Raw genomic sequence first — 283,537 nt, 5'->3', positions numbered from 1 at the left:
CCCTCAACTCCAGCTGTTGCAGCCATATGGGGGATGAACTAGTAGATGGAAGATTTGTCTGTCTCTCCCCCTCTGTAACTCTACCTTTCAAATAAAAAGACTCCTAGAGCAGTCACTGGAAGAATAATTAAATTAACTTAAAAAAAATCAACTGAGGAATTAAAATGACATACAAAAATATTTAATGCAAGACAAAATAGAGTGGGGAGTAGATGAATAAAAATGAGACAAATAAAAAATAAATAGTTGGTTGGCTCCGCGGCTCACTAGGCTAATCCTCTCCACCTTGCAGTGCCGGCACACCGGGTTCTAGTCCTGGTCGGGGCGCCGGATTCTGTCCCGGTTGCCCCTCTTCCAAGCCAGCTCTCTGCTGTGGCCAGGGAGTGCAGTGGAGGATGGCCCAAGTGCTTGGGCCCTGCACCCACATGGGAGACCAGGAGAAGCACCTGGCTCCTGCCATCAGATCAGTGCAGTGCGCCGGTTGCAGCGCACCGGCCGCGGTGGCCATTGGAGGGTGAACCAACAGCAAAGGAAGACCTTTCTCTCTGTCTCTCTCACTGTCCACTCTGCCTGTCAAAAAAAAAAAAAAAATTAAAAAAAAAAATAGCAAATTGGGGACCTAACTCTAACCATATTTAATAATTACATTAAATGTGAATGAACTGACATCAAAATCTCTGCTGTCTACAAGAGTAACACTTTAAATTCAAAGACATGATAGATTGAAAGTAAAAGAACAGGGGCTGGCACTGTGGCGTAGCCAGTAAAGTCACCACCTGCAGTGCCGGCATCCCATATGGGCAGCGGTTTGAGACCCAGCTGCTCCACTTCCTATCCAGCTCTCTGCTATGTCCTGAGAAAGCAGTAGAAGATGGCCCAAGTCCTTGGGCCCCTATACCCACATGGGAGACCCAGAGGAAGCTCCTGGCTCCTGGCTTTGGATTGGCACAGCTCTAGCTGTTGTTGCCAATTGGGGAGTGAATCAGCGGATGGAAGACCTCTCTCTCCCTCTCTGCCTCTCTGCCTCTCTGCCTCTCTGCCTCTCCTTCTCTCTCTATGTAACTCTGACTTTTCAAATAAAAATAATAAACAGATCTTTAAAAAAATCAAAAGGATAGAAAATATGTATTGTCTTAGGCAAATAATAATAGAAAGGCTTAGGGTTATTAAGTTAACGTTGGGCAAATAGACTGAGACAGGGAGTACTGTTAGATAAAGGGGGGCAATTCCTAGTGATAAAAGAATCAATATAGCAGAAAGATATAAGTATAAATATGTGTGTTCCTCAAAGCAGAGCTCCAAAATATGTGAAACAAACCAATAAAATTGAAAGGAGAAATTGACAATTTCCACAATTGTAGTTGGAGACTTCACTACCCTTCTCTCAATAATTGATGGGTCATTAAATAGAAAATCATCAAGGATATAAACTGGAAAGTACATTAACAAATAAGATCTAGTTAACATTTATAGAAGACTCTACCCAAAATAATAGAATGGTTCATTTCAAGTGCACATAGAACATTCACCAGGAAAGACCATATGCTGGACCATTAAGTGAGTCTCAGTGAGGACCTGAAGTTTTGCAGAGTATGTTCTCTATCCACAGTGACATTTATTTATTTATTTTTGACAGGCAGAGTAGACAGTGAGAGAGAGACAGAGAGAAAGGTCTTCCTTTTCTGTTGGTTCACCCCACAATGGCCACTGCAGCCGGTGCTTTGCGGCCGGCGCACCATGCTGATCTGAAGCCAGGAGCCAGGTGCTTCTCCTGGTCTCCCACGTGGGTGCAGGGCCCAAGCACTTGGGCCATCCTCCACACAGTGACATTTAATAAGAAATCAGTAACATAAGGACATCCGGGGGGCCGGTACTGTGGCGCAGGAGGTTAAAGCCTCAACCTGCAGTGCTGGCATCCCATGTGGGCACTGGTTCGAGTCCCGGCTGCTCCACTTCTGATCCAGCTCTCTTATATAGCCTGGGAAAACAGTAGAAGATGGCCCAAGTCCTTGGGCCTCTGTACCCACGTGGGAGACCTGGAAGAGCTCCTGGCTCCTGGCTTCGGATCAGCTCAGCTCTAGCCATTGCAATAATTTGGGGAGTGAACCAGTGGAATGGAAGACCTCTCTCTCTCTATCTGGCTCTACTTCTCTCTGTAACTCTTCTTTCAAATAAGTAAAATAATTCTTCAAAAAAACAAATTTCAGGGAATCCTCAAATTTAGAGGGATGGAATAAAATACTTACAAATTACCATTATTCAAAGAAGAATTATCAAAGAAAATTAGAAAATATCCTTTTATAATAATAATTATTATTATTATTATTAAGATTTATTTATTTGGGGCCGGTGCTGTGGCTCACTTGGCTAATCCTCCGCCTGCGGCGCCAGCATCCCATATGGACGCTGGGTTCTAGTCCCACTTACTCCTTTTCCAGTCCAGTTCTCTGCTGTGGCCTGGGAAAGCAGTGGAGGATGGCCCAAGTGCTTGGGCCCCTGCACCCGCATGGGAGACAAGGAAGAAACACCTGGCTCCTGGCTTCATTTCGGCACAGTGCCGGCCATTTGGGGAGTGAACCAACGGAAGGAAGACCTTTCTCTCTGTCTTTCTCTCTCACTGTCTATAACTCTACCTGTCAAATAAATAAATAATTTAAAAAATTAATTTATTTGAAAGAGAGATCTTCGATTCCCTTGTTCACTCCCTAAATGGCCACAACTGCCAAGGTTAGACCAAGCCGAAGCCAGGAGGCAGGAGCTTTGGGTCTCCCACATGAGTGCAGGGACCCAAGTACTTGGGCCATCCTCCATTGCTTTCCCAGGTACATTAGCAAGGAGCTGGATTAGAAATGGATCAGCTGAGACCCAAACCAGTGCCTGTATGGGATGCCCATGTCGCAGGCGGTGGCTTAACCCACTTCACCATAGTGCCGGTCCTTAGAAAATATCTTGAACTAAATGAAAATACAACATATCATGGATACGACACAGCTAAAGCATTGTTGAATGGGAAATTTGTGTTTTTAAATGACTGTATTAGAAAAGAAGAAAGGTTTAAGGCCTAAGAAACTATAAAAAGGAGAGAAAGTTAAATTTGAAGTTTAGTAAAAGGAAGGAAATAATAAAGAGCAAAATGGCAACAAACTATATATAAAAGACAGACAAACCAGGAAAAAAGCCAACAGCTAATTTCTTTTGAGAATATAAACTAGATAAACCTTCACACAAATTCATCAGAAAAAGATATAAATTTACCAATGTCCAGAATGAGAGAAAAGACTTCATAGCAGCATTATTTACTCTAGTTTAAAAAAAACTGGGGGTGGGGTGTGGGTAGTCAATATATGCGACTAGTAAATGGATAGTACATACAATGGGGTCTATAAAAATAAATTACCTAATGAGTAAAACCAACAAAAAGAAGCCAAAAATAGGTGTAGATAGTAACATGATGGATCTCAAAAACATCATGCAAGGTGACAGAAGCCAGCTGTAGAAAGTGCTGTTCTGTATGTTCTCTTTATATGAAATTGTAGAGAAAGCAGAACTATTTTGTTACGTGGCGTATTGGGTAGCCACCGCCTGCAGTGCCAGCATCTCATTTGGGTGCTGGTTTGAGTCCCAGTTATTCCACTTCTGATCCAGCTCTCTGCTATGGCCCAGCTCAGCTGTTGAGGCCATCTGGGGAGTGACCCAGCAGATGGAAGACCTCTCTCTGTCTCTCTCTATCTGCTTCTCTGTAACTTTGCCTTTCAAATAAATAAAATCTTTAAAAAAAGAAAATTATTGTTGCCAATCAGTGGAAGTTAAAACAAAAGTACAATAGAATTTTGACTCATAAAATGAGCAGAAAGGTTTCTTGATTATATGTTAGTGGGATAGATTTCATAACTGTGTTTTAGAATTGATATATAACTTCAGACAGTAATGTACACAAGTTTTTAAAAAATATTATTTATTTGAAAGGCAGAGTCACAGAGACAAAAGAAGAGGACAGAAAGAGAGAGAGAGAGATCTTCCATCCACTGCTTTACTCCCCAAGTGTACTAAATGGCTGATGTTGGGCCAAGGCTGAAGCAAAGATCCAAAAGCTTCTTCCGGGTCTCCCAAGTGGGTGGCAGGTGCCAAGCACTTGGGCCATGCTCACTGCTTTCTCAGGCACATTATCAGGGAGGTGGATTGGAATTTAAGTAATTAGGACTCAAATCTGCTCTCCAATATGGGATGTTGACATCATAGGCAATGGCTTAACCTGCTACTACAACACCAGCCCCACAAATTTTTTTTTAAAAGAATTAAGGAAGAGTTGTGGTTTTTTTGTTTTTTAATTTGAAAGATAGACTGACAGAGAGAAAGAAACATGGAGAAATCTTCCATTCCCTGGTTTACTCCCCACGTGGCCACAACAGCCAGGTCTGGGCCCTGCTGGGCCAGGAGCCAGTAACTCCATCCCAGTTTCCCACATGGGTGGCAGGGACTCAGGCACCCTCTCAGGTGCATTACCAAGAAGGTGGATTTGAAGCAGGGCTGCCAGGGCTCAAACCAGCACCCCAGTATGGGATGCCAGCGTTTCAGGTTGCAGCTTAATCCATTGTACAACACTGGCCCCAAAATGTGCGAATTTTCGGTGTACAGCTGGATGAATTTTCTCATGGGTTTATGTGTGTGTAACTGTCCTCAAGACCAAAATATAGACCATGTCTATCCACCAAAACTTCTGTCTTAAACATACATCTCAAAAGATAATCATTGTTTTGACTGCTGTCATAATAAATTACTTTTGTCTGTGCCTAACCTTTATGTGATTACTGTAGTGCATGTGTTCTTTCATATCAAGCTTTAGTGCACCATAATATCTGAAATTTTTCTATATTGGTTATACCAATGATTTGTTCTTTTTTATTACTATATAGTATCCAGTTTCCTTCATAAAGTTACAAAAGATTTCACATGGGTTAACCAGAGGTGACATGAGTCTTTATGTTTTTTACATAATTAATCTTTTTTCCTGTACTTTATATATTTTTGAAGATTTACTTATTTGAGAGTCAGAGATACAGAGAGAAAGAGGGTACTTGTATATGCTGGTTCACTCCCAAGATGTCAGCAGTGACCAGCCCTGAGCCAGGCAGGAGCCAGAAGCTTCTTCCAGGTCTCCCATATGTGTGGCAGAGGCCCAAATGCTTGGGCCATACTCCTCTACTTTTCTCAGGCCATTAGCAGGGAGCTGGATCAGAAGTGGGACAGCTGGGACTTTACCTACTATGACACAGTGCCTTGCCTCCAGTATTTATAATTTCATATACAGCATTTATATTTGTAATTTTAAGGTAAGGAATTGGATAATTTCATAGACAACTCTTGGATACAAAAGAGGGATCAGAGCAGGGAGCAAAGGTTTGATAGTCCAGAGGCTCTCATTCTGTGCACAGTTTGTCCCATCCTATCCATATACAACCATATTTTAAAAATTTTAACAGCTATGAGCAACTGTCTCTAAAAAGCTGCACTTCAGCCTTTAATCACTATATTTATTGAGTGGCCCTATTCTCAGTTATAATTAGGTTAGAACTAATTAACTAGTCTAATCCAGTTCTAGGACATTCATGAAAATAATTTTTTTTTAAATATAACTTTTTGAAGTTCAAATCACACAGTGCTCCTTAAATCTGCACACCCATTACTAGGTAAGTTTTTAAATATACAGACACCGGAGCGTACTAACATGGGGTTGGAGCTTGAAGTTAAAAGCTTTCTGTATAATTATGGATCAGCTAACTCAGCACCCATTTTGAAGGAGGCATTTGGAAGCTGTTGAAATGAAGAATACATTTAAGGAAAGCACTTCTGATTAGTGCATTTACTAAATACACAACTATAATCCCAATTTTCCTTTTCAGGTAACAAATGCAGCTTTATCTTTGGGCACTTAATTTAATATGCTCAGGCCCAGTTCATAGGGCCCTTTGAAAAACTTGTATCTTCTAGATTAGAGACATGGGTAATGTTATTAGAATTTATATTTTTTTCATTATTAAACTTTGCTTTCAGGAGGAATTGTTTTCACATCTCATTTGCCACTATCCTCTGCTGATTAGATGTTGTATGCTTTTGTCAGACCCGAGAATGTGTGGAGCAGTTAGAGCTGGAAGACCGGGTTCTCTGCCTCCATAGTAGATGGCGAATCCTCTATGCAGGACTGGCAAACGGCACTGTGGTCACCTTTAGCATAAAGGTTAGTGATTGGTGGAGAGAAGACTGACTTTTTATGCTATTTCAAAAATAATATGTATGTGGGAATGAGTAGCAGGCAGGAAGTTTTCAATTTTCTTGTTTAAGGAAACAACAGAGTTAACTGCTTCTCCAAAATTGTTATCTTCTGGTATAAGTGAAACAAGATCCTCCATTCTCTCTGCTTAGATGCAGATATGCCAGGACCAAAATGTGACTACTAAATAAAACCAAGTGTGAGGATTGCAGGCCAAATAATGACTCACAGGTTAAACCAGTCTCTCATTTGAAGAATTACCATGAAGACAATATAAATGCCTTTGAGTATGAGATTGGTGTAGTTTGGAAGTGATTTAGTGTGAGCTGTGTCAGAGTTTTGCCTTAACAAACCCATGTAGCCCCCTTGTTTTCTAGCCCAGAGATCAATTCATTGATTGAGCAGGCCTTTACTGAGATCTGTCATATGCTAGGCCCAAGAAAAGGCTTAGGAGATTCTTGATGGCCCTGCATGCTTTGTTAACATAGTTGGATTCCATCTGGGCGGCTTTAAAGTAGAGGACACCTGGTTCAATCTGTATTTTGGAAAAAGTTACCAGAGAAATGATGAGACTGGGAAAGACTGGCATTAGTAGAGGCAAGACAGCCATTGGGAGGCTGGGGGATGAGAATTAGACTAAGGATGGAAAGAAGGAAGTGGGTAAAAGACATAATCTGAGAGGTGGAATTCATAGATTCAATTACTAATTAGTTGTAGCATCGCATTCTCTGGTCATCTTCTTTTGGTACATGTGTGTTGATTGTTTACTGTTTTTTAATTTATTTTTACTTATTTTGAGAGCAGACTGGGAGAGTTAAACAGACACAGACATATCTCCCATTCATGGTTCACTTCCTAAGTGTTCACAAGCAGCCAGGACTGGACCAAGCTGAAGCCACGAGCTAGGAACTCAGTCTGATTCTTCCATGTTGCTGGCAGGGATCCAAGTTTCTTGAGCTATCACCTGTTGCCTCCCAGAGTGTACATTAGTGAGAAGCAGAGCTGGGACTTGAACCCAGGCACTCCAGTGTGGGATGTGGGCATCTCAAACAGTGTTGAAACACTATATCAAATGCCTGTCCCAAAGTGTTTACTGTATACTATTACAGTGTCAATTCATTTGTTACCTGTTAACTGCGACAGCTATACAAGAGATGCAATAAAGTGTCATGCTTTCTGCCTTTAAAAAATTGTTATAAGAGTCTAGAACCTCTGTAATCAGTTGTCAAGTTACATGGTCCACTTGATATGAATAGATCAGTAGAGTAATTTCTGTGTTCTAGATGCAAAGTGCTAGTAGTCTGATTAGATTGGATTAGGGCAATGGAAGTGGTAAAGAAAGGGCAGAATGAGAATATTTTGGGGACTGGCACTGTGGCGTAGTGGGCTAAGCCTCCGCCTGCAGTGCCGGCATCTCATATGGGTGCTGGTTCAAGTCCCAGCTGTTTTGCTTGCTATCTAGCTCTCTGCTATGGCCTGGGAAGGCAGTAGAAGATGGCCCAAGTCTTGGGCCCCTGCACCTGAGTAGGAGACCCAGAAGAAGCTCCTGGCTTCAGGCTTCAGATCAGCTCAGCTCTGTCTGTTGCAGCCATTTGGGTAGTGAACCAGCAGATGGAAGACTTTCTCTCTCTCTCTCTCTGCCTCTGCCTTTCAAATAAATAAATAAATAAATCTTTTAAAAAATATTCTGAAGGGTAGAACTTGATGCTTACCTAATTTTCTTCTGTGAGATTAATTAATATAACTAAAGATAGAAATTAAAAGACTTTTGAATCAAGCTAATGAGAAATTAAAATAGACAACTTCTTTAGATGGTTTAAAAGTACTAAAGAAGAGGGACCTAGAATTTGAGCGTATCTGCTTAGATGTGAATTTTGAAAGTTAGGTCTGGGCTTTCTCTAGTTTGCCCATGACTGGTTACTAGGGCTTGTCCACCGCTGGGTCCTGAATTCTGATCATTCAGTAGTGTCCCTAACACTTCATCAAGGCTGAAGTCATTGCTCAGCTCTGTAGGTGCCCAGCTGTTGCTGCTCTCTGCCTAGTTTCTGGGAGTTGTACTCCATACATGTACCTTAAATACCTTTTTAAAAGCTTTGGAGATGGGGCCGGAGCCATGGCTCACTTTGCTAATCCTCCACTTGTGGCGCCGGCATCCCATATGGGTGCTGGGTTCTAGTCCCGGCTGCTCCTCTTCCAGTCCAGCTCTCTGCTGTGGCCTGGGAAGGCGGTGGAGGGTGGCCCAAGTGCTTGGGCCCCTGCACCCACATGGGAGACCAGGAGGAAGCTCCTGGCTCCTGGCTTCTGATCGGCGCAGCGCCGGCCATAGCGGCCATTTGGGGGGTGAACCAACGGAAGGAAGATCTTTCTCTCTGTCTCTCTCTCTCCCTAACTCTATCTGTCAAAAAAAAAAAAAAAAAAAAAAAGCTTTGGAGAACAAGATTGGTTGGTAGATGAGGGAAACTAGTCTAAAATCTGAGAAGAATGTTTTGGGATTTAGGATATGATCATGTCACTTGGATGTAAAGGCATCTGTAGCCCACTGAATGAAGTCATGTGAGAAGTCATAGAACCAGAAGTGAAAAGAACGTCAGAGTAACAAAAAGGTGAAGAGTTTAGACTCACTGAAATGGTCTAGGAGGTAATTCTCAGTAGAGGATTTTGGAAACATTGTGACAATCAGATTGCATACATTTTGGTTGACAAAAATACAGTGGTATGGGCTTACTTTGGCAGCACATACACTACAAAAATAAAGTGGAAGAGGCCTTGTGGCACAGCAGGTTAAGTTGTCACTTAGGACGTCTAGATCTTATAATGGAGTAGCAGCAGATAACGGCCCAGTGATTGGGTTTCTGTCATCCAAGTTAGGGACCCAGATAGAGTTCTCAGTTCCTTGCTTTGGCCTTGCCCAGCCTTGCTATTGTGGCCATTTTCTCTCAACTCTCACTCTTGCTCTGTCACTCTGCCTTTAAAGTAGATGAAAATAAATAAACATTTATTTATAATTTTTTTAAAAAATACAGTGGAAGAGTTGTTGGGTCTGTGGCAGGGGAAATGTACTACAGTGTGGAAAACCATTGATCCTTTATTATCATTAAGGGAAGTGAAAGAGGCCATAAAAATGAAATGGTTTTCTAATTAGGTTCAGGATAGTGTGGGTTGAAATTACAAATTGGGGAAAAAAAAAAAAAAAAAAAAAAAACAAAGGCCGGCGCCGCAGCTCAATAGGCTAATCCTCCACCTGCGGCACCAGCACACCGGGTTCTAGTCACGGTCGGGGCGCTGGATTCTGTCCCGGTTGCCCCTCTTCCAGTCCAGCTCTCTGCTGTGGCCCGGGAGTGCAGTGGAGGATGGCCCAAGTGCTTGGGCCCTGCACCCGCATGGGAAACCAGGAGAAACACCTGGTTTCAGATCAGTGCGGTGCGCCATTGGAGGGTGAACCAACGGCAAAGGAAGACCTTTCTCTCTGTCTCTCTCTCTCTCCCTGTCCACTCTGCCTGTCAAAAAAAAAAAAAAAAAAAAATTACAAATTGGTCTGTAATTTAAGAGTTTGCCCCACTAGATCAAGTGATAGAGAGATCATGAACACAGCAAAAAGAAATGAGCATGGCAGAGGTTGGAAAGTTAGGGGTGTGGAGCAGATGTGAGAATTTGAGTACAGGTCATAGAATTGAGAATTAGTACCAAAATACTGATTTTGGTTGATTTTCAGTTTTTCCAGCAAAGTTACTTTTTCTTTATATAACAGTGACCTGTTTTGCAGAACAACAAACGACTGGAGATCTTTGAATGTCATGGCCCTCGGGCAGTCAGCTGTCTTGCTACAGCACAGGAAGGTGCCCGAAAACTGCTGGTTGTGGGATCTTACGACTGCACCATTAGTGTACGTGACGCACGGAATGGACTGCTCCTCAGAACTCTGGAGGGCCATAGCAAAACCATCCTGTGCATGAAGGCAAGTATAGTGTGAGACAGAAGAGTGGTCTGGCACAAGCAGAAGGGTTTGAATGGTGTTTCCCAGGTTGTCTGATGCATTATTTAGAACATAGCCATCTTTTAAAGAGCAATGTGATTACAGTCCTTTTCTTTATGCCTGGGTCACCAAACAATATATTCTCTTTTCAAATACATTTCACTGAGAAACCAGATGTATTTTGTTGTAGAATGTAGTTCTACTGTAATGCTCTTCTAGGCTACTTCATAATCACCCTGGAGAATTAACAAACCTAAGAATACATTGTTGGTTCACCAGAGTTTCTGGTGGTAGCACTTAAGTTTCAGTTGAGAAAATTTGTCTGGGAAGGTGAATGCTAATCTCAGAATAGAGTGGAAGGTAAAATTCCCTGATGTGTTTACAAGTTACAGAGGAAACTGAGAACCTTACACATAATCTAACTTGTTGATTTTTCTCTTGAAGGTGGTGAATGACCTTGTGTTCAGCGGTTCCAGTGATCAGTCAGTTCACGCTCACAACATTCACGTAAGTCACGTTGGTGCTGCATAAGGGAGTCGAATGAAAATGGTAATTAAAGCTTGAATGTTTCCTCAGATCTCTTGCAATTTAAATTAAGCCCTTTATCCTGTGAAGGGATTCATAACAATCACTAAATGTACACTCTTGGACATTACTGAGTAATTGGAAATTCTCGTGTAATTAATTTTTTTTAAGATTTATTCATTTATTTGAAAGAGTTAGAGAGGTAGAGACACAGAAAGAGAGGTCTTCCGTCCCCTAGTTCACTCCCCAGATGGCTTCAACGGCTGGAGCTGAGCCAAATTGAAGCCAGGAGCCCAGAGCTTCTTCGAGGTCTCCCACGTGGGTACAGAGGCCCAAGCACCCGGGCCATCTGCTGCTTTTTCAGGCATGTTAGCAGGGAGCTGGATTGGAAATAGAGCAGCGGGACTCAAACCATTGCCCATATGGGATGCTGGTGCTACAGGTTGGGGCTTTAACCTGCTGTGCCACAGCACCAGCCCCCATCATTAACATTTTTAACGGGGGACAGATTAAGGGTAAGATTTAGTTTGAATGCCTCATTTAAACTTTTGATAAATTGAGCAGCCAAGGCTATTAGAAAATAGATATGATGAGTAGTTTAAAATAGGATGAGTTAAAACAGTTTAGAGACTGCTCAGGTCATAGAGAAGCAGCTCTTTGAAACTCAGTTCCTGATTTGTGAACCTGAGTCCACTCGCACCTGATGGACTTGCCGTCCAGATGCAGTGAGATGACAAAAGTGAAAGTACAGGTTGAAAAACCCCTGTTCAATATGCTTGGGTTCAGGAGTGTTTTGGATTCTGCAGTTTTGCAGATTTTGGAAAATTTACAAAAATGTAATGTGACCTTGAGTATGGGAATCAAATCTCAACAGAGAATTCATTTGTTTTGTATATACCTTATACACATAGGGTGAAGGTTATTTTGTATAATATTTTTAGTGCACCTGTATTTTGACTATGATCCATCATCTGAGGTCAGCTGTGACATCGTGTTGGCCATCGAAAATTTTCAGATTTTGGAGTATTTCACATTGTCAGATTAGGAATGCTTGGCCTATACTTTGAAAGCTGTAAAATAGGCAGATTGAATTATAGCCCTTCCCTTTCTGTGACAGTAAGTTCTCTTCGTCAGGATCCATTTCACATGTTTTGTATAGGTAATTACTGCATGTGGGAAAACTTCGGCTATTAAAGTTAATACAGCTACGTGTGTGTAAAGGTAGCCTCAGATGTGCTTCTTATAGTTAGATTTATAAATCTCAGAAGTAGGAAGGAATATTAAAAATCAGTCTAATAACCATTACCTTTCTTCTGACATAGACCGGGGAGCTTGTGCGAATCTATAAAGGCCACAACCATGCAGTGACTGTGGTCAACATTCTGGGAAAAGTGATGGTGACTGCCTGTCTGGATAAATTTGTTCGTGTCTATGAATTACAGGTATAATTTAGATCCATTATTTTGCTTGAATGAACTGGGGAGACTGTCTGGTTTGGTACTGATTTTTGCTACAGTAAGGCTGGGGTGGAACAGTAAGGCTGGGAATCTGCATTTTCACAAGCACTCTGATAATTATGAAATAGCTGGCCCATGGATTATACCCTTGTTGCACTGCAGTGAAGAGACTTGGTCAGCTCACAGGTGGCAAAGTTTAAATGATTCCTGGAAAGCAACTCTGGGCTCATGAAACCTGTCTAGTTTCCCTTATGTGGAATTTGAAGTTTGGTTTTATTATTTCTAATTACCGGCTTCCCCTTTGAGGAATGGACTAACTAGGAAGATTGCCATCAGATTATAGTTTTGTCGCAGTGCTGCTGTGTTTCAATTTTGTGCCTCAGATATAGTTTTAACCTTCACAAAAGGCCCTGAGTGACTACTTCTTAATAAACACAAGCACAAATAACCTTAATTCTTTTCTTCCTTCTGCCTAAGTCTCATGATCGATTGCAAGTTTATGGAGGACACAAAGACATGATTATGTGTATGACCATCCATAAAAGTATGGTGAGTATAAGGTCAGGTCAGATATTTGTCTTTGAGTATATATACTTAAAATTCTACATACTGATAATAGTGTTGGTACCTGTCCCTTCCAGAAGTGACATCTGCTTCTGTTATGCCTCATTATTGCATATCTGTCTCTTTGCTTAATAATAATGAGAAGTAACTAACATTGCTGAATATTCCATTTTCTATTAATAGCTAACATAATTTTAATAAAAATTTAATCCCAGTATTAAGTAGGAGATAAACTTAAGTTCCTTAAAAAATTGATCCTTTTCGCAGAGATACCATGATCTAAATAGAACATTGCAATGGTGTCAGATTTAGCTAGTATGGCATAATTATAGCAGACCTAAAAGTAGAAGCTAACTCACTTGACTCTGCTAAGCCTTGGTTTATTTTATTGTCAAATAATAGGGTTGAACCAGAATGTATGTTTTCTCATACTTTGTGTAGTAGACCAGTTTCTTGCCATGAAATATAGATACCCATTATATAACACTGTTAAAAGCCAGAGCTATACCAGTTAAAATAGAAGAGGATTTCTCTGAGCCCTTTCACTGTTCTCAGCCACATACCCAAGGAAGGCAGCTTCAAAATGTATAGATGAGAAGATCTAGAAATTACTTTCCCATACTAGTACTTGAAAGTTGATTGTGGCCAGCGCCGCAGCTCACTAGGCTAATCCTCCGCCTTGCGGTGCTGGCACCCCGGGTTCTAGTCCCGGTCGGGGCGCCGGATTCTGTCCTGGTTGCCCCTCTTCCAGGCCAGCTCTCTGCTGTGGCCCGGGAGTGCAGTGGAGGATGGCCCAAGTACTTGGGTCCTGCACCCATGGGAGACCAGGATAAGTACCTGGGTCCTGCCATCGGATCAGCGCGGTGCGCCGGCTGCAGCAGCCATTGGAGGGTGAACCAACGGCAAAGGAAGACCTTTCTCTCTCTCTCTCTCTCTCTCTCTCTCTCTCTCACTGTCCACTCTGCCTGTCAAAAAGAAAAAAGAAAAGTTGATTGTTTTAAGTTCATGTTCTCCTATAGCTGTTAGAAGTAGTTTTCAGCTCTTATTTTGAGGGTGTCTTGTAGTTGTGTGCACTAATAGTCTAATATTGTAAATCTCTTTCTACAGATTTATACTGGCTGTTATGATGGCAGTATTCAGGCTGTGAAGCTAAATCTGATGCAGAATTACCGCTGTTGGGTAAGGAGTCAAACTGTTCTGTTCACTGGACTCTAGGCTAACTTACAGATCTTCATTATTCTTAGCTTATTATTTTTACATTTGAGCAGCTACTTAATGCCTTCCACTGTAGGACAATGAAGCTTACTCTTAAAAAGTATACATAAAATGCTTTTGTTCTTTAACAAAACATCTGTTATAAGACATGGAAATGTCTACTCAGATAATATTTCCTAGGTGATTTGTTATCATTTATTATAAAATTAGTACATGCAGGGCTGGCACTGTGGTGTAGTGGGTAAAGCCGCTGCCTGCAGTGCTGGCATCCCATGTGGGCGCTAATTCGAGTCTGGGCTGCTCCACTTCCGATCCAGCTCTCTGCTATGGCCTGGGAAAGCAGTAGAAAATGGCCCAAGTCCTTGGGTTCCTGCACCTACATGGGAGACCCAGAAGAAGCTCCTGGCTCCTGGCTTCAGATCAGCACAGCTCTGGTCATTGTGGGAGTAAACCAGCAGATGAAAGACCTCTCTCTCTGCCTCTCCTTCTCTCTCCATGTAACTCTGCTTTTCAAATAAATAAATAAATCTTTAAAAAATAAAGCACATGCTTAGGAAAATTTCAGCAATACAGAACTACATGAAATAAAGAATGCTTATTTTTGTACTCTGCGCTGTGTCCTCAGGGAGAAAAAGTATTAATGGTTTGGTTTGTGTCCTCATTGGATTTTTGAGGAAAAGGCAAATAAACAATTGTATTTGTGAAATTCTTTTTTTTTTTTTAAGATTTGTTTTATTTATTTGAAAGGCAGAGTTACTGAGAGAGGGAGAGATCTTCCATCTGCTGGTGCACTCCCCAAATGGCTGCAGTGGCCAGGGTTGGGCCAGCCCAAAGCCAGGACCTTAGAACTACATTTGGATTTCCCATGTGGGTGCAGGGGCCCAAGCACTTGACCCATCCTCCACTGCCTTCCCAGGCACATTAGCAGATGTTGAATCAGAAGTGGCAGCAGCTTAACCCACTGTGCTTTAGCACCAGCCCCCCAAGTCTTGATGTTCTAACTCCTTTACTTGGGAGTGAGGACTGATGGTTAACCCTTGAAACTTTCATAGTACTTCTTACTTTTTTAAGCCTAAATGTTTTTAATTGTCAGTTCTTTTTTTTTTTTTTTGACAGGCAGAGTGGACAGTGAGAGAGAGAGAGAGAGACAGAGAGAAAGGTCTTCCTTTTGCCGTTGGTTCACCCTCCAATGGCTGCCACGGCCGGCGCACTGTGGCCGGCACACCGCGCTGATCCAAAGCCAGGAGCCAGGTCCTTCTCCTCCATGGGGTGCAGGGCCCAAGCAATTGGGCCATCCTCCACTGCACTCCCGAGCCACAGCAGAGAGCTGGCCTGGAAGAGGGGCAACCGGGACAGAATCTGGTGCCCCGACCGGGACTAGAACCCGGTGTGCCAGCGCCGCAGGCGGAGGATTAGCCTATTGAGCCACGGTGCCGGTCTAATTGTCAGTTCTAATATTTGTAATGACTAAAGAAAAGTTTGGCACTGAATTTCATTTCCCCAAAATCCTAACCTCCTTTTTAACATAAATAGAATGAATTTGACACTCTCCCTTTTTGTTTTTTTTAAGATTTATTTTATTTATTTGAAAGGCACAGTTACAGAGAGAGGAAGAGACAGAGAGAGACACATTCTTTCTGTCTGCTTGTTCATTCCCCAAATGGCCCTAGGGCTGGGCCAGACTGAAGCCAGGAGATTCTTCCAGGTCTCCTATGTGGATGTAGGGGCCAAAGGACTTCAGCCATCTTCTGCTACTTTCCCAGGCATATTAATAGGGAGCTGGATTGGAAGTGGAGCAGCTGGGGCTAGAACTGGCATCCATATGGGATGCTGCACTGCAAGTGGCAGCTTTACCCGCTCCACCATAGCACTGGCCCCTCATCACATTGTTAACAGTATGTTTGGTAATCTTCATCATTTTTGTGCATGCATGACTAAAATCAGTCATCATCATTATTTCTGCTTTTTATAGAATCTTTTAATTTCAAGGATGACTGTGACATAGTAATGGTGTAAGTTTAATATAGCCTTTTCTATATTCCTTTGTTCTGTATTTTTAAATAATCATTAAGTCTCTGAAAACATCATCAAATGTTTTATCTAGAGAGGAATATGTGTGTTGCTATAGTGGTATTTTGGAATTTACAAAAATATCCGGCCTATCTTTGTAAATACCAATAGTCTCATGTTTACTAAAAGCTTATGTGCACTGTAGGCTTTACCTGCTGCGCCACAGTGCCAGCGGACCCCTCTCTTTTCTTTTAAAGAATTATTTATTTGAGGGGCCAGCGCCATGGCTCACTTTGCTAATCCTCCACCTGCGGCGCCAGCATCCCATATGGGTGCCAGGTTCTAGTCCCAGTTGCTCCTCTTCCAGTCCAGCTCTCTGCTGTGGCCCGGAAGAGCAGTGGAGGATGGCCTAGGTGCTTGGGCCCCTGCACCTGCATGGGAGCACCTGGCTCCTGGCTTCGGATTGGAGTAGTTCCGGCCGTAGCGGCCATTTGGAGGGTGAACCAACGGAAGGAAGGTCTTTCTCTCTGTCTCTCTCTCTCACTTTCTAACTCTGTCAAATTAAAAAAAAAAAAAAAAGAATTATTTACTTGAAAGGCAGAGTTAGAGAGAGGCAGAGAGGGAGAGAGACTTTATATCCGCTGGTTCACTTCCCAAATGACCACAACAGCCAGAGCTGGCCAATCTGAAGCCAGGAGCTAGGAGCTGTTTCTAGGTTTCCCATGTGGGTACAGGGGCCCAAGCACTTGAGCCATCTTCCGCCACTTTCCCAGGCCATAGCAGAGAGCTGGATCAGAAGTGGAGCAGCTGAGACTCGAACCGGTGCCCATATGGGATGGTGGCATTGTAGGTGGCAGATTTACTTGCTGTGCCATGGCACCGCGCCTCTCCCTTTGTTTTTAAAGATTTATTTATTTGAAAGGCAGTGTTTAGAGGCAGAGAGAGAGGGAAAGGTCTTCCATCTGCTGGTTCACTCTCCAGATGGCCACAACAACTGGAGCTGAACTGATCTGAAGCAAGGATTCAGGAGCTTCTTCCGGGTCTCCCAAGCGGGTGCAAGGGCCCAAGGACTTGGGCTATCTTCTGCTGCTTTCTGAGGCCATAGCAGAGAGCTGGATCGGAAGTAGAGCAGCTGGGTCTCAAACCAGTGCCCATATGGTATGCCAGCACTGCAGGCAGAGGCTTTACCTGCTATGCCACAGCACCAGCCCCAAACATTCTCCATTTTTTAGTTTGATTTTAGGATTGTCAACACTTCAACTTTTGCACATTACTTACTTTGCTCTTTAGTCTTCTCAGCAAAGGAAAGCAAAGTCTAGTATGGCAAGATATAGAATATACAAGTAGAGACTTACAGGCCGGCGCCGCGGCTCACTAGGCTAATCCTCCGCCTTGCGGCGCCAGCACACGGGTTCTAGTCCCGGTCGGGGCGCCTGATTCTGTCCCGGTTGCCCCTCTTCCAGGCCAGCTCTCTGCTGTGGCCAGGGAGTGCAGTGGAGGATGGCCCAAGTACTTGGGCTCTGCACCCCATGGGAGGGAGACCAGGATAAGTACCTGGCTCCTGCCTTCGGATCAGCGTGGTGCACCGGCCGCAGCGCGCCAGCCATGGCGGCCATTGGAGGGTGAACCAACGGCAAAGGAAGACCTTTCTCTCTGTCTCTCTCTCTCACTGTCCACTCTGCCTGTCAAAAAAAAAAAAAAAAAAAGAGTTACTCTGTGTGGAGAAATGCAGAAAATACCTTCTGATACCTTCTGGTTTTAAAGGTAGAGGAATGTGATATTGCTGAAAGAGAAAGAACTCAAATTTGCATTTCTTTTTAGAAATGAACATGATAGAATTAAAAGATTTTTTTAACAAGCCTGTAGAGAAAAAGTGATGACAAAAAGTCTTTATGCTTTCTAATATGTGAAACTGAGCCACACTTAAAAATTGAAAAAATATATAGGAAATCATAGGGCTGTGATTCAAGTGATAAAGGTTGTGAGTAAAGTCAGGCTTCCATGCCAAACAGTTTTCTGTAATAAATATGTCTACAAATGTAGTTTTCTTTCTTTCCTTCCTTCCTTCCTTCCTTCCTTCCTTCCTTCCTTCCTTCCTTCCTTCCTTCCTTCCTTCTTTCTTTCTTTCTTTCTTTCTTTCTTGACAGGCAGAGTGGACAGTGAGGGAGAGAGAGATAGAGAGAAAGGTCTTCCTTTTGCCGTTGGTTCACCCTCCAATGGCCACTGCGGCCGGCGCATTGCGCTGATCCAAAGCCAGGAGCCAGGTGCTTCTCCTGGTCTCCCATGTGTGTGCAGGGCCCAAGGACATTGGGCCATCCTCCACTGCACTCCTGGGCTATAGCAGAGAGCTGGCCTGGAAGAGGGGCAACTGGGACAGAATCAGGCGCCCCGACCGGGACTAGAACCTGGTGTGCCAGCGCCGCAGGCGGAGGATTAGCCTATTGTGCCGCGGCGCCGGCCACAAATGTAGTTTTCTTTATGCGACATTTCTGTTTTCAGTTTTATAAGTTGACAGTTTTTCGAGTTATTAAATGTAACCTTTTTCAGTATAATAGGAAAGCTCTTTGCCTTTTGTAATAAATGGCCTAAGGTAGAAACTTGGTTTTATGATGTCAAGATAAAGAATATGATTAAATCTGTATATTATGATAACTCATTTGTGAATATTGTCTAACCTTTTCCTTACCCGCCTAACAAAATGTATTGGCTTCCCTAGCAGTTTGCTGTCTCAGAATACTAAAGTGTCAAAAGACTGCAGTCTTTTCATGATATTGATCATTAATTTTATTTTAAGATTTATTTATTTGAAAGGCAGTTACAGAGAGAGATAGAGATAGATCTTCCATCTACTGGTTCCTCCCCAGATGACTGCAATGGCTGGGGTTGGGCCATGTTGAAGCCAGGAGCCTGGAGCTTCTTCCAGGTCTCCAACATGGATGCCGGGGCCCAAACACTTGGGCCATCCTCTGCTGCTCTTCCAGATGCCTTAGCAGAGAGCTAGATTGGAAGCAAAGCGGCTAGGACTTGAGCCAGCGACCCTGTGGGATGCCAGCTTCACAAGTGGCAGCTTAGCCCTCTGTGCCACAGTTCCTGCCCTGTTCTGTTTTCCAGCAAGAGTAAACCAGTGAACAGGGCTTCCTTTCTGTTCTGCAGAATTTACTAAGAGCAAGTGAAGGCGGCTCTGACTGTACGCTGACAGCACTCTAACTTGATCCCCTTTCCTTCTTTCCAGTGGCACGGCTGCTCTCTGATATTTGGAGTTGTCGATCATTTAAAACAACACTTGCTGACTGACCACACTAATCCAAACTTTCAGACTCTAAAATGCCGGTGGAAGAACTGCGATGCTTTTTTCACTGCTAGGAAAGGATCCAAGCAGGTACATCAGTGGGAACCTAGGGCTCAGGAGACTGCTCAAAGCAGAGACAGGCCAATCTTTACTGCTTTGTTGGAGTGTTCAGAGTTGTTAATAAAGAGGGAGGGCCTAGAAATTTTGGGGGGTAGCTTCATTGTAGTTTTGGATAACAAGCATCCTCCAGACTTAGGGGTTTATTACAGAGCCCTTGTGCAGAGGCAAGAACTCATCTCTCAGTGCAGAGTTTCATGTAAATTTGCCAAGTACTGGCTCCTAACATCTTTCACTGTGTGGATCCTGGTTAGGATATACCTATATGGGTTCCCTTGGCTTTGACTTTGTCTTGTCCTTTTCCTAGGATGCTGCTGGACACATTGAACGACATGCTGAAGATGACAGCAAAATCGATTCATGAAGTTTTTCACCTCCCATGTTGGGAAGTTATTTGTTGGACTCTTTTAAGATAGACCCCTTACACATGCCACTCTCGCCCCCTCCCAAGTGAAGTAAGGAAGGAGAAAGTGGTTACCAGCCAGCTTACCACTAACATAAGTCTGGGCAGCTCTATGGAATGACAGGTTACTCTTCAAATTCTTGCTGCAGATTTTAAACAGATTTAAATGTTGTTTAAGGAATCATACTCCTCCACAGTAGTGTGAATGTTGTGATTTATGCTGCTAGTATTTTCCAGTTGTTATTAAAATTTCAGATTATAATTGGTTACCCAGTTTGACCCTAATCATACTTAAATTTTATTGATTTCAGTTTCTGATTGTTAGTTTATGTTTTTATGATGGTTTAAACCTGTAGTTAGGCTTTTAAGTACAAGTTTGTCCAAATGTTAGATTTTCAGGATCAGTTTTAATTTTACCACTTGTAATAACTGAGTATTTAAATCAGAAGCAAGTAGTTCCTTTCCTAATGATTATGTACAGTGGATTTCATTCTTTTCTTGCTTTGCAAATGGACAGAGCTGGTGTTCAGTACTAAAGGGCACACAAGATTTTTGATAAACACCAAGAGTGGCTGCTCCGCTGACTACGTTTTAGGAATTCAGAAAGCAAGTCATCCTTGCGCACTCCTGTGCTCACCGCGAGGCAGCACACCAACCTGGGCCTCCCTGCTGCGGGTCCTGTCAGGGTCGTAAACTGGAGGTGAACCTTTATCTCCCTTTGCAGTTCCTCATTCTCCGAGCCTGATAGAGGTTTGGAAATTCTTGGGTTGCTCATCGGCACCGCTCTCCCCCACACTCTGCTGGTGCCGAGACTGATGGAGGCCTTCCAGTGTTCCTCTAGGCCTGTAAGGGGTTTCCAGAAGTGTGGAGGACTTCCTGGGGACTTAGTTCTGAACCAAGTGTCTGCCCACACTTGCCCAGCAGCTGGGTGGTAAGAGTGGAGTAAGGTGAAGGGAATGACTCTACCATCCATTGAGAACACCCAGTTAACCATGTCTTAGTGGGACTGCTGTGTTCTGGGATTTTTTTGTCTGTACTCTGACCAGTAAAGCTGTTACAGGTGTTACTTTCCAGCTTTTTGTTTCTCAGATTCTGAAGAGACATAGAAAAAAGAAGAGGGAGGGGCCCAGGGGCTCACCTCAAGCTTCAGGATGTGAGAGCTGCAGTTTTCTAGGACTGCAGAGCATCCAGTTAGCCCACGCAATGAGTGCTCCCCATGTCTACTCGACACCTGCTCACAGGTGCTTGGACAGGGAGCCTTCATCAGGGGTTCATGCGTAGGCTTTAAGAGGGTCTGAACCCCCTGAAATTGTATGCAAGACTGAATGTGTGTTCTTTCCAGCAAAGGTTCCAGTGTTTCTGACTGAATCCAAAAAAAGTTAAGAGCTAATCTAGGAGCTACTGCTGGATAATGGACAGCCCCTTGTAAGGGCCACCTGTTTTCTCCTTGTGAGAAAACTCTTGTCAACCACTCTGTTGAAATTTGCATGATGTAAAAGAGACCAGAGAAGATCTTGCTGCACAAAATGTATTTGTGGTGTTTCTAAATTAGATTTAGGAGCTTTCCCCACCTCTAACCCCCCAGTTCCTATAAGTGACTGGAGAAGCCAAGTCGGTAGGGTAGGGAGGGAATGGCAGTTTCTTAGGGAGTATATTTGGATTTATTGCCAGACCTGGGACGTTTCTCTGGGTTGGGTGAAGCTGTATGTGCACAGGGGCAGGGCAAGGTGCCGGGAAAGCCTTGAGAGCTTGGTTGTGGAGTCCTCCTGTTCTGCCCCCAGATGCATCTGGCGAGATAAGAGTGGTAGGGCCTTTATAGAGCAGGAAAGGGGGAGGAGAGGTGTTGGGCAACTGAAGGAATTACTGGCTGACAGGGCAAGAACTGTGGTTCAGGTATAGCTTTGGGAAACGTGTATGTGTCATTTCATCAGTTGTCTTTGAAGCAGTAGCAGTAAGGTCTATATTTCACGAACCTGTGAAAATGTTTTCAACACCAGGTTAGTGTGTTACACCAAATGAACTGTTTTTACCCTTTGTTGAGAAATAGAGGGACAGTAAGCATCTTGGCTGCTTCTGGTTATTGCCTGAGTTCTGCAGAACTTTGGTTTTTAAGTCTTCTACAATGCCATTGCTGATTGCAACCCTCTTTTCTCCTCAGAGAAGAGCTGTGGCTCAGAGATCTGCACACTCTGCTGTTGAGTGGCTTGAAGAAGGAAGGAAACTGTTAAATGACTTGGCAAAACCCACTCATTTCTTAATTATTTGTGCTTGTTTACGGGGTCAAAGCCAAGAAATTCATAGCATCAGTCATTTCATACACATAGGCTAGTGTTCTAATGGCAGTTTGTTCTGATAAATTGCCACTTCAAGTTTTATGTGAAAGTTTTTAATTAGTTTCAAAATATATTTTGCCATACTCCTCAGTTACAAAACAATAAAATACAATGCAAACAGAAAACAGTTATCTTGACTTGATGTTACCTGAACTTGAGAGAAAGTCATTACTTACTATTACACTCGTGCTTTTGTGGAGAAAAATTTTTCTCCCTCTGAAAAGTTAGCAGTTGAGTATTTAGCTCCTGACCTAACTATAGTGTGTAGGCAATGTTATTACTGTTCAAGTGATTATTTGCCTAACAAAGGTTTTGTTCTGACTTTTTTCCTGCTAGATGTTCCAGTGGAAAATGTTAGTGACTAGGTATGTGGATGATTTGGTGGGAGTAGGTGTACACTTAGTGCAATGGCCTGGTATTTTTTGTGGAAGAGAATTCTTTGGAGGAGAGCTCGAACTACACAGTAAGACTCGAACAGCACGTACTCTGGTTTGCTCAACTAACTATAATCTATATATGCATATAGAAGTTTTGTCCTGTTATTATGAAGGCCATGCCTGCCACTTTTATGAAATGGTAGTTTCATCCCTGCCCCAAATCATTAGGATCCTCAGGGTTTAAGAGAAGTGTTCTGAGAGGTAGGTAGAGAAGCTATGGTGGAGGTGATTTGGACTACACTGAGTTCCATATTCAAGTGGATGTGAAATCCTCATAAACCAAACCTACTACAGCCTCTCACCTCCAGCACCCAGTATGTGGCCCTGCTGGGTCACGTGGTGACTAAAGTTCCCCAGATTTTCTTGAATTCAGGGTCGTAGCCCATATGAATAGGGGAAGGAGGAGGTCAGAGGAAAGGCTGTAGAAGATTTTATGCCCTAGAGCTGCTCCAGCACCCTTAGTTTCTCATTTTTATATATTGAATATGGATGAGAACAATGAAATGAGATGACTTTAAAAATGTTTATAAGCAAATAGCCTAGCCTTCTTACATTTTGGTATAAAGCTGTGAACTTCATAACTTTGTAAAGCAAGATATAAAGCAAAAATGAGAGGGAAATAAAGTACTTTTACTAATTGACTGTTTACTTTTGTTTCCTTGTCTGCGTGTTGATGATCAGCCCTCTTCTTTTCCAGTTTGGCATGCAGAGTAAGAAGGAAACACTCACAGACATGCCAGAGACCAGGGTTTAAACAAGTTTGGCAAACAGCTGCACTCAGGGGTTTGTCCAACATATAACAGGTCAGTTGGTTTGCAGAGAAGCCAGGACTCAAAACAGCATCTCTGCTCCATTTCACTCTGGTAACTGGCTCCACAAATTATGGGTGACCCATTTAATATGGGTGTTGTGTACACTGCACACTATTTTCTCTCTTCCTTATGTTTAATGGGGAAAAAGCGATTCCTATGCTCATAAACAGGCATGATCAAAGTGGAGCTTGGGGTTTTGCTTTTGTGCCTTTCCATTTTGTTCTGCACCTAGGGCTTTTTATGGGTGATAGGTTGATCCAAGGCTGGTTTGAGAAAACAGAAACCAGTAGAACCAGCCATACACATGCCTTTATTTAGATCAACTGTTTTCAGAATGCAGCCAAACTTAGGAGTCAGAGAACCTGAGTATCTGGCCCTCTTCCACCGCGGTAGTTTACCCCGGGCAGGCCTATCCTAAAGTAATCAGAACCAAGTGCTGCTCACTTGGTTACTGACCCACGGCTAGGGGAGCTTAGAGGGCTGCAGCAGGACACAGTGCTGAGTGGCAGTGGCAGATGCTTCTGCAAGCAGCCCTGGGCAAGCTCCAGGGTGCATTTGCTTCAGAGCTAAGGCAGCTCACAATCAGAGCCGGCCCTCAGCCATGCTGCAACCGGCGGAGGCAGACACTGCGTCCATGTGGCAAAGGGACAGAGTTGTTCTCCCAAAGTCACTGCTTTCCTATAGGCTCAGGCTGGGTGTGACAGGCCAAGGCTGAGTATGGAGTAAAGTGGAGGAAGAACGAGACCGACGAGGCACCTGGAGGCATGATGGAGCTGCAGCTGCTGGGTCCTTTGAGGTAAGTGGCTCTAACTAGGTGCAGTTTAAATCCTGAGTGATCTTGCATGGCCGTGCTGGAGGCCAGCCTGGCTCAGGCATACATGGTGAGCTGTAGCCACTGAAAGACGAAGTTCCAGAATCAGAACACAGGAAGAAAGATCCCAACTCCTGCAGCCCAGCCCTCGGGGTCTTGTGGGGCAAGGGGAAAGGGAACAGTCCCTGCATGCCAGACACCAGACAGATTTTTGAAGAAGCAGCGATTTACTGCATCCTGTCCCCCCAGATTTTTCCTAGGAACAAGGTCCTTGCCCGTTTGGAGACTCCCCTGCCCCCAGGACAGAGCACCCTGTTTAGCACGGTCCTGCTTCATGTTCTTTCCCTGTCCCATTCCTCCAGCACCACTTGGGGGTGAGGAGACACGGTGGGTCCCTGGTCCAGGCCTGCTGTTGAGCCCTCTGCCTGCAGGGTGAGGTGCAGGGGTGGGCTTTACCTCCAGCACGTTGAGTTTGATGACACCGTCTCCGTCCTTGTCGAATGCGTGGAAAGCTCCTGTGTGGAAGAGCACATAGGCCAGAGGCCAGTTACAGGCTTGCCCTGCACCCACTGTAGCTTGTCTTCATCAGACCCTGTGCTGCCGAGTCTCCCCAGTCACCCTCCCTCTGCCAAAGAGAGCCTCGGCCTGTGTTCAGCCTGGGCGGAGTAGATGGGAAGGGTTATCGGGCAGAGACCTCTGCTGTCGCGGGAGGTGGCTAGAAGGCTTGGAGCAGGAGGGCAGCCCTGCACTTACTGAACATGCCCTCCAGCCGGATGAAGCAGCAGATGAAGCTGTCGAAGTCGATGTTCATGTGCTTGTCCGCGTAGCGCATGGTGATGATGTCGTAGAGCTGGCTGTTGAGGTGGAACCCTGGGGAAGGGAGCGTGTTAGATGAGGCCGAGCTGGGAGTCCTCAGGCCTGCGTTGTCTTCAGTCTCTAAGCCACTTCGGGGTCCAGGAAAGGAGAATGAGAAACCCTTTCTCTAGTAGGGCTTTAGTGGTGTAGCCTCATCCCCCTCCCGTTCCTAAAAGTCCACCAGTTCAGTCCACATCCCTGTTACCCCTTGCTCCCCCAGCACCTGCGTCTTTGACAGCATTTCGCATCTCATAGCTGTTGATGGTGCCAGAATGGTCCGTGTCATAGCGCTTGAAGATTTTCTGGGAAGAAAAAAGTGAGGGCAGAGGTCACAGGTCAAGTCCCTGAATCAGGCCCTCCCCTCTCTGCCAGATGGATTCTCGTCCCACCTGCCAGGCCTTTATCTTCTTCCACAGGTGGTGGAACTCTTGCAGGTTCAGCCTTCCAGAGCCATCGGTCTGGAGGAGGGAGGTCAGGGCTACAGGGCACATAGTGAAGTCTCCCTGGATTTGGGGGGAGGGGTGTCCAGAGCACTGCAGGGAAGGCGACCCCACAAGAACTCACTGCTCTATAACCCAGGGAGCCTGTCCCCTGGGGCCCACTCTCACTCTGTCAGGATCCCACACCTGAGGTACAAGCAGGGCCCAGTTAAAACCCTTTCAGAGCAGCGTGCAGGCTATTCTGAATCGGATCTCCTGAAGCCTTTCTTTGGGGCGCACGTTGGGCCCTCTACTGACTGGGTACCCCTTATCATTGCCCGGAGCCTGGCTGGTGGTGACAGGGGGTGGGGGTGTGTGGCAGGAAGGATACATCCATGAGAGCGATCATGCTGCGGCAGGACTCGAGCGTGAAGCCTTGTGTCTTCAGGTCCTGATCTGCAGGCACAGAGAAGGGTGAGGAGCCGCTCTCGGATGTCTGGTTCTCCCCCCGCACACCCCACCCCATCCGCACAGCCGGCTGGAGCCGCTCACGTTTGTGCACCACTGTGTTAAGGACGTTCTTGAGCTCGTCTGCACAGATCTCCATGTCCTGAGGAGGGAGGGAGGAGAGCTGGTAGAGCCGAGGCTTTGCAGGACGACCCAGCCGACCGCGGCGGTCCTGGGAAGCTGGGCTCTCCAGCCCCACCCCCTCCGCTCTCCGGACAGCACTGGGCAGCAGAACAAAGGGCTTCTGAGCCGCGCCGTGGCTGTCAGTTGAGAACTCGAGGACGTACACACATCCATCCCACTTCACCGGCATCGACGAGGACCACGCGCTCATCTAAGCCAGCCAGTCAAGGAGGGAGTCCTCGGGTTGGCGTACTCACGTCGCCTGCTATCTGCTTGAAGATGTTCCGGAACTGCTGTTGCTCCTCATTTTCCTGGTCAGTGTTGCCGGGGAGTGGCTGTGGAGGGTCAGAGGGAAACCAGATCACAGGAATTAGAGAGCTAGACAGAGCCCGAGCGCCTAAAGCAGCCATGGGTGACGGCAGGAGCTGGTGCAGGGCAGATGCTCCCCTCAGTGAAACCAGCTGGGCTGCACTGACACTCACCTAGACTGTGGTGGCTCCAGCCCTGGCCCCAAGCCCAAGGCAGCGCAGAGCCATGCAGCCCCCTGGGGCCTCCCCTCATTCCCCCCAACTAGAGCCCTCCCCCCTGTTTTGAACCTGACTGTTGTAATCGAATGTACCCCACAAGGGATCTGACCATTCTAATTCCTCCAGCGACCTTGGGCCTTCAAAGCCAAATCTTTGGAGGACCAGAGAAGCCAGGCCACACTGCATGGGTGCTTCAGCCTAGAGGAGGTGGCCCTGGGTCTGTCTGGATACTTGAGCCCCCTTAGGCTCAGACCCATAAGCTTTCTGTGACCACCTGTCCCCACTCCTATGCAACACTCTCCCCTGAGCTCTGCTACTGTTCCTTCTCCTGTTATCAAGAGCGCAGGGACGGAAGCCGGAAGCTGGTTGTCTCAGCTCCCTGAGCTGGCTCTAGCTCAGGCTTTGCCTCTTTCTCCAGTCCTGGTGTGGGAACCTTCAGTGGGGAGGCCTGGCCTTGTTTTTCAGTCCTAGGACCTGGTTTGTGTGACAGCCATGCCCCAAGTAGCATCCCTAATTTCAGGGGAGTCTGTTGAGATTTTGAAAGGGTCAATGGGACAAATCCAAACCTGTTGATGTTAGAGACATCCCCCCTTGGGAGCCCTCCAGCCCCAGGCACCCCCAAGAGCGTGGGAGGCCCCTGTCATACACTAGCCCCCCATGCATGCCACATGCTCAGAAACCTGTGGGGATTTCTCTTGCTTATCAGGGCTTGTTTTGTCTTTGCCCTCTGACTCCTGGTCCACACCCAGCTCCTTGTTGCTGTTTGCTCTGTCTGAAACGAAGATGATGGGCTGGAGAGAGGAGGGGAGTGGGGAGGGGCGGGAGGGGGAAAGAAGAATTACAGCTTTGTCGGGTAAGAAGAGGACAAGCTCCACCTCTGTTGCTACCAAGCTGTGTGACTTGAGCGAAGATGCTAAACCTCTCTGGACCTCCGTTTAACGATGACCCAGCCCCCATCGTGGTGTACCTATGAGAATGCTGAAAGCAGCATGATCTGGTGCACCGATTTCCAAATATTGTGTAGACCTTTTGACACGAAAACATCGTTCCAACTTAATTTCCCCAGAAAATGCCTAAGCCTCGGCAGAGCTCCGTCCCTTCGGCTCCCCAATCAGCATGGCCACCAGACGCTCTGCCAGGGAGCCTCCAGGACTCTGCCCAGTACAGACTGAAAAAAGACTGAGGGGCCGGTGCTGCGGCGCAGAGGGTGAAGCCGCCACCTGCGACGCCAGCACCCGTATCAGAGCACCAGTGTCTGAGTCCCGGCTGCTGCACTTCCGATCCAGCTCCCTGCCAGTGTGCCTGGGAAGCAGCAGAAGGTGGCCCAAATGCTTGGCCCTGCGCCCACGCGGGAGACCCGGATGGATTTCTGAGCCCCTGGCATTTGGGGAGTGAAGCCACGGATGGAAGATCTCCGTCCCCCTCTTCCCTCTGCCTGTCCAGTACATAAGAAGAAAGAAGACTGATGAGTGGGCAGTGGGGAGGAGGTCAGAACATGGCCAGAGCCCCTGCCTTTAGGAAATATCTTCACGGCTCGCAGTTTACGCCTCCGATAATGGCTATGTGAAATCAGGTTTTCCCTCCTCAGTAGGAGACGCTGATGCAAGTACTGCAGAAGCACGTCAGATGCTACACAGATATCAAGGCTGTCTTCATGACGTGCTCATGCATGCAAGCGGGAGACCCAAGGAGCTGGACGCCGGACAGTGCTTGCAGCCTGCGGGGACAGCCAGGGGCAGGAAGGCCAGCCAGGCTGCAGGCCAGGGGCTGGGGAGCAGACTCCGAGCAGAAAAGCAGCCTGACCCTCCGCCTTGGCACCCAGCTTACCTAGGAGCGGCGGACCCGGGACCACAACACTCCAGCTATGGCGCCCAGCAGGCCCCGACTTGCTCTGCCTTCTAAGCAAAGGGTCCTGCTCGAGTAGCGAAAGCTCACGGACACCCCAGAGTGCGTGGAGGCCACAGGCAGAGGCAGGGTGTGTGCCGTTGGACGTGGTGGGGCTGGGCAGCGTGGGCATGAGAGGGGAGGCCAAGGAAGCTGGGTGTCAGAGGAGGCAGTGAGGCTTCCAGTTCCGGTTTCCCCACGCACTGGGTGTTTCAGGTTCCTGAACTTGTACCCAGCACAAACCTCACCGACAGCGCTGGAACCGGACAGCAGCGTTTCACTCCCAGCACAGTGCCTGCGCATGGTGGGTGCCTGCTGACTGTCCACTCTGGGCCAGCACCAAAGCTTACAGGACCCCTGGGGTGAGGTGTCCAGGCACTGCCATCAACACCAGCACCAAGCCTTGTCTGATGCCTGTGGTGGTTCAGAGCATGGACTCGGGAGCGGGGCTACCTGGCTCCCAGTGCTGGCTCTGCCACTTCCTGGCTGTGCAGCCTGGACAAGCTTGTACCTTTTGCCCCTCCAAAAAAAAAGGGAAGGGGACAGTAATACCACAAATCTCAGAGGACTATTGTGAGGACTGAGGTCATCCATGGAAAACACCTTGAAGGGTACCCAGCACGTAGGCTTCCCTCGGCAAAGTGGGCCATCACTGCCGCACTCAGCCCAGGGAAGGAGGCAGAGAAGCACCTGGTGCGGGAGCCCACGCATGCGCACACACACACACCACCCCGTGCATGCACGCACACACACACTGTGCTCTACCCACTCACCCTGTTACACCCACCTTGTTTTTTTTCTTTTTCTGCACAAGGAAAGGAGATAGTAAATGTGGAATAAGTACAAAGCAAGTTCCCAGCACATCCGGCAGCTTTCAGCTTCCTATAACCCGAGCCTGAGCTCGGGCTGAGAAATCAGGGTTCTGTGGGGCCAGAAAGGGGAACGCAGGGCAAAGGGAGGGGAGACTTCTTCCTGCTCCACGTCCAGGGCCTGGCGGCTGCTGTGGCTTTAGTTCTGTAAGCCACTGTCACTGGCCACAGCCGAGGAAATGGACTTTTTTTTTTTAATGAAATAAACACCAAAACTTGTGACTCAAACTGTCCTAAAAATGAATTTTGACATATTTAAAAAATATTTCTGAGCAAACATGTAACAGGGAGAAATGGGGTTTGGGCTGTCTTGGTAAAATTAGCAGACCTGCCAGGCGGCAGTGAGCCTGGAGCTCCCTGCGGTCAGGATCAGATGAGCTGAGAACGGCCAGACGGCCGAAGTCACCCCCCTGCAGCCCCGCCAGCACTGAACCAGGTGTCACTTGAGAGCTGCAGACAGACACCAACCCTCCCCCCCTCCACACACACACACACGCCTGCTCTCCTCAGGCCACGGGCCAGCTCCCACAAGGTTTTGAGCCTGCACCTCCTGATAAATTCTGCACACTGATTACCAGAGCTAACACCAGCTGTGGGGGATGACTCAGGAGGCCCTTGGAGATCGGCCCCAGGGTCAGGATGCGCGTGGAGTCACTGCAGAAGGCAGTCCAGCGGAGCATTGTCCCCCTCCCGACTGGTCACAGGGATTGTTTACTCATAGATCCCAGAGCCTCATAGGCCGGGCTGTCCACTGGGCTTCTCTCCCTGCAGGGCTGGCCTCGGCGTGGGTGGGAGTCATTTAAACCGCACTGGGCCCCAGCTCCCTCCATGCGCGTGCCCACGCGGTGCCAGGGGCTTCACACACAGGATCTCCTGGATTTAGACCTCACTAAGGCCTCGCAAGGCATTCTGTCATTACCCTCATTTTACAGAGCAGGGGACTGAGGGGTCACATCACTTGTCCAGATCAGCCAGCTGGTTGGGAAAAGACCCAGGTTTCGATGCTGGGTCCAGAGCTGGTACACGCTTTCTCCCCCCTCTATATTCAGCCTCAATCCAGTGTTAGCCACTGTTTTTGTCTTAAATTCCGACAGCCTTATGCCCTCCCTCTGATTGTTGGACTGCTCCTCCCCTCTTGAATCCATCCCAGGCCCTGAACTGACAGAATGACGCATTACTTCTGCCATGCCAAGCAGAAGGGACAGTCCCAGGGAAGTGACTGCACACTCCGGCCCCCTCTCCACCACCATTCGCCTCCTGCCTGGATCGGGGAACAAACTTGTTAAGAGCTTAAAGAAAAAGTAATCATAAAAATAAAATGGGCTGACATGGTAGTGCAGTGGGTTACAGCTCCAGTTGGGATGCTGGCATCCCATATCCGAGTGCCAGGTTGGAGTCCTGGCTAATCCACTTCCTATCCAGCTTCCTGCTAATGCACCTGGGATGCAACAGATGAGGGCCCAAGTACTTGGACCCCTGCAATACATGTGGGAGACCCGGATGGAGTTTCTGGTTCCTGGCGTCAGCCTGGCTCAGACCTGGCTCCTGTGATCATTTGGGGAGTGAACCAGCAGATGGAAGAACAAGCTTGCTTGCTCACACTCTCTTGCTCTGCCCTTAAATACACACACACACACAGATGCATTTTTTCTTAAAGAGCCAAACCACTCACCACTGGGCGATCCACGGAGATTGTGTTTTCAACTTCCCTGTGAGGAACCAAATATGTGTCTTAGTGTTTCAGTGGCACAGCAACAAGTGGAAGCACACGGAGGATTTGTTTAGGTCATGTGGCTTTCTCAGTGGCCAAGTCAGGGTTAACCTCAGTAGAACCCCTGTAATTAGCATCCCCCACTCCAGGAACCAGAGCCAAGTAGGCACGGCCCCAGCTGCCAGCTCAGGGACTTGGGGTCTTATTGGTGCTGCCCAGACACCTACCATGGACAGACATCACACTGCTTCTGGGGACAAGGATCAGAGTGGCAGGGCCTACGATCTTGTCTGTAGAGGCCAAGGACCAAGGGCAGATGTGGCTGGTTTCCCTGGCCACAAGAATGTCATGTTTCAGTCACCCCCAACCTCTCCTATCCTCTGCTTTTTGTGTCCTGTTACTTCTCCAAATGTAACGTGGGAAATGGCTCCTGTCCCCTGCTAGGATGCTAACGCCCTGAGCGCAGGGGTCTCTCGATTCGCTGCTCCATCCCCAGTGCCTGGAACGTATTTGGGATGAGTGAGGAAATGGATGAGTAGATGGTGGCCGGGCCAGGACCCGGGGCTGGACCTCGGGAGTGGGGAAGAGGTGCGGCCTGGCCCAGCTGCCTCCACTTCCCATCTCTCCGAGGGGAGGGGCTGGCATGGGAAGCTAGGCTGGCACTCACTCAGAAAGGTTCCTCTTCTCCGAGAAGACCCGCAGGATGAACTCCCCCTCCTGGTGGGGCTCGTAGGTGGAGGGCACGATGACGTACTCGCTGGGGGGCAGGCGGAAGCGCTGGGACACCTCCCGCATGTTGATGTAGGTCTTGCTCCTGGCCTTGGAGGCGTTGTACAGGAAGAACTCCTTCTGCAGGTGCTGCTTGTTCCCGTGCATCTGGGAGATGGGAGAGCCCGTGGGGCCGGAGCCTGGGGGAGGGCACCCTGTCCTCCCAGTCCCCTCCAGGGCCCCTACCCAACTTCCTGATCACCCACTTCCGGGTCTCGAACCGCTTACTTCCGAGTCCCACGGCCTCAAATAGCTCAACATCCCTGAGTTCCCGACCTCACCTCCTTTTCTGTTGTGACTCAGAAGTGCGAGTCAAGTCCATCATCCCCACCCTCGGCGCCACTTACCCAGCAGCTGCTTGTTAGCTCCGAGTCCCCTCCGGCTGGGAAGGCCCCCAAGGAGACGGAGGGGTCTTGGCTGGGTTCTGAGGGAGCTGATCCCTCTATCCCCAAGAGGGCAGCTACCCTGAGGACGGATCTGTGCGACGGTGCGAGGCGTGTGTGTGTGTGTGTGTGTGTGTGTGTGTGTGAAGGGCAGCGTGTCTGGTGGGGGGAGGCAGATGGCACTCATTGTGGAGGTGGCAGTCACTGCTCCTGTCTGCTCTGCAGGGGATGTGAGGCCAGCAAGGGCCTTGTCCTATCACAGTCCTGCCCGCGAACCCCACCAGGAAGCTTCAGACAGACCCGAGCCCCCGGGGCAACATGCTCCCCACAACGGCTGGCCGCTGCCACTGCTGTACCTCTTTGGGAACCTGGAGGAGAAACAGAAAAAGAGGGTGCTTCCGGTGAGGATGAGCGGGGAGAGCTTGCAGGGCGGAATGCCCACAAGGGCAGAAGGATGCAGACGCGTGGTCCGTGTGGTCCGCGTGGTCACCATGGCCCCACCAGCCGGGCCGTGCTGCCCTGCTTCCCACACCAGCGGGCTCACCGAGCCTGGGGGAAGCCAGAGGACCCCTCTGGGAGCCCAGAAAGCCCCCTTGCTGGGAAAGTCAAGTTTCCTGAGTGGGAGCCGGCCATGGGCTGCACACCTCATAGATGGCGAAGCCGATGGTGAAGAGGTTGGCCCCCAGCTTCCGGTCCTTCCGCCGGTTCTTCTGCATCAGGGCCACCAGGAAGCTGCAGATGACCTCGGAGTCCTCGGGGTCATCATCCTCCTCCAGGAGCTTCAGACGGTACTGGGGGTTGGTCCAGAAAGTGTCTGCACCCCGAGAAAGCAAACGCACACTCAGGGCTGCCTCTTGGAGAAAGGGGAAGAGGGGAAGTGGGTAGGGGGACCTGTTCCTGTCCCTGTTCCCCAGGTGGCAGGTCACTCTGGGGATACGGCACACTGAGAGCGCCAGCAGGGCCCTTCCCCCATGTGTCTGCAGGGGAGGGGGCTGCGAGTCGGGCACGGAGTGGGACATCGGGCCTCCGTGGGATGGGCGCCGTTCAGGGGGCTGGGACACACAGAAAGGCCGAGGGCGGGTCCCCTCTGCGTGCTGGAGCTGCAACACTCTGCCCTTGGCGGTCAGGAGCCCAGACCCTGTGGCCTTTGCTCTCCAGGATCTACCTCCCCCAGCCTCTCGGCCCTCAGATGGGAATTACACCAGCGGCTCCCTGATGCTGAGCCCTTAGGCTTGGGCCGAGCCACGCTGCTGGCGTCCCCCGGTCTGCAGCTGCCGAAGGCCTGGGGTAGGACTTCTCAGCCTCCATAATCACTCCACGATCAATAAATCCTCTGGTAAATCCCCTCGCGTCCATCTGTCTCCTTGTCCATCTGTCCATCTGTCCTCGTGGATCTCTCGCTCTGAAGAACCACCACCAATACACCCTGCATCTGGGCGCTCACTACAGAGTCATGGGGAACCCGAGGCAGGGGAGGGCGCGGAGCTGAGGCTGCGCCGCCTGGACGTGCAGTTCTTCCCTCCTCTCCGACTCTGCTGCTGGCTTCGCGTGCCTCAGCGGTCCAGTCAGGTCAGCGCCACGGTTCCCCGGATCTGGCTGTCTCACCGCATCCCCCAGCCTGCCCCCCTCAGGCAGTCTCACTGGCTTCTCCTCTTGAACCGCCCCAACACGTGGGTGACGGCTCAGCTACGCACCCCAGTCTCCATCTCCCTTCACTCCCCTCCCTCCCAGATAGACTGGGTTCTTATCTAACCACGGGCCATTCTAACATGCCTCTGCCTCCATGAGGAATCTTCACCTGGGTATCCCGTAGGCACCTCCCAGGTCTCAAGTCCCAACTAAACTCCCCTCCCCCAATTCTTCCCTCCCCTGCAGAGCAGACGCTGCCCAGTCAGGCCCAGACTGGGGATTGGGATGCCATTCATCAGGCTTCCTCCCCCGCACTGCCCCCTCTGTGTTCCCATAAACCTGCCCTCACCCCGCCTCTGCTGACGACCTGGTATAGATTTGCATTGTCTCCACTGCGGTCCGCCACTACCGTGCTGGGATCATTCTGAATCAGTTTGCTGCTGAAAAATTGTTAGCAGGTCTCTGTCTTCCCCTACCCCTCTCTAACTGCCTTTCGAACAAATAAATCTTAAAAAATAAAATAAAATAAAATAAAATAAAATAAAATAAAATAAGCTTTGCCTCCAGCTCCCTGTTGTCAACTCCTGAGTGTAGCAGGGTCCTCCTCGGGCTTTGCTAAGTCCCTGGCGGCGCTCAGCCCAGGACAGCCCGCGTCCCCTCCCTGAGCGGGTCAGCGCACCTGGGAAGTTGCGGCAGCCCCCGGCGGAGCAGCCCCTCACCCAGCGGCCCTCGTTCACGGACACCGTCCAGGTCTGCAGCTTGTCTGACTCCAGGGCGTCGGCCGTGAGGTTGCAGATCTCCAGCTTTGTGAAATGGAAGACGAAGTCGTCGTAGGACATCCTGAGAGGTCGGAAGGAGAGAGCGAGCAGATGGTGATGGTGCGGAGAGGCTGGGCAAGGGAAGGCCGCCGGGCTCACGCCGCGCCATGCAGCAGTCCTCAGGCGCTTGGCCGAGGCCCCTGTGGACGCTGCCCCTTCCTTTTAGGGTAAACACTGTCAGTTCTGACGTTATCTAACCCTAGACTCTCCTCTCTCCCACTCATGATGCTAACTCCTGCATCCCGGATGGAAACTGCACACAAATCCAGGTCTCCAGAAAGGTGCCGTGTGCCCCGCCACTGGGCACTGGACGCAGTGCTGGCCCCGGGCAAAGGGATTGTTTGGGAAGGGACGGCAAACAATGTCAAGGGTGACGAGCATCACAGGTAAATGAATCCCAGTCCCGCCAGATTCAGCTGTCCTGAGGGAAGTTCCCCTTGGAGCTGGGGCTTGAGGGCGAGTGACGGTGGCGCTGGCAGGTCAGGCAAGTAGAGCTTCCTGCACTCCCGATAGCACTTGCCCAGGGGGCAAGTGCGGCTGGACTGGGTGCAGCGGCGGCGGGCACAGGGAGGCAGAGGCCACGCTGCGTGGCCTTGGTCGTCATGGAGACCAGGGGGCTCCTCCCAGATCCTCCTCTGGGCAGCCCTTGGACTGGGAGCAGACGACCAGGCCCAGAGCCCGACTGAGCCTCCACCTTTCTGCCCACGCCTTGCCCAGCCCCGTGTTCTCACCAGAACTCGCCGTCCTCGGTGACCTGGTGCTGCAGGCGCGCCTTCTCGTCTTTGTCCACAAAGCTCCAGTCCTTCCAGCTGGTGGGAAAGCAGGTGAGAGTGAAAGGAAGAAAGCAGGAGGGCCTGACGGGGGTTGGACCAGGCGCTGTCGGGGATACGGGATACAGGACAGCTGAAGGAGCACCCTGACCCCACACTGCGGCCCGTGGGAACCGCGGGGACGCTTGTCCGTCTGCCACCCTCTGCAAAACCCGGTCCCTGCCTCCCGCTCCCTCCACTTTAAGACTGAGCCCTTTAAGTGGATGTGTAAGGGCTAGGCCCTTCCCCGGCTCGATCTTTGCTCCTCCTAACACTTTAAACATGAAGAGCTGGGCTCTGGTGCTGTGGCGTAGTAGGTTAAGCTTTCATCTGACACTGGCATCCCATGTGGGCACCGGTTCGAGTCCTGGCTGCTCCTCTTCCAATCTAGCTCTCTGCTTATGGCTTGGAAGGGCAGCGAAAGACAGCCCAAGTGCTTGGGCACTGGCACCTGAGTGGGAGACCCAGAGGAAGCTCCTGGCTTCAGATCAGTTCAGCTCTAGCTATTGCAGCCACCTGGGGAGTGAACCAGCAGATGGAAGACCTCTCTTCCCGTCTCTCCCTCTCTGCAACTCTGTCTCTCAAATAAGTAAATGAATCTTAAAAGAGTTGGGCTCTGGAAGCAAACGGGTTTCCATCCCATGACAGCACGAGCTGTGTCACCTTGGGCCAGTCACATCACCTGTCAGGCCCGGCTTCAGGAGGGGGAAGAGTTCATTACTCACAGGGCTGGGACGAGCAGATGAAATCCTGCTACCAAGCTGTTAGCTTAGCGCCTGTCCTGAGCCCTACTGAGAAAAAGACCAGGCATCTGCTCCTGCTGGCTAGAGGCTGGGAGGTCTTTATACCGTTTCTCCTCCCTGGGGCAGAAATGGAGCCCCTGTGTGTTGGGCTCACTGAGGAGAATTCAACGAGATGGGGGCTGTCCCTGGAAAGGTAAGGGCTCAAGGAAGCGTGTGGAGTCTGAGAGGACCACGAGGCAATGCAGCTGCTGGGACCCACCGGAGGGACACAGCAGGGGAGGCTCCGTGAGTGACCAAGAGCTGCCCCCCCGCCCCCGTCAGCAGCCGCCACAATGGAGCTGACAGCAGCAAGTAGATCAAGGCTGGACGGCCCAGCTGTGAGGGCGAGCTGGGGCCAGCGGAGGGGACAACTGACGGGCAGCCGAGGGCCTTCCCAGGGCAGGGCCCAGCTCAAGCCTCGCTCCCTCGGGGCAACCTACCCATCACTCCAAGAGCCGTTCCACTCCACCTGGCCCCAGGGGTTCCGCAGCCGCACCAGCTTCACCTTCTCGCCTTTGAACAGGGTCTTGGGCAGAGAGAAGCAGCTCTCACTCGCTGGAGCCTTCTAGAAAGGGGGTCTTCTGTCCTGCCCTGAGGGCTGGGACGGGGATGAGGAGTGAAGCCCCATGGGGGTGGGGTGGGGGCTGTCCTGCCTGGCCCGGGCCAAGGAGACTAATCAGGAGCTCGCTGTAGGGGTGGCAGGGTAAGGGTCAGAGCCTTGGGCTCAGTCTGCAGGAGCCAGGGCATGGCCGCCCCTCAGTTTCTTTCCAGGAGAGATTTTCCTCAGAGGAGGCCGGCACATAAGGTAGGGCCTTCCTGACAACTTAGAGAGCTGGGTGCACGGTCCGAGAAGACCCCTGCTGGCTGAGGACGGCAGCTGCTTCCAGACGACCCAGTGAGAAACAGCGCCCCTTCCTCCACTCTGCTGCAGCGGGCAGTGCCGACCGCGGCCGCCTGCTGCCCAAGCTTTTGTTCAGGCCTGATGAGGCCCCCACCTCTCATGACCCAGGAAAGCCCGCAAGTCCCAGGGAGGAACAAACCCTGAAACTGTTGCAACACAGTTTGAGAGCAAGAAATGAGAGAACACTTGAGACCAACTGGGCAATACATAAGTGGTATTTCTGTTGGTTTCTTGGAAACTTGGCATCCTTGGCACTAAAAGCAAAGCTAGAGTGGGTGTTCCCACGGGCCCCTCCACCCCCAGGCACTTGGCTTTGACCTTGTGTGGAACCCCTGGCTGGGTGCCAGTGCCGAGAGGGGGCACAGAAAGCCAAGTCCTGACCTCAGGAGGTCAACCTGAGTGGGTCCCCAAGCCCTGCCAGCCCTGTCATGCTCACCTCCTCCAGCCCAGTGACGGAGTAGGCATGACCTTTGACCAGCCCACAGGCCATTCTCGTCTCATACTGGACCGGAACAATGGTCTGGGGAGCAAACACCAACAGTCAGGCCATCGCACTTGGCAGCGAGAGCACTGCTGTTTGCAAAGCTCACATGCGTGGTTTTCTGGGCTCTGAGAACAAGGACTATGCTGCTCCCTGACAGCGCCTCACCACCAGGAGCAGCCCTTACTGGCCCTTTAAGGACGTCAGCAAGACACAAACCCATGCAAGCTGGTGGCTCGGAGAAGGCCCTGCCCTCCCCACGGAAGCAGGAACACGAGGTGGCCAACAGTGTCCCTGGCCCTCCTTTCTGCATCCCTTAGGCTGGGTTTCAAAAATTTTGCACCAAAGTAAACCTTCCTTTGAATTCCATCTTTCCCATGAATCCTTTGAAGTACCCTCGTCGTAGGTCTAACCTTTCTTCTTTCATACCCTCCCCTCCCACACACCCACCTAGAATGTGTCATTATACAGAATTCTGAGGACAGCCCTGCCCAGACAGGACGGGGTCTAGCACGATGGGTATAGCTCTTCTGTCTGTAGAGATCACCCAGCTGCAGCCAGGCAGATGCTTGGTGGGAGGGCAGGGCCACCACAGCCCTGGGAGCCCCAGCCAGGCTGTCCGCGGTGTCAGCTGGTGCATTTCAGGGCAATGGGTGTGGGCAGGCCCGGGCTTTTTGGCTTCCCAGCTTCTCCCAGGTTGCAGTTCTCCCATGACCCAGCCCGTGCCGAACAAGGGAGCAGGCAGGAGACTCGCTCGTCCCTACCTCTAAACCTGGAAAGCTACCTGCAAATGCCTTGTTGGGCACTGATAACCCTTGCGTGCCACTGCTGAGACTCTGTCCTGTGGAAACCATCACGGATACACACAAAAGTGAATGAATCTGGAGCTTGGGATAGTAGCCAAAAAGGAGGAAAAAAAAGGGGGGGACTCTAACCTTCTGATGAGAGGGTCATGGGCAAGTAAGTGATAATGCGTTTGCACACTGGAATATTATGCAGCTACTAAAGATGTGAGAGGAGAATACTCATCAGCACAGTAAGACTAGAAAGCCAAGTGGAAGAGGTTGCCAAGAGGTACATGCTGCGTAACATTCTTAAAGCCACGTCATTGTGTACAGGAGACAATCTTGGGAGGGCATTTAGCAGCGTCGACTGATTGTAAGGAAAACACAGGATACATTTTCCTCCGTGTTTTCACACATGGCTCGGGCATCTTCCTTGAGCCTAGGTACTTTCTAAAAGGGCTACAACATAAGCGGGGGGGGGGGGGGGGGGCTTGCAGGGGGTGGACCTGGACTTGTTCACCAGAACAGTGTTCCAAGCAGGGAGAATTCGTCTTGTTTGCTGAGGGGAGTCTGACGTGGACTGGGCAGGGCATGCAGCAGAGGGGAGGCGGGTGAGGACAACAGGGAGTGTACACACCCGTGTCGGGCTGTCCTCTGAGGCTCGGGGGATGAGGTCTGAGTCCCTGAGCAGCGAGTTATCCATATTCCTCACCATCCGCGCAATCAACTCCCCCATGTTCAGACCAGAAGGAGAGGTTCCATAGGTCATGTTCGTGCCATCCTGAGACCCGACGGGGAGGCCAGGGACAACCCCGGAGAGGGCGGAGAGCACACACAGGAGGGTGGAAAGGGAAGGAAGTAGAGGCAGGGGAAGGGACAGACAAAGGAGAAGAGAGATCAATAGAGCGCGCTTGGAGGAGACGCAGAGAGGCAAAACAGGTGGACGCTACGCCTGCGGCGTTCGTGCTAACTGACCTCCAGGCTTCCCCTGCCTGGAAAGGAGAAGGTATTAGCTACACGCCCCACCCCTCCACAGTGGAAATGACCAAGGCTGTTACACACTGAGTAGTGGTAGAACCCAGGAGGCCGGGCCACGGACTGCCATGGCAGCTCCTGCCACCTTGCTGCCCCGACAGGGACACCGCGGGCGAGCTTCTCCCGGGTAACCGCACAAAGCCCCTGTCCCAGGCAGGGGATGCGGTCGGGCTCAGGGACCGGGAGGCTTGCTCAGCAAGATGGGGCGCTCAGGCCCGTAGCTGAACGTGTGGTCAGCTGAGCAGCCCCGACAGGACACAGCCCACGATGGAGCCCCTGGATCAACTCTGACCTAAAACCAGGGCTTGGAATGTCCTTGCCATCTTCGCTGGAAATCCCCAGAGTCTCTACCCCTTGGAGAAATTCCCAGTTTTCTAAGCAAGAGCCAGTTTCGGCTTCCTCACACAAAAAGTTCACCCCGTCCCAGACACAAGCTCTGTTGCTGCCATCCATGGAGGAAAACGTGGCCTGCCCCCCCCCTCCCCCCCCCCCGCCACACTTACATCGATGGAGCAGCCCATGAGGGAGCCTCTCTCGATGGCTTTCCTCATGATCTTGTACATGTCCCGCGGAGCGTCCTTGATCTCGAAAAACTCCGTCACCCCTCCTGTGAAGTCCTCCATGGCCTCGGTGGTGTTCCCACCTTTCAGAGCCTCGTAGGAGCCGTGGAGCCTGGGGGAGAGGATGGAGACCAGCCAGGTCACAGAGCCCCAGGCAACATGACTCAGGGACTTCTGGGTCATGTTAGCTCATCGACCCCCCATCGCCTCATCTTCACAACTACACAGCTGAGCTCAGGAGGCCAAGGGCACCGGGATGGGTCCCCATCCTTCCCACTTTCTGGTGTTTACCCTTCTCCTACATCCTGAGCCCTGAGGTGGGGCTGCATGGCACCTGGGGTGGAGCCTCCATGTGCGAGTGTGTGTGTGTGTGAGAGAGAGAGAATATAAGTGGGGTGGGGAACAGCATGACTACAAGCTCGTGAGGCCATGCCTGGCCCAGCAAGACCCAGGGACCTGAGCTCCAGAGACACGATGCTCTGATCTCAGATCTGCGACGCCACCGTGCAGGCAGGATTGAAGCGCCCACTGTGGGGAGCTCAAGATTCCCCCCACAGATCTTCATTTCTACTTAGATTGTTGCTGGCTGCACACCAGGCTCTTTGACAGCGTGTCCCGGTGAGCACACACGTGCGTGCACGTGAACACGTGCCTTGTCCTGCTCTTGGCTGGCTCCTGCAACCCCCTGCCTCCCCCTTCGGCCTTACTTAGCATAAGCCTTCTCCAGCAGAGCGCTCCAGAACTCATTGCGGTGGTTGGATTTGGTGAAAACCAGTTGATTGTTGTACGTTGGCAGGCAGTCGTCAATGACCACGTCGACCCAGTCTCCATAGCGCCAGAACTGCACAGAAGCGAGCAGAGTCAGGTCCTCAGATCCCACAGTGCGCACGGGCCCTCTGTCCCCAAGCAGCACCAGCTCTGCTGCCTGGCCTGTGTGCTGAGGGCAGCTGTCGCTAGAACCCCTGCCCGGCGGGGGGCGGGGCAAATCAGACCTGAGGTTCAATAGCACCAGATACATCAGCTGATGCCTGGGTCATCCCAGGACATGAAGGGGCCTTGAAGGATGGAGACAGATAGACTCCTCAAAATCCCGGAGCCTGCACAATCCACACACAGGGAGTTCACTTTGGTTCTGGGCCAGCACCAGGACCTGATTGTCTTCTGGGACAGTTTGGACCCAGAACACTTCCAATGGCTGAAGTGGTTCTGGAACCAAGAGACTCAACGCTGGACCAGACCAGAAGCCTGATCCTCGGATTGGCCAGACTGGTTCTTCCCAGGCCTGGAAGAGGTGAGTGATGGGCCTGGTCCCCTCTGCAGCTGACACCTGCCTGAGGTCATCCTGGTGCAAATCCCTGGGGCACCTGTTTGAGAAGGGCTGTAGGCAGCAACACTGCAGCCAGCCAGCGGGGAGCAAAAGCACAGCCACCAGCCAGCAAACAGGTATCTTCCTGCCCTTACGGAACACAGTGGAAGGTGTGCGGGGAGCGGCAGCAGCAAGGGGATCCCTGCCCACTCTCACAGCTCGGGGAGGGTAGGACTTTCCCAGGAGCTTCCAGGAAGCCAAGGCCAGGAGCCCAGTGGCGGGTGGGCTGCAGGTGGCCCTGCACACAACACCCTCGCTGCCTCACCTGGAAGTGGAAGATCCCTGCGTAGTTTTCGGTGAAACTCTGATCGTGGGGGATGACGCGGAAAAGCAGTCGCTCATTCAGGGTCAGGCAGGCGATGGCTGCGAGAAACCAGCAGTCCCCTGCAGCAAACACACGGCACAGGCTGTGGGGGGCTGCCCTCCAGGGAACACAAGGACCCCACTCCCATCACCCGTTTCACTGCTCCGAACAACAAGGATTCACCTGGTGCTCAGTGAGCTGTTCTGGATCTAAGCATGGAGGGAGACTTTGGCTGTAATCCACTGACACGATCCACAGGGTCACGCACTCTCCCCCACCCCACCCCCGTGATGTGACCTTTGCCTGAAGACCACAGTTCCTCCTCTTGCAAGAGGAACCCACTTCTTTACTGGACCTCCAGGGAGACACGGCAGGAGGTGAACGTGACTGGCTTGTTCTTGGTAACACCTGCAGGGAATCCACCCTGCCCCACACCTTTAGGATCGGAGTCCATTCCCCGTCTGACCTTGGCAGAGACCAAGCTTCCGGTTATCGTCAACTGAGCAGATCTGAATCGTAAGCAAAGCTCTTAGGCAGCTGTCTCAGAACCGGTCACAGGGGACACTAAGACACGGCTGCTGAGGGAACGAGACGTGGACACTGATGCCTTGGCCCTCCTTCTGGGCAGAGGACTCTGCGTGGTCTTGGGCAGCACTTTGCGCTGTGTGTGTGCGCATGCGTGTGAGAGAGAGAGCCGGAGAGATGGGGGTCGGAGGAGGAAGGGGGAGGGGGGCAGAGAAAGGGAGGTGGAGGGAGAATGCCGAGGGGGCACAGCGGCCACCCTGACAGCCCTGGGGTCTGCACTGAGAGGGGAGGCTGAGAGCTGCTGGAGCCGCCTGGCCCCGCCCCGCCCTGCCCTGCCTTGCCCTGCCCTGCCTTGCCCTGCCCCTCCATTCCTTGGAAGCAGGGGCCTGGTTTAAGGGGCCAGCGTGTTCGGACTTGCCCGGGGCCCTGCAGGCAGCTTCCCCTCATTCCGGTGCAGGGCCCGGATCCCAGTTTCCCCTTGGCCTCTCCTTCAGGAGCCGGGCAGGCTAAGGCCCTTTCACAGCATCCCAGGGGCCCTTTCCCTGCGAGTGGAGGGTCTTGCCAGTTCCTCTGCTGAGCTGGCCTGCAGTCCCCACCACAGACCATGCGATGCACACAGAGCACCAGACGCTCACGCACGCGGCAAAAGGCAGCTTTCTCACCAGACTCCCTTGAGGTGAGCCGCTGGGGGCAGTTTAAAGGGCACGTCAGGTGACGTGTGCACCTCTTGGTCAGGTGCTTTTTGTGTGTGCACAACTCCTCCATGCCCAAGGGCACGCTGGGTACACAGGCGGACTTGGGAGGAAGGGGGACAGGGAAAGCCGGGCTCTTGTGCCGAGTGGGGAGGGGAGGTGGCCCTGAGGCTGGGCAGGGGGCCAAGTACTAAGGAGAGACGTGGGAGGCAACGAGGCAATGGCCAACGCTTCATCGCACACCCTCACAGATGGCTGTCCCTTTTCCTCCTGGGCAGGGACCACACCTCTGTCACCCCAGATCATCAGGCAGGGCGCTCCTACCTAGGTCTCCTTGACAGATGTCGGTTCTGTTGGCTCCACCAATGATAAATCGGGGGTTCTCACAAATTTCCTGTCAAACAAAAAGGAAATGAGCAGGTAGGAATAACGTTAGCGGTCGCTGGTTTGTACCGAGCGCCAATAGGTAGGGCCGGCACCACGCATCCTGAGCTGGACACACAACCAACACTGAGGCCTCCAAGAGCAGCCCTGGGAATCGGATGCCACCCGTCTCATCTTTCAGGTTCCGAGAGGTTGAGACCCTTGCTGGAGCACGCACAGCTGGTAGGCAGCAGACGCCGGGAGTGCGCATCCTCCCCACGTTGTCCTGCGCTGCTCCCCCCGTCCACCGAACTGTGCACGTAACGAAGCCCCTCGAATGCCAGGGCAGTGTCTGTCCTGTCACAGCTTTGGCAGAGTGACAACAGAAAGCACGGCACTTGCCTTTTCAATGGCGGAGAAGCAGTGCTGGGAGGGAAGTCAGAGCGAGCCCCCCCCCTCCCCCCCCCCCCCGCACAGCACCCATGCACCAGCACGGCCGAGGCCAGCAGAGGGTGCTCTGGTTTCTGTTTGATGGCTCTCACGTTTTCTAACATTTAACATTTTTACCTAACTATAAACTCGGTGTTCTGTTTTTCTACCATGCTTCGCCAGTCTTGCCGTCCCCGTCACCCACTGCCTTCTCGCTCTCAGAGAAAGCTCAATAAACGTGAGTGAGTGGACTCTCCGCTCACTCCGGGCCCAGATGGAAAATCTTGTTTCTATCACACCCCAGAAACGGAAGGCGGTGCCAGGAGAAACCCAAACCAGTGATTCCTTTCTTTATTTTCATCTACTTGAAAGGCAGAGTTACAAACACACACACACACACACACACACACACAGAGGGTGAGATCTTCCATCCACTGGTTCACTCCCCAAATCCCTGCAACCAGGACAAGGCCAGGAAGCCAGCACTCCATCCAGTCTCCCACGTGGGTGGGAGCCATCGCCTGCTGCCTCCCAGGATGCATTAGAAGGAAGCTGGATTGGAAGTGGAGGAGCCAGGACTCGAACTCATACTCCAATTTGGGATGCTGACATCCCAGGGGGCAGTTTAACCAACTGTGCCACAATGCCTGTCCCTGCCAATAGTTTTTTTAAAACGTTTATCTGTGTGAGAAAGGAGGGAATAAAGTGGAGACATCAGGGACCGAAGTGCACGATGGCCCTGGCTATACACAGACCATTTTTTCAGTGGGGAGGCACGTAAAGTTTTACATCATTACAGTCAAAATGGTGGGGCAAGTGTTTGGCGTGGCGATTAGCACACACATCCCACAGCAGAGTGTGTCTGGCTTTGACTCCAGGCTCTGCTCCTGAATCCAGCTTCCTGCTAATGCAGACCTTCCAAGGCAGCAGGTGATGTCTTTGCTAGCTGGGTTCCTGCCACCCACATAGAAGACCTGGGTTGAGTTCCTGGCTCCAAGTTCCCAGCTTTGGCCTGGCCCAGTGTTGGCCTTTGGGAGTATTTGGTGGGGTGAACCAACACATGGGAACTTCTGTCTGTGTGTGTCTGACTCTGAAATGAATAAAATTTTAAAATTTAAAAAAAATTTTAGGGGCTGGCGCTGTGGTGCTGCAGGTTAAAGCCCTGGCCCCTGGCATCAGCTTGAGTTGCAACTGCTCCACTTCTGATCCAGCTCCCTACTAATGCACCTGGGAAAGCAGTGGAGGATGAGCAAAGTCCTTAGGCCCCTGCACCCACGTGGGAGACCCTGAAGAAGCTCCTGGCTCCTGTCTTTTGATCAGCTTAGCTCCGGCCACTGCGGCCATTCGGGGAGTGAATCAGTGGATGGAAGATTTTCTGTCTCTCCCTCTCTTTAAAATAAATAAAATAAATCTTAAAATTTTTTTAAAAAAAGTTTAAAAAGCAATCAGTGTAAAATGAAAGCAAACTGAAGCAAATGAACCTAACTACGGATCAGGTTGGTGGCATAACCACACTCACACAAAGGATGGTTTCAAGGGACCAAAAATGTATTTTGTCCTATAGACAAAAACCAAAATCATAAAGAACTATAAACTGTAAGAAGTAACAATATTGCTTCACAATTTTGACATGTACACTCTAGGGTAAAACAAATGAGACCTCATCAATGTCATTGGAAGCAAGGGTTTTCTTTTTTTGGTGTGAAACAAAAAACATATAATTATTAAATTAAAAAAAATCAGAGAGGGGCTGGTGCTGTGGCACAGCAGATAAAACCACTGCCTGCAGTGCCAGCATCCCATATGGGCGCTGGTTCAAGTCTTGGCTGCTCCACTTCAGATCCAGCTCTCTGCTATGGCCTGGAAAAGCAGTGGAAGATGGCCTAAGTGCTTGGGCCTCTGCACCCACGTGGGAGACCCGGAAAAAGCTTGGCGCAGATTGGCGCAGCTCCAGCTGTTGGGGCCATTTGGGGAGTGAACCAGCAGATGGAAGACCTCTCTTTCTCTCTCTCTACCTCTCTAACTCTGTCTTTCAAATAAATAAATAAATAAATCTTTAAAAAAATCAAAGGAACAACTCTGCAACATTAAAGACGACTTGCATTTATAACTTAATTTTTATTCTCTAAAAATTTCCTTGTATGTATGATGAAACACCTTGGCATATTAACACTCTAATATTAAAGAGAATATCAATATCCACATGGTAACTTTTAGATACCACTTCCCACAAAAATAAACTAGAGCTCATTGCAGAAATAGCCCGTTTGAAATGTGAAGCAAAAAAATGAGATGAGCCCAGAGGCATTCCTCAAACAGCAAGGAAATTCTCAAATTCTTCCAGGTTGTATCAAAAGGAGACAGCAGGGGCCAGCATTATGGCATAGCGGGTTAAGCCACCTCCTGCCAGCATCCCGTATGGGCACCTTTATAGTCCCAGCTATTCCACTTTTGATCCAGCTCCCTGCTAATGATCTGGGGAAGCGGAAGTGGCCCAAGTGATTTGGCCCCTGCTCCCATGTGAGAGATCCAAATGAAGCTCCTGGCTCTGGCTCAGTCTGGCCCAGCACCGGCTGTTGCAGGCATTTGGGGAATGGATCAGTGGGTAGAAGATCTCTGTCTTGCTCTGTAACTCTGCCTTTCAAATAAGTAAATAAGAAAATTAAAAAATAAAAGGAGACAGAAGTCAATTTGAACAGGCTCCTGTGGTCAAGAATGGCACAATATGAGTACTAAATAAATCTTAAAAATAGAGAGGTTTGGGCATTGTATCACAGTAGGTGAAGTCACCGCTCGGGACACCCACATCCCACACCAGAGTGCCTGGTGTGAGCTCTGGCTACACTGCTTCTGAGCCAGCTTTCTGCTAATTCACCTGGGAGGCAATGGATGATGGCCCTTGGCGCCCTGCCATCCACATGGGAGACATACATGAAGCTCCTGGCTCCTAGCTTTGGCTTGGCCCAAATACTGTGGACATATGGGGAGTGAACTAACAGATGGAAGAATTCTCTTTGCCTCTGTCTCTATAACTTTCAAATAAAGAAAAATAAACTTTTAAGAGAATTAAGGGTAGGTAACATTTCAGTAATCAATGAAAACCTGAGATACACTCACTAAGCAGATGATGCTGTAGCTAAGAATTTCAAACCAACCTTAAAAAAAAAAAAAAAACAGTAAAAGTTTTACAAGTCGTGAAAAAGAACTTAAGTGAGAATTTGAAAAACTCAAACTAGGTGAGAAACTCAATAAACTCTCATAAATGAGACAAAAAAATCATCGAGACACAAGGAATTCAAGAGCAAATGAATGGCTGGCGCCGCGGCTCAATAGGCTAATCCTCTGCCTTGCAGCGCCGGCACACCGGGTTCTAGTCCTGGTCGGGGCGCCGGATTCTGTCCCGGTTGCCCCTCTTCCAGGCCAGCTCTCTGCTGTGGCCCGGGAGTGCAGTGGAGGATGGCCCAAGTACTTGGGCCCTGCACCCCATGGAAGACCAGGAGAAGTACCTGGCTCCTGCCTTCGGATAGGCGTGGTGCGCCGGCCGCCGCGCGCTGGCCGCGGCGGCCATTGGAGGGTGAACCAACGGCAAAAAAGGAAGACCTTTCTCTCTGTCTCTCTCTCTCACTGTCCATTCTGCCTGCCAAAAAAAAAAAAAAAAAAAAAAAAAAAAGCAAATGAACACACCACATAACACCTGAAGAGAAAACTGGAAGTGTGACGAAGAACAACTATTCCAAAAAGAAACAAAGAGGTGTTGGGCATGGTGGTGCAGATTAAGCCCCGACTAGGACACCCACGGCCCTCATTCGAGTACCAGGTTCTCAGCTACTCTGCTTCTAATCCAGCTTCCCACTAATTTGCCAGGGAGGTGGCAGATGATGGATCAAGTACTTGGGTTCCTGCCACCAATATGGGAGAACCAGATGGAGTTCCAGGCATGTGGGGAGTGAATCTGCATATGAAATGCAGCTCCCTTGCTCACTCTCTTACTTTGCCTTCCAAATAAACATTAAAAAATAAAGAATAATTAGAAAGTGACAAATAAGGCAAAAATAGATTCAACATAGAGATATTAGGGGTCTCTGAAGGAGAAAAGCAAAGAATAGGAACAGAGCAAAACTCCCAACCTTGATTCCTTAGCTACAGACTGATTCCCAAAATAACGTTTGAACTACCTATCAATAGTCTTAGTGTTTCATTTGCTCTGTCAACTCAGAATGACCATCATGAAGGTATGTGCTAAGAAATTACTGGACTTCAACAACAAGAAACTATCAGGCAGCTAGGAACATCTGCTGGTTCACTCCCTCAATGGTCGAGAAAGTCAGGTCTGGGCCAGGCCGGAGCCAGCAGCCAGGATTCCATCCGCATCTCTCACGTGAGTGGCAGGGGTCCAAGTGCTTGGGCATCTTCTGCTGCCTTCCCAGTGCATTAGCAGGGAGCTGCATGGGAAGTGAAGCAGCCAGGACTCGAACTGGTGCCTTGATATGGGACGCTGGTGTTGCAGGTGGTGGCTTAACCTGCTGTGCCACAAGGTCAGCCCCTCAATGACTTCTGAGGGGTAGACATGAGGTGAAAACCAGGCTTACCAGAAGTAGTACTTTATGTCAGAAGAAACTGGAGCCATATATTTAGGATATCAAGGATGCAAAGTAGGAGCCAAAGATGACTTTTTTTTTTTTTTAATTTTTTTTGACAGGCAGAGTGGACAGTGAGAGAGAGAGAGAGAGAGAGAGAGAGAGAGAAAGGTCTTCCTTTGCCATTGGTTCACCCTCCAATGGCCACCGCGGCCAGCGCGCTGTGGCTGGCACACCGTGCCTATCCGAAGGCAGGAGCCAGGTGCTTATTCTGGTCTCCCATGTGGGTGCAGGGCCCAAGCACTTGGGCCATCCTCCACTGCACTCCCTGGCCACAGCAGAGAGCTGGCCTGGAAGAGGGGCAACCGGGACAGAATCCGGTGCCCCGACCGGGACTAGAACCCGGTGTGCCGGCGCCGCAAGGTGGAGGATTAGCCTACTGAGCCGTGGCGCCGGCCAAAGATGACTTATCCAAGGTGAGAGCAGACCACCACCAGCAGGTAACCCTGTCACGAGCTCTCCTGGGCAATCTACCAGAGAGGGAGCGTCACTCAGGATGGGCCACACCAGAATCCTGACAAAGGGCAAGTGTGCGTCACAGTTCCTAGTGGACGTACAACTCAGTTATGGGTAAAAGGAAAAATGTACAGTGTGTGACAGATTGCCTATAATGTTCAGACAATGCACACCATTTCAAATTATCTTCAGTGGAAGGAGAAAGGAGAGAGCATATCAAAAAGAATTTAAACTATTTCTGGGAGTTCTTTTGGCAGTGATATTATTATTATTATTCTGCAGTTTAGTCAGATAAATAAAAGTTGATGTAGTTCATGGCCCTGCTATGAATATTTCAAGAAGTTCATCAGGAAAAAGAAAATTTAAGTTCCAAACTTGGACCCACTAAGAAAAGATGAGCATCAGAGAATAAATGAAGACAAAATAAGGTACTTTACTTGTCTTATTCTTAATCTAAAAGGTAGCTTCACTAAATATACTGATAAAACCAGCGTGCTTGGTAATGACACGTACGGCTAAATGAAATGAATGACAACAATGCTATAAGCAAAGTGAAGAGGAATTTAGAATACTCTGATGTAAGACTATTTGTAAAATGGTAGAGTATTATTGGTAGGTGGACTTAGATTAGATGTAAATGTATATTGGAAACTAGCACAACCACTAAAATTGAAAAAAGAAACACATATGATTAATAGACTAACAGCAGGTAAAATGGAATCATACAAAACGTTCAATTAATAGAACAGTTACAAAACCAGAAGATGTCAGTTCAACTACATCATGATCGCTTACACGTGAATGAACTAAATTAAATGCCCAATTAAAAGACTCTGTTGGGAGTTGTACTATGAGAATCGACTGAAAATCTTGTTCTCAAACCGTACTCTATATGTTGTGTGTGTGTGTGTGGGTGGGTGGGTGCAAACTTGAAATCTGTGCGTAACATGGAGTTGGTCCTTTGTATATAAAATCAAACTAAAAATGAACCATGATGAAGAAGGAGATGGGAGAGGGAGAAGGAGGTGGGATGAGAGTCGGGGTGGGAGGGAGGTATGGGGGAAAGAACCATGTATTCCTAAAGTTGTATCTATGAAAAAATGCATTCATTAAATAAAAACTTTTAAAAATGAATTTTAATATTCTTGTAATAATTAAGGAAATTCTCTGGGATAAATTACTAAAACCTGTTTGAGAAAGCAGAAAATCTTACTAAGGGCATGTTTGATAAATTCTTTTTTTTTTTTTTAAAGACACTGTGGGGCAGGCGTTTGGCCTGGCCTTCCAGCTGTTCACATCCGACATCAGAGGCCTGGGTCCAACACCCAGCTCCACTCCCGACTCCAGCTTCCTGCCAGCGCAGGGCCTGGAGGCAGCAGTGGTGGCTGCGTCCCTGTCACCTGCACCGAGCTGCCAGCTCCCAGCTCTGGCCTTTGTTCAGTCCCAGCCACTGTGGGCTTTTGGGAGGGCACCAGTAGGTGGGAGCTCTCTCAGTTTGTCTCTCAAATAAATAAGTGAAAAAAGTAAAAATATTGTTAAAATAAAAAGTTAAGGCCAAATATGTTGTCTAAAAGAACATCATTTTAAATAAAATTTAGATTGGGGCTGGGGCTGGAACTGTGGTGCAGCAGGTTAAGCCTGCAGCGCTGGCATCCCATACAGGTGCTGGTTCAAGTTCCTGTGGTTCCACTTGCGATCCAGCTCCCTGCTATGGCCTGGGAAAGCATTAGACAATGTCTCAAGGCCTTGGGCCCCTGCACCCAGTGGAAAACACAGATGAAGCTCCTGGTTCCAGTCTGGCCCAGCCTCGGTTGTTGCAGCCACTTGGGATTAAACCAGTGGATGGAAGATATTGCTCCCTCTCAAATAAATAAATCTAAAAACAAATAAAAACAAAAACAAAAACAAAAAACACCTCAAATAGAGGAGAATTCCTATACATCTAACAACAAAGTATCAAAACACATGAGGATGGGGTTGGCACTGTGGCATAGGGGGTAAAGCTGCCGCCTGCAGTGCCAGCATCCCATATAGGCACTGGTTCAAGTCCAGGCTGCCCTACTTCTGATCCAGCTCCATGCTATGGCCTGGGAAAGCAATGGAAGATGGCCCAAGTCCTTGGGTCCCTGCACCCACATGGGAGACGCAGGAGAAGCTCCTGGATCCGGATTGGCACAGCTCTGGCCATTGTGGCCATCTAGGAAGTGAATCAGCGGGTGGAAGACCTCTCTCTCTCTCTCTCTCTCTCTCTCTGCCTGTCTGTAATTCTGCCTTTCAAATAAGTAATTTTTAAAAAGTGAAAGAACTGAGAGCAGAAAAAGACAAATCCAGTATGATAGCTGGAGACTCCAATACCCTTCTTCCAGTAATTATAGATCAAGCAGGCAGAAAGTAAGGATACAGTTGACTTGAATTCTATCATTGCATTGACATTAATAGAACATTCCACCCAACAACAGAATAAAGTCTTCTCAAACTATTACATAGTAGTCACTAATATTCTGGGTCATAGAACACACTTTAACAAATTTCATCCAGGTCTCCCACATGGGTGCTGGGACCCAAGGACTTGAGCCATCTTCTGCTGCCCTCCTAGGCAGATGAGTAAGGAACTGGATTGGAAGTGGAGCAGCCAGGGGCCGGCGCCGCGGCTCACTAGGCTAATCCTCCGCCTTGAGGTGCCAGCACACCGGGTTCTAGTCCTGGTCGGGGCGCCGGATTCTGTCCCGGTTGCCCCTCTTCCAGGCCAGCTCTCTGCTGTGGCCCGGGAGTGCAGTGGAGGATGGCCCAAGTGCTTGGGCCCTGCACCCGCATGGGAGACCAGGAGAAGTACCTGGCTCCTGCCATTGGATCGGCGCAGTGCGCTGGCCACAGCACGCCAGCTGCGGCAGTCATTGGAGGGTGAACCAATGGCAAAGGAAGACCTTTCTCTCTGTCTCTCTCTCTCACTGTCCACTCTGCCTGTCAAAAAAAAAAAAAAAAGAAAGAAAGAAAAAAAAAAAGAAAGAAAAAAAAAAAAGAAAAAGAAAAAGAAAAAAGAAGTGGAGCAGAGCAGCCAGGACTTGAACTGGCGCCCACATGGGATGCTTGCACTGCAGGTGGTGGCTTAACCCATTACACCATAATACCAGACTGAGTATTTCTTAATTTACACTATGGAGTATCTAAGTCAGAAATATACTGCAATACAGACCACTATTCCAATCATAGAAGCAAAATCTCCAACAAAGTATCAGCACCTCAAATACACGATATAGAAAAAGGATTATAGACTGTGGCCAGCTGAGAGTTATTGCAAGTATGAAAAACTGATTCAACATTCAAGACCTAGTCAATGTAATCTACCACATGAACAGGCTAAGAAGAACACTAACATGATCTAGCGACTGATGCAGAAAAAGCATCTGATGGATGCAACACCCACTCATGGTGAAAACTCCCAGAAAACTCACTTTAGAGAACTTCCTTAATTTGGTCAAGAAATCCACTTTTGGAAAGGGTAATAGCAAACTTCTTACTTTTTTTAAATTACTTTATTTGAAAGGCAGAGTTACAGAGAGAAAGAAGGAGAGATAGAGAAATCTTCCAACTGCTGGTTCACTCCCCAAAAGGCTGCAACAGCCAGGGCTGTGACAGGCTGAAAACCAGGAGCCAGGAGCTTCATCCGGGTCTCCCATGTGGGTGCAGGGGTCCAAGCACTTGGGCCACCTTCTTCTGCTTTTCCCAGGCTAGCACTCATATGGCATGCTAGCACTGCAGGTGGTAGCTTGACTCGCCGTGCCACTGCACCAGCCCACAGACTTCATACTTAACAGTGAGAGAGCACCTGCTTTCTATGATCAGAAACAAGGCAAGATGTTCCCTTTTACCACTCCTATTCAACATCCTGCTGGAATTCCTAGCTAATGCAATACGAAAAGGAAAGACAAAAATAAAGGACAGAAACTATTCACAGATGACATGACTGTCTATTTAAAAAATCCTTAAGGCCAGCATTTTGGCATAGCAGCTGAAGCCACTACCTGTGATGCTAGTATCTCATATGGGTGCCAATTTGTGCCCAGGCTGCTCCTCTTCTGATCCAGCTCACTGCTGGTAGCCTGGGAAGGCAGAGAAAGTTGGCCCAAGTATTTGGTCCCCTGTACCCAGATGGGTGACCCAAATGAAGTTCCTTGCTCCTGGCTTTACCCTGGTCCAGCGCTGGCTATTGCAGCCATCGGGGGAGTGAACCAGAAGATGGAAGATCTGTCTCTTCCTCTCTGTAGCCCTTTCAAAATAATAATTTTAAAAATATCCTCAACAAATGACCAAAAAACAGAATGAAAACCCTACCTAGAACCACTAAGCAAGTATAGCGCAGTTGAATAATGCAAAGTTAATATATAAAAGTCAATGGCCTTCCTACACACAGCAATGGACACCTGGAATTTAAGTATTTCTAAAACCCCGTTTACATGAACACACACAAAAAGCAGAGGAAATACTTAGATGTAAGTCAGTATCAACCCATTTAGCTTATTAAAATATAGGTGGTTTTATATAGCCATGTTTAGAAATATGCATATACACAGGTTAGTATACATATACCTGTATTTCCTTTCTCTACCAGCTGAGAAGTATAGAAGCAAAGATAGTCTAGTAGGAACTGACATCCTGAAACAATTCTATCAGTTTCTCATACCATTTTCTGGAAAAAGAAGCCAGTGTTCCTTGGATTGGGCTGGAAACAGACAACACAAAGGGCCGGCGATGTGGCATAGCATGTTAAATCAGTGCCCGCAATGCCAACATCCCACATGGGCGCTGGTTCTAGTCCCAGGTACTCCCTTCCAATCCAGCTCCCTGCTGATGCCCTGGGAAACCAGTGGAAGATGGTCCAAGCGCTTGGTCTCTCTGCACCCACGTGGGAGACACAGAAGAAGCTAAGTTCGGTCTAGCCCAGCCCTGGGCATTGCAGTCATTTGGGGAGTGAACCAGTAGATGCTATCTCTCTCTCTTTCACTGTAACTCTGCCTTTCACATAAAGTTAAAAATAAATATCTTTAAAAAATAGACAATATGAGACTAGAGCATTTTGTCGTATCAAGGAAGAAAGTACTCAAGTGAAAAAAAAAAAAACAAAACTCATAACAAGAGTATGTTAAAAGGACACAAGAGCCAACTGAGAGCTCCTAGGGATTAATACTTGGACATCTGAGCAGCAAAATAAAGTGGTACTGGAGTATAACCACAAACCAAACAGCACTAAACCTACAGTGCATCCACAAGTCCATACCAATATCAGTAAGTGATCTAGCTAAAGAAATGCCAAGAACAAAGATCCCATGTGAGTCACTCCCACTCATTCATGCACTCTGCCTTCAATGGGGGGGAGCACAGCGCCCCGTCCTCAAATGTGGGTTTACACTTTTTGTCTTACTTCCAAGGAGCACACTACGGGAAAGGGAGGTCCAAGTTATTTTACAGCAGAGCAGCCTGCCGAGCACCTGCCGAGCCAGGTTATCAAGGTCAATATCAATGACATAAGGCAGGCTCACGGCCACTTCACCCCTGTGATCTTCCTCCCTGAGCCCAGGCTCAGATGGAGACAGACAGACAAATGCCAACAGAGGGACATTTTACAAAATACCTGACCAGTACTCTTTTAAACTGTGAAGGTCATCAAAACCAGGAACTGTCTGAGACGGCCACAGGCAGAGGGAGGCGAGAGAGACGCGAACGCCAAGTGTGATGCTGTGTCTTTGTTGGAATCGTGGAGCAGAAGAAGGACATTAGATAAAGGCTAAGGAAATCTGAATTAAATCTGGACCTGAGGTAACAACACATCAACGTGGATTAACTCTAAAAAATGTACCATACTGATCGTAAGACGTTAACAGGGAAAAGTGGATACATGGGGAGTGGGCTTCCTTTACGTCCAGTACCCCCAGTGGATGCCGGAAACTGCACAAAGTACGAAATCCTATGACGTTTTTCCTTGCACATACCCACATGCCTTTGATACATTTTAATTCATAAATTAGGTGCGGTAAGAGAATAAAATAGAGTATAACTATCTACCATAATGAAACTTATTTAAAACTTATGGATTATTTCTGGAATTTTCCATATAATATTTTTGGACCACAGTTGACCATGTGTGACTGAAACCACAGAGTAAAATCACAGTCAAGGGAGGATACCGCACATGGGAACTGTCTGCTATCTTCACTATTTTTCTGTAAGTCTGAAACTGTTCTACAAGGAAAAGTTTATTTAAAAAAACAGATAAAAGTAATTTCAAAACTCCACTGGATCATCTCGCAGGCCCCGTAAGTTACAGGCACCTGCCTCAGAGCTCGCTGGTCCTGGGAGCTCCTTGCTGCTGTAAGTGCGGTGACAGCACCTCGGTACCGGAAGCAGGGCCTCGCCCCGCCAGGTTCCCTGGCATGAATGGGCTCCTCAGGGGCCCTGTGAGGTCGCCCGGAACAAACCGCTCCTCTCTGCGAGGAGTCCAGCTGGTCAGCGCAGAGCACTGTTTAACCACAAGTGACGCTGCACCGTTGACCCGGCGCTAGGCGAGAGGGCAAGGTGGCCAGTCCCCGGCCTCCCAGTCTTTACTGCTCACCGCCTTCTGTGGAACTCTCTGACCCTGTGAGCCTCAGCACTTGGAACCACTCCTCGCTCCCATCCCCAGAACACCTGCTCTGCAGAAGGGACACGATCATCAATCCCACCTTACAATCCTACTATCAGCGCAAGTCGCCGCAGTGGCTCTCCTCAAGGCATTTACAACTTGAGGGGCCTGCACAGTATGATAATAACCCCTAATTCAGGAACAGAAAACAGCACCTCCTGTTTCAGAAGGAATCAGGAAGGTACTTTCGGGGCACATGGGTAAGGAGAAGCGGGAGAGAAGCCAGCTGCTCAGTGGTGGGTCCATGGCCTCAAACTCCGTGTGACTTGACCTTCTGCTCCCCAAGAGCTGCGTCCAGAAGCCCTGTCCTTTCCATCCATACCTGTGGCCTTTTCCAAGTGATGGCCTTCATCTTGGTTTTCTGGCTCAGCTCATGGGCGCCCAGGGACTGAACACCTGCTGGGAACACACGGTCTTCGAAGAGGCACTTCTGAGCCAGACAGCGCTGTCTGAGGACGACAAAGTCCTGCCCCTCGTACTTGATGGGCTGTGTGACGGTGCCCTCTCCATTCCTCCTGTCCCTCTCTCGGATCACGCGGTCACAGAAGAATCCCGGCAGCAGGTAGGGCATGGCGATCTCCCAGGAAGCCGAGCTGGGCCTTGGCTGGGGCCTCTCCCCCACAGCGCCCTCAGCCCAGGCCTAATCCTCCTGTGAATGGCCTGCTGCCTATATAGCTCCTCCACCCTCAGCAGGCAGTGCGATGCAAATGAACACAGCCCAGAGAAAGGCCGTGGTCAGAGTCAGCAGCTTTGGCTGGAGGCCCCTGAGCCCACGGACTAGGGGCAACACCATGCAAGTCTGAGAGTGCGCGAGCGAGCTCGCCACGGAGGGAAGAGAGAGCCGGGACGGCCCCTGGACAGACCACGGTGGCCTGGAGATCTTTACAGCACCTACAGCTGCCTTGCTGGGATTCTTTCTTCAAAAAGAGAAAATAGGGTCAGAGAGAGCTTACCCTGTCTCAGCAAAAGGCATTCATGCCTTTGACACTGGCGGTCAGTGGGATATAGCATGGGGCCTTCTAAACATGCTGTATACACTAATCCTATACAGGCTGCTGAATGCATAGGAGGAATCTGCTCTGGGCCATTGTCTGATGCTAATGAAGCCTTCATTCTCCTCATGGCCCCGCTCCACCCCAGAGACTGTGGCCAGCTGTTTAGGGACTCCCACGGGAAGGAAGCAGAGGGGAGGGAACTTGACCTCAGGTGAAAGTCCCCATAGGTCGGCCCGGCCGCAGTGCGCAGACATTTGGGGTAGCGTGCTCAGGACCTTCAGGGCAGAGAGCATGGTAGCAGGGCAGGTGCAGGGACATGTATGGGAGTTACAGCCCACAGAGGCTCAGCTTTTCCAAAGCTTCACCAGGCTGACTCAGGCAGCACTGGCGTGAGAGCAGCGAGCTGCGGCGGGTGCAAGGCAGGGCTGGCAGCTCGCCCACTAGGAGGATGCCCAGCCTCCCGGCTACTCCATGGCTCCTGTTGGCCTTCGTCCATGCACACTGTGCTTTTCACCACGGGCAATGGACTACTTGCATCACAGTCACCTGGGATGTCAGTTTACAATGCAAATTCCCTGGGACCCATCCCAGGCCGGGTACTTTGGGTAAGGGTCTGGGACTCAGCATTTTAAATGAGATCCATACTGAAGCCAAAGTTTGAAACCTTGACTTCAGCATTATGTGTGGCCATGGCTCTCAATATTTGCCAAGGTCACTTCTTTTAAGAATTGATTTTAGGGGCCTGCGCTGTGGCGCTGGCATCCTATATGCACCGGATCAAGTCCCGGCTGCTCCACTTCCAATCCAGTTCTCTGCTGTGACCTGGGAAAACAGTGAAAGATGGCCTAAGTCCTTGGGCCCCTACACCCGCGTGGGAGACCTGGAAGAAACTCCTGGTTCCTGGCTTTGGATCGGCGCAGCTCCAGCCATTGTGGCCATCTTAGGAATGAACCAGCGATGGAAGACCTCTCTTTCTCTCTGGCTCTACCTCTAACTTCTTCAAATAAATAAAATAAATCTTTAAAAAAAGAAATGATTTTATTTATTTATTTATTTATTTTATTTTCCTTTGGTTGATAAACAATTCTTTTAAAAATCCAGTTCTACAAAAGGCACACAGGGAAGCAGCAGTCTCATTTCTCTTTCCACCTCTCAAGCTCTCTGCAGAGGCAGCTTCTGTGACTTCAATTTCTTTTTTTTTTAAAGATTTATTTTATTTACTTGAAAGACAGAGTTACAGAGAGAGGTAGAGACACAGAGAGAGGTCTTCCATCTGCTGGTTCACTCCCCAGATGGCTGCAATGGCTGGAGCTGCACCGATCCGAAGCCAGGAGCCAGAGCTTCTTCTAGGTCTCCTACATGCATGCAGGGGCCCAAGGACTTGGGCCTTTTCCACTGCTTTCCCAGGCCATAGCACAGAGCTGGATTGGAAGTGGAGCAGCCGGGACTAGAACCGGCACCCTTATGGGATGCTGGCACTGTGGGCCAGGACTTTAACCCACGGTGCCACAGCGTCGGCCCCATATAACTTAAATTTCTTTCATCTGGAATTTATTGTCATATTTCTTTTTTAAAGTTTGTATTTATTTATTTCAGAGGTAGAATTACAGACAGTGAGGGGGAGAGACAGAGAGAAAGGTCTTTCCATATGGGATGTTGGCGCCGCAAGCGGAGGATTAACCTACTGTGCCACAGTGCTGGCTCCATATTGCCATATTTCTAAATAATATCCTTATTGCTTTTTGTTATTTTCAGAAGGTACCTATTACAGCAAATCAGATTTAGGCTTCTTATGCTATATTCTGCCCAATTTCTTCCTTCCCCTAGGAGTTACTTTACAAATTTTGCTGCAATCCAAATTCAGTATGTACCTCAGTGTGATTAGCTAAATATTGTTCACATCTTGGCTATTTGGTAGGCTGTGGTTAAATTTTCTTTCTATATAAATGTTTTCATTTTCTTTTCTTTTCTTTTTTTATTTACTTGACAGGTAGAGTTATAGACAGTGAGAGAGAGAGAGGGAAAGGTCTTCCTTCTGTTGGTTCACTCCCCAAATGGCCGCTACAGCCGGCGCTGCGCCGATCCGAAGGCGGGAGCCAGATGCTTCCTCCTGGTCTCCCACGCGGGTGCAGGGGCCCAAGCACTTGGGCCGTCCTCCACTGCCCTCCCGGGAGCTGGACTGGAAGAGGAGCAACCGGGACTAGAACCCAGCACCCCGACAGGGACTAGAACCCGGCGCCCATATGGGATGGAGTTCCTGTCCCTTTTCCCTGCACGCAGTTTCATTTCTTGGTTCTTAACTCTTCCTTGATTTTACTGGCACATGATTTCCAGCTTCCTAAGAATGGGCAGATGGGAGATAAACCTTCTCAGTCTAACTCACCTCTTACACTTTATTTGAGAGGCAAAAACAAAGTGATTGGAGCATGCACACTCCCTTCTGGATTCACCTTCCAAATGCCATGGTGGGAACCAGGAACTAAATCCGGGTCTCCCACATGGTGGCAGGAACCCCATCACTTGAGCCATCACTTGTTGCCCGCCACGCTTTGTGGTAGCAGAGCCAGGTGTCGAATCCAGGTGCACTGAGACAGGACGCAGGCAGCCTAAGCACTCCCTGCCCACCTCCTCTTCACCCTTGCACTTGGCTGAGCATTTGCATAGCTGTTGCAGCTTGAAAACCAGTTTCCGGTCAGAATTTTTAAGGCACTGCCCCATTTTTCCTGACCTCTGGTGTTAAGAGGTATGATGCAGTGGGTGGTCCTTGGATACATCCGGATGAAGCTCCTGGCTTCAGCCTGGCCCGGTGCTGGCTGCTGTGGTCATCTGGGGAGTGAACCAGCAGATGGAAGATGTCTCTGTAAATCTGACTTTGAAAAATAATCTTAAAAAAGCATTTATATATGTATTTTAATATCTAACAAAGTGACTTTAAAAGCAAAAAAAGTAAGTTTCTTAGAGATTGAGTCACAGCAAATTCCTATGAAAATAAATATTACTGTGGCTTATCAGGTAAAGCCACCACCTGCAGTGCCGGCATCCCATATGGGCACTGGTTGGAGTCCCAGCTGCTTCACTTCCAATCCAGCCCTCTGCTGTGGCCTGGGAAAGCAGGGGAAGATGGCCCAGGTCCTTGGGCCCCTGAACGCATGTGGAAGACCAGGAAGAAGCTCCAGGCACTTGGCTATCGATCTGCCCAGCTCTGGCTATTGCAGCCATTTAGGGAATGAACCAGCGGATGGAAGATTTCTCTCTCTGCGCTTCTGCCTCTCTCTAACTCTGCCTTTCAAATGAATAAATCTTTAAAAAAGAAAAGAGAAAAAGAAATATTACTACTCATTCAAAAGGAAAATAATTTCAAATAACTATGATTATTAAATAGATTATAGATACAAATTTTTTAAAGAAAACAGTGGCAAAAATCTATCAAATATTAAGATATTACAGAACATCTAGTTCTCCCATCTTACACAATCTCTTTCAGAGAACAGAATGAACATTTCCCATTCATTAAAGATTTTTTAAAATTTTAAAAAAGATTCATTGGCAAGGAAGAGATACAGAGAGAGAAGGAGGGAGAGAGGTTTTCCATATGCTGGTTGAAACCCCCAAATGGCTTCAAGGACCAGGGCTGCACCAGGCTGAAGGGCCGAGTCCAGAGCTTCTTCCAAGCCCCCCGTCTGGGTGCAGGGGCCCAAGCACTTGGGCCTTCTTCTGCTGCTTTCCCAAGCTGGATTGGAAGTGGAGCAGCCCAGACTTGAACCAGCACCTGTATAGGATGCTAGCATCATAGGTGGAGGCCTAACCTGCTAGGCTACAATGCTGGCCCCAATAAATAAATCTTTAAAAAATTTTTGAAACATTAAAAATACCAGGGCTGGCACTGCGGTGTAGCAGTAAAGCCGCCACCTGCAGTGCCGGCGTTCCATTTGGGCACCTGTTTGAGTCCCAGCTGCTCCACTTCCGATCCAGCTCTCTGGGAAAGCAGTCGAAGATGGCCTAAGTCCTTGGGTCCCTGCAACTGCATGGGAGACCCGGAGGGAGCTCCTAGCTCCAGATGGGTACAGCTCTGGCTGTTGCAGCCACGTGGGGAGTGAACCAGCAGATGAAGGCCTCTTTCTCTCTCAATCATCTCTGCCCCTCTGTAATTCTGCCTTTCAAATAAATAAATCTTTTTTAAAAATTAAAAATACTGCTAAGAGAGTGAAAGGCAAGTTAGAAAGTAAGAGAAGATATTTATAACATATCTGAATAATAAATGATTAGTGTGAGGATATATAAAGAATGCATACAACTCAAACTGAAAATACAAGTAAAAAAAGCAAAATGAGTGCATGAACAGTGATACAACAAGTGACCAAGATATGCATTAATGTACAGCTAAGATTCTCCGCCCATTCGTAATCAGGGAAATGCGTCATTCCATGCATCTCTGGGCCATTTCTCCCCTGCTCTTCCCATTTTCCGTATTGTACTGCTGGGCTGTCTCACTACGAGATCTAGAGCTCTGTTCTCATCATGCCCCCCAGAGGAACTTCCGTCTTGTCGAACAAGAGCAGTTTCTAGGCTTGTCGCTTCCACTCGGAGCTCCACCCCTCCCCAGGCTCTACCTGCACGCCCGGGATGGCACTGTCATGATCCCCGGCTGCATGAACGTTGGCTCCTGGCTGGATACCTCATTCTGTCTTTCAGTTATCATCACCACCAATGACTGACTCATCGTGCTGGGCACGGCGTTCATGGGGTCTCATTTAGTCCTTACACCAACATTACCAACGTTACCAACGCAGGAATTTTCATTTTCTTGTCGCAGACGAGGAGACCGAGACCCAAGAATGGTCAGTAACTTGCCTAAGGTCACAGCACTAAGTATCAGGAGAGGTGGGATCTGGATCAAGTTTGTCTGACCCCAGGCCTGCACCCTTCAGCCCTGTGCCACGTTCCTGCCTTGGCTGCCTATGCTAACAGTGACTGTTGTCTGACCTGGAGCCCCTCCCAGGGCCTGTAGAGCCCAGGACGTTTCTGTGACTTGTTGGTGGCTGAGCCACACTTGACGGCAGGTCTGTTGGGTCTTGGATCTGCACGGTGTCCTCTCGTGCCTGGTGCAGCGACCCCACTTCTGCCTGAACTGTCTGACCGAAGGTGGCACTCTGAGCAGGTCACAAGCAGGCCTCTTGCCGGGGCAGCTTTATTAGCAAGGTCAACAGAGGCAGCTTCTCAGCCACAGGGCCCTGGAAACAGGGGCTCCCTGCACACGGTCCAGGCTCTTCTTCTTCTTCTTCTTCTTTTTTTTTTTCTTTCTTTCTTTTTTTTTTTTTTTTTTTTTACAGGCAGAGTGGACAGTGAGAGAGAGAGACAGAGAGAAAGGTCTTCCTTTGCCGTTGGTTCACCCTCCAATGGCCACCATGGCTGTCGTGCTGCGGCCTGCGCACTGCGCTGATCCAATGGCAGGAGCCAGGTGCTTCTCCTGGTCTCCCATGGGGTGCAGGGCCCAAGCACTTGGGCCATCCTCCACTGCCTTTCCGGGCCACAGCAGAAAGCTGGCCTGGAAGAGGGGCAACCGGGACAGAATCCGGCGCCCCGACTGGGACTAGAACCCGGAGTGCCGGTGCCGCTAGGTGGAGGATTAACTTAGTGAGCCGCGGCGCTGGCTCCCAGGCTCTTCTGCAGAGCCGCTCCCTCCCTCTCGGCTCCCAGGAGGGAGCCTTCCTTTTCTGCCAACCTAGGCTGCCTTCTTTGCCACATTGAGTAACACAGGTCACGTGGCCCCTGGCTGGGAAGACACACAGGACGCAGTGTTAATTTCACAGGCAAATGGGACACACAGGAGAGCTTAGGAGAGCAAGGGACCTTCTAATGTCCCCACAGTTCGGGGATAGCTGCTGACGAGAGAGAGCTGATGCGATGGTCAAGCACTGGGTCCTAGGCAGGCATAGTCTACTGGACTTGAATTTTCAGTCCCGGGCCGGCATGTGGTGTAGCAGGTAAGGCCGCTGCCTGCCGTGCCGGCATCCCTTATAGGGGCTAGTTCAAGACCCTGCTGCTCCACTTCCAATCCAGCTCTCGGCTGTGGCCTGGGAAGGCAGTAGAAGATGGTCCAAGTCCTTGGGCCCCTGTACCCATGTGAAATACCCTGAAGAAGCTCCTGGCTCCTGGATTCAAACTGGCTCAGCTCCAGCCACTTGGGGAGTGAACCAGTGGATAAAGACCTCTCTGTCTCTCCCTCTCAATGTCTGTAACTCTACCTCTCAAATAAATAAAATCTAAAAAAAATTCTTAAAAAGAAATTTCAGGCCGGCGCCACTGCTCACTAGGCTAACCCTCCGCCTGTGGCACCAGCACCCCGGGTTCTAGTCCCGGATGGAGCTCCAGTTCTGTCCCGGTTGCCCCTCTTCCAGGCCAGCTCTCTGCTGTGGCCCAGGAGTGCAGTGGAGGATGGCCCAGGTGCTTGGGCCCTGCACCCCATGGGAGACCAGGAGAAGCATCTGGCTCCTGGCTTTGGATCGGTGCAGCACCAGCTGTAGTGGCTATTTGGGGGGTGAACCAACAGAAGGAAGACCTTCCTCTCTGTCCCTCTCTCTCTCTCACTGTCTAACTCTGCCTGTCAAAAAAAAAAAAAAAAAAAAAAAAAAGAAAGAAAAAGAAATTTCAGTCCCTTTATCAAACTGCATTTCAGACCAAGAGGAGCAAAGTTCCTTGAAGAAATAATTCACGGCAGGCCTGGTGCAAGCAACGTACAAGGTGAGTACAGGACATTGTGTGTGGGGAAGGGCAGGCAACTATGAAGCTCTCAGAGATGAAGCAGGCAATGTCAGATGATACAAGACAATTTGAACTTCAAAAATAATGACTACAATGTACTAAAACACATTGCAACATGTCTCCTGATAGAGTAGAGCTTCAAGCTATAATACTTAAGAATACAGAGAATGTAGAAAGTATAGTCAATTCTTGGTACTTCTAGTTGTGTTCTATAAATTGTTGTTAACGTTGAATTAGCATGGCTAGTGCTATGGCGTAGCAGTTAAAGCTGTTGCCTGCAGTGCTGGCGTCCAGCTGTTCCACTTCCGATCCAGCTCTCTGCTATGGCCTGGGATAGCAATAGAAGATGGCCCAAGTCCTTGGGCCCCTGCACCGTGTGGGAGACCCAGAAGAAGCTCCTGGCTCCTGGATTCAGATCAGCAAAGCTCCAGCCACTGAGGCCATTTGGGAAATAAACCAGCAGATGGAAGAACTCTCTCTCTCTCTCTGCCTTTCAAATAAATAATCTAGGCCGGCGCCGTGGCTCAACAGGCTAATCCTCCGCCTTGCGGAGCTGGCACACAGGGTTCTAGTCCCGGTCGGGGCGCCGGATTCTGTCCTGGTTGCCCCTCTTTCAGGCCAGCTCTCTGCTGTGGCCAGGGAGTGCAGTGGAGGATGGCCCAAGTGCTTGGGCCCTGCACCCCATGGGAGACCAGGAGAAGCACCTGGCTCCTGCCTTCGGATCAGCGCCGCAGCGCACCAGCCGTGGTGGCCATTGGAGGGTGAACCAACGGCAAAAGGAAGACCTTTCTCTCTGTCTCTCTCTCTCACTGTCCACTCTGTCAAAAATAAATAAAATAATCTTTTTATAAAGATTTATTTATTTATTTGAAAGTCAGAGTTACACAGAAAGAGGAGAGAGAGAGAGAGAGAGAGAGAGAGAGAGATCTTCCACCCGCTGGTTCACTTCCCAGATGGCCACAATGGCCAGAGCTGTGCTGATCCGAAGCCAGGAGCTTCTTCCAAGTCTCCTATGCGGGTGCAGAGGCCCAAGGCCTTGGGCCATCTTCTACTGCTTCCCCAGTCATAGCAGAGAGCTGGATGGGAAGTGGAGCAGCTGGGTCTTGAACCGTCACCCATATGGGATACTGGCACTTCAGGCCAGGGCATTAACCCATTGCACCCATAAATAAATCTTAAAACAACAACAATTGAATCAGCAGGGCTGGTGCTGTGGTATAGTAGGTTAAGCCTCTGCCTGCAGAGCCAGCATCCTCCCAGCCTTTCCACTTCCTATATGGCTTCCTGCTAATGTACCTGGGAAAGCAGTTGAAGATGGCCCATATTGGAGATCCTGAAAAAGCTCCTGGCTTCAGATCGGCCCAGCTCCGGCCGTTGTAGCCATTTGGAGAATGAACCAGCTGGTGAAAGACCTCTCTATAACTCTGCCATTCAAATCTTTAAAAACAAAAACCAGAAAAGATTGAATTATGAAGTACTGAACCATTGCTCCTAGAGAAAATATAGTGTTAGGTTGTAGCGAGTCTCTGGTCACAACATTTGCAACAGCAAATCAACACCTAACCTGATTTTATGGGTCTAAGACAATTCTGTGTATATCATGGAGTCATTAACATGGATCTCACAGCCAACAGCGCTACTGCGTATGCCTCAACAAAGCTTACCTGACACACACATTTTATCTCTAAGGCACAATCAAAACCTTCCAGACTATAGAAAGAACCTCAGGACTATGGTTGGGGGGGAGTATCTGAAATGGCAACATCACTAACAAAAAGCACAAAGTTGAGGAAACAGGGCACTACACAGAGCATGACAAAGGCTCTCGTTTACGTCACTAACAAAATGGCAGAGCGCACTGCCCTGGTCTCCCTTAGCTGCCAGTGTGTGTGTGTGTGAGTGTGTGTGTGAGTGCGTGTGTGTGCAAGGGGACTCAGATTTTTCACAGCTCTGGGAGTGACTGTACCTCAAGGACTGGTTTTAGGATTGCAGTTATTAGGAGAATTTGCAAGTTCGGAATCTGCAAAGGACAGGGCTGATGGTACATGGATCTCAGCAATCACACCACCAGTTCCGGCAAAATGAGATCTTAAGATAGAAAAGTTTTGTGACTAATTTCACTTGAAGCAATAAAGAGGGGGCGGGGCATGACGTGATTCCTGAAGAGGGAGGGTTACTCGACAGAGGAAATCGGCCCACTTTCCACTGTCTCCTGGGCCAGAGCCATTTGCCGCCACAGGAATTCTGGCTGGCAACGAGGATGGCGTTGCAGAGAGAAGGGTGAGGGCTGGCGGTCACTGCTGCAGATGGCAGCATCCTCTCCCATCAGGAGACAAAGTCGTCTCCCTGGAACAGCCGAAAACCCTAACTCCTAAACGTTTTTCATCCCCTGATCTACAAGGAGTTTGTTGATGCGAGTTTTTATACCAGATACCTGAGGGTCTGGGTACATAATACGCAGCTTTGAGTCTTGACTGTGATTATTTAAACTTGAGAATGTCAAACCAAGTGTCAGCTCCTCGCCAACAGATGTTAGCGGGGCCTCAGCTTCTTTCAACATTTAGTGATTGCGCCCTTAACACTTGCTTCATAGCCTCTGAGAGGGCGGGCGCTCCTCACCCCGTCAGAGTTCCTGGAAGTTTCCTTCTTCATGCTTCTCTCCCGTCCACTCTTGGCTTTGGGCTGGATAGCTCAGTCCCTACTGAGCAAACCAAGACGGGAACCCTGGGGCTGGTGCCATGGTGCAGTGGGTTAAGCCACCACCTTGACACCAGCATCCCATATGGGTGCCGGTTCTAGTCCCGGCTGCTCCACTTGTGCTCCAGCTCCACGTTAGTGTGTCTGGGAAGGCAGTGGAACATGCCCTAGGGCTTGGGTCCTGGCCACCCACATGGGGGACCCGGATGGAGTGCCTGACTCTTGCCTGGTACAGACCTAGCTGTAGTGGTCACTTGGGGAGTGAACCAGCAGATGGAAGCTCGCACTCTCTCTCTCTAGCTCAGCCTTTTATGCAAATGAACCTTTTATAAAAAGATGGAAACTGCTACCATTTATCAAGAACTTTGTCTCAGGCAGTTCACATCAGCAAAGCCATCTGAAGGTCAGGTCACAGAGAGCAGTGGGTGGATGGCTGTTTCCGCTGTGGCTTCCCCAACCCCGCGATTGCTGGAGTTCCAGCTCTCCTCCCTCTTGTTAGTAAATCCTCACTTTTTCCTCCCTAGAAAACAATCAGAGGAAAAGCTCTTTGTCTGTAATTACAAGCACCTTCCTAATTTTTTTATGGGTTTTCCTTTTGAAGAGCAAGGTAGACGTTTCTGCCATGTTAAAGATTCAGACAGCAGCCAGAGCTGTGATGTAGCAGGTAAAGCCACTGCCTGCAGTGCCAGCATCCTCTATGGGCACCAATTCGGTCCCAGCTGCTCCACTTCCGATCCAGCTCTCTGCTATGGCCTGGGATAGCAGTAGAAGATGGTCCAAGACCTTGGGCCCTTGCACCCATGTCGGGGACCTTGAGGAAGCTCTCGGCTACTGGCTTTGGATCGGCCCAGCTATGGCCGTTACGGCTATTTGGGGAATGAACCAGTGGATGGGAGACCTCTCTTTCTCTCTTTCTGCCTCTCAAATAAAAAATAAATCTTTTTTAAAAAATAAGGATGCAGACAGTAAGTGCTCTGGGCTAACCATGTGTCAACAGTCTGTGTCTTGCAGCAGCAGCAAGACACGGAGGACTCGGAACGGCTTGGCCAGAAACACGAGGCGTGGTATTCTCTAGTACGGCAAAACAGAAGCCCTGGAGCACTGCTAGAGGCCAGGTGTGCCCGGGCCACCCCTTTTCAAAGGGAAAGGCCGAAAGTGCGGCCTGTCACCATGTAACCAGAGTAGCTGGCCATGACGAACTCTCCCTTTATCATCATCATCTGACAAAGAAAAAGACAGGTTTTCAACAGAAGCAGAAGGAAGAAGGCTTGGTTCGGCTGCCTGCTGCTTTTCCTGTAGGCACGCAGTCCCTCTGCAGACGGCTCAGGCCCGGCACGGCCCCACTGCATCTACAGACGTGCGTGGAAAGCTAACGTCCCCAAGAGGTGCGTTACGTCAAAGAAAAGTCAACTCATTTCAGCTTTTTAGCATCCGGTTTTGTGTGGCTGTAAGTGGGTCATCCGTCCTTTGTGCACCTGCATCAGTAAGACACCGGCCACCTCTAATTCTTTCCTGATTTATGTCATGAACCCCGTAGACAGCGTTGCCCTGGTCGCAGCCCTAGGAATGTTAGGTAGGAGGAAGTTAGCCCATGCATGTGCGAGAGGGGCCTGAGGAGAACAAAGCATCTGCAGATGCCCACTTTGGAAGCAGCCGCTATGTTACCCTGCAAAGTCCTGCCCAGACCCTAGTAACCTTGCCGGTGGTCTCAGCCCTTCCCCCAAGGGAAGCTCCCCAGCAGAGGCCTCTCAGCGCCAGTGGGTTACCTGGCCTGATAACATGGAGGACAGAAGCTTCCTGCCTTCCTCCAAGGCAGGCACCCTGGGGACAGCTCCTCTGCCTGCCAGTACCCAGCTAGCGCCGAATTGTAAAACCTGGGAGGGGGGAGAACTTTTCCTAATTTACACTCAGCAAAGCCTTCGTCCTGGAGGAGGAGTTGGGGGGGAAGGAGAAACAGCAGGAAGAACTAGACCCCTTTCCCTTCCAAGTCCCAGTCTGAACACAGCTCCCTGCTGAGCCGCCTGCCGGGCCTGCCAGGTGTATTTTCTCCATTGAATCATGTGACCTTGCTTTCCTGGTCTGAAGGACTGGCCACTCCCTCTCGGAGTCTGTCCCATCAGTTCTGCCGGATCCCCATCCCAATAAACCTTGCTAACCACTGATCTGTCTCATGCCTGGATTTTTTCTTGTGTGAGGACAAGAACCCCACCAATCTCCGCTAACAGGAAGACATCTGGGCCACTGTAACCCAGAGCGGTTTTTGTTCTCTGCTCCTATCATGACCCTAACAGGAGAAAACCTGGGGAACTCTGTGGTTGGTTTAAAACCATCACGCCCGGTGGCCTTCGTGTCACATGTGGGCACTGACTAGGCTAGTCTCGGGGCTAACCTAGTGCCTTGTGCTTAAGAGGTTCTCTCAACATGTTTAATTTGTGGGTCTGATTTTTCGAGCCTCAAATCCACCAATAATTTCACTAAAAACAGCTGTGGGTTTTGGTCCCTGTCACCTGCCCACTGCTGTAGCAGCATTAGAAAGAGCCGGTGCCGTGGAAGGCAGGCCTGTTCTGTCTCTGCCTGAGCCGTGGAAGGCAGGCCTTAGACACACGTTCTCGTTCACGAACTTCAGCTGGGTACCAGTGTGGGCCTGGCCTGTGCCGGGTTAGGGGGTTCTAAAGATCGACAGGAATGGCCTCTGCTCTCAGAGACATGAGGAAGCTCCAAGCAAACTGAGGCCGGCCAGTGGGCTGGGGGTCTGTGGGCCACTCAGACATTGGTAGAATGTCCTTCACATGCACACTGTCACTGTGGCTGCAAAGCCAGTCTCCAGACCGACCGGCATCCCCCCGACCAATAGCTTCTTGTGCTGCATGTGTGACCTTGCGGCTTTAAATCACACCTCCAGGGTGGGTGCAATCTTCCACCCACAGCTGGGAGGGGAAGGGCTGAGCACCTGGGGAGATCTGGACTGGCTGCAAGAGACCCCGGCTATCTTGTGTGACCTTGCGGTTTTAAACCATGCCTTCCAGCTAGTTGCAGTCTTCCACCCAGAGGAGGGGGCTGAGCCCCTAAGGAGACAGACCGTCTCCAGGAGACCCTCACTATCTCCACGAGTCCCAAGCCAATCAACGAAAGTATGCGAAAGCCCCCGTCCAGTGGGCACCCCCAATAGGATAACCCAATGAACAGATAGCAACGCCTTAAAACCTGGACACTTCCCCAAAGCCAGGGTCCCGCTCAGGCACTCCGCCTGGCCTCCTCTCAGACCAGAAGCTTGCCAATCGAATAAAAGTTTCTGCCTCTTTGCTAATTGTTTCCCGGCTTTTTATTTCTATACTAAGCTGAGGAGAAGCAGCCACGAGACTGGCTCTGGCAACCCCCTCCCCTCCGTGACCGTGACCGTGAGCGGTAACGGCACCTGAGCAGTCTGGGAGACAGTGAAGGGGAGCGAGTTGAGTCAGAGCAAAGAGGGCGTTCTACTGGCTGAGCAAAGGCCTCAGAGCCGCTGAGCGTGCTCTGCTCCGGGTCAGGCCCCGGGGGAGCTGGGGGAGGGTGGGACCGACCGGCTGCGCCAGTGAGGCACTGCCTCGGGTGCTGGCTGCTCCCCCTGCCCAGCAAGTCCGTGACCCGGCTGGACAACGAACTGCTTTGCAGTGCTCTTGCATCTGTCAGCCGTTTGTCATCAAAACTCGGACCGAAGGCTGGCTACCTGTGAAGGAAGGAGGTTTTTTTTTTTCACTCATAGTTTTGTTGGAATTTCACAATCCGAGATTCAGTGGGTCTCTTTGGTTTGGTCTCCTGGCCAGGCCGCAAGGTGGCAATGGTGACCCGGGGGCAGAGGAAGGAGCCCGTGACAAGCCAGGAAGGGGGAGAGGGAGATGGGGAAAGAGAAGGCGCAACCCAGCTTTTATCAGCACCTCCTGAGGGCACCCACAGGTGCCCCTGCTAGCCACCAGAGGCAGGGACTGACTCCCCGTCCCCCACGCCCACCCCTGCCGCCACGGGGGCACTGAGCTTCTAACACTGGGATCTTCAGGGAAATCCAAGCCATAGCAGTTTTCTTCTCAAGTTTCCGAACCCTTGGACAGCCCTGGGCCTGACGGGGACCTTGCTGAGCACATGGGGCTGTGGGCTCTTGCGGGGCTTGGCTCTTGAGTAGCATAGGGCCAAAGCTACCCGCTTTCCCCAGGGAGCACTGCGGCCCCTGGGCTGGGTTAGCTCTCCCTGCCCTGACAGCTGTCTCGCTGGCATTCAGTGCCCGGCTTCCCTTCAGGACTCCAGGCTCCAAGAGAGCAGGAATTGGCATTACGCTCTCCGCAGTGACTCGCCAGTGCCTGGTACTAGTAGCTCGCCACCCCCCCACCCCCGCCCCCAGGTGAAGGGAGCCAGGGGCCATACACTACTCCTTCTGGCAGATGGCTTTGAAGGAAGTCCAGGGGCTGGGAGTATAGGGGGGGGGGGGGGGGCTTTGGTCCAGGCTGCGTCACGCGCTCAGGGGATACTTTTCACTCTAGGTGTCTCAGTTCCCTTCTTCGTGAGGTGAGGGGCACAGACAGTGCTCACATCTTACGCTTGCAAAAGGGGTCTCTGCCCACCGCCCGCCTCCCGCTGCGACTTCCGCATGTGTCAGAAAGACAAGGCCTCTGGCAGACTAGAGAAGGACCGCCCAGCGCCAGCCGGAGAGGCTGAAGCGGCCTTGCAAAGACGCAGGACCCTTAAGCAGAGAGGGGAGAGGTAGACTGGAGTCTGAGGAAGCAGTGTTTCGTTTCATAGCATGAAACAAACTGCTCCAACCACTTAGATAAAGAGCAAGATTTTTTTTTTCCAGAAAGAAAGAGAATGAGCCCTGCCTCCAGCGCTGACTTCGCCCACAAGTGGTGAAATCCAGAGGCCTCCTCCCTCTCCTCCCTCTTCACGCTTGAGGCCGCTGCCAGGGGCCATCCCCCAGGGCCATGTGTGCCCCAGGGAGCCGCTGAGTGGGAAGACGACTCTGAGTGGGAAAGCCCAGCCAGCCGCCCGCAAGCTACTCACCGGAGGCCTCTTCCAGACGAACTGGATGGGGAACTTCTGGCTGTAAAAGAGGGAGGTCTCATCCGGGGGGAACTCGGGGTCCACATACAGAACCTTCTTTTCCAGACACTTCTTGTGCAGCTGCTGAAATGTCTTCTCTTTCACTCCGATGATGGGGAAGTTGCGGCTGATGATGGCCGAGTAGATGCCGCTCGGGTTTCCGCCCCCGGCCTCGGTGGCCTTGCCCTGGGCTGGGAGGGGGATTGGCCCTGGGGACCGGGGCTCAGCCCCTGTCCGTGGGGCGACAGACGCACTGATGGCCGTCGGCATGGCGGGCGACCCTGGAAGGAACAGGTTTTTAAGGAATATGAGATGCAGCTATACCTTCAAGGAAAGGGAGCGATTGCGAAGGGGAAGCCGGGAGGACTCCAAGTTTCCAGCTCCTCAGAAGGTTGTCCGGCTTCCACCCATCTGTAACGCTGACCTTGATCCCGGAGCCGTCCGTTGTCCCGAGGAAGGAGTACTACAGGGTTTCTGAAGCAGATTCTCCCTGGGGGGCTCCGACCAGCGGCATGCCTGCCAGAGGGAGGGAGACCGAGAGTGAGGGTTGTGTTTCAGTGGCCTGAGGAAGCTCGAGCCAGGGACACTAAAAATAGACATGAAGAAAGATCGTGCGTATGGGAACGAAAGAGAGGCTAGCATGAAGCTAGACTGCATGGGACATTTCTGTGTGGTCAGTGAGTCCTGGTGTACGTGGGGGTTAGAGGGGACGTCTGAGGAAGGTGGACATCCACATGCATCCCTGAATAGCCTGTTACACAGACTACCGACGCTGGCCACAAAATCAATGGAAAACAATGTGGGGAAGAAACTAGCTAAGGTGCATGTGAGTTACTGAATTCCAGGGGAATATTCTCTGTGTTATAGATAACGTGATTTTTGCTTTCTAAAACTCTAAGATATCAGAACATCATTCAATACTGAATTCGGAATCTCTTCTAGAATGTTCTGGTGTCAGCATTCAGTGGAACAGTTTGGACAGAAAATGCCACTCAGCAGAGACCTCAGTTGAGGAAATCCCTGTCTCACCCACTTGAGCGAGCCACCTCCTGTCTCTCCCCCTGCCCTCAAATAAACTGTGGGACAAAACCTGCTATAAAAAGCACACCTGAGCAGAGATTAGATGTTGACTATTCTGCCTGGCCACATTAGCACCCGAGACAGAGGGAACTGGACACTGGAACCAGGTTGACCGGCAAGTCCTGGGATGCCATTCCTAAGGCTTCAGGGCTCTTAGCTGAGAGTGGCTCCAGGGAAGGGAATCGGCTGCCTGGCCTCCACCTTGTCTTCTCGGCCACGTTCCAAGTCTAGGGGAGCAGAGGTTTGTCCCAGACTGCAGCCAGGCCTGTTCCCACGTGGGCAGCCCCCCATCCAAGGTTAGCTGCTCTGGGAGAAGGTGGAGAGTGACAGCTGAAAGAGGGAGTACTACCAGGCTCGGGATCCCTGGGGCCACAACTCTGAGGAAGCCTATGTCTGCGCGGGTAGGACCATCAGCCCATGCTCTGTTCCTCCAGAATGCCCAGGGGTCTTGGCTACTCCCAGAGAGGCGGAGGAGAGGTGAGCAGAGTCTGCGGGCTGGCTGGGTTCAGAGTCTGGCTTGGTCACTCAGTGGTTGTAACTTCAAGTGAGTTACCTTTTCCTTTCTTCCCATGTGTCAGTTTCCTCAACTATAAAGCAGGTACAAGGATAGCTGTTGTGTTACTCGGTTATTGTAGACACCGAACAAGTTAGGTAATGCATTCATTTTTTTTATTTATTTTATTTTGGACAGGCAGAGTGGACAGTGAGAGAGAGAGAGACAGAGAGAAAGGTTTTCCTTTTCCGTTGGTTCACCCTCCAATGGCCGCTGCGGCCGGCGCACCGCGCTGATCCAAAGCCAGGTGCCAGGTGCTTCTCCTGGTCTCCCATGGGGTGCAGGGTCCAAGCACTTGGGCCATCCTCCACTGCACTCCCTGGCCACAGCAGAGAGCTGGACTGGAAGGGGAGCAACCGGGACAGAATCCGGTGCCCCGACCGGGACTAGAACCCGGTGTGCCAGCGTCGCAGGCGGAGGATTAGCCTAGTGAGCTGCGGCGCCGGCCGGTAATGCATTCAAAACAGTGCCAGGGTTGGCCTACGCACTCAACAAGTGGTGTATTAGAGAAGACCTGAATTCAACGTTCCTTTGGGTTAGGTCAGGTGGAATGATACAGTCACTGTATGAGCACCTGCTCAACATCACCTGGGTGGACATTACAGGGGTCAGTGCAGTCGGCCCAGGCTCACGTGGTGAGACGCTGGCCCATCCACCTGCCCTGAAAGAGCTTCTGAAAAGACTGACACCCAGCTCACGCTCGCCAGAGGCACAGACAGCGGAGGCAAGGGTTTCCTCCCCCGGAAGCTGTAAGTTTGTGTCTCAGCCTGGTGCTCCACACCACCCTGAGATTCACAGCACCGCTCCTGTTTTATTATCTCCACCTGTTGAACTTGCTGTTTGCCAACAAGCCCGTGGAGGTAAGACCGGGTCCCACACACCCTCAGGGTTAATCACAGAGAAGGCCTTTAATAAATGCGTGCTATGCTCCTTTATCTGCAGAACGAAATTACTCTGGGTGAGATCTCCCACACTTACCGATGCAGCCAGTTTCTGGGCTGGTTTGCGCTGGCGAGGCACTCTCCAGGCCATGTACCTGCTGAACGTTCCCTCCCGGGCTGTGTCAGCCAGCTGCACCTGTTAGTAACTGAGAGTGTTCAATGGGAGGGGGCTCTCGTCAGAGCCGAGTGGAACTTCAGACACACAGAGGGCAAGGTGCTGTTCATTTTGCCCTATCAATTGTGGGGGTTAAAAAATCTTCTCAGTTTGGGAGATCCAGACTCAAGATTTACTCAGCTGGGAAACTTGGGCTGTGCGGGAGCAATGCAGTCTGGGCCACAGATAAAGGGCAGTTAAGGAGCACATCAACAGTGGCATGTTTCAGTACCCAGAAATGTCTTCCAGGATAGAGAACTCATTTTATTCACTTTTTTTGAAAGATTTATTTATTTGAAAGTCAGAGTTACACACAGAGAGAAGGAGAGGCAGAGAGAGAAAGAGAGAGGTCTTCCATCCGCTGGTTCACTCTCCAATTGACCACAATGGCCGGAGATGCACCAACCAGAATCCAGGAGCCAGGAGCTTCTTCTGGGTCTCCCACATAGGTCTGCTTTCCCAGGCCATAGCAGAGAGCTGGATCTGAAGAGGAGCAGCTGGGACTAGAACTGGTGCCCATATGGGGTGCCAAGCGCCACAGGCAGAGAATTAACCTACTGCACCAGATTGCCGGCCCCAATAACTGCCATTTTTAAAGTGCTTACTATGAGCCTGGCACTTAGAGTGCTTCAAAACACTTCATTTTTAAAAATATTTATTTTATTTATTGGAGAGTCAGTTACAGAGAAAGAGAGGGAGAGATGGAGAGAGACCTTCCATCCACCGGTTCATTCCCTAAATGGCCACAATGGTTGAGACTGGGCCAGGCTCCTGCCAGGAGCCAGGAGCTCCATCTGGGCCTCCCACCTGGGTGGCAGGGGCCTAAGCACTTGGCCCATCTTCTCTGCTTTTCCCCTCTGCATCATCAGGGAGCTGGATCAGAGCAGCAGCCAGGACTTGAACAGTTGCTCCCACGGGGGATGTGGCACTGCAAGCAGTGGCTTAACCCAGTACACCACATGCCAGTGCCTCCACAGTCTTTGTCTCTCATGACCTTGACACTTCTCAAGAGTACTTGCCAGGCATATTGTAGAATGTCCCTCAACTTGTGTTTGATAGTTTTCCTGTGATTAGACTGAGGTTATAGAGTTGGGGGAAGAATATTACAGAAGTGACGCACCCTCATCCTCTAAGCATATTTGGGGATTGATAATGCTATGTTTTATTACAGGTGATGTCTTTTTTTTTAGATTTATTTATTTATTTGAAAGAGTGAGAGAGACAGAGAGGCAGAGAGAGAGAAAGAGAAGTCTTCCTGTACTGGTTCACTCCTTAAATGGCTGCAATGGCCAGGGCTGGGCCAGACCTAAGACATGAGCCAGGAGCTTCACTGGGGTCTTCCATGTGGGTGCAGGGGCCCAAGCACCTGAGCCAGGCTCTGCCACCTTCTCAAGTGTATCAGCAGGGAGATGTATTAGAAGTGGAGTAGCTGGGACTTGAACCTGCGCCAATATAGGATGCCGGTGCTGCAGGTGGTAGCTTAACCTGCTGTGCCACAGTGCCGGCCCCAGGTCAGTCTTGAGAAAGATGGTGTCTACCAGCCTTCTCTACAGTACAGCTGTTTTCCACTTTCCACACACAGACTATTTTAAGTCTCTACAACAACCTGTGGGTTTGATTACTCTCATTTTACAATCAAGGAAATAAGATTTCTGCTGTTTTTTACAATGAGTTCATGGAAAACTCAGTATTTTAAAATCAATCTCTCCCTCTCTTTCTCAAACAGATAAGGAAACCAAGGCCCAGAGAGGTTAACTGGCACAGCTAACATCACTCAGCTAAGTCTTTGTGGCATCAAACCAGAGCACAGGTTTCCTGATTTCCAGTAAACGAGTAACTACAAGACCAAGATGCCATTAATGTGGACTCGGCATCCCTGCATATAAATAGGGCTCCCCTTCCCCTGGCTGTGACTGGGGAGGACTCTCACACCACCAGCCCTGTGGGAACAGCTGTCAAAAACAACTGTCTAACCCCGGGGAGGGGGGGCTTGCTGTGGCACCACTTCCCTTGGCAGGGCTGGTCGCGAGACAGGCAGATCTGACAGCAGATGCCAACGTCTCCTTTATTTCTTCTGGAGCGCTGGCTGCACAGCCTCCATTGTCTAGTGGAGATGCTCAGGGCCTCCTACGACCTGGCTGTGAGGGAATTTCAGTAGCGAGCACCCTCTGGAATTCAGTCTTTGGCAGGTGAAAAATCCTGAGAGCAGTGGGGATGCCTGGTATTGTCACAGGAATCCCATTACCCAGAAGGCTCTTTTGTAAGGTGGTTAATTAGGAGCTAAAAACCATTCAGCTGCAGAGTTGTGTGTTTTCTGTGTTTCTGCTGCCAGTCATTTGGATACTCTGATACTAAAAAAGTGAAAAAACTATCTGCTCATAGTTCCAACCACAGAATTATTTTCCTAAACCCCAGAAAATTCTTCTGTCTGATCATAGAAAATATCCCACTCAGATGTTGACAACTGCCCCAACAGTGTTCTGTATTGGCCGAGTCCAGCCCAGGACCACACCGGTTGTCATGTCTTCCATCTCCTCAGTCTGGAGCTGCTCCTCAGGACTGTTCTTCATGGCCGTCAGGCTGTGAAGAGTGTGGGATGTCCCTCAAATGGGTTTGCTTTACTGTGACTTTTACTTCAGACGAAACCACTTCAGAAATATTTTACCAAAAAAGTTTCTATGTTGCTATTTCTATGTTGCTATGTATAGATTTTTGAAAAAAGATTTATTTGAAAGGCAAAGTGACACAGGGAGACAGGGAGATAGAGACACAAATACAGGCATCGTTCATCTGCTGCTTCACTCCCCAAATGGCTGTAACAGTTGGGGGTGGGCCAGGTTGAAACCAGGATCTATTAAACCTATTAAATTAAAATAGATTAAAAACAATCACTTACATTAGGGAAGAGTACACCAGTTTTTAGGCTGGATCTTAGGCTAGCAAGAGAAATTTGAAGCTTGGAACTGTGGCTTCAGCTGATGTAGGGTTCTTCCTTTCTTCTCAACTGTAAAACTCACAGAAATGAGGGAAGAATCTGCAGAGATCCAGGTGAGCCATTTATATGGCACAAGGCTCACATCTGAACTGACGCAAGGAAACACGTCCAGCAGGAAACACACAACGTTCAGTGCATTGGGAAAGAGTTCTGTGTCAGAGAAGCAAGTCAGACACAAATACGCTCAGGGCACAGCAGTGAGGCCAGTGCTTGTGACATCTAGCTGCATCCACACTGGAGTCCTTGGTCTGAGCCCTGGCTTTGCTTCCTGAGCCAGCTTCCTGCTGATGCACAGCCTGGGAGGCAGCAGTTCCTGGCTCCGGTACCTGGGTCCCCGGCACCCATGTGGGAGACCCACATTGAGTTCCAGGCTCCTGGCTTCAGCCTGGCCCACCCCTGGCTGTTGTGGTCATTTGGGGAGTGAGTGAATCAGAAGATGCAAGATCTCTGTCTCTCGGCCATGCAAATAAAATGAAAGCAAATGAATAAATAATACTAATTAAAAAATACACTCAAGTGTCACTTTTAAATCAACCAGCTGCACCAGTTAACCAATCACAGCTGGCAGTCACTGATAGTCAAGTATCATGGTGCTCTGGCAGACATGAGAAACACAATATGCTTTTAGAAAACATACAGCCTAGGAGGGGAAGCAGGGGAACAAATGTACTTTGAAATATTCAGGTACAACACCTGAGAATGGTACCCGGAGCACAGCTGCAAGCCGGGCAGCATTTTAGAGAAGGCAAACCATGCTGATGGGTACGGGCCGAACAGGCGCGTTAGGGTAGTTAGGAAGGCTTCCCGGAAGGCCAGGAAGAGGGTAAGATTGCACACGTGGAGGGAGCAGAGGCAGACAGGCGGCAGTTGGCAGGCTGCTGGTGTGGGAAGCCTGAGAAGGTGGTGTGCACGCTGAGGGGTGCCGAGGAGTGGAGGCAGCCCCAGCAGACGCTGGCAGCAGGGAGCCACGAGGTCTCCAGAGCTGAGAGAACCATGATGCATCCTGTAATGTTCTGTTCCATGCCGAGCCACAGTAGCAAGAGGAAAACTTTTTTTTTTTTTGACAGGCAGAGTGGACAGTGAGAGAGAGAGACAGAGAGAAAGGTCTTCCTTTGCCGTTGGTTCACCCTCCAATGGCCGCCGTGGCCAGTGCGCTGCGGCCGGCGCACCGCGCTGATCCAAAGCCAGGAGCCAGGTGCTTCTCCTGGTCTCCCAGGAGAAGGACTTGGGCCAAGAAGGAAAACTCCATAATATTGAGCCTCACTTTATTTAAAGTTTTGATATTTTGTTCATCATGGGTTATTTCATATTAATTTTCTTTAAAAGATTTATTTATTTGAAAGTCAGAGTCAGAGAGAGAGGAGAGATACAGAGAGAGAGAGATCCTTCATTTACTGGTTCAGTTCCCAAATGGTCACAATGGCCAGGGCTGGTTCAGGCTGAAGCCAGGAGCCAGGAGTTTCTTCCTGGTCTCCCATGTGGGTGCAGGGGTCCAAACACTTGGGCCATCTTCTGCTGCTTTCCCAGGTGCGTTAGCAGTGAGCTGGATTGGAGGTGGAGCAGCCACGACTTGGAATTGGCATCTGTATGGGATTCTGGCACTTCAGGCCAGGGCGTTAACCCGCTGCACCACAGCGCCGGCCCCATTCATTTTTATTTTTAAAAATAGTGTATTAACATATTTCTTATTTTGACTGTTTCATTTTTTTTTTTTTTTGCATCTCCTTACATTCTGTGCCTAAGGCCAGTGCCTCTATTTCTGAAGTTTAGTGGTAGGGATGTGGGGGCTGATTTTGTGATTGCTAATTATAGCTTGTTCATATTATAAATATTCTTTAGTTTGTAGACAGCATTTGTCACAAAATAATTCAAACAAAGAAGCTTGAATTTTAAGGTTGATTTGGAACTTCTGAGCCTGGGAAGCAGGGAGTCTTTCGTGCCCCTGCGTGGATCCCTAGGGGACAGGAACCCCCGCTGCTGCAGCATCTGGGGTGCGCGCAGAAGAGGCTTGTTCCGCCTACCCCATGTGGGGGGTGACAGGTGACTGTGGGTACCAGAGCCCGCCGTCCTCTTGGAGAGCACCCTTAAGCACCTCAGCCGCAAGGCCCGAGGCAAGCCTGACCACGGGGCCACTTGAGTAGGCGTGGCCCACATCACCACAAACCAGGAAGCCCTGCTCACTGGTCACAGTGCTTACCACAGGGCTGGGGGCCCAAGAGGCAGTGGAAGACTCCTGAACTCAGTAAATGTCTCAGGGCTGCCTGGGGCTTGGGGGAAGAGGTGGTATCTGACACAGAGAATACTGCTGGTACATCTTAAGGATGTAAATTCTGAAATCTCAAAATCTGGACTCTATCATGCATTAGTGTAGTGGTGACTCAGCAAAAGATGATCTTGAGCCAGGGTTTAGATTAGGTTGCAGCACGAATCTCAAAAAAGGCCAAGGGAGGGGTGGGAAAGTGCAGGCAGCTCTCTGATGGCGTCATCACATGATGTGGACCTCCCAGTCAGCGCCAATGTCCAGAGAGAGCTTCTCCAGGCGCAGGGTGGACGCTTGGGCACAGTATGTAAAAGCCACAGGCTGGTCTTTACCATCTAAAGAACAAGAATAAAACAGGGAAAGTTGGATGGGTAGCTAGGAGAGGAAATGTTTTCTCACTCCATCATAAAACCTTGTACCCTACTTAGGAGAATCCGCATTCATATGATATTTACCCATGAACTTCCATGAATTTTTTGAAGCATGAAACAGTTCGTGGTTTTGACTTATAAACTGGTTGGGAAGAAACCGTAAGGAACAAAAAGGGTCCTGTCCAAGAAAGTTAGTAGCCAAGGAAGGATGTCAATTCCACCCTATGCCCTTTCATACTCCATAAACACGAGTGGGATTCTCTGTGGCTTCAGACTTCTATAGTTCCAAAAAATACTCAGAAGCTACAATATTAAAGCCCCCAAATAATTTCCCTTAGAAAAATACTAACAGTGAGCAGACAGACCCTAGAGCTGGTACACTTGACTTCCATCAGAAAACACAGAGCCTGTCTGGGCTCAGCATAATACAGCAGTTTTGAAACTAATCATCTCCTCTCTGCAGATACTTCTCTATTCCCAAAAACAAATGGGGAGGTAAGAAAGGACTGTTTCCTCACCAGAAGAGTGCGTGGTCACAGAAGACGGCTCCTTCCCAAGACCTAAGACCAAGATCTGCTCCACCACACACTTGCTGGGATAATGACCCCTCTTGTCGGCACAACTGGAGTGGATACAAAGGTATTAGGAGAAGGAGAGGGACAGGGGTTGAATTGGTCAACATCTCCAGCCTTGTGGGTGCCCTTCCATCTGTCCCTACAGTGGCAAGATCCCTAGAGGAGCCCTATTTACCAGGATGAAGTGATGAGACAAGATGACTCCGTGTGCCAAGGACTAGCTAACCAGTGGCCAAACCAATTTCCCTTCAACAAGCTATTTAGTAAATTCGTACACTGCCTTCTCTATTCTGTGCCTCTTTTCCTAACATTTATGGTGCCGCGTGAGGAGGCACCCATCTGCAACTCTTTTCCTAACAGAAATCACTGCAGGACACAAACATGATTGGACATTGTAATAAAATTATAAGAAACCAGATATTTAATGAATTGGTGGATGATAAATGAATCGAATCAATGGGAGCTTATGTTGAATCCTTCCTATGGTTTAGGAAAGAGGAAAGGAAGGTGGAGTCATAAGGAAGGGGTCATTCATGGCAGGGTGACTCACTTCTTTAAATAGTACCTTAAAAATGTCAGCTGTGCATTTTAGGGTGCCCAAAGGATAGCCTAATTTATTTTTAAAAGCATGCAGCTTCTCTCTCTGACATTACCTATTGTTCAAAACACTGGAACAGAATGAAAACTTCCTATGTAAGAACTGCTTCTGGTGGAGGTACTGGAACGAATGGCCGTCATCCAGGTATAGCTCACCCACTGCAGAACCCTGGAAGGAGAATCAGAGACCTCTTATAGCGAAAGCCCCTAAAGGGAAACAGTAAAATTAAAAACAAAACAAAGCAAAAACAAAAACACTTGTGAAAAACCATGTTGAACAGAAGCTTAACATCCAAGATGCACAGAGTAGTCATCCAAATATCCAACCACTGCTGCGTAGATAATGAAATAGTATAAACAGGAAGTAACGTACAGGGAACGCAAAGGGTTCGACCTTGTGGGGAGACATTTGACCTGTGAAGCACAGCCCTCAGGGAGGCGGCTTCCCTGACAACACTTTCTCAGAATATGACAAGGCCAAGACAATGAAGTTACAAAGAATCCACAGGGGACAGAGCAGATCAATGGCCTCTAGAAGCCCTTCCACGTAGACAGTGGGGTCTGCTTCCCTTGCTGTCCACGTCACAGCGCTCCACATGGCAGTCACTGCTGCCAGCAGTGTGGGATGTCCTATGGACCTCGAGTCTCTTGCATTTCTTGGTCTTACTTGGTCCCAAGGCCCATAATTTAGCCCAAGAACACAGGCCTAAGGGGAACAGAGCGAAAGGACAGTCACAGCTTACTTATTTTATGATGTTAATGTAAGAGCAAGTATTACTGCAGCAAGAGCAAGAATCTGGTTTGGTCCTGTAGTATATTTGGGTAAACAGACAGGAGAAGAGTCTGCTATGGGTCTCACTTGGCTCAAAAGGTCTCCTCAAAAGGACAACTTAGTTACTTGTCCTTCCAGGCTTTGCCCAAGGAGATTTAGTTGCTTGAGCCACCTACTGACAACAGAGGTCATTGGGCGGGGTTAGGGTCCTTAAGATGGTGCATAGACTCAGGTGCCCCCTCACGGGAGACCGGGTTTCAGGGTGTTACCCACAGGGCCAGGCGGCCTGTGGGGCCATGGACTTTCAGTCCGTAGTAACCAGTAACACACTGAAGAGCACCCACAGGCCCAGGGCACACTCCACACACGTTTCTGTCTTTCACAGATCTCAGAGTTCCTGAAGAACACTGCCAGGCATTTCACACTAGGTCCTCTGGATATTTCTGTACTTGCTAAGATGTGTGACTTTTAAAAAAATTTTCATTTACTGTTTAAATCATGTGTTATGATATCATTTAAAATTCAGTTTTTGTATCTTGGGGCAAGACTACAAACTTTTTTTATACCTTTTGGTTATTTTAAGCCCTTTGCCATCAATGATCATATCAACTGCATATTTTGTATAGAGAATTTAAGTAGAAAAGTTGCAGATGTATTGGATGTACTACAGGCATGATATGAATGCTTTTTACCTAGTCAGCAGAAAAAATAAAACACAATCTCAACGAAAAAAAGAACAATTCCAGAAAAGGCAGATCAGCCGGACAAGGATTCAGAGATGATTCAAAACCTCAAGTTGTAGAGGAACATTAGAAACACCTATCTCATAGATGAGGTACACCCTACTTACACGGTGTCATGCCCAACAGGCTCCCAGTGCTGAGAAAGAGAGAGAGAGAAACAAAAAGGGTAACAGATTTTCCAAATACCTTAGTGCTTAGAGCAACTCGGAGTCCATATGGAGAGTGAGTCATCCACCCCGTGGATTTCCCCACAGTTGTTTTTATTGGGACCACAGTTCCACCTCGTTGAAACACTGGTATCTGTAACACAGCAGTGCTATCATGGCGGCAGTATTTGTGCAGATATAATGAAAGCAGGATTTTCAAGTATTTCATCAAACAAGATTCTTGGGGCCAGCATTTTGGTGCAGTAGGTTAACCTGCTGCTTGTGATGCCAACATCCCCTAACTGGAGTGCTGGTTTGAGCCCTAGCTGCTCTGCTTCTGATCCAACTCCCTGCAAATGCACCTGGGAAAGGAGCAGAAGATGACCCAGGTACTTGGGCTCCTGCCACTCATGTGGGAGACCTGGATGGAGTTCCTGGCTCCTGTATCCTGGCTCTGGCCTGGCCTGGTCCTGCTTATTGCAGCTATTTGGGGAATGAACCAGTGCATTGAGGATCTCTTTGTCTCTCCCTCTCTGTCACTCTGCCTTTCAAACAAATAAAATAAATCTTAAAAAAAAAAGTTCACATTCTTTACAATTGCAGACTCCAGAGCAAAATAACTTTGTGGGTACAGAGGTGGGCCTTGACGTGAAAAGGAAAAGAGCTCAAATAATGAAAAATAAAAGGCCCATTTAAAAATTGATTTAAAAATTTATTGATATATTGTCTATATTTATCTTTGCTATTTTTGTAAGTGATGAATTCTGCCCAACCTATAAATGGCCTCTCCTTTTTAACTTCCTGTCAATAAAATAAATGTTTAGTTTTAATGCTCTGCTAAAGAATTCAACTTTTCTGTAGGCCCAGATGTATATGTATACCATATGGGTTTTTTTTTTAAATTATTTATTTGAAAGGCAGAATGAGAGAGAGAGAGATCTTTCACTGATTCACTCCCCAAATGCCACAATGGCCAAGACGATGCTTTTGCAAAAGCCAGGAACCAGGAACTTCACCATGTCCCATGTGAGTGGCAAGAACCCAGTACTTGGGCCACCATCTTGCTGCCCAGGCACATTAGCAGGAAGCTGGATGGGAAGTTTTGGGAAACCAAGACATCTCACGCATGCCTTAACCTTCTGTACCATAATGCCTGCCCCTACTAGGTGGTTTCTTTGGAGAGACGTTTGTCCTTACTGTAACCTATACCCTTCCTGCTCCTTTTCTCTCTGATCACCTGAATGCCTGACTCAGTTCTGGGGGTGAACCTGTGAAACCACTTCTGTTATAGAAACCACAGGGCACTTTAAGTGATATACTAATAATAGGGTTGTGGAGCATGCCTCCCTTTGAGCCTACCTCCTGACAGCTGTGGGAAGAGGCTTCTCGCTTAAATAATCTTGCTTTGCTCAGTGAAAAAAAAAATACTAGGGTTGTGGACCCTTGTGTCTCCTGGAATGGCCTTCCAGGGAAGGTCTGGGAGGTTTCCTGCCTGTGCTAGGGCAGCTGCCTGGCTTTCACTTTGCTCTGAATGAAGCATTAGTAAGGAGAGGATAAGAACGTAGGAGAAGCTGGGGGCGGGAGAGTAGATACCCCCTCTAACTCGCAGTTGGCAGCAAGGGATAAAGCACATCTATGTCCCACCACAGCTGCTCTCCCTTACCAGCCGATCTTGGCCTCCCTCGCCCCACATGGGGGCTCGTCTCACTTCTGCCTCGAAGCAGCTGGCACCCTGGACAAGTGCTTTAATCGCTCTGAACCTGAGTTTCTTCACCTGTTAGTGGGAGGGGTTACAGCAGATGCTTGTGAAAGTCTCTTCTAGAGACTTTGCTGCCTGAAATAATTTTCTTTGTAATGAGGTTCATCTTGTTGCTGCTGATTTTAAAAAATAACAACAGGATTTATTTATGGATCTGCACCATATTATACTGCCTGGGGTAGCGGTTGTGATTCAGCTGCAGGAATAAACTCAAGATGGAAGGGACAGAGCCTGTGGACTCTGACACCCTACCCGAGGTGTTCTCTCAGACCTAGAGGCCCACGGTCACAACTGAGAACTCAGGGTTTGGGACATGGTCCCTAAAAGGCATTCTATGTGGCATGCATCGTGGCCACCACGTGGTCTCTGTTTTCAGTGTCACTGTTTTCTTACACGTATGGATGTGAACACCCTGGGAAGACTGATGTGTATCCCCAGTGTTTCTGTGGAACCAGAGAATGCGTTTCCTTTGAATGCTTTCTTTCCTCACATTTTAACAGCTCTGTTGATACAATTCACATCCTGCACAACTCATCAATTTAGAGTACACAATTATGCAGTCATCATCACAATAAAAAAAACCTGGTCCCTGTTCGCAGTCACTCCCCACTGTTTCCCAAACCCTCCTCCTGCCCCAGCCCTGGGCAGCCCTGCGTTATTGTGCAGAGCACCAGCACGCATAGTTCTTTCTCTATAGGAACACATTAAGGACGGAAGGTTTACGTGCCTCCTCCCCCATATATGTGGAGACAGGACTTTCTGGAGGCAATGAAGGTTAGAAATGAGGCCACACAGGTGAGGCCCTGCTACAGGAAGAGACACGATGTGTGCACTTTCTTTCTCTCTGCCATGTGAGGGCTTGGTAAGAAGGTGGCTGTCTACAGGCTAGGACTGAACGGACCGGCACCTTGACCTGAGACTCTCAGCCTGCAGAGCTGTGAGGAACTGAACTGCTGAGGCGTAAGTCGCCCAGCCTGCGGTATTCTGTCAGGTTAGCCCAAGCAGACTGCTAGGCACAACAGGAATAACAGCGATGGGTGAAGGCAACTTACAGTGTCCAAGGCTACTGGGATCTTCACGGTGCGTCCTCCTTCCCAGTGAGCGAATGTCTTAGAGTCATACCAGACCTGAAGTGTAAGAGACCCCAGGAGAAAGACTGCATGAGTATCTCCGCTCACAATGCCACTATCGGGAAACATTCACTTCGCTGCATTTCAAATATGCAGAACACTGCACTACGTATAGTTTCTTCCCCTAAGCCTTGGGTAGAAGTTAGGAAGAACATATGCTTTTAAGAAGATATCAGGCCGGCGCCGCGGCTCAATAGGCTAATCCTCCGCCTGTGGCGCTGGCACCCAGGGTTCTAGTCCTGGTCGGGGCGCCAGATTCTGTCCCGGTTGCCCCTCTTCCAGGCCAGCTCTCTGCTGTGGCCCGGGAGTGCAGTGGAGGATGGCCCAAGTCCTTGGGCCCTACACCCGCATGGGAGACCAGGAGGAAGCACCTGGCTCCTGGCTTCAGATCGGCGCAGCGCACCGGTCATAGTGGCCATTTGGGGGGTGAAACAAACAACGGAAGGAAGACCTTTCTCTCTGTCTCTCTCTCTCTCTCACTGTCTAACTCTGCCTGTCCAAAAAAAAAAAAAAAAAGAAGAAGAAGATCTCAAAGGATCATAACTCATTAGTTTTTCAGGCCATTTGTTTGTCTATCCATCCACTCAGGAGTTACTTCCTGATCAACTCACCAAGTGCCCAGTGCTGTCCGAGGCGCTGGGTATTCGGGGGTGAACAGACAGTTCCTGCCTTTGGGGATCCAGTAGCCCACTTGCACTGTAAAACTTAGTGCTCCTAATAGCAGAGGAGGTGGTGGCAAAGGGAAATCAAACACAGGAAGGAAAGCACACCGCAAGCAAATAAATCACAAATAAAGCAGGAGAAAAGCAAAGCATTAGAGGAGAAAACAGATCTGGGAACAAACAAGTGGAAACATTACCACAATGGTTTTTTTTTTTTTTTTTTTTTTTTTTTTACAGAGTACAATTCTGAGGTAAGGGCTGAACATTTTCATGGGATTCCTGTCAAGGGGGTTTAGTTCCTGAGGTGCCAAAAAGAACCCACAAAGTAATTTGATAGGTTAAATCTTTTTTTTTTTTTAAGATTTATGTATTTATTTGAAAGAGTTACAGAGAGAGGTAGAGACAGAGAGAGAGGTCTTCTATCCAACAGTTCACTCCCTAGTTGGCCACAGCAGCTGGAGCTACGCCCATCTGAAGGCAGGAGCCAGGAGCTTCTTCCGGGTCTCCCACACGGGTGCAGGGGCCCAGGCACTTGGGCCATCTTCTACTGCTTTCCCAGGCCACAGCAGAGAGCTGGATCAGAAGAGGAGCAGCCGGGACTAGAATCGGTGCCCATATGGGATACTGGCGCCTCAGGCCAGGGCTTTAACCTGCTGTGGCACAGTGCCGGCCCTTGATAGGTTAAATCTTTAAGATACCACCGGAAGAGGGTGGGGCCAGGCTGGGGCTGCAGCCCAGATGCTGTGGGAGCTCTGCACAGAAGGCGCTGGCGTGAGGTGCACTGCCTGGCTGTGTGCGCTGGGGGTGGAAGAGGTGGATGACACAGACCCCCATATTTCTTCGTGTAGAGCACACATTAGGGATCTTTCTGGACCATGTCTACAAGCTCTGTGTGCAAACAAGCGGAGGGTGGAGAGAAGACGTTAACAGGGGACAGGAAAACCAGGCCTCCATGAACTGTGCCAGAAGCCATCTGCCTCTATTCCCCCAAGAGCTTTATCCATGACTGAGCCTGCATCACCCACCCAGCAGCCCACTCAGCAAATGGCACATGTGCTTCCAGAGCCTCTGCCTGGACTACTCCCTTCTTGCAGAACTACCTTGGTTATGGAGCACAGGTCATCTGGTGTTTATGCGTGCTATGGACAGGCAGGCAGTCTCTGCATTAATGTGGTCTGAAGTGACCTTCTTACCACATGGACTGCATCAAAATGGCATGTGTGAGACTAAGGTGACACCCTGATAACTACCCTGATGGTGACGATCCTTGCTTGGTGTTGGCTAGTCCTGTCTTTCACCCACCAGTAGTATGAAGAGAACATTCACATAATGCAGGCCCAAACTTAATCATATTTGACAAGTATTTATGTACATAAGGAGGGGTATGTGTTGGTTAAGCTGCCACCTGGAACGCCCACATCCCATATGGGAGTACCAATTTGAGTCTTGGCTACTCTGTTTCCTATCCAGCACCCTGATATGCCTGGGAAGCAGCAGATGAAGGCTCAAGTACTTAAGTTCCTGCTACCTATGTGGGAGATCCGGATGGAGTTCCTGGCTCCTGGCTTCAGCTTTGCCCAGCTCCAGCTGTTGCAGACATTTGAGGAGTGAACCAGCAGAGACCAGAAATATCTCCCTGTTGCTCTGCCTTTCAAACAAACACATAACAATTTAAAAAAAATACAAGAAGAGTTTTCTACAAGATGAATACAGCAAGCCCCCTAAACTCAGAGGCCATGGTACTATATGAAAAAGATTTTTAGTTTTTTAAAAAGAAAGTGGTTGACAGTGTTAAGGTGTGCACTACTTGTTTGAGCAAGCTAAAGGAGAAGGTCCTTATACAATTAGCTTTGCACCATGGAACCCTTCTAGACATGATGCAGCCAGCAAGAAGATGCCAACCCAGAAAAAGAAGCCTAGAGGAGCCTAAGCATCAGAGAAGTGCTCATCGGGCTGGCCTGTAAAGGGGAAAGCCTGGCTTGGGAAAGAGAGCAGCAACTTAGGAGATGGAGCATTCGGGGCACCGTGTACCTTCCTGCTGGACCTGGCCTAGCGTGAGCCGACTGATGGTAAAGCGCTGTCTGAAGAGCAGATGGTGTGGACAGTGGCTGAGTAACTGTGTTTTCTACGTGTGCACAGATTCTAACAGCAGGTTTGGGAAAACTCTCTTTAAGCTACGCCTTCTGTCAGAACTGTCTAGGATGGTTCTTGGTTCTCTGGTTCTGTGCTCCAGACTCCTGGGGCTTAACTATTGTCTGATTGTGATGCTAACGGCACTCTGCATTCAATTAAACTCCCAGGACAGGCGGAACTCAGCTCTGCCTACTGATTTTGAAACCAGTGGTCTCAGTTGTACAAATGCTAGGATGTGAACAGGAGAGGAGGCCTGGAGAGCAGGTCCAGGGCTCAACACTTTGAGGTGGTACATGTCTGAATCTGTCTTCAGCCTGTTGTCTCACTGATTTAAAAGCTGTTACACTAGGGAGCGTACTTCTGAATAAGAGTATGGTTGTTTTTTTCCAAGCAAATTATTCAATGCATTCTTTTGGCAGAAGGGAGAAAAATGCTTAACTGGCTTCTTATGAAGTCAGGTATTTAAACGATGAATGACTAATGTGTTTAGTGCAGACCGAATATACAATAATTGCTAAAAGGTAGTGTGAAATCCAAATCCTCTTTTTCTCTTTCTCAGCCACCTCCTGGGGTTACCAGATCCTCTAGGTAGCCGGGCTGTGGGGCTGCACTGTCCTGCTGTGAAGGGGCTGGGACTTGACCATGCTGGTGACACTGAACTCTTAATCAACATGATCAACTCCACTGTGGTCCTGATGTCCTTAATCTTTTTGCATTCACTTTGTAATACTTTGTCCAAGATTTCTGTACCTGTGTTTATGTGGGATATTGTCCTGGCTTTCTTTTCTTGTAATGTCTTTGTTTTTCCTCTTCTCTCTGGCCAATTTCAGTAGTTTTAGATCAAGAGGTAATGAGTATGAAAGGTAAAAAGCTGATCCAAATGAAATTTGGGGGCTGTCTACCATTTCCAAGAGAGATGACAATGAGAGGCATGAGGCACATCCTCTGGTGCCCCAACCTAGGAGGGCTAACTGGTACAAAACACCACGTGGAGCAGACCTGGAGCTCAGCCCACAGGCACCTGCCAAGTGCCTCCTGTGTGCCTGCTATCCATCCAGGTGAGCAGCCTAGGGTGAGCAAAACAGATGAAAACCAAGGCCTCCAGGGAGTGAACATTCCAATGCGAGAAGCAAATAATAAACCAAACAAGTCAGTCTGAAGTAGGCAGGCATACAGGTTAAAATTGATCAGGTTTGTGAGCTGCAAGACCACACCTTCGCCACACCCCTGTGTGACCTCATGCCCCTACCTGGCCACACCTGGGTTCCCACCAGCCAATCAGGTTAATTAACCACTCCCCTTTGAGAGTGGATTAAAAGCCTGGGACACGGTGTGTGTCCTTTCTCTTCTTTTCCCTGGCCTCTAGCCAGTAGGGGGCTGGCTGCAGCCCTGAGCCCCCAGGGCACATGGCCTTCGGGCCACCTGCCCTAGGCTCCCTGGCCTAGATGCTCTTCCACATGGCTGGTTCCTGGTGCTCGATATGAACCCAGATTTACCCCTCTCTCCTATAGATAAAGCTCTCTCTCTCTTAGGATTTCTCTCACTGAATAAAATCCTAAAATGTACCATGCTGCCTTGTTTATTTATGCCAGGATTTAGAATTCTTCTCTAAATATTAGGCAAGAACCCTCTTGGGCTTATTAATATTGGGGATTTATTAATAAGCATATGGTGATATCATATGGTACCCCATATTTCGATAACATATGTGGTACCCCAGGTGGGGCCTCTGGGGAACTTTTTTTTTTTTGACAGGCAGAGTGGACAGTGAGAGAGAGAGACAGAGAGAAAGGTCTTCCTTTGCCGTTGGTTCACCCTCCAATGGCTGCTGCGGCCTGCGCACTGCGCTGATCCAATGGCAGGAGCCAGGTACTTATCCTGGTCTCCCATGCGGGTGCAGGGCCCAAGTACTTGGCCTGGAAGAGGGGCAACCGGGCCTCTGGGGAACTTTAAGGGGCCACATTTTCATATAGATCTTAGGGGCCCAAATTCTGATATCAAATCCACAGGTAGCAATTAGAAGGTGGCAAGTTTTGTGGAGAAAACGAAAAGACTGGAGAAGGGCTAGATGGCACGAGGAGCAATGGGAATGGTTCGTAAACCTTTTTTTTTTTTTTTTTTTTTTTTTTTTTAAGATTTTACTTATTTGAAAGTCAGAGTTACAGAGAGGCAGAGGCAGAGGCAGAGGCAGAGAGAGAGAGAGAGATCTTCCATCCACTAGCTCACTCCCCAGATGGCTGCAACTGCTGGACCTGGGCCAATCCGAAGCCAGGAGCTTCTTCTGGGTCTCCCACATGGGTACAGGGGCCCAAGCACTTGAGCCATCTTCCACTGCTTTCCCAGGTCATAGCAGAGAGCTTGATTGGAAGTGCATCAGCCAGGACTCAAACCGGCACCCATATGGGATGCTGCCATCATAGGCAGCACCTTTACCTGCTATGACACAATGCAGGTCTCAGTTTGTAATCTCAAATGGGTGGTCTGAAAAGCCCCCACTGAGAGAGAGACACTCGAACAAAGGAAACAGTCCCCATGGAAATATGGGGAAGAGTGACAGTGAAGGATTCAGACAGCCTCTCAGAGCATGTGTGCTAGCCAGCCAGCTGAGGTAAAGAGACAGGCTTGGCACAAAATAGATCGGATCTTCCGCCCAGGGTTTGTGATAGTACAACACAAGAAGCAATCACAGGCCTTTCTGAGAAACCGTATTGATGGAGTCTAACAGTCACAACAAGGAGCGTCCAGTGATGACGGCTCCCAAGTAAAATTTGCGGCTGAAGCAGAAAGGGAGCCAGTTCCCCTTAACAGCAGCCTACTGCTCCGTTAGAATCCACTTGAGCAATTCTCGCCACAAATGCTCCGCAAGACTGTTTTCTCAGCTGCTGTTGGAGTCAACCTTTATCTCAGGTTTCTGCTTGGCAGCCGGATCTTTGCAAAAAGCTCTCAGCTTTAGAACTCCAAACTCCTGGAGAAACCGAGAGGAAAGCCCACACACAGTCCATGACCATTCTGGAGAAAAGTCGGGTTCTTGTCGTGTCAGCAACGGCAGGCACAGTGGGCTCATGGCAGCCCCTCAGACGAGTGCCCTGACTTCGCAGTTCCACAGTGGCTCAGAACCCTCCATGACTTGCCCCTGACCACAGTGGCTCAGAACCCCCCATGACTTGCCCCTGACAGCTGCGGCCTACGGCGACGCTCAAGGCTCTGAGACTCTCTCCAGGGTCTGTGTCCTTCCTGCTCTCCACTGCTCGTTCTTTTTGCTAGTCCAGTGCCCCCAGTCTCGGCCCTATCCCCTCCCCTGGCACCCTTGGCCGTCCCTGTCACTGATCTGGCTTTGAGGGCTGCTGTTCTTATGGCCTGTGGTGCTCTGCCCTGAAGACCATGGTTTATTCTCTCCTCTCCCCTGTATCCTGCCTGGGTTCAGTGCCCTGGGCTTCAGAAGGTACAGGATGAGATTTTATACAGTGACAATAATGAATGACAGTAACTAGTGAAAGGGCAGAGGAAGGCTGGGGGGCATACAGAGAAGCCACTGTTGGTTTCCCTATTTTGGTTAGTGTCTGGAGATCAGCCCTGGGCAACTAAACCAAGATTCAGAGCTAGAATGAAAGAGCAAAGTCTTCGTACTTACATCTGTCCCTCAGAGGTACACACCTCACAGTAACCTGAAGATATCTTCCTGCCCCGAGACTGTGTTTTCAAGGAGCCACTTACATAAGTCAAAGTGTGAATACAAAAGGTCACTCCAGGGGGTAGGCATTTGGTGCCGCAGCTAAGCTGCCACTTGGGACACCTGCATCCCGCACTGGAGCGCCTGGTTTGAGAGCTGGCTACGATGATTTTGATCCAGATTCCTGCTGGTGTGCACCCTAAGACAGAAGGTGATGGCTCAAGTACTTGGGTCCCTGAAACCCACATGGGAGACCCAGATGGAGCTTCTGGCTCCTGGCTTTGGCCTGGCCCAACCCTGGGATGTGAACCAGCATATGTGAGATCTTTCTCTGTTGCTGTCTCACTGCCTTTAAAAGAAAAGTGAAAAATAATTAATTTTTAAAAACCATTCTGATCGTCCATGGAGTCATTACTTTCTCATCTTTCTCGCACTTCTCCTCCATTAAATTTCTTGACCTCTGAGGAGGTCATGACTTGAAAGAATCATCAGTTCCTATGTTGATTTGGGCTCTGTTCCCAACTGCATGATGCAGAAATCAAATGAAGGGATGAGACGGTCTCCAAAAGGCTCATGGGAACATGTATTATGAAACAACCATGCGGGGATTTTATGATTTTTTGCACCAAAACAAACATCTTTTAATCCTATTTTCCATGCACTTCTGGAAAAATCCATAAAGAGATGAGACATGTAAGATGTACAGCTGTTTGCTAGTGTGCATTACCTCATCTGATCCTGGCAGAAACACATCAACCTCCGTGGCTTTGGGCTCTGTGACTGGATGAACCAGTAAAGCACTTCCTAAAACAAGGAGAAGAAATACAACTGAACAGTTGTATAAGAGGTCTGTAAACATCTTTTGTCATTAATTGGGTGTTAATGTGATTTTAAAGACCATTTCGTATGGCAGAGACTGTGAAGAGTTAAAACCATGAATATCTAAGAGATGAACTGTTAGAAAGAGGTGACGATACTGTTACCCACCATTAACCCATGTACAGTCCACGAGGATTCTGAGACCCTGTCTATCACAGTCTCAGCTTGGGCCTAACCACTAGTGTGCCAACAGCCTGAAAGCACAAGTCCCCTCTCCAGGGGCTTCCCTGTTGGCTGTGAGTGGCACAGCTGGTGGTGATCCCACCCCTGTTATCTGGAAGGGTGGTCAGCATGGATGCTCAGGTCCTTTGCTGGGGCAGTTATCATCAGGAGAGCATCTGGTTATCTCAAAGGCATCTAGATTATTAGTTCTGCTTTGACCTTGGCACCACAGATGTGTATAATCCATCCATTTATGAATGTGCTCTTTCATTCGATAAACACTTATATATTACCTACTGAGTGCCAGGCACTGTACAGCACTCCAGGGATATAGTGGTGAATGAGACCAGTATGATTCCTGCTCTCATGGAGTTTACTGTCAATGAAGGCAGATATTCAAAAGTAATTACAGGGTCTGACGTTGTGACATTACGCCGCTGCCTGCAATGCTGGCATCCCATGGGGGCACCAGTTCAAGTCCACTTCAGGTTCAGCTCCCTGCTAATGCACCTGGGAAAGCAGTGGAAGATGGCCCAAGTCCTTGGGCCCCTGCATCCACGTGGAAGACCCAGATGAAGCTCCTAGCTTCAGCCTGGCCCAGCCCTGGCCACTGCAGTCATTTGGGGAGTGAATCAGCAGATGGACGCTTTCTCCACACCCCCCCCCCATCTCATTTCTATCTCTATCTCTGACCCACCCTGCCCTCTCCTCTCTTCCTCTCTCCTTTTCCCTTTTCCTCTGTAACTCAGCCTTTCAAATAAATCAATAAATATTTTTAAAAGTAATTACAAATTAGAGTTCAGATAAACATCAAGAGAGGCAAAAGAATGTACTGGAATGAAAGTGATATAATTGGAGGGACTACTGTTGAGTAGAGTGGGTAGACTAGATACAAGGAAGTAAGGAGGGGTCAGGGAAATTATTATGAAGCAGTAACTTTTACACTGAGATCTAGTGATGAATGGAGCCTTAAAGAGTTGCTTTGTTTGTTTATATTTGAGAGTTTTCACTGTTTACAAATGAGATTTACCCTTTGGATGGGAAGTGAGATACTCAGCAGACTCATAGAATGGCGGATGTCCTAAATAGCACTCTGGCCTCAGAATCAGCCCTAAAGGCACTCGGATCTGGCTGAAAAGCCCATGAGAGTATTTCAGGCATGGAAAGCCAAGACACTCTGGCAAAAAGATCTCTGTGAGTGAGATCCCAGTGGAAAGAACAGGTCTTCAAAGAGGGAGGTGCCTTTCTCTGAAGGGAGGAGAGAACCTCCACTTTGACTATGACCTTGTCTAAACAAGATAAGAGTCGGAGAACTCAAGGGGCTTCCATAGCCTTGGAAACTCATGACTGGTGCATAGGGAGATTACTGATGCCATAAACAGGAGTGTCAATTGGTAAAGTCAACAACAGGAGTCACTGTGCACTTACTCCTCATGTAGGATCTCTGTCCTTAATGTGCTGTACACTGAGGCTTAATGCTATAACGAGTACTCAAACAGTATATTTCACTTTGTGTTTCTATGGGGGTGCAAACGATTGAAATCTTTACTTAATGTACACTAAACTGATCTTCTGTTAAAAAAAAAAAAAAAAAAAAGAAACTATCAATTCCCAACTTGACTCTCACTGGGATTAAACATGACAATAGGTCTGATCTGATTTCAACATCATTTAAAAAAAATCATCTATTATTTTTCACTTTATGTTTCTGTGTGGGAACAAACTGTTGAAATCCTTACTTAAGGTATACTAAGCTGATCTTCTGTATACTAAGATAATCGAAAATGAATCTTGATGTGAATGGAAGGGGAGAGGGAGTGGGAAAGGGGAGGGTGGTGGGTGGGAGGGACGGTATGGGGGGGAAAGCCATTGTAACCCATGAGACGTACTTTGGAAATTTATATTCATTAAATAAAAGATAAAAAAAAAAAAAAAAAAAAAAAAAAAAACACAACAACAACAAATGAGATTTACCCTTTGGGCAATACTATGTTTAGTTTGACTTCATGAATCCTGTTCCTAAGATGATAAACTTCCATGTATTAGATTTAATGGTTAATCTTTATTAAAGTAGAGGCCAAACCAAAAAAAAAATTCCTATTATTGCATAAGAAATAAGGTCCTCTGGTTCTTAACTATATTCACCTGATCTATGTTTTTCTGCTGTCCTTCCCCAAACTAGTCTCACAAGCCTAGGAGTAGTGGATCCAGAATGAGAATCCCAAATTATACCCATAAACAGGACAGATTTACTTGAAGAGGAACAACAGTATGGGAAGTACCACATTACAACAGAATACAGCGAACATCCCACTAATGAATGGAAAATCATGGTAAAAGAATTCTTCTCTTTTTCTTTTTCTTTTTTTTTTTTTTACTTCTTGAAATTAAGAACTTTTTAAAGTGCTCTATTACTAGTAAATATAAGAAAAATATAATATTGTGACAACTCTAATTAATGAAGAAATGCTCACCTAGCATATATTCATCTTCCACACCAAAAGTCTGTAAGTCATCAGGGAATTCTACCCACAGGGGCCTGGGAAAAGGAAAGATACATTCTCATGTCAACATTGTTAGATGTTTCATTACAATCAACCACTTAAGTTTCCAGTTTTAGAAGTATTCAGGCAAAATTGCAAAGTGCTGAAGAGCTAAGAATCTTCTCCATGACTCAAGATTTTATGAGCAGTATCTGTTACTTTACATTTTTCTTATGTGAAAGAGCTTTGTATTAACTCACATGCTCCAGTGACATGTTGAGACATCTAAAACATGAAATTTTTACCTCTAATTGTTGAGCGTCACTACTACTCTAACAGGCAGAATCAGAATTTATGCAAGTCCAAATGTCTAACACCTTTGGTATAAAACAAATTGAATCTTTGCAAAACCATAATTTTACGATGATGATTCTGTGCTGTTTTTCATGTATAACAGTCATTAACCAATTTTTAGTTTTTAAGCGATTTCTTCCATTCTTTTAAAATCTTTGTTTATCTGAAAGGTAAAATGACAGACAGGAAGGGGGAGACTTCCCATGTGCTGGTTCACATCTCAACTGTCGCCAACAGCCAGGGCCAGGTCAGGTTGAAGCCAGGAGCTGGGAACTCAATCTAGGTCTCCCAAGTGGAGGGCAGGGACCTAAGTACTTGAGCCAACAGCTCTGCCTCCACGGATACACATTAGCAGGAAGTTGGAGTGAAGAGGAATCAGGACTTGAATTCAGGTGCTCTGATACCGAATGCAGGTGACTCAAGTGGCACATCAACTACTGTGCCAGACGTCTGCCCCAGTCATTACCCATTTAAATGAAGGGAACTGAGTTTCCTTGTTTTCAAGCTGGCAATATTTTTGGAAGTTTGAACAACTGCTGTGGATTCTTTCTTTGTTGTATTGTTGCACACAACTATCTAGGAGGCATTTGGGTTCATAAAAATAAAACTTTCAGCGTCTATGTATTTGGGCATTAACCTAATAGTTCTAATCCTTATTCCATTTCATGGGGAAAATAGAAACTTATTTTTAATCCATTCACAAGCTTTTTTTTTTTGGACAGGCAGAGTTAGTGAGAGAGAGAGACAGAGAGAAAGGTCTTCCTTCACCCCCCAAATGGCTGCAATGTCCGGCGTGCTGTGCCGATCCAAAACCAGGAGCCAGGTGCTTCCTCCTGGTCTCCCATGTGGGTGCAGGGCCCAAGCACTTGAACCATCCTCCACTGCCTTCCCGGGCCACAGCAGAGAGCTGGACTGGAAGAGGAGCAACCGCGACAGAACTGGCACCCCAACTGGGACTAGAACCCAGGGTGCCAGTGCCGCAGGCAGAGGATTATCCTAGTGTGCTGTGGCACCGGCCTATTCACAAGCTTATGAAATAATACATCAGTACTTCCATATTCCATGAACTTTCTGCATTAAAAGATAACTTTATTTTTGGTGCGAAAATGTTGAAATCCATGCATATGAGGGATTTTCAAAAAGCTAATGGAAAATGCATATCATGGAAAAAAACTGTGCCTGGATTTCAAAAAAATTTGTTGCACCAAAAATAAACTATCCTTTAGTTCCATTTTTCTGAGAACATTTGGAGTACCCTCAATATCTTCTTTTCCTACTGAATGGTAACACAGCAGTGGTCTCTAAGCTTGGCTGGTGTCTAGAATCACCAGGAAACTTCTAACAAATACAGGTCCTTCCTTTTACCCAAGGAGATTCCTAGGGGGTTCGGAGGTGTGGCCTAGGAATACGAATTTTCTCGCCAGGTGATTCTGATCGGAGTCTAGTTTAAGAATAGCAGAGCCAGAGTCTTGGTGTGTTATTTGTGCCTGTGGGTTTCGTTCTTCAACCTAGAAAGCTGGGTTTTCATACTTTGTCTTCAAACAGAATTAGAATACAATGTACACAGTAGGGAAAATGTCACCTCCAACTTGAGATGGTTTCCCCTTACTAAGGTGAGATAGAGCCTGGTAAGTTAATTCCTCAGGAGAGTGCTTAGGGCTTCAGTGTTGCATGAATTCCGCTACAAAGTCACTTCCTTTTCCCTTAAAATCTCTCTACTTCTGCGGCCTATCAAATAATAACCCTTAAATGACAAAGTAGCAGGGGATCTGGTATTTCTCTTCTGTGCCCTTGACAGCCAGTTCCTGGCTCACAGTCGGTGCCTGATAAGCTGAGTGAATCTAGATCAAACACGGGCTTTTCTTGTCCTCTTGAAATCACTCCTTGCTCACCAAGGGGATCCTCCCATACGGACTGGTTGCTGGGGGCTGTGAATGGGTGACACGCTCTTACCTCATGACGGGCTGAGAGGCCACATGTGCGTGGTAGAACAGAGAGTACCAATAGGGCAGGAGGGTGTAGCGCTCTCTGATGGCTTCTCGGATGAGCTGGGTGTGTTCCTCCCCGAACAGCCAGGGTTCCCGCCGCTTGGTGTTCATGGTGGCGTGGCCGCGGAAGAAGGGCTGGTAGGCCCCCGCCTGGTACCAGCGCACCAGCAGTTCTGCCTCCGGATTCCCGATGAACCCGCCCACGTCAGCTGCTCGGGCAAAGAGAGGCCTTGAATACATGATGTGTGCAGGTGAAATAAGGCCTTGAAGACTGACAAGGCAAAGGTGCTAGAGGTGCACTCCAACTGAACAGTAACACAGGGCCTCAACAGGGAAATGAGTCCCACAAAACAGCCTGTAAGGGGACCTGGAAATCTGCTTTTGGACTTTTGGAATATTCTTTTCTTGTCAAAAGGTTAGTGGTTTTTTTTTTTTTTTTTTTTGACAGGCAGAGTGGACAGTGAGAGAGAGAGACAGAGAGAAAGCTCTTCCTTTTTCCTTTGGTTCACCCCCCAGGTGGCTGCTACGGCCGGCGTGCTGCACCAATCCGAAGCCAGGAGCCAGGTGCTTCCTCCTGGTCTTCCATGTGGGTGCAGGGCCCTAGGACCTGGGCCATCTTCCACTGCACTCCTGGGCCACAGCAGAGAGCTGGACTGGAAGAGGAGCGACCAGGACAGAATCCGGCGCCCCAGTCGAGACTAGAACCTGGGGTGCAGGCGCCGCAGGCGGAGTATTAGCCTATTGAGCCATGGCGCCGGCCCAGGTTAGTGGCTTTATAGCAACATCAACGTTCCTCTATGTTCCTGAACCCAGATAACCTAGAAATTGCAAAATGTCTGCCCTATTAAATGTGTATGTGTGTGTGTGTGTGTTGGGGAGAGGGGTCAGCAACTTATTTCCTTTGAAAACAACAGCTGAGCCAGGAATAAAAATGAAAGAACTAAACAGACACAGATAATCAGAATGACCTGGGTTTAGGTAGAATTTCATGCTGTGCCCTTGAGCAGGACATATTCCTGGTACTGCATGTGGACCAATGTTCTAAAAATGTCCACATCAAAAGGGGATGTTGGCCGGCGCCGCGGCTCACTTGGCTAATCCTCTGCCTGCGGCGCCGGTACACCGGGTTCTAGTCCCGGTTGGGGTGCTGGTTCTATCCTGGTTGCTCCTCTTCCAGTCCAGCTCTCTGATGTGGCCCGGGAAGGCAGTGGAGGATGGCCCAAGTGCTTGGGCCTTGCACCTGCACGGGAGACCAGGAGGAAGCATCTGGCTTCTGGATTCGGATCGGCGCATCGCGCTGGCCGTAGCAGCCATTTGGGGGGTGAACCAACGGAAGGAAGACCTTTCTCTCTGTCTCTCTCTCTCACTGTATAACTCTCTCTCTGTCTCTCTCTCTCACTGTCTAACTCTGCCTGTCAACAAATTTAAAAAAATAAATAAATAAAAAAGGGGGATGTTAATTGCTTTTATTGCTACAGAAAACAAGGCGCAGCTGGATCTGCTGCCAGTTGTGTGCCTTCCATGCTGTGTTCTCCCATCTGCAGGGAAGGCAGGCCGTCAGGGAGTCTCCTTCTTTTTTAAAGGATATATTTATTTATTTGAAAGGCAGACACAGAAAAAGAGATAAAGAGAGATATCTTCCATCCACTGTTTCACTCCCCAAATGGTCACGATGCCCGGGGCTGGGAGCCAGGAGCCAGGAGCTTCCTCCAGGTCTCGCATGTAGGTGTGGGGGTCCAAGGAATTGAGCCATCTTCTGCTGCTTTCCCAGGCACATTAGCAGGGAGCTGGATTGTAAGTGGAGCAGCTAGGACTCAAACCAGTGCCCATATGGGATGCTGGCATCACAGGCAGCAGCTTAACCACTATGTCACAGTGCCAGTCCCCAGAGGATCTTATTTTAATTAAATTTCTCTCTCCCAAGGATATATTCTTTCACAACACACACACATGCACAGCTAAAATACGTCACAGAATTAGAAATCTGGTGAACAGAAAATCTTTCTGTAGAGCTGACAACTATGCTAAATTTTTTGTAGTTCTATTTTTCTCACTTTTAAGAAAAGATGTTCCAGGAAGAGACACTGGGTCATCAAGAGTGTCTAGGGAGGAAGAGCTAAGACATGGAGGGAAGCAGGCAGTCCGACAGCTTAACGTCCCCTATTCAGACGAGACAGAGCCCCGAGTACCGGGAGTCCCCTCACTCTCTCATTGCCTGCCCTTCATCCTCTCCCACTTTCTCTTTCCTACATTTAGCCCTGCCAAAAACAGCTGGTGAGAAGGCGTCTGTGACCAGCTTTGACAAAAACACGCTCATTTTAGAATTTTCTCCAGCTTCAAGGACTCATCTTACCTCCGCAGAAAGAGATCCCAGTGATGCTGAGAGTCAGTAACATTGGGATAGAAATTTTCAAGTAACTCCAGTCTGCTGTGTTGTCTCCTGTCCACACAGCGCCTTTGGTCACAGTAACAAGATTTAAAAAAAAAAAAAATCACAAATCAACTCATGCATTCAATTTCATGTTTAGAATCCATATTTGTAAAACACATAATAATAAAAAGAAAGATTTCTTCCCTTAAGATAGACACATTCCAGGGCCCGCATGTGGTGCAGTAGTGGGTTAAGCCGCTTGCAACCCCAGCATCCCGCATCGGAGCGCTGGTTCAAATCCTGGCTGCTCTGCTTCCAGGCCAGCTCTGCTAATGTGCCTGGGAAATCAGCAAATAATGGCCCAAGGTCTTTGACCTCTGCCACTTATGTGGGAGACCCTGATGGAGTTGCAGGCTCCTAGCTTCCACCTGGTCTAGCCCCGGCCATTGTAGCCATTGGGAAGTGAACCAGCAAATGGAAGATTTCTCTCTCTGTGTTGCCCTGACTTAAAAATAAATAAAATAAATCTTAAAAAGATAAATACATTCTGATCATCTATAATAAAAATGTATCAGTTTTCTAAAGTGAACAGTTTTCAAAATCCACAAAACAAGTATTGTATGGAAATATTCTGAAGTTGTATTTATTTTTGAAGTATAACTGAAGGGAGATTACAGGAGAAACATCCCTGTAACCTCTACCACAGCAAACCACAGAACAGTTCCACACCTGTAAGGGGCCCCAAGGCTTCCTTACGGTGATAATCCCTCATCTTAGCTGACTACTAAGATTTGCTTTCTATTATTATAGATCAGTCTTTTCTAGAATTTCATACAAATGGAAACAATAGATACTCTTTCATGTTCTCTTCTTTTACTGAGCATAATGTTGTATCCTGCTCATTTTTATTAGCTGTGTAGTATTCCACAGTATGGACATATCATAGGTTATTTATCTGTTCACCTCTCTGTGGTTTTAATTTTCTCTAATGATTAATGATGCTCAGTATTTCTTCATGTGTCTATCATTCATATATCTTCCTTTGTAAAGTGTCTACTCAAATATTTTGCTAACGTTTAAAGTAGAATGTCTTCTTATTATTGCCCTTTATTCTGGATACAAATACTTTGACAGATATGTATTTTCTTGTATAAGTGCAAATCTTTTCTCCCAGTATGCAGTTTGTCTTTTCATTTTCTTTTTTCAACTTTTTTTTAAGATTATTTATTTATTTATTTATTTGAGAAGTAGAGTTATAGACAGAGAGAGGAGAGACAGAGAGAAAGGTCATCCATCCACTGGTTCACTCCCCAGAGGTCCGCGACCACTAGAGCTGGCCGATCTGAAACCAGGAGCCAGGAGCTTCCTCCTGGTGCCCCATGTGGGTGCAGGGGCTCAAGGACTTGGACCATCTTCCACTGCTTTCCCAGATGCATTAGCAGGGAGCTGGATCAGAAGAGGAGCAGCCAGGACACAAACCGGTACCAATACGGGATGCCACACTACAGGTGGAGGCTTAGCCCACTATGCCACAGCGCCGTGCCCCTCTTTTCATTTTCTTAACAATATCTTTGAAAGAGCAGACACTTAGCCGGCGCTGCGGCTCACTAGGCTAATCCTCCGCCTGGGGCACCGGCACACTGGGTTCTAGTCCCAGTTGGGGCACCGGATTCTGTCCTGGTTGCCCCTCTTCCAGGCCAGCTCTCTGCTGTGGCCCGGGAGTGCAGTGGAGGATGTCCCAAGTGCTTGGGCCCTGCACCCCATGGGAGACCAGGAGAAGTACCTGGCTCCTGCCATCGGCCGCAGCGCGCAGGCCGCGGCGGCCATTGGAGGGTGAACCAACGGCAAAGGAAGACCTTTCTCTCTGTCTCTCTCTCACTGTCCACTCTGCCTGTCAAAAAAACAAAAAAAAAAAAAAAAAAAAAAAAAAACAAAAAAAAAACAGACACTTTAAATTTTGATGAATTCTAATTTATCTTTTTTTCATGTTTCTTTTTTTTGTGTGTGTGTGTTTTATCTAGGAAGTCTTACCCTCTCTGATTTTCTCAGATATTTTCTCTTATTTTTTTCTAGAAGTTTTTTTTAAAGACTCTATAACTTAGCTCTATATTCCACTTTGAGTCAATTTTCTCAAATTTTTTATTAATTTTCATTTTATCTGAAAGGGAGAGAGAAACATAGAGATCTTTTATTGCTGGTTCACTCCCCAAATGCCCACATCTGCCAGCACTGGGCTGGGCCAAGCTAAAGTAAAGAGCTAAAACTCTATCCAGGTCTCCACACGGGTGGCAGGCACAGACCCAAGCATTAAGTCACCACCTCCCACCTCCCAAGATGAGCATTAGCAAGAAGCTGGACTGGGAGTGGGTGGCCAGCAGCTCGGACTCCTGCCAGGCACTCCCGGTGGAATGAGAGTGTCCCAAGCGGCAACTGAAGCAGCTGCCCCTAAGTTTTTTTTTGTATTTTTTATTTATTTATTTATTTATTTATTTTGACAGGCAGAGTGGACAGTGAGAGAGAGAGACAGAGAGAAAGGTCTTCCTTTTGCCGTTGGTTCACCCTCTAATGGCCGCTGCGGCCGGCGCACCGCGCTGATCCAAAGGCAGGAGCCAGGTGCTTCTCCTGGTCTCCCATGGGGTGCAGGGCCCAAGCACTTGGGACATCCTCCACTGCACTCCCGGGCCACAGCAGAGAGCTGGCCTGGAAGAGGGGCAACCAGGACAGAATCTGGCGCCCCGACCGGGACTCGAACCCGGTGTGCCGGCGCCGCAAGGCGGAGGATTAGCCTAGTAAGCTGCGGCACCGGCCCCTAAGTTTTGAATACAGCGAGGTAAGATTGAGGTTCCATTTTTCTCCTACATTGGTATCCAGCTGTCCTCGAACTGTTTATAAAAAACTATCTCTTCTCCACTGAACTGCCTGGTAAAACTGCAAATCAATGAGTCAAGTACGTGCTGCACTCTCTCTATAGCCTCTCTTTTGTTCTACTGATCATGTGCCTATTTCTCCTTTCCCCACCGGCCCTCCACTGCCAAAAAAGTCCTCTAAAATTTGACAGGAGTGGTACAGTCCATCCAGGGGCAACATAAGAGCAACAGCAATAACAATAGTTGACATTCACTGAGCCCCTTCTGGGCCAGGTATCATCCATGCTAAACTCTTTGCTTGTATTTATCTCACATAATTGACAACAACCCTGTATTACTCCATGTGACGGTGAGGGGGAGATGGCAAATACTGGGTAGAGAGTCTACCCAGATTCACGTAGTTATTAAGTGGTAGTGTGGTAAGATTTGAGCCTGGGCAGTCTGCCTCCAAAGCCAGTGTTCTCATTCATTGTATTGCTAAGAGTTTAAAATGATAGATTATATACTGCTGAAGAGAAACAAAAAAAATCTTATTTTGTTAAATTTGGATTATTCTTGAAGCATTTTAAATTTTTATTTATTTATTTATTTGAAAGGCACAGAATGAGAGACAGAGAGAGGAGCTCCCATCACTGGTTCACTCTCCAAATGACTGCAATAGCCCAGGCTGCACCAGGACCAGCTGGAACTGCCGTTGGAGCCAGGAACTAAATCCAGGTCTCTAACTACTTGACATCACCTGTTGCTTTAGCAGGAAGCTGTAATCAGGAGCTTGAGCCAGAAATTGAGCCCAGGTGTTCTGATGTGGGTTGCCAGTGTTCTAATCAGCATCTTAACCACTAAGCCAAACACCTGCCTTCTTTACCAAGATAGTTCTAGTAGACATTTTCATTTGATTCTTCAGAGAAATTCTAGTCTGTCCTATAGCCAACAACAAAAAAATATTTTCAAGGGATTGTGTATGTGTGTGTTTTAAGGTTTACATATTTATTTGAAAATCAGAGTTACAGATAGAGAAGGACAGAGAGATCTTCCATCCGCTGGTTCATTCTCTAGATGGCCACAACGGCCAGAGCTGCGCCAATCTGAAGCCAGGTCCCAGGAGCCTCTTCCAGGTCTCCCACGTGGGTGCAGGGGCCCAGGTATTTGGGCCATCTTCTACTGCTTTCCCAGGCCATAGCAGAGAGCTGGATCAGGAGTGGAGCAGCTGGGTCTCAAACCAGGGGCCACATCAGGTGCCAGCACTGCAGGCAGTAGCTTAACCCACTACACAACAATGCTGGCCCCAATTTATTTTTTATAAAATTGTGATATTATATAAACACTTAGGCACTCTTTTTTCACTTGTTGTGGTGTCATAAACAATTTTTAATGCAAATAAAGGTACTATTTTAAATGATTTTCATGATAGTCTATCATCTGGATACAGACTTTTAAAACTGTTGCATACTTAGTTTTCCTCTCTCCATCCCTCTTCCTTCCTTTTTATTTCAAGGACTAGTGCTATGGTAAGCACTGGTGGAACATAAATCTCTGTCTGAGATGATAATGCTGTGGCTTTTTCCAGAGTACCCCTGATTTTCAAGGGTAGAGTGGGAGGACTAATAATGTCCATAGTACACCAAGGCCTGAATTCTTCAAACTAGGACCTGTGCTCTTAGCTATTTATGCACGCTTAAAATAGCCTTCCTGCCACAGGGTGGTTAAGTTGAACTAGATTTGCATCAGCTAGTGAACCAGGCCCAGTTAGAAATGACCCTGACCACGTGCAACAGCCAGGTCTATTTTAAGCTATATTGCTAAGTGAAACAGGTGGTTGAAGGAATATGTCAGTAGTACATCTTCCTGATTTTGATTAAATCAAATAGACAGGCTCAGATACAACAATCCTAGCAAATAAATACTCTGAGTCACTCTCTCAACAACTAAGCAACCATTTCTTCAATGAGAAGCAAGTATCAAACCTGATTAAAATGGGTTTGTTCTGCCTTACAGTATAAAATGCATACTTTAAGGTATATTAACCTCTACATTCATAGGCCTGACGAATGACTACTGAAAAAGAAGGTGTCAACATAATAGAAGTTTTTACCATAGATGGCCGAAAATGATAGGCTGCTTACTTGCGTGTTTCAGTCTGATAATACAAGCCATTCCTTACCATACTTCTGAGATCCAGCAAAGAAAGAACGTGTAAGAACAAAGGGTCTCTCCTTCCCTTTAGATCGCTGAATCAGTCCTTCTGCAGTAGCCATTTGCTGTAAGGTCAAAGGAGAAAAACTTCAAAGACATAATTGATTACAGCATTGCGCAGACATCCTCAATGAGCTATTCAATGTACCTGCAAAAATTAAATAGCAGATGGGGCCTGCATTGGGGCACAGTAGGTTAAGCCATCGCTTACAAAGCTGACATCCCATTTGAATGCAGGTTCAATTCCTGGCTGCTCCACTTCTGTTCCAACTCCCTGCTAATGTGCCTGTGAAAGCAGTGGAAGATGGCCCATGTAAATGGGCTCCTGCTACCCACACGGGAGACCAAGAGGGAGTTTCTGGTTCCTGGCTTCAGCTTGGCTCAGTCCTAGTTGTTGCAGGCATTTGAAGAGTGAACCAGTGGAATGAAGTTCTCTCTCTGTCTTTCTATCCTCCACACCTCTCTCCCTCTCTAATTTTGCCTTTCAAGTAAATAAATCTCTCTTTTTAAAAGATTAATTTATTTATTTGAAAATCAGAGTTACAGAGGCAGAGAGAAAGACAGAAGTGTCTTCCATCCATTGGTTCACTCCCCAAATGGCCGCAACAGCCAGAGCTGAACTATTCTGAAGTCAGGAGCCAGGAGCTTCTTCCCGGTCTCCCACACAGGTGCAAGGGCCCAAGGACTTGGACCATCTTCTACTATTTTTCCAGATTCCAGGCTTCAGCCTTAGCACATTAGCTACAAGCTGGATTGGAAGTGGAGCAGCCATGACTGGAACTGGCACTCTGATATGGGATGCCAGCGTTGCAAGTGGCATCTTAACCTGCTGTACTACAGTGCTGCCCCTCCCATTGATGTATTTATGTATTGCCTCTGTCAATAAAATTTTGGGGTAGTATCTAGTGCCCTTTTGTAATGGTTCCCGTCAAGACAGAGTTTCTTTGTTATCATTAATCTCACATTATTTTTTAATTCATCAAGTTCATTATGGAAGGAAAAAAAGGAAAAGGAGAAATAACAAACAATCTTGTACTGGCTACAACAGAAGACTCATTGCAATTGTCAGAAAAGATATACCAAGAAATCTAGTATGGTTATTACAAAGCAAAGGACACGTAGCCCAAAGGCAGGGCACATGGGTCCCGAAGGCCTTTTCTCGGATGTCTCACCTGATAGAAACCATAGATGTTGTGAAGCTCTCTGTGCTCCCAGTTGCCATGATGAACAGCATTTTTCTGCATGGTTTGCTCTGGCCCTCTAAAGACCGAGGGCTCATTCATGTCGTTCCATATGAAGAGGATGTCCGTAGAGCCCTAGCAAGCAAATATTGGGCATCACAATACTCCCGCAGTGAAGGTATTAACATGATGGCATTCTTCATTTTCTTTTTTCCTACCTCATTTAATTTCCTATCATTATGTTTATTGCCTATGCTCTGTCCAGTGCATCACTGCTCAATTATAAGCCCCCTAGGACAGGGGACTTTGTTTCATTCACTGACAAATCCAAACACCTACAACAGTATCTGGCACACAGTTCTCAATAGACATTTGCTAATGAATGAAAAAGTGCTGCCCTGTACTACTGTCTGTGAAACACAAATCGCTCACCAAGTTCGCTCTGAGACCTCCCTGGAGAACCTCTAGAGGAAAGAATGTGAATGTTCACAATCAGGCTCTCTATCATCCATAATCTGCTACAACTCTTAGCTAAAGACGCACATAACATGCCCAGATTCTACCTTCTCTCTGAAACTCTCAGATAGGACAGCTGTGATACCTGTATAACATGACCTATAGTTTGTGTTCTATGTAGAACTGCCAAAATTAGATGGGGCAGGGACAGTTGGGTCATCTGCTTACAGGGTGCTATAATCCCCTTTACTAAATCCTTAGTGTCTCAACATTTGACTGAATAGTTACAATTACAGGGAGTTTTCTTTAGTAGCTTATTACATTATTTTTTTGTGTCCTATTTCTTGTAACATCTCCTCATAAGTCCTAGCTTGCCTTCTGGGACACCACAAAACACATTTGCTGCCTCACCCACATAAGTCTTTCAAATCCCTGCAAGTAACTTACTTACTTTCTATTTATATATCTATCTATCTGACAGATAGAGTTAGACAGTGAGAGAGAGAGAGAGAGAGAGATCTTCCTTCGGTTCATTCCCCAAATGGCCGCTATGGCCGGAGCTACGCCGATCCAAAGCCAGGAGCCAGGTGCTTCCTCCTGGTCTCCCATGTGGGTGCAGGAGTCCAAGCACTTGGGCCATCTTCCACTGCCTTCGCGGGCCACAGCAGGGAGCTGGACTTGAAGAGGAGCAACCGGGACTAGAAACCGGCACCCATATGGGATGCCGGCAGCACAGGCAGAGGATTAACCAAGTGAGCCACGGCGCCGGCCCCAGTAACTGACTTTCTAAACATGTATATTCTATAAGCAAGGCTACATAGTATCCAAATATTTATTTTTTAAAAAGATCTATTTATTTATTTGAAAGAGTTACAGAGAGAAATAGAGACAGAAGGGGAGAGAGAGAGAGAAAGAGAGAGAGAGAGAGAGAGATACCTTCCATCTGTTGGCTCACTCCCCAAATGGCTAGAATGGCTGGAGCTGGGCCAATCCAAAGCCAGAAGCCAGAAGCTTTTTCCAGGTCTCCCATGTGGGTGCAGACACACCCAAGCACTCAAGCCATCCCGGCGCTGCTTTCCCAGGACCACCAGCAGGGAGCTGATGGGAAGTAGAGCAGCTAGGACTTGAACTGCTGCCCACATGGGATGCCCACATTACAGATGACAGCCCAACCTAGTACTCCACAGTGCCAGCCCCCCCCCCCCCAAATATTTATCTTAATTGCCATTCTTTAGCACCTTGTATGTTAATGACTGACAAACATTTTGTATAAAGGGCCAGAGAGGACTTTCCAACTGTGTGGGCCATAAGGTCTTTTTCAATTACCCTTCTCTGTGAAAGCAGCCCGAAACAAAGCAGCCCGTACAATGAGTACGGCCATATTTGGCCACCAAGTTGTCTACCCCTGCTTTAAACTCTTTATAAGTATAGTAATTCATGATACCCAAACACTGGCAGTGAGGGGTGAAGACCTGCAACTGGCAAAGAGACCTGAGTTCTAATCTTGGGTCCAGATGAACCTTGGCAGGTATTTTTAATTTCCCCATGTCTCAATTTTTCAACTATGGGAATGCATTTAATTATACTTCCAACCATAGAAGGCATTGTCATGAAGAACTGGTATGATGAGTGTTTAGCCAAGTGCTTGCACATAGTATGTACTCAGTTTGAACTAAGAATTACTATACTCCTACTCCTCATTATTAAGAGCATGATAATTGCTTGAAAACAGATCTCCAGATGTGGCCTCTCCAGGTTTCTTTGTGGTTCTTTTTTTTTTTTTTTTTTTAAGATTTATTTATTTACTTGAAAGTAAGAGTTATACAGAGAGAGAAGGAGAGGCAGAGAGAGAGAGAGAGAGAGAGAGAGGTCTTCCATCTGCTGGTTCACTCCCCAATTGGCCACAATGGCTGGAGCTGTGCCAATCTGAAGCCAAGAACTTCCTCAGGGTCTCCCACACAGGTGCAGGGGTCCAAGGACCTGGGCCATCCTCTACTGCTATCCCAGGCCATAGCAGAGAGCTGGGTCGGAAGCAGAGCAGCCGGGACTAGAACCAGTGCCCAAGTGGGATGCCAGCACTGCAGGCGGCAGCCTTTCCTGCTATGCCACAGTGCCGGCCCCTGTAGTTCTTATCAATCTTTTTTTTTTTTTTTTAGAAAAAAATCATTTATTGTTATACTTTCCTTTTAGTGACAATTTACGCTTTGTAAGATATTTTCTGGGCCAATGCTATGGCATAGTAGGTTAAGTATCTGCCTCAGGCATGGGCACCACATGTGGGCACCAGTTTGAGTCCCAGCTGTTCCACTTCTGATCCAGATCCCTGCTGATAGCCTTGGAAAGCAGTAGAAGAAGGCCCAAATGCTTGGGCCCCTGCACCCGTGTGAGAGAACCGAAAGAAGCTTGGCTCCGGCCATTGCAGCCTTTTGGGGAGTGAACCAGCAGATAGAAGACCTGTCTCTCTGCCTCTCCTTCTCTCTGTCTACCTCTCAAATAAATAAATCTTAAAACAGTTATTTTCGGGCCGGCGCCGTGGCTCAATAGGCTAATCCTCCACCTTGCGGCGCCGGCACACCGGGTTCTAGTCCCGGTCAGGGCGCCGGATTCTGTCCCGGTTGCCCCTCTTCCAGGCCAGCTCTCTGCTATGGCCAGGGAGTGCAGTGGAGGATGGCCCAGGTGCTTGGGCCCTGCACCCCATGGGAGACCAGGAAAAGCACCTGGATCCTGGCTCCTGCCATCGGATCAGCGCGGTGCGCCGGCTGCAGCGGCGGCCATTGGAGGGTGAACCAACGGCAAAAGGAAGACCTTTCTCTCTCTGTCTCTCTATCTCACTGTCCACTCTGCCTGTCAAAAATAAAAAAAAAAATAAATAAAAAAAAAAACAGTTATTTTCACATGAATCATCATCTTGAAATAATAGTTATAGAATATAATTTTGTATAAAATATATAGTGATTTGAATGTATAATAAGTCTGTTATATTTTGAAATATTGCAGACTCCATTTTCACCGAGGTGAAAATCCCAGCTTTTGTGTATTTAGTAACACATGTGGCACCTCTTCTGCCACGACTAAAGTCTCTAATATGGTGGCCATCCTTGCCTTTTCATACAAGTAGTATCTATCAAGTGTTACTCAATGCAACAGAGAACTTCCATCAGTCAGTTTTACCCCCCTCTCATTCTTTCAAGTAACTAGGAAAGAGCAAAAGAATACAAACCAACCTGATAAGCAGAGAACGCAAAAAGACCTGCATACCACTCTCTGACCTTGGGATTGGTGAAATCCAGGTAAGAGGAGAGACCTGCAGGAGCAGAACAGTGCACAGTTTGTTCAAAAACTGGTCCTTACCGGAAATGTGTTGTAAAAGAAGTCCCAGATGGGAGAGCAGGTTAATCAGTGGATATCCTACAGCAAATGTCAAAGACAGCTGACAGAAGTACAGTGAGGCAGGAAGTGAATGAGGGCCATGCTGGACTCCAGTGACACTCCCCAGAGCTCTCACCACCAGAAGCCCAGGGGAATGCCAGCAAACAAGCTCTGGCTGCAGCCTGTCCCTCATGGACGCCTGTGCTAGCCCAGGTAAGGACGGCAGACATCCGCAGGGACCCTTCGGTTCTTAGAGCATTCAGAGGGGAGAAAGGCAGGCAAGGTGTGGGTTTATGACAGAGTGCTATGGCTTTGCACTAACAACTTTCAAGTCTCCAGAGGCAGCTGAGGTGCCCACGGTAGGCTGAGGAGACATAGCTATGGGCCCAAAGAGCAAAGAACACAGGAGAGGGTCTGCAGGGCTTTTCTTCCTTCTCCTCCCCATTCTCTGACTGTTATTTTATTTTATTTTATTTTATTTTATTTTTGACAGTAGAGTTAGACAGTGAGAGAGAGAGACGGAGAGAAAGGTCTTCCTTTTTCCATTGGTTCACCCCCAAAGTGGCTGCTACGGCTGGCGCGTTGCAGCCAGCATGCTGCGCTGATCTGAAGCCAGGAGCCAGGTGCTTCCTCCTGGTCTCCCATGTGGGTGCAGGGCCCAAGAACCTGGGCCATCCTCCACTGCCCTCCCGGGCCACATCAGAGAGCTGGACTGGAAGAGGAGCAACCGGGACAGAATCCAGTGCCCCAACCGGGACTAGAACCCAGCGTGCCGGCGCCACAGGTGGAGGATTAGCCTAGTGAGCTGCAGCACGGGCCAGTTCTCTGACTTTTTACCTCTATTTGCTTACAGAGATATCATGCCATTGAGGTGTGCCTGTCCCTCCATACATTCAACTATGAGTGGTAAATATACCCAAGGCATGCTGGACCAGGTGTTATGAAAGACACGAAGGCAATGCCATCTCTTGCTTACCATATAGCTAGAGGAGCAAGAGTTGTCTGCAAGGACTGAAAACGATGCCGTGCACCCTCCCCCAGCTGGAAATAGGAAGTGCACAGAGTAAGGTCATACCAGGCCAGCATATCCCTTCAAAATCCGCCCCTTCACGGGTCTTCACAAAGAAGCCCTGCTCTTTGGCCTTGGCGTACACTGAGTAGTCAGGATCAGTCTTGATGTGGGGGTCGCTGATGACCACAAGCTGTCAGCACATAAAGGTTTGAAGAGCTTGTCAGTTTTACACGAGACATAAGTTCATTTAACCATTTTCAACATAGTTTTGGAGGCCAAAATTTACTTGGAAAAAACTACAATTAGTATAAAAATATTTCAAACACCAGTAAAATCTCATAACTTCACGTACTTATGGAAATTTAAACTGACATCAAAACTAAGTTAATGCTCATTTATAATTATTGCTGCCAAACCAATATTATTATAGAAATATTTATTTATAAATATAAATAATATAAATATAATACAAATATATTTATATAAATATAATACAAATATAAATATTTATTTGAAAGGCAGAGTGACAGAGAGAGGGAGACACACACACACACACACACACACACACAGAGAGAAATCTTCCATCCACTGTTTCACTCCCCAGATGGATGGGGCCGGGCAAGGCCAAAGGCGGGATCCAGGAACTCCATCCAGGTCTCCCACATGGGTGCAGGGGCCCAAGAACTTGGGCAATCCTCTGCTGCCTTTCCAGGTGTATTAGCAGGGAGCTAGATTGGAAGTGGAACAGCCAGTACTTGAACTGTCATTCATAAGGGATGCCTGCATTGCAGGAAATGGCTTAACCTGCTGTACCACAATAATAATCCCAAAATAAAATTATTAACCTTTCTGCTTGTTATACACAAAGGATTAAGTAGGCAGATTGCCTGCTTCTGAAACTGACAAGGGATAAGATTTCATTGATAAAAGGAAACATAAAGAAACCAAAAGAATAACACATTCAGAAAAAATAAAAAAGTCCAAAACCAATGGTATGGGCATATTAAGAAGATGGTTTGGGGCTGGCATTGTGGTGCAGCGGGTAAAGCTGTCACCAGTGACTCTGGCATGCTATATGGGTGCCAGTTTGTGTCCCAGTTGCTCTACTTTTGATCCAGCTCCATGCTAATGCACCTGAGAAAGCAGTGGAAAATGACCCAAGTGTTTGGGGCTCTGCCACCCACATGGATGAAGCTTTTGACTCTTAGCTTCGGCCTGGCGCAGCCCTGGCCATTATGGCCATCTGGGGAGTGAAACAGTGGATGGAAGATATCTCTCTTTCTCGTTTTCTCTCTCTCTGTAATCCTGACTTTCAAATAAATAAATAAATCTAAAAACAAACAAGAGCAGACGATGGTTTAAGAAAAGCTGTGAGACATAGCTGTGTCTCTAGCTTTTCTCCCTACTTTTGTAACATCATCACTCTAACCCAGTCGAGGGCCTCAATGCCACTTTATGTGGTTAGAACTACCTTTCAATCACTCCTCCTCATCTTTATTATTTTTTTAAAAAAGATTTATTTTATTTATTTGAAAGACAGTTACAGAGAGTGGTAGAGACAGAGAGAGAGGTCTTCCATCCACTGGTTCACTCCCCAGATGGTCTCAATGGCTGGAGCTATGCCAGTTCAAAGCCAGGAGCCAGGAGCTTCCTTGGGGTCTCCCACATTGGTGCAGGAGCCCAAGGACTTGGGCCTTCCTCTACTGCTATCTCAGGCCATAGCAGAGAGCTGGATCGGAAGAGGAGCAGCTGGGACTAGATCTGGTGCCTATATGGGATGCTGGCGCTTCAGGCCAGGGCGTTAACCCACTGTGCCACAGCCCCAGCCCCCTCATCTTTATTCTAATTGATACCATATATTAAAGTTTAATTCTCTGTTCTAAAAAGCTCTAAGTTTTTTATTATGATAAAATACATTTAACATAAAATTTATCACTTTAAAATGTATAGTTTCGCAGTGTTAGGTACATATACATTGTGGTGCAACCAATCTCCAGAGCTCTTCATCTCGCAAAATTGAAACTCTATACCCATTAAGCAACAACTTTCTATTCTCGCCTCCCAGCCCCTGGCATCCAACAATCTATTTTCTGTCTCTGTGAACTTGACTTCTTTCAGACTACAGGGGCCATACAGTATTTCTATCTTTGTGAGTGGCTTACTTCACTATCATCCATGCTGTCACATGTATTATAATTTCCTTCACTCTTAAGGCTATATACGTTATATGGATATAACACATTCTATTTATTCCTTCATCTACTGATAATATGTGGGTTGCTCTATTTTTTTTTTTTTTTTTTTTTTGGACAGGCAGAGTTAGACAGTGAGAGAGACAGAGAGAAAGGTCCTCCTTCCATTGGTTCAACCCCCAGATGGCCACTACGGCTGGCGCACTGCACCAATCCGAAGCCAGGAGCCAGGTGCTTCCTCCTGGTCTCCCATGCGGGTACAGGGCCCAAGCACTTGGGCCATCCTCCACTGCCTTCCCGGGCCACAGCAGAGAGCTGGACTGGAAGAGGAGCAACTGGGACAGAACCCGATGCCCCAACTGGGATTAGAACCCGCGGTGCCAGCACCGCAGGTAGAGAATTAGCCTAGTGAGCCGTGGCACCGGCCAGGTTGCTCTATCTTTTGGCTACTGTGACTAATGCCTCTTTGAAAATGCACATAGGAGGGATCTTCAAAAGCTTCATGGAAATGCTAATTATGAAAAAATTATATATTTCAAAAATTTTTCAAAAATAAACTTGTCTTTTAATTTCACTTTTCCATAAAATTATCTATTCAAATCCTTGTTTTCAATACATTTGGGAATATTCAGAAGTAAAATTGCTGGATCATAAGGTCATTCTTTGTTTACCTGCCACCCTGTTTTCCACAGCAGCTGCACCATGTTATGTGCCCACCAACAGTGCACGAGGATTCTGATTTTTCTACATCCTTGACAACACTTGTTATTTTCTGCTTTTTAAAAATTTATTTGAGGGGACAGTGCTGTGGCGTAGAGGGTAAACCTACTGCCTGCAGTGCTAGCATCCCATATGGGCACCGGTTCGAGTCCCCAATGCTCCATTTCCGATCCAGTTCTCTGCTATGGCCTGGAAAAGCAGAAGATGGCCCAACCCCTTGGGCCCCTGCACCCTCATGGGAGACCTGGAAGAAGCTACTGGCTCCTAGCTTTGGAGTGGCACAGCTCCAGCCTTTGTGGTCATCTGGGGAGTCAACCAGCAAATAGAAGACCTCTCTGTCTGACTCTCCTTTGCTTTCTGTATAACTCTGACTTTCAAATAAATAAATCTTTTTGATTTTTTGAAAGGCAAAGAGAAAGAGAAAGAGAGTGTGCTCACATCTGGTGATTTCCTTCTAAGATGCTTTGAATGGTCAGGGCTGGGCTGGGGCCAGAACCAGGAGCTAGGAACAAAATTCAGGTCTCCCATGCGGGTGACAGGAACTCAATTACTGGAATCATCACCACTGCTTCCCAGAGTCTGCACTGGCAGGAAGCTGGAGTCAGGAGCTGGAGCTGGAAATCGAACCCAGGCACTCTGGTATAAGATGCAGGCATCTTAATTACAGGCTAAATCCTTGTTCCTTTTGGAATTTTAATAATAGCCACTTCAATGGTATGAAGTGGTATTTCACTGTGGTTTTGATTTTATCTCCCTATTGATTAGTGAGCATCTTTTCCTGTGCTCATTGACTATTTGTAAATTCATGGAGAAAAGTCTATCCAAGTCCTGCGCTCATTTTTAATTGTTTTTGTTGTTGCTGAGCTGTAGGAGTTGGTTATATATCCTGGATATCAACCCCTTATTCAAAAACTTTTAATGTCTCCAAATGCATACAAAGCTTACCATAAAGTCCCAACCTTCCCAGTCAGATCTCCCCTGCCACCCCATTCAAACCTTCACACGCCCACTCTGTCAAACCAGCACCCTGGATGCTCCCTTCTCTGGCGACATGGCCCTCTCCCTCACCCCTACTTCCCCACTTCTCCAATAGTTACAGACTCGTTCTTCCAGGCTCATCTGAACTGCACTGGATTTGTTTGTTTATTTGAAAATCAGAGCCACAGAGAAAGAGGGAAAGACAAACCGATAGGCAGAGAAAGACAGACACAGAGAGGTCTTCTATATGCTGATTCACTCCCCAGATGGCTACAATGGCCAGGGCTGGGCCATGCGGAAGCCAGGCGCTTCTTCCAGGTCTCCTAGATGGGTGGCAGAGGCCCAAATACCTGCGTCATTTTTCACTGCTTTTCCCAGTCCATCAACAGGGAAATGGAACAGAGGTGGAGCAGCTGGGAGATCAAACTGGCGCCCATCTGGATGCTGGTGTTTCAGGTGGCACCTCTACCTGCTACACAACAGTGCTGGTCCTGCCCTGGGGTCTCGCGCTGCTGCTCTGTACTGTTGCTGGAGACCTGCCTTTCCCCCACTCACTGTGACACCCTGAGAAGCTCATGCCTGCATCCCCTCTGTCGCTCCCCCACTCGCGGAGGAACGACACAGGACCCTGCGCTGTTCCCTTTGCCCGGCCCTTCCCGGGTTTGCTGCCACCCAACCCCCCTCCGCGCCCCCGTGCGCCTGCCCATCTGCCTGCCTCCGCGGAGGGGCGGCACACGGCCCGCCGGCTCTCTCAGGGGTTGCTCAGATGTTCCTGGTGCATGTTGTCTCTCTCCTCCTTTATAATCCTCTTCCACCAATCCCAACTCTGCTACCCACACGCCGAGTACGCTGCTCTCCTCCAATCAGGGGCAGGATCAGCTCCTACAGCTTGTTAGTCAAATTGGTGAGGCAGCTGTGTGGAAGTTGTTTATTCCCTCTCAGCGCCATATGGTGGGAGATCAGATGCATAGAGTTAGTCTTAGCAGTTCCAGTAATTTAGTCTAGTCTCAGTTGCTCCCCACACCCTCCATCAGGAGTACAGCATCAGGAACCTTCAAAAGATTTGATAAACAACGTTTATGAGGACAGAAGTTCTGGAGTCAGGCAGACAAGGGTTCAGATTCCCACCTCGCTACTTATGCACTTATTCAGATGTGCTTTTGTGCAAATCTAAAAAAATGCAGGGGCCAGTGCTGAGGCGTAGCGGGTAAAGCTGCCACCTGCAGTGCCAGCATTCCATATGGTGCCAGTTCAAGTCCTGGCTGCTCCACTTCCAATCCAGCTCTCTGCTATGGCCTGGGAAAGCAGTAGAAGATGGTCCAAGTCCTTGGGTCCCTACACCCATGTGGGAGACCTGGAAGAAGCTCCTGGCTCCTGGCTTTGGATCGGCACAGCTCCGGCCGTTGCAGCCAATTGGGGAGTGAACCAGTGGATGGAAGACCTCTCTCTCTCTCTCTCTCTCTCTCTCTCTCTCTCTCTGCCTCTCCTCTCTCTGTAACTCTGACTTTCATATAAATAATAAAATAAATCTTTGGAAAAAAATAAATAAAAAATTAGTGGCAAGATCTGTATCACAGTTTTGTGATGACTGGATGGGATAATGTACTTAATTATATGGAGTAGCTCAAAATTACTGCTTGATAAATGGTATTTATTAATAGGATCATTAGGAATTAACAGGATTGGCTCTGGCCACCTGTGAAAAGCCTGAGGATCAGAAGAATGGGTTAAAAAGGCAAGTTCAATCTCAAAGAGGGGGACTGTGTCTGTTTACATGATACAAATGGGGTGCACCGCCCCTTCTCTCTCCCTCTCCTTCTCTCCCTCCCTCCTTCTTTCACTGTTGCCAATACCACCACCATCACTTCTGCAACAGAAAAGAAGCACTACAATTTCCAGTGGCTTCTCCCCTCTTCATTTTCTACTTCAGTCCTTTTCTCAGCCAGATTAACAGGTGAGGTCCATCAGAGAAGCATGCAGGAAAAAGAAGTGGTATAATGAAGAATCTGACTCTGCCAAGCCCTGCCACGCTCCCTTTCCTTTCTGCCCACATTGTGGCAAACTGACAGACAGCCCTGGTGCTCCCACCTCTGGTGCCAGCAGAAAATTCAAACCCATTCAAGACTGGGTTAAGCTGCAGCCTGTGATGCCAGCATCCTATATCCAGCTCTCTGCTAGTGCACCTGGGACCCACATGGAGACTGACAGAAGCTCCTGGCTCTTGGCTTCCATCTGGCCCTTTTGGGCATTCAGGGAGTGAACCAGCAGATAGAAGATCCTGCTCTTGCTCTCTCTCTCTCTGTGTAACTCTGCCTTTCAAATAATCTTTTTTTTTTTTTTTAAGTCTCAGCCCATATGCAAGAATCTGCACCCAACCCCTCCCTCCAACAATTATAAAAGCTGAGCCAGTCTGCTTTCCTAGTTTTCTGAAGCTTTTTTCAAACCAGTCTGGGAAGCGCGCTGTCTTCAGAAGTCTCATTATTTGAGTATAAGCCATGGATACACTTCTGATGCGTGTGTCATCCATCTTGATGTAGAAACCAAATGTTGATGGATGTGGGAGAATCACTCACATGCCTCCAGATAGGCCACAAGAAATGAGAATGAAAATGCTAAGTCTCTGGTCTCAGTGTGATAGTGTTGAGATGGTAGAATGTTTAAGTGGCAGGCCCTAATGGAAAGTAATTAGATAATCAGAGCATTGCCCTTGGAAGGGATTAATGTGTTTCTGACAGGACTGGGCCAGTTCCTGCAAGAGCGTGTGTTATAAAAGAGTGATTCTGGGGGCTGGCGCTGTGGCATAGCAGGTAAAGCTGCTGCCTGCAGCACTGACATCCCATACAGGCACTGGTTCGAATCCTGGCTGCTCCACTTCTGATCCAGCTCTTGGCTATGGCCTGGGAAAGCAGTGGAAGATGGCCCAGTCCTTGGGCCCCTGCACCCACATGGGAGACCAGGAAGAAGCTCTAGGCTCCTGCTTTTGGATAGGCACAGCTCTGGCCGTTGTGGTCATCTGGGGAGTGAACCAGTAGATAGAAGACCTCTCTCTCTCTCTCTCTCTCTCTCTCTCTCTCTGCCTCTGCCTCTGCCTCTCTGTAACTCTGCCTTTCAAATAAATAAATAAATAAATAAATCTTTCAAAATAAATAAAAGAGTGATTCTGGATGCTCCAGGGCTCTGTGTGATGCTTGCTGTGTGATCCCTCCCCCTCGTTTGCATTCTCATCATGATGCTATCCACCAGGTTGGGAGAGAGTCAAAAGGTTCTCACTGGGGCCTTTGCTATGGCATAGCGGGTAAAGCTGCGGCCTGCAGGGCTGGCATCCCATATGGGCACCAGTTCAAGACCCAGCAGCTCCACTTCCAATCCAGCTCTCTACCATGGCCTGGGAAAGCAGAAGATGGCCCAAGTCTTTGGGCCCCTGCACCCATGTGGGAGCCCCAGTAGAAGCTCTTGGCTCCTGGCTTTGGATTGATACAGCTCTGGCCTAAGCAGCCAATTGGGGAATGAACCAGAGGATGGAAGACTTCTCTCTCTCTCTGCCTCTCCTCTCTCTCTGTGAAACTCTGACTTTCAAATAAATAAATAAATCTTTATAAATAAACAAATAAATAAAAGGCCCTCACCAGGGCTCAGCAGATGCTGGTATCATGCTCTTAGATCTGCAAAACTGAGCTAAGCAAAACTCTTTGTTGATATATTACCTAGCCTCAGGTATTCTGTTATAGCGACACAAAATAGCCTAACACAGGGACCTAGACAATTAGAGCAGGGATGGATGGAGATACCACACTTTCACCCTGCATTTTTCTTGTGGTCATAGTCACAATTACGTGTGAAGGTACCATTTTCATAGCCTTCTTTAAAAAAAATCAGATGGTTCTCCTTCATGAGTATGCCCAGGCAAGTTTAAACAATTTTTAAAAGTTCTGACATTTAAAAGTTTCAGAAATACTAGCTGATTTTACCTTACGTTTTTTGCTCCTGAGCAGCTCTTGCATCCTTTTGGGGTTGGGGAATCTTTTTTTGTCCCAGGTGAAGTACCTCTTTCCCTCAGTGTGCTCTATGTCCAGCCACATGACGTCATATGGAATGTCATGTTCATCAAATCCTGCATCCACTGCTTTTACATCCTGCTCATCTTCATAGTTCCAGCGGCACTGGTGGTACCCCAGGGAAAAGAGAGGGGGCATGGCTTGTGTACCTAAAACAGGAAGATGACAGCTGAGTCAGCGACCATCACCGTGATATGGTTCATTTGATAGATGTTTCCACAATGTTAACAGGGCACAAAGCACTAGGTTTTGTATTGTACTTAGTATACTGAGGATAAGAAAAGATAGTTCCCATCTTAAAGGAGGTGACCATTTGGCTCATGAGGCAGGCATATAAATAAATTGCTATTTCAAAGGCATCCGCCTAGTGGGCATGTGTTTGGCACAGTGGTTAAGATACTGCTTGGGATGCCCACATCCCATACTAGAGTGCCTGGGTTGGAGTCCTGGCTGCGCACCTAAATCTGGCTTCCTTCTAATGCATACCATAGGAGACAGCAGGTGCTGACTAGTGGCTAGACCCCTGCCACCCACGTGAGAAACCTGGATTGAGTTCCCAGATCCCAGCTCCCAGCTTTGGCCTGGTACAGCCTTGGCTGAGGCAGGCAGTTGGGAAGTGAACAAGAAGATGGGCATTCTCTGTTTCTCTGTCTCTCAAATGAATAAATAAGATGTAAGATGCCCATGTCTCATGATGGAGTTTCTGGGTTTAATACCCACCTTGGATCCTGACTCCAGCTTCTGGCTAATGCAGATCCTAGGAGGAAGGGGTGATGGCTCAAATAGTTGGGTTCCTGCCACCCATGTGGGAGACCTGGATTGGGTTCTTAGCTCCCACCTTTGGGCCTCACACTCCCAGCTTTTCAGGCATCTGAGGAGTGGAGCAATGCATGAGAGCTTTGTCCGTCTGTCTCTGTCTAACACACTTTTAAACTAGTGCTTTGGGAGCACAAGGAGATTAATAAATTCTGCCTGCAGTGAAGTGTGCAGTCTTGAAAGGCTGCACACGGGAAGTAACACCTGGTTATGGTTCTTTTTTTTTTTTTTTAAGATTTATTTATTTATTTGAAAGGCAGAGTTACAGAGAGGCAGAGGCAGACAGAGAGAGGTCTTCCAGCCGCTGGTTCACTCCCCAGATAGCCACAATGACCAGAGCTATGCCGATCCAAAGCCAGGAGACAGGAGCTTCTTCTGGGTCTCCTATGTGGGTGCAGGGGCCCAAGGACTTGGGCCATCTTCTACTGTTTTGCCAGGCTACAGCAGAGAGCTGGATTGGAAGTGAACTCGAGATGGCACCCATATGGGATGCTGGCACTGCAGGCGGCGGCTTTACCTGCTATGCCACAGTGCTGGCCCCTTGGTTATGGTTATTGAAGAATAAGTAGGAGTGTGCCAGAGTGGACACTCAGAGGATCCCAGGCACAAGGAATATAAAAGACATAGAGGCAGAGAAGTAAAGGACAGGCTTAGGAGAAAATAAATATGCTAGGGGTTACTATGTGAGGAAGACCCACCAAAGATGAGACTGGAGAGGGGCAGTTGTAAAGGGCCCTGCAATTCAGCCTAGCAATTCCACATCTTCTCCCAGGGGAGGCCAACCACATTTTGGCAGGATGTGACTTTAGCTTATCTACATGTTAGAAAAATTAAGTCAGGGAGCACTGATGAAGCTGACTTGAAGAGAAAGAGACTGAAGTCAGGAAGAGCTGGTGGGAAAGCACTGTCGACATTTGCTGTAACATGGAGGACTTCTAGTTAACCACTTGGATTCATCTTCTTCCCGACCTCAAGTCCTCCTACAATCAGAGTAAAGAAAAAAAACAAACAAAAAAAAAAAAAAAACAAAGGAATAAAGCTGCAAAAACAAAGAGAATGGAGGAACAGTAACTTCGGCAAAAAAGCTGGGAGGTGGCAGGCAGGGGAGCAAAGGTAACTGATAGCAGAACCAGGCCGGCGCCGCGGCTCACTAAGCTAATCCTCCGCCTAGCGGCACCGGCACACCGGGTTCTAGTCCCGGTTGGGGCGCCGGATTCTGTCCCGGTTGCCCCTCTTCCAGGCCAGCTCTCTGCTGTGGCCAGGGAGTGCAGTGGAGGATGGCCCAGGTGCTTGGGCCCTGCACCCCATGGGAGACCAGGAAAAGCACCTGGCTCCTGGCTCCTGCCATCGGATCAGCGCGGTGCGCCGGCCGCAGCGCGCCGGCCGCGGCGGCCATTGGAGGGTGAACCAACGGCAAAGGAAGACCTTTCTCTCTGTCTCTCTCTCTCACTGTCCACTCTGCCTGTTAAAAAAAAAAAAAAAAAAAGCACCTGATAGCAGAACCAGGGGAGTTCTCAGAAGAGTGGGGGGGGGGGGGGGGAGTGTGGGGGGGGATAAAAAGGGGGAAATGGGGAGGAGGAGGAGAGCTCATCCCTGAGCCCAGAACACTCCCAGAAGGGAGAATTCCCCACCCTCACCCCTAGCACTAGTGGGTCAGACTCAAACCACACACAGAGCTGCCTAGCAGAGCCTTACTTGGAAAATATGAATGGAGAACAAAGGGATACCCCACAAATGAGGAATGATTCCAAAATTAGAAACAGGGGTACAAATAAGTAAATAGAATAAAAGTATCTCTGAGAAAACAGAGACTATGCAAGGAACTAAACTACATATCAAAACATGTTATCTTCGTTGTCTCTAGAGATGAGCAGATATTGCACCTGTAAAACAAGACCAGGATTATACACAGCAAGCATCAGCCATTATAAACAAACTGCAGTCAGAGGATAAGAAAGAGCTCTTTGAAATTAGAATTAGGACAGCATAAATTAAAGGCCTGGAAGATAAAATGGAAAACCTTCTCAGAAAGTAGATACAAAGGAAAGATTATAAAATCTATAGAGGGGTGGTGTTGTGGCATAGTGGGTAAAGCCACTGCCTACAATGCCGGCATCCTTCATGGATGCCAGTTCCTGTCCTGGCTGTTCTACTTCCCATCCAGCTCCCTACTAATGCACCCCAAGAGCTTGGACCCCTGCACCCATGTGAGAGACCCAGAAGAAGCTCCTGGGTCCTGGCTTTGGCCTGACTCAGCCCTGACCTTTGTGGCCATTTGGGGAGTGAACCAGCAGGTGGGAGATTCTCTCTCTCTCTCTCTCTGCCTCCTTCTCTGTAACTCTGCTTTTCAAATTAAGAAATCTTAAAAAAAAAATCTATAGAGCAAAAAGAAAAAAAAGAAGGAGAAGAAATTGAAGGAATAATACAAGATTGTTTCTGGGAACTGGCAGATATAATCCTCAAGACTGAAGGGGTCCACATCTAATATAGTCATTATTTTAAAAGATCTACATCAGAGGATTTCATTGTAAAATTTCAGAATATTAGACATTTCAGAGTATTAAAGAGAAGGTATTTCAGAGAGAAACATAGATCTTAGAGGAACAGGATTAATGATTTTTAGGTAAGAAGACAAAAGACAATAAAGAAATGCCTCTTGGCTGTCACACTGGTTACAAAGCTGCTTGAGCTGCATCCATTCCATATCACAGTGCCTGGGTTCAAGTTCCTGCTCCTCTTCTGACCCAGCTTCTTGCTAATGTGCACTGGGAGGCAGAAGGTGATGACTCAAGACTTGGGTTTCTGCCACCCATGTGGGAGACCTAGATTGGGTTCTGGGATCCCAGCTATAGATATCTGTAGAGTGTAGGAGCATACAGAAGATCTGCCTCATCTCTGTCTCACTGCCTTTCAAATAAATAAAAATAGATAAACCAATTTTCAATGTCTTCAAATTATGAGAAAGAATTTTCAATCTAGTCAAATTATCAATCAAGAGTGAAGGCAGGCCAGCACCGCGGCTCACTAGGCTAATCCTCTGCCTGCGGTGCCGGCACCCCGGGTTCTAGTCCTAGTTGGGGCATTGGATTCTGTCCCGGTTGCTCCTCTTCCAGTCCAGCTCTCTGATGTGGCCCAGGAGTGCAGTGGAGGATGGCCCAGGTCCATGGGCCCTGCACCCACATGGGGGACCAGGAGGAGGCACCTGGCTCCTGGCATTGGATCAGTGCAGCACGCCGGCCGCAACGCGCTGGTCGTAGTGGCCACTTGGGGGGTGAACCAATGGAAAAAGGAAGACCTTTCTCTCTGTCTCTCTCTCTCTCTCACTGTCTAACTCTGACTGTCAAAAAAAAAAAAAAAAAAAAAAAAGAGTGAAGGTAGGAAAAAATATGGTACCATACCTGCAAGGAAGCAAAAAGTGAACTTCCATGGCAAACTTTCTTAGAAACACCAGAAGATGTTACATATGCAAACAAAAAGAAGGTAATAAACCCAAAAGAGAAAAACACTGGGCCCATAAAAGGAGTGACACAACACCAGAAACAGCAAAGATGAGTCTTAGGATGACAGCTCGGCAGCAAGCCTCGAGAGCAAGGGTGCAGACAGGAGCAGAAAGAGACATCTACAGGGAAGTAAGGCTCCAGGGGAAAACGTGCAATGACAGATAAGGCATCTGACGTCTTCTGAGCATTCTGAAAATCTAAACATTCAATGCTGGTTCAGCCAAAAATTGTGATGTAACCATATGAGGAGGCTGGGGAGGCTGTGAGCTAAGATTGGGCTGAGCCAAACCCTCATTAGCAGTCAATAAAAAATCTCTATGTCTTTGGACATGGTGGCAGGTGCAGTATTTTTAGAATACTTTCTCATAAACCAGACTCATTCTACTTAATAACAAGAGTGAATGGGTCTGTAGACAAGCCTTGATAGTATTTATTCCTGTATGAGTGTCCATATCCACAATTTTTTGTCATTATTCCATCACAACTGCAATTGAATTCCTCTCACCTTGAACACTGGCTCTACTTAAACTGCTTTGCACAACAGAATGATGCAGAAATGACAGTGAATTACTTTCATTTTAAACAGCTTTTCCGAGTTATAACTCACATACCTTACAATTCACCCATTTAAAGCATACAATTCAATGCTTTTTAGAACATTACATTATTAATTCTTAATTGTGGTAAAACATATGTCACAAATTTTGACACTTTAACTATTTTCAAATGTACAATTCAGTGGCATTATATCCCCAATGTAGTACAAGCATCACCACTATCTATTTTCAAAAATTTTAAAGCACCCCAAAAAGGAACTCTGTAACAATTAAGTAATAACTCCCCATTACCCATCTGCTGAACCCTCTCCAAGCTATCTTCTGTGTCTGCAAATTTGCCTCTTGTAGGCACCTCATGTAAGTGGATTCACGCAACACTGGCCCTTTTGTATCTGGACTATTTCACTTTGCATAATGTTTTCAAGTTCATCCATGTTGTAGCATGTATCAGAACTTCATTCCTTTTTTGCAGCTGAATGATATTTCACTATATATGTTGACACACATACACATATCACATTCTGTTTCTCTATTTATCTTTGAGGGGCTCTTGAGTTGTTTCTACCTTTTGGCTATTGCAGACAATGCTGTAATGATCACTGGCACACAAATATCTGTTTGGGCTGTGGTGCAGGGCATTAAAGCCCTGGCCTGAAGTGCCGGCATCACACATAGGTGCCGGTTCTAGTCCCACCTGCTTCTCTTCTGATCCAGCTCTCTGCTTTGGCCTGGGATGGCATTAGAATGATGGCCCAAGTCCTTGGGCCCCTGCACCCATGTGGGAGACATGGAAGAAGCTCCTGGCTTCGGATCAGTACAGCTCCAGCTATTGTGGCCATCTGGGGAGTGAACAAGCAGATGGAAGACCTCTCTCTGTCTCTACCTTTCTCTGTAACTCTTTCAAATAAATAAAATAAATCTTAAAAAAAAAGTATCTGTTTGAGTGTCTGTGTTCAGTTCCTCTGGAGACTATACATATACATACACATACACATGTATGAATGGAAATATATATGTGTATATACATATATATATATATATACGGAATTGCAGAGTATATTGGTGTTCCTCAGAGAAACAATCAATAGGACTTATATTGAATACACACATACATACACACATGTATAAGGAAGAGAGAGGGAAAAAGAGAGAGAGGAAAAGAGACAGAGAAGAGACAAAGGGTAAAGAGAGTGATTTATTTTAAGTAACTGGCTTGTGCAATTGTGGGGACTGGAAGTCTGAGTTTTGCCAAGCAGGCAGGCAAGCCAGAGCCCCAGGGAAGAGCTGACATTGCAGTTCAAGTCTAAAGGCCACCTGGAGGCAGATTCCATTTTCCTGAGGGACCTCAGTCTTTTTCTTGCAAGGCTTCAACAATGGAGAGTGATTTGCTTTACTCAAAGCTGACTTAAATGTTAATCTCATCTAAAAATACCTTCACAGGGACATCTCGACTTCTGTTTGATTAAATAACTGGATACTACAGCCTGGCCAAGTTGACACATAAAACTGACCATTGCATAGCATCATGTGGTAATTCTATATTTAATATTGAGGAAATGCCAAATTGCTTTCCACAGTGCCTGAAACCTTTTCATTCCCACTAGCAATATGCAGTGTTCCAACTCCTCCACACCCTCATCAGCACTTACTATTTTCCCTTTATAAAGATTTAGCCATCCTAGTAGGTGTGAAGTGGTATCTCACTGTGGTTATGATTTGCATTTTCCTAGTGGCTGAGTACATTTTCATGTGCTTGCTGTCCATTTACATATCTTGTCTGAAGAAATGTTTATTCAAGACCTTTTCCCATTTTGGAACTGGGTTGTTTCTCTTATCAGATACACAGTTTGCAAATATTTTTTCCAGTTCTCTAGGTTGCTACTTGACTTGCTTATGTTCTTTGATACACAAAAGATTTTAATGTTAATTAAGTCCAACTTACCTATTTATGGTTGTTATTGCTCCTGATTTTGGTGTCAAATCTAAGAATCTATTGCCAAGTCCACGCTCATGAAGTTTTACCCATTTTATTCTAAAAGTTTTGTGGTTTTAGCTTTCATGTGTATAATTGATTCATTCTTTTTTTTTTTTTTTTTAAAGATGTATTTATTTTACTTGAAAGTCACAGTTACACAGAGAGAGGAGAGGCAGAGAGAGAGAGAGAGAGGTCTTCCATCCGCTGGTTCACTCCTCAACTGGCCACAACGGCCGGAGCTGTGCTGATCCAAAGCCAGGAGCCAGAGGCTTCCTCTGGATCTCCCACGTGGGTGCAGGGGCCCAAGGACTTGGGCCATCTTCTACTGCTATCCCAGGACACAGCAGAAAGCTGGTTTGGAAGTGGAGCAGCCCGGTCTTGAACCGGCACCCATATGGGATGCCAGCACCACAGGCAGTGGCTTTACTTGCTACGCCACAGTGCTGACCCCTAATTGATTCATTCTGAGTTAATTTGTGAATATGGTAGATATATGTCATCATATACATACCACATGTTTGTATATATTAGTCCAACTGCATTCTTTGGCTTATGGATATCCAGTTGTCCCATTTCATGTGTTCAAGAGATTGTTCTTGGGAAGCTGGAATTGTGGCATAGTGGGCTAAGCCTCTGCCTGTGGTGCTGACATCCCATATGGGCAATAGTTCTAGTTCTGGCTGCTCCTCTTCCAACCTAGCTATCTGCTATCACCTGGGGAAAGCAGTAGAAGATGGCCCAAGTGCTTGGGCCCCTGTACCCACATGGGAGACCCGGAAGAGGCTTCTGGCTCCTGGCTTCAGATTGGACCAGCTCCAGACATTGCAGCCATTTGGGAAGTGAACCAGCAGATGAAAGACCTTTCTCTCTGTCTCTCCCTCTTTCTGTCTGTAAGTCTACCTCTCAAATAAACAAATAAAATCTTAAAAGACAAAGATATTGTTCTTTTCCTGTAATGGTCTTGAATCTTGGTTGAAAATATTGGCCATAGGTGTATGGGTTTATTTCTAGACTCAATTTTAATCCACTGGTCTATGTGTCTACCCTATTAAATAGATTTGTAGTAATTTTGAAATTGGGATGTGTGAGTCCTCCAATTTAGTTTCTAATTTTTCAAGATTTTTTTGTCTACTCAAGATCCTTTGGCCCAAGTCTTTAAAAAAAAAAAAAAACCAAGATTTTATTTATTTATTTGAGAGGTAGAGTTACAGAGATAGGGAGAGACAGAGAGAAAGGTTGTCCACCTACTGGTTCATTTTCCAGATGGCTGCAATGGCCAGAGCTGAGCCAATCCAAAGCTAGAAGCCAGGAACCTCCTCTGTGTCTCCCACATGGGTGCAGGGGCCCAAGCACTTGGGTCATCCTCCACTGCTCTCCCAGGCCATAGCAGAGAGCTGGATTAGAAGAGTAGCAGCTGGGATATGAGCTGAGAGCCTTACAAGATTATGGAGCCACAGGTAGAGTGCCACAGCACGGGCCCCTGTCCCAAGTCCTTGTGATCCTGAAGCCACATGGGAGACCTGGATGAAGCTCTTAGCTCCTGGTTTCAGATTGGCCCAGCTCCAGCTGTTGTGGCCATTTGGGGAGTGAACCATTTGAAGGATGATATCTCTTTCTGTCTCTCCCTCTCTCTCTGTAACTCTACCTTTCAAACAAGTAAAACAAATTAAAAAAAATCTCTTGCAATTTCATATACATTTTAATATCAGTTTTTGCACTTCTGGAAAATAAAAAAGCCATTAAGATTTTGGTAGGGATTGCAGTGAATCTTTAAAGTTGCTTTTGGTATTATTCTCAATGTAACAATAAGTCTTCCAATCCATGAACATGGTATGCCTTTCCATTTATTTAGATTTTCTTTTAATTTCTTTCAGGAATGTTTTATAGCTTTCAGTGAGTGAGTCTTTTACCTCCTTTGTTAAATTTATTTCTAATTTATTTTATTCTTTTGGATGCTACTGCAAAAGGAATTATTTTCTTTTTAAAAAATGTTTTTAAATAAGATTTATGTATGTACTTATCTATTTGAAAGGCACAGTGACAGACAGGGAGGGAAGGACAAAGGGAAAGAGAGACAGAGAGATTTTCTTTCTTTTTTTTTTTTTTTTTGACAGGCAGAGTGGACAGTGAGAGAGAGAGACAGAGAGAAAGGTCTTCCTTTGCTGTTGGTTCACCCTCTAATGGCCGCCATGGCCAGCGCGCTGCGGCCGGCGCACCGCACTGATCCGATGGCAGGAGCCAGGTACTTATCCTGGTCTCCCATGGGGTGCAGGGCCCAAGCACTTGGGCCATCCTCCACTGCACTCCCTGGCCACAGCAGAGAGCTGGCCTGGAAGAGGGGCAACTGGGACAGAATCCGGCGCCCCGACCAGGACTAGAACCCGGTGTGCCAGCGCCGCAAGGCGGAGGATTAGCCTAGTGAGCCACGGCGCCAGCTATGTTTTTTTTTTTTTTTTTTTGACAGGCAGAGTGGACAGTGAGAGAGAGAGACAGAGAGAAAGGTCTTCCTTTTTCTGTTGGTTAACCTCCAACGGCCGCTGCGGCCGGCATGCTGCAGCCGGCGCACCGCGCTGATACAATGGCAGGAGCCAGGTGCTTATCCTGGTCTCCCATGGGGTGCAGGGCCCAAGCACTTGGGCCATCCTCCACTGCACTCCCTAGCCACAGCAGAGAGCTGGCCTGGAAGAGGGGCAACCGGGACAGAATCCGGCGCCCCGACCGGGACTAGAACCCGGTGTGCCAGCTCCGCAAGGCAGAGGATTAGCCTAGTGAGCCGCGGTGCCGGCCACGAGATTTTCTATCTACTAGTTTACTCCCCAAATGCCTACAACAGTTGAGGCTAGGCCAGGCCAAAGTCAGGAACCTAAAATTCCATCCAGATCTGTCATGTGAGTGTCAGGGACCCACCTCTGCCTTTCTAGGTGCATTAGCAGAAAACAGGATTAGAAATGTAGAATAGCTGGGACTTGAACCACTTGGATGTGGGTGCCCCAAGTGGTGGCTTAAACCACTACACAACATCTGGAATTGTTTTCTTAATTTCCTTTTTTTTTTTTTTTCATTGCTGGTGTATAGAAACCCAACTTATTTTTGTGTAATCTCATACCCTGTGACTGTGCTGAATTTATTAGCTCTAGTAGGGAATTTTTGGTGGATGTTTTTGTATTTTATATATATATAGGACCATATCATCTGCAAGTAGAGATAATCTTACTTCTTCCTATCTAATGTGGATGACATGTATCTGTTTTTCTTGTGTAACTGCCCTGGTTAGACCTTCCAGTGCAATGTTGAATAGCAGTGGTGAAAGTGCTATTGGTGAAAGGCAGCCTTGTATTGCTCCTGATCTTAGAGGAAAGCTTGCAGTATTTTAAAGACAATATGCTTTTGTATTAAAGCCAGTGGTATATTTTAATGGAAAAGAAAACACAGTAAACTCATCTGAGATAGAAGTAGAGAAGGCCTAGGGGCTACTGACTCCAAGGAAGGCAGATGACAGACAGTAGGCATTAAACAGTAGATAGTTCTAGACCCAGTGTAATGTTTAGCTGAGTGGAATACAATGAGGGTAGGAGGAGGAATGCTTGCTACTTAAAATGTTTGAGTAAATTGTTTAGAAATTCTATACAGTACATCACAAAAATTAACTTACAGTGATCAAACATGAGATAGAGGAAATATAAAGGAACTAGAGACTGACACTTCTATAAATACCTGTAAGTTGAGAGTATTGCCTGAAAACGTCAGAAGGTGTAGGTCCTGCCAGTAGAAAGACATCAATGATTCCACTCTCTGACATCCAGTGCACGTCAGTTCGACATCTGATCTTTTGTTTAGCAGCGGCTGGGCCTACCTGGGTCAACGTGTACTGGGAAAGGAGTAGAATGAAAATTTTCTCAGTTTCCTTCTATCCAACAATACCTGTCCACCTATAAGTAAGTCTCTTCCCATAGTGGATACTGCTAACATTCTCTGATTACAGTTCAAGGCTGCAAAGACAAGGGCTATTGACTACCCTGCAGTGGCTTTGTGTTTTCCATAAGGATGACGTGCAGCCGAGATCCACAGCTCACCTCTACCGCAGGCTCTGTATTGATTTCCACAAGTGTTTCTGAGGCATTCAGCCAGAAAATTCCTACAGTCTTGCCAAGTTTGTGAGCCAGGAGATAAGGGATTGAACCATAAATGCCCATTTTGTCATGTATTTTATATCCATAGATATCCAGGTTATACAGACGGTAAGCATCTCCATCGCTGAAACACATATAAGGATTGTCATCCTTCAGCATCTGTCATTGAGTGGGGAGCAGCTCCATTCTCTTCTGTAAATCTGAGGTCCCACACCTCCTTCAAGCCCCAACTTATTATTTTCCTAAAGATTTCCTGATGCACCTGGGTGAATGTGATCCTCTTCCTTTGTTTCCTTCGCACCTCCTCCTATGACAACTGGTACACAGGATACCATATCTTATGCATCTTTTCTAAGTATCTTCTGTGAGGGGAAAGCTGCCTTCTGTGACTGTTCCACAATAGTAAGCATACAGCAAGTACCCACTGATGAATTTTGTGATACTTTTCTGCAGCTAAAACCAAAGGATAGTGTCCTAACAGGCTTCTGTAGTGCAAATAGGGAAAGAGCGGGAACTGAATTACGGTCAGGAGCACTGAGCTCAGGCAGATGACAGCACAGCTTCGGATGGAATTGCCACCGTGCCTACTTAGCAAGGAAACAGCCCCTAGACCTGGCAATCCTGATAAGACTCTATTGCTCTTCGGTTTTATTTCCTCTTTGCTGGATACATCTGACATCTATTTATCTAAAGTGTTAGCCTGAAATGAAGTGATCTTCCTGAGGGAATCAAAACTGATATGCAATGCTGTGTTTTTTTCACTCTCTGACTCCCTGGCCTGTTTTGGTAAAGCCTTTTTCTAGGTCAGTTACTTTTTTGCATAGTGTTTTTCTTCCAGGGCTCCCAGAAAGCACCCGAGAGCTGAAAGTGAAACTGAGAGGTGAGGTGCTCTCCCCTCAAATTCAACCATGGCAGTGTTCTCTTTTCACTCCTTTACATTTTTAGGTTCAGCATTAGTTTTTTATAATTGTATAATTTTTACTGAGCAAAAAAGAAACAAAATTGAGTATCGTTGCTCTGAATGATCATTCAAGGATCTTAAAGATCTCAAGCAATACCAAGGAGCAAGTGACCTGGCACATATTGTACTGTCACCGGCTTGGTCATCTCAGAAATGTTGCTCTCAAATGTCTTCAATCCAGAACCCAGAATGTTTTCCTTTACCTAGTATTTTTAAGTTGGTGTGATTCTGCATGTTGTGGGATCCCATAGAGGTGCTCGAATCCATGTAAGGAGAAATCCAAACCAATGGAGGCAGGACCTGTAGAGACAGGACAAAGACCAAGGTTTGCTTCTCAACAGGACAATCATTAAGGAGATTCGTTTAACTCTGAGTGTTATGACTACAGTAGGAGTCCAGAGGCCTAAGCTTGCCCTGAGCAGTCACCAAATGCTGGGGACTGACTGTAACATTTGTAACATGTTATTTATTCAGGTCTTGTGGTGATACAAAAATGTCCAAGGCAAAGTTCCAGTCACTTATTAGTTATGTCAACTTAGCTGTACACTAAAGTCCTCTGTGTCCTTATCTACAGTATGTTTCTTTTCTATTTGTGAAACATGGTTACAAAGTTTTAGATCTTTTTCTAGTTGAAATTTTCCTGAAATATGTTGCATACTTCTTAGCTTTGGGAAGCAAAGAATATTGAATACTTCTAATCTTTGTGAGATGAATGATGGGGTATCCTCTGACTTGTCATTTATTCTTATTGCCAGACTTGTTTGTGGCTGCCTACAGCGACTAACATCATGGGCACAAGAAGGGCCTTTCATAGTTCCTCAGTATACTGCTTCCCTCAACTGTAGGTATATAAACTTCCTTTAGGCAAAGATAAAGTTCTTTAACAATTATTTTAGAGACATGAAGAAAATACAAATGAGTCGAAGACACAGCACTGACTTAAATTTCCAGTCAGGGAGTGAGAGAGGGTAGATATTTGGCTTAGTGCTTAAGATACCCACATCCCATAATAGGTGCCTGGGTTCAATATCTACCTCTGGCTCCTCACGCCAGCTTCCTGCTGATGCAGCCCCTGGGGAGGCAGTGCTGATGGCTCCAATGATTGGGTTCCTGCCATCCATGTGGGAGACCTGAATTGAGTTCCTGGCTCCTGACTTCAGACTGGTCTGCTCCCAGTCATTAGTGCACTTAGGGTGTGAATCGGCAGATGGGAGCTCTCCCTTGCTGTGTCTCTTCCCATCTCATCTATGAGAGGTTAAAGTCCTTGACATCGAAAAGCCCTTATTTGAAGGAGCTTGGAAAGGGGTGCCTCAAAGAAAGTAACAAAGATTATGCTGTTACAGAAGAGAGTCTGCGAACTCCTCTGCCTATGAATTTTTTGCATTTTACCAGCCCTGATCATTATCCTGTGTTGCAAATAGGGATGGCTAAACAGGGATTCTCACAGAGTTTGCAAAGGTTTGTTACTCTATGGGTTCAGAAGGAAGAAGAAGGACGTGTTTTTCTAATCAGATAAGGTCCAAATATTGAAAGATTTCTCTGACAGAGTCAAACTCCAACCCCATCCTCATCCTAGGCCTAGTCAGAAATGTCGCAGGTGGGCAGGTGCTACCCACGAGGAATCAGATGGGGAGGCCTGGAAAAAGGGAGAACCACTGGCCTGGAATGCTGGAGTTGATGAGCTCTAGAATTTTCTCATCGCCTGACGCCAGTAAAAATAAAATGTAAGATGTGCAGCTATAAGATCTGCCGGACTTAGTCCCCTCCATGAGCCCTGTGTGGCCTAAACTTGTCTTATACAGCACATAATCAATCTTTCTCTGTTGCAATGCATTAGTGAAGGACAAGGGACTCCAATCTGAACTTCCTGTTTACTTCCCAGAAGTCACTTGCATTAGATGCCAAAACTCAAGGGACTTTTAGGCAGAGACAGTCATTTTGCAATGATCTGTGTTAATTCCATGCCAGTTTCGATTTTACCATTAGCTTTGACATCCACAAAGTTTCCAAATTTCTCCTCCCACAGGCCCAGATCATCTTCATTTTCCTGTTGGTACAAAAGGGGAAAACTGAGTTTATAAATTACCACAAAGGTGTTATGTTACCACAATAATAATTTCATTTGGATTAATTAAAAAAAAGACTGACAAAATGGATCATCTTTTAGAAAACCAGTTTGTGATGCCAGGACATTTAATAAGTCAAATCTGTGTTCTGTATAATGTCAACAATCACCCTTCTGAGCCATAGCTGATATGAATATCTTTTTTTAGTGTGGCAAATATTCATATCAAATTTACCACTTTAACCATTTTCAAGCATTAAATATATTCACACGTGCCACCATTGTCATGTATCTCCAGAACTTTTTCTTCTTCTCAAACTGAACCTCCCTATCCATTAAAAAGTAGCTTCCTACTCCCTGCCTCCCCTCCCTAGCAACACCACTCTACTTTCACTTGAAAGACAGAGCCACACAGAAGCACAGGCAGAGAGAGAGAAGTCCTCCATCTGCTGGTTCACTCCCCAAATGGCCACAATAGCCAGAGCTGGGCTGATCTGAAGCCAGGAGCCTACAGTCTCTTCAGGGTCTTCCATATGGGTGCAAAGGCCCAAGGACCCAGGCCTTCCTCCACTACCTTCCCAGGACACAGCAGAGAGCTGGATTGGAAGTGGAGCAGTGGGGACTGGAACTAGCACCCACATGGGATGCCAGTACTGCAGGCAGTGGCTCTACTTGCCACACCACAGGGCTGGCCCCACCACTTTACCTTCTGTCTCTATGAATTTCACTCCTCTACATACCTTGTACAAGTGGAATCATACGGTATTTGTTCTTTTCTGTATAGCTTATTTCACTTAGGATGAGATCTTTGAGTTTCACTCATGTTGTACCACATGTCAGAATTTCCTTCCTTTTCAAGTATGAATACTATTCCATTGTATGCAGATACCACATTTTGTCTATGTGTTTATCTCTCAATGATAATTGGGTTACCTTCTTCTTTTGGCTACTGTGATCAGCACTGCTATTAACATGAGCATACGAATATGTTTGAATTTCTGCCTTCATTTTGGGGTATCTACCCAGAAGTGGAATTGCTGGAGCATATCATAATTTGATGTTTAATTTTTTGAGGAACAGCCACACTGCTTGACAGAAGTATGTTTACTTGAACCAAAATGATGCAAAAGCATTTTGAAAAACGCAGTCTATACATGTGTAAGAACTTAAATTCTTTTTCCTTATAATTATGTGAAGCACACATTTAGAGTCAAACAACTTAGGTCTGTTTTGAGAGATCCTAAGTTGAGATTTATTTTTGCTGAGCTGGGCTCAGAGTTCTCTCCCACTTCACACCTTCAATTAGCCAAACTACTGGCTATACTCTTGCGCTGGTCTGAGAAGCCAGGTCAATCCCTAATCTGTACAACTATAATCTTTCTCAGGTTTACAAATGTCTTCTTTTTCCTAGTAGAATAAATATCTTTAAAAATTGTGCATGTGTGTGTGAACTTCATATTTCTTTTTTTCTTTTTTTTTTTTTTTAGGTTTATTTATTTATTTGCAAGTCAGAGTTACACAGAGAGAGGAGAGGCGGGGTGGGGGGGGAGAGGTCTTCCATCCGATGATTCACTCCCCAATTGGTCGCAACGGCCAGAGCTGCACCGATCCAAAGCCAGGAGCCAGGAGCTTCTTCCAGGTCTCCCACGCGGGTGCAGGGGCCTAAGGACTTGGGCCATCTTCTACTGCTTTCGCAGGCCACAGCAGGCTGGATTGGAAGTGGAGCAGCCGGTGCTTGAACTGGTGCCCATATGGGATGCTGGCACTTCAGACCAAGCCATTAACCTGCTGCACCACAGCGCTGGCCCCCATATTTTTTTAAAATGTGCTGTTTGCCCATTTCTAGGTTGTTTCTTCATAGTCAAAACTATAAATTGTATCACACTGAATTTTTAACATAGAGGTTATTATACTATGGATGCAGTTCAGAATTCCCTCAGATATTTTCTATAGAGACAGCTTATAGCTTCTATCACATTCTTGCAAAAGTTCCTGTGACTCAAAATTATCACCTGAGGTGCTGGTGCTGTGGTGTAGTGGGTAAAGCTGCTTGCCTGCAGTGCCGGCATCCCATATGGGTACCGGTTCAAGACCCAGCTGCTCTGTTTCTGATCCAGCTCTCTGCTATGGCCTGGGAAAGCAGCAGAAGGTGGCCAAGTCCTTGGGCTCCTGCACCCACATGAGAGACCTGGAAGAAGTTCCTGGCTCCTGGCTTCAGATCAGCCCAGCTCTGGCTGTTGCAGCCATTTGGGGAGTGAACCAGCAGATGGAAGGTCACTCTGCCTCTGCCTCTCTGTAATTCTGCCTTTCAAATAAATACATTTTTTTTAAAAAACCCAGAAAACAAAATCACTACTTAAGCCATCTAATTTACTCTAAAACTGATTTAACACATTATCACAGGACTGTATAAGGTTCTGTCTAAGTTACTCTTGACTTCTCTATCTGGAAATGGAAAAAATATTATTTCACAAGCCCACCAGCATGGGTCAGTTCTCCAGGGGAGAAGCATTTGACCCTGGCACTGAAAGCATGTAACATGTTTTACCATTCCAGCGGCTATGGCTACTGCCAGCGCCCTTTGAAGACACATGTGGCTCTGCATGAAGAGAAGACTTCTGGAGTGGCCCTTCTTCACAATTCAGCCCAATCATCTTTTAAAACAGAAACAAGGGCCAGCACTGAAGTGCCAGCATCCCATATGGGTGCTGGTTCTAGTCCTGGCTGCTCCTCTTTCTTATTTTTTTTCTTTTTGACAGGCAGAGTGGACAGTGAGAGAGAGAGAGAGAGAGAGAGAGAGAGAGAGAAAGGTCTTCCTTTTTCTGTTGGTTCACCCTCCAATGGCTGCTGCGGCTGGCGCACTGATCCGAAGGCAGGAGCCAGGTGCTTCTCCTGGTCTCCCATGGGGTGCAGGACCCAAGGACTTGGGCCATCCTCCACTGCACTCCCGGGCCACAGCAGAGAGCTGGACTGGAAGAGGGGCAACCGGGACAGAATCCGGCTCCCTGACAGGGACTAGAATCTGGTGTGCCAGTGCCGCAGGCAGAGGTTGGCTGCTCCTCTTTCAATCCAGCTCTCTGCTATGGCCTCGAAGGCAGCAGAGGATGGCTGATGTCCTTAGGCCCCTGCACCCATGTGGGAGACCTGGAAGAAGCTCCTGACTCTTGACTTCGGATTGGCTCTACTCTGGCCATTGCGGCCATTTGGGGGCTGAAACAGCAGATGAAGACCTCTACTTCTCTCTCTGCATTTCAAATAAATAAAAATAAATCTTAAAAAAAAAAAAAAAAACAGAAACAAGACCATGTATCTCTGTTTCTTAAAACTCTACAGTCTTCCTTAGGCTTAGTATAAACTGAAAAAGGTTATCCTCGCTTAGAAAGGTAAACTCCACCATAAATATGGGACTTAAATTTGTTAAGCAGGGTGTCATCAATTTCTTGAATAGTACCTGGTGTCTATAGGAGGGACTCAACAAATACTTGTTGAATAAGAGAACTGTTACAAGTCTCTCCACAGAACTACCCTGCCTGGTTCTCTAGTCTAGTTCTGTTTTACACACACACACACATACACACACTCACAACTCCCCCTCACCCATCTCTTCAAATGTACTCCTTCCCATTTCAAGGTTTTTGAATGTGCAGTTCTTCCTTCCTGGAATATCCTTTTCCTGACTTTTTGCCTGGTTAATGTAAATGAACACACAGTCTCTGTTTTAACATATCTCCTTCAGAAGGTCTTTCTGACTCCCATGTTGCTCAGTTGACTTGTATTCTCCTGAGCACCCGTTTGTAACACTCCCAGTTTGGAATTATTTAGTAACTGCCTTTCCCAATAGGCTCTAAATTCTATGAGGATAGGTTTGGTATTTCTATTATTCAAGGTTGATTCGCTTCCCTAGCACAATGCTTGTCAAAAATCAGGCACTCAGGAGGTATCAGCTTTTATGAATGAATGAATAAACGAATGAAAGGATCAATGAGATGATGAGGTGAGCAAAAGCAAAAGGTAGTCCCATTTACATGTGGTAGAACACTCAGCAAGCGCCCTTCTGTAGAACACAGGAAGACAATTCATTACCTGCTTTATGAGTATTATGATGGCGAAGAAGGCAACAAAGATCACTCACTCAATCTACATTACCTTGGCGGTGTCAACTGAGGCACTTTGGTTTTCTTTGGTAGCTCTGTTTTAACATAAATAAAACTGTGTCACTCAATGGCAAGTCAGACAGAATTTTGTCCAATGATAAAGATTTTCATTTCCAACTTTCGAGACTACATACATTATAACTTTTAACTTGTTGAATATAAATCATCATACAAATTAAAGTTTATGATTGAACATTAATAATAAACCTTAATTGCATTACTTGATTTCTTATAAAAATATAGATGTATTGGAGTTTTCTTAATTCTTTAAAAATGCCTTTATCATTTTTATGACAAGTATAATAAAAGCTCATAATATTTCAATGAAACATAAATAGACAAGGTAGACAACATAGCTCCCCTCACTCAATGTTCCCTTGATACAAAGCAAAATGTAGTCTCTCAGAAAGATTGTGAAAATTATTCTTTCATCTGCAGGTATATTTGATTGCTTTTCATTTCCTCATTCTTTTTTTTCTTTTCTTTTCTTTTTTTTTTTTTTTTTGAAGAGTTATCAGCAGGGAGCTGGAATGGAAGTGGAGCAGCTGGGACTTGAACCAGTGCAGATTTGGGATGCCGGCATTGCAGGTGAAAGCTTAACCTTCTATGCCACAGCACCGGCCCCTCCCAACATTCTTCATCTTATTTTTTTTTTTATAGATTTTTTATTTATTTTAAAGGCAGAGTTACAGAGAGGCAGAGGCAGAGAGAGAATGAGAGAGGTCTTCCATTTGCTGGTTCACTCCTCAAATGGCTGTAACAGCTAGAGCTGGGCCAATCTGAATCCAGGAGCCTGAACCCTCCTCTAGGTCTCCCACACAGTGCAGAGGCCCAAAGATTCTGGCCATCCTCCACTGCTTTCTCATGCCATAGCAGGGAGATGAATCAGAAGCAGAGCAGCTGAGACTTTAACTCTTGCGAATATGGGATGCCAGTATCGCAGGTGGAAGCTTAACCTTGTATGCCACAGTGGGCCCCTCCCCATACTCTCTCTCTCTCTTTTTTTTTTTTTTTTTTTGACAGGCAGAGTTAGACAGTGAGAAAGAGAGAAAGAGAGACAGAGAGAAAGGTCTTGCTTTTTTCATTGGTTCACCCCCTAAGTGGCCGCTACGGCTGGTGCATTGTGGCCGGTGCGCTGTGCAGATCCGAAGCCAGGAGCCAGCTTCCTCCTGGTCTCCCATGGGGTGCAGGGCCCAAGGACTTGGGCCATCCTCTACTGTACTCCCAGGCCACAGCAGAGAGATGGACTGGAAGAGGAGCAACCAGGACAGAATCCGGCACCCCAACCGGGACCAGAACCCGGGGTGCTGGCGCCGTAGGTGGAGGATTAGCCTAGTGAGCCGCGGTGCCGGCCATCCCCACACTCTTTTTTTTTTTTTTTTTTTGTCTTTTTCTCTTTTTTTTTTTTTTCTTTTTTTCATTACATCCCCACACTCTTAACAATGGACTTTATCAATCTTTTGAGTCTTTGCCAAACTAAAATTTTACAATAGATAATACATTTCAGTTTGTATTTGTATGATTACTAATGATGTACACTACCTTTCAAAACACTGACTGGTGCTTTTAGTTCCTCAGTGAACTGTTCCATGGATATACTTGCATGTATGCAAAATTATACATATGTAAGGTTATTTATAAAGTAATTAGTTGTAAAACAAGATCAGAAATAACAGTCTAGTGGTGGGCATTTGGTGTAGCAGTTAAGACACTATTTGGGATGCCTATATTCCATATCAGAGTACCCAGGTTCGAGTCCTGCCTCTGCTTCCAATCTAGCTTCTTGCTAGTGTGTACCCTTGGAGGCAGCAGGTGATGATGGCTCAAGTACTTGGGTCCCTGACACTCACAAGGGAGACCTGGATTGAGTTCTGGGATCCTGATTTTGGCCTGGCCCAGTTCCAGCTGTTGTGAGCATTTGGGGAGATAATAAGAAATCTTTCTCTCTGCCTTTCAAATAAAACAAAAACATATAAGTATAAATTAAAAAAAAAAAAGGATCCAAGGCAGGCTTTAGGCACAGTGGTTAAGATGCTGCTTGGAGGGACCAGTGCTGTGGTGTACCGAGTAACGCTGCCTGCAGTGCCAGCATCCCATATGGGTGCCGGTTCGAGACCTAGCTGCTCCACTTCTGATCCAGCTTTCTGCTGTGGCCTGGGAAGGCAGCAGAAGATGGCCCAAGTCTTTGGGCCCCTGTACCCACATGGGAAGACCCAGAGGAAGCTCCTGGCTCCTGGCTTCAGATCGGCACAGCTCCAGCCATTGTAGCCAATTTGGGAGTAAACCAGCTGATGGAAGACTTCTCTCTCTCTTTCTCTCTCTCTCTCTCTCTCCCTCTTCCTCTCCTTCTCTCTCTGTGTAACTCTGACTTTCAAATAAGTAAATAAATCTTAAAAAAAAAAAAAAAGATGCTGCTTGGAATGCCCATATCCAATACCGCAGTGACTGGGTTTGAATTATTTCATTTCCAGCTTCCTGCTAATGTGTAATCTGAGAGACACGGTAATGGTTCAAATACTCGGATCCCTGCCATCTATGTGGAAGACCTAGATTGAGCTCTGGCTTCCTGGTTTTGGCCTGGCTCAGCCATGGCTGCTGTAGGTATTGACAAGACTGGAAATTTCTTATCCTAAGGCTCCACCCTGTGCCACCCTGCAAGACAGACTTTGGTTTCTTAAGATTGGGCCTGGTTTACTAGAAATCAGGTGTCCAGATGGCCCAACTCTAAGTGTCAACTCCACTCCCTACCCTAACAGGATTCGCTGTTCCCACTTCCTTGTCTCTGCAAGACTATTTTTTTTTGAAGAGTTATTTTATTTATTTGAAAGAGTTACAGTGAGGTAGAGCCAGAGAGAGAGGGCATCCATTCCACTGGTTCACTCCCCAAATGACCACAATGGCCGGAGCTGAGCTGATCCAAAGCCAGGAGCCAGGAGATTCTTCTAGGTCTCCCACATGGGTGCAGGGGCCCAAGGAGTTGAGCTATCTTCTACTGCTTTCCCAGGCCATAGCAGAGAGCTGGATCAGAAGAGGAGCAGCTGGGACTCAAATCGGTGCCATACAGGATGCTGGCACTGCAGACTGGGGCTTTAACCTGCTGTACCACAGCACCAGCCCCATCTGCAAGGCTATTATAAGACCTGTTTTTCCAGCACAGGCTGCTGCTCTTTTCTGCACAGAAAGGCAGCCTGTTGGTCCTCCCCCACCCTCACCCTGACAATAAAACCTTTCCTTTTACTCTGGTGTTCAGTGTGTTTTTGGGGGGCCGTTTCAGTAGGCACATGGGGAGTGAACCAGTGGATGGAAGATCTCTCTCTCTCTCTCTCTCTCTCTCTCTCAATCTGTGTGTCTCCACATCTCTCTGTCACTCTACCTTTCAAATAAATTTAAAAATCTTTGGGAAAAAAATGGAGTAATAGCTCTTCCTTACCACGACCTCTCAATTCACGTGACCTCACACAGTGTTGATCAAACGAATGGCCCCAGAAAATTCCTGAAAAACTATTCAGATCTAGGGTAATGCATGTTATTGTAGGGGAGAAAATTGAAATTCTAAAGACTTGCTAGTTCACATCGACATTTTTCAAGTACACAGTGTGCTTTCTCAGAAGAGTGCAAAGCATAGAGAATATCATTGATTAGGTACAGCATGTGGTAAGTGTGTAACATTACAGCAGTTTGGGAGTCATTTTTGTCCTAAAGCCTGTATTTACCTGAAAACATGAAATTTCTCAGGACAGCACAATAGTAAAAAAACTAGAACAATTTTCAATGGTGACATGTTATCTATTTAGGCAACTAGTATTCATGATAACGTTTTCTTAAGGTTGTTATGTGTCAAACAGTATGCAAAAATACCTTTGTTTCTGAGGAACCTGTAGGTGTTCAAAGTATAACTGGCTCAGGGAATTTATGCTCATCACTACCTCTTCTCCAGACACCAGGTCTACCTTGAATGGCTTTGCTGTGATATGACATTTCAGATCTCCTTTTTCATCTGCTAATACCACATTGCCTGAATCCCCTGAGCATGAAATCAGCCTAGAAAACAAAGCACAAAGAGAAAAAAAAAAGTTGCTATGGGTTTACATGGCTCTATGCAATTTTCAATTCAAAGCAATTAAGCAGTAAATCAACACTCGTGTGACTCAACACTAGTAAAGGAGTAGGGGGGGCTGGTGTCCTGGCACAGTAGGTTAAGCTGCTGCCCGCGATACATCAAGTTGCAGCTGCTCCACTGCCAGTCCAGCTCCCTACTAATCCATCTGTGAGGGCAGTACTAGGGTCCAAGTACTTGGGTTCAAGTACTTGGGTCCCTGCCACCAAATGGGGTTCCAGGCTCCTGGCTTTGGTCTGGCTCACCCCTGGACATTGCAGGCATTTGGGAAGTGAACCAGCAGATGGAAGATCTCTGTCTTTGTCTCCCTCTCTCACTCTGTAACTGTGTCTTTCAAATAAATAAATAAATCTTTAAAAAAATTAAGGCAGTAGAGAACTGTCACCAGAGCAAGAGCTTTGGTATTGGACGGCTTGCATTGAACATCACTCTACCTTACACTTTAAAACTTTGGATAACAAAGTCCCCAATCTATCTAGGTCTCAATTACCTTAGTTATAAAGTGGAAATAACAAAAGCATTAGAGTTTTTGGAGAGAACATACATGTAAAACACTTTTTAGTTTCTATGACAATACCTTGTAAGAACTTAAAGCCAGGGGCTGGCATTGTGGCACAGCAGGTTAAGCTGCTGCCTGCAATGTTGGCATCTCCTATTGCAGCAACATTTTGAGTCCCAGCTGCTCCATTTCTGATCCAGCTTTCTGCTAATGTGCCTGGGAAAGAAGTAGAAGATGGCCCAAGTACTTGGGTCCCTGCTATCCATGTCAGAAACTCGGATGCACCTTCAGGCTCCCGGTTTTGGCCTGGCCCAGCACCCGCCATTGAGATCATTTGGGGAGTGAACCAGTATCTCTATCCATCACGCTGTCATTCTGACATTCAAGTAAATACAATAAACCTTAAAAGTATTTAAAGCCCTCACACTGTGTTTTCTTTCTTTAAGCTCTTAGGTGAGGTTAACTGTTAGCGGTTGGGCTACCTCAGAATTTTGAATGCTGTGTGACAATCATAATAACTGCTACCTGGTCTTCAATAGGCACTTTATTTCAGCTGACTATTGGTAGTAAATTTCTTCAGAATGTCATGGTTTATCACTAATTGCATTAGTTTACTAGGATTGCCATAACAAAATAATACAGATTGTGTGGCTTAAACAACAGCAATATGTTTCTCACAATTCTGGCAGCTAGGTGTCCAAGATCTAGATGTTAGCAGGCTTGGTTCCTTGTGAGGCCTATTTCCTTGGTTTGCAGATGGCTGCCTTCTTTAGGGGTCTTCACGACATTGTCCTTGTATATGTATATGTATATGTATATGTATATGTATATGTATATGTGTGTGTGTGTGTGTGTGTTCATGTCCTTATCTCTTCCTCTAAGGCTATTAACTATAATGGATTAGGGCTTACTCCAGTGACCTCATTTTAATGTAATTACTTTTTCAAAGGCCCCATCTCTAAATACAGTCACATTCTGAGATACTGGGTCTTAGGGTTCCAGCATATACATTTTTTGGGAGACACAATTCACCTCATAACCCTAGTAGTCTATCTTCTAATGGTAATCAGGTCCTCACTGCCTTCAAATCCAACCAGGTCAATCACATATTCCTATCCTTGAGGGTCTGTTGCTTATATCTACTTCTTATACCAATAACTAAATCAATCAGGGCTCAACTATTCATAATAGACACACATTTTACTCTTTCAAGCAGAAAGTAAATGACTTAATATTGGGAATTATGTGCTCACGACATCATAGAAAAGGTTATGGTAGAGGTTTCAGGCTGGACATCTAGTAATGGCCCCTAGAACAATACTTCATAACAGTATAGCCAATGGAACTTCTATCTCATCTAGAACAAGAAGTTGAATAATCAGAAGTATTGTGGCAACCACTGGGTTCCAAGATCATACTACCTTAGCTGTTTCAAGAGACCCAGAAACCATGGGCCTAACCAATGGCCTTAGAACAACTCTACAGCTGCCAGACCAAATAAGCAAAATGGAAAACATGGTTCTAAAATCAAGATTTCTATAGGAGCAAATGATTGGTAAAATTGAACTATATGTGGACCTCTAGCTACAAAGGCATTTGGGGAAATGAGAAAAGTAGTTTTTAGCTTTCTAGTTACTACACTAGTCAAAGGCCCTCTATGAAGAGGTTGGAACAGAAGCAGAACTATTATATCTATCACACAAAGCTACTATTATCCCTAGCTTGGCTTTCTGGTTAAGATAACACAGAAAAAGAAAATTACAGATTAATTTAACTTATGAAGACAGACGTAAACATGTGACAAAATCAACTAGGAAATGGAGTCATCCAGGAAAGTAAGAACTAATATATTGTGATCAACTGGTTATGTATGTGCACGGACTCCACTGCTAAATGGCAAAAGCCTTGAGAACAGTCTATTTTGAATTCTCATTTCCTAAGTTCTTGACATATGGTAATGGCTCAGTTTTCAAAGGTTCTATCATAACTGAATTAATTTCTCCTTAATCTTTTATTAGGTTCTATCACAACAATTAATTTCTCCTTGATTTTTTTATTAGATTTTCTCCTATAGCTCCTAAAATATAAAGCCATAGTAATTAAAGAATAAAAGTTAAAGCCTTTGGCATAATCTTACATTCCCTTAGTGAAATAATATGCAAAATAACAGAAATCAACCGACAAAGTCAAGTTGAAATACCACTGGAAAGTGTGGTGAGAAATGGTTAAGGCTTTGCAGGTATCTGAGAAATGCTTTAGTCTTCAAAGATTGTTTTCATGTAGACATTAGTTATTAATTTATCTCTGACGCTAAGTAAAATTACACGTCAGTAATCATTTGAGAATACCATTAATTAACATCAAGTCAGACTAAATATAAATTACTCTCAGCAAGGGAGTTTGGCTAATATATTAGATCCCTGGAGCCCTGATGCTAATCTGAGTGAATAAATTAGGTAGCATTCCTTCTACTTTCTCTCCAGGTCTGACAACTGTTTTCATTGTGAGGTAGAGAGGGGGATCAAAGTTCCATCTCTTTCCATAATAAGTGACGTTAAGTCAAATGGTGGGTGAAGAAAAAACAGAATTGATAACATAGAAAATTGATAAAGTTATTCCCAAATAATTGAATACCAACTCTGAAAATAATTAACAGCTCTAAACAGACAAAACAAGAGGCAATACAAAATTGACTTCTCAGTGGCTGGTAAAAGAACACCTTGAGGGTGTATCTAGGATACCTTGTTCCTTGACTTACCTGACAGTACTTGGCTTGCTTGTGAGGACATCAGGAACTTCATACCTGGGTTTCAGGGGCATCTCTTCATTGATTTTAAGCCTGAAAATGTTTCTCTCTATACCATAAATTTCTGCCATGAGAGGAATCTGGGAATAGACACAAGAGATTAGCTTCAACGGGTTACCCCAAGGATGATCTATTCTAACATAATCAAATTACAATAATGAGAAAAGCACTTGTTAAAAACTATTACATGTCAGAATGGAGAACCATGGCAATAATAAAAAGAAAAAGCTTCAAATCTAGGTGTGTACTTGCTCAACTGTACCTGTGGAGCAATAAGAAAATCCTCTATGGGTTCTATGGCTAGATCAACATATAATTGTCTGAACCAGATCTTCAGAGTGACAGGAGTCTTTATTAATAATTACAATGGGTAACAGCCATAAACTGAAACTAGCCTTGGAAAATTGGGACATACGATCACTGTATCTATAAAAAAATCCACATGTAAGAATAAGAGTTTGGGGGCAGACATTCAGCACAGCCATTAAGACACTGCTTGCAATGCCTGCATCTCATATCAGAGTATGTGGGTTTGAGTTCTGTCTCCACTTCCCATCCAGCTTCTTGCTAATGTGCACCCTGGGAGGCAGAACATGATAGTTCAAGTACTGGGTCCCTGAAAAATATGTGGGAGACATGGATGCTCAGCCTTGACTGTTGTGGGCATTTGGTTTGTAAAACAGTAGTTGGAAGATTTGTGTGTGTGTGTGTGTGTGTGTGTGTTTGTCTATCTGCTTTTCAAATAAGCAGGGAAAAAAATGTTTGAGTATCAAAACCAGAGTAATTAGATTCCAGCTGAATTTTTTTTTTTTTTTTTTGACAGGCAGAGTTAGACAGTGAGAGAGAGAGACAGAGAGAAAGGTCTTCCTTTTTCCATTGGTTCACCCCCCAAGTGGCCGCCACAGCCGGCACACTGCACTGTGCAGATCTGAAGCCAGGAGCCAGGTGCCTCCTCCTGGCCCCCAACGTGGGCGCAGGGCCCAAGGACCTGGGCCATCCTCCACTGCACTCCCAGGCCACAGCAGAGAGCTGGACTGGAAGAGGAGCAATATGGCGCCCCACAGGACTAGAACCTGGGGTGCCGGCGCCGCAGGCGGAGGATTAGCCTAGTGAGCCACGGCGCCAGCCAAATTCCAGCTGAATTAAAGATGCAGGGTAGCAGGCAACAGGAGACAAAATAGAGACTAGGGGCTGATGTTGTAGTGTAGCAATTTAAGCCTCTGCCTGTGACAACGGCATCCAACCTGTTCCACTTATGATCCAGCTCCCTGCTAATGTACCTAGGAAAGCATCAGAAGATGGCCCAAGTGCTTGGGCCCTTGCACCCTTGTGGGAGACCTGGAAGAAGCTCCTGGACACTGGCTTTGGCTTGGCCCAGCACTGGCCATTGCAGCCATTTGGGGAGTGAATCAGTGGATAGAAGCTTTCTCGTGTGCGCTCTTTCACTCTCTCTCTAACTCTGTCTCTGTCTCTGTCTTTCAAATAAAATAATAAGTAAAAAAGAATAGATAATAAAATTATTCTATTTTCTAAAATATAAACGGTTCTCTAGCAGTGGGTAAGATGATGCTTGCTGTGCTAAAGCCAAGTCTTCTGTTACAGCTGGCAATAAAGCCTGGGAACCTTTTCAAGAGGCTGGGAAACTTAGGTAAAATTCTGCCTATAACAGGAGACCTATGAAGAGTGTAGAATTTGGAAGATAAAGACAGTGAAGTCTAGAAGAGAAGAAATGATTAGATTTCAGGTTATAAAATAAGCCATCTAAATCAGAGGCATTTTTTAAGATACTGGTTTTCAACTGGTGCATGATACCCCACTTGGCTTATTGCAGATTCTTCATGAAGTGTGATGGTAATTTTTATTTATACCTGGGCATCTGTATTGGTACTATGTAAGTTATAATAAAAGTCAAGCTTACAGGCTGCGTGATCAAGTGGACAACAGGTATTATATGATCCATGTGAGAGGTACAAAGCAGACAGAACACCAAGCAGCCCCAAAACGATGATGTTACTGGAACCCTGCCTCTGGTGCACAGTCACAGCACTTAACAATGATGTGATACTGAAGCATGATCAGGTAAACAAATGGCACTGCATCCCTGGATGAATTCATGGTCATTCCAAGGCAGGGTTATGATGTACTAGTGATCACGTTGCAATCACTGTTTACATGTTTTCTACTTGTTTGCATGAATGATTTCAAGTCTGCTATCAGAGCTCTAACATTTCAAAATGTATCCAAATACCAATAAAGCTGAAATCATGTCATATTATATGTTCTCTCTCTAGTTATTAGCCATATGTGTATTTCCACTTCTCTCTCAAATTCAATTAAAGTAACATTTGGTATGAATATTGCTATGAGGAAACTCTTAGGGAGACTACAACTAAGAAGAGACCAAACAGATACAATGCTAAGGTAAAGCAAGGTATGTGAAGTGCTAAGATAAAAGGATACAAACAGTGCTGTGGGGAGAATGAGAAATGGCAATATTAAGGATGACTAAAAAGCGAGCAGTTCTGGGACATTTCTTCAGAGGAAGAGGGACTGAAGCAGTCTTGAGACCTTTTAGGAGGCAAGAATGGGTAGAAGCATCCTCGGCAGAGGGCACACGGGTTGTTGTCTATCTGTGGTTAACAAACTGTACCTAGTTATGCATTCAGTGGTCCTCCTATTTTTAGTAACACAGCTTTCTCTTACAAGACTTTTTTAAAACCAAATAGTGGTCTGTGTATCCCATTACCGAGGCTGCAGCACAGGCAGGACTCTTAGTGAGAAGAGACAGCATTAACCCTGCTTTTACCATAACGACCATACACAAATCAGAGTGGAAACTTCATTTTAACTTTTTCGGCAAGCAAATTTTCTCAGTCAGGTAGCTCTTTTCAAGGTCAATCTCCAGAATCACTCCTCTCTCTCATATTATCCAGTTCCAGGCACATAATTTCCTTATATGGTAGTACGCCTTCAAGCCTAGGGTGAGGTTCATTGCTGCATTTTTTTATCAGTTTAATTTTTCTTGTTTCAGTAGTCTCCCGGAAGTCCAGTAAGTAAAGCTGCTTGGGTTGAGGCAGTGGAGGAGTGGTAGCTTCCCTCCCCTCTCTGAGCCTGGAGGCACCTCTGTGGAAAGCCTGGGGCTCTGTGCATGACGGTTTCAAAGCCAGCTCCCTGGGACTTCCTGACTCCAGGACTGCCCAGTCATTCCACCAAAACCTCACTCTTTCAAACAGTCTAGGCACAAATATTACATTCTTGAGAATTTCTGGATATTCCTGCTGTTACTAAGGACATGTTTGGATATTTATGAACAAATAATAGAAAAATAAATCACCAAATCTCTTCCTCCTATTAGTGATGCTTGGAAATGTCAATTTACAAAATCAAGTTACAGACGTTGGGTTATTTAAATTGAGAATTAGTGTTTAGATAATGCCAGTGGTTATACTCAATTGCAGCCAGATGGATTTATGTAAAATAGTGAAACTATATCTAAGAATTTTAAATGGACATTTTAAACAAGATTAGAAAGCATGGGTTTCAATTCCTTCAAAATGCTGAAGATGTCCACCTATGCAGAGAAGCTGAGACAGGTCCTTAGAAAAAGAATACATTTTGGAGGTTCTTTTTAAGGCAAGCCTCTACACCTTTTCTCAAAGGCTCATCTCTCAGATGCTTTGATTTCCTTTTCCTATCTTATTACTCCCATACTTGAGAAAAACAACTAAAACCTTTTTCTTATTCATAAGCCCAATTTTTTTAATGGCCACATGGGCAAAAATATGAAACACCATGTTAAAATCATGGTGGTAGGGAGGCTGGAATTGTCACATTGCTGGTTAAGCCACTGCCTGTGATGCTAGATCCCATAAGGGCACCAGTTCATGTCTGGGCTGCCGCACTTCCAATACGGCTCACTGCTAACAGCCTGGGAAAGGCAGCAGCCTGGTCCAAGTGTTTGGCTCCCAGCCATCCATGGGAGACCTGGAAGAAGCTTGTGGCTCATGGCTTTGGCCTAATCCAGTCCTGGGTGTTGTGGCCACTTTGGGGGTGAATCAGTGGATGGAAGATCCACCCCCCTTTCTGTCTGTAACTCTGCCTTTCAAATAAATAAATCTTTGAAAAAAATTATGGTGATAGAAACAGCTTTGTCTATGAATTCAGGCAGAGGATTGGTCTTACATATATGAAAACAACTTTTAGTTGCCCACACTTGGGAATCCTAACTAGTAGAGACTGTAATAAATTTTGTTAAGAAGGGTAATTATGACTTTATCAACTCCTCCTTGATGGGTGGATTTTGCTTTTCCTCCAGCATTAATTCTCGCCTCTATGATATAAAGAATAGTTAACTTAAAAAGTCTTAAAGAGTGAGCAACTACCTCTCCCAGCTACTGATCAGGACCTCCTGGGACTCAGGGGATTGATCTGAGAGTTGATGAAATTGCTGAGGACACTAACTGCCCTTCTCACAATTGCAGCCCTTTGGTTTATCACAAACACTGATTCTCTACAGAGAACACTGGCAGCCTCATGCTGGGCATTAGCTGTTCCCCAAGGAAATTAGCCTGTGCAGGGGTCCAGATTGTGTGGCATTCCCACAGTAGCTGCCCATTCTTGGCCATTTCTGCAGAAACCGTACTGGCTGGCAAGTGACAGTTGTGCCTCATCTGCTGAAGAGGTGACTGGTTGAACAAAGTCTCATTTTCATCAGGCTGAGATGAAGTGGTGATCAGAGATATCCTTGCATCCTTAGAGAACTGCTAGAAGTTTTTGTCTCTGATGAAACCTTGCAAATAGGCTGCAAAACAAAATCAGTATGTTGTCAAATGGTCATCCATATCATGAGAAAGCATAAAAATTAGCAATATAAAGTAGGCTGAAGACAAAGCCCTGCCCTCAATAGTCTTGCTAGCAGTATCTTTTACTCAGAAAAGGACATACATTTCTCTGTACTCCTGTCCCAAGACTACATCATCCATATTTCTCAGTCTAAGTTGAAATTTCATTTTAGCTAGAAAATTGGTAACAGTAGAGGGGAAAACACCAGTTTTAAATAAAGGGAGTTAAGGGCCGGCACTGTGGCATAGTAGGCTAAGCCTCTGCCTGTGCCAGTTCATGTTCCAAGTGCTCCCGGTTGATGGCCTGGGAAAGCACTGGAGGATTTCCCAAGTGCTTGTGCCCCTGTACCAATGTGGGCGACCCAGAAGAAGCTCCTAGCTCCTGGCTTCGGATCAGCTCAGCTCCGGCCATTGCAGCCATTTGGGGAGTGAACCAGCAGATGGAAGAAGACTCTCTTTCTGTCTCTCTGTAACCTTGCCTCTCAAATAAATAAATTAATTAAAAAAAAAAAAGGAGTCAACACTTTTCTGATCACTTTCTTTTTAGATTTCTTCTCAAAATTTCTTTAGCAAGTGTCTATCAGATTATTTTCCCCAAAACAATATTGGGACCCTTTGTGAGAAAACATCCATCTGAACTTGTACCCTTTTCTTCAAAGCCTGGATGTTCTGACCTGGTGACAACACAGAGGCCAACACTTCAGCTTGTTATGTAACATTACTGTGTCCTAGGAACATCATGTGTGCTATGGACTGAACTGTGCCCCCTCTTATTTGTGTGTTGAAGCTCTAACTCTCTACTGTGATGGTATCTGGAGATGAGGCCTTGTTTGGATGAAGTCATGAGGGTAAGGTCCACAGCTTGGGACTAGTGTTCTTATAAGAAAAGACCAGAAAATATTTTCTCTGCCCCCCACCCCTCCCCATGTCACCATGAAGGATGCAGCAAAGGAGCCAACTACAACTGAGGAAGAGGATCCTGACCAGACAGTGAATCCTTCAGAACTGTGAGAAATCAATGTCTGCTCACCCTCAGTCGATGTTTTGTCATGGCAGCCCAAGCAGACTAAGACAATGTTGAGTGATGCTTGGCTCTGCTTCCTGGTTGTTTATTAAGAGCAGACTGGGGGAAATGGAGAGGAAGGCTTTTAAAAATTAACAACAAACCTTTCCAACTCCAAATGTGCTTCTTGAAGGACTTGGCAGGCGTGGGGGCAGGCAGGCTCCAGGAGCACTGGGGTGGTAGGAATCTGCCTCATCTGTGCAATCTGAGAACCACGGCTGTGAGCTGAATGTGATCCTCTGACTCTGGGCTGGGTCTCTCTGAGCCTGACATGAAAGGCTATCGCTCTGAGTAAGCAGATGCACACTGCTTGTTTTCAATCTCTAGGCCATCTTCATGCCATAGTCTAATCTGCTATTCCCTTGAGATCAGACCCATGCCTCAGTCAGAAACCACCTTTAACAGAGGTTTCTGGGGCAGGTGCTGTGGTGTAGCAGGTAAAGCCTTCGCCTATATGGATGCCGGTTCAAGTCCCAGCTGCTCCACTTCTGATCCAGCTCTCTGCTATTGCCTGGGAAAGCAGTAGAAGATAACCCAAGCCCTTGGGCCCCTGCACCCATGTAGGGGACCCAGAAGAAGCCTCTGTCTCCTGGCTTCAGATTGGCCCAGCTCCAGCTTTTGTGGCCATCTGGGGGAGTGAACCAGTGGATGGAAGACACCTCTCTCTCTCTGCCTATCTTCTCTCTGTGTAACTCTGACTTTCAAGTATGCCTTTGCCTCTCTGTAACTCTGACTTTCAAGTAAAATAAATAAATCTTAAAAAAAACACAAGAGGTTCCTTTACTATGCAATGAGCTGGAAGCAGAGTGCAGAAGGTTTAAAGATCACTCTCTGGAGCTTCATGTTCCTATCAGACTGATGGGGGCATGAAACCATTAAATCCCTGGTCGTCCTCTCATCTCCGTGTGACAAAGAAGCCATCAGAGTGGAGTTCAGCCCAGAAATACATATTTGCCTGAGACCAGGGCTGAAAACTAAGTGGCTGTGAAATTTCCAATACCTGAACATGGAGTGTGTTCTGAGGGGTGCTCAAATTCTGTCTTGGGAATTACGCTGCTGACATCCCAGATCCTCTGTCCTTGCTTGGTAGACTCCTCAGTTCCCTTCTGAGCCAGGTGCTGTCTTGTGCTGAGATCCTGGGGGGTTCTCCAGGACTGCAGCTTCTTTTCCTCTGAAGGCATCCGCACCTGCTGGCCTCTGGTGCTGGCATCTCACCCGAACAGGATTGTCAGGATCCAAAGAGAGAAACTGATCCACAGTAACGTAAAAGGACACACGTGGGGATCCACCACTACACTGGCCTCCAGCTGCGTTGAGAATTTTCATTTTGGTCCATAACTTATATTCAGGGTAATTGTGCCTTATTTATTTCGCCTGCGAATGTCTTTGTGACAGTGAGTTGTTTAGGCATTCGATATACTAAGCTTCCTCAAGGAAGGACAAGGATTCTTTTGCCCTGACCATGGAAAACTACAACTCCCTGGAGTTAGGCACAACCAAAACAGGAAGGAAAATGAGAAAATGACAGGAAAAATGGGAAAGGAGGGTTCCTGACAGCTGATGGCAGGCCTTGAGGTCCAGGAAATCCTTTAATGGACTCATTCCATTTCCTGGAGACAACTGCTTCTGTTGACCCAGAATAGGGTTTGGCTAGGGGCCAGGTTGTTAGGACACATGGAAATAGTGGGTAACTCTCCAGGAAGGAAATCGGCTCTGCCTCATGTTACTCTGAGAAACTCAGTTATCAAACTATGTATAGCGTAGGAGACCTGCATCCGCACTAGAGGACGTCTGACTTTGGCAGGTTACTATGAGCTGAGAATGCAAAAGTATCAAAGACATCAATCAAGGTAGCAAATTCCTCTAGAAAACTGGTGGTATAAGAATCAGCACCGGGTTTTAGAGGAAGGCTAAGAGAAATGAACTAAGTTCACTGCCACCAAGACTTAAACAGAAGTTGGGGACCAAGGTTAGGGGACAGAGAACACAGAACTATTCATATGATTCTAGGCCTTATGTTGAATTTGGGTAAGGAAGTTATAGTAGAAGACTGAGTAGAGGATTCCACATCCAGAAAATGGCAAAAATTTCTAAAACTTCATAATAAAGGTAGCCTTCCTCACTGTGCAACTTCTCCTTCTGTCTGGGAATAAAGTTGGGACCCCTTTCTAAATTAAAAGCCTATAAGTGTTAGCAAGGACATCTTGACATTTGTTCTGTGAGTTTCCTCAATACAGCATTACTGTATCCCAGAACTAGGTTTGTTAGTAAGTTGGCAGAGTTATCCAAGATGCTAGGGGCCCCAGGCCACATTGGCATAATCATGTTTTAGTTACACAAATTACTAGGAAAGTCATTTTGGTCTTTGAGGCCCTAGAAACTTAGGATGCCCTTGGAACACAGGGAAGGATCTGGAAGTGAGTGTCAGGGACTGGTGCACAGTGACACTTTCCAGCACAACCCATAGGACTTCCTGTGTTTCTGGCTGATCTGTGTGGCACGTCTGAAACGTGATAGCCTGACAGGTGAGAAAGGTGCTGCAGAGACACTGCTCTGTTCTCTTCAGTTTGTGGTAACACTGGTGACTGCTGGTGAGGCGGTTCAGAAGACGGAACATTTCTGCCTGTCCCTTGGCCCACCCACATTTTGAGGCCTGGACAGTCACTGAATCTTCACCTTGCTCAGTCTGGATTTCAGAAAGTTGGTGGAAAGTACACATTCTCTTTTGGCTCCATTTAGCCACGAATTTTTGAAGTACCCTCATATGTTATTTAATAGGGCTAGAAAGTGCTTGGGTGTTGGATGGAGTCTCACAGATACAGAAAAATATTCTGGTTACTACCTGAAAATTGGGGCTATAGGAATCCGCCTCTTGGGTATATTATAAAAACTAATGTAAAGGAAATAACATCTAGGAAACATCTAGGAAAATCTCTAATACACAGGCAATTTCAATATTGATATTTATATGATTATTATGGGATTAGTGTAGATAGGAAAAAGATGCCATTCCTTCTCTAACAAAATTTACATTTGAAGCATACAGAATTTTAATTAGTTTTTGTGGGAACTTATTCATTCAACCCAAATAAATATACAAACGAATCACTCTCTTTAGAAAACACGTCATCTCACCTTTGTTGCTTCATGGACTATTTGGAACCTGGTGCTGTCCTGGCCTGTTGTGACTGTATCTAGTACTGCCCGATAGGTGGACTTCTTTAAGAGCTGCTGTTTCTGACGCCTACAGACATGGAGGATAGAGACAAATGAGAATTATCTGTGACTGTCAGCATCCACTAGACTATATTATCACTCAGAAGTCATTAAAATTCCCTGTGGTAGTAAGTGAATTGGGCACAGTGAGAGTCTGTATTATTAAAGTGCTAATAAAATTAGTACCAAAAGGAATACCAAAGAAATTATTCAACATAATTCTGCTTGAGGGTGGCACCTTGTCTCCTTTATTGAAAAGATGGGGCAAGTTTCATAGATGTCATTTATGAGCTGGTTAATTTCCCTTTCTCTTTCCACGAAATGGACATTTTAGTAGTAACTCCATAAATTCCATCAGAATCCAATATAATCTAAAGGTTTAATAAGCTAATCAGGCATTCACTGTGGACTTCCCTTGAAGGTACCTGTTCTGAATTAAAATGATATGCTTTTTTCTTTCTCTAGAAAAAAGAGTAGAATATTATAATATATGCAGCAATCTTTTTTTTTTTCCACTCAAAGGAAAGCTTTATTTACTTGTGACAGGTAAGGGAGACAGTGGGAAGGTATAGTTCCCTAAAGAAACTGCCTCTGAATCAATGTTTTATGATTTCAGTTTCAGGGTCAGATGAAAGTAGATCTTTTTAAAAAATCAAGACTAAAAATTAAAGACTTATTATCTATTTATTTGAAAGGCAGAGCAACAGAGAGAGAGGGAAAGACAAAGAAAAAGAGAGAGAGAGAGGGAGAGGAGGGGGGGAGAGAGGGAGAGAGAGAGAGAGAGAGAGAGAGAGAGAGAGAGAGAAAGATATCTGTTAGTTCTCCCCCCAGTTGGCTGCAACAGCAGGAGCTGGGCCAGGCCAAAGCCAGGAACCAGGAAGTCCATGCTGGTTTCCCAAGTGGGTGTCAGGGGTCCCAGTACTCAGGTCATCTTCTGCTGCCTTCATAGGAGCATTAGCAGGAAGCTGGATTGGAAGTGGAGTAGCTGGGACTTGAACCAGCACTCTGATATGGGATGCTGGTGTTGCAAGTGGTGGCTTAATCCATTGTACCACAATGCCAGTCCCTCACAAAATGAAGATTTTTAAAGATATCATTTTTGAGGCTCTGGGGGAACAGGCACATCATACAGTGGTGATGTAAGTTCAATAACACAATCTTGATTGTACTATCAATACAAAACACAATTGATTGGAAATTTGTTAATAGTTAACTAATTTCAAAGGCATTAACTCTTTGACCTACTAATCTCTGTCCTGGAACTCCATCTTACAAGTACACCCATAGATGAAAGAAATGACACATGTATAGCTCTTCATTGTGGCAGTGCTATTACTCAAAAGATTTTAAATAATCCAACAAGTTTAGCAAGAAGAGACAGACTGAATAGATTAATAGTTCATCTACCCAATAGAAAACTATGCAACTATGAAAAAGGAGAGTAATCCCCAAATACTTGATTACATTGCTCTTCAGAGCAAACTAGAAGGCAGCAAAAAGGGGAGAATATAATGGTGTACACAGAAATCTACTTGGTGTAAGAAAGGCAGTGATATAAGAATACATGTATTTACAAAAAGAAACATTGGTAGAATAAAAGAAAAATAAATTTGGTTACTTACAGGGCTAAGGTGAGGAATGAGGTAGAAGGGGGCGGGGTGGGAATATCACTCTTAAATGCATATCTTTAGTATTATTTTTGAATCATATGAAACATTATTTACTCAAAGACAAAATTCTAAAATTAGTATTAAAACATTGGCTTTTAAAATAAAATACCTGTTTATTGAAAAAAATTAAATAGTACAGTAGTAAGCATATAAATTTACAGGCGAAAGTTTCCTGTCTGATGAATTCCTTAATCATTGCATTTCCTTATTGACCCTTTCCTATACATTCTCTAACGTTTAATAGTGTCCATTTTGAAATATTGTCAGACATGTATTAATCCGGGAAATATAGTTATGTTCTTTACCTGTAGAATGCAATCTTGGTACAGTCTCTAAAAACGTTTTTATCCACAGCTTCATCTTCAACACTAAACAAAAAGACATTTTAAAAATTTTATTTTACACAAGATTTGTGATTCCAATGTGACAGAATTTCTATTACATACACAGGCAAAAATAAACCTTTGGAGTCTGTTCTGCTGTGCAAAATTGCGTCCCGCTATGACATAATGCAGCAGCACACGCTCCACAGAACACTATCCTTCTGTAAATCACTCCAAGTAAACAAGAAAACATCAAGTTCTGGATTTACCACGAAAGCAATGGAAAAAGAGCACTGTCACTTGGGAGGAAAGATTCCTTTAAAATAATGACTGAAAGCTACTACTGTAAGAGTGAAATGTGAAGGAGCAGAGAACAAAACCCCCAAACAACACAAAACCCAAACCAAGCAAGCCAGCAAACAGAAGCCTATTTCAGAATAGTCTCCCTGGGTACTGGGTTCTGAGGGAGACATCAAGGTCTGTGTGCATGCTTCCTGCCTAACCAGCAATCAACACAAGCTGTCAAATGCTATCACAGAGGTATGTGCAAGGTGCTAGAATACATCAGAAACAGACACAGGATTTTTTAAAGGTAATGCCTTAAACCAGGTGCCCAGGTTTTTAAAGGACAGGTTTCCAGAACTGTTCTGGAATAGAAAATGAACAAGACGGATGCATACTGCTACTTGAATATGTGTATTTAAGTTAGCCTTCATCCACAACCACTGACTTTTAGTGCAAAAACCCAAACTGGTTTTCACGCAGAGGCATGGATGAACGCACCTGTAGTCTGCGTGTCTAGGTAGTACACCAATGTCAAAACAGGAAATTACGCCCAGATACACTGAGCCACACTAGAATGCCTATCGTGGAAGTTAGTAAACCCTTCACTGAGCTCAGTTTTTGTCACCTCAGTTTTTAATCAAGTACTAGACATTAGAGACACTTGTAGTCTCTTTTCCGTTTTGAAGAATGAGTTTGGGAAAAGTCTAGGAAGAAGCTGAACTTGGAAAACATGTTTGACACTCGTATGTTAGCGTTCTGCTCACTTTTCCACTGTTAATCTTTTTTAACACGCCGAATGTATTTTATAAGGGGCTAACAATTAATATGGAGGTATGAGGGTACTTCAAAAAGTTAGTGGAAAAAATTAGTGGAAAAATGGGATTAAAAGGTAAACTGAGTTTGGTGCAAAAGATTTGAAATCTATGTAGTTTTTTCACAACATGCCATTTCCGATGAACTTTTGGAATTATCCTGGTATCATCTAACTCCCAACAGATCTGTGCAAAAAAAGCCCATAAAGATCAAGTGCACAAATACCAAACATCGAAGTAAGAAATTAAAAAAAAAACAAAACAACTACGAAATCGTGAGTTAGAATGTATCCCCTGAATCTTGTCCCAGGGTCAGGTCCTGCAAGCTCAGTGGAGCTTTTACCTGATTTCCTCTTTCCCAGCTGCATCCATGGCCAATGGGCCGTCTTTTCAAATTAAGACCTGCACTTCTCCACCATCAGCTTCTGGAAAACAGAGTCTCCTCCAGGTCCTCCGGGAGTGATAAATCTTGACTCTCGATCCTGGGATTTTTCAGGCGCACACGAGCATTTCTACGGGAACACGTTTGTCGGATTTTTTTTCTCAAGTCTGCGTGGCTGATGAAAACCGTGCTTTTTGGTTAGGAACCTAAACTGTCTTTGCCGCAGAGGAGGCGTGCACGCTTTGAGCCCCAGAGGGCAAGAACCAAGAGCGTGAGAACCAGGAAGCACCGCGTCCGTGACCTTTCTTGGAGCCGGGCCACTGTAGGTCTGTCTCAGAGGCGGGTCACGCCAAGGATAGGAAAACTGACTCACTCTCTCTCTCTCGATTTTGGCTTTGAGTCGTTCCTGGACGTGATGTCGCCAGCCAAACTCTACGGCAGCACCACACTTTACAGGGCTAGCAGGGGACTGTGTCCCTATTACACTCTCCAGTCCAGGAATCGTTTCTTTCTCCGCACAGCCAAATTCCAACTTTTACTTAAATACCGTCAAGACCGGTATTTTATCAGGTGGCCAGACGTACAGCTGACCCAGACCTCTGACCCGGCGTCTGAGTTTAATTTTGAAGGAATGAGGGGCTAGGGTCAGCGGGAGGAGAGAAAGTTAAACACTATACAAGGTTGTCTGCTTGGTCCTGAAATCGGTTCAGGACAGGAAGAGGAGAAAAAAAAAAAAAAAAAAAAAAAAAAAAACCACAAGACCACGTCACGGTGGCTCCTGGCGACCACCCTAACCCAGTTGACGAAGTTCTGACAGAGCGGCGCCTGCGCAGTAGGCCCACGGAACTGTGACGAGAGTCCGAGGGAGGGGCCACCGGATAGCAAAACAAACAGGCCCCCGGGAGGTCTGGAAGACCCGGATGATCCCGCCCCCGGAGCAGAGCCGGAAGAAGGCGGGTCGAGCCGGAAGAAGGTGAAATGCTTTCGGTGGGTGCTCCACGGCTGTGAAGATGGCGGCGGCTGCGTGGCTTCAGGTGCTGCCTGTCACTTTTCTTCTTCTAGGGGCTCAGCCGTCCCCACTGTCGCTTTTTGGTGCAGGACCGGCACTTGTGTCTGCAGCCGACCGATCTAAGTGGCACATTCCGATAACGTCGGTGAGTGTGAGTAGCCACTGAGCCCGGAGGAGCGAGGGGTGGGGCTACGGCGGCCCAAGGGGTTCATGAAGGTTCCGCTAAAGTCCGCTCCCGAAGAGGTGGGATTCCGGGAGCTCGTGTGTCATAGGTCCCTGGAGGACAGCGGCGCACTTGTGAGGCTAGGCTGGCAGGCACGTCGGGGCCGCTTCAGCAGCAGAGAGGAGTGGTGGAGCGGTTTCTCAGCGGGAGAGTAGCAGAACTTGCAGTGCTTGACTGGAGAACTGCAAACTTGATGACCAAAGGAGAGTGGTTTCTCCCTCACCTGAAGTTTCACAGAATCCAGAATCTGCGCATCCATTCGTCCATCCATCCTTCCATCCATCTTCCTTCCTTCCTCTCTTTTCTGCTCTGCACTTAAAAAAAATCTGCATAATTCTGCTTACCAGATGGTTTGATTTCTTTTAAACTTTAGGTCATTATTTTAAGTTTCCTGGGTGATTAGGAAGCCCCCGGGCTTCGTTAAAACGGAAGAAATTATTTTCTAAAATTTAATGTGATAGAGCTGGTCTTTCCTTTGGACGTTGGCAGTTGGCCCTCTTTGCCCCACCTCCCTTTATACCTCCTTGGAGTGAGAGGTGTAGCCCTGTGAGGGCACAGCAACCAGTGCACGGGCATGCAGAAAAGCATTATCCTGTTGAAACCCCCGCGGCCTGTTGTTTCATTCTGCTCTACCATTTTCGTTTTTTTATTTGGTGCAATCTTCAGGTTCTCAATTTTTGGTTTTTACTTGTTTAATAATGTCCTTTTGGACTTTAAAATAAGTCATTCTATCACTGCTCATAGACCAGTTTATTGGAGACAAAGATTGGTTATTCTGGGCAGTGGTTAGTGAGTTACAGGAACGAACTGGTTGTGGGATACATCCAATGAAGACTAAAGTTCCAGTTTCTGATCCTGCTGTTCGGATGTCGTCTACTTTTACTAAAAGGAAGGATGTTAATGTCTTTCGGGTTAAGAAAACTTATTCGAACATGTTATGAACTCAGGTACCTACGTTCTGCCTTGAGGGTTGAGCTGTTGCTAATTATCTTTCCTTTATTGTTGTAGGGGAAAAATTACTTTAGCTTCGGAAAGATCCTATTCAAAAACACCACTATCTTCCTGAAATGTGAGTGTTTGAATTTCACGAAAGTTTTGACTTTCTTAGAAGTTATTGGTAAACTTTTAAATTACGTTGTTTTCTACTCCTCATGGCTCTCTTCAGCATATTAGGTTCTGCAGTTTGATGGTCTGGCTCTATGGAGGGATGAAGATATTTAGTGCGACTGAGGTCCTTTCACTGAATAATCTTTAGAATACTACTTGTGTGAACTTTATTGTCTTCCCTTATTTTTCTGTTTACATTGTATATGTATCACTATGTTTGTTGTATTTATACTGTATCTAACATGGTATATATGTAATAATATATATTAAGGTAGTTATGCTATATTGGACATAATATAAACAGTCACATTTCAGATGAATTGCAGTTACTTAGGTTGGATGATTGCCTGCATGGTGTCTTTTTTTTAAAATATTTTATTTATTTGTTTGAGAGGTAGAGTTATATAGAGAGTGAGAGGAAGAGACAGAAAAGTCTTCCATCTGCTGGTTCACTCCCCAGATGGCTGCTACAGCTGGAGCTAAGTCAATCTGAAGGAGCCAGGAGCTTCTTCCGGGTCTCCCATGCTGGTGCAGGGGCACGAGCATTTGGGCCATCTTCCACTGCTTTCCCTGGCCATAGCAGAAAGATGAATTGGAAGAGGAACAGCCGGGACCAGAACCGGCGCCTGTGTGGGATGCTGGTGCTGCAGGCGGAGGATTAACCTGTGCCACAGCGCCAGGCCCCTGCATGGATTTTTTGATCTGTCCTGAGGCATAGATATACCACCATTTTGTAAGCTTCTTACATAGTTAACTGAAAGCATGACCTAGGTTTGTCAGACCTTTTGCTTAGAACAAATATATTCAGTATATCTTTTATTTACCAAAGGAGTATTTTACCACCTTAAGGAAGAGGAAACTCTGAGAATATCAGGAAAAGGGATTATGTAGGACAAAACCAGTTTGTTCAGTGGGACAACCACCGTATCTATCTAAACTATCCCATTGTGCATTAATGAAAAGCTTTCTGTTAACTCTGAAAGTGGTTTTGTTTTATAGAATGAATGATCCTCGGCAGCTCTATTTCAAGGTCAAAGGAAAAAATTAGGTCACTGATAAGTGCTTCTATATAAACCTCTCCATGAAACTACAAAATTCTAAGTTATAGTTGAATGATTTTACTTTTGTTTAGTAAGTAGCTGTTGAAAACATACCATGTGCCAAGTACTCTTTTAGATAACAGAGAAGTGATAGAAAAAGTTCTCTTCCCTCGTTGAACTAACATTGTAGTGGGATATAAAATTTTGCAGGTAGAATTTCTCTGAAGAATATACTATATACAATTTCCCAAGTACAGACTTGATTTTTTCCAGAATAGCCTTTCTTGTATGATTGGCTTCCTTGGTAAGGGTAGCTGTTAGGGATAGTAGGATTTTTTTTTAAAGATTTATTTATTTATTTATTTAAAATCAGAGTTACACAGAGGGAGAAGGAGAGGCAGAGAGAGAGAGAGAGGTCTTCCATCTGCTGGTTCACTCCCCAGTTGACCTCAACAGCTGGAACTGCGCCGATCCAAAGCCAGGAGCTTCTTCCAGGTCTCTCACGTGGGTGCAGGGGCCCAAAGACTTGGGCCATCTTCTACTGCTTTCCCAGGACATAGCAGAGAGCTGGATCGGAAGTGGAGCAGCTGGGACTTGAACTGGCGCCCATATGGAATGCTGGCACTGCAGGCAGTGGCCCCACCTGCTAAGCCCTAGCACCGGCCCTTAGTAGGATTTTGACTCCTGTGATAGGCTGGCAGCCTGTTTGCTCTTCTCTGTATCATATACAGTATTTTTCTCACCTGTATTTTGATCGAAGTGTGTTTGGCCACGTTAAACAAACTGAGTGCCCACATATCATTGTTTTTATAGGATTTGGGCTTCTTAAACTTCACTTTATTTTTTTCTTTGTTACTTCTATGCTTCCTCATGTTTATCGCTTGTGTCTGAGTTTGTACTTCTGTGGATGTGATATATAGCTTTCCATAGAATAGGCGGGACTATTTGCACTATTTCTTTTTTTTTGTTTGTTCTTTTTGACAGGCAGAGTTAGACAGTGAGAGAGAGAGACAGAGAGAAAGGTCTTCCTTTTTCCGTTGGTTCACCCCCAACTGGCTGCTACAGCTGGCACACTGCGCCGATCCGAAGCCAGGAGCCAGGTGCCTCCCCCGGTCTCCCATGTGGGTGCAGGGCCCAAGCACTTGGGCCATCCTCCACTGCCTTCCCAGGCCACAGCAGAGAGCTGGACTGGAAGAGGAGCAGCCGGGACAGAACTGGCACCCCAACCAGGACTAGAACCCGGAGTGCCGGCGCCGCAAGGCGGAGGATTAGCCTAGTGAGCCGCGGTACCAGCCTGCACTGTCTCTTAAAGCCTTCCATTGAAAGTTTTGAACCTCATGTTTTAGCACAAATTTTCCCTGAAAATTATCTGTTAGGAATGTTTTCTTACTGGCTTTTAATTAAATAATTCTGTTTTCTGTATAAATTCTTCTGAACAGTTCACAGCCAGTTTACAATATTATTGTCATTTCCATAAATTCTCTTCAACAAGTCAGATTTTTACATGTTCTAATAAAGTCCTCTCAAAATATGCTGGTTATTGAATAATTAGTTTGAGAAGATAATTTAAAACAAAGAAAAGGGGAAGTTTATATTGGGTTGCTTCTTTTCTTTTGTCATGATCCAAAAGTAGATTTCTGAATGTGGTCTTTTTTCTTTTCTTTTTTTTTAATCCCATTTGTATGAAGTAGGGCGTATGTTCTCCCTTCCAAATCTGGAATCAAAGATAAAGGGGGCCAATTGACTTTCCTGAGACGAAATAGCTAAATAGTTATATAGTCAGCATTTCTTTTTTTTTTTTATTTATTTTATTTATTTATTTATTTATTTTTTATTTTTTTGACAGGCAGAGTGGACAGTGAGAGAGAGAGAGACAGAAAGGTCTTCCTTTGCCGTTGGTTCACCCTCCAATGGCCGCCGCGGTCAGCGCACCGTGCTGATCCAATGGCAGGAGCCAGGAGCCAGGTGCTTTTCCTGGTCTCCCATGGGGTGCAGGGCCCAAGCATTTGGGCCATCCTCCACTGCACTCCCTGGCCACAGCAGAGGGCTGGCCTGGAAGAGGGGCAACCGGGACAGAATCCAGCGCCCCGACCGGGACTAGAACTCGGTGTGCCGGCGCCGCTAGGCGGAGGATTAGCCTAGTGAGCCGCGGCGCCGGCCTTATAGTCAGCATTTCTAAGTATTCAGGCTTAGTCTTGATCTGCTAGAATATTGTGTTCCAAACTCTGTTTAATGAGTTACTTGAGGCTTCCATGATTTCAAGAAATTCGTTGAGGCTTCTCTTAAGGTAGATTTATATAAAAAAAAATCAGAACTTTTTATCTGAGCTTTTGCTGTTTCAGTCTTCCCCAGCCATGTTTGGTTTTTGTTCATTGCCCTTTCTGTCTGATCCTGATGTCTTTCAAGGTCCAGCCATGAGATTGTCCCTCTGTGGACCTATTAATTATTCTACCATTTAGCAGTTGTGAAGATTGCCTTGTGACATCCTTGATGCTGTTCTTTGTCTCTGTCTCTGTTAGTCCTGCACATTCCCCTCTCTAGCCCAATGCTGTGTCATTGTATCTCTGTATACTTGAACTCTACTCATAAAATATTTGAATGGTGGTAGAAGATTGGTTTTAATTTAAGACCGCATTATCACTCCCAAGCTTTTCCCAGTAGAGATCTAGAAATTGAGATTTTTAAGGCATGAAATAAATATACCTATGGTTTCAAAAGGTTAAAAGCTCCTTACTACAGTTTTCTTTCGGTGAACAACAGTTCTTTTCTCTGAAGAATGTCAAGTTCATTTTACATATATTTACTTTATTACTCTGTGTTTGTAGAAGGGATGGTGTTTGAGTATCTCAGGTTAGGGTAGTAAAGAAATGGGATATAGGTTAATAGTTTAAGGAAAATGCTTTGTTTGGGAACCATCTTTTATTTTCCACGATTTTTTACATTACAGTTGATGGAGAACCTTGTGATCTATCTTTGAATATAACCTGGTTTCTGAAAAATGCAGATTGTTACAATGAAATCTACAACTTCAAGGTAAGGAAAATAAAATTAGACTTTTCTTGGAGCTTAGAGATTATCTGATCCCAAACTGTTAATATTATAGAGGAAAGACTATCATGTAGCCATGGGGAAACAGAGCTGAAGCCAGAATTCATGCGTCCCAGTTTGTGTACCTACTGTATCAGCAATTCTCAAATGTTCTTTTCAGAACTCTTTTAACAGTCTTTTTTATTTTTTTAAGATGTATTTATTTATTATTTGAAAGGCAGATTTACGGAGAGGCAGAGGCAGAGGTAGAGGCAGAGAGAGGGGGGGGGGGGTCTTCCATCCTCTGGTTCACTCCCCAAGTGACCACAACGGCTGGAGCTGGGCCAGTCCGGAGCCAGGAGCTTCTTCCGAGTGTCCTACGTGGGGGCAGGGACCCAAGCACTTGGACCATTCTCTACTGCTTTCCTAGGTTCATTAGCAGAGAGCTGGATTGGAAGCAGAGCACCAGCGTCTCAAACCGTCTTCCACATGGGATGCTGGCCCTGTAGGCGGCAGCTTTTTACCTGCTATACCAAGTGCCAGCCCTTTTTTCTTTTTAAATGTTTTACTACATTGACACTTTCTAGCATCTTTTAAGATTTATTTATTTATTTGAAAGGCAGAGTTTAGAGAGGCAGAGTCAGAAAGAGACAGAGAGAGATCTTCCATCTGCTGGTTCATTCTCCAAATGCCCGCAGTGACCAAGCTGGGCTGATCTGAAACCAGGAGTTAGGAACTTCTTTTGGGTCTTCCAGGTGGGTGCAGGGGCCCAAGGACTTGGGCCATCTTCTTCTGCTTTCCCAGGCCATAGCAGAAAGCTGGATCAGAAATGGAGCAGCTGGGTCTTGAACCGGTGCCCACATGGGATGCTGGCACTGCAGGTGATGTTTTTACCTGCTACACCAAAGTGCCATCCCCTCAAGCAACTCTTTTAAATATATTTCATGTGACAAAGTCCTCTGGAATCTGGCTGTTTCCTGATCTTCCCCACATTGTTAGTGGAGCTACCCTCTGTGAGCCAAAGACTAGAATTCTGTGCTTGAGCATTTACTAGCATCAGATTTTTTGTTTTTTAAGATTTATTTTTATTTGAAAAGCAGATTTATAGAAAGAAGGAGAGACAGATACAGAGGGAAAGAGAGAGAGAGACAGAGACAGAGATCTTCCATCTGCTGGTTCACTCTCCAGACGACCATAATAACTGGGGCTGGGCCAGGTTGAAGCTGGGAGCCAAAAAGTCCATCTGGATCTCTGATGTAGGTGCAGGGTCCCATGTAGTCGGGCCATCTTGTGCTGCTTTCTCAGTACATTAACAGGGAACTGGATTAGAAGTGGAGCAGCTGGGACTCGAATTTGCACTCATTTGAGATCCTGGCATCACCTACTGTGCCACAGCACCAGCCCCTAGCCTTTAGATTCTTATGTATTGTTTTCTAGTCTTTGTCTGATGCTGTTAATATTTATAGTAACAAATTATATTTGTGTTGTAGATGATCTTTTTGGTATTTAAGTATCTTATTTGTGAATGATTGATTGAAGATTTCGTGTCTTCTCTGTTTTTCCAGGCAGAGGAAGTAGAGACATATTTGGAAAAACTTAAGGAAAAAAGAGGCTTGTCTGGGAAATATCAAACGTCATCCAAGTTGTTCCAGAACTGTAGTGAACTCTTTAAAACACAGGTAATCTTTCAAAGTAGTTGACAAGAAATAGAAGAGGTAAAAAATGTGATATCTGTATTTTTGCCTGTGTTCATTTCCCGTCTCCTTGTTATTTCTTCTAGCCGGAATATGTTGGAAGTATGTTCTGATAGATGCGTAGTCAGCTGCTTTCGTACTCATCAGAGGGAGGGTGTGCTTTCCTTTGTGTGTAGAGCAAACCCCTAATTTACAGAACAGAACAATCGCTGTTTTAACCATTTGTAAGCATACAGTTGGGTGGTATTAAGTGCGTTCTCATTGTTGTGCAGCCACTGCCACTCCTGGTCTGTTTCTAGAACTTCCTATTATCACAAGCCAAAACTACATCCATTAAATGATAACTCCCATACTCCCCCAGTCCCTACAAAGTACTGTTCTACTCGCTGTTTGTATGAATTTGATTAGTCTACAGATGCCCTATAAGTAGAATCATATAGTTTTTGTTCTTTCTCTGTGTGGTTTTTTCACTTAGCATAATATTTTCAAGATTTATACATGTTGCAGAATTTGCTGTATCAGAATTTCATTCCTTTTTAAGACTGAATAATTGTACATTGTGTGTAAATACCACATTTTGTTTATCCATTCATTTCTCAGTGGACATTTGAAAGCTCACATTTTTAATCACTGTTGCCTCATCTAATTGATATGTCCTCAGATAAACCAGAGTCTTTAGGTTTTATTGTTACAGATCTGAACTCAAGAGTCTAATCGCTGCCTTAGGGTTGAATCTCATACCTTGTTTTAGGGAAAAAGGAAGCAATGAATAATAGTTCTCCATATATGTTATATATATGTCATAGAGATTCTGATAGGAAATTCTGTTTTCTAGGAAATAGGATAAATAGGATCTAATACCAATGTTTTGATAGAAAAATTTTATAGGTGTTAAAAATACTGTAATTACAGTCTTTGTTTTATCCTTACCGCATTTATTTTTAAAAGATTTGTTTATTTAAAAAAGCAAGAGACAGAGAAAGAGCCAGAAATATTTCAGTATCTTCTGTTCACTATTTCACTCCCCAAATGGCCACAACAGCTAGGGTTAGGCCAAGCTGACACCAGAAGCCAGGAACTCCCTCCTGGTCTCCCACGTAGGTGGCAGAAACTCAAGTCTGTGGGCCATTCTCCGCTGTCTTCCCAGGCACATGAGCAGGAAGCTGGACAAGAAGTGGAGCAGTACAGACACAAACCAGCACTCCAACATATGATGCCAGCAGCAGGAGCTGCAACTTAACTCACTGTGGTACAATGTTGGTGCCCCCAACCACATTCAAAAATCGTTTTGAAGGTGGGGATTGTGGCACAGTTGCTTGGAATGCTTCCATCCCATATCTGAGTGTCAGTTCAAGGAGTCTTCAGCTTGAGTGTCAGTTGAAGGAGTCTTCAGCTACCTGTGCTTCCGGTCCAGCTTCCTGCTAATGGGCCTTGCCTGGGAGATGGCGATTGACGGCCTAAGTGCTTGGATTCCTGCCACCTAAGTGGGAGAACCGGATGGAGTTCCTGGCTCCTAGCTTTAACTTGGCTCAACTCTGGCTGTTGGGGGCATTTGAGAAGTAGATGGAAGATCTCTATCTCTTTCTCTCTGTCACTCTGCCTTTCAAATAAATAAGTAGATGATAAATAAGTAAATCTTTCTAAAATAAATGTTTTGGGGGATGGTGTTGTGGCACAGTGGGTTAAGCTGCCACCTCTCATACTGGCTTCCCATATGAGCACCTGTTTGAGTACTGGCTGCTCCATCTCCCTGCTGATGCACCTTAGAAAGCAGTGGAGAATGACTGAAGTACTTGAGCCCCACAACCCATGTTGGAAACCCAGATGGAGTTCCAGACTGCTGGCTTCAGCCTAGCCTGGCCCTGGCCATTATAGCCTTTTGGGGAGTGAACCAGTGGATGCAAGATCGACTCTCTCTCTCTCCCTTTCTCTGCCACCCACCCGCCCTTCTCTCCCTCTCCCTCTATAACCCTCCCTTTCAAATGTTATTTTATTTTATTTTAAATTTATTTATTTGACAGGTAGAGTTATAGACAGAGACAGAGAGAAAGTCTTCCCTCCGTTGGTTCACTCCCTAAATGGCCGCTGCACCATTCTGAAGCCAGGAGCCAGGTGCTTCCTCCTGGTCTTCCATGTGGGTGCAGGTGCACAAGCACTTGGGCCATCCTCCACTGCCTTCCCAGGCCACAGCAGAGAGGTGGACTGAAAGAAGAGCAACCAGGACCAGAACCTGGCACCCATATGGGATGCCGGCGCCGCAAGGCGGAGGATTAACCAAGTGAGCCACGGCACCGGCCCCTCTCCCTTTCAGAAAAATAATAAAATAAATATTTAAAAAATATAATGTTTTGGAATACTTAGCAAATTGCTTTGAAGAAGCAAAGAGTTCACCAAAAGCTAAATTATCTCTCCAGTTAACAGAAAGTAAAGTCTTACTGTCATTAATGAAGACTTTAATAATTGATGGTTGAGTTATAAGAGCTTAGCTCTTGTCATAGTTCAGTTTTTGTGGACTTCGAGGGAAATGAACATAGCTTTATTTTTTTTTAATCTTTTATTTTTTAATTAATTTATTTAGTTTTGGACAGTCAGAGTGGACAGTGAGAGAGAGAGAGAGAGAAAGGTCTTCCTTTACCATTGGTTCACCCTCCAATGGCCACTACGGCTGGTGCGCTGCAGCTGGTGCACCGCGCTGATCCGAAGGCAGGAGCCAGGTGCTTCTCCTGGTCTCCCATGGGGTGCAGAGCCCAAGCACTTGGGCCATCCTCCACTGCACTCCCTGGCCACAGCAGAGAGCTGGCCTGGAAGAGGGGCAACCAGGGCAGAATCCGGCGCCCTGACCAGGACTAGAACCTGGTGTGTTGGCGCCACAGGCGGAGGATTAACCTAGTGAGCCGCGGTGCCGGCCTGAATTATACACTCTTAAAACGCAGAAAGGAGAATGTCTCATCCGGTGCAAAGCTTTATGGCTTTAAAACTCATTTTCCTCATATGTAGAATGAGAGGGAGTTTTCTAAGATCCCTTAACTTAAGCATATATCCTGTATTCATGGCTTGGTTATTCTTTTTTTACCCTTACAGAAAAATTGAGTGGCCAGTTTGATTTGATACTGTTTTGTTCACTGGTTTGTGTTTAGTTGGAGATGCTTGTCTGGTGATACTGTTTTAATGTATTTACTGTTAGGGTATTATGTTTTGCTTTAGCCATTTCTGTGTATTTTGACCTTCGCTTTTAGTACTTTCCTTTAATTTTAGTTTTATGTGTCTTTTCTAGAGCTTTTCTGGGGATTCTGTGCATCGACTACCTCTTCTAGGAGAAAGACAGGAGGTAATTGTTTTCCTTATGTGTTTCTGAGAGTAAAGTAAAAACTCTGAATTAATTTTCTTTTCTTTTTTTATGTTTAAAGGCTAAAGAGAATGGAACAAATCTTACCTTTACTGGAGATAGAACTGTAAGTGTATTTGGAAATTTGGCTCATTGAATACACATTTTATTTTATGCTTGTGTATTATTAAGTTGTTCTGTGTATGATAACGTTTATAGAAAAACTTCAGACTGGAAGCTTTATACTGAAGTGTTAATAATTGTTGTTTCTGGATGAAATCATGAGTGCTTTAATTTTCTTTTTGTGTTTTCCTTATTTCTATATTAAGCTTGTTTTGATTTTGTGATTATCCCCACCCTCAATAAATATTTGTAAACAGAAGCTTATTCAAAAGAACCGTTAATGTCATCTAAACTTACCTGTGGTAGAACATAATTGTAAGAGATTTTGGAAAGTTGAAGTGAGGTCATAAGCCATAAATATGCCTTAGATTTACATAAATACACATTGTATGAATGCTTATTGTACATTCCCAATTCAGAATTACTAAGTCTGAAAACTTTTTTTTTTTTTTTTTAAGATTGATTGATTTATTTGAAAGGCAGAGCTAGCTACAGAGAGGCAGAGGCAGAGAGACAGACAGAGGTCTTCTATCCACTGGTTCACTCACCAGATGGCTGCAATGGCTGGAGCTGAGCCAATCCGAAGCCAGGAGCCAGGAGCTTCCTCTAGGTCTCCCATGCAGGTGCAGGGGCCCAAGGAGTTGGGCCATCTTCCACAGCCCTCTCAGGCCATAGAAGAGAGCTAGATTGGAAATGGAGCAGCCGGGACTCAAACTGGTGTCCATATGGGATGCCGGCACTGCAGGTGGCAGCTGTACCCGTTACGCCACAGCACCAGCCCCTGAAAACTTTAGTTAAAAAATATAGAGAAAGGAAGAAAATATGTTGGATCATGTTTTTTGTAAAACTAATTAGATGTCTACATTTTATAACAACATTTTAAAGACATAGATATCACAAAGTTTACCCTTGTAAAACATAAAGTTTAGTTTTTTGTTTTGATTTGTTTTTTAGTACATGCATAAGTTGTGTAGCCACCAGCTGCTATCTAGTTCCAGAATCTTCATCATTCCAGCAATTGGCCCCTTACCCCTTATTTACTTTCTGTCTCTGGATTTGCCCTTTCTGGACAAGTGATATAAGTGGGATCATACAGCATGTGGCCATATGGGCACTGGTTCTAGTCCCAGCTGCTCCTCTTCTGATCCAGCTCTGTGCTGTGGCCTGGGATAGCAGTAGAAGATGGTCCAAATCCTTGTTTCCTGGAGTATAGTTTTTGAACTCTTGTTTTAGCCTTTTCTTGGATTTTAACATGTTTGAACATTTGTAAAAAAGCTGTGGCTCCCCAGGAAAACGCGTGCCTGTGCAGAATCTTAGGGGTTTCATAGATCAGTGAGGCTTACCCAGAGAAGGCTGGACAAGAGCTTCTCCTTTCAAGATTAGACAGTAATCAGTTGAGTCTAGGAAGCTAAGTGCTTTCGCATGTAAGGAGGAAGAAACATCTCTGTGTTCATCCTCTATACCTCAGTCTTGTATTTGGGAAGACTAGTCAGTGTGGAAAGCAAGAGTCACTACCTCACAGCATCAGGGATGTAGAGGCTGTTAACCTGACCCCTCACTTACGGGCAGTGACTTGTCCCCAGCATGGCGTAGCCCAGAATTACATTTTTGATATAAATATGAGACCATGTGAGTAGAAATTCTGGTAGTCTTGAACCAAGAGATTTAGATTTAGGAATAGATGTTTGTAATTTACATTCGCTAATATCCTGATGGATTTTTTTTTAAAAAAAGAGGATTTAAGTAATCTTTAGTTTTAAATTCCTTAGTTTCATGATTTCTAGGTAAAACACTTGGCATGACTTAATGAAACATTCAGATTAAGGATCTTAGTTGTGGTTTCCCTCCTAAAAATAAATATGTTGGTTGTGATTCTGGAATAACAGGATATGAGATGTCCTGCTTGTTAGTAATTCGTAGTCTAGATTACATTAGTACGTATGCATTCCACACTTAAGTGGCTTGTTGGGTCTGCTGTGTTGACGAGGGAAATGAAAGGACTCTACTGTGTTCCTGGGCATCCTGTAGACCAAAATTTTCATGTTGTATTACTAACTTGTGCTCTTAATTCTTAAGACAAGATTTGATGCCATTTTTCCTTTTCTAGGCAATGCATGAACCATTGCAAACTTGGCAAGATGCACCTTACATTTTTATTGTACATATTGACGTTTCATCCTCAAAGGAATCATCCAGAGAAAATTCACTAAGTAATCTTTTTACCAGTAAGTTCAATTAGTTTCTTTTTGAAGCTTTTGTTATTTTCTGGTTGTGTCATGCATGGAAGGTAAAATTGCTTTAAGTGAGGGAATAATTGATAAACTATGTTTCAATGTGGAAAAATTATGGAAGAGAAATGAAGATTTTCTGCACTCTGTTTTAGCTGGCACAACCCAAGGCACTTTGCATGTGTTTGCTAACTAGGTATTAAAAATACTAGGTTTCGTTTCTCTTCATTTGATCTTCCTGCTTTTAAAATTTTAATTAGTATCATGTTCTCAGTATTCTGAACACGGTTATCAAAACTTGGAAATTTTTAAATTAATTAACATTAGTAGTTGTTAATGTCTCAATTTTTAAGTGTTTTCCTTTCCACTGTTGCTGTCTAGTTCATGGAATCAGCATTTTTTATCTGGAATTTTGTAATGACTTACTGACTGGTCTTACTTTCTGTTGCTTTCTTCTTTTTACTTCACAGTTTCCTTCCCTACCCTGCTTTTTCAAGTAGAATATTGAATAGAAATGATGATGGTAGCCATCCATGTTTTGCTGCACACTTTATTGGCAGTATTGAAACATCTCACCAACAAGTGTGATGTTTACTATAGATTTTTCAAAATGTTCCATTTTTGGTTGAGGGTGTTTCTATTGTTTATTGTAACTAGCTCCTTTTTTTAGTTTTAAGAATGAATGCTTAGTTTTACCAAATGATTAATTATTTTGGCTGAAATGACCATATAGGCTGTCTTATTTTAGTAAATGAGGGTTATTATATTGACTGGTTTTCTTATATGGAACCATTCTTGAATTCTGGGGTATCACTACTTGGTCTTGATACACACACACACACACACACACACACCCTGAGACACAATATACATTGCTGGGTTGTATTTGCTTATATTTTGTTAAGTTTGATGTCTGTGTACAAAAGTGTGTTTGGCCCATAGATTTCTTTTTTCTTACTGTCTTCTACTTGTTTTAGCATCCGGTTATGCTGGTCTTAATAATGAGTTGGGAACAGTTCCTTTGTTCATATTCTATGGAGCAGTTTTTGTAACTTTTTTTTAAGGTTTATTTTTTATTTATTTGAAAGGCAGAATTACAGAGAGAGGAGGAATGTAAAGAGAGATTGTCCATCTGCTGGTTCACTCCCCAAATGGGCACAATTGCCAAGGCTGGGCCAGGCCAAAGCCAGCAACCAGGAGCATTATCCTGGTCTCCCATGTGGGTGCAGAGGCCTAGATACTCAGACCATCTTCCCCTGCTTTTCTCAGGCTGTTAGCAGGGAGCTGGATTGGAAATGGAGCAGCTGGGACTGGGACTGGTGCTCATATGGGATGCTGGCATTGCAGGTGGCAGCCAACCTGCTATGCCACAATGCTGGCCCCAGAAATGCATCTTATGCCCCATAGTGACATGGTGGTAGAGCAGGTGGCCTGGCATCTCCTGTCTCCCACACAGTCTCTCATGGGTAGGAGTCTCAAGGGGCAGTTGCCAGTTTTCTTTCTTTGAAAAGAGTGGAAGGGAAGCATTGCTTTGCCCCATTTCAGGCTCTTTATGTGTGAGACCTGGCTTGGATCCCTCCTTTCTTTTTGAATCTCCCTTGCCCAATGAGTCCTAGAAACTACACATATGGACCCAGAGTCAAACACGACCCTGGTGTCAGCCCGTGCACTGCTGTGAATTTCTGTTCAGTGGGCTGTCCCATTTTTATATTCTATCCATCTGTTGTTTGTAGCTGAGAAGGTCCATTAAGGCATGGACTTAACTACAGCCATCTGAGAGTACTAGATTTGTATCTCACAGTGTTTTATTATCTTTCTTCCCTTCATTCAAACTATTTGTGGCTCCCCATTGCTTGTAAAATGTCTAAATTTTGCCACAATGTTTGTAAAACTTTACAACTTGTCCAAGTCCAAGTTTGCTTTTGCTGCCTTATGTATACTCTGTGGTACTATGTTGCAGTCTCAGATTATGTGTTTTTAAAATATACGTCCTGTTGTCGCAGCTAGCTAGTTTTGTCCATGTTATTTCTTTGTCCTGGTAGGTTTTTTACTTGGTTCTGGAAAATACATGCTCATGCTTCCTGATCTGGCTCAGAGGGAGAGTTTTCTCTGTTGCTGCCCAACTCCTTTCCCTACGAGATGGTAACCTTCTAGATGGCAGAAACCATCTTACTCATCTTTCTATCTACTCTTTTCCTTAGGCCTGTCATATAGGAAGTGCTTAGTAAATGTATGCTATACTTAAGCATAAAGCAGGGTGTAGCAAACTTTTTCTTAAGGGACCAGATAAATAAATAAATATTTTCTTAATTATAGCTACCTAGCTTTTGCCATAGTGGTGCAAAGGCAGCTGTAGACAGTATGTGAACAGATCGATATGGCTCTGCTCCAATAAAGCACAAAGTGGATTGCCAGATTTGGCCTCATAGCAGTACTTTCTGACCTTGGCATAGAGTAAGCAAAGAGTATGACAGAAATGTTTTATATACTCTTTTATTAAATTAGAAAATATATGGATTTAATAATCAGTTCTGCTCTGTAAATTTTATGATTGCTATTATGGGAGGCTCCTTTTGTTGGTATAAATGTTGGGCCTGCTTTCTTTTCAATAATGGTATCTCCTTTTTGGCTAATGAAAGCAAGTAGGAAATTTTTTGTCGAATGGGCAGTTATTAGTCTGTCTCAGGAGATGATCACTCTCTGATCAATCAGATTTTTAATATATTAATCATCTAGAATTTAAATCATTTTATCAGTTAAATCTTAAAATAGTTTTGTCAGTTATAGACTAAGGCATATCTGTGTTTCAGATTCATGCTGTTGCTATTCTGCTCTTTTAAACATTGTTATTAATAAAATGTTTGAAATATGTAAACTAGCAAGTTTTGGTAAGGTCCAGTTCTATGTTTACTGGGTGGTGCTTTGCTTCCATCTGAACTTAGAGCTGTTTTCATTTTGGAATGAGGATCTCTAGACTATCTGATTGGGGAGGTGGATTATTTCCCACCTTGTTTTATCAGAGAGGGAAAATTTATGTGAGTAAGTGTGAATTTCTAGGCTTTTGTTTGTTTTTAGTACCTGCATTGTGAAAATGATATATTAAGGTAGCAAAATCGCATAAATTCAGTACATAAAATGATAATAATACTTAAAAGAGGGACAGAAAACAAAGGATAACAGAACAAATAAAGTATGTCCTGTATAGCATCTTAGTGATGTGTTGTAAGAAAATGTCTGTCTGGAGTATGTTTGGAGATGAGAGGAGACGGAATAATTGTGGATGGGCAGCTCAGGGAAGGCTTTGTGGAGGGAATGTTCTGTCTGTTTTTAAAGGGTTATGGGTGTGGGACAAAAGGGCTTTCCCACTTTTGACTGGAGTTCAGGCTCGGGAACTTTGGCAGACAGAGCATGGAGTCTGAGAACACTTAATGAATTTCAAAGTGCTGTACAGATACAGTATTCACCGGGATTGAAGTGGTTAAAAGGAAATGTCCCAATGTGATTTTAATTAATTTCATCAAATGCATTTGAGTTTTTTAAATTAAAAAAAGTTTTAAAATTTTACTTATTTTTATTTTATTTGAAAGAGATAGGGGCAGAAAGAGAGATCTTCCATTGACTGCTTCACTCCCTAAATGCGTACAACAGCCAGTGCTGGCCTATGGTGAAGCCAGAAGCCTGGAACTCAATCCAGGTCTCCCACATGGACCAGCACGGTGGAGGGGATGCAGTCCCAACTACTTGAACTATCATCTATTGTCTCTCAGGTTGTGTGCAGGAAGGTGGAATTGGAAGTGGAGTTGGGACTCAAGCCAAGACACTCTGATATGGGAGCCAGTGTCCCAAATGGCATTCCAACCACTGTGCCAGACATCTGCCCCATCAGACACATTTTAGACAATGTTTTTATTTAACTTCTGAATCTGTTAAATTAATTCTGAGTGCTATGTTTTGGCAGTGACTGTTGAAGTGAAGGGTCCCTATGAATACCTCACACTTGAAGACTACCCATTGATGATTGTAAGTGAATTTACATTCTTTAACATTAAATGAGTTTAGTTTGGGAGATCATCTGTGTTATGTGACAATATTCTTTTTTAAACAGTTCTGTACAGTTCAGAAAATATTGCCTATAGCTCTGGACTTCTGTTAGACTGCAACCTTCTAAGAGTCAGTGTCCCCTGTGTACCTCATTTTTTTCATATGTAAAATGAAGAAGAAGTCAGTGACTTTTTGTGGATTTGAGATGTGGAAGGGACCTTGGAGACTATCTCACATCCTCTGTAGGATCCAAAATAGGTACTTCTTTCTTCAACCCTGTAGTTTCTGATCTCACTTAAAGTAACCAAGTGATAAAGCATCCTCTTAATCTGTTTTTCTTAAAATACTTTATTTACCTGAAAAACAGAGGGAAGGAGGGAGACAGGAAGACAAAGTGCTTCTGTCCACTGATTTACTACACAAATTGCTGCAACAGCCACGGAACTGGGATAGCCTGAAGCCAGGAGATGAGAACTCCATCCAGGGCTCCCATCTGGGTGGCGGGGACCTGAGCACTTGGGCCATCTTCTGCTACTTTCCCAGACATGTTAGTAGGGAGTTGAATCAGAAATGGAGCAACCTGGACTCGGTCCAGCGCTCTGATACATCATAGTGGCAACTTAACCTGCTGTGCTACAAAGCCAGCCCCCCTTAGTCTGTTTTCAGATTTCTTTGTTCATGATTTTTCTCTTCCTTTCCCTTTCCTTGTGTTCTGTAGTAGTCTCTGGGTATACCTTTTCCAGTCACACCTTTATCCTCTTCACTGTTACCTTCATTTAATACAGGAGAGCAGTCAGTCTTGAGCATAGGTCCTTTTTTTTTTTTTTTTTTAAAGATTTATTTATTTATTTGAAAGTCAGAGTTACACAAAGTAGAAAGGAGAGGTAGAGAAAGAGAGGTCTTCCTTCCCCTGGCTCACTCCCTAGTAGGCCACAACAGACAGAGCTATGCCGATCTGAAGCCAGGGACTTGAACTGGCGCCCATTATGGGATGCCAGCACTGCAGGTGGCAGCTTTACCCGCTACACCACAGCACCAGCCCCGTGAACAGGTCCTTAATGTCTCTTTCTCAGAAGAGATAATTCTTCTGTAATAACTCCAAAGATCTACTTGTTGTTTCCTTAATGGAAGGTAGCATATGTAAGTTTTTGTGGTTTGTTAATGCTATAACGGATTCTAAATCTTTATACTTGATTCTTGGCCCTAATTTTCCTTTCTATTTCTTACCCAATCGGCTTACAGTTTTTCATGGTGATGTGTATTGTGTACGTCCTGTTTGGTGTTCTGTGGCTGGCATGGTCTGCCTGCTACTGGAGAGATCTCCTGAGAATTCAGTTTTGGATTGGTGCTGTCATCTTCCTTGGAATGCTTGAGAAAGCTGTCTTCTATGCAGAATTTCAAAATATTCGATACAAAGGAGAATCTGGTATGTCACCAAAAAATGGTTCCCAGTTTAAGAGATTGGTAAAGGAGATATATGAAAATGTTCCCTAGGTCACCAGTGATTAAATAGATCAAATTTTCAATTAGTTAATTATTAGAATGACTTCAGTGGAATCACTCATTGTGACTTTTGTTTTTACCTTATAACTAATAGGTTTAGAGATGTAAGAGTTATTTTATTGGAATATGCTCACAAAACTTATATTGACTGTTTAGGGAATGATCATTACTGTTGTAAAATCTGTTACCATTGATTTCTAAGGTACCATTATGTACATCTAAGAAAGAAAATAAGCGATGCTGATTTCATTTTAAGATGCCATTAAGACACACTTTGATTTCAGAATCTTAAAATGTAGGCAGAAACTACATCTAGGAATTAATAAAATATAGTAATACTAAGAAAATAGGATGGTGCTTATATTTTTAGTAAGGTGAGCTGGTAATGACAAAACTTGTTTTGCTTTGTAGTTTTTTGTGATAGCTTCAGTTCTGTCATCAGATCATCTGCTTATTGTTACAAGATATACTATTTAGATCTTTTTCTTATCTTTGAAAGAAAAAGAGATGTGAAAAGCATATCTACTTGCATGCATGCATACATGTGTGTTTTATGCTTTATCAGGTTTAGCTGTATTTCACAGTTTTTAAACATGAGGGCAAAACTTCTTTGGCACTACAAACCGTAGGGCGAGGCAGTCTATTAAGGTTTTAGTGAAGTTGAGGGTAGGTGGGGAAGGGAGATAAATTGAGCACAGCCCAAATGCTGTAAGATGATAAGTGGTGCCAGCTCCTGTACTTGTGGAAGTTGGAGAAGAGGTACTCCTTTTTAGTAGGACCAATACCAGTATGTGCTGTAAAGAATACTAGAGAGCTTCATTCTGTTTCTGGAATGATTTGTGCTTTGCTGAGCTGAGATTGTAGCACCGTTTCTCCCCCCTTCTTTCTCCCAGTACAAGGGGCCTTGATCCTTGCAGAGTTGCTTTCAGCAGTCAAACGCTCACTGGCTCGAACCCTGGTCATCATAGTCAGTCTGGGATATGGCATAGTCAAGTAAGTACTAACTTCCTATTTAGAAGAAAAATGCTGATGAAATTCAACTAGTGTTGCAGGCTCCCAGTGTGCTAATTCTGATAGAGAATTCCTGGAGGGAAAAGGTATCTGAAATTTTGTAGCACTGTAAACGTATGTTTTTTAAATGGCCTTGCACAAATTCTTCCACCTTTTTTTAAATTATTATTTAAAGATTTATTTATTTATTTGAAAGGCAGAGTTACACAGAGAGGAGAGGCAAAGAGAGAGATCTTCCATCCACTGGTTCACTCCCTAGATGGCTACAACAGCCGGAGCTGTGCTGATCCAGAGCCAGGAGTCAGGAGCTTCTTCCGGGTCTCCTATGTGGGTGCAGGGGCCCAAGCACTTGGGCCATCTTCCATCGCTTTCCCAGGCCATAGCAGAGAGTTGGGTCAGAAGTGTAGTAGGATTTTAAATATCAAGATAAGACTTTTCCTCCTTCAAACAAAAGTTGCTCCAAGAAGTTGTTCACGTTTTGCTGGGTTTTTAGTTTGCAAATGTACTGTAAAATGAACTGCAGTAGGATATTTGATTATATTATGAAATTATTGAAATTGTTAGATTTGGTAATTGTATGATTGTACTTAGAAAATTCATAATCTGTTAAAAAATACATACGGAAATATGTACAAACAAACATACAACATCTAGGATTTGCTTCAAGGTGATATGAAAGGATGGGAAGTGGATGGTGTAGCTAACAGTTGTGAAGGTTCGTTATACTACTTTAGAGTATGCTTCAAAATTTTCTGTCATAAAACATGTTAAGAAATGCGGTTACCTGGGGCTGGTGCCATGGTGCAGTAGGTTAATCCTCCGCCTGCGGAGCCGGCATCCCACGTGGGCGCCGGTTCTAGTCCCGACTGCTTCTCTTCCAATCCAGCTCCCTGCTGTAGCCTGGGAAAGCAGTGGAGGATAGCTGGGGTGCTTGGGCCCCTGCACCCATGTGGGAGACCAGGAAGAAGCACCTGGCACCTGGCTTTGGATCGCTGCATCTCCGGCCATTGCGGCCATCTGGGGAGTGAACCAGTGGAGGGAGAACCTCTCTCTGTCTCTTTCTCTCCCTCTCACTGTCTGTAACTCTTCTCTCTCAAATAAATAAACAAAATATTTAAAAAAGGAAAGAAATGTATTTACCAGCAACTAGATCTTACATTCTGGTATTCCCTATCTTGTTTCAAGATCATGAATCAAGTATGTGTTGTTTAACACTTTTACTTACTAAATTTCTTATTTGGTGAAGCATTAAGCCTCTTTGCTGTAATGAAAACTTAAAAGATGTTATCTCAAAACTATCGAAAGAAAGAGAGAAGGAGGAAGGTCAGAGAGAGGAAGGGAATATTCTTAGAATTGTGTCTGCAAACTATATTGAATCTGTTATAAAACTAAATTAAAAAAATTTTAAATTGAAACAAAAAAATGAGTGATTTGTATTAACAAACAGGAGTTCCTGTTACTTAGTTTGTCTCAGGGGTTGTTCTGTTGGTGCTCAGCTCTGCCTTTGCTTCCCATTAGGCCTCGTCTTGGAGTCACTCTTCACAAGGTTGTGGTGGCTGGAGCCCTCTATCTGTTGTTTTCCGGCATGGAAGGGGTCCTCAGAGTTACCGGGGTCAGTACTGCTTCATCAGAATTTTTGTGCTCACTTCAGTCATATTGTTTCTGTCTTGAGAGGGTGAATTGGAAATGGCTCCGGGCTTCTATATTTTGTCTTTAAGTCACCTGCAGGCTCTAGTTTTCAACATGCATGTACAGGTTTAGTATCCCTTATCCAAAATGCCTGGAATTAGAAGTGTTTCCAATGTCCACGTTTTTTGGGTTTTGCAGGCTTCACTTAATTGAGCATGCCTAATCCCTCTCACATCTAAAATCCTCCAGAATCTGATTGAGCATCCTGTTGCTGTTCTTTGCTTAACCAGCACTTGAGTTTTAAAGGCTTCCTTGAAATGCAACTAATTAAATTTCATACTGTTCTTGAGAATTGCATAATTAATCTCTGCCAGGGAAGGGAAGCAAAGCACTGAGATCTGAGTGATGTGCTTCTGCACTTGATCTTAGCCAAAGACCGAGAAGCACTGAGTGATACATTTCTGTCACACTGGATTAATGTGAAGAAATAGGCCTCAGGCCTCCCTGGGCCATTCTTGTCATTCTCTTAGTCATTTAAAAATTAGAATGTTTATTAATAACCTGTTAGATTCAAGTTGGTAAATCTTAGAAACTTGGCCTTCAGGAAAACTGGGCTCAGTACGTATTGAAATGAGTTACCCCTTAAATAAAGGAGTCTGTGAATACAGGTTTGCTTTTCAAATCCCCCTGCCCTTGGTATGTAATTTCCTTGGACGTTTAACAACTTTAACCCTCTATCAATTTCTTTTTTTTCTTTCTGCTCTGCCATAGTATTTTTCTAATTCCTTGGCTCTGATAGTAAACCTGGCCCTCTCAGCAATTGATGCCTGTATTATTTTATGGATATCCTTTCAGTGCTGCCCTGTGATTGAGTAATTAGAGTTGTATAAAAATATCTTAAATACAAACTTGTGGAAGCAAGCAGTATAGTTTTGGGGACAGGTGAGTTCTTGTTTGGAAAATTCCATTACATTACAATTCTGGAAACCAATAATTAGTTTATTAATGATGTCTTTTTAAAAAAATATGAGAAGGTCACTTTAGACTTGTAGCCTAAATCACAGTTATAGGAAATGATAGCATGGGAGCTTTCAAACACTCAGTGTTTTTTCAGTGTGGGCACTTCTTTGCATGCTCCTAGGATGCCAGTTCCTCTTGGTAGCTACCTCTGTGGAAATAGCAGTGTGCTTCATTGTATAGAAATTGTAATTGACAATTTATGTGAAAGGCGTATGGCTATATATTTTACATGATGGTTTGTAACAAGAGGAGAATGATTAGATGTCACATGTTAGTTGTTGTCATTTTCTCTCGGTTCTAATACAGAACCATTCCAGATGATTAATACAAATGCAGAATCACGTGCTGGTTTCTTCTCTGTGCCTCTCTGGACACCTGTTTTTCATCACTTCTTTTTCTTTGTCTGCAGGCCCAGACTGATCTTGCTTCCTTGGCCTTTATCCCCTTGGCTTTCCTAGACACTGCCCTGTGCTGGTGGATATCCTTCTCATTGGCTTGTCTGATGGTGGTCCATTTCTCTGCTTGGAGATGGGTTTCCATTGATCTTTCTGCAAAGAGATGCCATTTTGTTATTTCTCCTTGGTCTGAGGAATAGTGTATTTTAAGTCTGAACAACCTGAGGGTTCAGGTAAGCAGTTTTTGTTTTTGCTGTCTTAATTTTCAAAATCATATCAGAGGTTGGGACTGTGGACTGCACCCAAAGTAAATGCTGTAGGCTTTTCTCTTTTCAGTGAACATTTCACCTTGATTTTTTTGTCATGTTACTTGGTGCAGCTCATTTAGTGTTGGAATTATCATCTACTCTGCTTCTGCTGTTTCTTTTAGCTTCTAGCCATTATTAAATGCTTTGAAACTTACACAAAGATTTTGATCATTAAAGTATGGTTTTAGGAACTACATAGATGGTTTAACTTCTGAAACTCTCTGTAGGTTTAGCAGGTTTTAACCTGGGTTAATTGTTTTGTTCTCTCATTCCAAAGCTGATTTTGGGATCATCTGAATACTGATACCCTTCAGAATAAATTTTGTTCATTTATAGGCAGAGTAAACTAGCAGGTAACAAGTTTTTGATTGAGTAATCTTTTTCTTATTTTCTTAAAATTAAACATTTCTTTATAAGGGACTTGGCCTGTTGGATAAGAGTAAGGTTTTTGACTTTATCTTTGGGGTTTATTTTGGGATTTACATATGTAGTCCTATGTGAACTTGTACATTACTAATGTCTTGATAGATTGTGACTGTTGGAAAGAGCTGAATGTGAAAAAATGGTAATTTTATGATTTTGTGCAGATTGACTTATAGCAAAAAAATTGAAATTGAAGTGTTGTGGATCTAAATGGCTAAAACTTTTTAAGATCAGTCTCTTTCCAAGTGTCTTGTGAATTTCTGTGAATATAGAGAGGAGTAGAGAGGGTAGAGAGGGTGATGGGACTGGACTGTATGATCAGCTAAGCCAGTGACTAGTCACAGCTAAGGCTCTGCCAAAGGGCAGAGCAAGCTCCAGCTCCCTTATTTTTATATCTGCTCCTTGTTCTGAAAGTTGGTCACGACAGCAGGTATCATCTTCAGTAGGCATGAGTTTCCTTCATGGTCTTCTACAACTTCTACTTGGGAATAACACTCTGAAGATGGAGAAGTGTCACTTGTAGAGCCTAACTGTCTCATACTCTGCAGGGTCTCTTAATTCTGAGTCAGACAGGCAGCTGGTGGCGGGTTCTGGCAGATGGCACGAGGGGACTGAGGAGAGAACTCGGGCAAGCTGTAGGCACACCCGTAATTATGACCCTGGACTAGGTTGACTGGGACAGGGGAGAACACAACTGCCACCTTAGAGGGAGAGAAAAGATGGATATTAACTCCTTCTTCTTTGCCTAGCACTCGTTTTATCATCTTCCATAGTTCTGTTTCTTGTGTTTTCATCTTTTTTGTTTCCCTGGAAAGCCTCTTCGTGTCTTTATTTATCTTTTTTATATTTTTTAATCTCTTGCTTGTACTATTCTTATTTTATCCTGATTCTTACTTCTCTTCAGTTTCTCATTGAAAATGATGATTTTAGGGGCAGGTGTCGTGGGGCAGCAGGTTAAATCACCTCCTGGAACGCCAGTATCCTATATTGGAGTGCCAGTCTGTACTTCCAATACAGCCTTCTGCTAAAGCTCCTCCTGGAATACAGCAGTTAATTTAGGCTCCTGACTTTGGCCTGGCCCAGCCCTGGCTGTTGCAGGCTTTTAGGGAGTGAATCACTAGATGGAAGATCTCTCTGTCTCTGTCTCTGTTCTTCTGTTTTTCAAGTAAATGTAAATAAGTAAATAAACATTAGAAAAAGCAGATGATGGCGTTCTTATTAATCTTGCTGAGGCTTGGAGTATTGGTGGGGGTTAAGTGAGAATAAGAGCTATATGTAATGCCTATGAGATGTGCACCATTGTAAGTGTGCCCCAGTATACTCAAAGAAGTCTGAGGATTAATTTACTGACTTACTGTTTTTATGAATGTTTAATTCCTTGACCTGCAAACACATATTTATTAGCCTGACTCAAACAATGAAGCTATTAAAACTCCGGAGGAACATTGTAAAACTCTCTTTGTATCGACATTTCACCAACACACTTATTTTGGCAGTAGCAGGTAAGTCTGGGACTTTCTTTTTGCTCTTTAAATGCAGTCTTTTTAGAATAGATTCTAATAGGCTAGAGGTATACATAGCAAGTTTTATACATTTCATTTGGGGAAAATGCACAAATCTTTTTCAAAAAAGATTTAGAACCGCTTATTTTGGAGTGGGCAGTTAACCTGGCACTTAAGTCTCTTGTGTCCCACATCAGAATACCTGAGTCTGATTATCCAGCTCTGGCTTCTGACTCCAGCTTCCTGCCAGTACTGACCCTTGGAGTGAGTGGCAGTAGCTCAAATAGTTTGCTGCTACCCATGTAGAAGACTTGGATTATGTTCCCAGCTCCTGGCTGCAGCTCCAGCTTTTGCAGACATTTGGGGAATAAACAGAGGATGGTAGTTTGCTTTGTCTCTCCATCATATAAAAAAAGAACCACTTATTTTAAGCGTAATACCTGAAACTTAACCCCATGTAATTTCACCTCTTAGTCTATTCCTTTCCTGTCTTGATTCTTTTTCTCAGGCCTTCTTTTTCTTGAGTTGGGTTAGCTTTAGTCCCAAATGATATTTATTTATGTTCTTCGAAGATGTTACCACATAGTTATTTGATTAATAGCTATAGAATTTTAGATTAGGGTTTGTTGCTTTTATAGTGCTTTTAGATATACATATATATATATATTTTTTTTTTTTTTTAAGATTTATTTTATTTATTTATTTGGAAGTCAGAGTTACACTGAGAGAGGAGAGACAGAGAGATCTTCCATCCGATGATTCACTCCCCAGATGGCTGTAATGGCTGGAGCTGGGCTAATCTGAAGCCAGGAGCCAGGAGCTTCCTCTGGGTCTCACACGTGGGTGCAGGGGCACAAGCACTTGGGCCATCTTGTACTGCTTTCCCAGGCCATAGCAGAGAGCTGGATCAGAAGAGGAGCAGTTGGGACCAGAACCAGCGCCTATATGGGGTGCCGGTGCTGCAGGCCAGGGCTTTAACCCACTGTGCCACAGCACCAGCCTCTTAGGTATATATTTGACCATAGCCCAATGAGGCTAATTTGCCCACCTCTTGACCCTTTTATCAGGAATAGTGAGTTCTGACCTATGATTATAACCAGCTCTTCTGTTTATATTATGGTCATTTTGTCAGCTATTTTTTTTTTCATCTGAATAGCAAAAGAAAAAATTGACATTACTAAATTAAGGATAAAACAAGAGAAAAATTATATTGATAATGCCTGAACAAGCTGTATTTCTAGTACTTTTTTCCAATTCTGACTCAGTTAAATTACAGATATTAAATAAATTATTATAGAACTATTCTTTAAGTCCAGAGGTAGTTGACATTACTATGAATCTTGTTTATAGCAGCTGTTCAGGAAGTTTCTGTTATATATTTATTAAAATAAGTGATAATGATTATGATATATTGGAGGTTAAGGGTGTGTAGAATTCTACTTTACCAGAATCAGAGGAATGTAATTGAGGACATAAATCAACATTAATGCTCTGACTGGGCTTTTCGTTTCCTGTTAGCATCTATTGTGTTTATCATCTGGACAACCATGAAGTTCAGGATAGTAACTTGTCAGTCGGTGAGTTACAAGCACATATACTTATGAGTAGTGTATTATCTTTTACACATGTTGATGTTGATGGCTATAGTAAGTTTTCTCATAAGGTAGGCATCTTGTAAGAAATTAGTCTAGTTTCTACTGTGAAGGTTATACAAATGCTGGGTATAGTGATTGGTTTTGATCTGTTTGTTTCTTCTAATAATGGGAGAAAACTTTGTAAGTGGTAATCATAGTCTGTCATAACCCAGCCTTGACTTCACCAAAAATCTCAAATAAGGAATCCAAGTACTAAACACTAAATAATGTGTGAACAGTACTCATCTGAATAGAAGCCCTGTCTTTAGGATCTGAGAACAAAGACTGATTAATGGGATTTTTTTTTTTTTTTTTGGATGCAGTTAAGGCTTTATTCTGGTTAAAAGAAACAAAACTGAAAATTACAAAATATAACAACTTGATGTTACTTTTTCTTAAACTGTGTAAAACCCTTCCCTAAAGATTCTCAGATCATGGAAGTGCTGTGTTCAGATGATGCCTTTAATAACTGTAAGCAATGCAAGGGAAGAAACTGTGTCACGCATTTTGTGTCCCCAGCACACAGCATGCCAAGCATACAGCAGACTCTTAGTAAATAGACCTTGAATCAATAAGTAGTTTCTGTTCTTTGGCAAAGGCTTTGTGGACAAAATGTTAACGGCTATCGATGATTTGCTTTTCCCCTTACTGTAGGACTGGCGGGAGCTGTGGGTGGATGATGCCATCTGGCGGTTGCTGTTCTCCATGATCCTCTTTGTCATCATGGTTCTCTGGAGACCGTCAGCAAACAACCAGAGGTTCTTTGGACGCTTCCCATTTATTCTACTAACCTTAGGATAGCCATGTCACCATTTAGGCATGGTAGTTAGGGGATGATGACAGTGCTGTATCATGAACAGTGGGTCTGGAATCACTTAAGTTGGGTTCTTACCTCACCTCTGCTCTTGCTTTGTGATTTTTGGTGTACTCTTTTCACCTCTCTGGGTCTGGGTTTCCTTTCATATGAGAGGAGATTGAACCAAGTGCTATGAGGTCCCTTTCAGCTCTTGCATCTTCTGATAATACAAGTATTTATATGATAAATGAGGTAATATATAATAAATAAGGTAAATAATGGGAGAAGATCCATCACTCAAGGAGAGCCTCTCCTGTCCAGCCCAACTCGCTTTATAATAGAGAGGGTAAAATGAAACTTACCTGACTGACTGTAGAATTAAAATCTACGTGGGAATTTGATTTATCTGACTAGGCAGGTCTCATTTAGGAACTGCTTGTCTTTATTTGTGCATATCTATTCCTTTGTTCCCTTTTTACCCACTGCCTCTTTTAGATAGTTAGGAGCCTTAGATTAGTAAACAACCACATCACCAAAGGAAAAGAATATGATGACATAACTAGATGGCTAGCTTTATCATTAGACATACTGGAAAAGACTAGGAAGAAAAACAGGTGAACATAGCTTTGTTGTCTTGAGCTATACACGTAATGTGTGTTCACTCATTAAAACAAGGTAAAAAAAAATTAGAGAAAAGTCGTGAAAGAAAATAAAGGAGATTGAAATTGTACTGTTCAGAAGGAAAAAATGGACATTCTGAGGACCTCCCTGTTACGTTGATCTGTTGATCTACTGGTTAAGCACTGTCTGTATTTACATGTAAAATATTTCTCTTCCTCAGTCATTAAACCTTTTTTTACATTTTCTTCCCTTTTTATTTAATTCCCTTTTTTAAAAAAAAACAACCTTCAGGCCGGTGCTGTGGCTCACTAGGCTAATCCTCCGCCTTGTGGCGCCGGCACACCGGATTCTAGTCCCAGTCAGGGCGCTGGATTCTGTCCCTCTTCCAGTCCAGCTCTCTGCTGTGGCCAGGGAGTGCAGTGGAGGATGGCCCAAGTACTTGGGCCCTGCACCCGATGGGAGACCAGGAGAAGCACCTGGCTCCTGCCTTCGGATCAGCACGGTGCGCCGGCCGCAGCGCGCCAACCGCAGCGGCCATTGGAGGGTGAACCAATGGAAGGAAGACCTTTCTCTCTGTCTCTCTCACTGTCCACTCTGCCTGTCAAACAAAACAAAACAAAAACAACTGTCATTCCCCATGGCTTCAATGTTAACAGCCTGATGTGTTGCTTTCTTCTACATTTTATTCCCTGTTCAGATACAGAATCTTCCTTTACTTAGCAGTACAGTGTGGAAATTGCCTTCAAGTTACATTGAACTCAGTTTGTTTTCATGGATGACATCATGTTACATTTAGGTATAAATGTAGGACTGTTGACCTCTTCCCCTATTAATGGGCATTGGGCCTCCCTCCAGTTTGAAATGTCCTTGGGTCCTCAAGATTACTTACATGCTCAGTTATTTGGTGAAAGGATTCATGGACTCCATATACACTGTATTTACATGAAGGTTTATTTCCTCAAAATGATAATATCAGCAAGGGAAAAGACACCGGTAGAGTCTGGGGAAATCTGCTTTCTTTCCTTATGTCCTTTCCGTCTGAGGACGTGCATGAAACCTGCTCCTTTCCCAGCAGCCACGACCCGTGAACCGGTGCATCGTTTCTGCCCAAGGAGCCCTGTTAGATGCTCGGCACTACGGGTTTCTGTTGGAGGCCGGTCATGTGAGCACCCTCTGCCTAGTAGATAGCAACATTTCATACTCTGAGGAGAAGACCAATGGCTGTCATAAATCACATTGTCCAGCAGCCAGGCACAGTGATCCCCCTGACCAGTTAGGGAAAGGTTGAGTGCCCGTTTGCAGATGCAGCTGTGGGCCGGTCTTGCATTAGTCCTTGTATTTATAGGGTAGATGAAATACAGGAATAAGCTACAATACTGTAAATACCCTTGTATTTCTAGTCCTGTACACTCCAAAATCTCCTCGCCCCATTCTTTTTTTCCTCTTAACACTTGTTTTACTTTTTCTATTGTTCAGTGTTGGCCTTCCCCTCATAATCTGCACCACCCCCCTGCCCAAAAAGAACTAAAACAAAACAAATGTAAATTCCATGAGGACACAGGATGGAGAACTGTTCCTGGCTACCCAGGGTTTGCCCAACTGCAGAGTCCTAACATGACTGCTCCCACTTTTGACCCTAATCACAAATTCAGAGATTCCCCATCATTGGAAGGCTCATAAAACTCGATACTGTTAGTCTCATGGCTACGTTTATTTCAGAGAAAGGGTATAAATTAAGCCAAGAGGAGAGACTCATTGGGAAGAGTCCAGGAGGGGCCCCAGTTCAGAACTTCCCAGCGTCCTCTCAAGTCAGGGCGGGGTTATGTTTTTGACTGGGGCTTGATTATATGCTGGCTTCCTGTAAATTGGCTTAATCCCTTAGTCTCCAGTTCTTCAGAGGTCGAGACTGATACAGTGTGGCCAGAACCGCATCATAAATTGCACTGTTAGGCTGTCTAGTGGCCAGAGCGTCCAGACACACAAAAACACTCCTGCCAAGCAGGACATTTTTTAATTGCACACTGGCAATAACATGATCAATAAATATTTAATGAGTGGGCTTGGAATTGGTGGATTTAAGGTATGTGCATTTGTATTCTTAAAGTATTTCCATGTTGTGTTCCCAAAAGACACTTGAAACAAATTGTGTATTTAACAGTAACAATATGAGGAGTTTTCTCCACGTCTTCCATTATTTTATTTAATTTTTGCAGATCTAGTGAGTGAGAATTAATTCCCACTGTTAACTTTAATTTGCATTGAAGTGTGGGTCTTTTTTTTTTTTATAATATTGTTCACTAGTCAGTTTTGTGAATTAGCTTTTTGTATCTTTGGCCTATTTTTATTGGCATTTATTGGTTGTTGTCTTACTATGTTTTGTGCTACTATAACAAAATATCACAGCCTGGATAATTTATAATGTATATAAATTTATTAGAGTTCTGGAGGCCAGGAATTACAGGCTGAGGTGTAAGCATTTGGCACAGGCCTGGACTGTGGTTTCATTTGGCAGAAGGTGGAAGGACAAGAGGGAGAGTCCACTTCTGAGCCTATTTATAACAGCATTAATCCATGCTTGAGGGCTCTGAGCACCTCCTAGTAGGCCCCACCTCCTGTACTGTTCTTGAGTGATTAAGTTGCTATGTGAGTTTTAGAGAGGACAAACATTTCATACCTTAACAATCATTTATGTATTGATTTGTAGGCCGCCTTAGTATGTTTTGAATACCAGTATCTTTTTTTGTTCTTAATATTGCAGGTATTTTCTTCTAGTTCATTTTCTTTTAATTTTTTAATGCTGTTTTTGGTCATACAGATTCAGAAATGTGGAGTCAAGTTTGTTATTTTTTTCCATCATGAATTGTGCATTTTGTTTCTTAAGAAATCCTTCCCTAGTCCGAGGTGAGGTCATAAAGGTATTCTATAATTTCAAAAAATTTTCACAATCAAGACTTCATCTACCAAGAATTATTAGATTCTGGGCTGCTGTATTCACTTCTTTTCTTGATCCTGCATCAGTTAAGTAGCACACTGTCTTAATTGCCCAGCTTTCAAATAAGTCCTGGTATGTGGAACACCTAAACCTTTACCTTAATTTTCTCTTTAAAATAGCATTTGCTATCAGATCTTTGCTTTTTAATTAAAAAAATTACCTTGTTTAATTCTAGGAAAACCTTATTAAGATTTTTATTGGAATTATTTAAAAAAAAAAGATTTTATTTATTTGAAAGGCAGAGTTACAGAGAGCGAGGGGCAGAGTGAGAGTCTTCTGTCTACTGGTCACTCTCTAAAGCTGGACTGATCTGAAGCCAGGAGCCAGGAGCTTCATCCAGGTCTCCCACATGGGCACAGGAGCCAAGCACTTGAACCATCTTCCACTGCTTTCCCAGGCACATTAGCAGGGAGCTGGATCAGAAGTGGAACAACCGGAACTCGCACTGGCACCCACATGGGATGCTGGCACTGCAGCACCACTACGCCATAGTGCCAGCCTGTTTATTGGAATTTAATTGACTTAATGGATTAATTAGGGAAATTCAATAGCTTTTTGATAATTCCATCTTTGAAAATGGTATCTCCCCATTTTTTTTAGTTCTTTCCAGTGTTTTTGTTTCAGGTATGTTTTGTAACTTTTTATTTAAATTTTCTGTGGTTCATATGAATGCATTATGTATTAAAATATTACTTACAGCTTTTCCAAATGTTTAGGAATACTATTGATTTTTGTATGTTTATCTTAATCACCAACCTTCCAAAATTATCTTGTTCAGATAATTTCTAGGTTTTTCTCATAAGGTAGATTTTTGTCTTAAAGTAATCATAATATTCCTTCTTTGGCAAATAGTCTTCCTGCTTCATTTCTGATTCTTGTATTATTACATTGGCCAAGCCCTCTTCTTTAACAGTGTATACAGGAACTGCTAGTGGATCTTGTCATCTTATTTTTTTTTTAAGGTTTTATTTATTTATTTGAGAGGTAGAGTTACAAACAGTGAGAGGAAGAGACAGAGAGAAAGGCCTTCTGTCTGCTGGTTCACTCCCCAGATGGCCACAGTGGTCGGAGCTGTGCCGATCCGGAGCCAGGAGCCAGGAGCTTCCTCCAGGTCTCCCATGTGGGTGCACAGGCCCAAGGACTTGGGCCATCTTCCACTGCTTTCCCCGGCCATAGCAGAGAGCTGGATTGGAAGAGAAACATCTGGGACTAGAACCAGCACCCATATGGGATGCCAGCACCACAAGCAGAGGATTAACCTACTGCGCCATGGCGCCAGCCCCCATGTTATTCTGTCTTTTAATGCTTCTCAAGTATCATCATAACTATGGTATTTACCATGAAGTCTTGTTAGTTACCCTTTAACAAGTTATAGATGTTTCTTACTACTCCTAGCTTATTAAGAGTTTCGATCATGAAAGGGAGATTTAAAAAAGGTAGGTTGAAAATAGTAGGCCATAATAAAATAGAATAGAGTAAGGTCAAAGCTAAAGCAGTCTAGGAATCACCTGTCTGACAGCGGCTTTGTTGAGTCTCCTGGAAATTGCCAGGGAAAGGTGTCTGAGATGGGCCAGACTAGGCCTTGTCTTCCAATGCTTCACACTTGAAAACAGATTTTACATTACCTGGAATGCACAAGATTGAGGCTTCTCTTCTCTCAACTCCCACCTCTGAAGGCTGAAAAAAAAATTTTTTTTTTTGATAGGCAGAGTGGACAGTGAGAGAGAGAGACAGAGAGAAAGGTCTTCCTTTTTGCCATTGGTTCACCCTCCAATGGCCGCCGCAGCCGGTGTGCTGCGGCTGGCGCACCGCGCTGATCCGAAGGCAGGAGCCAGGTGCTTCTCCTGGTCTCCCATGGGGTGCAGGGCCCAAGCACTTGGGCCATCCTCCACTGCACTCCCTGGCCACAGCAGAGAGCTGGCCTGGAAGAGGGGCAACCGGGACAGAATCCGGCGCCCCGACCGGGACTAGAACCTGGTGTGCCGGCGCCGTAAGGCAGAGGATTAGCCTATTGAGCTGTGGCGCCGGCTGAAATTTTAATTTAGATGAGAACTTATTTTCCTCTGTGGTACATATACCCTTCTAAGTGAACTTGTAATTGGATATTTATAAATGCATCAGTGTTGTGCTGAACCCCTTATTTGTAATGACTGTTCACAAACACCTCCAGGAGTGTTTTGAGTGATATTCTTCTGTTAGCCTTGTGTACAGATGAGGAGCTTGTCTCGGGTCACAGGTAGTAAGTACATGGCTAAACCTCAATCAAATAGGATGCTTCTCTCTTGCTGATATAGGCAGTTGAGAGCTTTCTCAAAGGGAAGAACGACTGTTATTCATTCACCTGATTTGATGAGTTACTTCAGATGCAGTTGGGGTGATAAATTCTGTAACATCCAGATGGTAGAGCAGTTTATAGTTTTCTAATGTTTTCTTTCTGTTCTGTCAGGTTTGCCTTTTCACCATTGTCCGAAGAGGAAGAGGAGGATGAGCAAAAGGAACCTATGCTGAAGGAAAGCTTTGGTAGTGATAAAACTCACCTTTTACTTGTGCTTTAAATATTCTTTTCATATAAGCACTTTGTTATTTTACAATTTGGTAAATTTACAGTTTGATAAATAGTAAAATCAGAATGAAGAAAAAATAAGGGTATGAATTTTAAGATGAAAGTGTGGTAAATTCAGCAAATTATTAGACATTTTATATCCAGTTTACTTGCTAGAAGCTAGCTGAAAATGTAGCTTAACCTTCCCAGCATGAATGTAAACATAGAGAACCATCTGTTGCATAGTTCACAGTGTCAAAATACTTAAAGTTCTAAAACCATTTTTATAAGCATTGTTGGTATTTTGACAAAGTTAACCAGTCTGCATTTATTTCTTCTACAGAAGGAATGAAAATGAGAAGTACCAAACAAGAACCAAATGGAAACAGTAAAGTAAACAAAGCAGTATGTATGACTTCCTTTGCTCTTGGTATAGCTCATCAATGTAGGCCTAAATGACTTTTTTTAAAATTATTTATTTGAAAGAGGGAGAGAGGTCTTCCATCCACTGGTTCACTCTTCAGATGGCCACAGTGGCTGGAGCTGAGCTGATCCAAAGCCAGGAATGAGAAACTTCCTCCGGGTCTTCCATGTGGGTGCTGGGGCCCAAGCACTTGATCCAACTTCCGCTTTCCCAGACCATAGCAGGGAGCTGGATGGGAAGTGGAGCAGCCGGGACTTGAACTGGCAACCATATGGGATGCTGGTACTGCAGGCCAGGGCTTTAACCCACTGCACCACAGTATGCTTAACTTGCTGCTTCATAAATATTTTAGTATACAAGCATTTTTTAAAATAGAGCTTGTGAGTCTCACATCTAGTAGTTTTTAAAAACTAGATGATCTGTAACTATATTCTGGAAAACTATCCCACCATTCAGATTGGTCTAGTGGTTTTCATCAATGAAGTCATGGCCCCATTGATAACCTAAGGTCTTTTTTGAAGTAAAGATCAAGATCTTTTCAGAGTATTTGTTGTTAGAGTATTTGCTCTCCATTTAGGAACCTTGGAATTTATTTCAGCCTTGAAGAACCAAGTGTCCACGAAGCAAGCTAACTGTTAGACCACTGAGAAGAAACTATTTAAGGATGTAGGACATTATACTTCTGTTACATGGTATAAATGCTTAAATAATTGGTCCTCCCCAGAGCAATTAGGTAAGAGAGATGAAGGCATCCAAATTAGAAAGGAAGCTGTTGAATTGTCTCTGTTGACAGATGACATGCTACCATCTGCTGGTTCATTCTACAAATGCCTGTGGTGGCTGGGTCTGGTGCTAGCAGCTAGGAACTCAATTCAGGTCTCCCACATGTGTGCAGGAACCCAGCTGCTTGAGTCAGCTGCTGCCACCAAGTTCTGCATTAGCAGGAAGCCAAATCAGGAGCCAGTGCTGGATATTGAACCCAGGACTCTGACGTAGATGCAGACATCTTAACTGCCGGGCTGAATGCCAGCAGAAACATGAACTTAAGTCGAAGGGGGCTGCAGAAAGTTTGTGGAAAATGTCTATTGTGAGAAAACTGCACAGACCCCAAAACCTTTTGTACCAAGATATATTAATTTTATTTTTGAAGTTTCTTCATAGAAAAGGCTAAAGACTCTACCAAAAAAAAAAAAAAAAGGCAGCTATTAAATGAATTCAGTAAAATTAAAGGATACAAAATCAACATAGATAAAAAATCACATAGAAGAAAATTCCATTTACAATAGCCAACCAAAAATAAACTACTTAAGAATAAACCTAATCAAGGGGGTAAGAGACATATACTTGGAAAAATATAAAGTACTGATAGAATAAATTGTAGAAGATGCAAGTATGCAAGTAAATGGAAAGGTATCCTGTGTTCATGGATTGGAATAATTATTATTAAAGTATCCATACTGCTCAAAGTAATCTACAGATGTAATACAATCCCTATCAAAATTTCAGTGATATTTTTCACAGAAAAATTCATAAGGAACCATAAAAGACCCAAAACACTCTTGACCTAAAAGAATAAAACTGGGGCATCACACTACCTGCATCAAAATATGTTACAGAGCTATAGTAGTCAAAAGAGCATGGTACTGGCATGAAATCAGATACGTAGATCAGTAGAACCTAGTAGAGAGAGAAATCCACACATTTCTGGTCGATTGCTTTTTGACAAAAGTGCTAAGAACATAAAGTAGGGAAAGGAGAGTTTCTTTATAAATATTGTTGGAGAAACTGAAGAATGAAATTGGACATATTGGGGGCTAGCGCTGTGACGTAGGGGATAAAGCCACCCGCCAGTGCTGGCATTCCATATTGGCACCGGTTCAAGTCCCAGTTGTTCTACTTCTGATCAGCTCTCTGCTAATGCACCTGGTGAAGCAGCAGAAAATGACCCAAGTCTTTGGATCCCTGCACCCATGTTGGAAACCCAGATGAAGCTCCTGGCTCCTGGATTCAAGTCTACCCAGCTCCTGTTGTTGTGGCCATTTGGGGAGTGAACCAGCAGATGGAAGATCTCTGTCTCTAACAGTGCCTTTAAAATAAATATATAATTTTTTTTTAAAGTGGAGGGACTAGCATTGTGGCATAGCAGGTTAAGCATCCACCTGTGATGCTGACATCCTCTGTGGTTGCTGGTTCAAGCCCTGGCTGCTCCAGTTTGAGTCCAGCTCCTGTTAACGGCCTGGGAAAGGCAAGGGAGGATGGCCCAAGTACTTGGGCCCCTGCACATACATGGAAGGCCCAGAGGAAGCTCTGGGTTCTGTTTTAGCCTGGCCCAGCCATAGCTGTTGCAGCCATTTGGGGCATGAATCTGGAGAGTATATCTTTCTCCCTCTGTTTCTCCCCCTCTCTCTGTATCTCTGTCTTTCCAATAAAATAAAAATATTTTTAAAAAAACAAACATAAATTAGACTGATCTCACGTCACATACGAAAGTCAACTTAAAATGAGTTAAAGACTTAAACATGGGGCCTGAAACTGTAAAACTACTGGAAGAAAATGTTGGGGAGTAGGGAACTCCATGATATTGGTCTAGACTATAATTTTCTTTTAACATTTATTTTTTTATTTGAAAGAGTTAGGAGGGACAGGGGGCCTGCACTATGTTATAGTGGGCTAAGTCTCTGCCTGTGGTGCCAGCATCCCATATGGGCACCAGTTTGAATCCCAGCTGCTCCTCTTCCAGTCCAGCTCTCTGCTATAGCCTGGGAAAGCAGCAAAAGGTGGTCCAAGTACTTGGACTCCTGCACCTGTGTGCAAGACCTGGAAGAAGCTCCTGGCTCCTGGCTTTCGATGGGCTCAGCTCTGGCCATTGCAGCCATTTGGGGATTAAACCAGGGGATGGAAGACCTTTCTCTGTCTTTCCTTCTCACTGTCTGTAACTCTACCTCTCAAATAAATAAATAATAAAATATTTTAAAAAGAAAAATGAAGTGGCCAGGCCACTTCCCAAATGGCCACCTTGGCTAGATCTGGACCAGGCCAAAACCAGGAGCCAAGAACTCCATCCTGGTCTCCCACATGAGTGGCAGGGACCCAAGAACTCAGACCATTTTCTACTGCTTTCCCAGGTGCATTAGCAGGGAGCTTGTTTGCAAGTGGAACAGCCAGGACTCAAACCAGCATTCATATGGAATGCTGGTGTCTTAGGTGGTGGCTTAACTCACTGTGCCACAATGCTGGCACCTGGACAGTGAATTTTTTAATGGCAACCCCAAAAGCATTAGGCAACAAAAATAAAAGTAGAGAAATGGGATTGGCCAGCATTCTGCCCCAGCAGGTTAAGCTGCTGCTGATTGCCAGCATCCCATGTAGGCACCCATTGGAGTGCCATCTGTTCTACTTCCAATCCAGCTCCCTACCAGGGAAAGCAGCGGAAGATGACCAGAGTGCCTGTTTCCCTACTACCGTATGAGAGAACTGGATGGAGTTCCAGACTTCTGACTTTGGCCCAGCCTAGCTTCAACTGTTGTGGCCATTTGGAGAGTGAACCAGCATATGGAAAATCCCTCTCTTTCCCTCTCTGTGTGTGACTGTCTCTTTCAAATAAGTAAATAAACCTTTTAAAAAACGAGAAAGAGAAATGGGAGTACATCAACTAAAAAGCTCTGCACACCAAAGGAAATAATCATCAGAATGAAAAGACAACCTATAGAATTGAAAAAAAATTTGCAGACCATATGTCTGTTAAGGAGTAAATATCTTCTCTATTAAGGAACTCGGTGGCAAGAAAACAAATAATTAAAATATGGGCAGTGTCCTGAAGTAGACATTTCTCAAGATTTCCAGGGTTGGGCATTTGGCCTAGCAGTCATGTTTATATCCATGTTGGAGTGCCTAGGTTCAATACCTGGTTACAGCTCCTGACTCCAGCCTCATGCTTTGCAGACCCTGGGAAGCAGCAATGGTGGTTCACATAATTGGTTTCCTGCTATGCATGTGGGAGCCCTGGTTTGAGTTCTCAGTTCCCATGCTCAGTCCTATCTGGTCATGGCCATTGTGAGCTTTTGGGAAGTGGGCCAGTGCATGGAACTCTTCTCTTATCTCTGCCTCTCAAATTAATTAAAAAACCAACATCAAATGGCCAATGATATATATATATGTATATGTATATGTATATGTATATGTATATGTATGTATGTGTATATATATATATATCATCATCACTAATCATCAAGGAAATATTAATGAAAACTACAACGAGCTATCCCTTCACACCTGTTAAAATGGCTATTATCAGGGCCAGCGCTGTGGTATAACAGGTAAGCTTTTTCTGAGGCGTTGACATCCCGTATGGGCTCCGGTTAGAGTCGCAGCTGCTCCTCTTCTGATCCAGCTTCCTGCTAATGTGCCTGGAAAAGCAGTGGAAGATGACCCAAGTGTTTGGGCCTACACCCATGTGGGAGACACAGATGATGAATCTCCTGGCTCCTGCCTTCAGACTGGGTCAGCTCTGACCATTTGGGGAGTTACCCAGCAGGTGAAAATGATCTCTCTCTAATTCTGCCTTTTAAATTAATAAGTAAGCCGGCGCCGTGGCTCAATAGGCTAATCCTCCACCTTGCGGCGCCGGCACACCGGGTTCTAGTCCCGGTTGGGGCGCTGGATTCTGTCCCGGTTGCCCCTCTTCCAGGCCAGCTCTCTGCTATGGCCAGGGAGTGCAGTGGAGGATGGCCCAGGTGCTTGGGCCCTGCACCCCATGGGAGACCAGGAAAAGCACCTGGCTCCTGGCTCCTGGATCAGCGCGGTGCGCCGGCTGCAGCGGCGGCCATTGGAGGGTGAACCAACGGCAAAGGAAGACCTTTCTCTCTCTGTCTCTCTCTCTCACTGTCCACTCTGCCTGTCAAAAAAAAAAAAAAAAAAAAAAAAAAAAAAATTAATAAGTAAATCTTTTTTTTAAGGCTTTTATTAAGAAAGGGAAAACTGGAGGCCAGCATTGTGGTGAAGCATTTCTGGTGTTCTATATAGGACCCAGTTTGAATTTTTTTTTTTTTTTTTACAGGCAGAGTTAGACAGTGAGAGAGACAGAGAGAAAGTCTTCCTTCCATTGGTTCACCCCCCAAATGGCCACTACGGCTGGCTGCACCAATCTGAAGCCAGGAGCCAGGTGCTTCCTCCTGGTCTCCCATGCGGGTGCAGGGCCCAAGCACTTGGGCCATCCTCCACTGCCTTCCCGGGCCACAGCAGAGAGCTGGACTGGAAGAGGAGCAACTGGGACAGAACCTGATGCCCCAACTGGGATTAGAACCCAGGGTGCCAGCACCGCAGGTGAAGAATTAGCTTAGTGAGCTGCGGCGGCAGCCTTTTTTTTTTTTTTGACAGAGTTAGAAAGGTCTTCCTTCCATTGGTTCACCCCCCAAAATGGTTGCTGTGGCCGGCGCTGTGCCGATCCAAAGCCAGGAGGCAGGTGCTTCCTCCTGGTCTCTGATGTGGGTGCAGGGCCCAAGCACTTGGGCCATCTTTCACTGCCTTCCCAGGCCACAGCAGAGAGCTGGACTGGAAGAGGAGCAACCAGGACTAGAACCCAGAGTACCAGTGCCGCAGGCGCAGGATTAGCCTAGTGAGCCGCGGCGCCGGCCCAGTTTAAATTTCTGATCTAGTGCTCTGCCAGTGCACTTGGGAGGGCAGCGGAAGATGACCCAAGAACTTGGGCCCCAACCATTCACGTGAGCAACCTGGTTGTAGGTCCAGGCTTCTAGCTTCAGCAGTTGTGGCCATTTGGAGAGTGAACTAGTGGATGGAAAATACTCTCCATCTGTCTCTCTTTCTCTAATTCTGCCTTTCAAATAAATAAGTGAATCTTAAAAAGGGGCAGATATTATTGCAGACTGTTGATATCATGTAAATTAGTAAAGCCATTATAGAAAACAGTATTGAAGGTCCTCAGAAAATTAAAAATAAAACTATATGGTGCAGCAGTCCCACTACAACCAAAGAAAATCAGTATTTCAGAAAAAGATCTGCATTCCCATGTCAATTGCAGCTTTGGCTTAGATAAGATAGGGACTCAATCTAAATGTCCATCAACAGAAGAAAATGTGGTATACATATATATAATTAAATGCTGTTCAGTCTTAGAAAGGAAATCCTGTCATCAGTTTTTTGTTATTTTTAGAGATTTATTTGAAAGAGTTACAGAGAAAGAGAGACAAAGGAAAAAGAGCATCCATCTGCTAGTTTGTTTACTCCCCAAGTGGCTGCAATGGCTGCAGCTGGGCCAGGTCGAAGTCAGGAGCCAGGAACTTCATCTGATTCTCACATGGGTGCAGGGCCCAAACACTTGGGCCATCTGCTGCTGCTTTCCCAGGCACACTAGCAGGGAGCTGGATCAGAAGTGGAGCAGCCAGAACTCGATCTGGTGCCCACATGGCATGCAGCTGTTGTAGGCAGTGGCTTAACCCACTGTACCTCAGTGCTGGCCCCAATCCTTTCATTCTTGATAACATAGAGGAGCCTGGAAGAAATTATGTCAGGTGAAATAAACCAGGAACAGAAAAACAAATTCTGCATGATCTCACTTATATGTGGAATCTAAAAATGTTGAATTCTTTTTTTTTTTAAAGATTTATTTATTTATTTGAAAGGCAAAGTTACAGAGAGAGAGGGAGAGATCTTCCATCTGCTGATTTGTTCCCCAGATGGCCACAACGGCCAGAGCTGGGCTGATCCCAAACCAGGAGCCAGGAGCTGCTTCTGGGTCTCTCACGTAGGGGCAGGGGCACAAGCACTTGAGCCATCTTCTGCTTTCCCAGGCCATAGCAGAGAGCTGGCTCAGAGCAGAGGAACAGCCAGCTCTCAAACTGGCACCCATATGGAATACCGGCACTGTAGGCTGTGGCTTTATCCACTATGCCACAGCGCCAGCCTCCAAAATGTTGAACTCTTAGCAGCAGAGGTTAGACTGATGGCTGTTAGGGGAGAGAGGGTTATAGGGGAAATGTTGGTTCCAGATATTAAAAAAATTTGTTTCAAAGATTTTATTTATTTGAGAGGTAGAGTTACAGAAAGTGAGAGGGAGAGACAGAGAAAAGTCTTACATCCACTGGTTCACTCCCCAATGGCTGCAGTGGCCAGAGCTGCACCGATCCAAAGCCAGGACCAAGAACTGCTTCCAGGTCTCCCATGTGTGTACCGGGGCCCAAGTGCTTGGGCCATCTTCCACCGATTTCCCAGGCCATAGCAGAGAGCTGGATCGGAAGAGGAGTAACCAGGACTAGAATTGGTGCCTACATGGGATGCTGGCGCCACAGGTGGAGGATTGGCCACAGTGCTGGCCCATAAAATTTTTTCTTAATTAAGTTATTTGACTTTTCTCTCAAAAAGTCTTATTTGTTGTGTGAATGTGCTAGTTAGAGTTACAAAAGATGAAAGATTGTCAGACCTCAAGATCTTTACTTAAGATACTTCATGCGGTACGTTTTAACAACTGATATTTGTATGTTTCCAGCAGGAAGATGATTTGAAATGGGTAGAAGAGAATGTTCCTTCTTCTGTGACAGATGTGTAAGTTTTTGAATCATTACCACAAGAATCATATTTCAAAGTTCTGTATTTTTATTAATTTAAATGAATAAACTGAAGAAGAAGAGCTAGATCTTAATGAAAAGATATTGACAAGTTGGGAAAAATAAACAAAAATATTATACATTCAGGTGACATATCTGCTTAGAAAGATTTAGCATAGATCTTTCTAAAATCAATAGGGTAATTTGAGTCCCTTTCCATGGGTGTAATTTAATAAAATATTGATCCTGTCACATTATAGAATATTTTGTGTTTTCTATATAATTTCAGTAACTCAGATTTTAATTTTATTTCCTTTTTTTCTGAAAAGACCGTTAAGAATGTGAAAAACTTAGATAATTACAGTGTGCTCTAATTGCATTCATTACTCCACTGTACTCTGAACTACTTATGGCTGTATTTTACATTGTTTAATTTGGTATTTCTGTCTCTGCAGAGCACTTCCGGCCCTGCTGGATTCAGATGAGGTTAGTAATCAAATCATGTGTATAAACTCTGTGTGGATCTGGTGACTTAACAGGAAGTCATAAATTCTTTGTCCAGGGAGGTTCTCTTTGACTTGGTAATGACCTCAAGAACTGTGGTTGGTAGGGTTGGAAAAGAGTAAGTGTGGAAATACTAATACTATAGCTGACATCGTCAAGGATGTTTCCTTTTTTATGCTTGTCTGTTTGGTAGTGTTTTTATTTAAATTGGTTAACAAACACTGTATTCATCATTGTCTAGCTCCTTTGTCTTTAAGAGGGTAAAATCTAAACAAAAATAATAAAAGAAAAAAAAGTTGAAATTTAAACCTAATGTCAGAACTGATATTGTAGTGTGGCAGGTAAAACTGCCAATGCAACACTGGCATCTCAAACACTGGTTTATGTCCTGGCTGTTCCTCCCAGTTCTGCTCCCTGCAAATGGCCTGGGAAAGCAGTGGAGGATGGCTCAAATCCTTAGGCCTCTGTTCACCCACATGGGAGACCTAGATGGGGCTCCTGACTCCTGGCGTAGGCCTGCCCCAGCATAGGCCATTGCAGCCATCTGGGGAGTGAATCAGTGGATGAAAGATCTTTTTTTCTGTAACTTTTTTTTTTTTTTAAGATTTATTTATTTTTTTATTTGAAAGTCAGTTACACAGAGAAAGAAGTCTTCCATCCGCTGGATCATTCCCCAATTGACTGCAATGGCCAGAGCTTCACCGATCTGAAGCCAGGAACCAGGAGATTCTTCAGGATTTCCCGTGCGGGTGCAGGGGCCCAAGGACTTGGGCCATCTTCTACTGGTTTCCCAAGCCATAGCACAGAGCTGGATCAGAAGTGGAGTGGCCGGGACTCGAAGTGGCACCCATATGAGATGCCAGCACTGCACTGTGGCTTTACCCACTACACTGCAGTGCTGGCCTTAACTCTGCCTTTCAAATAAATAAATCTTAAAAAAAAAGTATTTGAATCTAGTATCAGTGAAAATAAATGAAATTATTGAGAAAGGAATATAGTAGATCAAAATGAAAAATGTTATTTTATATCACCTACTGTTGTTCCTATGTCACTGCCATAATAATCAGCACCTCTCTTTTGCCTTGTTTTAAAGAGTTATTTAATTATTTGAAAGGCAGAGTTACAGAGAGGCAGGGCAGAGAGAGAAGGTCTTCCATCTGCTGGTTCACTCTCCAAATGGCCTCAGAGGCTGGAGCAGAGCTGTTCTGCACCCAGGATCCAGGAACTTCTTCCGGTTCTCCGACGTGGGTCCAGGGGACCAATACTTTTTTTTTGTTGTTGCATATTTTACTGGTTTTTTTTTTTTTTTTTTTTTTTTTTGTAGTGGCCATGCTAACAGGTGTGAGTTTATATCTCATTGTGGTTTTAACTTGCATTTCTGTGATAGTTAATAATGTAATAATGATGAACATCTTTCATGTACCTATTGGCCATTCATGTGTTTTTTTGTGAAATGTCTAATTCAAGTCCTTTGCACATTTTAAGACTGGATTAGTTTCTTTACTATTGAGTTTTAAGAATTCTTACATATATTGGACATTGATTCCACGTTGGATATATGATTTGCAAATAATTTCTCCATTCCATAGGTTGGCTTTCATTCTGCTGATTATTTCCTTGGCAGTGCAGAGATTTTTCAGTTTGATCTGGTTCTGTTAGTCTGTTTTTGTTCTGGTTGCTTGTGCTTTTGGTGTTGTTCTTAAGAAATCATTGCTGGAGCCACTATGTGGTACATTGTGTTAAATTGTAACCTGTGATGCCAGTATACCCTGTTAGAGCACTGGTTCAAGTCCCTGCTGCTCTGCTTCCAATCCAGTTCCCTGCTAATGTGTCTGGGGAAAGCAGCAGATGACCCAAATTCTTGGGCCCTTGTCACCCATGTGGGAGACCCAGATAAGTTCCACGCCTCTGGTTCTGGCCTAGCCCAGCTACAACCTTTGTGACTATTTGGGGAGTGAAAAGATGGAAGATCCCTTTCTCTTTCTGTCTCTCCCACCTCTCTCTCTCTCTTTCTTTCTGCCTTTCAAATAAATTAAATAAATCTTTTTTTTAAAAGATTTTTTAAAAGATTTATTTAATTTATTTGAAAGAGAGAAGGAGAGACCGAGAGAAAGGTCTTCCATCCGCTGTTCACTCCCCAATTGGCTGCAATGGCTGGAGCTGTGCTGATCCGAAGCCAGGAGTGAGGAGCTTCCTCTGGGTCTTCCCATGTGGGTGCAGGCGCCTAAGGACTTGGGCCATCTTCTACTGCTTTCTCAGGCCATAGCAGAGAGCTGGATCAGAAGTGGAACATCCAGGACTCAAACTGGTGCCCATCTGGGATGCTGGCATTGCAGACGGCGGCTTTATCTGCTTCGCCACAGTGCCAGCTCCCTTTTTTTTTTTTAAATCATTGTCAACACTAATGCTTCTTAAGCTTATGTTTGGGACTGGCATTTGGCACAGCAGTTAAGATGCTACCTGGAACACTACATCCTGTGTCGGAGTCCTAGATCCACTTCTGATCTTGTTTCCTGCTAAATGTGCCCTGGGGGGTGGGAGGGACAGCAGATTGTGGTTCAAATCATTTGGCCCCCTGCCACCCACCTAGGAGACCCAAATTGAGTTCTGGGCACCCCATTTCAGCCTGGCCCAACCCTGGACGTTAAGAGCATTCAGAGAGTAAATTAGCAGGTAGAAGATTTCTCTCTATTTTTATATCTCTCTGCTTTTCGAGTAAATAAATTAAATTTTTAAATCCCCTCAAAAATTTTTTGAAAGAAAGCCTATGGTTTTTTCTAGGAGTTTTGCAATTCCGCATAGGTTTAAGTCTTTAATCTGTTTTGAGTTGATTTTTTATATGGTGTAAGATTAGAGTTGCATTTCATTATTTTGCATGTGAATATCCTGTTTTTCCAGCATTGTTTGTTGAAGAAACTGTTCTTTCTTCTGTAGTCTTGGCACTGTTTTTAAAGATCATTTATTTGATTGTGTGTGTGTAGATTTATTTCTGAGCTATTTTGTTCCCTTTGTCTATATGTCTGTCTGTATGCCAGTACTCTACTGTTTTAATTACCATAGCTATGTAATATATTTTGAAGTCTGGCAGTGTGATGCCTCCAGCTTTGTTCTTTCTCAAATTACTTTTGCTGTTGGAGTCTTATTTTTTGGTTCCTTATGAATTTTAGTTTTTTTTTCCCCATTTCTGTCAAAAATGCCATTGAGATTTTTGACAAGGATTGCATTACATAGGTAGATTACTTGGGGTAGTGTGTATATTTTAGTGATATTAGTTTTTCCCAATCCATGAACATGGTCCTTTGCTGTTAGTATTCAAATTCAGGCAAGACAGAAACCTGTCCCTTCAGGAGTTTTGGAAAAGTCAGAATGTGGGATGTACCTTCCAGTGTTTTCCTTTCCTCCCCAGGGAGCAGCCAGGAGCTGAGGGGTTCCTTCAGCTCTCTTGGTGCTGTGCCATGTTAAGGGAATGGATCATGGTGAGAGAGTACCTTTGCATTTTCTTGATTGGTTTCATTCTCCCCACGGTGTAAGAGTCCTTCAGCTGGATTCTGGGTTTCTCACAAAGGGACTGTCCCATGTCTTGTTGAATCTGTGTGTTTGTGTCTGTGGAGGGAAGGAGGGCATTCCTGACCTGCTGTCTTGCGATACTACTCTCTGCAAAGCCTTTCCTTTTTTTTTTTTTCTTTTTTCTTTTTTTCTTTTTTTTAAGATTTATTTACTGGAGCCAGTGCTGTGGCATAGCAGGTAAAGCCACAGCCTGCATTCCATATGGGTGCTGGTTTGAGTCCCAGCAGCTCCACTTCTGATCCAGCTCTCTGCTATGGCCTGGGAAAGCAGTAGAAGATGGCCCAAGTCCTTGGGCCCCTGCACCCACGTGGGAGACCTAGAAGAAGCTCCTGGCTCTTGGCTTCAGATCAGCACAACCACCATTTGGGGAGTGAACCAGCGGATGGAAGACTCTGTCTCTTTCTCTCTCCCCCTTTCTGCCTCCCCCTCCGCCTCCTTTAAAAAAAAAAAAAAAAAAAGATTTGTTTATTTATTTGAAAGGCAGAGTTACAGAGAAGCAGAGACAGTGAGAAAGAGAGGTCTTCCATCTGCTGGTTCACTCCCCAAATAGCTACAGTGGCAGGAGTTTGGCTGACCTGAAGCCAGGAGCCTGGAGCTTCTTCCAGGTCTCTTGGGCCATCTTTCACTGGTTTCCCAGCCATTGCAGAGAGCTGAAATGGAAGTGGAGCAACTGGGACTCGAACTGGTGCCCATTCTGGATGCTGGTGCTGCAGGTGGCGGCTTTACCCACTCCACTGTAGCACTGCCTCCAAGGCCTTTGCTTTTTTAACAATAATGAAAAATAATTGAATTGCAGGAGAAATAACATACATAAAGGACCAGGAATCAAAACAGCACCACCCTCTTCAAAAGTAACTTTGGATGCCAGAAAATTTGGGAACAATGCATTTGAATTATGAGAGGTTTTTTTTTTTTTTTAAGTATGTATCTATTTATTTGAAATTCAGAGTTACAAAGAAAGGAAGAGACACAGAGAGATTGATCTTCCATCTGCTGGTTCACTCCCCAGGTGGCTGCAATGGCCAGGGCTGGGCCAGGCCAAAGCCAGGAGCCAAGAGCTTCATCCAGTTCTCCCACATGGGTAGCAAGGGCCCACGTAGTTGGGCCATCTTCCACTGCTTTTCTCAGGCCATTAACAAGGAGTTGGATCAGAAGTGAAGCAGCTGGGACACAAACCAGTGCCCATATGGGATGCCATCAGCGCAGGTGGTGGCTTTACCTGCTGTGCCACAATGTCAGCCCCAAGCAGAATTATTTTCAACCTTCTATACCAGACGAATCAATATGAGGGTGAAATCAAGAATGTTTTCAGTTACACCAGAAATGAAATAATTGACATCCTGTATCCATGTGTGGCTTTTCAGGAAAATAGTGGAAAGCAAAGAGCCTGGAGTTTATTCTAGGTCTTCCACATGGGTGCAGGGGCCCAAGGACTTGGGCCATCTTCTGCTTTCCTAGGCCACAGCAGAGAGCTAGATAGGAAGTGGAGCAGCCAGGACTCGAACTGGCACCTATATGGTATGCGGTGTTGCAAACAGTTGCTTTACCTGCTACACCAAAGTGCCAGCCCCAAGAGTTTACAGTTCCTATAATGCTGATTATCTTTGTCCACATCATTGATTAGGTTTTCAAGTTAAATTCCTGAATCAGAGGAGGTACAAGTTTTTATTAAAACTTAAGATTAAGTAGCTATTTGTTTAATTATCTGTTGACTCTGAAATGTACATTTCCTTCTGAGTTGTGGTTTGCTATCCAGAAAGCTGGAGATTTTGATTGATTTAATTTTCTCAACATTTTCATGAATGTTTAAGGAGCCATTGATCTAAATATTTAATTGACAAAAATCCTTGTGGAAAATGTGTGTTTGACTAGTGTGTGTAGAGATATTTGAAATATAATTACTATACCTAGGTGGGCAGGTCTACTACTAGTGACACCCTCATCCCACATCAGAGTGCTGATTAAGCCCCAGCTGCTTCCCTTCTGATCCATCTTCCTGCTAATGATGGCTTACATACTTGGACCCCTATTTCCCATGTGGGAGGCCTGGACAGAGGCATGGGCTCCTGGCTTTCACCTTACCCAGCCCTTGCTATTGCAGGCGTTTGGAGAGTGAACCAGCAGATGAAGATATCTCTGTCTCTTTGTCTAGCTGCCTTTCAAGTAGATGAGCATAAATAATTATTAAATTTTTTTCTTCCTAGGAACGAATGATCACACACTTTGAAAGGTCCAAAATGGAGTAAAGAATGGGAAGATTGGCAGTTCAAGATGTTTAGTATCAGGGAAGAGATCAGCCCCTGTGTCAGTCTTCTACACTGCTCTGTGAGATTAAAGGAAGCAATGACATCCTGATCTGTTCCTTGATCTTTGTGCACTGGAGCTGGCGAGAGGTGTCAGAACAAGGAGAGCATCTTACTGAAAACAATTTCATAGGATGAGAAAAATCTGCAAGCTTCTCATTTACAACATTGATGCCCCTGTCCCTCCCCAGCCCTGACATGGATGTTTATGCAACTTATCTATGTTGTTCCTGAACTTCCTGTGTTTCAGTTGTTTAATCTGTCAAACTAAAAAGTTTAACGCCTTCAAAAGGACTGTATCATCAACACCATGATGTGTAATCTCCAGGAGCAACTGCCTGTAATTTTTATTTATTTAGGGAGTTACATGGGTGATGGGGGAAATTGGTAATTATCTTTTGGTTTCCTGGGAAGTCAAGGTTACATCTTGCAGAGATTGTTTTGAGAAAAAGGGGCCCCTTCTGAGTTAAGGTGCCATGGTTGTATAAATAATTGAAAGAAAAAGAAACTGTTACAGTGTGATTCAGATCATATAAAAACAAAATCAAGTGCAATTTTGTTTACAAAATGGTGTATATTGAAGATTTTTCTATTTCAGATGTACTTTAAAGAGAAATATTTGCTTAACTCTTTTGACATCTGCTATTGTGACATATCCCATTGCTGGCAATGTGGTGCACACTCCGAGACTTTTAACTACTGTTTTGTAAGCCTCCAAGGGCAGTGTGGCAGAGTCCTGGGCAGTGCTTTGTTGGCCTTCGTGCTTTCCACTGTGTGTTGCATTAGCTGCAGAGCGGTGCTCCGTCTCACGTGCTAAGAGAGAGCATCTTGCCAGAGCACCTTCAGAAGAGGGAGCTGCAAGAAAGGAAACAGGTGCAGGGGGCTTCATTTCAGTGATTGTTGCCTGAAGTAGCGTGGCGCTCCTGGACTGCTGCTCCTTCCTCAGGGTTGCAGGCTTGACTGGTCCAGTATCTGGCGGTAGTTTAGAAGCTGTTTATAAGGGATGTCACACGGTGATGGGATTCACTTGAAGCACTATATTTCTGTTTTAATGGTTTTATCCAATTTGCCTTCCCAAGAGTTTTGTTCTACATAAGTTCATGCCACTTTTTAATATAAAAATTTTAACAAAAATTAATAGATTTTTCTCATTTTTTCCATACTCTCTCAAAAGAACCTTCTGTCTTCCATATTCTCTTGGGGACATTTTCTTTTCACGGCTTTTATTCTGGATTATCTTGCTTTCTGTTGAAACCAGTAAGTACACTGCCCACATGACCACTGTTCACTGGCTCCTGCTGTGGTGGAAGTGCTAACATGTATGTACCATTTCTCTATAGCTCTTTGGTGATTTTTTAAGAAGTCACCAAGGCAGTATCTCTAAGGAACAACAGTATGAGTAGCTGACTATATTTTTGTGCCAATAATACATTAGCAACAAGCTGGTGGTTTTGTCTTGTGTTGCTGTTGCACAGTAATAAGAGTTACAATGCAACAAGGCAGTTGATCAGTGTACTTTATAGGGCTTGATGTTGACTTGAGACTAGCAGAAAGCCCTATTATATAAAATAAGAGTGTATAGTTCAAATTTTAGACCCTGGGGTCTGCTAATTCCAGCTGTTGTTTACTGTTACTGGGACTGGAAATAGTTTTTTATTTCTTAGGACAGATCCAGAAGGAATTTGTAGTTTCACAGTGACCTATTTATTTTGGTGGTTTGCTTAGGCCTGGAACTAAAAGGTACTAGACCTTCTTCCAGCTCCGCTCTGGTAATTCTAAATTTTCAAGAAGGTGACCAACTTCTGTGGGAAAAATATCATAATATAAGGTTTGCTTAGCAATTTCTGTTTATTCTGGCTACTTGAAAATACTCTTTCATTGCCTTCAGAATAGCATTTGGTAAAGGTGGCACAAGGATCCCTACATTTATAATATAAAAACAAAATGACCAGGACCAGTTTTTTGTTTTGTTTTGTTTTTCACAGGCAGAGTTAGACAGTGAGAGAGACAGAGAGAAAGGTCTTCCTTCCATTTGTTCACCCCCCAAATGCTGCTAACGCTGGCACTGCGCTTCCTCCTGGTCTCCCATGTAGGTACAGGGCCCAAGGACCCGGGATATCCTCCACTGCACTCCCGGGCCACAGCCCTGCAGGCGCAGGATTAGCTAAGTGAGCTGAGGCTCCGGCCTGTTTTAACATATACTATAATCAGCCTTTTCTTTAACATTTTTGCTTTCAACTCAAATGCTAGTCTTGAGATATATGTTTTTGTAGGGACAATTACCAAATACAAAAATTCTTGCAGCTCAGATTTAGCTTTTTTGTTTTTCAAGTCTCCAGGGTGAATACTAAGGTAACCTCAGACAGTACAGAACCATTAGGATGGAAGAGCCGTGTCACTGCTTCCTAAAAGGAATATTAAGATTTAAGATTCAGCTTGTTAGACTTAATTGGTAGGAATGTATTTACCAATTTAAAAAGAGCTTTATTTTTCTATCTTCCAAGACACCAACCTCTGGCTGCATGTTAGAAATGCTCCTTTGAGGGCCCTGTGCTGAGTCAAAATCTGCATTATAAGAGTGTCTCCAGGTGATCTGTGTGTGCATTAAATTTGAGAAGCACTAGCCTGTTCAAGGTGGTCACTGACGGGACATTGGGCAATCAGACATCTTTGTTTCTGTGTCTGGGCAGCAGGGCAGTGGCATCTGTCCGCTGAGTAGTTCAGGGATGCTGCTAAGCATCCTAGCATTGCCAACAGAGACCTCTCCCCGCCCCCATTATCCTGCCCTCAGTGTCAACAGTGCTACAGGTCTACAGTTGAGAAACCAGCCTGGAAAGGTAAAGCTTGTGTGCAGACTCACCTTGGGGATTTGGCTAAAACACACACCGCTGTTCCCCTCCATAAATTGATTCAGTAGAGCTACAGTGAGGCCCGAGACTTCATCACAGGTGATGCTGTTGCTTCTGGTCCGGAGCCCCACACTTTGAGAACCTGGGGATCCAAGGATTAACTCTCCTAAGGTACAGCTGAATTTTCTAAATGCCAGATCTCCATCCCAAGTCTGACGCTAAAGTACGAATACTTAACCGCCACGTTCATTGCCTAAGACAGAGCTAAGATTCAAATTTCTTCTTCCTTTCAAGCCCTTAGCTACTTTAGGCACCACCACGGAGAAACTAGGTCCAGGGCGAAGATAGGAACCTGGGCGCCAGCAAATTCCTTGAGGGGACTTTGGGAGCCAGGACGGAAGGGGCGGGACCTAGACTGCGGAAGGGGCGGGCGCAGCCGGCAGGAAGTCCGGGCTTGACGATGGCTGTGTTGCTGAAGGCCCTGTAGTGGGGGGTCCTGGGCCGAATCTCGGTCTACCCCTAACCCGGCCTCGTTCAGGCCACAAGCCTGCGGGACGCAGGGCGAGACGAGGGCGGCGCTTGTCTGCTCGCCGCCATGCACGACGCTTTCGAGCCGGTGCCGATTCTGGAAAAGCTGCCTCTGCAGATCGACTGTCTGGCTGCCTGGGGTGAGCCGAGGGGCGGCGGGGTCGAGGCCAGGTCAGGGCGGGAGCAGCTGGGACCTTTAGCTAGGCTGGGCAAGTGGACAGGCATCTGGCTGTATGCACTCTGGTCGGATGCTCCCCGAGAAGGACCTGGATGACGGAGGGCGGAGGGATGACCGCCGGCCGTAGACAGCGATGTCCCTGGGGCTGCTTGGGCGATCCCTAGCGACCTAGGCATTTTAGGGACGTGCCGCTTCCGTTTGCTCTGTGCGTAGTTAGAGGCTGAGCTTTCCTTATTAATTGTGCTCAGTTTGGGCCCGTGTTGTTTCCCAAGCAGTCTTTTGCGTAGAGGACAACAAAGTGGGAAAATTTCAGTCTGCCAGGGACTTGAACTTGTCCAAAGGATTGTGTTGTTTTCTAGGTGAAAGACAGCACTGGTCTTTAGACATGGAACAAGTTAACGCTATGCACTTTTTTCCCCCTTAGTGATCACTCATACATCTACTTCTCATTTTTGTAGGTGGCTCACATAGTACTCTAAGCTTTTAACCTAGCCAGGTAGTTGATTGCTTTGTATTCAAAGTGTCCAGGTTGTCTAACTCTGTAGGTAGAAGAGCATCATACCAGACTGCATGACACCTAACCCATAAGCATTATCATAATCCTCTTGGAATTGGCTAGTGCAGAAGGCATGGTCAGGCATCTCTTGTGTGCTCTGGGATACAAATGAAAGTTGCAGAGGTCCAAACCTTGACTATTAGCTGGGAGTGGTTGTGTCTGATAACAGCCAACAAAGAAATAATTTCAGTCTGTCCCACTAGTGTTCAGGTCCTGGAAACTAAGGACCACAAAAAGTGGCTCATAACTTTAAGCAGATCTTATCCTGAACTAGGTGCCCCTGATGGCGGTGTGGAATCTTAGTGGTGGCTGGCATCCTGCACACTCTGTTGACAGTGCTGTTCACTCGTCTGTGCAGAGTTCTTCCTGGCCTTTGCAGTGGGATTCCCTTCCTCCCTTCCATTTTGCACACCCCCACCCCCCAATGCATGGAGTTCATTTGTTACAATCTTCATGTAGATGTGGGCCCCTCTAAAATCACACCTCCCTACTGAGCTCTCTTGGGCCTTTGGATTAAGAAATAATCCTACTTCCTCCAGACATCTCAAGAAAACCTCCATTTCCTGCTGTGAATTGGTCTCAGTAAAAATTAAAAATGGAGCAAATAAAGAAATTAACAAAATGAAGGACCTGAGACTCTACAGAGGGCTTCATTCCCTGATTGCTCCCTCAAGTCTGTATTAGGTGCCTGCATGGTCCCCTTCCCTCTGCTGGGGACGGGAATACAAGGAGGAATGAGCATGCCCCTGCTTGTAGGACACACAGTGGGGGACAAGACCCAGGAACAGATGAGGATACAAGAGAAGTGACAGTGGAGGCATGTGCTGCCTGTTACTGTAACACGGTCAAGGGCGCCCAGCTCAGCTGAGCACAGATGCTTCTGACCAGGGCGGACACCACTGCCTGCCATGCTTGACCTGGCACATCTGAGTCATTGACTGTGGTCCCTGCACATCTCTTAGACTCGCTCACCAACTCCGCTTGCATAATGAAGATTCCTGTGCCTGTGCTTTTCAGGAACACGATTTTGAAGTGCCAGGCTTTCGGCCTGCCTCGGTTACTTACCAAGCCACAGAAATGCTCTTTGCCTCCTTGGGCGCTGTGAAAGATCCTGAGCTGCAGGAAGCCATGTACTGCCTCCTGCCTCCAACTACTTTGTTTTCATTCTTTCACAGCAAGAATCACTGCTCTTTCTAGTCATTGTGCCTTTTATTTGCATGTGTCCCTAGCTGGAAAGTGCATCCAGGAGCCAGATGACACAGGGCAGACAGCATTTGAGCAGGAAGGTATCTTAGAGGCAGCACAGGCCTTCCCCTGGGAAATGGAAATGAGGAGGACTCCACTCCAGCAAACCGTGATGTTCCCCTGCATCCCGCAACCCAGCAGCTGGCCAGAAGCCTTGGCACAGTGTTGACTTTTCTCATCCTCGCACTCTGCATCCTTTCTATCAGCAAATCTTGTCTGTCATACCACCAGATTAAATCTGAAATCCAGTCATTTCTCTTCATCTGAGCGATTACTACTCATCTGTTTGAAAGGCAGAATCACATACAGAAGGAAAGAGAGAAAAAAAATATTGAGTAGTCTGCCATGCACTGGTTCACTCTCCAAAAGCCCATAATAGCTGAGGCTGGGTCAGGCCAAAGCCAGGAGCCTAGAATTCTGTCTGGCTCTGTCTGCCATACGGGTGCAGGGGCCCAAGCACTTGAGTTATCATTTGCTGCACTTCAGGATACATTGGCAGAAAGCTGGATCAGAAGTAGAGCTGGCACTCCAATATGGTGTGCAGCTTAATCCATTTGCACCACAGTGTCTGCCCCACTTATTAACTACTCTTGACACCATCATTTCTCTTTGTTTGCCTTTGTTCCATTTTAGTTGTTTTTGTTCATGGAGGTAGAATGGACCTTTGAAAACCTCAATCTGATCATACCTGCCTTTTGCTCAAACCCTCCAGTGGCATCACATCACATCTAGAATAAGTTCCCAAGTCCTTATGCTTGTTGGCAACGCCCAACACGATTAGCTTCTGGTCACTTCCTGACTTTATTTCCTGTACACCTCCCTCTTGCTTCTTTCTGGTACCAGTCTCACCATTTTCCTATTTTTTTTTTTTTTTAAGATTTATTTAATTTGTTTAAAAGGCAGTTACAGAGAGAGGGAGAAACAGAGAAAGAATCTTCCATCTGCTGGTTTACTCCCCAAATGGCTTCAATGGCTGGAGCTGGGCCAGGCCAGTGCCAAGAGCCAGGAGCTTCTTCCTGGTCTCACGTGGGTACAGGGGCCCAAGGACTTGGGCTGTCCTCCTCTGCTTCCCCAGGCCCATTAGCAGGGAGCTGGATTGGAAGTAGAGCAGCCAATATTCGAACCAGCACACATGTGGGATGCAGGCACTGTAGGGCATGGCTTTAACCCACTGTGCCAGAGCACCAGCCCCTATAAATTTAATTGTTATGGTTTCTCTTCACATAAGTAAGTTCCTTGGCCTGGTAGTCAAGACGCTGCTTGGGAGGCCAGTGTTGTGGCGTAGTGTGTTAAGCTGCTGCTTGCAACGTTGGCATCCCAAATCAGGTGCATCTTGAGTCCTGGCTGCTCTGCTTCCAATCCAGCTCCCTGCTGGTGCTCCTTGGAAAGCAGCAAGAGATGTCCCAATTATTTGAATCCCTGCCACCCAAGTGGGAAACCAAAATGGAATTCCTGGCTCCTGGCTTCAGCCTGGCCCATCCCCAACTGTTGTGGCCATTTGGGGAGTGAACCAGCAGTTTCTTCTTCTTCCTCTATCTGTGTCTCCCTCTCTCTCTGGTACTCTGCCTTTCAAATAAATGATATAAATCTTTTCCCAAAAAAAGACAATTGCTTGGGGCCTCTGCATTCTATATTAGACTGCCTGGGTTAAAGAGTCCCAGCTCTGTTTCCAATTCGAGCTTCTGGCTAATGCCAGTCCTTGGAAGTGCAAGTAATTAGGTCCCTGCCATCCATATGGGAGACCTGAATTAAGTTCCTGGCTCCTGGCTTTGGCCTGTCCCATCCTGGGGCATTTGGGGAGTGAGTGAACCAGCGAATGGGAGATTTGTCTAAGCTAGCTCTCTCTCTCTCTCTCTCTCTCTCTCTTTTTTTTTTTTTTTTTTTTTGTTTTCTCTTTCTACCTTTTGAATAAAGTAAATAAAAATTTAAAAAAGTAAGTTCCTTCAGAGCAAGAATTTTGTTTGGTATATTTACAAATTTAGCTGTATCTACATTTCCTGAAAAAGTTCCTGATTCAGTGGGTATTCATTAAATCTTTGATAAATTAATAATGATATTAATAGTAATGTCTTCTATTAACTGAGTAATGGTCTTTATTAGTCTTTTATGAAGTTAATAACACCCCCATTTTACAAGGGAAGAACCTGATCATAGAGAATTTAAGAGATTTTTCCAAAATCAGTATCCAGCAAGTGATGTCTGATTCCAGAGCCTGGTTGTCAGATTTAATGTGTGTGTGGAGCCTGTGAAACATGCAGATTCTGTGTGTGTGTGTGTGTGTGTGTGTGTGTGTGTGTGTAGAATACATAATATATTTCTATTTTCCAAAGAAACTGTGGAGAGATAAACGAGCAGTCACTAAAATGATCTCCATGGTGGAATGGAGAGGGAGTGTGGAACACACTGATGGTAGCTAGACTTATATGAATTGTGTCAGTGTTTCATGTAATTAAGGAAGGAAAGGAAAGGGGAAATGCAGCATACTGCCACAGGGTCTTGAACCAGAATCTCCGGGTGCGGGTCTCAGCCACATGCATTTTCAGTAAGTCCAAGTGGCCCGGATGCAGATAATCAAGGGTGGGCTTTGAGAGACACTCCTCACCTTGGGACTCAAAGGTGAGAGATGACCACTGCCTCGCTCAGCACTGTGCTCCCTGTGGTGGCCAGCACGGGCCAGGAAAGCAGTCACTTATAACATGCGGTTGGGCCGTGTGGCCTTGTTGGCCAGAGCTTCTTTAGAGTACAAGCAAGAGGGCCCAGCTCACCTCCCACGAGGGATCCGGGAGTTGTCTGGGGCTGACTCTGCTTTGTTTAGGTGTGTGTTACCTGTGCGTGTAGCATGTTCCATTTTCTTATGCGCAGTATTGAGTCCCAGGAGACTTGTGTTGTGTGTACACAGCTGTGTTACAGAATGGCATGTGCTAGAATGAAGGACCTCACGTGGATCAGGTCTTCTTGTCAGCCAACCCCCACTGACTTCCGTGACCAAATCAGACCTCTTCATGGCTGGGTTAGATGTGCCCTTAGCCCACCTGGATGACACACGCTTTGTTCTTAAAAGTTTGAGGATTGGGAATGAGTATGTGTGTGATACGTTTATTATTTAAAAGAAATTTGTCACAAATACTTTCCAAATATGATGAGTACATTTTTCCTTGGCACCTCCAAAATAAAACTTGAGAGGGGTCAAATAAAATTTGTTACTTTTTTTTTTTTATTTACAGTAAATTTAATCTGTCTAATTCCCTTTTATGACCAGTTGAGTAGACATCTAATGAGAAACCTCTACTGGCAAACAAACAGTTCAGTAAGAATTGAGAATAAACTCTTTAAACTTTTTTTTGTGTATTTGTTTTCATTTTATTTGAAAAGAAGAGAGACCATCTGATAGTTCACTCCTCAAATGCCTGCAACAGCCAGGGCTGGTCCAGGCTGAAGCAAGAGCCAAGAATGTAATCTGGGTCTCCCACACAGGTAATAGGGACCCAAGTATTTGAACCATTAATTGTCGCTTCTCAGGATACACATTAGCAGAAAGCTGGATCAGAAGTAAAGAAGCTGAGACTCAAACCAGGTTCTCTGAAAAGAGGTATGGACATCCTGAGAGGTGCCTTAACCACTGCACCAAAGACATGCTCCAGAAAATACAGACTCCTGAATTAATCAGTGCATAGGGCTGTGATTTATATTCTGATAGTACATTTTCATGAGGATGACAGCATTGTAGACCTACTCTTAAGAAAATTGACAGCAAAGTGGAAGAATATGCAGGGTGAGACCACTTGAGGCTCTCACAGGTGTACCTGGAAAGACTCTAGGGGAGGGGGCTGTCCTGAGATAGCTGCTGAAGGTAAAATGGATGACCTTGGCAGACTTGGGAGAAGGCTGTGGTTGATAAAAGAGAAAAAGGAAACAGGAACTAGCATTAGTCTGGGGCATATAATGGAGAAGCAAGAATGAGGAAGATGGTGAATAGGCTTTTGGTTTCAGATTTTATGTGCATTACAAGTGAATTTTTAAAATTTTTATTCCATATAATTTATGTCTAAAATATCAATGGTTGTCCTAAAAATCAACTTTAGTGTTGCCAAATTGCTTAATGTTGTGATATCTATAAGTAGCGTTCTAAACAATATGTTTTACAGAGCAAACATTGTGAACTGAGTTTTTTCTCTATGTTCTCAAACATAACTCCAATGTTCCATTAGAGCTGGCATTTAGGATTTCAGCTTATGTCCTTAAGAGCACACAGTATCTTACTCTATGTGTTCTGCTTTTCCTTTAAAACAGAACTGCTTTTTCTGGACAGTGAGGATATTGATGTAGAGAAATGTCCCTAATGTAGATCCTGACCCATTTTTGTTTGTTTTTATATGAAGAGCACCTTCTGCTGGTTTACTCCTCAAATGTCTGCAACAGCTAAAGCTAAGCCAGACCAAAGCCAAGGGTATGGAGCTCACTTTGGGTCTCTCATATTGGTGGCAGGGACCCAAGTACTTGAGCCATCACTTGCTGCCTCCCAGGGTGCACATTAGGTGGAAGCGGCATTGAAAGAGGAGCCAGGACTCAAATCCAAGCACTCCAGTGTGGGTTGCAAGCTTCCCAAGCAGTGTCTTAACCATTAAGCCCAATCCCCACCCCCGATCTGTTTTGATAGCTACTACCTTTCAGACAACCTCTGACCAACACTGGGTCATGGGACCTTGGGGTGCTGTAGGTAGTGTGTCACAGCATGTGGCGAGGAGTCACAGACTGGAGTTAGAATCCCTACTGTGCCACTTACTGCATGTGTGACTCTGGACACTTCTGTATCTATCAAGTGCAAGTTAACAAGATGGACCTCCGTGGAAGGACAGTGGTGAGGATTAGCGAAATAACACGTGACGTGTGCTTGGCATTTCCCAGAACACAGTGCACACTCCATAAGGGTTATCTGTTCATACCATTGTGCATTTTTATTTTATGGACAATCAAGGGAGTTTGTGCAAAGAATGGTGACCTTTATGTTACAGCCTCACAAAGCTGAGGGAGTTTCCATGTTCCTCTTCCCCACATGATGTAATGTGGCTCTGTCAGGGTAATATTTAAACCCTTGCTGAACCTCCTTATTTTTTTTAAAGATTTATTTTATTTATTTGAAAGGCAGAGTTACAGAGAGAAAGGGCTTCCATCCTCTGGTTCACTCCCCAGATGGCCGCAGCAGCCAGAGCTGCACCAATCCGAAGCCAGGAGCCAGGAGCTTCTTCCGGGTCTCCCACATGGGTGCAGGGGCCCAAGGACTTGGGCCATCTTCTGCTGCTTTCCCAGGCCATAACAGAGAGCTAGATTGGAAGAGGAGCAGCCAGGACTAGAACCGGCGCCCATTTGGGATGCCGGTGCTTCAAGCGAGGGCTTTAACCTGGCTTTTTTTTTTTTTTTTTTTTTTTTTTTTTTAACCAAGGAAGCAGCTGTTTATTTTATTGATGGGTTGTTTCCGAAAACGAAAAAGGCTATGTACACCCCTCATGCCTCCAGGATCTCCACCTGGGGAGGGCATAGAAATCGCCTCCGGGTTTCCCAAGGCCCAAGTCCTTCCCTTCCCTGTGCAGCCTAATTTAGAAACTCAATTGTGATACTGTGTATTTTTTTTCCCCTTTTCCCAGCAATGCCTGCTGCAGCTACTTAGTAACATCTGGAGGAGGGGGAATATGGGAGGGAGCAGTCAGATGAGTAAGAACCATGCACAGGAGAAGGGATGCCACAGTGCCAGCCCTGAGCCTCCTTATTTTTAACCTTAGTCCAGTGCCTCCCAAAATGTGGTCCTTGAACCAGCAGCATGAACATCACCTGGGAACCTGTTAAAAATGAACACTAATTCCACTGAATCACGGGTTCTGGGGGCAGAACCTTTAGTTCTTGAGACACAGCAAAGTTTAAGTACCTGACCTAGGCCTTTTTTTTTAGAGCTTTATTGAGATGTGACTCAAACATAGAATTGACCCACGTAAAGTATACAATTTAGTGATTTTTCGATATATGCACAGCATTGTGTAAGTATACCACAGGCACTTCTAGAACATTTTCATCACCCCAAAAGTGAAACCTTGTACCCACTGGTGTTTTCCCTCCAGGCCCACCTGCCCTAGGCAGCCACGGCCCTATGTGTCTCCATGGATTTCCCTCTGCTGATCATTTCAGATAGAGACAGTGCGGCTTCTTTCATTTGGCATACGTTTTCAGGTTCATCCCCACTGTGCCGTGTACCAGTCCTTCCTTGCTTTTCATGGCTGGCCAGCGTTCCATCGTGTGGGTGTGCCACAGTTTGGTTACCCATTTGTCACTTGGACATGTGGGTTGTTTCTGTGTTTTAGCTGCAGGGGACATTTGTGTGCCAGTTTTTGGGTGAGCATGTTTCCAGTTCTCTTGGGCATTTATGCAGGTTTAGATTGGTGGGTCATAGCGTAACTCGATGTTTCACCTTATAAGAGACCACCAGTCTGTTTTCTAAGGATATTGCATCATTTTACGTTCCTGCCAGCAAGTATATGAGGGCTTTACTCTTTTTCACATGCTTGTCAGTACTTGTTATTCTCTGCTAGACCATTTTTGAGATACTGACTTGTGTAAGCCTATTGCTTTGTGGCACATATTTTCCCTAAAGTAAAACCATTAAATCTTCAAGGAATGCCTCCTACCTGTTATTTCTGTGGTTAGATCCCATATGTTATGTTTAAACTATTCATGTTATGATTTTAGAAACTTCTGTCATGTTCCTTTATGCTGAACTAAAAAATCTTTATCTTAATAATAATTTTAAAACCTGAGGCTGGTTCGGTGGCATAATAGGCTAAGCCTCTGCCTGTGGGACTGGCATCCCATAATGGTGCCAGTTCATGTCCTGGCTGCTCCTCATCCAATCCAGCTCACTGCTTATGGTCTGGGAAAGCAGTAGATGATAGCCCAAGTCCTTGGGCCCCTGCACCCACATGGGAGACCCGGAAGAAGCCTCTGGCTCCTGGCTTTAGATCAGCACAGCTCCAGCCATTGCTGCCATTTGGGGAGTGAACCAGCAGATAGAGGACTCTCTTTGTCTTTCCCTTCTCTGTTTGTAACTCTACCTCTCAAATAAATAAATAAAATATTTTTAAGAAAATATTTAAAACCTTGTATATTTGTGATAAGTTTAGTTTTGAAACAATGAAACCAGGGACTTTTTTTTTTTATCCTCCAATGTGTAGCCTGATAATTGGAGCCTGGGGTTGGCGTTGTAGCACAGCAGATTAAGCTGCCATATGTAGCATATGGGCAGTTCCAATCCAGCTCCCTGCTAATGTGCCTGGGGAAGCAGCGGAGAATGGCACAAATGCTTGGGCCCCTGCACCCACGTGGGAGACTTGGAAGAAGCTACTGGCTTTGGCTTGGCCCAGTCCTGGCTATTGTGGCCATTTGGAGAGTGAACAAGTGAATGGAAGATGTCTCTCTCTCTCTCTCTCTCTCTCTCTCTCTCTCTCTCTCTCTCTCTTTATCTCTCTGTGTGTGTGCCTCTGTGTCTCTCTAATTCTGACTTATAAATAAATAAAAATAATTAGATCCTAAGTATTTTTGATTGGTTGTTTCACAAATATTTCCTTTCTTTCTGTCTTTTTTTGTTTGTTTGTTTCTTTCTTGTCTTTTTCTTTTTTTTTCTTCCTGTCATGCTGTCTCTTTTTCTTTCTTAGAGACAGAAATCTCTCATTAGTTGATTCACTCTCCAGATGCCTACCATGGCTGTTGCTGGGCCTGAGCCAGGGACTGGGAACTCAACCTAGGTCTCCTATATGGATGGCAGCAACCCAATTATTTGAGGCATCACCACTGCCTTCTAGGGTATGCATTAACAGGAAGCTGGAGTCTGGAGCCAGAGTTGGGTTTAAAGCCAGATACTCTAATATAGGATGTGAACATTTGAACTGGTGTCCTAACCATTTGGCTCGTTGCTTACCCCAAACATTTATTGAATGGATTCCTTAGCTTTGCAATACACCTGTTATCACAAGCAACTTTTTTTCTAACCTTTTGGGTTCTTTCTTTTCTTTTTTTATTTCTTTAAAGATTTTATTTATCTATTTGAGAGGTAGAGTTACAGTGAGAGGGAGAGACAGAGAGAAAGGTCTTCCAGGGGCCGGTGCAGTGGCGCAGCAGATTAAAGCCCCAGCCTGTAATGCCAGCATCCCATATGGGTACTGGTTCAAATCCCAGCTGCTCCTCTTGCAATCTAGCTCTCTGCTATGGCCTGGGAAAGTAGTGATAGCCCAAGTCCTTGGGCCCTGCACCTGCATGAGAGACCTGGAGGAAGCTTCTGGCTCCTGGCTTCAGATCAACTCAGCTCTGGCTGTTGCGGTCATTTGGGGAGTGAACCAGCAGAATGGAAGACCTCTCTCTTTCTCTGACTCTACCTCTCTCTGTAACTCTGTCTTTCAAATAAATAAAGTAAATCTTTAAAAGAAAAAGAAAAGTCTTCCAACCACTGGTTCACTCTTCAAATAGTGCAACAGCCAGAGCTGAACTGATCCAAAGCCAGGAGTCAGGAACTTCTTCCAGGTCTCCCACATGGGTGCAAGGGCCCAAGTGCTTGGCCTATCTTCTTTCTTTTTTTTTTTTTTTTAAAGATTGATTTATTTATTTGAAAGAGTTAAACAGAGAGAAAAGAGGCAGAGAGAGAGAGAGAGATTCCATCTGCTGGTTCACTCCCCAATTGGCCGCAACCCCCAGAGCTGCGCCAATCCGAAGCCAGGAGAGCTAGGAGCTTCCTCCGGGTCTCCCACATGGGTGCAGGTTGGGCCATCTTCTACTGCTTTCCCAGGCCATAGCAGAGAGCTGGATCAGAAATGAAGCAGCCGGGATCTGAACCAGTGCACATATGGGATGCTGGCACCACAGGTGGAGGATTAACCTACTGCACCACAGCACAGTCCAACCCTTTGGTTTCTGATGACAAACCCCAGCCAAAGGGATGGGGTGCTACCAAGCCGATTGACCCTTCTCATGGCTCTTTTCTTTCCCAGAGGAATGGCTTCTTGTTGGAACCAAACAAGGACATCTGCTTCTCTATAGGATTCGGAAGGATGTTGGTAAGTGGCAGAGAAAGAGATGGTTTATTGCTCATGCCAAGAAGTTTTGGTCTTTAGCTGCTTTATAATTGCGATGTCGGTGATTTGCTGTTCATTGAAAGAGTGTTTGTGGTAGATTGTGGTAGAGGGAACACAAGGGAAATGGGGAGCAACCTGAGAATCTCGTGGTTGTTTGGTTCATGTGTTTTCCCAACTGTATTTGCCTCCCCCTGTCTGGAAGATGGGGCTGAGTGTCCTCCCCTCCTGACTTCTTGGAGACTCACGCCCAGTAATAAGAAGACCACTGCTGGGGATAAGATTCCTGTAGAAATGGTGTGGTGGTGGGAAGCACAGTCAGGAACCATTGATGGAAAAGGTCCTGGTAGCATGTGAGAGAACAGGAAGAGAGGCCCCGGGCTTGTGCCCCGGTTCACTTCTCCCTGGCCCCATGACTGTGAGTAGGTCCTTTCCCACGTCAGTCTTGTCTTCTGTAGACTGCCTGCCTGCCTGCCTGCCTCCCAGAGCCGACAGGGTCAGATGCATAATAGCCTTGAAAGGACTTTGCAAACTGAAATTTAAATCCAATGTGACTTTTTAAGTATTAATGTAGGAAAATAACTATAGTATTTGAAGTCTATTCTCTCTCTCTCTCTTTTTAAAGATTTATTTATTTATTTGAAAGAGTTACAGGAATTGAGGGAGAGAGAGACAGAGAGAATATTCCATCTGCTGGTTTACTCCCCAGATGGCCCCAATGGCCAGCGCTGGGCCACACCAAAGCCAGGATCCAGGAGCTTTATCCAGTCTCCCACACAGGTGCAGGGGCCCAAGCACTTAAGCTATCGTCCACTGCTTTCCCAGGCCATTGGAAGGGAGCTGCATCGGAAGTGGAGCAGCTAGAACATGAACCTGCTCCCATATGGGATGCTGGCATCACAGGTGGTAGCTTTACTCACTACACCACAGCGCCAGCTCCAAAATCTGTTCTCTTAAAGCGTGTCCTTTATTAGGGAAAAAATGCCTTTCTCTCTTTTCCTAATTTTATGTATATGCTTGCTTTATGGAAAATGATGTGTTTGGATGTCATGCCCTGGAGTCTCAATCCATAGAAATCTGCTGCTAGTGCCAGGGTAGTTTGAGCCAAATTGTCGGTGGTCAGCCATATTAGTCCTACAAAAACAGCAACTTCATAGCTTTCAATTTAATTATTTTTCCAAAGTAAATAACTTAAGGTAAGAGTGGAAATAGAGCCTTTGTTTTGGAACCTGTAGCAAAGAGGGTTTGACATTGGGGAAAAAAGAAGATTTCTGGGGCCATGGGGAGAGAGGAAGGCACCTTGGGAGGATTCCACAGTGGGGCAAGAAGGAAAACCAGAGAACGAGGTAGAGATTGGATTTCGTTTCTATGTTTCTCAATTCTCCTTTAAATTAAGTCAACCAGTTTGTTCCAAAATGTTCCACATGGTGAGTATGTTGGGCTTTGCAGGCCATAAGCTACCTCTGCTGGGGCCTGCACTCTGACAGAGTGAATTAAGCTGCTGTCTGCAGTGCCGGCTTCCTGTACGGGCACCAGTTTGAGTCCCAGCTGCTCCACTTCCAATCCAGCTCTCTGCTATGGCCTAGGAAAGCAGTAGAAGATGGCCCAAGTCCTTGGGCCCCTGCACCTGCATGGGAGACCTGGAAGAAGCTCCTGACCTCCTGACTTTGGATCAGCGCAGCTCCGGCTATTGCGGCCATTTGGGGAATGAACCAGCAGATGGAAGACCTCTCTGCCTCTCTCTCCCTACTCCCCCGCCTCCGTATGCCACTTTCTGTAATTCTGCCTTTCAAATAAAGTTAAAAAAAAAAAAAAAAAGATCTGTGTTATGATTACACAACTGTCCCATTATGGCCTGATAGCAGCCCCTTAAATGAATGAATATGGCCATGTTCCAATAAAACTTTATTCACAAAACACTCAGAGGCTTCGATTTGTCCAGTAGGCAATGCTTTGCTGATTCTTGCTTTAAGTTGTTAGTACTCAGAACCAGAATATTTGCATTCTGTGACATCTGCCTTGTCAGCAATCTAAAAAATTAAGTTGTCCTTGGATTTTATTCAGCATTTAACAGCTGTTTTTGATTGTCTACTATGGGCTCATAAATAAGTGGTAAGAAATTGAAAGCTAGATTTTTTTCTTTTAAGACTTACTTATTTTGGGGCCAGTGCTGTAGTGGGTAAAGCTGCCACCTGCAGTGCCAGCATCCCAAATGGGCACTGGTTTGTGTCCCGGCTGTTCCATTTCTGATCCAGCTCTCTGCCATGGCCTAGGAAAGCAGAAGGTGGCCCAAGTCCTTGGACCTCTGCACCGGTGTGGGAGACCTGGAAGAAGCTCCTGGCTCTTGGCTTTGGATTGGCACAGCTCCAGCCATTGCAGCCATTTGGGGAGTGAACCAGCTGATGGAAGATCTCTCTCTCTCACTCTCTCACTCTCCTCTCTCTCTCTGCCACTGTCTCTCTGTAACTCTGCCTATGAAATAAATGAATAAATCTATTTTAAAAAAGAAAAAAAAAGAAAACAAGCTAAGTGGGCTGGCACTGTGGCATGGTAGGCTGAGCCTCCACGTGTGGCGCCTACATTCCATATGGGTGCCAATTTGTGTCCTGACTGCTCCACTTCCAATCCAGCTCCCTGTTAATGCTCCTGGGAAAGCAGTGAAAGATGGCCCAAGTACTTGAGTCCCTGCACCCATGTGGGAGACCTAGAAGAAGCTCTTGGCTCCTGGCTTCAGATCAGCCCAGTTCCAACCATTGTAGCCATCTGGGGCGTGAACCAGTGGATAGAAGATCTCTCTCTCTCTCTTGTCTCATCCCTTCCTCTCTCTGTAACTCTGCCTCTCTTAAAAAAAGGGGGGGGGGGGGGACCAGCGCCATGGCTCACTTGGTTAATCCTCCACCTGTGGTGCCAGCATCCCATATGGGTGCTGGATTGTGTCCCGGCTGCTCCTCTTCCAGTCCAGCTCTCTGCTGTGGCCCGGGAAGGCAGTGGAGGATGGCCCAAGTGCTTGGACGCCTGCACCCACGTGGGAGACCAGGAAGAAGCACCTGGCTCCTGGCTTTGGATCGGCGTAGTTCCAGCCGTAGCAGCCATTTGGGGGATGAACCAACGGAAGGAAGACCATTCTCTCTGTCTCTCTCTCTCTCTCTCACTGTCTAACTCTGCCTGTCAAATAAATAAATAAATAAAAAAAAAAAAAGAAAGAAAGAAAACAATCAACAATCGAGGTCTGACACAACTCTGGCCTAATATGGCCCAAAAGTAGATCTGGGCCTCTCTGAATCAGTCCTAGAACCAATTTGGTTTCTAGATTTCAGATTTTTCAGACTTCGATTGGGCTGCACCTAGGCTGTCTTTCTGAGGAAAGGGAGGGAACAGTAGGTGTCAGGGAAAGACCAGGATCCGAGGGCCTGCGGGCTCCTCTGGTCTGAGCCAGCTCCCCACAGCTCAGAACCGACTCCAGGCTTCATTCTGCTCTGACCTTAAAGAGAGAAGTTAGATTGGTTTGCATGTGGGGCCCTCGCATCTCTAGGTTTATTTTGGTGATGTTAGCACCCTGGATATGTGGTTTTCAACGTGTGGTCTCCATACCCCTGGGGATTCCAGCAGTGGTGATGACTTTCAGAGGCCCCACAAGGTCAAAACTAAGTTCACAGTAACGCCAACACTTCGGTGTTTCACTATGCTGGTATTTGAAGCTGCTGGACCCTGACCACAAATCAGGACAGTGGCCCCAAACTCTGCTGTGTTGGTCTCACCGTGCACTCACAGTGGTTTCTGTATTTTAAGGCTAGCTTCACTCAAGAATGTTCTTGGTGGTGCAATTCTAATTTTGTTATTTTTAGCCCCGTGGTGACACATGTTTTTCATAATCCCTTGTGATACAGTGGCAAGTACACATGATACAATGTGCTGGGTGCCCGGGTATGAGATCTGGCGGCGGTTCTGAGGGGAAGACCTTGTACAGTTGTCTGAGTTGCACACTGGACTGACCAGTTTTCTCACGGAGCAGCACTTCCCACGCTAAAGGATAACTGGCAGACTGACCACGGGTTTTCAGACCTCTGGGCTACTTGGCAGATGTTCTTTGAAAAGTGAACAAAGGGAGTCTGTTGCTTCAAAGAAAACAGCTGGCAGTTTTTGTTGCAAATGATAAAGTGAGAACTTTTAAGAGAAGCCTCCATTTGTGCAAAACTGGTATCTACTTCCATGAACTTGACAGCTTTTCAGTACTTAATGATTTTTCCAGTGAGATTGGGTGTGATGATTCTAAGTGTGATTTTTAAAATATCCTATAATCAAATGTGCCAACCTATGGTGAGCTGCTACACATATTTTCCAGATGACCAGTGCATGAGGTTCCTTCCTCCCTTCCTCCCTTTCTCTCTCTCTCTCTTTCCCTCCCTTCCTTCCTCTCTCTCTCTTTCTCTCTCTCTCTCTCTCTTCCTCCCTCCCTCCCTTCCTTCCTTCCTTCCTTTCTTCCTTATTTATTTATTTAGGGGGCCAGCACTGTGGCAAGCCTGCAGCACCGGCATCCCATATGGGCATCGCTTCAAGTCCCACTGCTTCTCTTCCACTCCAGCTCTCTGCTATGGCCTGGGAAGGCAGTGGAAGATGGCCCAAGTCCTTGGGTCCCTGTACCCGTGTGGGAGACCTGGAAGAAGCTCCTGGCTTCGGATCATCTCAGCTCTGGACTTTCCAGTCATTTGGGGAGTGAACTGGTGGAATGGACCCCCCCCCCCATGCCTCTCCTTCTCTCTCTGTGTAACTCTGACTTTCAAATATATAAAAAATAATTATTAAAAAAAAGATTTATTTATTTGAAAGTTAGAGTTACAGAGAAGGAGAGCCAGAGACAGAGAGAGACAGAGACAGATCTTCCATCCGCTGGTTCACTCCCCAAATGGTACTAGATAGATAGATAGATCCATGTGAGAATATATTTTTGTTGTATTTCAAACAAAACAGTGTGTCAAAACATTAAATACAGAAGTGAGTATGAGAGTTCAGCTGTCTTCTGTTAAACTAAATATTAACAAAGATTTCCAAAAAATCTAGAACAATGTTTCTTTTGTTTTGGAGAAATAGTTATTTTTAAATTTTTTATGCTAACATATTTCAGTCTTACTGTGATTTTTCAATGAGTTAATAATAAATATTGTTTAAGAGTTCTCAGTCTTGGAGCTAGTGCTATGACACAGCAGGTTAAGCCACTGTCTGCAGTGCTGTCATCCCATATGGGTGCCAGTTCGAGTCCCGGCTGCTCTGCCTCCAATCCAGCTCCCTGCTAACACACCTAAGAAAGCAGCAGAAAATGGCCCAAGTCCTTAAACCACTGCACCCATGTGGGAGATCTGGAAGAAGCTCCTGGCTCCTGGCTTCAGCTTGGTCCAGCCCAGGCTGTTGCAGCCATTTGGGGAGTGAACATGTGGATGGAGGATTTCTCTCTTTGTCTCTCTCTCTCTGCAACTCTGACTTTCAAATAAATGAATCTTTTCTTTAAAAAAAAAAAAAAGATTCCTCAGTCTTAATTTCTTTTTTTTTTTTTTTTAAGATTTATTTATTTATTCGAAAGGCAGAGTTACAGAGAGGCAGAGGTAGAGGCAGAGAGAGCGAGGTCTTCACTCCCCAAATGGCTGCAATGGCCGGGGACAGGCCGATCTGAAGCCAGGAGTAAGGAGCATCTTCTGGGTCTCCCACTCGAGTGAAGGGGCCCAAGGATTTGGGCCATCTTCCGCTGCTTTCCCAGAAACATTAGCAGAGAGCTGGATTGAAAGTGGAGCAGATGGGACTCGAACCGGCACCCCTATGGGATGCTGGCACTGCAGGCTGCGGCCCCGAGTCTTAATTTCTGATGGGGTAAATATTTATAGCTAGAACCTACACAAGCATTCTCTGGGATCAGGCAGATCTGGAAGATGCTCCTCCTTCCTTGTTTCGGCCTGGCCCAGCCCTGGCCATTGCGGCCATTTGGCAAGTGAACCAGCAGATGGAAGTCTCTTTTTTGTCTCTACCTCTCTGTGACTCTGCCTTTCATAGAAATGACTAAATCCTTAAAAAAATACTAATAGTAACTCCCTCCCCCTCTTCTGCAGTGGTGCCAGCAGACTTGGCATCACCTGCAAGTGGCAGTGAGGATAGATTGCCTCAGTTGCTTAGCTCTGAGCTGGCGTGGAGTGTTTGCACCGTTCCCACAACACGGGATGTAAGGTAGCTGCCGGGACTCAAGTGGTCTAGATCTAAGGATGCGTTGGGCTGGGTTTCATTGCTTGGACCTTACATTTGACTGTTTTTTTTTTTTAATGTGCCTCCCTGTGAAAATCTTTACCAAGTCCATGTTTCAAAGTATGGAGAGTGGCAGACTCCTAAGTACCTTGCAACTTTATTCTGCTTTGTGTGACCCTTCTTGCTGATTATGAGTGACAATGCATGAAACTCAGCTTTAAAGTCAAAGTGGAGTGGTGGCTGTTTGATCTGGTGGTTAAGATGCCAGTTAACCGACTCATATCCCACATTTGCATGCCAGGTTCAGTGCCCAGGCCTGGCTTCTGACTCCAGCTTCATGCTAAAGTGGTGATGACTCAGATAATTGGGTTTCTGCCATCCATGTGGAAGACTCAGATTGAGTTCCCAGCTCCCGGCTTTGGCCTGGCCCATCCCTGGCTGTGTGGGCATTGAAGGAGTGAACCAGCAGAAGGGAGCATTTTATCTACCTTCCCTTCCCGCTCTCCTCAAATTAATAAAATAATAATAGTAATAATAATAAAATTGAAGTTGAAAGCAACTTAACTCTGCTCAGTAAAGACAGCTGGCTATTTTAGATCTCTGATTTCTAGTCTTACAGGAATTTTTAAAGCTTGGTCTAAGAGACCAGGATTCTTATTGTAGTTGGTTTCTATATATTTTCTCGTGTTTGAAATTGTGAATGTTTATTTCTTCTCCCTAGGTTGCAACAGGTTTGAAGTGACACTAGAGAAATCCAATAAGAACTTCTCCAAAAAGATTCAGCAGGTAACAGTGATGGTGGTTTTGCAAGAGTGTTTTACTCACATGAGACCCCCACCAAAGCCAGAACTCTGGTGATGTTGCCTGTAAACTCTAAGTCCTCACCGCTGCCCATTCATCATTTGCCCGAGAGCCTTTCTCAGAAGCAGAAATTGTGATTGCACATAATATAAGTCAACATTCTCATAACTGGCATAGGCACTTTGGTCTCTTTTGAGTACTGTTCTTACGTGAATGCTTGCTAAACCTTGTAAAAACTGTCTAATTGGGTCTAACGATCTGCTGTTTTCCAGATCCATGTGGTTTCTCAGTTTAAGATTCTGGTCAGCTTGTTAGGTAAGGAAAGGGGTTGCCTTTGTATTTCATGTGTCGAAAAACAAAAGCTGTGACCCAATTAACCCTTTCGTGATTAATTTACTAGTAGTTACTTAACACTGTGCTAACATGTTCCAAACCACATGCAACAGGGTACGTGGGTATAAAGACAGTGGCATCCCTTATGAACTTGAACTCTGTTCTACAAGGAGTTTCCATTCTCAGTCACCAGCCAGGTGTTTATTGGCCCCTGCTCCTTGCGGAGTGTGGACTAGACGTTGGGGCTATCAAGTTCAATGAGACATGCTTTGTGTCTTTGACACTTATGTTCTGATTACGAAGACTGAAACGACATAGCAATCGTGATACATAGCTTACAGTGGAGATTTACAGAAAGTATTTTGAGGTCTTAGTAATGGGAAGGGCTGCATTGTCAGCAGATGACTAGAATTCCACAGGAAGAGAGAGAGAGAGGCACAGAGGAAACAACACGAGGAAAGGCTCTGCCGTGTGGCACTACCTGACAGGAAGTTCATTGTGGCCAGACTTGGGATATGTGCTGGAGACTGGTGGGATTTTAGGTCAGAGACAGTCCAGGGCCAGACTGTTCAGGGCCTTGTTTAAAAAGCCATGGTTTTGGCCGGCGCCGCGGCTCACTAGGCTAATCCTCCGCCTAGCGGCGCCGGCACACCGGGTTCTAGTCCCAGTTGGGGCGCCAGATTCTGTCCCGGTTGCCCCTCTTCCAGGCCAGCCCTCTGCTGTGGCCAGGGAGTGCAGTGGAGGATGGCCCAGGTGCTTGGGCCCTGCACCCCATGGGAGACCAGGAAAAGCACCTGGCTCCTGGCTCCTGCCATCGGATCAGCGCGGTGCGCTGGCCGCAGCGCGCCGACCGCGGCGGCCATTGGAGGGTGAACCAACGGCAAAGGAAGACCTTTCTCTCTGTCTCTCTCTCTCACTGTCCACTCTGCCTGTCAAAAAAAAAAAAAAAAAAAAAAGCCATGGTTTTGTGAAAGGCAACGATGAGACCTTTTTTTTTTTTTTTTTTTTTTTTGACAGGCAGAGTGGACAGTGAGAGAGAGAGACAGAGAGAGAAAGGTCTTCCTTTTGCCGCTGGTTCACCCTCCAATGGCCGCCGCTGCAGCCGGCGCACCGCGCTGATCCTGGCAGGAGCCAGGAGCCAGGTGCTTTTCCTGGTCTCCCATGGGGTGCAGGGCCCAAGCACCTGGGCCATCCTCCACTGCACTCCCTGGCCATAGCAGAGAGCTGGCCTGGAAGAGGGGCAACCGGGACAGAATCCGGCGCCCCAACCGGGACTAGAACCCGGTGTGCCGGCGCCGCAAGGTGGAGGATTAGCCTATTGAGCCACGGCGCCGGCTCGAGACCTTTTCTTGACAAGCAGAGAACTAAACACTTGCCACACACTGTAGTCTTCATCCCTAGGCGCAGATAGTAGGATCATTTTGAATTTAGTTGCTAGGTTCCACAGATGAACATTTAAGGTAGCCAGATCTTCATAATGAAAGCTAGAGATGGGGAGGTACTTGTCTAGTGATTAAGATGCTGATGAAGGTGCCGAGCCCCACATCGGAGGGCCTGGGTTCAGTACCCAATTGCATTCCTGACCCAGCTTCCGTAGGAGGCAGTGATGATGGCACAAGTAGTTAGGTTTCTGCTTCCCTTATGGGAGACCTGGATTGGGTTTCTGCTTTCCAGCTTTGGCCTGACCCAGCCCCAGCCATTGTGATCATTTGGGGAGTGAGTGAACCAGCAGGTGGGAGCTCCTTTTCTCTGTTTATCTGCCTCAAATTTAAAAAGAAAAAAAATTAGATGTGAGGCACAGATGAAATTATTATTTTGTGTACTTTACTAAAAAGAATTTTTTTTTTTTTTTTTTTTTTTTTTTTACAGGCAGAGTGGACAGTGAGAGAGAGAGACAGGGAGAAAGGTCTTCCTTTGCCGTTGGTTCACCCTCCAATGGCCGCCGCGGCCGGCGCACCGCGCTGATCCGATGGCAGGAGCCAGGAGCCAGGTGCTTTTCCTGGTCTCCCATGTGCAGGGCCCAAGCACCTGGGCCATCCTCCACTGCACTCCCTGGCCACAGCAGAGAGCTGGCCTGGAAGAGGGGCAACCGGGACAGAATCCGGCGCCCCGACCGGGACTAGAACCCGGTGTGCCGGCGCCGCTAGGCGGAGGATTAGCCTAGTGAGCCACGGCGCCGGCCTAAAAAGAAATCTTTGCCCTGAGTTTGTACAAAATTGCAGATTTACTTTTTTTTAAAAAGTTTCATTTATTTATTTGATAGGCAGATTAGAGAGAAGAGAGACAGAGAGGTCTTCCATCTTCTGGTTCACTCCCCAAATTGCCACAACAGCCAGGACTGCACCAGACCAGCGCCAGAAGCCAGGAAGCTTCTTCCGGGGCTCCCACGTGGGCGGAGGGGCCCAAGGACTTGGGCCATCTTCCGCTGCCTTCCCAGGCACATTAGCAGGGAGCCAGATTGGAAGTGGAGCAGCCGGGACTTGAACTGGTGCCATATGGGATGCCAGCACCGCAGGCTGTGGCCTGTGGCTTAACCTGCTGCGCCACAGTGCCGGCCCCAGCAGATTTCCTTTTTCTTAGTGGAGCCTCCTAATGTAAGTAGCTCTGGAAGCTGTTTCTCATCTAAGTGCTGCGGCGCAGCTTTCCAGACTGGAGGAGGATGGCGCTGAGTGTGCTTTGAAAATGAAAGAGCTCTTTTACTCAAGTCAGCCCAGATTTTTAAGCCACAAAATACCCAAGTTCAGAAAGCAGAATGGCCTCTTAAATGTTTAGCCCGGATTGAATCACTGCTGGTGAAACTTGAGATCCGCCTTCAGCCAGCAGCTGCCCTTTGGTTCTTTAGATGTCACAGTTAAGTGTGCCTTTTTTTTTTTTTTTTTTTTTTTGAGAATTACTGTCACTTGTAGTGATGTTTTACCTCCTTCCGAACAGAAAACAACATTTACGTCCATGACCTGTTGACATTTCAACAAATCACGACGGTCTCCAAGGCAAAGGGAGCGTCACTGTTCACATGCGATCTCCAGGTGAGTGTGTGGGAGAGGAGACGTGCCCTCCTCGTGTCCTCCCACGAGATGGGAAGACAGTCGTGAGCCAAGCCCAGCAGAGACTCCAAAGGGAATAGTTCACGTTGGATTGTGTTAGGGAAATCCGCCCCCCTTGTGTGTGGTATGAAGTTGAACCGTTGGTGTGGCCTGTGTGTGTGCCTATCAGAGCACCCAAAGCCCTGTGGCAGGAAGCTAGTAACGGAGGGCCGCGACACTTGCAGGACACAGTGAATACGTGTCCGTCGGGAGTTTTCCTTGTTCTCTCCTAGTTTTTGGCAGTCTGTCATCTTCACACTCTCAGATCTGTCTGACCGCTCTGACACTTTTTTAGCATGTATGGTCCGCATTGACCCTGCCTTATTTGGTGGGTAGGGTTTCCTTTTCTGCACTCCCTTAAAGGACGGAAGGTGGGCCTCTCTTTCACTGGTATGTGCTAGTCCCTATTGATGCGTGCTGGTCACGTTGGTACGTGTTGGTCACATTTGATAGTCATGAGTGAGGAACATTTAAGGGGAAAATGGAGGCGGGGTGGCAGGGGTCGTTACATAGGAGAAGGCTCGCCCTGGTATTTCCCTCTGAACTATGTGGGTGGCTGGTGCCAGGGGCCTTGGCTGGCAGCCCCTGAGGAGGACATACTCCTGAATCAGTTGGTTCTGGGCACCTCACGGAGAAGCGTGCCCTTCTGCTCAGCGTTTCTGTCACTCTGACTTTGTAGTCCAGGGGATTTTCAGGTGGGTACCATTGCAAGGAAGGGCCTCTCCCGTCCTGCTGTCGGTTATGGAGTCATCGCGTGCGCGTGCTTATTTGTTCGCGGTGTCTCTCGCCAGCACACGGAGACTGGGGAGGAGGTGCTGCGCATGTGTGTGGCCGTGAAAAAGAAGCTGCAGCTCTACTTCTGGAAGGACCGGGAGTTTCATGAGTTGCAGGTAGGTCCACTCTGGCCTGGTCGGCGGATTGGGTAGAACTGCTGCTGCTGTTGGCCCACAGCCTGCTCAGCTCTAGAGATGTGCAGGGGTCCAGCCGTATCCTCCCCAGATGGGCCCCCTGCTAGCAAGTGACAGCCCCTTCGTGCCCATTGTGAGATGGTTCTGTGTCCCTGTAGACTGTTGTATTTCACCGTGGACTTTCACCTTTCCCAGAGGCTCTCTGACCGTTCACGGGGAACGTGTTTTTGTTAGAGCGGCTTCCTGGCCTTGTGCTTGGAGACTTGTGTGCAGAAGAGGGTGGAGGTTGTTTGCAGAGCGGTGGTGTGATAACAGGAAGGTTGGGGTGTTTTCTTTTTGGTGTGTTTTCACTTTGATCTTGCCGTCTTTTCCAGGGGGACTTCAGTGTACCCGATGTGCCTAAGTCCATGGCATGGTGTGAAAATTCCATCTGCGTGGGTTTCAAGAGAGACTACTACCTGATACGGGTAAAATCTTATTATTTTTGCAAATGCCATCAGTTTACCTTGGGGCGGATGGTTCGGAGTTTGCCTTGGGAGATGAGTATGTGCTTCTGAACTGCACGTCAAGAGACCACCTTAAATAGAGCTTTTGGCATAACAGGGTGTGTGTTCATGCGACTGTTTTTTATTTTTTCTTTCAGCATTTTTCCATGAATAAGGTGTCTGTGTAACTTAAGCCAGACAGTAACCTTGAATTCTGTAGCTAATGACTTAGTCTCATTACATAAGTGTGTGTTAGAACAGGTGATCAGGGCTAGCTCTGTGGCATAGCGGGTAAAGCCACTGCCTGCAGTGCCGGCATCCCATATGGGCGCCAGTTCGAGTCCCAGCTGCTCCTCTTCTGATCCAGCTCTCTGCTATAGGCTGGGAAAATAGTAGAAGATGGCCCAAGTCCTTGGGCCCCTGCATCCACATGTGATACCCGGAAGAAGCTCCTGGCTCCAGATCAGCACAGCTGCAGCCATCTGGGGTATGAGCCAGCAGACTGGAAGGCCTCTCTCTCTCTCTGTCTGCCTCTTTGTAACTCTGCCTGTCAAATAATGAATCTTTTTTAAAAAATAAATACAAATAAAAATAAATAAATTCAAAAAAAATAAAGAACAGGTGATCTGGGCTACTCATCTATCCATCAGCCTTCTCATGGGCTGCTACCCCTCAGACCTTAGTGCTCAGGAATTAAACTGATTTTATTAGTAGTATTTTTTAAAGATTTATTTATTTATTTGAAAGGCAGAGTTACAGAAAGAGAGGGAGAGACAGAGAGAGAGAGAGAAGGCTTACATCCACTGGTTCACTTCCCAAATGGCTACAATGGCCAGAGCTGGGCTGGTCTGAAGCCAGGAGCCAGGAGGTTCCTCCAGGTCTCCCACATGGGTGCAGGGGCCCAAGCACTTGTGCCATCCTCTGCGACCCTTCCTTAATTTTATTATTTACTTAAATATTTGTAAGACTTTGAATCTCTCGCTTCCCACTCCCACAAATCCTTTACTATGTATGTTTTAGAAACTATTTCCATTTTTATTTCAAAAGCTACATGTGTTTATTATAGAAAGTAAGAAGATACTGATAATAATAATCTCTCCAACCAGAAATGATCACTGTTAACCTTTTTGGCATAAGGGCTTCTAGCCTGTTTACACAACTATGATACCCACTGTTCACAAAACTGCCAGACACAGTGTTTTATAACTTGCTTTTTCTCTTAATCTAAGTGCTGAATATCCGTGACATTGTTATTTGTCCCCCAGCGTGCATGCTGTCTGTGGAGAGGATAGCTCCACCGTTCCTTTCACGGAGTAGCCTAGATCTTGGCTTCGTACTGGTCTCACACTCCAGACGTGGCCATTCTGTAGGTCTCTCTCTCCACCTCCCCTGTCCCCTCCGATGAGCTCTTCGTGATGTATTTGTTGCATATGTTTGCTGTTAGACTCTCCTAATCCATCAGCCCGTGGTTGCAGACCCCTGGAGGAGCCACTGGGTTAGCTGACTGGAATTGCAGCGCGGTCCAGGTGTTGAGACAAGTCCACAAGGCGCAGGGGAGCCGGAGGCTGCAAGCAGACTCTCAGTGCTCTGACTGCCGTGCCTGCTGCCATCCGCCTGCTGAGGGTGGAGTCTTCTTAGGGTCAAAAGGTTGCTTTCGGACCCGGCAGTTCTGAAACCATTCATTTTTTTACATACAGTAAAAAATAATTCGTTTTGGTGTGAAGCTCTGTGTTTTGATCAAAGTCTAGAGTTATATAACTACTACTGCAATCCAGATTCAGACAGTTTCATCACCCCCCAAAATTCCCTCATCCTGTGCCTTTGAAATCAGTCCCTCCTCCTACTTCCAATCTCTGGTAACCACTGATTTCCTCCCTCCCTCCCTCCCTCCCTCCCTCCCTCCCTCCCTTTCTTCCTTCCTTTTGTTGTTTATTTATTTGTTTGAAAGTCAGAGTGACAGAGAGAGGGAAAGCCAGGGAGAGATGTTCTGTTTATTGCTTCACCCCCCAAATTGCTGCAACAGCCAGGCCTCAGCCAGGCCACAGCCAGGAGCCAGGAACTCCATTCAGGTCTCATGTGGGTGGCAGGATCCCAAGTACTTGAACCATTTCCTACTACCTCCCAGGCACATTAAGGGGGAGATAGATTGGGAGCGGAGCAGTACTTCAATATGGGATGCTGGTGTTGTAGGTGGCAGCTTAACCTGCTACACAACACTGGTCCCTTTTTTTTTTAAATTAATTTATTATTATTTGAGAGGCAGAGAGAAAGGGAGAGGGAGAGGGAGAGGGAGAGGGAGGGAGGGAGAGAGGGAGAGGTCTCCCATCCACTGTTTCATTCCCCAAGTGGCTGCAATGGCTGGAGCTGAGCCAATCGGAAGCCAGGAGCCTAGAGCTTCTTCTGGGTCTCCCACATGGGCACAGGGCCCCAAGAACTTGGACCATCTTTTACTGCTTTCCCAGGCCATAAATGGAGAGCTGGATTGGAAGTGGAGCAGCCACGACTCGGGGTGCCAGCACTGCAGGCAACGGCTTCACTATGCCACAGCATTGGCCCCTGATTTATTCTTCATCTCTTATCAGTTTGCTTTTTCCAGAATATCATGTAAATGGAATCACACAGTGTATAGACTTTTTCACTTAGCAGAGTGCATTTGAGATTCATCCGTGTCCTCGTGTGTATGTGAATAGTTTTTTTTATGGCAATGTAAAAGTCTGTGGTATGGATATACCGCAGTTTATCTATTCCTGAGTTGAAGGATAAAATTGTTTCTGATTTTCAGCAATTATGAATAAAGCTGCTGTTAATGTTGGCAAACAGATGTTTATGTAAGCGTAAGTTTTTGTTTCTTGGGCAGATGCCTGGGAATGTTATAGCTGCGTCACGTGCAGGTGTCTGTTTGACTTTCTGAAAGCAGCAGACATCAGGGCTGGCATAATGGATTAAGCTGCCTCCTGCAATGCTAGCATCCTATGTGGGTGCTGGTTCAAGTCCCAGCTGCTCCACTCCAATCCAGCTCCCTGCTGATGAGCCTGGGAAAGCACCAGGAGATGACCCAAGTCCTTGGGCCTCTGCATCCACATGGGAGACCCAGATGAAGCTCCTGGCTCCTGGCTTTAGCCTGGCCCAGCCTTGGTTTTTGTGACCATTTGAGGAGTAACCAGTGGATAGAAGAGCTCTTGCTCTCTCTCTCTCTCTCCTCTGTCTCTGTAACTCTGCCTTTCAAATAACTAAAATTAAAAAAAAAAAAAAAAAAAAGCAGATGAAATGGCTGTACTGCTTCTCATTCCCATCAGTAGCTAATGCATTCTCTCTGGCACTTGGCATCGTCAGTTGCTGGGCCTGATGCTGTTCCCTGTGTTAGAGAAAAAGAGAACTGTTTATTATTATTATTATTATTATTATTATTATTTAAGATTTTTAAAAATTTATTTGAAAGAGTTACAAAGAGAGGAAGAGACAGAGAGAGATCTTCCATATGCTGGTTCATTCCCTGAGTAGCCTAAATGACCAGGGCTGAGCCAAGCCAAAGCCAGGAGTCAGGAACCAGGAATTCCATCACAAGGGTACAGGGGTCCAAGCGCTTGGACCTACTTCCACTGCTTTCCCACACAATTAGCAGGGAGCTGGATCAGAGGTGGAGCAGCTAGGACACGAACCAGTGCCCATATAGTACTGTGCAGGTGGTGGCTTTACCCACTATGCCACAGTGCCAGCCCCAAGAACTGGTTTTAATGGTGATGACAAGGTTTCTCATAACAAACTCTATGGTAGTTCCTTATGTCAAACAAGGAATATGGGCTTCTGTATGTCTGGGGTTTTGTCTGGGCTTTTCCAAGCAATGTTCATGCCTCTGGCCAGGGAATGCTGGGTGACTCACTTTGTGTCTTCCTGTAGGTGGATGGAAAGGGGTCCATCAAAGAGCTCTTTCCAACAGGAAAACAACTGGAGCCCTTAGTTGCACCTCTGGCAGATGGAAAAGTGGCTGTGGGCCAGGATGACCTCACCGTGGTACTCAACGAGGAGGGGACCTGCACACAGAAGTGTGCCCTGAACTGGACAGACATCCCAGTGGCCATGGGTGAGACCCCGGAAGCTGCCGTGTCCCACTTGGGGCTGGGGTTGTTTGTTATCCCTCCAGAATGGAATCTCACTCGTAGCTTTTAACAGATGGCTTTACACTGAGTCATTCACTCTCTGTTCTGCATTATAAGTAGATGATGTTTTAGGGTCATTGAATATGAGAAAGTCTAGTTTTTTCAGAAAGCTGAGTTATACTTCAGTGGGGAAAAGAATATAAACTAAAATAATGACTGCTGCTATTTTTATTTCCTTTTCTTCCACCTACTTTTTAATGGTTTTATCACATCTTCTACCAAGTAGACTACACATAGATATTAGTGAAAGTTCCTTATTTATTCCTTTATATAATTCAGTATTGAAGGGTGCTTTTTTTAAAAGATTTATTTATTTGAAAGATAAAGTGACAGAGGGGCCAGCACTGTGATGTAGCGGGTAAAGCTGCAGTCTACAGTGCCAGCATTCTATATGGGCACCAGTTTGAGACCCAGCTGCTCCACTTCCAATCCAGCTCTCTGCTGTGGCCTCGGAAAGCAGTAGAAGATGGCTCAAGTCTTTGGCCCCTGCACCCACGTGGGAGACCTGAAAGAAGCTCCTTGCTCCTGGCTTTGGACTGGCCCAGCTCTGGCCATTGTGGCCATTTGGAGAGTGAAACAGTAGATAGAAGACTTCTCTCTCTCTCTTTCTCTCTCTCTCTACCTCTGCCTCTCAAATAAATAAATAGATCTTAAAAAAAAAAAAAAAGTTAAAGTGACAAAGAGAAATCTTTCATCCTCTGGTTCACTTCACAAATGTCCACACAGCCCAGGGTGGGCCAGGCCAAAGCCTGGAGCCAGGATCTCCATCCAGGTCTCCCATGTGGGTGGCAGGAATGCAGATGCTTGGGCCATTTTCTGCTGCTTTCCCAGGCCCATTAGCAGGGAGCTGTATTGGAAGCAGAGCAGCCCAGACCCAAACCAGTGCTCTGATATGGGATGCTAGCGTTGCAAGCAATAGCCTAACTCAGTGCACCACCACTGGCCCCAGGGCTTTCGGCATGGTGGTTATTGTTGCTCTTGTTTTTGTGGCTTAGAGACACAGACTGTGTGTAGACGTCAGTTATCAAGAGTTGGGGAGAGTGAACAAGTGAGATATGACTACCCTAAGAGTTTCTTATTTATAGATTTCCTTTTTTTTCTTATTAAATTAGACTTTCTTCAAGTGGGCCAGATTTTAAAAAGGGAAAAGAAATTTTATATTTTTAAAAAAGATTTGTTTAAAAGGTAGGGTGACAGAGAAAGAGGGACAGATACAGAGTGAAAGAGAGAGGGAGAGAGAGAGAACATCCATCCACTGGGTCACTCCCCAAATGGCTGCAACAGGTGGGACTGGGCTAGGCTGAAGCCAGGAGCCAGGAATCCATCTGGGTCTCACACATGAGTGGCAGGGGCCCAGGGACTTGGGCTACTTTCTGCTCCTTTTCTTGGCATATTAGCAGGGAGCTGGATCAGAAGTGGAGTAGTTGGGACCCAAATTAGTTATGGGTGTTGAAGGGGCAGCTAAACCTGTTCCACAACACCAGCCCCAAGAAACTTTACATATTTACCCATTCGCATTAAAGTGAATTATACTGGGACTGGCGTTGTGGCATAGCACATTAAGCTGCCTACAATGCTGGCATATCATATGGGTGCCAGTTCAAGTCCCAGCTGCTCCACTTCAATCCAGCTCCCTGCTAATGGCCTGGGAAAAGTAGTGGAAGATGGCCAAGTGCATGGGCCCCTATACCTACATTGGAGACCCAGTTGGCCTGGCTCTTGGCTTTGGCCTGGCCCAGCCATGGCCATTGAGGCCATCTGGGGAGTGAACTAGCGGATAGAAAATAGATCTGTCTCTCTATCTGTCTCCACGTGGGAGCAAGGGCACAAGCTCTTGGGTCATTTTCTAATATTTTCCTAAGCACATTAACAGGCAGCTGGATCAGCAGTGGAGCAGTTGGGACTCAAACCAGCACCTGTATGGGATGCTGGCTTTGCAAGCGGTGGCTTTAACCCATTATGCCACAAAGCTGGCCCCAAGTTTTTGTGTTTTAAAAGATATGCTTTTTGTGTACTTATTTTCTGAATTTCTCCATTTAAGCATCTTTTACCACACGGTTTCTGAAACAAGGAAAGACTTTCCTTGCAAGGATTATGGCTGTCAGCTCTACCTTTTATATACTGACTTTTTTTGTGCTTTTCTAAGATTTCTGCTTCATTCAGCTTTCTGAGCTTTGGATTGTCAGAAGCCAATCAAATAGTGTGGGAAGAGGGGACGGCATTGTGGCACAGCAGACTGAAATGCTGCCTGTGACGCTGGTACCCCATGTGAGTGCCAGTCAGGTCTGGGCTGCTTCACTTCCTCCTATCCTGTTCCTTGCTAATGCGCCTAGGAAGGCCATGGAGGATGGCCCTGCCACCCTAGTAGGAGACCAAGATGGAGTTCCAGGTCCCTGACTTCACTGCAGCCATCTCGGGAGTGAACTGGCAGGTGGATGACCTCTCTCTCTCTCTCTCTCTCTCTCACTCTCTCACTCTCTCACTCTCTCACTCTGTAACTCTGTATTTCAAATAAATAAATCTTTAAAAAGTAGTATAAAAGAAAAGAGTAGATATGGTAAATGTTATTTTCAAAAAAATATAAAAAAGTAAGATAAAACAAAAAAGGGGGAAAATAAACAAAAAAATTTAAAAATGGGGAGCAAAAAATAGAGGAAGAAAGAATGGAGAAAGGAGTATAACCTAAGAATTTACAGTGGATTAACAAGAGTAAATTTTGGATTATGGATGTTTGAGTGAATGTTTTTTTAAATGTTTATTTGTTTATTTTTAGTTTGAAAGGCAAAAAAAACAAAGGCAGACAGAAAGAGAGTTCCCACCCACTGATTCTTCCTCAGATGCCCACAACAGCCAGGGACTGTTCCCCACATCTGGGACTCCCATGTGGGTAACAGGGCCACACCCACTTTGGCCATCACAGCTACTTCCCAGGGTCCATGTTAGCAGAAATCTAGAATCGAGCTGGGCATCAAACACAGGCACTCTAATATGAGACACAGGCATCTTTTTTTTGGTTAAGATTTTTTTATTTTCTTGAAAGAAAGGCAGTTAGAGAGAGAGAGGGAGGGATGAAGAGAGAGAACTTCCATCTGCTTGGTTCACTCCCTAAATGACTACTAATGGCCGAGGCTGGGCCAGGCTAAAGCCAGGAGCCAGCAGCTTCTTGCGGGTCTCCCACATGAATAGGAGAGGCCCAAGCCCTTGAGCCATCCTCTGCTGCTTTCCCAGACCACTGGCAGGGAGCTGGATCGGAAGTGGAACAGTCTGTACTCTAACTGGTGCCCATATGGGATTCCGGACAGGCGGCAGCTTTACTGTCTACGCCCCACAGGTCCTTTTTATAGCAGCATTCGTCCATTCATGAGGGAGGAGCTTTCGTGACTGGAACACCTTCCGTGAGGCCCCGCCTCCCAGCACTGTCACACTGGGATTAGCTGCCAGCACGTGAGATTTGAAGGGACGACCGCATTTGAACCCTTGCAGGCATCTCTTCCCTGTGAAAAACTTCAAGCAGGAACATTGGCTAAAAATATGGAATTCTTAGAATCATTTTAGGGGAAATCAGAAAAAGTTACCTTACTCTTTCCCTTTCTAAGGGAACAGAAGAAGAATTTCTTTACCTGGTTCTCCCACAGCTGCCTTGTCGGCAGCAGCAGCCCCAGCTGTGGACTGACCTGGCTTTGTGACTCACAGCAGGGAGTAGTTGAAGCTTCCATCCAGTTCTTTGGGGGAAACCACAAGCGTGCGATCAGGTCACTCTCAGCCAGACTGGATGTATCTCTTTTGTACAAGAGATTTGTTTCCCGTTACTCTGGCAAAGCAATTTTTTTTCCCGTTCTCTACCACAACATAAGACCCTGGCTTGGTATTTGACTAGTGGGCTGTTTGGAGATCCATTTAAATGCAGTTTAGAATGGGTGACAGAGACATCCCAGAAGCACAGAGCCATAGAGCAGGTGGACAGCTCAGCTTGTTCTCTCGCACACAGAGCACCAGCCTCCCTACATCATCGCAGTGTTGCCGCGCTACGTGGAGATCCGAACATTCGAGCCGAGACTTCTGGTCCAAAGCATTGAGTTGCAAAGGCCTCGTTTCATCTCCTCTGGAGGGTGAGGAATTTTTGTTTTTTACTGTGGCTGCTGTGTTACCCACAGCTCTACAGCCACCCGTGTCATCACAGAGCCCGTGCTCTTTTGCTAATATCCTCACTCCTGCCTACAGATCAAACATCATCTACGTGGCCAGCAATCATTTTGTTTGGAGACTCATTCCTGTTCCCATGGCCACCCAAATCCAGCAACTTCTCCAGGATAAGCAGTTTGAACTGGCGCTGCAGCTCGCGGTAAGTCTTAGCTTGATCCTCGGATTTGAGTCCACCTTCCTTCCTGTTCTCAAACATAGGTGAGTTTGTTACAGATGTTCATACTTAGTTTGGACTAGAAGAAGCACACAGCAGGAAGTCTGGGGTCTGTGTATACGGTAAATCTAGGTGATGTTACTTTTTCACTCTTGCTTATCTGTCAAACATAGAATGAATGCCAGTTATAAAAACAGTACCTCATAAAATTAATGGGAGAGTAAAATAATTTAATAGATGTTGTCTGATCTTGAAAAATTGGAGACACTGCAGACATTAAAGTGTAGCAACAATCTCTCTCTCTCTCCCTCTATCTCTGTAACTTTGCATTTCAAATAGATCAATTTTTTTTTAAAGAAAAAGAAAAAAGGAAGAAGAAATGTACTATCCTGGTCTAGTTGAATGCAACAGATGAAAGGTTCCTCAAACTTCCATTCAGCAGCAAACCCCGGGGCTTAGAAAAGTAGGCCTTCCATGGCTGCACTCAGCCTGTATTCACATATTCATTTATTTTTTAAAGATTTATTTATTGGGCCAGTGCTGTGGCGTAGCGGGTAGAGCTGCTGCCTGTAGTGCTGGTATCCCCTATGGGTGCCGGTTCAAGTTCCAGCTGCCCCATTTCTGATCCAGCTCTCTGCTACGACCTGGGAAAGCAGTAGAAGATGGCCCAAGTCCTTGGACCCTGCACCTGTGTGGGAAACCCGGAAGAAGCTCCTGGCTCGTGGCTTTGGATTGGTGCAGCTCCAGCAGTTGTGGCCATCTGGGGAGTGAACCAGCAGATGGAAGACCTCTCTCTCTCTGCCTCTGCCTCTCTGTAACTCTGTCTTTCAAATAAATAAATCTTTAAAAAAAAACCCAAAAGATTTATTTATTTATGTGAAAGAGTTACAAAGAGAGAGGAATAAACAGAAAGTGAGATCTTCTGTCCTCCAGTTCATTCCCCAGATGGCGGCAACAGCCAGGACTGGGCTAGACTGAAGCCAGGAGCCAAGAGCTTTATCCAGGTCTCCCACATGGGTGCAGAGGCCCAGCGACTTGAGCCGTCTTCCTGGTCATTAGCAGGCCCCTACACTCACACATTTATGATCACTGCTTCCTCCAGTGTTGGCAAAGTGGTGACCTTGCTCCTGTTCCAGAGGTGCCCCCAAGAAGACCATCCCGGAAGTAGTCAGAGTCTGTGGTCCTGAAACAGTCCGTGATGATCATTGTCCTATGCGGAGGATGGATTTGATTTTAGGAGACACCTTAAGTCTTTCAGAGTCCTAGTCATTAAACAGGACAGTACTAACTTCAAGAAGTTTTTTGAGGGTAATAGTAGTAAAATTTCATTTTTAGAGCATCTTCTGAATTGCTCTGAAAGGAAAGCAGTGACTATATTTTTTTTCTTGGAATAAATATGTTTATAGTTACCTAAGTTGGCTACCCGCAAAGATCAACATTTATTTTGGATGTGTAAATTCTGTCTTTAAAACAAAAGTTCCCAAGCTGGCATTGTGGCATAGCAGGTAAAGCTGCTGCTTGCAACGCCAGCATCCCATACAGGCGCTGGTTCATGTCCCAGCTGCTCCACTTCAATCCAGCTCCCTGCTAATGAGCCTGGGAAAGCAGTAGAAGATGTGCTTCCTCCTGGTCTCCCATGCGGGTGCAGGGCCCAAGCACTTGGGCCATCCCCCACTGTACTCCCAGGCCACAGCAGAGAGCTGGACTGGAAGAGGAACAACCAGGACTAGAACCTGGCACCCATATGGGATGCTGGCGCTGCAGGCGGAGGATTAACCAAGTGAGCCACGGTGCCGGCCTCCATAGTTTTTGGACTTTAAAAAAAGAATATGCCATATGTAATTCTTATTAGTATATATATTTTTTTAATTTATTTGTTTGAAAGGCAAAGTTGTAGAGAGAGAGAGGTCTTCTATCCACTGGTTCACTCCCCAGATGGTCCAATGGCCAGAGCTATGCCAATCTGCATCCAGGAGCTAGGAGCTTCTTCTGGGTCTCCCACACAGGTGCAGGGGCCCAAGGACTTGGGCCATCTTCTACTGCTTTCCCAGGCCATAGCAGAGAGCTGGATTGGAAGTAGAGTAGCCAGGACTCGAACTGGCACCCATATGGGATGCTGGCATTGCAAGCGGTGGCTTTACCCGCTGACCCCTCGTTTCTTTTTTTAGATTTATTTATTTACTTATTTGAAGGACAGTTACAGAAAAAGAGAGATCTTCTGCTGGTTCACTTCCCAAATGGCTACACTGGTCTAGACTGAGCTAGAAGCTAGGAACTTCATGCAGGTTCCCCACATACATGGGAGAGACCTAAGCACTCAGGTCGTCTTCCTGCTTTTCCAGGTGCATTAGCAGGAAGGTGATAGAAGTAGAGCAGCAGGGACTCAAACTGGTGCTCATATGGGATGCTGGCAGAGGCTTAACTTGCTGCACCACGACCCTGGCCCCTAGCATCTATTTTTCTTAACAGGAGGGTCTCGGCATCATTTCAGTGATCTGCAAGTTGTCTGTTTAATCTTTGATAGAGAGGACGGAGTGAGTTCCTATTTCCTTCTCTTTCTAGGTCCGTAGTTAACTACGTTCTCTTTTTAGGACAAAAGAGGGCTGGTTGACATCGTTTTAGTAAACGATGAGAAATCCATCTTTGTTGTTGTTGTTGAAATAGATTAGATACGGCTGGCACTGCAGCTCAATAGGCTAATCCTCCGCCTACGGCGCCGGCACCCCGGATTCTAGTCCTGGTCGGGGTGCCGGATTCTGTCCCGGTTGCTCCTCTTCCAGTCCAGCTCTCTGCTGTGGCCAGGGAGTGCAGTGGAAGATGGCCCAAGTCCTTGGACCCTGCACCTGCATGGGAGACCAGGAGAAGCACCTGGCTCCTGGCATTGGATCAGCGTGGTGCGCCGGCTGCAACGTGCCGGCTGCAGCGGCCATTGGGGGGTGAACCAACGGCAAAAGGAAGACCTTTCTCTCTGTCTCTCTCACTAACTCTGCCTGTCAAAGAAAAAAAAAAAAAAGAAAGAAAGAAATAGATTAGAGAGTGAGCATTTGTCCCACCAGGTAGGATGCTGGTTAGGACATCTGCATCCCACATCAGAGTGCAGTGTCTGGCTCTAGCTCTTGACTCCAGTTTCCAACTAATGTGGACCCTGGGAGGCAGCAGTGATAGCTCAAGTAGCTGGATTTCTGCTGCCCACCTGGGAGACCTGGGTTGAGTTGCCAGCTCCTGGCTTTGGCTCCCAAGTTGTTGTGGGCATTTCGGAGTAAACCAGTAGATGGAGCTCTTTTCTTTCTTTCTTTCTTTTTTTTTTTTGTTTCTTTTCCTTTCTTTTATTTCGTTCCTTCCTGCTTCCTGCTCCATTTCCAATCCAGCTTCAGGGTGATGTACCTGGGAAAGCAGCAGATGATGGCATAGGCGCTTGGGCCCCTGCCACCCATGTGGGAGACCCGGATGGAGTTCCTGGCTTCTGGCTTCAGTCTTGCCTAGCTGTGGCTATTGGTGACCATTTGGGGAATGAACCCACAGATGGAAGATCTCTTTCTCTCTCTCTTCCCACCCTCCTTCCCTCCTCCTCTCTTCGTCTTCCCCTCTCTGTCATTATGCATAATAAATAATTTTTTAATAAGTCAATAAATAAATACTTAAAAAGAGATATTCTAAAGAACAAAATTAAATTAGATCAAGACTAGTTAAAAGGGATATAAGAAAAAAAGGTTCTTAAGGAAGAAACAAAGCTAACAATAGCTGCATTTCTTTGGCCCGTGCTGTGAACAGACTTTCCCAGCTGCTCTGGCCGTGCTAGGTGTCTCCTCCCTAGCACACGTGCCCTCCCGTCATGACAGGCCCTTGCACATGCACTGTTCCCTTTGCCAGGAGCACACCCTCCTCTCGCCCTCCCTTCTGTTGTCTGCCCACACTGGCTCAGATAATTCCAGCTCCTCCTGTCAGTTTAGGGCCCTCTTAGACTCACCACCCAGACTGGATTGGTTCCCCCTCCCACATGCTTCTGTCATCCCTCTTAAACTGTTTCATTTTGATTTTTGTTTGTTTTTAAACTGAACTCTAGACTTTATTCCTATTTGGCAGGTTTTTCCGTGAATGTCCATTTGTCAGTTCCTGGATCCATTCCAGAAATCCCATTGCAGTGCTTTGCTGTGTGTCCTTAGTGTCCCCTGGGGACCGCTTCTTCATCTTTCCTTGCTCTTCATGACCTTGGCAGTTCTCCGGAGTATGGTTAGGCATGGAGCAAAATCCGTGCTGCGTTTCATTTGTGTGGTTACTTAGCAGTCTTACGTTTCTTGTACACTTCGGTGTCTTTAGCTCCTAGGATACTGTCTCTCACTAGAGTGAACTAAGTGTTTCTTGAGTGAGTGAGCTCTTACCATTTCTGCTCTCTTATTAGGAAATGAAAGATGATTCCGACAGTGAAAAGCAGCAGCAAATCCATCACATCAAGAACTTGTATGCCTTCAACCTCTTCTGCCAGAAGCGCTTTGATGAGTCCATGCAAGTCTTTGCTAAGCTTGGCACAGGTAACAATGGGTATGACTTGCTGGTAAGGAACTAACGCACAGAAAGGAGAGGCAGAAATGACAGCAGATTTCTGGAATGGGCGCAGCTTATGCTCCTCTGCGTTGGTCCTCAAAGCTAGCATTGGGCGCCCACAGTGGTTCCGTGTTCATAGTCCCAATCCTGTGAGTCTGGCTTCCCGCACACCTGCAGGTTTCCAGTGTTCCCGAATGGTTTGCCCTCACCCTTAGGTTGGGATGACAGGAAAGCGTTCAGTTCAACCAAAGTGGATTTGGTCATTTAGCGTTTACTGAGTGCTGTTCCCTCAACCTCAGCCAGTATGAACTGTGGCTGCTTCCTGTACCAGTTAAGATTCTTGGCTGTGAGCAACAGAGGACAGTATGGGATAATTCAAGCAGAATCAGGATTATTGAAGCAGGGCTTTTGGAATATTAGGGGGATGGCATTGGAGAGACCCATAAAACTGATGGGAGATGAGGCTCAGGACTAGGTGGGAACAGAGGGATCTCCGGGGCCCCTCCAAGCAGGAAGCAGCAAGCTACACACACTAATCACTTAGTGTCCAGGGCAGGCTGGGTAGTCGTCCACTGGCATAGCCACTTCCTTAGTTACCACCTCTACCAGCTCTACTGTTGTTTAATCCTTAACAAAAACTGCCCCCAACTAGTGCAATAGCTATCCTTATAACAAAGTCACCCCAAACCTTACCTCTTGGTATCTGTTGGCCAGAACTGGGGAGGGGCTCCACTGGGCAGTTCTTGCTTCAGGCCTCATGTGGTTGCAGTTGTGTGTCAGTGGGGCTACTGTCATTTAAAGTCTCAACTGGGCTAGAGGGATCCACTTCCAAGCAGGCGAGTTCTCATGGCTGACAAATTAGTGCTGGATAGGGTCCAGTCGGGTCTTTCCACAGAGCTGCTTGAGTGTCCTCATGCATGGCTGACTTTTCCCAGAGGGAGCAAAGTACTTCTGTGACTGTCACTTCTGCTGTGTTCTGTTGATTTATAAGAGTTCTTCCAGGTTCAAGGCGAGGGAACATTCTCCATCTCTTTTTTTAATTTTTGAAATATTTGTATATTCATTTGAAAGGCAGAGCAACAGAGAGAAAAAGGAAGAGAGGGAGAGAGAGAGAGAGAGAGATCTTCCACCCACTGGTTTATTCCCCAAATGCCCCCACAACAGCTAGGTCTGGGCCAGGCTGAAGCCAGGAGCTGGGAATTCCATCCTGGTCCCCAACGTGGGTGGCCAGGTGCAAGCACATGGGCCATCTCCTGTTGCCTTCCCAAGTGCAATAGCTGGAGGCTGGGTCAGAACTAGAGTAGCCAGGACTCAAACTGACACTCTGATAAGGAATGCCTACACCACAACCAGTGGCTTAATCTACTGTACCACAATGCTAGCCCCTTATTTTAGTTTTTGGAAATAATTTCTTAGACAAATAGAAAGAGCTCCTATCCACCGATTCTCTCCCCCAGTGCTCGCAATAGCTAGGTCTGGACTGAAGCTGGGAATCAGGAACTCAACCTAGATCTCTGCATTAAGTGGTAGAGACCCAATACCTTGAGCCATTACCTGTTGCCTGCCAGGATCTGTGTTGGCAGGAAGCTGGAGTCAGGAAGTGGAGCTGGGAATGAAACCCAGACACTCCAGCATGAGCTGCAGGTGTCCTAACTGGTGTTGTAACTGCCAGGCTAAACGCTTGTCTCAGACGTGACGTCTCAATAGAGGAATACCTGCTCCATGAGAGGAACAGGTAGAGTGGGATCTGTGTTGGTGTGTGCTTGTCATGCTTATCTCCCTTGCTCAAGATGAAGAGGCTGTGGCAGCCAGGATTAGGTGGTACTCCCACTCCCAGGCTGTCCCGGGGTGAGGAGAGGGGTGCGGCCGTCCTCTGCTTCTGAAGACAAGCTGGGTGGTGGAGCTGTTCTCCCACCAGGACTACACTTGGTGCGTCTGTGAGTCTGTTTGTTGTCACTATGGCAAAAACCAGGGCTGGCTAACGTGTAAAGAAAAAAAGGTTTATTTAGCTCACAGTTTTAAAGGCTCAAAGTCCAAGATGGGGTGGCCCCATGGGTTCAGCCTCCGGTGCAGGCCTTCTGGGTACATCACCAGATGGCAGATGGCATTATTGTGTGAGAGGGAGAGAGCCATCATGTGACAAGACAGGAGGCGGCCGGCGCCACGGCTCAATAGGCTAATCCTCCACCTAGTGGCACCAGCACACTGGGTTCTAGTCCCGGTCGGGGCGCCGGATTCTGTCCCGGTTGCCCCTCTCCCAGGCCAGCTCTCTGCTATGGCCCGGGAGTGCAGTGGAGGATGGCCCAAGTGCTTGGGCCCTGCACCCCATGGGAGACCAGGAGAAGCACCTGGCTCTTGCCTTCGGATCAGCGCCGAGCGCCGGCTGCAGCACGCCAGCCGTGGCAGCCGTTGGAGGGTGAACCAACGGCAAAGGAAGACCTTCCTCTCTGTCTCTCTCTCTCACTGTCCACTCTGCCTGTCAAAAAAAAAAAAAAAAAAAAAAAAAAACAGGAGGCAAAAGAGATTCAGGGTAGGTTTGCTCTTTGTGTAATAACCTGCTCTCACGGGAACTAACCGAATCCCTTGAGAACCACCTTAATCCCTCTGAGTGTGGTGTCCCCCACCAGTGCCCCCCACCTTCACCAGGCCCCACCTCAAAAAGGTTCCACGACCTCAGCAGCCCCATTCTGGGGACCAAGCTGCCAGCACATGAAGCTCTGGGGGACAGATCCACACCATACCCACACCGTGGCAGTGGAAGAGGAATGGATTGATGAGTGTGGGCAGCCTACAAGTGATACAAGCCTGACCTCCTCCTCCAGATGAGCTTAATAACTGGGGCATTGTTTTCAGTGCACCACCAGCTCCTCGTGCCTAGTAAGTAGAACTTCCATAATAGCTTGATCTGTTTTCCATGTACCGGTTATACTCATACCCCAGCCCTGAAGCTTTAAAGCAGGCCTGATGAAGCAACTGCTTTTTAGTTTATTTATTCCCTCTCCCCCACCTTTTAAAAATACTTATTTATTTGAAAGGCAGAACATCAGAGGGAGAGGGAGAGATACTGAGAGAGATCTTATTTCCACTTGTGCACTCCCCAAATGGCTACAATAGCCAGGTGTAGACCAGGCCAAAGCCAGGAGCTAAGAACTCCACATGGGTCTCCCTCATGGATGGCAGGGGTCAAAGCACCAGGAATGCCATCCACTGTCTTCCCAGGTACATCAGCAGGGAGCTGGATCATAAGCTGAGCAGCCAGGACACAAATCAGCACTCCAATATGGTTTGCCCACGTCACAGGGAGTGGCTTAAACCACTGTGCCACAATGTTGGCCCTCAGTAACACCCTTTTACTATACATTGAGGTACAGGCATGTTTGCTGCAATGCCTTGTGAAATCTTACATTCTATCAAACATGCCTGTGAAAAATAACAGGGCTCAGGGGAATGTTAAGGTTGGAGCATTCCACTCAGTCTGTGTGACTTTGTAAGCACAGCACTGATAAAAACTATAAAAACCCCACTGGAATCACACTTCCACTGGTGCTGGTCCCAGTGAGGTAGTCCTTGGAAACTGGGCGGGGAAGGGGGAGATGTGCTTCTTCCTTTGGAATGCAGATCTTTGCAGGCATTTGCCTTTTTTTTTTTTTTTTTTTTTTTTGACAGGCAGAGTGGACAGTGAGAGAGAGAGAGACAGAGACAAAGGTCTTCCTTTGCCGTTGGTTAACCCTCCAATGGCCACCACGGCCGGCGCACCGCGCTGATCCGATGGCAGGAGCCAGGTGCTTCTCCTGGTCTCCCATGGGGTGCAGGGCCCAAGCACTTGGGCCATCCTCCACTGCACTCCCAGGCCACAGCAGAGAGCTGGCCTGGAAGAGGGGCAACCGGGACAGAATCCAGCGCCCTGACCGGGACTAGAACCCGGTGTGCCAGCGCCGCAAGGCGGAGGATTAGCCTAGTGAGCCACAGCGCCGGCAGGCATTTGCTTTTGATAGAAACCAGCTTGAACAAAATACAAAATCTGGGAGCTGACATTGTGGTGTAACAGGTTAAGCCACCACCTGTAATGCTGGCATCCCATATGGGTGCCAGCTCAAGTCCCAGCTGCTCCACTTCTGGTCCTGCTCTGCTAATGGGCCTGGAAAAGCAGCAAAAGATGGCAGTTGAAGGAATTCTGCACTGCCTCCAGAATTGCCCTGTTATAAATAATGTTTTCTTTTTTTTTTTTTTTTTTAACAGGCAGAGTGGACAGTGAGAGAGAGAGACAGAGAGAAAGGTCTTCCTTTTGCCGTTGGTTCACCCTCCAATGGCCGCCGCGGCTGGCGCGCTGCAGCCGGCGCACGGCGCTGATCCGAAGGCAGGAGCCAGGTGCTTCTCCTGGTCTCCCATGGGGTGCAGGGCCCAAGCACTTGGGCCATCCTCCACTGCACTCCCTGGTCACAGCAGAGAGCAGAGAGCTGGCCTGGAAGAGGGGCAACCGGGACAGAATCCGGCGCCCCTACCAGGACTAGAACCTGGTGTGCCGGCCGCCGCAAGGCGGAGGATTAGCCTATTGAGCCGCGGCGCCGGCCTAAATAATGTTTTCTGTATCTCTTCATACTTACGTGCTTCCTCCTCCTCCCATCTTTTGGATTCTTTTCTTTTTTGTTTTATTTATTTATTTATTTTTATGATTTATTTGTTTATTTGAAAGGCAGAGTTATTAGGAGGCAGAGGCAGAGAGAGAGGTCTTCCATCTCCTAGTTCACTCCCCAAATGACTGCAACGGCTGGAGCAAGGCCAATTCGAAGCCAGGAGCTTCTTCTGGGTTTCCCATGTGGGTGCAGGGGTCCAAGGCCTTGGGCCATCTTCTACTGCTTTCCCAGGCCATAGCAGAGAGCTGGATCAGAATTGGAGCAGCTGGGTCTTGAACCGGCACCCATATGGGATGCCGGCACTGCAGACAGCGGCTTTACCTGTTATGCCACGTCACCAGCCCTGGATTATTTTCTTGGGATAAATTTCTAGAAGTGGGATTAGTGGTGGTAATAATAATAGACAGAATTAAAAAGGAAGGAATGTCCAACATGGGAAGCAGTCCACACAGCAGACTCCTAGAATGACATTTTCTGTAAGTAACACTCTGACCTCAGGATCAACTCTTAAAGCTTCCTGGTCTGGCTGAAAGGCCTGGGAGAGTGTTTCAGGCATGGAAAGCCAAGACTCTGTGGCAGAAAATATCCTCCATGAAGGATCTCTGTGAGTGAGACCCCAGGGGTCATCAAAGAGGATATACTTTTCTCTGAAGGGAGGAGAGAACTTCCACTTTGCTTATGGTCTTGTCCAAGTACTGATGGAGTTTGTGGTCACAAAAGGCTTCCATAGCCTTGGCAGCTCTTGGCAAGAGCCTCGGGTGATCACTGATGTCATAAATAAGAATGTCAATTGTTAAATGAACAACTGAAGTCACTGTGCACTTACTCCCCATGTAGGACCTCTGTCCTTAATGAGTTGTACAATGAGAATTAACTGCAAAACTTGTTCTCAAACTGTGCTCTATATGTTGTGGGGAGGGGGGGAGGCTGCAAGCTGTTGAAATCTTTACTTAGTATAGAGTTGGTCTTCCGTATAAAAAGTTAAACTAAAAATGAACCATAATGAAGAATGGGACGGGAGAGGAAGTAGGAGGTGGGACAGGAGTCGGGGTGGGAGGGTGGGGAAAAGAAGCTCTATATGCCTAAAGCTGTACCTATGAAAACTGCATTCATTAAATAAAAACCTCAAAAAAAAAAAAAAAGAAGTAGGAATAGTGGGTCCAAGTATTTTTTTTCCTTATTGAGACAGCAAGAATCATTGCCTTAGCAGTAGAAGGGTCATTGAGTTTCACAGTATTGCAGCCACTGGGTAGTACCATGTAAAAATAATGATTTTGCTAATTGAATGAATATAAAAATGTCTCACACACATTGTTGGATGAGTCAAAGGAGCAGAGGGGTCCCCTCCTTGACACTGATTTCCTGAGCATACCCTGTGATGTAGCATACCCTGTGATGAGTCACAGCCGCCGTGTCTGAACAGGTGCCTCCAGATCACGTCTAGTTACTACCTAGACGCTGGAACACGCACGGCTGCTCAGTATGAGGGAGTCCTTCTCATTTCTGGTTTCAGATCTCAGCACTCATGCTTCTCTTGGGTGGCACCAGATGCTCGACTAGAACCCTGAGAAGAGGGGTTTGAGAAAAGTCATTTTTAGCTTTATAGCTCCCGTGAGCAGGAAGATACATGGAACGGGCTAGAAGCGGGTGCGGAGGGCCAGGTGACCACAAAGCACACAGCATCCCACAGAACCAGCGCAGCCTGAGCTGTTTGCTCAGATCCCCGCTGCAGGTGCAGGGCTCTGCTGCCCGCCTGACTGCCCCGTGCTGTTACAGACATCTGTGAGGTCTACACGATGGCAACACAGGCTGAGAAGCCAAAAAAAAAAAAAAAAAAAGCCACATTTAATGTGTGTCATTCTGATTTGTAATATAGCAGAACATTTTCCTGCTTATTTGTAGTTTTCTTTTGGCAGTTATTCTGTGCATTTACCAAATAAATCAGATTTTGTTGCCAATTTGTTTTATGCAATCAACGTATTAGCATCTTGCCATTTATATTACAATTATATTCTCTGACCTGTTGTCTGGAAATTTTTTTTCCTACTAATATTACTTTTTTGACATGTTGATTTTTTATTATTAAGTCTCTTATACTTTTCTATTTTTCCTTGGAAATAGTTTTTCCAGTACTTTCAGAGCATTGATAAATGCTCAGTTCTGCCTCTGCATATGCATTTCTGTCTTGGAATATAGAGCCATGCCATTTTTGTGACAGTTTAGTTGACTGTGACATGTACAGGACTCAAGTCATAGATGTGTAGCTAATTTTTTTTTTTTTTTTTTTTTTTTTTTTTTTTTTTTTAAGATTTTGTTTATTTGAGAGGTGGAGTTAGGGAGAGACAGAGAGAAAGGTCTTTAATCTGCTGGTTCACTCCCCAAATGGCCACAGTGGCCAGAGCTGGGCTGATCTGAAGCTAGGAACTAGGAGCTTCTTCCGGGTCTCCCACATGGTGGATAGGGGCCCAAACACTTTGGCCATCCTCCACTGTTTTCCCAGGCACATTAGCAGGGAGCTGGCTTGAAGAGGAGCAGCCGGGACACGAACCAGTGCCCATATGGGATGCTAGCCCTGCAGGAGGAGGCTCAGCCTACTGTGCCATAGCACCGGCCCAGCTTATTGGGGTTTTATGAGCTCAGAGTCATTCCTTGTAAAAAGTCAGTGTTTAATTCACTTTGCTAGGGTAATCGACTTGTTTTACTTCAGCCTTATGTAGCTGGGCTCCTTCCCAAAGACTCCCATTTGCCCTCCCCACAGATCCCACCCATGTGATGGGCCTGTACCCTGACCTGCTGCCCACAGACTACCGGAAGCAGTTGCAGTATCCTAACCCATTGCCTGTGCTCTCCGGGGCTGAATTGGAGAAGGCTCACCTGGCTCTGATTGACTACCTGACCCAGGTAGGCATGATACAGGGGTGTATGGAGGAGTTAACCTGGACGTTGTGGTACCTGTGACCCCACCGGCATTCCACAGGGGAGTGCTGTTAAAGTCTGCAGGAGGCAGTTTCTTTCTGCTGCTGCTTCCAACTTAATAGCATTGAGCTATTGGTCAAAGCCTGATACCAGAAACCACACTCAGTTCCTAGTAAATTCACACTAAGCTGTTAAACTGAAAAGGCTACATTTTAGTTGACAAAGTATGCTATTTTTTTTTTCATTAAAAAAAAAAATGTTTATTTCATCTACTTGAAAGGCAGAGTGACAAAGAAGTAGAAAGACAGAGACCATCTGCTGGTTTACCCCCCAGATGCCCACAATGGCCAGGGCTGGGCCAGGTTGAAGCCTTGAACTCCATCCAGGTCGCCCACATGGGTGGCAGGGGCCCAAGCAGCTGAGCCATCATCTGCCACCCCCCAGGACGTATCAGCGGGGCGCTGGATAGGAAGGAGAGGCTGGGTCTCAAAGCAGCACCCCAGTAAGGGATGTAGGCATCACAAGCTGAGGCTTAACCCACCCTACCACAAGGCTGCCTGGTTGTTTTTCAAACTTCTTTGTACCATACATGATTTGAGGAAAAATACTTGTAGAAAACTTTGAAAACACAAAAAATAGAAAAACACAGGAACACAAATCACCTGTAACTCTACCACCCAGAGCTAAGTAACTATTGTTCTAGTGTTGTCCTTTTGGGCTTTTTAAAATTTTTATTTACTTGAAAGGCAGAGAGTCAGTGACAGAGAGATCTTTGATTCACTGGTTTCCTCTCTGATGCCCATAACATGTGGAGTGGGGCCAGGCTGAAGCCAGGAGCCTGGAACTCCATCCTGGTCTCCCACGTGGGTGGCAGGGACCCAAGGGCTTGTGCTATCATCTCCTGCCTCCCTGGGTGTGCATCAGCAGGCACCTGCATTGGAAACAGAGACAGGACTCAAACCCACTCACTCTGGTACGGGCTGCAGGCGTTCTGAGCAGTATCTTAGCCACTGTGCCAAATTCCCATCCTCCCTTATAGGCTTTTTTATGTATTTGTGAATTAGCTTTTATATATTTATTGGCTTATTCATTGCAAACAGAGCTCAAACTATTGTTTTATAGCTTATTTGTTAAAAATTTAGCCCTGTACTGGCAAATCCCTTGTCAGTAAGTATTCTGATGTAACATGTTTGGGGTGGGGGGAGGTAGTTAGACTTTAAGCTTTTTCAGTGTAAGGAGTAGATAAGTGAGATGCTAAAGTCAGCGGCGAATTAAAGATCACCATTCACGCCTCTTAACCCCGGATTGCCGTCATGGCAGGGGATCCTTTCTTTCCTTTGCACCCATCCGCTGTGGGGGACCTTACTAAGATATTTTCTCTTTGGTGTTGTGCAGACCTTCATAAGGGGTCTCTGGGTGAGCACTGGAGACCTGGGAGTGGGCTGGCAGGGTTGTCGTGCTGCTGTGTCCACTCCCTGCATCAGGGCCGGTGGGTGCCCGCAGGTTGGTCAGGCCTGTGTTGGTGTTTTCCTGACACTGAGTCCCAGAGGTACCCAGCTGCGGCTGCCCACCTGCCAGAACACCCAGACTTGCCTCTGCCTGCACACCGCCCTCCTGTGCCAAGCAGACAAAGGTGCCTGGCCAGTGACGTGGTCGGCCACGTGCCTCGTGGATAGTAAGTACCCAGTGGATACTTGTTTTCCTTGTTACTGTTGCTGTGGCAGTTTGACAGTTTTGGTCCCTGACAGAAATCAGCTGCTGCTGTGAGATCAAGCTTGGTAGGCATGAGCTGATTTGGAGGTATTCAGAGTGACTCGGTAGCTCAGGTGACAAAGGAAGACTTGTTCATGGCCTTGACCCCCACATTTCTGGCCTTGGCAGAAACGGAGTCAATTGGTAAAGAAGCTGAATGATTCTGACCACCAGTCCAGCACCTCCCCACTCATGGAAGGCACGCCCACGATCAAGTCCAAGAAGAAGCTGCTGCAAATCATTGACACCACCCTGCTCAAGTGCTACCTGCATGTGAGCACCCTGAGCACTGTGGGAAATGCAAGGGAGGACAGCACTGGGGTGGGGGTGGGGGTTGCGCTGCCACCAGGAAGAACCAAGCTGTGATTCTGTGATGATGGGATCCACCCGGCTTCCCTGAAGCCTGTGAGGTTCTTGGAAGTTGGAGGTCGAGGTAGGAGCTGGACCCAGCAGATTCAGTGGGCTCTTCTGCTCTAGCTAGTGCTACAGGTCAGCAAGGACAGCATCGCTCCAAGAAAATTCTTGTCCCCTGCAGAACATTAGAGCCCCTCGTGTCCGAGGGCATGAGGCTCTGAGAGCCGCCGCCTGTTGTCCTGCAGAAGGGTTGCTTGCTGCCTCTTGCTTGTATTGCACCCCGGCTGCTCAGCCTGGAGCAGGCCTGGGCCAGGGAAGGGTGGGGCTCCCAGGGGGCCGTTCCCGCTGAGGTCCTGCTCCCCTGCAGACCAACGTGGCCCTGGTGGCGCCCTTGCTGCGCCTGGAGAACAACCACTGCCACATCGAGGAGAGCGAGCACGTGCTGAAGAAGGCCCACAAGTACAGCGAGCTGATAATCCTGTACGAGAAGAAGGGGCTGCACGAGAAAGGTGCCGCGGGCGGGGTGGGGCGGGGCGGGCCAGTCCTCTCCGGGCTGGGCATCTCGGGGAAGAAGCCCCTGACCTTGCTCCTGGGCTTCATGCCAGCTCTGCAGGTGCTCGTGGACCAGTCCAAGAAAGCCAACTCCCCGCTGAAAGGTCATGAGAGGACAGTACAGTACCTGCAGCATCTGGGTAAGGCCAGCTTTTCTAAAATGTATTTTTATTTATTGGAGAGGCAAGGGAGTGCCAGACAGAGCTACTTTCCTCTGGTTTACTCCCCAAATGCCTGCCGAGGATGGGCTGGACCAAAACCAGGAGCTTGGAAATCCCTCTGGATCTCCCAAGTGGGTGGCGGGAACCCAGCCACTTGAGCCATCACCTGCTGCCTCCCAGGGCATGCATGATCAGGAAGCTGGATCAAGATTCAAACACGGGCACTTAACCGCCAGGCCAAATGCCTGCCCTGAGGTCAGCTTCCTGTTCAGAGGAAGCTGATCTCCCTCCATTTCTGCTTCTGGCTGATGGGTGCCCTCCACCTGTGTTCCTCCAGTTAGCATGGGCGTCCCTCTCTGGTGGAACCATGACAGCCACTCTGCATGTAACCGCCCGGCAGAGCCAGCTGCCCGAGCGGCTATGGCTTGGACTTGCCTCCCCCGGCAGGATGGCCTTCAGTGCTGCTAAATCCTACCTCTTCCTCTAGGCACAGAAAACCTGCACCTGATTTTTTCCTACTCAATGTGGGTGCTGAGAGACTTCCCAGAAGATGGGCTGAAGGTAGGTGGGGGGAGTCCCTGGGATATATCTGAACCCAGTTGGTCCTGCTTTACTTGAAACAGTGGGAGACAGAGGAAGGATTCACGCAGTTTCTTGGAGTTTGGAAGGGTACCTGGGAAACGGGAAAACAGGGGCCCTGCGGCCTAGTGTGTCCCACACAGACTAGCTAGAGGTGCCTTCCGTGTGTCCGGCTGACCCATGCTGTGGCATGTGTGTGTGTGTATGTGTGTATGTATGTGTGTATGTGTGTGTGTGGTGAGATGAGCCTGGGTTGTTCTTACAGATATTTACTGAAGATCTCCCAGAGGTGGAGTCTCTGCCACGCGATCGGGTCCTCAGCTTCCTAGTAGAGAATTTTAAGGGTCTGGCTATTCCTTATCTGGTAAGCTGTTTTTGACTTGCCACTACAAAGCTTTAAACCAGGATCCAGGACTTCCGGGTTCATTGACCAGGCGGTTCAGACCTGGAGTCGGTGTTGTTTGGTGGATTGGTAGAAATGGAAGGCAGATGCTTTTTTTTTTTTTTTTTTTTAAGATTCATTTTTGTTTATTTGAAAGAGTAACAGAGAGAGGTAAAGACAGACAGAGAGAGAAAGATCTTCCATCCGCTGGTTCACTCCCCAAATGGCTGTAACAGCTGGAGCTGAGCTGATCCAAAGCCAGGAGTCTGGAGCTTCTTCCGGGTCTCCCACATGGGTACAGGTGCCCAAGCACTTGAGCCATCCTCTGCTATCTTCCCAGGCACATTAGCAGGGAGCTGTATCGGAAGTGGAGCAACCGGGACTTGAACCAGTGCCCATATGGGATGCCGGTGCTGCAAGCTTGGGCTTTAACCTGCTATATCACAGCACCAGCCCCGCAGGCTCCTAGTGAAGAAGATCCTAGGAGACCAAGCTGGAAATGTTACTTTTGTCAACACCTTCTAAGTCTAGGTCAGGTATAGGAGGAATAAAAGAATAATTTTTTTTCAAGATTTATTTATTTATTTCGAAGTCAGGGTTACACAGAGAGAGGAGAGGCAGAAAGAGAGAGAGAGAGAGATCTACCATCTGCTGGTTCACTCCCCAGTTGGCTGCCAAAGCCAGGAGCCAGGAGCTTCTTCCAGGTCTCCCATGCTGGTGCAGGGGCCCAAGGACTTCAGCATCTTCCACTGCTATCCCAGGCCATAGCAGAGAGCTGGATAGGAAGTGGAGCAGCCGGTCCTAGAACCGGCACCCATATGGGATGCCAGCACTGTAGGCTGGGGCTTTAATCCACTGCGCCACAGCGCTGGCCCCACTGCTCCTCTTCTAATCCAGCTCCCTGCTAATGCACCTGGGAAAGGAGTGGAAGATGGCCCAAGTACTTTATTTATTTATTTGAAAGGTAGTTCATAAGAGAGTTGCCTTGGGTCACTCCCCAAATGGCCATAATGACAGGGCTGTGCCAAGCCAAAGCCAGGAGCCTGGAACTCCATTCTAGTCTCCCACATGGGTACAGGGGTCTAAACCCTTGGGCCATCATCTGCTGCCTTCCCAGATGCATTAGCAGGGAGCTGGATCTGATCAGAAGCAGAGCAGTTGGGACTCAAATCCATGCTCCAGTATGAGGTGTCGGTGTTGCAGGCAGTGGCCAAACCCGCTGTACTACAACGTTAGCCCCTCGTGATGATTTGAGCGGAACTGTCGCTTGATCATCTCGGCAGTGATATTAGGGGCTAATCTGGGTGTGAGGGAGACGGAAGAGAGAGTACAAGGCGGATGCACCTCTCACCTCAGGAGCACATCATCCACGTGTGGGAGGAGACCGGCTCGCGGTTCCACAACTGCCTGATCCAGCTGTACTGTGAGAAGGTGCAAGGCCTGATGAAGGAGTATCTCCTGGCCTTCCCCGCAGGTACCGGTCGCGGTCAAGGCCGGCCCAGCCCAGCCGTGGGGAAGTCCCTTAGAGGAGCCGGGGAGCCGCGTGGCCCGAGCGCTGCTGGGCCCCTCTGCACGTCTCTGGGAGTCACCCCCCGCCCCCGGGGTGGGGAGGGCGGAAGGAGCAGCTCTGTCTGCGAGGTGGACAGCTGTGCCTGTGAGAAGCAGGTTTGCCTTCCAGGGTTTCTCTGCTCAGCTGCTTGCGTTATTTTTAACCCTGGGCTGATGCAGGCCTGTAAATTCAAAGAAGTTGCTGGAAGGTGCCGCAGCGGAGGCCTCTGGGATCCCGTGGTTGCACCATTGCTCCCCGCCCCCTTCCCCTTGAGGAGCCCACTTTGCTGCCCGGCAGCCCCACTTCACGATGGCCATGCTCCTACAGGCAAAACCCCGGTCCCTGCTGGGGAGGAGGAGGGGGAGCTGGGAGAGTACCGGCAGAAGCTCCTTATGTTCCTGGAGATCTCCAGCTACTACGACCCAGGGCGGCTCATCTGTGATTTCCCTTTCGATGGTGAGTGTCTGGCGTGGGGCCAGCAGCCAGTGAGCCGGGGGTGGGCCGGAGCTGCTAGCATTGCACCCCCGCCTCCCACAGGGAGCCTAGGCAAGCCGGGCATTCTGGGCCCTGCTCCCTGAAGACTCACTGTGGAACCGTGACTAAGAGAACTCCTTTTTTTTTTTTTCCTGGGTTTCTGGGTGTGAACCACATGCTAATTGATAGCCATCATGCAACCTGTTAATTGATTCAGAATGTGTTTTTGGCCAGGTTTGTTGCTAGCAGTTTTTGTAGCCTGGCATAATGTGTCTGAAAAAGACACATTGATGTGATGTACAGGCACCGGACAGGAGTGCCGTGTGGGTGGGCGGGAGATGGTTCTGCCCCTGGCTGTTGCGTGCTCCCACTCAAGGACAGGATGGAGTCCCTCCTCAAAAAGCCCCTCCCCGCTTTCCCACACTGAAGTGATTTTCTCCTTGGGAAAAAAGTCCAAGTGATGGCAGTAACACACACCTCCCTCTTCTCTTGCCTCGGCCCCCGTTGCTGTCCCCGCGGAGCGCCTGCCCTGTCTGCACACGGCGGGGATGGGTACTCAGGCGCCTCCCTCCCTAGGCCTGCTGGAGGAACGAGCTCTGCTGCTGGGGCGCATGGGGAAGCACGAGCAAGCTCTCTTCATCTACGTGCACGTCCTGAAGGACACCAAGATGGCTGAGGAGTAAGTTGGCCCTCGCCTCCCACCTCCCCAGAGCCTGCACAGAGGGCCCCGAGAGGTGAGCGGCAGGAGAGGCTAAGCAGGCCACTGCCTGCTCTGCCGTGGGACCAGGGATCCCTGGTGTTGGCTGTAATGAGCCTCGTGGGTGGCCTGTCCCCGTGCCTGCCCTCACCAGTTTCTCCCTTGCAGGTACTGCCACAAACACTATGACCAAAACAAAGATGGCAACAAAGATGTAAGTAGTGGCCCTGCCCAAGGAGCGGTGTGCCTGCCCCTGCCCCTGCCCCTGCCCCACACCTGGCCACCAGCAGCACCGGGTGTGTTGCTGCCTGAGCCAGGGCTGGATCGGAGTGCCGACTGGTGTGTGCATGAGGAGCCGACAGGTGACCCTACATCCTCACTTGCTCCTCTCTCTGTGTAACTCTGACTTTGAAATAAATAAATAAGTCTTTAAAAGAAAAGAGAGAGAGAGGTCTTCCATCTGTGCTGATCCAAAGCCAGGAGCCAGGAGCCTCTTCTGAGTCTCCCATGTGGGTGCAGGGGCCCAAGCACTTGGGCCATCTTCTGCTTTCCCAGGCCATAGCAGAGAGCTGGACTGGAAGTGGAGCAGCCAGGACTCGAACTGGTGCTCATATGGGATGCTGGCACTGCAGGCGATGACTTTACTTGCTACATCACAGTGCCAGCCCCATTACCAAGACTTTAAAAGGTGGAACTGATAGGTTTTCGTGCTCCCTGCCGCTGTCACTAGAGACTGACCATCTTTTTTGTTTTCCCCCATAAAGATTTGATTATTTATTTATTTATTTATTTGAAAGCTTGAGAGAGAGGGTGAATGAGAGAGACAGAGATCTTCCATGCACTGATTCACTTCCCAAATGGCTGCAACAGCCAGGGCTGGGCCAGGCTGAAGCCAGGAGCCAAGAACTCCATCCAGGTTTCCCACATTGGTGGCAGGGGCCCCAGTACTTGGGCCATCTTCTGCTACTGTCCCTAGAGCGTTAGCAGGGAGCTGGGTGGGAAGCGGAGCAGCCAGGACTTGCTGGTGTCACAAGCAACTGTTTACCCTGCTGTGCCACAATGCCAGTTCTGAGAGACTGGTGACCCTTAGGGGTGCCCGGTGCTGGGGGGCACTGGGAGGGCTGCTGCCAGCCTGACACCGTGGCTGTGTCTGTGTGAGACAGGTGTATCTCTCCCTGCTTCGGATGTACCTGTCGCCCCCCAGCATTCACTGCCTAGGGCCAATTAAGCTGGAGCTGCTGGAGCCACAGGCCAACCTCCAGGCTGCCCTGCAGGTCCTCGAGCTGCACCACAGCAAACTGGACACCACCAAGGTCAGAGGGTGTTTCGGGGGGATGGCGGTGTTTGTGGGGAACGCAAAGGAGAAGAGCAGGTGGGGACAGGGACTAAGGTCCCCAGCCTCACTCTGTTCCTGTCCCCAGGCCATCAACCTTCTGCCAGCAAACACTCAGATCAATGACATACGCATCTTTCTGGAAAAAGTCTTGGAAGAAAATGCACAAAAGAAACGGTTCAACCAAGTGCTCAAGAACCTTCTGCATGCAGAGTTCCTGAGGGTACGGCCCTTCCAGATGCCAGGGCAGGCTTCTTGTCTTTCAGTCTGAGACAGCTCGCACCTCTCCCATTCCAACCCAGGCGCGGCCTCATGTGTCCGCACAGCAGTGGCGGGCTTGATGCTGAGTAGCAAATGTGCAAGACGGCTGTGGGGGCTGAGCCCCCCAGTGCCAGCCTCAGCCCTCCGTGTCTGTGCCACACCGTGCAGCTTCTCCCCGTCTCTCTCTTCAGGTCCAGGAAGAGCGGATCCTACACCAGCAGGTGAAGTGCATCATCACCGAGGAGAAGGTGTGCATGGTGTGTAAGAAGAAGATTGGGAACAGGTGAGCCTCCTCCACACCAGTGCTCCGACGAGGGGCGGGCGGAGGGGTGGCCCGCGGAGAACACTCGGGATGGATTTCTGCCCTTTACCCGAGAGGGACAGCACAGCCACTGGCTGTCCTGACCACCCTTGGTCTGGGAGCCTTCAGAGAGCAAGCCGTGACGGCTGTGGGCGGTGGGCAGCCCTGAAGTGCGCGGCACGGGGCTGCCGAGTTCTTGCCCCCAGCGCGGTCTTCCTCTGGCAGCTGGAAGTTCTGATGCAGCCAGAGGGTGTGTGACACAGCTGCGTGCTGACAAGCCTCTGGAGCCAGGGCTGGGGAACGTCCGTCCCGTGGGCCGTATGAGACCCGTGAAATCATTTGGTCTGGCCCTGCTGAGGCCACCACAGGCAGGACTTGAATTCAGTACATCTATAGTGGATTAATCTTTTAAGTTGATTGTTTTATGTGGCCTGCGAATGATGTTACAACTATCCAAATGGCCCCACCCCTGGTCTAAAGGAAGAAAAAGATCTTTCCACCTGCTACTTTATGGCTTGAGTAAAACCCCAAGCCAGCCTTTTCTTTAGACAAACCTAACCTCGCTGTTCTTGGTTAGAATTAACTTGACACAAGTTTGTTTGTTTTAAAATTTATTTTTATTGGAGCCGGCGCCGTGGCTCACTTGGTTAACCCTCCACCTGTGGCACCAGCATCCCATATGGGCACCAGGTTCTAGTCCCAGTTGCTGCTCTTCCAGTCCAGCTCTCTGCTGTGGCCCGGGAGGACATTGGAGGATGGCCCAAGTGCTTGGGCCCTGCACCCGCATGGGAGACCAGGAAGAAGCACCTGGCTCCTGGCTTCAGATCGGTGCAGCGCCGGCCGTGGCGGCCATTTAGGGAGTGAACCAACGGAAGGAAGACCTTTCTCTCTGTCTCTCTTTCTCACTGTCTGTAACTCTACCTGTCAAATTCAAAAAAAAATCTTAAAAAAATTTTATTTTATTTATTTGCAAGGCAGTTAGAGAGAAAGAGAGAGAGAAAAGGACACAGAGAGACAGAGAGGTCTTCCATCCTCCAGTTCACTCCCCAAATGGCTGCAGTGGCTGGGGCTGGGCCAGGCAGAGGCTGGGAGCCAGGGCTTCTCCTGGTCTCCCACGTGGGTGCAGGGGCCCGAGCACTTGGGCCATCTTCTACTGCTTTCCTGGATCGGGAGTAGAACATCTGGGGACTCAAACCAGCACTTATATGGGATGCCAGCATCACAGGCCGTGGCTTTACCTTTCACACCACAGCGCCATCCCAACACGAGTTCTGATGAGTATTCGATCTCGTTCTGCCCGGGCTGAGCCCTGGGCTGTGACTGGCACCTCTGCTGTGTGTTGCCTTGGTTACTTAATAAGAAATACCCATGCACTCCACCTGTATGTCACTCACCCTCTGTTCTGTTATTAGGCAGAGCTGGTGGCTACAGTGACCCAGTGTTCTTGGGGCTTTAGGGGTGCTGCTTCCAGGATGGCTTCTGGGTAAGGGGCCTCTTCCAGGGACTGGCAGCAGCCCTCACCCCCACGCCGTTTCCTTCCCTGCAGTGCATTTGCGAGATACCCCAATGGAGTGGTCGTGCACTACTTCTGTTCTAAAGAGGTAAACCCAGCTGACACCTGAGCCCAGCATCCAGAGCATTCAGCAGATGGACAGCTCGGCTATCCCAGAGAGGCCACGAAGCGGCCAGCCTTAAGGAGCCGGGGGCTGCCACCAGCGGGAGTCTCCACGTTTGGACACGACTGGCTGCCTTGCGCCTGGAACGTCGCTGACTCATGGGCTGGCATTGCCAGCTTTTTAAATAGAAAGAGATTAGTTATACCTTATACCGTAATGTTGCAGGCAATGCCAGAGAATTTACCACCTGCTGGACAGGAGGAGGTGCACCGTCTTGCCTTTGCACACCTTCACCTGCGTAAGGAAACTTATTGCAAGTGTTCCCAACCACGGTGGCTCACTGAGGCTCTCTCTTCAGATGAGTGCGCAGCCTCAGGAGGCCTCGCTGCGGCCGCGCAGACCAGACAGGAGGCTGTGTGGCTCCTGAGGGGCGCGGCTGTCCCCCGTGTCCCCTCTGGTCTCCAGCTCCACTCACAGCTCCAGGCTTCAGTCTCTTCACACTATTTATTGTCTTCCTTTGCCTCTCCCCTCACTGCCATGCTTTTCTCCCACACTCCGGGTAACTCATATTTCAATGAGGTCAAGTGAGAAGCAAGAGGAAGTGTCAGTGTGTAGGAATACTTGGAGAACGGATCATCCAGTGTGTTGGAAACACCCTCTCTGGCCGGATGCTGTATGTGTGAGAGCTTAGGAGAGTGCCATTCTCTGTCTAGGAGAGGGCCTCGGGGTCTCCCCGCGGGGCCCAGCAGCTCCCGGCTCTGCAGTCTCTGGACAGACGACTGCAGAGGCACCTGCTCCCGCGTCAGCAGGCAGGTGGGTTGGGGCAGCGCCTGGGAGCTCAGTCCTCGTGCTCAGGCCGCCTTTCTCCCTCCAGCCGCTTCCTGTGCACCTGCCTTAGAGCTTGGCCCGGCTGTCATCGCCCAGCTTAGTTTCACAGGAGAGCAGACTGCTGCACACAGGGGACAGTCAGGTAGGGCTGACGGCGAGGGGCTGCTGCTGTGCTGGGGAGGTGTTCAGGGAGAAGAGAACTCGCGCCAGATCTCGAGAGTGCTTGGGGCAGAGTGCTGGGGCCTGGTGTCTTTGCAGACACTGGTGGCCCAATGTCTTCAGTGGTAGTGAGGGTGGGGGCTGTGCCTGTCCTCTGTCAGCTGCAGTCATACTGTGGTGACCCAGCTGCTGACGCTAAGGGGAGGTGCTCCTCCCTGGCGTGCTCCCTGTGCCGGCAGCACTGTTCACAGCGTTGGGGGTGGGGGTGCTCTGCTCAGGCCCATGAGGCTGGGCAGCACTCCCCAAGAGCCCTGCAGAACGGCGCGTGGAGAAGGAAGTCACACAGCGGCCACCCCCACCCACAAGGAGCGGCGCTGGCCCAGGCCCAGTCTGCCGGCTCAGGCTGTGCTTCTCGGGGCGGCCCCGCTTCCTGGTCTTGCTGTGCTGGCCCGTCCCTGCTGCGATCTGTGTTTGAAGCGCTAGAGTGCAGAACGCGTGTTTTCTTCTGTTCCGGTTTCATACGTGACCCCGCTTCCCACACGCCATTCTTTGTTCCCAAGACTCTCTGTCCTCCACAGAGAAGGCTGGAGACGGAGGCTGCCCTCAGAATAAAGAGCAAAGCAAGAAACCACGCCTATGGAGGTGTCTTTTGCTCCCCTCCCCGTGCGCTTTGATGCAGTAACCATGGATGGTAGTAAGTTAGCCAGGAACCGTGAAGAGTGGGGGATTAGTGGCTTAATCAGGGCAGCGCTTCTGTGGACCACAGCGGAGTTGGCAGCACGGAGAGGGACCCTGCTGTCGTCACTCACAGGCTGGGCATCTCCCCATCACGTCAGGCGATAACCCAGAGGGTCATGTGAGGGTATGGACCGGCTAGGACAGGGATGGATGAGGTACTGGGCAGGTGGCTTCTGGGAGAGAATGGCGCAGTCCAGAAAGCCTGTCATGTATTCAGGAGCTTGGCTCCCAACCCAGGCTCTGCCACCCTCAGCCCTGGGCCTTGGAATCCTGCAGTGTGGGTCCCTGGGCACCCCTGTCCATCACTCCTCACCTAGACAACCACACGCCCTGCCTTGGATCCCGGCCACCGGCAGTCACAGCACCTCTAGTTCTGGGAATTTCTGGTCTGAGCTTGCCCAGCTGGTTCATTGGAATCACCTCATTGGATGTTCCTTCAGCCTCCAGCTGCAGAGCTTGGGAAAGAGGGATGACTGGATGTTGGTTGCAGAACCGAAATGTGTCTCCCAACAGTTCACTTGCCCAGACATCCTTTCTGTGCCTGGAGACTGTCCCAGTGAACCACATAGTCCCCGGCCACGCAGTGGCCCCTGGCAAGGCCCCACCCCCTTCTAGTGGTCCCCGGGAGGACCGCACTAGTCTCAGTAGCTCCAGGGCCGGAAGTGCTGCTTTCTGCCCCCTCCTGCTTGTACAACCTGACCTTATCCCTGCCTGTGCCTCGAGTCACTCAGGTCTTTGCACTGATCCCGGCACAGGGCGCAGGCCGAAGCCACAGGGAGGCTGCAAAGTCCTCAGGCTATGGCTAGGCCCCGGTGCCATCGCCACCAGGTCTGCAAGCAGCAGGCCCTCTGTGTCTGGGGGATGAGCAGGGAGGCCACGAGAGGAAAGCACCTTCAAGTGCACGTGAAACCCTGAGCCGGAGCCGTGCACGTTTCTCCCTCGCAGGGCAGCTGGGGGGAGGCTTTTCTGACCTCTGGGGGAGCCTGGGCAGCAAAGGCCTCATTCAGCTGCCGTTCCCTGGGCCGGCTGTGAGGCACTGTCCCAGAGGACCTGGGAGGAATACACATAGCCGGGGCCTCCCCACGCCCTGGAAGTCTGCCCCTGCGGCGAGGCTCAGAGCTGCCAGCTGCAACCTGGGAGCTCACCTGAGTCCTGTGGAGAGGGACCCAGCCAGCTCCTACCTGGGAAAATGAGGCCTCAGGCACTTCCGGAGCTGGCAAACCCCACCTCCAGCCCCAGCCCAGGCCACCTCTGGTGCTCCGCCCTCCCCACCCTGAGCTACCTGTCAGACCTGAGCTGCAGCAGGGGGACCGGGGAGGGGCAGGGCAGCTCTGGAAGGCAGGTGAGGCTTTCTGCTGGGAGCTGGGCTGCCTGGCCATGCTGTGGGACCTGTGGCCTCGGTGGCTGGCAGGCCAGGGGCTGCCCCTCGTGGGGACCGTGCTGCTGCGGAAGAGAGAGAAGAGAGTGAAGAGGGAGGCTCCGTGGAGGCACCCGCAGGTAAGGTACCTGACCTTACCTGCAGGACTTCTGGGGGCTGCTGTCCCCTGAGCACGGAGGGTCGCGCCAGGGCTGGCATTTGATTTCCAGTGGGACTTACTTGTCCCAGATGAGCTGGCAGAGCTGGAACTAGAGAGACTGGCCAGGACCTTGACAATAATCCCTGCCAGTGCGGACATTTGCCTTGGGTGTTGCCGAGAATGCTCTCGGCCAGCTATGGAACCCACGGCCAGGAGAAGGGTGCAGGGGTTTCCCTCCCACGAGGCTGCAGTCTGCTCTGTGACTCGGCTCCCCTGCACCTACCTGCCACGCGCTAGCCCCGGTCAAGGAGCCCATGGCTGGGGTGCATATAGCACAGCTTCCTTGTTTAATATTTAAGCTCCTTATGCTTATGTTCCAGCTCTTGCAGCTCTCAAGCTACACCCAGGGCACATAGGCCCAGAGAGCCTCAGGGTAGTGGTGTGTGATCCCCTTAACGAGCTCAGATGGTGGTCCACAGCTCAGGGATGAACCCAGGCCTGGCAGATTGCAGGGACCCCACTTAAAACCAAGACACTGAGCCCTTGCTTGCAAAGGCCTCCTGGGTACAGGCCTCCCTGCACGGCGACATCAATAAACGCAGGCCAGGCTGCTGCTCTGTGACCCCGTGGGAAAATCGGAGCTGGAAACCCCAGCAGGGAGGAGAGCAGGCCCACGCTTCCCGGAACTGAGCCCCTGCCGTTGCGTTGTTTCAGCGGGAAACGCACCCCTATTACGACCTCCAGGTGAAGGTGCTGAGGGCCAGAAATATCCAGGGGTCAGACCGCTGTGAGTGACCCCTCCCCACCCCTTCTCTCCTGCCTTCCCTTGGGGCCTCCCCAGGGCTCAGCTGGCGTGAGTGTGCACCTTGAAATCATGTGGAGAGGCACCCGTGGTGAGGGGCAGGCAGCAGGCTCGGACCCCCCGAGTCTAGCACGTGCCTTCAGGGAGAGAGTGAGGCCTCTGTCACAAGCGGACGCCTGCCCCCGTAAGCCCTTCCTTCCCACTGCTCGCGGTGAAGGGGTTTTGTTGCCTGAACCAGGAAGTTTCTGGGAATTACTCCACAGCCTGTGCTGGCACCTGACCTTGGCCCCTGGCCACCGGAATGTCCGCTCAGCTGGGTGAGAGGCACACCTGGCAGAGCTCACTGCTGGCCCGCCTCGGCACGTGGGTGGCCTCCCCACCTCCTCCAGGAAGGCTGCAGCCATCACAGCCTGAGGCTGACACCCCCTCCCTGTGCAGTGTCCAAAGCCGACTGCTACGTGAAGCTATGGCTGCCCACGGCATCCCCCTGCCCCGCCCAGACCAGAACGGTGGCCAACTGCAGCGACCCCGAGTGGAACGAGACCTTCCGCTACCAGCTCCACGGTGCTGTGAAGGTGAGGCCAGTGGGGGCTGGGCTGCGGGAGGGAGAGGAGCGCCTCCAGGGTGCTGCCCTCCTGTCCTGCCTCGGTCTCCCACCTCCCACCTGCCCTGTTCCCAGAATGTTCTGGAACTCACCCTCTATGACAAGGATGTCCTGGACAGTGACCAGCTCTCCCAGTACCTGTTTGACCTGAGGAGCCTCAAGCCCGGCCAACCCTACAGTCACACCTTCCCTGACAGCCAGGTGAGCTGAATGGGGCCTGGCACACATACCTGAGAGACTGGTGCTCTGCGTGGAGACACGGTTGCCCACAAAGAGCCACAAGTCTCCTCCTCCACGGGGCCTGGGGGCAGCGAGAGGCAGTGAGAGTCCCAGAGGCTTCGGCAGGCTCGTCACAGCCGGTGCCCCTGCTCCCCCGTGCAGAACTCCCAGGAGCTGCAGGTGGAGTTTGTTCTGGAGAAGAGGTGAGCATGCCCAGCTGGTCCCCACCTCCTGTGCTGGCCTGAGAGGCCGTCCTGGCCTTGCGGCTGCTGCCTGTTTGCATGGTGGCCAACAGGGCCCCGCCCCCAGGGTCTCCCCCGCTGCTGGGCTCTTGCGGCTGCGTTGGTCCTGCTGTTACGGTAACAGCCATTGCAAGGGAGCCGAACGGCCTGTGAGCCCATCCTGCTTTGCAGCCAGGTGCCTGCGTGTGAAGTCATCACCAATGGAGTCCTGGTGGTGAGTGGGGAAGGCACCCTTGGGGCCTCCCGGGTCAGGGGCAGGGAGGAGACCATGGAGCAGCCCAGTGATGTCTGGGCAGAGGACAGGAAGCTGCCTTGGGCGCAGGTGGATCACCGGGGACCCAGGCTCCTCCCTCTTCATGCACTGCACACGACTCACTGGAGATCCTGGTGCTGAGACTGCCATAGAAGCCGCTCATGGCTTCTTCATGGGGATCCCCCACTTCCCTGTCCCACCAGGGGCCACTTCCACTGAGCCCAGGGAGGGGCTGGATGTGACCTTGGGGGCCAGGCCCTGGGGAGCTATTTCCTGGACCCTGTCCCGGCCTCTCCCCCTGATTCGGACCCCATGGGCTGTCTGGCCCCGTGGGCCTCTGCCTTCCCCAGGCCCAGCCCTGCCTGAAGATCCATGGCACCCTAGGGAGAGACGGGATAGCCTCACTTCGAGAGCGCGGTGAGTCCGGCCAGCGGCCTTGGGTCTGGCCTTCTCCCCCCACCACCCCGGGAGGGGCTGCTGGTGCCGAGGAGCAGAAAGGTCTTATGTCTTCCACTACTCAAAGCCGACCCAGGGAGGGACGGATGGTCTCTGGGGGGAGGGCACTTCCTGTCCCTACAAGTGTCCAAGTGTAGAGATTGCATCAGTCAGCGATGGCTCTGCCACACACACACAGCATCTCAGCGGCCCCCAAGCTGTGGTTCTTGACGCACCCACCCCGTGGTCAGCGGGGGCTTTAGGGCTGTAGGCGGTATGGGGAGGGGGTATCCTGTCTCTACCCATATGTCTCTCCTCTCTGCAACTGGCATGCCAGCCTGGACTTGTTCTTAAGACATCACAAAGGTACACGAGAGCAAGCCCAATTGAGCAAGAGCCGTCCAAGCGCTTGGTCACCTCCTGGTCATTCACTCATGTGTCACCAGCCAGCGCGAGTCACCAGTGCAGCTCCAAGGCAGAGGGCAGGGGGTGGTCACTGGTCGGGGGAGCCGGAGCCCGCCTCCCCCGGGGAAGTGAAGGTCCAGGGCTACCCAGCCCGCTGCAGAGGGCCTGGAGCCGAGGCCGCCACAGCCAAGGCGCCCCTGGAGCCACGCCTGCGGGCTGAGTCCAGCCTCAGTCACACAGAGCAGAGCGCTCACCCTGAGTCAGGCGTGGGCTGAGCACTTAGACTTTTTTTCCTTTAATCCTCCTAACAACTCAGTGGGTGCAATTATCATCCTCTTTTAATTCGTGACACTCAGGCTCCAAGTGGAACTCAAGGGTCTCGCCTGGTCGGGGCGGGGCTGCAGGGTAGGGGGGCCCGGGCTGCACCTCTGCTCCTGAGGTGTCTCCCATCCTGGGACCCGCGGGGTCTCTGTGGCTGTGGTGTTGTGTGTGGGGTCTGGGACTCTTGTGAGGCTGGCTGTGGGCCCTCTGCCTGGCCTGTTCTCTCTGGGGTCCGACTTCCTTTCCAGGAAGGCTGGAAGAGGGCAGGAAACAGCCCTGTGCCCCCTGGCCTACAGGCCCGCCCCTCTTTCCTTCTCTGCTTCCCCGGGATGCCTGCCCCTCCTCTGGACACTGTGGTCCCAGTCTTCCTTTTACCCCCTCCCAAGGGCTCACAGCCCATGTATTCCTGGTTTCCTCTCTGCCCACAAACCTTTCCCTACCCGGGCCCCAGGCAGTGAGCACAGAGTTTGCACGGGGAAACTGCTAGTTAAAAACTGGTAACTAATATATAACAACAATTAGGGAATGAATTGTATATAATCATCTACTGTATAACTAACATACTGAACATCGCCAGCCCCACAGGCTAGCGGCGGGGGCTCTCTCCCTCCGCAGGTCCTGCCTTGCCCCTCCCCGGGCCCTTGTGTGTTCTCATCTGCCCCAGGGGCCCAGGTCTGACGTGGGCAGGGCTAGAGGAAGCTCAAGGGTCCTTCTTGATGGGCCACAGTGTGGTAAGAGTGGGTGATGAGTGGCACCCCCTGGGAGAAGAGAAGGCCCAGGAAGTGCCATCGTGAGCAGCACCTGCACCCCTCCCCCCACTTCCATCATCCACCTGGGCCCTCTGCTCTCAGGTGTGACACAGATCCAACTGGCAGTGCCTGGGGCCTGCGAGAAGCCCCAGCTCCTACCCCTGCAGCCTCTCGCGGAGCTGGGCCTCGCCCCTACCTTCACCTTCCACGTGAACCCAGTGCTGAGCTCTAGACTGGATGTGGAGCTGGGGGAGAAGCGGGTGGTCCTGCAGGTGAGCCGCCCCAAGGCCAAGGGCGAGCGGTGGACTCGGTGCCGCCTCCAGGCCGCTTCCTGCCAGCTACTGAGGTCCTGGCCAGTCCCTTTCTCCACAGGGCGACCCCAGTGCTGAGCTGGAGGCTCAAACTCTCCAGCTGGGCAAGGGGACCATCCCGCTCTCCTTGCTGCCCCTGGGCAGGGAGGAGCAGCGCCTCGTGGTCCTAGGGCAGGTAAGGCTTGGACTGGGAGCTGTGGCCCTCTTCCCCTGCCAGCCTGTCCCCTGACCACCCAGGGGTCCGAGCAGGGGGCGCAGGTGGTGAGCACACTCCCCTGGGAGGATCCTGCTTGTGAGCTTGGGGCCGAGCTGCTGTCTCTTCCAGGGCCTGGAGGTGGCGCTGAGCGTGCAGGCAGAGATGAGGTAAGGCGGGACTCCAGGCTGGAAGAGTGGGGTGCTCCCCCAGGGTGTGCCTGCCCAGGCGCCCAGGCCAGGGGCACCCACTGTTCCCTGCTCGTGAACAGTCCCTTGGGTGCTTTCTAAGGGGTTCCAGGGAGCACAGGTCTGCTCCTGGGAAGAGTGAGCTGGGCCCTCCCCCACTGCTCAGTCACCTGGTACACCCCTACCTCCCCCACCCCGGCAGCTCTGGGGACCTGGACCTGCGCCTTGGCTTTGGCCTCTGTGACGGGGAGCAGCAGTTTCTGGACAGGAGGAAGCAGGTCGTGGCCAGGGCCCTGCAGCAGGTGCTGGGCCTGAATGAGGCCCCAGACAGTGATCAGGTATGGAACAGAGGAGGAACCCGACCCCAGAGCCGCTGGGACCACATCTCTGGCCTGTTCCCCTGAGTGGACCTGCGTGGCTGGAGCAGGACAGGGAGCAGAGAAGAAAGAGCAGGCCCATCTGCTGGCCCTGATGGGCACGGTCAAAAGGAAGGACCCACCAGGAACGAGGGCTAAATAGCGCTGGCCAAGAGTGGACAGCTTTGTCTGCTTGGGCTGCTGTGACAGACTGCCCTGGGCTGCGTGGCTTAAACCACGGGCACGTACGTCCTCACAGCGCTGGAGGCTGCAGGTCCAGGGTCAAGGTGCCCAAGGGTTGTTCCTGAGGGAGCCCCCCTCACTGTGATCTCACCTGGCCTCTCCTCTGTGGGAGAGGGTGGGGAGGGAGGGAGAGGGAGAGAGAGGGTGGGGAGGGAGGAAGGGAGAAGGAAAGGGGGGGAGGGAGGGAGGGAGGGAGAGAGAGGGGAGCAGAGGAGAGAGAAATAGAGGGAGCGAGGGAGAGGGAGGGACAGAGAGTACTCTCACGTCTCTTCCTCCTCTTGTGAGGATGCCAGTGCTGTTGGATTAAGGTCCCGTCCTGAACACCTCATTTTCCCTTATTACCTCCTTTCTCCAAACTCAGTCACCTGTGGGGCTAGGCTTCAGCATGGGAATCTAGGGAGGCGGGGACATGATTGATTCCCCCCACAGTGGTCCAAGGAGTCTGGAGATGGCAGGTGCGAGGCCGCCTGAGCGGAGAGGCAGCTCGGGGCTGAGCTGCGGTGGGGAGGCTGGCAGGGGAGAGGTGCGCTGGCAGACAGCCGGTGCAGCCCAGGAGCCGCCCGGGGCTCCCTGCTGCCCCTGCACGTGGGACAGGGCTGTGCCCAGCACGGAGAAGCCCACGTGCTGCTCTGCCCCACCTCACCTCGCAGTGTCCTCCTCAAGCTGGGGCTGGGGGAGACCATGTTTCCCAGCAGAAAAGGACGGGGAAGGAACTGGAAGTCTGGGGTGGGATGCACCAAACCTTCGTGCGAAAGCCCAGCAGCCAAAAAGTTCCAGCTCTGCCCCCAGCAGGCCCCTCCAACCCAGGGCCCTAGCACCTGGGGGCTTCTGACGCGTCTGGCTTCTAGGTCATGGGGTCCCCAAACAGGCCATCATCCCAGCTTAGTGTTCTCAGCTGGGGACATTCATTGACGTCTAGAGACATTGTTGCTGCCACTTCAGGGATGGGGGGAGCTAAGGGGAGCTTCCGGCAGCTACTGGCTAACGGCCAGGAGTGCCACTAAGCTCGCTCCAACATCCGAGCATCCCACAGCAAAGAACTATCTGGTCCTACATGCAGTAGTACAAAATATTGACAGCACCAAGAAACCCTGCTTTGTCTGCTTGTACTTTATCAACTATGCCTCCCTGGTCTCATGGGTCAAAGTCAGCCCTGGAGCATACGGCTTGGGTTCGATGGATTGTCACTGTGTGATCTGGGCACGTCACTTAACCTTCCTGTGCCCTCGTCTTTTCAATGAGAAAATACAAGTAAGGCTCTTAGAAGAATGGCGCACATGAGGGGACTTTAAAAAGTCCATGGAAAATGGAATTCGAAGGTAACTTTTTGTCGGTCCGTGCATAGTTGTTTCACAGCAAGCATGTCCCGTGCGCTCTCGGAAGACCTCTTGCATGACGGAAGTAGTAGTTTTTGTCCTTGCTGTGCCAGGTACCTGTGGTGGCTGTGCTGGGCTCTGGCGGTGGAACCCGAGCCATGACGTCCCTGTACGGCAGCCTGGCAGGGCTGCAGGAGCTCGGCCTCCTGGACGCTGTGACCTACCTGAGTGGGGTCTCTGGGTCCACCTGGTGAGTGTGGTGGGGGCAGGGTGAGGAGTAGAGAAGACCCTGGAAAGCACAGGAGCGCGCCCTGGTGCTCAGATGGAGTGCCTGGGTGGGGCGGGGCGCCTGCATCCAGGAGGGGAGGGAGGGGCCGAGGGGCTCCTCCAAGCTGGGGAGGCTCTGGGGCAACAGAGTGATGGGAGAGGAGGGCCCCTGGAGTCTCCTGCTTGCCTCCTTCCCCTTGCATGACCCGCCCCTATGCGCAGGCATCCTTCTGTCCCCAGGTGCATCTCCACGCTCTACAAGGACCCAGCCTGGTCCCAGGTGGCCTTGAAGGGCCCCATTGAGCACGCCCGGGCTCGGGTCTGCAGCCGGAAGGTGGGCGCAGTGTCCCCAGAGCGGCTGGAGTACTACGTTCAGGAACTGGGGCTCCGGGAGGACAGTGGCCACAGCGTGTCCCTCGTTGACTTCTGGGGCCTCCTCATCGAGTATTTTCTGTACCAGGAGGTGAGAGAAGAGCAAGACACGAATGCAGGCAGCTTCCTCCTGCCCCACTCCCCCTCCCCCTGCCAGGTGTGCAAAGCTGTCCTGGAGGTCTGAGCGCCCCTGGTGGGAAGGAGTGAGAAACTAGGCTGGGCTGACGTGGCTTCACCTTTCTGATGCTCCTGCCCCTGGGGAGGGCGAGCCCAGCTTGCAGTGGTCATTGGAATCATCTGCACAGCCTGTCAGACACCCATGCCCGGCCCTACTTCCAAAGATACTGATTCTGGTGGGTCACTAGTAGGGCCCTCCCACAGGTAGGTTTTGAAAGTGATTCTAGCCTGTGGCTCAGAGGCAAAGCCACGCCACCTGGCCGCTACCCTGAGAACTGCAGGCCCAGGCTGTCAGCAGGGAGAGGGTTCCCAGCTGCCCTACTCGCTGGTGTGTGGTTGTCAGCTGAGGGTGGAATCACAAATGATTTCTCTTCTACGTTTCCTAGGGATTATCTTTTTTTATTTTTTAAGCTTTTATTTATTTATTTGAAAGGCAGAGTTACAAAGAGGGAGGGAGGGAGGAGGCAGGGAGAGAGAGAGAGAGAGAGAGAGAGAGAGAGAGAGAGAGAGGTCTTCCATCCGCTGGTTCACTCCCCTAAAGGCTACAACTGCTGGAACTGAGCCAGTCTGAAAACAGGAGCCAGGAGCCTCTTCCAGGTCTCCCATGTGGGTGCAGGGGTCCAAGGACTTGGGCCATCTTCTACTGCTTTCCCAGGCCATAGCAGAGAGCTAGATTGGAAGTGGAGCAGCCGGGACTTGAACCTGTGTCCATATGGGACTCGAACCAGTGTCTGTATGGGATGCCTGTACTGGAGGTGGTGGCTTTACCTGCTACACCACAGCATTGGCCCTAGGATTTACTTTTTAAATCATAAATTAGACTGGTTGTCAGGGACTGCTCTTAAATTGTCAGTCTGACTCCCTTGCATTCTGCCCTGGGACGTGTTCCCAAAGCCCCTGGACCCGTCTGCAGCACTCAGTGGTCTCGCTCTGCTGCAGACTGCAGCTCGTCCCTGAGAGCTGTCTCCGAAGCGCTGGACCGGTGACTGCAATGAGCTAGCCTCGGGCCTTGGGGATGGGGACCATAGACCCCTAAAAGTCAAGCCACCTCCCTCCTTTCCTTCCCAGGAAAACCCCGCCAAGCTGTCTGACCAGCAGGAAGCGGTCAGCCGGGCTCAGAACCCTTACCCCATCTACGCCAGCATCAACGTCTGCTCCAATGTCAGTGGGGAAGACTTCGCAGGTGTGTGATGTGGCGATGGAAGGGAGAGGGGGGTGCTCATGGGACGAAGCCACAGACGAGGTCCTCAGAGTTCAGTGGGCTCACTCAGGCGCAAGGGGCCCGGTGAGCAGCCCCTAGTGCCTCTGCCTTCTTCCCGTGGGCCCACAGAGTGGTGCGAGTTCACCCCCCATGAGGTCGGCTTCCCCAAGTACGGGGCTCACGTTCCCACCGCGCTCTTCGGCTCCGAGTTCTTCATGGGGCGGCTGCTGCAGGTGCGGCCCGAGACCCGCCTCTGCTACCTGCAGGGTGAGTGTGGGCTGCGGGGCAGGGGACAGGCTGGCTGGGGCCCGGTCGGGCCCTCACACGGACCAGGGCTCTGCCTGTCTCCTTAGGCCTGTGGGGCAGTGCCTTTGCTGCCAGCCTGGATGAGGTCTTCCTGAAGACGGCTGGCTCGGGCCTGGGCTTCCTGGACAGGCACAGGGGCAGTGTGAGCATCATAGGTACGGGGTCCACACAGAGGGATGCGGATGGGCGAGGGGGTGGCTGAGGCCTTGGCTGCTAGCTTGGTGGGGAGGTCTCCGGGTGCCCACAGGGGTGACCGGCCACGCCCCCACAGTCTCTGCTTTGGGCTCCATTGAGGTGGACCCAGCCCAGGTCCTCTGGGTGTTTGGTTGACTCTAACCCCCTCCCCCGCTGTGGCTCCCCTCCACCCTGACCCTTCAGTGGCCCTGAGAGCCCTCTGTGCAGTTCCTTGCCTGACTTTCTAGCCTCAGTCTCTTGCTCAGCTCTTTTTTTTTTTTTTAAAGATTTATTCATTAGAAATGCAGAGTTACAGAGAAAGGGTTAGGGAGAGACAGAGAGATAGAGAGATCTTCCATCCGCTGGTTCACTCCCCAATGGCTGCAACAGCCAGACCTGGGCCCATCTAAAGCCAGGAGCTAGAAGATTCTTCCAGCTCTCCCATGTGGGTGCAGGGGCCCAAGCACTCGAGCTGTCTTCTGATGCTTTTCCCAGGCTGTTAGCAGGGAGCTGGGTTGGAAGTGGAGCAGCCAGGACTCGAACCATTGTCCATAAGGGATTCCGGCACTGCAGGTGGTGGCTTTACCCGCTATGCCGCAGCACTGACCCCTCACTCAGCTCTTAGGGGACAGCTCAGAAGTCCTCTCTTTTTGGCTGCATACCCCAGGGTGACTGAGGGTCTTGCCCCGTGAGCCACAGGACTGGGGAAGCATCCTCATGATGGTCCTTACACGTGGGCCTTCCTGCTAGTGTGCATCCTGGGAAGTGGCAGGTGATGACTCGAGTGCCTGGGTCCCTGCCACCCACGTGGGAGGCCTGGATGGAACTCCTGGCTCCTGGCCTTGGCCTGTCCCAGCTCCTGCTGTTGCAGGCATCTGGAGAGAAGCAGCAGATGGGAGATCTCCCCCCTCTCTGTGTCTTTCTATTGCTCTGGCTTTCACATAGTAGTAATAACCGCAATAGGGGAGACCCTTTATTATTGAATAAAAACCACATCATAGGCACCTTTGGGAACGTGGGGAATTTGAAGGTGAGGCCATTGGGAAGGCCTGGGCGGCGGCGGGGTGGGCATTTGCCTGCATTGTCAGGATCCTCAGATGCACGGCTGCCCTATGGTTTCCACCCTTACCCAGATGGCTGCCAGAAGCTGCAGGTGCACGACCCGGCACGACTGTGCACGCGGCTCTTCACTCACCAGGGGCCCTTCTCCCAGGCCATGCTGGACTTACTCACCTCCCGCCTCACTGCCGCCGACAGCCCCAACTTCACCCGGGGCCTCTGCCTGCACAGGGACTACGGGGCCAGCAACGAGTTCTTGGCCTGGAAAGGTGCCCCCTTCCCACCTGTGCCTCTGGCTTCCCAGGGTCAGCCTTGGGCCGGGGTTGCCTGATGGTCTCCTGTCACCTGCTGACCATGCCAGGCCAAGGTCTTGGAAGGCGGGAAGGCCGTGGCTCTCGGGGGAGTGGGGGTGGGAGGGAGAACCGGCAGAGGACTGCCAGTGAGACGAGCACCCTGGGCCCTGCGCTTGCAGCCGCACACCGAGACGCCTTACCCAACCAGCTCACGCCCACGTGGGACTGCCTGCACCTGGTGGATGCCGGCATCGCCATCAACTCACCCTTCCCGCTGGCCCTGCTGCCCCAGCGAGCTGTGGACCTCATCCTGTCCTTCGACTACTCCCTGGAAAGCCCCTTTCAGGTGAGCTAGGGAGGGTCATGGACGGTGGGGTGGGGGAAGGGGCTCTGCTGGGGCAGCCTGCCCGTGCGTGTTTTGGGCTCATCCTGTGAGGGCGGCCTGGGCACCCCTCTGGGTGTGTGTGTGTGTGTGTGTGTGTGCGTGTGCGCTCACTACTGGCAGCACTGGAATGCAGGGTTCAGAACAGAGAGGAAGAGGAGACTGGGAGGGGCCCTCGGGAGTCACCCTGGTCAGTGGAAACCGCCCACTGCATACCCTGCCCACCTAGCTTAGGATGGCTGCCCCGAGGCTGGGCCTGGGCCTGCTGTCCTGCATTACTATGGTAACAGTGGAGTCATCAGGGTCCCTGCCAGGAGATCCTACGAGGGACTTGGTCACAGGATATGGGGAATGGACAGATGTTGTCATCCAGATGTGGGTTCTGGCCATGCTCCTGGGCCAGCCCTTCCCTCCCTGGCCACCTTTTTTCTTCCCAGCGGCAGTCTGGGACAGGAGGAAGCACAAAGCCTGCACCAATTCGGACCTTCTGTGAACATGGAGCAGTACCCTGGGCCCCTAAGGGGCAGCAGAGAGGGAGGCTGTGGGTGGGTACGGGAGGAGTGATGGTGATGGCAGCACCCATTGGTTGCCGGTTGATCACCATTGGCCACTGCTGATCTTCCCAGAAGCCCCACTAGGAGCTGTTCCCTCTGTTACATTAGATATGTAGAAGATGGCTCAGAAAGGTGTTGCCACCTGCCTGAAGCCACTCAACCACTAGAGGCAGAGCTGGTGCTGAGACCTGCATCCTGTGAGCCCAGGTGTGGGCAGGCGGGTCAAAGGCTCGCCTCCCTGTGCAGGCCTTACGGGAGACAGAGCAGTACTGCCTGGACCGGGGCATCCCCTTCCCTAGCATCGAGGTGGGCCCTGAGGACGTGGAGCAGCCCCGAGAGTGCTATCTGTTTGCGGAGGCTGAGGACCCCTGCGCACCCATCGTGCTGCACTTCCCCCTGGTCAACCGCACCTTCCGCACGCACCTGGCCCCAGGTAAGGGGAGGGCCACACAGGGCCTCGGCACTCCAGAGCCCTGGGGTGTTGGGAGGCCATTCCCGGGTAACACCCCAAAGGCCGGTCTTCTGGACGGCCCGAGTGCCCGCTGCTGTCCTCTGCTTCCTGGATCTGAGTGGTCGCACTGGGCTGAGCTGACATGGGGGCCCCCGCGGGCCCATCTTGGACAGGGAGCCAGCTGGACGTCCTGGGGGCAAGGCAGGCACGGTGGCTGTCTGCTACGAGCCGGTTGCTCCAAGTGTCCAGCCTGGCGTCGCCTCACTTCCCTCCCTCACAGGTGTGCAGCGGCAAACAGCTGTGGACAAGGCCTTTGGGGACTTCATGGTCCACGGGCCTGACACCCCCTACAGCACGATGAGCTTCACCTTTGAACCCGAGGATTTCGATCGGCTGGTGGCCCTGAGTCGGTACAATGTTCTCAACAACGCGGATTCCGTGAAGCGCGCCCTCCAGCTGGCTCTGGACCGGCGGCAAGCCAGACGCAGTGGGGCTGGCCAGGAGGACTCGGGCAGAGAGGACACAGGACAGGGGCGCTAGGCCAGGGCTGGCAGAGGGTGGGGTGGGCATGCTCTAGCCCCCTCCCCGGGGCCTGCTCTGAGCTCCCCCGGACCCTGGGAGCGTGCAGAATTGCACCTTGGACACAGGACAGCGCCCTCCTCTTGTGTTTCTTGGAGGAAATAGAGCGGTTCACCTCTCCAGCACCCCCTTGGAGATGTTGGGCAGAAGACAGCGGGGCTCATTTCCCAGGGCACTGTGCAGAGACACGTGAGAAGGCACCAAGAAGGCCCAGGTCTCCTGGTGCTCACCAGAGAGGAGCCGTGAGAGCCCAGGTGCAGGCTGGACTCTGACCACGCCCCCCCGGGAGGGGGTGCTGGAAGGCAGAGAAGTACCCACCCGCAGTGCCAGCTCCTCGCCTGTGCTCCCCATGTGGTGCTGTCAGAATAAACAGGGGCTATGGGGGCCGTCAGTCTGCATCACTGACTCCACGCACCCCTCTCTCCCCCTGGCTCTCCTGGCGGCTCGGCCTTGGGGGTGACAGCCCGTCCCAGGCAGGCTCCTGCCGGCTGCTGTGCATGGCGTCTCCCGGCTCTTTAAACTTGGGCCTCGTTCTCTGCTCCTGGGTTCAGCTGCCCTGCAGGCAAACGCAGCCTAACCATTCCCAGGAGCTAAAGGGTGTGTGTAAGGGGGCATCCACTCAACAGGAAAGAGCGATGTGTGCCTGCATGTGTATGCGTATGTGTGTGAATACGTGTTCCTAGTGAGTGGGGGGGACCAGTGAGCACCTGTCTACTGCAAGCCGTGGGCCTGAGGGAGCCCTGGCCTGGGTTCCTGCCTCCTTAGCTAACACCTCCAAGGATGTGGGCAAGTGTGGTTCTCCCTTCCAGTCTGACCCTCTTGGGACCCTCCAAACGTTGGGATTCAGCCATGCGCAGTGTGGGCCGGCGGGGGGTGGGGTGTCAGTGCTCTCAGCTGGCATGGGGTAAGGCCTGGTCCTCTTTGTCCCCTCACCATGGCTGCTTAGCACAGGTCCCACTGTTGTGCCTGACATAATCAAAACCTTGTTCGTTAGAACCTCATAGGGTTCTTAGCACCTGGGACTCAGCATTCCCAAAGTTCTTAGACCATCCCAGAGGCCAGCCTCAGGCAGCACCAGCTGTGCCTCTGGCCCCTGGAGCCTGAATCACCACCACCACCACCACCACCACCACCCCCTGAGGGATTTTCGTATCCCCAGTGCTTGGAGCAGCGACTGGCACCTAGGAGGTGCTCAGTAAACAAATGAATGGGCACCTGCGGCCTCAGTGATCCTCACCCCCACCCAGCTCTGCTCCAGGGTTTCTTAGCCCTTTGAGAAAGGTCACTCAGAGCCACAGAGCCCCACCTGTGAGAAGTGCACCTGCACTGAAAACCTGCACAGCAACAGGGTATCCACCAGCCCCGGGCTGTCTCTCTGGCAGATAGGTTCATGCAGGAAGCAGAGCTGATGCCGTGCCTGGGCTGGATGGATTTGGCCACAAGATCACAGCCCTGAGCTTGACTCCCTCTGAGGCTGCATGGAAACACCAGGGCAGGGCCATTGTCCCTCAGCTCGTCAGAGTCCCTCATCACGTGTGCACTGCCCAATCCAAGGGCTGCCATTCCTATGCAAATTCCCCACTGGAGTTGTGTAAGCTGGCAGCCCTGGGGCCACGGCTGCAGGTGGCAGGGGGGTGGGAGTGAGGGCAGAGGCTGGTTCGTAGGCACTCTCAGGAAGAACACAAAACGTACCCCTTCCTCTCCTTGGCTGGGCAGCGTGGAGAGCGGGCCTGTGTGACCGCCCCCCCATCTTCTCCTGACGCTGGGTCTTGCAGCTCGTGGCCCTGGTGGTGCTGTTAATTTGCTGAGGGTTTGAGTGAGTTGTCCTTCATTGCAGACAGGATGTTCTTGGAAGGGATAGGTTGACCAGCCATAGCGAAGGCTCAGGACGCTGCCCTTCCCCCACGAGTGGCCTCTGGGATAGGCCTCCCCCCACCCCCTCCCAGGGCAAACACCTGAGCAGAGTCCGTGGGGAGGCCTGGCAGGAGCCTCCGGCAGCCGGGGCTTGTGGAGCGCCAGGAGCCCAGGGTGCGTGTTTACTCCCATGCTATTTTTCCCTCATGTGCTGCGGCGGATTACAGACCGGGGCGGGAAGTAAGTGCCCCCGTGTCCCCAGCAGCCAGCGCCTGTGAAATGCCACAGGGACCCCCAACAAACCGGGCAGGGCAGCCAGGAGAGGGGCTGTCCTGGGGGCTGGGGAGGGGCCTTGCACCATTGGGACAACTGAGGCACAGGATATGTGAAGCAAAAAGAGCCATTTAGTAAGATTCGGGTTTAGAAAACAACATGGCTGTGGTTACCAACTAGGCGGGGAGCCCTGTACACGTGAGTGTGCCCACCTGTGTGTGTATGTATGTGTGTGTGTGTATTTGTGTATGTGTGTGTCTTTAGCCGAGGAGGCTGGACCCCTGTCAGGTGGCCCCCCATGAGGGGGGCAGTCATCTGGGCTCCTAGGGCTGGGAGGGTTTTTTGGGAATTCCACACCCAGGGAGGTCCCCCCACAGCCCGCCACATCTGCTGGGAGGAGGAGGGGGACAGCTGGTGGGGAGGGGAGGCTTCCTCACAGTCGTGCTCACGCCAGTTCCTGGATCCAGACCCAGCTAGTGGTTTTTTTTTTTTTTTTTTTTTTTTTTTTTTTTTTTTTTTTAAGACAGTTACAGAGAGAGGTAGAGACAAAGAGAGAAGTAGGGACAAAGAGAGAGGTCTTCCATCTACTGGTTTCACTCCCCGAATGGCCGCAACAGCTGGAGCTGAAGCCTCATGAAACCAGGGACTTCTTCCAGGTCTCCCAAGCAGCTCCAGGGGCCCAAGAACCTGGGCCATCTGCTACTACTTTTTCCAGGCCATAGCAGAGAGCTGGATCGGAACCAGGACTAGAACCCAGCATCCATATGGGATGCCCGTGCTTCAGGTCACAGTGCCGGCCCCTCGCGGTCCTCTCCTGGCCTCCGCCTGCTCCCTCAGGTGTTACTTCTCTTCATGAAACTCCGTTGCCTGCCGCCACCACGGCTGGGCCGCATGTCTGAATTCTCAGAGGAACCTCTGAGCAGCAGGTCCTGGCTACAGACAGGGGAAGCTGGCAGTGAGGCAGAGGCAGAGGCGGGGCTGGTTTGCAGGCGTTGCGGAAGCTTCTGTAGCTCCTGCTTTGACCTCAGTAGTGTGTCTTTCCTGGGCTGCTCCTCAGTCATCTGGGATGCGGTAAACACTGCTGAGTTGGCGTGCATCCACCCCACTCCGGATCTGGGGGCTGGGACTTCCGTCCTAAGGCACGGCCGACTCCCAGCCTGTTCCTCTGGCTCAGGTTGGTGTCTCTGCCTTCCTTGGCCTCCCTGGCCTCTCCGGGGCTTCCTGTCCCCCATGTCCCCCATGCCCTGGGGGTTCCTGGGCTCTGGAGCAGGGGTGGGGTGGGTCCCTCTGGCAGGACCTGGGACGTGTTCCCAGGAACCCTAGCTGGTGACCTTTCAGCGTGTCTGCCTAGGTCATCTCACAGCCCAGATACAGATCCTATGAACCATAATCAGAAATCAGCCAACACTTAAACACACAGACACTTAAACACACAGATAAACGCACAGAGTTTACCGCCGGTATCTGATCTCCAGTCTCAGAGTCCTGGTAGTCTAAAGGGGGAAATCCTGGACGAGCCCCCAGATGTTGTACCCGAAGCATCTGATCCCACCAATTAAGACCACTAGGAGCCGAGGCTGATGCAAACACAAGAATTTTATTTCTTTCTTTCTTTCTTTCTTCTTCTTTTTTTTTTTTTTTTTTTTTTTTGACAGGCAGAGTGGACAGTGAGAGAGAGAGACCGAGAGAAAGGTCTTCCTTTTGCCGTTGGTTCACCCTCCAATGGCCGCCGTGGCATGCTGCGGCCGGCGCACTGCGCTGATCCGAAGGCTGGAGCCAGGTGCTTCTCTTGGTCTCCCATGGGGTGCAGGGCCCAAGCACTTGGGCCATCCTCCGCTGCACTCCCTGGCCACAGCAGAGAGCTGGCCTGGAAGAGGGGCCCAAGTACTTGGGCCATCCTCCACTGCACTCCCTGGCCACAGCAGAGAGCTGGCCTGGAAGAGGGGCAACCGGGACAGAATCCGGTGCCCCGACTAGGACTAGAACCTGGGGTGCTGGCACCACAGGCAGAGGATTAGCCTAGTGAGCTGTGGCGCCAGCAAGAATTTTATTTCAAACTCGAGTTTAGACTGACGTCCGCACCAGGCACAGCTGGGCTGGATCAGTGGCCCCTACAGTAAGGTCATTAGGGTTTTTATACAGTTGAACAAACAAGTTTAGCTGTACAGCATCTGATAGGCTCGTATTTTACATTTATACTTGTCATTTATGATTGGCTAAAGTACAGGGTCTGAGCCACTAGGGTGTACGTGCCAAACTGCAGGGTTTCAGGATGTTATCAATCACCTTAACTTCCTGAAAAGACACCTGGAATTACGTATTTCCCTGCTGTCTGCTAATTGGCTGTTGCTAGGAGAGTTTATCGCAAGAGGAGTTCATTATTTTCTTTTAGGAGCTTTTGGCTCAGGGTTCAGGGCCTGGCCAGGCCCGAGTTACAAGATGGAGGCCTTGTCTAAAACAGCTGCATCTTGATGCAGGCCCAGGGCTCTCCCCGTGCTTCACTCCTTCCTTTCACTCCCCACCCCCACCTCTCTGTCTGCCTCTTGTTTTTAACCATTGTTGGATTTTAAGCAAATCTTCCTGGGTGATTTCAAGGTCAGTCCTGGGGCAGGCCCTGGGTGCTGCACTGAAGTTGCCTACATGCTGCCTGTCTTGGAGTTGGCCTGTTAGAGATATTTCATAGCAGTGCAATCAGGCACAGCTTGCCTTTGTGTGACTGGCCTGTCTCACTCCACATAATGACCTCCAGGTTCATCCTTGTCAGAAATGGCAAGATTTCCTTCCTTTGAAATGCCAGTTAGCACTCCCTCGTTTGGATACACCACCTTGTCTTCATCCACCTGTCTTTGCTGGATGCTTGAGTCATTTGCATATCTTGGCTGTTGGAAATAGTGCTATAATGAAGAGGAGAGTGAAGATGTCTCTTCAGTAGCCTTCCTTTAATTCTGTTGAAGGTATACCCAGATGTGGGATTGCTAGACCGTATGGTAGTTCTGTTTTTACTGTGACAAAATGCCATATGTTTCGCCATAGCTTTACCAGTAGTGTTCAGGGGATCCAGTTTCGCCAGGACCTTGCCAACACTTGTTATCTTTCTTTCTTGATGACAGCTGTGCTGACAGATAGATGATGACAACATGCCACCGTGGAAAATTCCATACTGTAAAGCTGTTTCATGCCCCAAATTATCAAACATTGTATAAAACTACCTTTAGGCAATGCATATAAGGTACAAATGAAACACAAATGAGT

At 47.3% G+C, this 283,537-nt stretch overlaps 6 protein-coding genes, 1 long non-coding RNA gene and 1 pseudogene across 36 annotated transcripts in view; 5 read left to right on the top strand and 3 right to left on the bottom strand.

Annotated features, from left to right (window-relative positions):
• ZNF106 (zinc finger protein 106) overlaps positions 1 to 23,232 on the top strand; it is an 86,269-nt gene extending 63,037 nt beyond the window's left edge. For 2 of the 5 annotated variants that reach the window (XM_051822463.2, XM_070054051.1), the window contains exons 15-22: positions 6,119 to 6,235; positions 10,032 to 10,223; positions 10,686 to 10,748; positions 12,089 to 12,208; positions 12,701 to 12,772; positions 13,895 to 13,966; positions 19,245 to 19,391; positions 19,726 to 23,232. In XM_051822463.2, coding sequence (XP_051678423.2) covers positions 6,119 to 6,235; positions 10,032 to 10,223; positions 10,686 to 10,748; positions 12,089 to 12,208; positions 12,701 to 12,772; positions 13,895 to 13,966; positions 19,245 to 19,391; positions 19,726 to 19,782 — 840 coding nt within the window. In that variant the 3' untranslated portion in view covers positions 19,783 to 23,232. Of the gene's footprint in view, positions 1 to 6,051; positions 6,236 to 10,016; positions 10,224 to 10,685; positions 10,749 to 12,088; positions 12,209 to 12,700; positions 12,773 to 13,894; positions 13,967 to 19,244; positions 19,392 to 19,725 lie in introns of all 5 variants that reach the window. The other 3 variants (XR_011380875.1, XR_011380873.1, XR_011380874.1) reach the window with 3 other exon arrangements.
• Positions 23,233 to 24,271: 1,039 nt separating this feature from the next.
• CAPN3 (calpain 3) lies at positions 24,272 to 56,084 on the bottom strand (the record flags this gene model as incomplete). The annotated part of the gene is given in 21 exon segments (NM_001082059.1): positions 24,272 to 24,298; positions 24,671 to 24,729; positions 24,968 to 25,084; positions 25,293 to 25,371; positions 25,459 to 25,527; positions 25,880 to 25,944; positions 26,041 to 26,098; positions 26,376 to 26,453; positions 31,071 to 31,107; positions 31,777 to 31,985; positions 32,617 to 32,628; positions 32,905 to 33,074; positions 34,569 to 34,729; positions 35,439 to 35,516; positions 36,739 to 36,824; positions 37,636 to 37,719; positions 40,004 to 40,172; positions 40,768 to 40,901; positions 41,692 to 41,810; positions 43,272 to 43,341; positions 55,831 to 56,084. Coding segments are annotated over 21 exon segments (2,130 nt in total). The 5' UTR covers positions 56,080 to 56,084.
• A 20,378-nt stretch (positions 56,085 to 76,462) lies between these two features.
• On the bottom strand, positions 76,463 to 157,806 carry GANC (glucosidase alpha, neutral C). Of its 12 annotated transcripts, XR_011380876.1 has the most exons (25): positions 156,964 to 157,752; positions 155,506 to 155,568; positions 153,450 to 153,558; positions 144,363 to 144,490; positions 140,847 to 141,029; positions 136,981 to 137,023; positions 132,750 to 132,816; positions 130,973 to 131,069; positions 129,752 to 129,932; positions 129,393 to 129,546; positions 118,744 to 118,979; positions 110,949 to 111,075; positions 109,729 to 109,808; positions 106,040 to 106,183; positions 104,836 to 104,932; positions 99,790 to 99,891; positions 97,402 to 97,645; positions 95,086 to 95,150; positions 92,298 to 92,374; positions 85,717 to 85,819; positions 85,028 to 85,102; positions 82,257 to 82,370; positions 80,612 to 80,724; positions 79,902 to 80,005; positions 78,535 to 79,347 (listed from the first exon to the last, which is right to left on the bottom strand). XR_011380876.1 is itself a non-coding variant. In XM_002717959.5 (24 exons), the coding sequence occupies exons 1-24, from the start codon at positions 156,990 to 156,992 to the stop codon at positions 79,238 to 79,240; spliced, it is 2,742 nt and encodes a 913-aa protein (XP_002718005.2). In that variant the 5' UTR covers positions 156,993 to 157,806; the 3' UTR covers positions 76,463 to 79,237. The 12 variants fall into 12 exon arrangements, 6 of the variants coding, with proteins under 6 accessions (XP_002718005.2, XP_017203585.2, XP_051678427.2 ...); XM_002717959.5 differs by lacking the exon at positions 85,717 to 85,819 and having other exon boundaries at positions 76,463 to 79,347; positions 156,964 to 157,806; XM_017348096.3 differs by lacking the exons at positions 85,717 to 85,819; positions 140,847 to 141,029 and having other exon boundaries at positions 76,463 to 79,347; positions 156,964 to 157,423.
• Positions 86,506 to 88,488, top strand: LOC127483742 (AKT-interacting protein-like; annotated as a pseudogene).
• Positions 157,807 to 158,012: 206 nt separating the features above from the next.
• TMEM87A (transmembrane protein 87A) lies at positions 158,013 to 206,686 on the top strand. Of its 12 annotated transcripts, none has more exons than XM_008269132.4 (20): positions 158,013 to 158,156; positions 159,243 to 159,303; positions 163,329 to 163,414; positions 164,974 to 165,087; positions 168,377 to 168,430; positions 168,510 to 168,554; positions 170,658 to 170,775; positions 174,737 to 174,798; positions 176,062 to 176,245; positions 177,216 to 177,315; positions 178,852 to 178,945; positions 180,392 to 180,460; positions 182,502 to 182,610; positions 184,129 to 184,187; positions 184,899 to 185,002; positions 191,100 to 191,173; positions 191,539 to 191,600; positions 199,124 to 199,176; positions 199,634 to 199,664; positions 205,454 to 206,686. In XM_008269132.4, exons 1-20 carry the CDS (start codon positions 158,013 to 158,015, stop codon positions 205,493 to 205,495), a joined length of 1,665 nt encoding a protein of 554 aa, XP_008267354.2. In that variant the 3' UTR covers positions 205,496 to 206,686. The 12 variants fall into 12 exon arrangements, with proteins under 12 accessions (XP_008267354.2, XP_008267353.2, XP_069910160.1 ...); XM_008269131.4 differs by having other exon boundaries at positions 199,121 to 199,176; XM_070054059.1 differs by having other exon boundaries at positions 180,392 to 180,464; positions 182,506 to 182,610; positions 199,121 to 199,176.
• A 580-nt stretch (positions 206,687 to 207,266) lies between these two features.
• LOC127483788 (uncharacterized) lies at positions 207,267 to 208,541 on the bottom strand. Its single transcript, XR_007910445.2, has 2 exons — positions 208,413 to 208,541; positions 207,267 to 207,354 (listed from the first exon to the last, which is right to left on the bottom strand). It is a non-coding gene; the product is annotated as an uncharacterized lncRNA (long non-coding RNA).
• Positions 208,542 to 208,824: 283 nt separating this feature from the next.
• On the top strand, positions 208,825 to 264,079 carry VPS39 (VPS39 subunit of HOPS complex). Of its 3 annotated transcripts, XM_008269136.4 has the most exons (25): positions 208,825 to 209,069; positions 219,932 to 219,997; positions 226,959 to 227,023; positions 227,311 to 227,353; positions 230,303 to 230,397; positions 231,246 to 231,344; positions 231,737 to 231,829; positions 235,745 to 235,928; positions 239,993 to 240,113; positions 240,226 to 240,346; positions 244,761 to 244,890; positions 252,296 to 252,438; positions 254,335 to 254,478; positions 254,927 to 255,068; positions 255,165 to 255,251; positions 255,760 to 255,833; positions 256,117 to 256,215; positions 257,590 to 257,707; positions 258,110 to 258,238; positions 258,833 to 258,935; positions 259,122 to 259,167; positions 260,117 to 260,266; positions 260,375 to 260,509; positions 260,739 to 260,830; positions 262,395 to 264,079. In XM_008269136.4, exons 1-25 carry the CDS (start codon positions 208,997 to 208,999, stop codon positions 262,468 to 262,470), a joined length of 2,628 nt encoding a protein of 875 aa, XP_008267358.1. In that variant the 5' UTR covers positions 208,825 to 208,996; the 3' UTR covers positions 262,471 to 264,079. The 3 variants fall into 3 exon arrangements, with proteins under 3 accessions (XP_008267358.1, XP_051678429.1, XP_069910153.1); XM_051822469.2 differs by lacking the exon at positions 219,932 to 219,997 and having other exon boundaries at positions 208,852 to 209,069; XM_070054052.1 differs by lacking the exon at positions 227,311 to 227,353 and having other exon boundaries at positions 208,852 to 209,069.
• Positions 264,080 to 265,398: 1,319 nt separating this feature from the next.
• Positions 265,399 to 278,556, top strand: PLA2G4F (phospholipase A2 group IVF). Of its 2 annotated transcripts, none has more exons than XM_070054053.1 (20): positions 265,399 to 265,686; positions 266,421 to 266,493; positions 266,947 to 267,083; positions 267,188 to 267,313; positions 267,494 to 267,534; positions 267,745 to 267,787; positions 268,177 to 268,243; positions 269,839 to 270,008; positions 270,094 to 270,222; positions 270,373 to 270,410; positions 270,631 to 270,766; positions 272,457 to 272,593; positions 272,851 to 273,073; positions 274,228 to 274,342; positions 274,490 to 274,627; positions 274,714 to 274,821; positions 275,974 to 276,168; positions 276,372 to 276,538; positions 277,375 to 277,561; positions 277,860 to 278,556. In XM_070054053.1, exons 1-20 carry the CDS (start codon positions 265,567 to 265,569, stop codon positions 278,117 to 278,119), a joined length of 2,610 nt encoding a protein of 869 aa, XP_069910154.1. In that variant the 5' UTR covers positions 265,399 to 265,566; the 3' UTR covers positions 278,120 to 278,556. The 2 variants fall into 2 exon arrangements, with proteins under 2 accessions (XP_069910154.1, XP_002717816.2); XM_002717770.5 differs by having other exon boundaries at positions 265,461 to 265,686; positions 270,109 to 270,222.
• The last annotated feature ends 4,981 nt before the right edge of the window (positions 278,557 to 283,537 follow it).

Source organism: Oryctolagus cuniculus, chromosome 12, assembly GCF_964237555.1.
Source record: "Oryctolagus cuniculus chromosome 12, mOryCun1.1, whole genome shotgun sequence".
Lineage (NCBI taxonomy): Eukaryota > Metazoa > Chordata > Mammalia > Lagomorpha > Leporidae > Oryctolagus > Oryctolagus cuniculus.
The sequence above is the reverse complement of the archived record's forward strand: the minus strand, read 5'-3'. Positions and strand labels throughout refer to the sequence as shown.

Coding starts and splice junctions, on each gene's coding strand:
- PLA2G4F (XM_070054053.1), top strand. CDS start 265,567: ATGCTGTGGGACCTGTGGCCTCGGTGGCTGGCAGGCCAGGGGCTGCCC. Junction 265,687..266,420: donor CTCCGTGGAGGCACCCGCAG/GTAAGGTACCTG, acceptor GCGTTGTTTCAG/CGGGAAACGCACCCCTATTA. Junction 273,074..274,227: donor AGTATTTTCTGTACCAGGAG/GTGAGAGAAGAG, acceptor TTTCCTTCCCAG/GAAAACCCCGCCAAGCTGTC.
- GANC (XM_002717959.5), bottom strand. CDS start 156,992: ATGGATGCAGCTGGGAAAGAGGAAATCAG. Junction 132,817..136,980: donor CCTCAGTTGACACCGCCAAG/GTAATGTAGATT, acceptor TTGTACCAACAG/GAAAATGAAGATGATCTGGG. Junction 111,076..118,743: donor TCAGGAGCAAAAAACGTAAG/GTAAAATCAGCT, acceptor ATGTGCTGACAG/CTTGTGGTCATCAGCGACCC.
- TMEM87A (XM_070054055.1), top strand. CDS start 158,013: ATGGCGGCGGCTGCGTGGCTTCAGGTGCTGCCTGTCACTTTTCTTCTT. Junction 176,246..177,215: donor TCGATACAAAGGAGAATCTG/GTATGTCACCAA, acceptor TCTTTCTCCCAG/TACAAGGGGCCTTGATCCTT. Junction 178,946..179,733: donor GGGTCCTCAGAGTTACCGGG/GTCAGTACTGCT, acceptor GCTCTGCCATAG/TATTTTTCTAATTCCTTGGC.
- VPS39 (XM_008269136.4), top strand. CDS start 208,997: ATGCACGACGCTTTCGAGCCGGTGCCGATTCTGGAAAAGCTGCCTCTG. Junction 227,024..227,310: donor TCTCCAAAAAGATTCAGCAG/GTAACAGTGATG, acceptor GCTGTTTTCCAG/ATCCATGTGGTTTCTCAGTT. Junction 256,216..257,589: donor GTCTGGCTATTCCTTATCTG/GTAAGCTGTTTT, acceptor CTCTCACCTCAG/GAGCACATCATCCACGTGTG.